At 37.2% G+C, this 210,311-nt stretch overlaps 12 protein-coding genes and 2 long non-coding RNA genes across 25 annotated transcripts; 2 read left to right on the top strand and 12 right to left on the bottom strand.

The window, feature by feature from the left end:
- Positions 1–5,565: 5,565 nt before the first annotated feature.
- marchf11 (membrane-associated ring finger (C3HC4) 11) lies at positions 5,566–25,799 on the bottom strand. The gene is made up of 4 exons (XM_067606795.1): positions 24,971–25,799; positions 17,645–17,800; positions 10,285–10,477; positions 5,566–8,243 (listed from the first exon to the last, which is right to left on the bottom strand). Exons 1-4 carry the CDS (start codon positions 25,322–25,324, stop codon positions 7,921–7,923), a joined length of 1,026 nt encoding a protein of 341 aa, XP_067462896.1. The 5' UTR covers positions 25,325–25,799; the 3' UTR covers positions 5,566–7,920.
- A 7,236-nt stretch (positions 25,800–33,035) lies between these two features.
- On the bottom strand, positions 33,036–43,395 carry znf622 (zinc finger protein 622). 3 transcript variants are annotated; one of them, XM_067606783.1, is made up of 7 exons: positions 43,327–43,395; positions 40,706–41,288; positions 39,485–39,775; positions 38,554–38,716; positions 38,267–38,382; positions 36,856–36,996; positions 33,036–33,718 (listed from the first exon to the last, which is right to left on the bottom strand). In XM_067606783.1, exons 2-7 carry the CDS (start codon positions 41,280–41,282, stop codon positions 33,585–33,587), a joined length of 1,422 nt encoding a protein of 473 aa, XP_067462884.1. In that variant the 5' UTR covers positions 41,283–41,288; positions 43,327–43,395; the 3' UTR covers positions 33,036–33,584. The 3 variants fall into 3 exon arrangements, with proteins under 3 accessions (XP_067462884.1, XP_067462885.1, XP_067462883.1); XM_067606784.1 differs by lacking the exon at positions 43,327–43,395 and adding an exon at positions 42,207–42,363 and having other exon boundaries at positions 39,485–39,772; XM_067606782.1 differs by lacking the exon at positions 43,327–43,395 and adding an exon at positions 42,207–42,362.
- A 1,361-nt stretch (positions 43,396–44,756) lies between these two features.
- Positions 44,757–48,961, bottom strand: LOC137194688 (GTPase IMAP family member 9-like). Of its 2 annotated transcripts, XM_067606793.1 has the most exons (3): positions 48,851–48,961; positions 46,937–47,663; positions 44,757–46,490 (listed from the first exon to the last, which is right to left on the bottom strand). In XM_067606793.1, the coding sequence occupies exons 2-3, from the start codon at positions 46,971–46,973 to the stop codon at positions 45,553–45,555; spliced, it is 975 nt and encodes a 324-aa protein (XP_067462894.1). In that variant the 5' UTR covers positions 46,974–47,663; positions 48,851–48,961; the 3' UTR covers positions 44,757–45,552. The 2 variants fall into 2 exon arrangements, with proteins under 2 accessions (XP_067462894.1, XP_067462895.1); XM_067606794.1 differs by lacking the exon at positions 46,937–47,663 and having other exon boundaries at positions 48,851–48,960.
- Positions 48,962–49,982: 1,021 nt separating this feature from the next.
- LOC137194681 (tripartite motif-containing protein 16-like) lies at positions 49,983–53,796 on the bottom strand. The gene has a single exon (XM_067606777.1). It carries the CDS (start codon positions 53,684–53,686, stop codon positions 51,986–51,988), a length of 1,701 nt encoding a protein of 566 aa, XP_067462878.1. The 5' UTR covers positions 53,687–53,796; the 3' UTR covers positions 49,983–51,985.
- Positions 53,797–54,901: 1,105 nt separating this feature from the next.
- Positions 54,902–60,977, bottom strand: LOC137194682 (GTPase IMAP family member 4-like). 3 transcript variants are annotated; one of them, XM_067606778.1, is made up of 4 exons: positions 60,839–60,977; positions 59,399–59,497; positions 58,444–58,736; positions 54,902–57,434 (listed from the first exon to the last, which is right to left on the bottom strand). In XM_067606778.1, exons 3-4 carry the CDS (start codon positions 58,721–58,723, stop codon positions 56,209–56,211), a joined length of 1,506 nt encoding a protein of 501 aa, XP_067462879.1. In that variant the 5' UTR covers positions 58,724–58,736; positions 59,399–59,497; positions 60,839–60,977; the 3' UTR covers positions 54,902–56,208. The 3 variants fall into 3 exon arrangements, with proteins under 3 accessions (XP_067462879.1, XP_067462880.1, XP_067462881.1); XM_067606779.1 differs by having other exon boundaries at positions 58,444–58,733; XM_067606780.1 differs by lacking the exon at positions 59,399–59,497.
- A 1,265-nt stretch (positions 60,978–62,242) lies between these two features.
- LOC137194686 (GTPase IMAP family member 9-like) lies at positions 62,243–102,533 on the bottom strand. Of its 3 annotated transcripts, XM_067606791.1 has the most exons (3): positions 102,402–102,479; positions 100,014–100,075; positions 62,244–64,263 (listed from the first exon to the last, which is right to left on the bottom strand). In XM_067606791.1, exon 3 carries the CDS (start codon positions 64,229–64,231, stop codon positions 63,287–63,289), a length of 945 nt encoding a protein of 314 aa, XP_067462892.1. In that variant the 5' UTR covers positions 64,232–64,263; positions 100,014–100,075; positions 102,402–102,479; the 3' UTR covers positions 62,244–63,286. The 3 variants fall into 3 exon arrangements, 2 of the variants coding, with proteins under 2 accessions (XP_067462890.1, XP_067462892.1); XM_067606789.1 differs by lacking the exons at positions 100,014–100,075; positions 102,402–102,479 and adding an exon at positions 65,186–65,243 and having other exon boundaries at positions 62,243–64,287; XR_010931003.1 differs by lacking the exons at positions 62,244–64,263; positions 100,014–100,075 and adding an exon at positions 101,614–101,917 and having other exon boundaries at positions 102,402–102,533.
- LOC137194689 (uncharacterized) lies at positions 63,782–115,141 on the top strand. The gene is made up of 3 exons (XR_010931004.1): positions 63,782–63,862; positions 98,613–98,801; positions 115,077–115,141. It is a non-coding gene; the product is annotated as an uncharacterized lncRNA (long non-coding RNA).
- LOC137194687 (GTPase IMAP family member 9-like) lies at positions 73,137–74,278 on the bottom strand. The gene has a single exon (XM_067606792.1). The coding sequence runs from the start codon at positions 74,167–74,169 to the stop codon at positions 73,183–73,185; it is 987 nt and encodes a 328-aa protein (XP_067462893.1). The 5' UTR covers positions 74,170–74,278; the 3' UTR covers positions 73,137–73,182.
- On the bottom strand, positions 85,714–95,768 carry LOC137194684 (GTPase IMAP family member 9-like). Of its 2 annotated transcripts, XM_067606786.1 has the most exons (7): positions 95,681–95,768; positions 94,083–94,151; positions 91,865–91,927; positions 91,578–91,640; positions 88,932–88,994; positions 86,724–87,432; positions 85,714–85,988 (listed from the first exon to the last, which is right to left on the bottom strand). In XM_067606786.1, the coding sequence occupies exons 2-7, from the start codon at positions 94,141–94,143 to the stop codon at positions 85,952–85,954; spliced, it is 996 nt and encodes a 331-aa protein (XP_067462887.1). In that variant the 5' UTR covers positions 94,144–94,151; positions 95,681–95,768; the 3' UTR covers positions 85,714–85,951. The 2 variants fall into 2 exon arrangements, with proteins under 2 accessions (XP_067462887.1, XP_067462886.1); XM_067606785.1 differs by lacking the exon at positions 85,714–85,988 and having other exon boundaries at positions 86,065–87,432; positions 95,681–95,765.
- Positions 97,517–119,617, bottom strand: LOC137194685 (GTPase IMAP family member 9-like). 2 transcript variants are annotated; one of them, XM_067606788.1, is made up of 3 exons: positions 119,555–119,617; positions 114,750–115,270; positions 97,517–98,476 (listed from the first exon to the last, which is right to left on the bottom strand). In XM_067606788.1, the coding sequence occupies exons 1-3, from the start codon at positions 119,577–119,579 to the stop codon at positions 97,910–97,912; spliced, it is 1,113 nt and encodes a 370-aa protein (XP_067462889.1). In that variant the 5' UTR covers positions 119,580–119,617; the 3' UTR covers positions 97,517–97,909. The 2 variants fall into 2 exon arrangements, with proteins under 2 accessions (XP_067462889.1, XP_067462888.1); XM_067606787.1 differs by lacking the exon at positions 119,555–119,617 and having other exon boundaries at positions 114,750–115,328.
- On the top strand, positions 102,456–110,801 carry LOC137194690 (uncharacterized). The gene is made up of 3 exons (XR_010931005.1): positions 102,456–102,545; positions 102,955–102,999; positions 109,944–110,801. It is a non-coding gene; the product is annotated as an uncharacterized lncRNA (long non-coding RNA).
- LOC137194679 (GTPase IMAP family member 4-like) lies at positions 113,279–202,121 on the bottom strand. 3 transcript variants are annotated; one of them, XM_067606776.1, is made up of 3 exons: positions 202,055–202,121; positions 196,678–198,663; positions 113,279–113,987 (listed from the first exon to the last, which is right to left on the bottom strand). In XM_067606776.1, the coding sequence occupies exons 1-2, from the start codon at positions 202,077–202,079 to the stop codon at positions 196,961–196,963; spliced, it is 1,728 nt and encodes a 575-aa protein (XP_067462877.1). In that variant the 5' UTR covers positions 202,080–202,121; the 3' UTR covers positions 113,279–113,987; positions 196,678–196,960. The 3 variants fall into 3 exon arrangements, with proteins under 3 accessions (XP_067462877.1, XP_067462875.1, XP_067462876.1); XM_067606774.1 differs by lacking the exon at positions 113,279–113,987 and adding an exon at positions 195,543–196,545; XM_067606775.1 differs by lacking the exon at positions 113,279–113,987 and adding an exon at positions 195,543–196,542.
- Positions 128,104–146,038, bottom strand: LOC137193524 (GTPase IMAP family member 8-like). The gene is made up of 6 exons (XM_067604735.1): positions 145,339–146,038; positions 142,472–142,831; positions 139,582–139,977; positions 135,671–135,748; positions 132,986–133,045; positions 128,104–129,014 (listed from the first exon to the last, which is right to left on the bottom strand). The coding sequence occupies exons 1-6, from the start codon at positions 146,036–146,038 to the stop codon at positions 128,104–128,106; spliced, it is 2,505 nt and encodes an 834-aa protein (XP_067460836.1).
- Positions 158,833–161,141, bottom strand: LOC137193523 (tripartite motif-containing protein 16-like). The gene has a single exon (XM_067604734.1). The coding sequence runs from the start codon at positions 161,139–161,141 to the stop codon at positions 159,444–159,446; it is 1,698 nt and encodes a 565-aa protein (XP_067460835.1). The 3' UTR covers positions 158,833–159,443.
- Positions 202,122–210,311: the final 8,190 nt, after the last annotated feature.

Here is a 210,311-nt window from a genome sequence, read left to right as displayed (position 1 = left end):
GAAAGGAATGCAAATGGAAAAAAAACAGGTTTACATGTATTTTATCAGATCTGGAAAGACGCAATGACCAGCTATCAAAAGGCAGTTAAAGAAGCTAAAAGATCTTTTTTTTTTTTCCCCCCCAAGTTAAATTTTAGCAAATCATTCTAACCCCAGGATTTTATTTAAAACAATAGACTCAGTCATTTTTTAGTGATAAGGTCATGGAAATAAGGCAACAAATCCCAGCCCATGTTTTACATACCAGCAGGGACATTAATTGTCATTTTAGTCATTTTAATCCTATATCACTGTCATTTTTACCTGATATCATAGCCCATATGAAGCCCACCATGTGCAGTCTTGATGCTATCCCCACGAAATTTCTCAAAGAAGTTATTGACACAGTTGGCCCCAGTATTTTATTGATTATCAACAGTTCCTTCAAAAATGGATTTTTTCCTTCTATTTTTAAACATGCCATTGTGCAACCTTTTTAAAGAAACCTAACCTCGATCCCTCTGTTTTTAATAATTTTAGACCAATTTCTAAACTTCTTAACCTTTTTTAAGCAAAGTTTTAGAAAAGGTTGTTTCAACCCAATTTTTAGCTTTTATGTGTCAAAACAATATCTTTGAGAAATTTCAGTCTGGTTTTAGAGCTTTACATTGCACAGAAACTGCTCTCTTCAAGGTAACTAATGACCTCCTTTTTAGCAGCTGATGAGGGAGAGCGCAATTTTAATTCTTTTAGATTGAAGTGCAGCTTTTGACACAGTAGACCACACTATTTTAATTGACCGTCTTAAAACCTGGGTGGGCATCAAGGACACTGCACTTGATTGGTTTTATTCTTACCTTTTTAGAAAGAACCTTCTCGTCACCATTGGTAATTTCACTTCTTCCACAGCCCACATTACCAGTGGTGTACCGCAAGGTTCGATTTTAGGTCCAATTTTATTTTCTATTTATATGCTTCGACTTGGCCAAATCATCCAACAACATAATGTTTCTTTTCATTGCTACACAGACGACACACAGATATACCTTCCCCTGAGACCCGGTGACCCAAGAAGCTTAGCTGCTGCTGTAGATTGTCTCAGCGATGTCAACTGTTGGATGGCACAAAATTTCCTTCAACTCAACAATTAAAAACAGAAGTCATACTGTTCAGTCCCCCTAATCCAAATTACCCCATCAGTCTTGGTCCCTTATCCACCTACATGAAGCCCACTGCCAGAAATCTCGGGGTACTGTACGATTGAGGTCTAAGTTTCAAACCACACATTAACAAAGTTGTCCAGTCCTGCTTCCTCCAAATCAGAACCATTTCCAGAATTAAGCTGATGCTCCACCATTCTGACCTTGAAAAAATCATCCATGCTTTCATTTTCTCTAGACTAGATTACTGTAACTCCCTCTTTTCCGGTATAACACAAAAATCCCTGTTCAGAACGCAGCAGCAGCTCGGCTTCTTACTGGTTTGAACAGACAACATCACATCACTCCAATTCTGCCTTCTCTCCATTGGCTCCTTGTTTGTTTTAGAATTGATTTTAAGATTTTACTGATCACTTTTAAAGCACGTCTGGCTCCAAGCTACATAACAGATATGCTGACCCCATACAAGCCAGCCCGCAGCTTTAGATCCTCAGGTGGTGCCCTTCTGGCTGTTCCAAAGTCGAGGCTTAAATCTAAAGGTGCCCGTGCTTTTTCCATCAGGGCCCCTCAACTTTGGAACGACCTGCCTGAGGAGATAAAGCTCACAGATTCAGTAACTTAAAACCCATTTTTACAGACTTGCTTTTATGTAATGTTGTCTTTTGATCATCTTTCTTTAAACTTTTTATCATCTCTTTGTCTTTCTTTGCCTTTGGCCGGCATCTTTTTAAAGTCAGATCTGTTATTGTACTGCTTTTGCTTTGTCAGTCAAAGCACTTTGTAGACTTTTTTAAAAGGTACTATATAAATAAAGTAGTTGTTGTTGTTGTTGTTGTTGTTGTTGTTGTTGTTATTATTATTAAAGTCTGAGTCTTCCGGTTGTAATTATGAGATTCCGAACTGTAAATGGTGTACACACCAATCTCCAAGTTGTAATTACAGCTGGGCAACTGGTATTTTTCTGAAAGCTCTGATATATCCTATTTGGCACTACAGTAGTGTCTGAAAGCCAAGCAAACACAAACACTTCATGTCAGCCAAAGTCTGTCGTTCAGAGTAATCAAACCCAAATTTAATGGACATAATGTAAATTTGGCAATACTGTGCTGTACTGTCTCGGCCCTGGCTGTGCCTCTAGTGTTCTTCCTTGTGTGTCCTGGGTTTCCCCTTTTCCCTCTGTTTCTTGTCCCCTGTTTGTGTCCCCGTGTGTGTGTGTGTGTGTGTGTGTGTGTGTGTGTGAGTGGCAGGCATGGCTTCTCCTTCCTCTGGCTTCTTCCTAATGATTCCTGATGCACAGCACCTGCTCTAAGCACACCTGCCATCCATCATCTCATCAGCCAGACAGTATATCTTCCCCGGATCGCCAGCCATTCAATTCAATTCAATTTTATTTATATAGCACCAAATCACAACAAAAGTCATCTCAGGGCACTTTTCACATGGAGCACGTCTAGACCATACTCTTTAATTTACAGAGAGAGAGAGACCTATAGGAATACATGGATCAATAGAGTTATGACTCATTGTCAGCCTAGCCAAAGTGCTGAAAAGGAACCTAGGGCTGTTGTTATTCTCCTCTATTAATGCTGAGTAATAGGTGGCTCTGGCATTACAGAGGGCCTTCCTATATGTTTTAAGACTATCTTGCCAGACTAAGCGAGATTCTTCTAGTTTGGTGGAACGCCAAAACCTTTCAAATTTTCATGATATTTGCTTTAATTTGCAGGTTTGGGAGTTATACCATGGAGCTAACCTCTTATGTTTTATTTGGTGGAACGCCAAATCCTTTCAAATTTTCCTATTAGTTGTCTGTTAGAAATGCTCCCAGATCAGAGTCCCAGGCTCCTTTATAAGTGTTCAGTAGAGTATAGGCTAATGTTATTAATGAGTTCATAAATCTCGGATATCAATCCTTTACGGTCTGATTTCAGTTCGAGGATATGATCCACATGTGATTTTTTTTGAGCTTATCTGGAAATGGATTAAATGTCTTGTGCAAAGCTTCTGATCTGCAAATAACGGAATAAGTGGTTCTTAGGTAAGTCATAGATTTAGGATAACTGGCAGAAAGGTGCAAATGTATCTCCTATATATAAGTTATGAATTGCTCTAATTCCTTCATTAAACCACAGCGTAAATCCAGGGTCTGTGCAGGAGGGAGTGAACATGTAGTGGTATGTGTGTGTGTGTGTGTGTATATATGTATATATATATATATATACACACACACACACATATATAGTGGTTCCCTGCAACCCAAAATGTCTTCTAAACTGAGCCCATATTCTTATTGAGTGGTTGACTATAATATTTGAACTCAAATTGTTGCTAAGAAGGGGGAAGGGTGTGCAAACCACTGAGCCCAGGTTTTGCCAGCATGATATGAATTACAATAGTATTGCAAAAATCAGGCACATTCCGCTTCAAGAAGATGCAGAAAAAATAGCCCAAGCATTTGTTACTTCTAGGCTGGATTACTGCAATGCCTTATTATCAGGCTGCCCTAACAAGTCTCTAAAGACTCTCCAGCTGGTCCAGAATGCAGCTGCACATGTACTGACTAAAACTAGAAAAAGAGATCATATTTCTCCAATTTTAGCTTCGTTACATTGGCTTCCTGTAAAATCTAGAATAGAATTTAAAATCCTTCTCCTAACTTACAAAGCCCTTAATGGTCAGGCATCATCATATCTTGAAGAGCCCATAGTACCGTATTACCCCACTAGAACACTGTGCTCCCAGAATGCAGGCTTACTGGTGGTTCCTACAGTCTTTAAAAGTAGAATGGGAGGCAGAGCCTAAGCTATCAGGCTCCTCTCCTGTGGAACCATCTTCCAGATTCGGTCCGGGGGGCAGACACCCTCTCTACATTCAAGAGTAGGCTGAAAAAAACTTTCCTTTTTGATAAAGCTTATAGTTAGGCCCGGTCAGGCTCACCTTGGATCAGCCCTTAGTTATACTGCTGTAGGCCTAGACTGCCGGGGAACTTCCCATGATGCACTGAGCTCCTCTCTCCTCCTCCTCCTCTCCATCTGTATGCATTCATGTACCATCAATGCATGTTACTAACTTGGCCTCTTCCCCAGAGTTTTTTGTGCTTTCACATCTTGCAGGAAACCCTGGCTTGTAGCCCGAGCCTTCGCCGCGGTCCTTGGCAGTCCTGATGGTGTTCTTCCCCGGCTATTGCTGTTGTTATTGTTATTGTTATGATTGTTGTCATGAAGAGGCAAATCAAAGGAATGACAAAATAATTTTAATCTAAAAAAGCAGCAAAATAAGCTAGTCCCACATAAATATAAAACTGGACTCACCAACATCTTCCTTTTGCATCCCTTGACCCATCAGCCTTAACATGAAGAGGCTGCTGTTGTCATCTCTAGGGCTGCAGTGTCCTGGTCGACTAGTTGGTCGATATGCTCTCGTCCGACCAAAGTCTCATTGGTCAAATAATCACTGTGTTACTTTCATAAGGAGAAAAGTGCTACGTCAATAGCCTTCCAGGATTAATCCAACGTCTGTGCAGTGTTGTTCCCAAACGGGAGTCAACCCCTGTGTCGTTGCCTGGGAAACTCTTGGTAAGATAACTCTGTTAAGGAATAGGGCAGCGCGTAATATATGTGCGTAACAAGTGGGAAAGAGCGAGCGGCAGAAAAGTGACAGTGAATGCAAGCAGACCAGAGGAAAAGGTTAGCAGTAAGTTGTCAGTCTGGCAGTAAATGTACAGTACAGACTACAGTGTGTCAGTTAATACATGCTGCAGCTTCTCAAGACCAAGAAAAGTCACGTCTGTTATTTTCCCAAATGCTGAAAAAGTAGTTTAGCTCCAAAGTTAGCAACAATGGGTTAGCCGAACCTGAAGACGCTAAACAGAGAAATAGTGAATCGAAAAATGTGTAGCTGATGTTACTCTGCCCCGTAACATCCAACAATTTTTAACCCCCCCCCCCCCCCCCCCCCCCCCCCCCCCCTCCACCTGCGCGACTAATTGATTAGTTGAAGATTATGTACAATTTCAGTCAACCAACATTTTCTTTGGTTGACTACAGCCCTAGTCATCTCAAGGGATTTCTGGGTAGTTCTCAAACAGTTGCCACTTGCTGCTGTCCTGGAGCTATTGCCTGGCAAAGCCTTAAAGCAAAATGCAGCCAAATTCAATTTGAAATCAGGCAAATAATCCACACTGCTCTCTGTGTATATAAATATTCTTTATACATTACATCCATGTTACATCCAAAAGAAATAGAAATACAGCCAACAGGAAAAGTCACATTCAAGTCATTTCTGTGCTGCACATTGCAATGTCGTCACCCAGCCTCCTAAGGCACCAAAAAAATCTAACGACCCAAATGACCGAGGTCGAGAACAGAGCCCCAAACCCACCCACCACCCCAAAACCCCACAACCCCACAACCCCAAACACCACAGGGCTCCTGGAAGCTCAACAGAATGGCATACAGACAGATCAAAACCACAATTTTCAACAGCTGTATTTATACCGGCACAAATCATCTGAGGATCAATTCTTTGTGGCAGCCCAGCAAACATTCTGGTACTGAACAGATGTTGATATGCCAGCATTTGCCAATGCTGAAAACTAGAAGACATAAAGTTAAAATGACATTAAGATATGTGCATATTTGCTGCCTGCATTGTGTTAAACTGAAACCTCAATATCTTTCTGACATCAGTTTTTGTTTTGTGCTCATTTGCTATCTTGCTGAATCACTGAATTCTACATCCTTGTCCATCAAATGCTTGCTGGGATCTGGTCCTCCATTAGTGCATATTTTTTGTACAAAATATGAAGCAGATTTATCCCAAGAAACAGTGATAAAGATACAAAGCTCTCAGTTTTTGAAAGATTTACTAGTAAATTCAAAGCTGTACACCCTTTCAGTACAATTCTAAGCCCAGAATTACCCCGTGTTAGCATGTTTAATATGCTAAACATTATGCTATTATCATGTCAACATGCTAGGTATAATAATGTGCTAGTAGTAGCATGTTAACATGCTAATATTAAAATGTTGCATGATGTTTTTATGTAAGCATGTTAATGTGTGCATTATAATATTCAATGCTGAACAAAATAAAGCTAAAAGTAACAAGTACAGCTGAGCCTGATGAGATGCAGCTGATAGATGCTAAGCTGAGCCTGAAGTTGCGTTAAGATTGGACGCAAAGAAGTTTTTGTTTTGCTTTAGTCTGTGTTTTTTATCCACCAACAGCCAATGGACGCAATATTTAAAAAAATAGCTACATCTAGCCAACAACATAGCCTGGTTCAGTGGAGGTGGTGACATGAACATGGGAAGTTCTAGAGGAACATGACAGGCTCAACATACATGCATGTGATTTCGGAGAGGTCTCTGTCTTACCAAGATATGAAGTATGTGCCTTTGTACAAATCTGCACAAATGTTGCATTCATGACGTGGGATTCATCCTAATAAGCATTTTCTAACTTTTATTCACATCATCATCCAAGTTGTAAAACTTTTTGAAAGCTTGGTGCTAAATTATGCAGAAGTGCCTGATAAAGGCAAACAAGCATGAATGCCTTAAATCAGCCTAAGTCCACATTTAATGTAATTAAAGCCAAACTAATTGGATTTAGTGCTATATTGTCAATGCACAGTATTTTTAACTCCTGCACCTATCTTCTTTTCCATATGCCACGAGGGTTCTGGAAAAACAAAAGTGTGGAGATGGGTGTGGTTTATGTCTGTCTATACATGCAGTCCAGACCTGAAGTATTTCACAGTAACACTTTTTTCATTCTTCAGGCTCTGTGCTTCAGCACATTAAATTTAAAATCAAATAATGGATACTACATTAAAGTGCCAAATCTCCACTTCATTTTGTGTAGGTTTATATCAACATAAGGGTTGATGATCAGATTTCTGTTTTTGAGGCTTACCAAGGATTTGCATCTTATGATAAATCCTCTGAGGTTCTGGTCATGAAGTTTCTTGACTTGCTGTGCAGTCATAAAGGGCTTTTTCTTCACCATGCAAATGAATTTCTGCTCATCCACCAGACTTGTGCTCCTCGGTCTACCAGACTTGTGCTCCTTGGTCTACCACCTCGTTTGCCATTCTCTAGTTTTCCTGGGCACACCTGCTTTTTGGAAATGTACCCAAGTGTTGATTTTGGTAAACTGATATCTCTGCTTTTTGCTTTTTCTAGCCTCATTATTATCTACTTCACTTGCATTGTCACCTTTTTACACCTCATATTGACAGACAACTCCACTTCAATCTAAATGGCATCTCTCAGTCAACTCTGAGCCACATGTAAGCTCTTTTGTGCTGAACTAATGTTGAAATGACACACAGCTGCCCAACAAACATTTAGTAACCAAATATCCAATTACGTTTGAACCCCTAAACTTTGGACACTGTGTTAAGAGTTATATCTTCAAAGCAGTTCTTTCTATATTGGTGTAAACCTATTCAAATTAAAGCTGAGACTTGGCACTTTAATGTAGTATGCATTACTTTATTTCAAACCGAATGTGTAACTGTCCAAATACTTACGATCTGGACTGTATAAAAGGCAACGCCAACACATCAGAGTTATTTTAACTGTTAATATTGTTTTGAGGACCGGCCCCAGAGCGAACAAACAACTCTGACTCACTAGGAAATTATTTGGCAACAAGAAAATCTGCAAAAAAAACTCAGACTGTGTAATTCTATAAACTGCCCAGAGAAGCTCAGATTTTTACCACCAAATGTAAACCATCAGATGTTTTGTTCCTGCATAAATACTGCCTATTGTTACACCGATGTTACACGAATAACGACCTCTCCTGAGTCGCTGTCCTGGCTGAGGTTGTTTCGGGGCACCAGGCTGGGGCAGAAGGGGGCCAAGCAGAGGCAAGTCCATGGCTGTGGCCCCAGCTGGGTGGAGTTTAAGGGGCCGTTGGGTCCAAAGGTGGCCAGAGGCAACCAAAGTGTCCTGGGGCCCAACGAGGAATGGCCAGTGCTCGTCTCCTCCATGTCTTTCGCTTTGTTGTAGCTCTGCACATCCCAGTGGAGGTTGACGGCCCGCCAGCGCATGAAGACGTTGTATACTGCTGCCCCCTCATGGACAATCAAGCCTGTAACAAGGACAAAAGTGGGCACATTAAAGGAAATGTTGATCCTCTGATACATTACTGTTACATTTTAGATCTCATCAAACTGACATCATCAAAGAGCAGATACTCAGTGGCTTAACCCGGCCTTATATCTACAATGTATCTGCTCAGTGTAAACTACTGTAACTGGACCCACTGGTTTGATAGGCAGTATCATCTTAATGCTGCCATCATCCCAACCTATCTAGCATCACTAGTCTTACAAAGAGTTATATCAGAAAACTTTATCTAACCTTTAAAGCATCCTTGAATCCTAGCAAAGAGCAGATAATCATCAGCATAACGCAGCCTTATATCTATGTTGTATCTGCTCAGGCTAACCTACAGTGGCTGACCCAACTGGCTGGATAAGCAATGCTATGGTCTGCTCAGTTGCCCAACCACCATTACTGGTTCCACTAGTCTTATCAATAGCCACTAATTAGCAACCCCTCTCGCATGAGAAACGTTTCTTTAATATGTCACTAGACCTGTCTAACAAATAAAGGAACATCGTTTCAATGTGAACTTATGTGTATGAGTATAAGAATGCGGGCAAGTCTACTCGATCATCAGGTGGGCAACCCTTTCAATAACTGGTGTTCCGTTGAGTTGGGCAAACGACACCGAGAAGGCTCAACAGTGTGTTCCAGCATCCTAGAACCACCCCCCCTCTTTACCTGCACCCACACAACACAACCCTCTATAGCAAGTCATATCCATGCTGTCTACAATATCACCAGCTAACACCATGTAAAGCTAGCCAGCATATTGCTATTACCAGCATTCTGCTCAACCCACCAGGAGACAGCCATTTAATCACTCTCAGCTACCTCATCATAGCAAGCAACAAAGCATACACTTCTCTCTAGACTAACACCAGTTAACAGTAAGTTCTGCACTTACTCTTAATTCCTGTTCTAGATATGTAACACTTTGGCTTTCATTTCAGGTTTTTCTAAGTCTATACATTTAAAAAAACGGGTAATGAACTTTTTTTTTGTGAACAAATACAATATAAAGTCCCCATATCTGAGACAAGTAAAATAGTCTGTGGGATCTTAATATCAATATGATTAGTCTAACCAATGAGATTTCAGCCAGGAGAAACTGGTGAAAAGGAACTGACAATTTATAGGAAATGGTTGTACAGTTAAGATCTGGTGGGGAAGGTTATAAGGATAACAATGGGTATTGTGCACACTTGTATTAAGATGAGTGAACATTGTTAGTCAGCAGGCAGCTAAGCAGCCTGTAAATGAGCTGCTGATATGAGGCATGAATAAAGCAAGAAAAACCAATTAGCTAATGAAAGCTTCTACTTCAATGACTGAGCTAACGCTATGATCCATCTGTGCTTTAGATTTTGTGTCATGAAGCCTAGAGAAAGAGAGAAAAAAGTGTAATCGCCTTTTTCCATTACACAGATAGGAAACAAATGAAAACATGGACTAGATTATAGTTTCCTAGTTCTTTGTGATGTTTGGTCTTTGCGCCTGTTGTCAGTTTCTGACTGTTTTATGTGCATGTATGTGTCCGTTCTGTAATGGTTGTAATGAGGTTTCTATTCATTTATCCTTTATCCTCTTAAGCTTTGATGCTTTTTAGTTTTTTGGTGTGTTTTTTCATTGGTCTGACAAAGGACTGCAACTGAAAATTAGCCTTTTGGCTAAATCTAACACATTTACCTCATACTAATGTTAATTAATGAATCTTGTCCCTGATAAATAAATGAATGAAGTAAAATAAAAGTGAACAATGTCGAGCTGCATACAATTAAGTGTGAGAGTGAATGTCAGCCCTCACCATTTCATTCTGAGGGACTGACAGAGGCCTGACATTACCATCACTGAAACATTTTCTGGTATCACACATCTCCGTAACATCTGGAAATATGTCACTTCAATGTCAAGTTGTGTATTTGGCCTGTAGGCCACAACAGCAGATAAATACTTCATGTATGATTGACCCCAGAGGATAGTTGTTTGTTTTTACATTCTACATGAATCATTCCCAGGCTCACCTACGCAGACCAGGTCCATGAAGCCGTACATGCCATAGCAGATCTGAAACAGGACGTCACGGCGCTGCCAGACTGCCTGCGGGCTGAGGGCTGACCACAGCAGCCAGGAGATACTGGCGACCAGGAAGAGAGAGCCCAGAAACACCGCGATAATCTGCACCTTCTCCACCAGGGTGATGGTGATGGACTGCCACTGCAGACAGAGACAAGAAACAATACATGAAAAAGATTAAAGACTTTGTATGCAAAAGCAACAAGTGCACTGACACACTTCACTGTGGTCAGGACACACCACTGTCCTATTTCCCAGCATTGATGCACATCAACACTCAAGAAAAAAAAGCTGTTTTATCACATTCGGTTTCCAAATTGGCACATCCCAGCACTGTGCTGGTCCCTGTGGTGGCTCTGCAACTCACTTTGTACAAGAAAACAAGCTTTTTAAAACTAATCCAACTTTATCTTTTTTTTTTTATATCCATCTTATCTAAATTATTGTTGAGAATCCAAAGTTTCCTGTCACCTGTATGAATTTTGGAGGAAATATGTATAAAATGATGCTCAAGACATGTAGAGTCTGCAGCTGATGGAATGGAATTGACTATTATGGTTTGAAAATTTTACTGGTTACTGGTATATAAAAAATCGGATGGCACAAAACTGTCTTCAGTTAAATGCTTGTAAGACAGAAGTAGTTTTATTTGTTCCCTCCAACTCCATTGGGGATATCACTAATCACTTTGGGCTCCTGGCCCCTAACCTTCATACCCATGCCAGAAATCTTGGTGTCATTTTCGATCTAGCTTTAAAATTTAACAAACAAATTAACTCTGTTGTCAAAGGTTGTTTTTTACCAGCTAAGAAACATCGCCAAACTTAAGCTCTCATTTCATGACTTGAAGACTGCCTTGATTTCCTCTCGACTGAATTACTGCAGTGCTCTTTTTTTTGGGTATTAGCCAGTCATCTTTGTCTCACTTACAGCTGGTGCAGAATGCTGCTGCTAGGCTGCTAACTGGTGCCAGGAAGAGAGACAGCATCACACCTGTACTGGCGTCCCTGCATTGGCTACCAGTCAAGTATAGGACTGAGTTTAAGGTCCTTTTATTTGTTTTTAAAGCTTTACATGGCCTGACACCTCAGTACATCTCTGAGCTCCTCTAACCCCTTTCCAACCCCAGATCTCTCAGATCCTTAGACCAGCTGCTCCTGGCTGTCCCTTGATCAAGGTTGAGGGGCAACTGGGCGTTTGCTGTAGCTGCCCCAAAACTTTCCCCTTCTGCAGACACTAAGGCTAAATTTAAGACCCACATGGTCTGTTGAGCTTTTGAGTGTCCTTAAAGATTTATGTTTTACTATCACTTATTTATGGGATAGTATTGTTATATCATCTCTACTCGTTTTTTTTGCTGTTACCTTGTTATGTTGTTTTAACTCACTTTTGTTATTTTATTGTACAGCACTTTGGTCAACTCTGGTTATTTCAAATGTGCTTTATAAATAAACTTGATTTAGATTTTTTTTTTTGATATAGTGCTTCCTGGTTCAATGCTATCTGTCTGCCGTGAATAAAGTAAGAGCCAACAAATCCTGACATTTAAAACAAATCTTGTTCGGACGCTGTGTGCACAATATAGCCTAATTTATTTATTTTACCTTAGGTCTTTTTCCACACTTAGCTTTTTTTTCTCAAGATTTTTGAGACACTTTAGCCACTAACTATAGTAACTTTATAGTAACAGTCATTTTGCACCCGAGATATACAGCATAGGTGTCCCGGTAATCCTGGAACAAGTTATTATCATGTTCGCACAAGGTAGCCTAATAATTTAAGAACACCAGTTATTATTTACATGGAGGTTATTTATATAGGTTACTTAGGGGACTATAAAGTCCAGAAACTCTTTAAAAACAAAGTGTGAAGGGGAAAGTCAAAGTCAAACTGTTGAATTAGCCTGTAGAATATTTATAATTATAAATAATTATAAATACTTATAAGCGAGCTGCACTTGAAGACGTGTCCACAATTTTTCAAGTCTGTCTTAAAACAACAGTCAGGTGCCCAAATGAAGACTGAAATAGGTTTTTCTTGCCATAATCATTCCTCCTGTTCATACTGACCATTATGAAGGTCAGTTGACGCATCACAGAACACTGGTGACGCATCAAAGGACTCTGTAGCGTCACAAAGGAACTTTATTCACTCTGCGGACTTCGCTCTTTTACAAACGTTCATTTATCTGCACGACCGCGCAGAGTTAACTCAACTCCTCCTCGTCATGCCTCTGTCGTTTAAGACTTGGAAAAGCCGCATGTGCAGGGTGAAGAGAGAGAGGCGCACAGACAACGCATCCTTCAGACAGATGGTAAAGACAGACAGTCTCTTGTCATCAGTAAATAACTCAAACCTGCATTTAACCGCCACCACATTCACCAAATCATTTCATTAGCTGCAGGTGCAGTGACACAGGTAGAGTAAGAAGTATCCAGATCATTTACGTGATGTTAAAATATTCCTTACAAGTAAACAGTGGTGGAATTTAGTAACATAGTACATTTACTCAAGTACAATTTTCAGGTACTTGTACTTAAGTATTTTCATTTTCTGTTGCTTTATACTTCTACTCCACTACATTTCAGAGGCGAATAGTATACTTTTTATTCCACTACATTTATTTAACAACTTGAGTTACTAGTTACTTTGCATATTCAGATTAATAACACATAATAAACATATTATGATGTGTTATTATAGGTTCAGATTACTTTACATATTGTTCAGTAGCTTGTTAATTCCCCCACAGTGATCATTAAAGTCTTATCTTAATAATTATCCGATAATCCAATAAAAATCTATTAAAAATAATTATTCTGAAATGGGCCATTTTGCATAATGTGTAAGTATATTTTGATGCACTTTAAGTAAAAATTTGAATGCATGACTTTTACTCGTAATAGTGTTTTTATCTGAGTACTTCTCCCACCACTGGAAGTAAAAGTCCCGCATCCAAAATAGTACAGATGTTTAGCAACAATACAAATGTACTTATCAAAAAGTTATCATTAATGTTATAGATAGTCCAGTCTGGTCAAGTAAACTATATACTGCTGGGTACTATATAAATTAGGGCTGCAACTAATGATTATTTTCATTATGAAATGGAATTCTTCTTTTCATTTGAGCACTTTTGGTGTAGAAGTAATCCCCAATTATTCTGCATGAAAAGTGTCTAAAAATAACAAACATGTTTTGATTCCTCTCGTTTTATGATGTTAAGATCAATTTAAATATCGGCCAGAGTGGTAACAGCAGTAGTAATTACTGTAGTAGTATCTTTAGTGTTGGTAGTATTTGTGATAAATGATTAAATCTGAATGATTAGATGTCTTTATGTCTGTCTGTGAAGGCACAAACCCTGTGGGGCAGACTGTCATTCAACTGGGGTAAATTGCTGAGCAGCGCCACCCACAGGATGCTACAGGTAAGAAAACACAAACACACACACACATACACACACACACACACACACACACACACACACACACACACACACACACACACACACACACACACAAACAGCCACATAATTATGAGGATAAGTAGATGTGTGTTTGAAGGTGTTGTTGCCGTTTAAGGGATCAGTTCACCGAAATCAGAAAACAGATTTTCCTACTTATAAATACTACCACTACTACTACTACTACTAATAATAATAATATAGCCCTCCTGAATGGCTGTGGAGCCATGCAGATGTTAACTGAGACCCCATGCAATGTAGGTGGATGTTTTTTTTAGTTTTTGGTAATTAAAGCATTTAAACTGACTGACTAAAATCCCACTGTACACTACCTGCTCGGCACCAAACTGTAGACAAAGTTAACAACTAGCTGGTGAACATAGCTGAGCGTTTAGCCACAAAACAGCCAGAGATTTTTCTCAGGAATTGGCAGGAGTGCCCAAAAAGATCATTTCTTACAGGTTTAAGTAGTCAGTAAAACAGATTTACTGCCACCGAAAAACCTTGTCTCGTAGCTACAGACCATGTCGTCTCTCTGTCCTTCAGGCAGTCACCAGCCTGGAAAACCACATCAGCCAAAACAGGACAGGTTATGTGAGAGGCCGGGAACGCAAAATCATGACCAGGCATTTCCACACTGCCCTGAAAACCTGCTACAGGCATGAGAAAATCTCCAAAAGGGAGATGAGGGAGGCCAAAAAGAAGTGGGAAGAGGCTATGAAGAATGTAAAGGAGGAGGACAGGAGGAGGGAGAAGCTGTTTGGGGGAAAAATCTGTGTGCCAGAGTCAAATCAATAACAAGAGAAAATGAGAAATAGGAGAGTAGAGGACAAGAGAACAAGAAAGCACAGAATAAATTAGCTGAAAACAACTTGGAAACAGAACATTTTTGATGCTGAGTGGAAGATTGTGAGGCTGCAGAGTGCTTGTTACAGGAGAAAAGACTTTAGGCAGACTGTGTGGACAGAAAGTAGAGCCTCAGCTGTGTGTTTGTTCACTCTGCCAATGACTCAAGTCCCATCTGGAGTGAACAGATTTGAAAAGACCTGAGTGTTCCTCAGTAAAAGAAATGATCCAGAATGCAGATATTTTAAGCCTCCAAACTGACAGCAGAGTCCTAAAGAGGAAACAGAAACACTCAGCAGGTTCACAGTCACTTCTACATTCGCCTCAAGATACCAAACTAACCATCGTTATTTCTGCGGTTTCTTGAAACTAAACGTTCACTATATAACTCCAGATGTAGCTTTTTCATTGTAATAGGGTGGGCCATCATTTTAAGGGGGGCATATACACATTACCAGGTCTATGTTTAGATTCTGTGGCTCTACTGGAATATCTTTGCATGACTTACAAAGTCAATAGGTTGTGATATGTAGCACAACAAGCTAGCAAAGCTCTGTAAAACTACTCTCTGCCTTGCATGGAACTACTCTCTGGAGAGTGAAAACGTGATCGCTGTTATTAGTCTTTGGAGCTGTTTCTAAACAAACTAATGAGCCCAAACTCTTCATGATGAAAGAACATGCAGCTTTGTGACTCATCAATGTGTTTTTAATAGTTTTTGGACAACAACGGAGGTCTACGGCACAGAGGAATAAGATATATCAGGCTTTGGATACACACACGATAATTGTTAATAGATCAGTTGATTGTATTTATCCTTAAAGGAAACTGAGTCTGTATGTGTACATATCATATAATGGGATGACTTAAAGCATCTTTGGTTTTGGTTTTCTAAGAGATGTTTGTTCCTGAGTGATCAGCTCTGGCCAAAAAAAAAAAGTTTTCATGAAGAACGCACTGTATTTTCTTCCTGCTGAAGCTCTGCAGCCATGCTGCTAGATCGACCATAAGTTTGAACTTTTTGTTCCAGGTAGTCTTTTGTAAAATAAAACAGTATACATAGTTACATAGTATAAATATACCTGATTTTTGTGCGTGTGTGAGACAAAATTTGATTTGATTTTTACTTAAAACCGTGACATAACAGCTTGCTCGGCTCACTTGTTCTACATTTTATGAGCATGAATCATATACAAAAATTACCATTTTAAGCTGTTATGAAAAACATTTATTCAGAGGGCAAAGACAGAAAATTGACATAATAATAAAGTTGGTGCACTACAGTATATTTGAGTATTAAAGTTGAACTTAAGCAAACATTTCTGAATGAACTGCTCTGACAGAAGCAGGTGGGTTAAATTTTTTTGCCAGTTCAGCTGTGTGTGGCTGTTTTCCTCCACCAGAGAAGCTGTGAATATTTCTGAGCATAAATCCAGCTGGTCGGTCAATACATCTGAGATTATAAAAACAATCTCTTGTTAATGCCTCCATAAGAATTTAGAGAGCACGCTCTGCAGGAGAAAACTGTAACCTCAAAGGTTTATGGCTGTAGACAGCAGTAAAAAAGCCAGTGAGAATTTAATGGCTGCAGTTTGTTGCCACATCGTTCGACAGGCACTTAAACTACAATCTGAAGAGAAGGTTTTCCAGGAAGAAGAGAACTTGATTTTTAATGAATATATATCCATGTACACTGAGCTGTGAGTTTATAAAGTAAATCCCCACCTACATTTCTTTCTTTAACTATGACAACCATCTGTTCCCCTCTCCTTAACCAACTTTTAGATGACTAAACTGAGACATAAAGGTGGCAGTTCAGAAAACATTCATTCATACTGTATCAATTTTTTTTGTAGCAACCTTTTGTAACAGTTTAAAAAGGGTACTGACAATGTCATCCTGGTTTTAACGGCATCAGATCAGAAAACTCAAGTGAGTTATTTCAGTGTTTTGTTTTGAGGACTTGTTGTCATTTGCAAATTTAAGTCAACCACTAAACAAAATACTGTTAACATCCCTAAAATTAAGAATCTTAAATCCCCCCTCTAACCTGTTTCCCTATAAACTCTCATTGCAAGTAGAATATTTTTTTTTCATTTTCTTTAATACTATTATTCGTTGTCTTAAAGGGGACGCACATTGCCAGGTGTATATTTATATTCTTGGGCTCAACTGGAATATTTCTGCATGATTCACGGTTAAAAAAAAACTGCTTATTTATCTTATACTTGCTCTTTATGCAGCCCCTCAGTTCAGCCTCTGTCTGAAACAGGCTGTTTTAGCTCCTGTCTCTGTAAGGTTCCCCTCCTCCTGATGAGCCCACTCTGTTCTGATTGGTCAGCTTCAGGAAGCTTCCTCCAGCTCCAGAGGCTAAGTAAACAAACTTAATTTCTTCTAAATTTCTAAATTTCACTTATTTTCTTGTTCTTTACTAAAAATGGAAACTGTCAAATATATCCGTACATGTTCGAGCCCGAATGCAAGTGAACAACGAGAACAACCCATGGTAAATTCCTTAGCAACAAAGGCAACTGAATGGACGGCCGTTTGTGGGAATCCGTGAAGAATCTTTGCAAACGGAGAATTCAGAGCAGGTTGAAACCCTGGTTTTTGTCTTACAGGCAGCATTTCTACATATTTTCACCTCAAGTTTTGGAACCTTAATCATGTTTAACATCTGACATCAGAACACCATAGAACAGCACACAAGATCCCCTTTAGTAACTACTTGCTAATTCTTTCTTTTTTATTTTTACATATAAATTACAATTGTGGCTTTCATTTCTAGACACTTTTGTTATGATGAATGCCATATTAAGATATTTATATTGTGGCCAATATTTTACTGATACAAAGCTACATAGGTGTGTCTTAATGTGCTGGTTCTTGACGCCATTCATTCAGTCGTCCAAACACCACAGCAGCCCATTTCATTTCAAACTAAAAAAGGCTGCTGTTTCTAAATCGAACTTGAAGTGTAAAAACCAGCATTTTACCTGCCACGGTCTCTTCATGTTGATGGCGATGACATGGAAACGGTAGCAGCAGAGCTCGCAGGTCCAGCAGCCTCTCTCACTGATCCACTTCAGCAGGCAGTGCTGGTGGGTGTAGCGCACTGAGCCGTCACACCGACACGGGTTCAGCAAGTCGCCCTGGAGACCACACAGAGGGCAAAAGTCAAAGAAGAACAGAACGACAAGCAGTGGTCAATGTGATATCAACATGAATACATCTATGGTATATAATATTATAGCTTTTACTCCTTTCAAATTGAAAACTTGTATTCTCAACTTCACTGTTTCTGTATTTACTGCTGTCTTCCTGTAAGGTTGTACAGTTAATGTAATATGGAAGAGATGGTGGCTATACTAGCTACTTGATACTCATATCTTGTCGGTGTTTTTATAATTTTGACCATGCCCTGTAGCATCAGTTACAGATTAAACCTCAAAATCTCTCCAGGAATAGAGAGAAACTATCTGCTTTGGGGTCAATATCAAAACCGTCTTCCTAATATTAAGTGTACATTTCATTTTCACTGTCTAGGTGTCGACTTTCCCATCGTCTAGAAACCCTTGTTTTCATGCCTCACCTTGGCCTTTTTCTCCCACCAGCTTAAACATCAAAGAAAACGCACGACTTGTTCACCAGAGGCCTTTGCCAGCATCGCTCAGATCAATGATCATCTCTCAAAGCTACAACACTTGCGGATATTAACGACGGGATGCAGCATGTCATTAATCACTGCAGCCAAATCTATTTGTTCTGATGGGGTTTTTTTCTTGCTCGAGGCATTCCTCAAGCAGCCATTACTGTAGCTTTGACCTGCCAGCTCAGTTGTGAATGGCATATTAATAGTATATTAAGGTCAGTGGTCAGGGAGCTCATTTTTCATCATGTCATATTAACCTTGTGGGTTTAAAAGGACCTCAGAGGCCTCCGCTTGAATGAACTGACGCAGGTCAGCTATCCACTGAAGCCGTGATTAATAAAACCAACATCAAGGACTATTTTAATATGTTTCTGAATTCTCTAAGGGGGCATTTAATGAATTCAATTCACTTATTTTAGACCTATGAAGGCCAATGGATTCTGGAGTCTATGAGAAGGTCAACAAGCTTCAGTTGACGGTTGTAGATAACACCGTAACACTGAGCAAGAAAGTTCTTTCTTCACCTTGAAAATAGTAATTTCACACAATAATCTTGCCCCAAGGTCCAATTACTAACTTTTCCTGGAGCCTTCAATCAAATCTCACGGTCTTCATCAGTGGTTAGCTGCAGTGCAACTGAACCCCCCCCCCAAAAAAAGCCATTTGGGGAGCAGCAGAAACAAGCTGTAAATACAACACTGACACATTGGATATGTGCCAATACCAGTGGTGGAAGAAATATTTAGATCCGTTACTTAGGTAAAACTAGCAATACAACAATGTAAAAATACTCCATTACTAGTAAAAGTCCTGCCTGAAAAATCCTACTACTGTAAAAGTACATAAGTATTATGAGCTTGATGTGGTTAAAGTATTGCAGTTAAAGTAGTGGTTTGGTCCCTCTGACTGATATATTGTTATATATGACATCATTAGATTATTAATAGTGAAGCATCAGTGTTAGAGCAGCATGTTACTGTTGTAGCTGTTGGAGGTGGAGCTAGTTTCAACTACTTTATATACAGTTAGCTAGTTTATTCCAATGGTTCCCAACCTGGGAGTCGGGCCCCTCCAAAGGGTCACCAGATAAATCTGAGGGGTCGTGAGATGATTAACAGGAGAGGAAAGAAAAAAAAGTTTCAGTTTTTGGACCTTTCCTTTAATCTTTAATTTTTGGTGAAATATTGGATCATTTGAACAGTTACTGAAATATATTTCATATTATCCATTGTGTCAAATCTTCATCTGAAAGGTAACTAAAGCTGTCAAATAAATTAAGTGGAGTAGAAAGTACAATATTTTTCTCTGAAATGTAGTGGAGAGAGGTCTAAAGTAGCATCAAATGGGGTCTTGGGGTCTTAAGTCAAAAATATCAATTACAGCAGCTTTACGACTATATTGTCAAAAAACTGTTATAATTGACAAAAGGTCTCAACTCAAATTCATCCTTCTTACCAGATTAAGTTTACTCTTTTGACATGGAACCGTAGGTCTTCAAACTTTCCATCATCTGACACTTTTACGACTTTTCATCATTGTTGGCAGCAGCTGTCAAATGTGTTTTTTAGTTTTTATCCTCAGTTATTCAGGAACACTTCACTGAGGAATGCACCATCACCCTTAGCTGCTCACATTCACTGAATGGTACAACTCAGCGGGAGTAAGAGGGCAAGCGATGCCCTCTGACCAGCCGTCACAAGGACATTTCTTTGAACTGTCAAGCTCAAATCTGAAGCCAACAAGGATGAGAAGTCCTAAAAAATTGCTCAAAATGATGAAAGATTTGAACATCTGCATTTTCATCACAACTGAGCAAACTCCATCTGCTGATAAAGATCTTGTGACATGATTGAAAGCTTGAGAGCAAGCGTGTAAGTGGACCTTGAGTTGGATCGTTATCTGCTGTTTCCAAAATTAAAGGTTCCCTGTGGAGTCTTTGACCTCTAGTAATGATATGAAGCAGTTTTTTATGAGTGGGTCCCCGTTTTGTTTGCATCATGCACACAGATATACAGTCCTACAAATCATTTCACACTATTCCACTGATCTACTGCTGGCTGTAATGTGCTGAGAAACACAGCAATGCACCAACAAAGGCAGAAAGGAAGAAGACTGTAAGCCAGTAAATGTGGACATAAACAATGTAGGATTAGAAAAATCATTTTTTGAGTTTTGATGAGTAGTGATGAATGTAAACTGTCAAGCTCTTAAACTGTAGTCACTTTCTTGCACATTTTTGTGAATGAAGCAGCGCTGGTTTCTAAAGGTCATTCTGAAACATATTTGATTAAAATTCACAATGGCAATCCATTGATGCTCTTTTTTTTTCCCGGTGTTAAATGAGATCTCATTCTCACTCTCTCTGCTCGGACATGAATATTTAAAGTGTCAAATTTCTGTTTTACAGTCTTCTTGATAACTGGTGAGCTTGGCCAGCCTGCGGGACTTGTATCAAAATCAAATATCAGTCTGGACCCGGAGGCAGAGCTATTAGATTAGCTCTGCTAATAGGCTAAAGCCCACGTTCAGAAGACAGGATATTCACTTAGGCATTTATACTGCCTTGACTCCTCTCTTTCCCTTAAGCTCCAGCAGGGATGAATCGTCCCTCATCGAGGCTCGCTGTCACGAGGCAAATAGGCCTGCGGAGTGTCAGATTTCAGAGATGGGTGGACAGAGTGTCCATTTGTCCCTGCAGGTCCACTTCTGTCCATCCGCCTCCAGGAAGACGTGCAGACAGTTAGACGGATGCATCACTTGGGGATGATACTTATTATAAATAGATTTTGGTTCAGTCTTTGTCATCCACGTGTGATATGACGGATGTGATGCAGTTTGTTTCATTGTTTATTGACTGCACAACTGACCAGTATTACTTTAGTTTTCTACGGGAGGATTTTTAACTTGAGCTGACTCTACCACAGAAATAAAACACATCTGTCATTAATGCTGTTTCCACCCTAATAAGAATAATGCTCTTATCAGTACCAACATTTTATTCTAGTCTGATTGATTTTATTCGTTCGTTTTTTTAATCTGTTTCTTCACCTCACTCAACATGCTTTAAATTGCCTCAGTGTTTAAAAGATGGTACACAAATAAACTCGCCTTACTACGTTTTCTTGAATTTGGCACAACAAAACATCAGTTTGAATTAAATACTGAAAGTCACAACTGAAAATATAAACTTTCAGCCATACCATCAAATATAAATTATGAAAAGTAAAGATGGAGTGATTGGGAAGAAAATGTAGCATCAATGACAGGATTAGAAAAGGCTTAGACAAAGCTGAATTTTTTAAATCTGGATTTGGGCTGGGACCAAATTTTTTTCTTTTTTTTCATGGTTTATATTATTAACATTTTTGACAATTTTAATAATGGAGAGTGCTTCTGACAAATCTATCTTGTCAGAGTGGATAAATCTTTAATTTCATTTAGAGCATTACAGGACAGTTAAATTGTCCTCTGAACTCAAACTGATGAAACTGTTTTACAGCAACTTTAATTAATAAATTAAATGTAAATTGTAAAGCTGTTTTGTTTAACTTGACAAAGCAGTCAAATAAATAGAATTTACAAAGGAAAGTTATTTGAATTCTTTACAGATCATTAACACCTTCATGTCCATTACAGAACAAATTCAACTGCTGCTGCTCTACTTTGTATGATCAGATATTTCATATCAGCTGTCAAAAACACAAAACGTGCTCTCAAGTCACTGATGGAGTGGTGTCAAAATGCTTCTTTTCAAAGCAGTGCAGCTGCAGTCTGATTGTCTGGTATCGTAAGACTAGTCTTAAAACACATTGTCAGGAGCCCAAACGAACACTGAAACAGGTTTTTCCTGCTGTCATCATTCCTCCTGTTCATACTGACCATCAACAGAACATTATAATGTGCTTATAATGTAAATGATGGGGGAGACAAAATCCACAGTCCTTGTTTTGGGCAAAAATATATTTAAAAGTTTATCTGAAGCTGAAATGACGCTTAAAAAATCTGAGTTAGTCAAATCAAGTGAATATCTTCGACAGTTAGTCTTTTTAGTTGAGAATTCTTTCTTTTTCGGTCTCGACGGAGAAGTGTTTTACTGTTCAGCTGTAGGGGAAGGACAAAAACAAAAAAAGGAACTTTGGCACTAAAAAGACTTTAACTTTGAAAGATATTGACTTGATTTGAATCATTTGGACGCTGAAGCTTCATATTGGCTTCAAATAAACTTTTAAATACATTTTTGTACAGAAGGAGGACTGTGGATTTTGTCCCCCATCACTTACACTGTAAGTGCATTATAACAAGATGACTTTTAACAAGATTACAACAAGAAAAACATGTGTCAATGAGACATATGTAAGGGAATTTAGATATTTGCATGGAAATAAACACAATCTAATTTCAAGACTAAAAAGTTCATCTGCATCTAACCTGAACCACTGAAATAAGAGCTGAATTTTCATGCTGATGGTCACATGACATTTGCTTATGACTGACAAAACAAGGAAAACATGGCTCAAGTTTTGCTAAAATAAGCCATGATATTTTTTTTAATCCATCACTAAATGATCCTAATAATAATGTTATTGTAGCTGTACAGGTATACTTGAATTCTTTGGTCTTTAGTTCAGCTCTTCCAATAGTCAATCATCAAAAAAGGAAAAAGAAGAAGAAATTACATGTATTTTTCTGCTGGAGTGCATTAAGCTAAAATGGATGCAGATGTAACTTGATTGGCCAAGTTTTAATTGATCAGGGGCATTTATTTACCTGGGAAACCAAACAAAACAGTCCAGTTTAGGACAGTAAAGCTTTTGGAGGTGTGTGCAACAAGTGAACTTCAGATAGATGCTTATTTGTTAGCTCTAAACTACAGTTTAAGTCACTGAGGATAAGAATAATATCTAAAATGGAAATCTGCTCATAATTTAACTATTTTGGGAACAAGAGCAACTTATGAAGGACAAATCTTAACAAACAAGACATTTTAGCCTGCAGGAAATCAACATTTATTGATGTCGTACTGCTGACCTTTTGAAGCTCTGTCCATGGTGCTGAAATTGTTCAACAAGCACAAACTGATTTTAGCTGTGGGCATTTATGCAAGCTGATTTAATTTTGAATTGTTGTTCCATATTAATTTATCCTTTTCATTCATAGGCAACTTTATTTTTTTTACTGTAGTACAAGTTGTTATTGTGTAACGCAAGTCAGTGGTTCCTAAAGTGAGGTTTTGGGACCTCCAGGGATCCTTTACATGGTTAATCAGCAAAATGAGGAATAAATTAATGTCAGAACATACAATGTTATAAATCAAATTCTTTGAAAGATCAGATTTAACACATACATTTGGAATAATGCTGTTACATTTAAAGATTTCACCATTCAACAAAAACAGTAACCCAAGTTTGGTCATTTCATTGACAAGATACAAGAACTGTGTCCATGGAGGTTCATGTGGTTACGGGTCACACTCCCTTTAGCTTCCTGTGGTTTCAGCTTTACTGATACTGCATAATGATATATTATTAGATTTATACCTGAATCTTGTGAACTTCAGGTTGGCTCCATTAAAAAAATGGCATCAGTTGATAGAGCTGCATCTAATGATTACTACCATTATCAATGAATTTGGTGATTATTTCCCAAATAATTGTTTAGTCAATTATATCAAAAAGAAAAAAAAAAAAAAAAGCAGAAAAATTGCCCAACACAATTACCCAGAGCCCAAATTGATGAAAAAATCTATTTTGCTGGCAAGAAAAAACAAAACAACGATGATCAATTTAAAAATATCAAAATGGTTTAATAATAAATTAATTTACTGTCCATTGACTAATTGATTAATTTTAAAATTTTCAAAAAAAACTACAAAGAGTTGGACACCTTTTAATGCAGTTAACTGGTATGTCCTGTTCTCAGAACTGCTCTGGATTCAGCACCTAAACCTGCATTTCATGCTCATGTAAATGTGAAAAAAATCTATATCAGTGCCACTTCTTGTACTGTTGTCTCTTGTACTGTTGTCTGTTTGTCCACAACCTCTGACTCTCTGTCAGCAATGACATAATTGTTATATAACTCAGCTGTTACAGCAGATAGTAAAATAAGTCCTCATTATGCTCTGAACCCCTTGGAGGCTCCTCAAGGACCCCTGGAGGTCCCCCAGGCTCACTTTTAAAACTGCTGATGCAAGCGCTGTCCATGGTGCTGAAGTCACTGCAGCACAGTTAAAGGCTCCTTGTTAAATTTCACTTTTCTCTATACTGTCACATGTGTCCTATGGTTTACTTTATGTTTTATCATCTGGTCCTGTGAGGAATGACATCCCATTCTGCCATGTGTGAAACTTTTATATGACAATTAAATAACATTGATGTTTTTGTTTAAATTGTTACAGTTTGATCCGATTGGCTCTCTGTCCACCCCGCAAAAAAACAAAAAAAACAAAAAAAAAAAAAAACAACTTCCATTGCAGGTTTACCTTTTATTTAATTAGAGGTGCTGCTGCTGTCAACCAATCAGGATCCGGTACTGTGAGGACTGTATCTTCATCTTCAATTTAATGCAACTTTCACCATTTACACAAATAGAGCTAATGCCAGAGCCAGAGCAGCTCAACACGATGACATCAGACATGTTAATGGCTTCACCTGCATGTTGGTACATTTACCTGCTCTGCGCCTTGGAAGCAGATCCGGCAGCTGGGAGTGGGGATGCAGGTTTCACTGCTGCAGTTTGAATGCATCGCCTGCGCCTTGCATGATCTGCCCCCGACCGCCCCATCCTCACTGGAAAAATTCTCCTCGTTGTTCTCCTCGTTGAAATTCCCTTCGTTCCCCCCACATGCATCCCGGCCCTCTTCCTCCTCTGCCTCGTCCTCATCATCGGGGTGCGGATGTCCTTGGGAGCCGCGTGGTCCGCCTTCCTCCCAGGTGTGGCGGTGGGAGATGGTGGTGCCTTCCTGCGGTTCTTCCTTCCTCTCCTCCCCACAAACTGGACCCGCCTCTCCCTCCTCTGTGCTCATAATACAATGAAAAGTCGAAATAAAATTGCATAGATGCCACCCGACAGCTCACACAGTATCCACCACCGCTGCGACGCAGGGATGTAATGCAGCCTTCGGGCTTCCAGATCAGATCACGGCGCCGTCGGCGGATGTGCCTCCGCTCCGTGGATGTCGTACCGAACCGATCCGTCCTCCTGTAGCCGAACCTACGGTGTGGCAGCCTGGCAGAGCTGCGGATCAGCGGCCGGATGCCCCCGGTGCTGCGGGCAGTCGGTCGGCTGGAACCGCCTCATGCGCTCCGGAGACCCGGGGAGCATTTCCAAGCAGCATCCATGCATCGCAACGGGACTCAGCCGTCCTGAAGCGCCGGATTCCCCCTCTTCCTCTTCTTTTCCTCCTCCGCCTGTTTAGTCCCCACCGAGAAACCTGACAGCTACTGCGCAGCGTTAGAGTAAGAAAGGCCGTCCTCCAAAGGGGACAACCCGGGCTCACACACCCCCACCCCCTCCTCCTCCTCCCCTCCTCTGATGTGGCCGATTAGTGACCCTGCTGAGGAGCTCTTGAGCAAGAATCATTCCAAGTCAGCTGCAAGTCCTCCTGATGAGTCTTGCACTCTCAGGAAGCAAAAAAGACCATTTCCCCGGGGAGATGAGCAATCAATCACATTATTATCCCATTAATATGATGGAGGAGATAACTTTCCAGACCCATGCACGCACTACTTCTGCACAGTAAGAAAGAGATGAGCTGCATCACATCACAAAGCAGCAGCAGCAGTCTGTCTCCCTGCCACAGAGAATACTTTATGTGGTGAGATGTGGCGACCCGCAGCACCTTCCCTGTAACCTGCTGGGTTACAAACACCATCATTATCAAACCTCTGTGAATTTTGAAGAGGCATCTTTGCCTATGAATGACAGAGCCATTACCTCTCAAACAAAGGCTGTGGATCTCTGAATGTGTGGTTGACGAATTAAGGGGTCCATAAAGGGGGTGGTTTGATAAAATTTCACTTAAATGTAATAAAATAAATACAATTTAGGTGTACTTATTGTTCTTAAATATGGTTTGGGGTTTCTTTAGGGAGTCTTTAATAGATCGTTTGTGTCCTAGAAAAGGTCACAGAGTTTCTTTTAAGGGTTCTTGCTACTTTAGGCGTTCCAGGGGGTAAAAGTGTTTCTTTAGAGGTTACATGGGTAATGATGGGGGTCCCTGACATAATTGGAAAGTTTCTTTTGTGGGCTTTTAAGGGCCTTTTCAGTGGCCACAGGGGTCTCTGAGAGAATTACTACATGTCTTCATGACAGGACTCCCTGCCACCCTGAAAAGCTAGATTTTTACTCCTCCTCCTGCTTCTCCTCTCACTACCCTGACAGAAGCTGGCGGTTACATAGCAGCAGCGTGGTCATTGGATAAAAAAAGACCACCGTTTAAAAGCCAATAAAGCTAGTGCTTTTGAGCAAAACACTGCATCGTCCAAATCATTTTACTGTAGTTTGATCAATAAATCTGTTTTATTGTCTGTTTTCTAAATATGGTTTTGTAGGGAGGTCCTACAATAATTTTATAATCAATCAATTTACCGATTATTTTTTAGATTAATTGAGTAGATTAACTTCTCAATATTCAAAATTAAGAAGCTGTAACCAGCAAATATTTAGTATTTGTACATGATAATCAAATAGTTCTTCAGGTCATTAATTAAAATATTCACTGCTTATTTTCCTGTCAGTTGAGTTAATTTATTGATTCTTCCTTTCAGCAGTAAAACAGCTGTTCTTGTTTGTGTAATCTACATTTAATTTGGGCTAAAAGCTTAAATTGGAGGTTCTAAAACTGGGGTCCAGCACCACACTTAAGTCCTTGAAGAAGGTCGGCATGAACTGAAGATTCGTTTAGTTAAATATTTCTTCAGATTTCTTTATGATTAAATAAAGAATCGGACCAGCTATCATTCTGAAAACCTCCATCTCCTACACTGAATTATATAACTGTTATACTGTAGATAGACATAAAATACAGTACAGTAATAAATCTGTTGTGTGGACAATAGGAAGACTAGTGACCATTTTGTGGAAAATAATGGGGATTCAAATAAAGATAAAGTGAAAAACCATAAACTACAGATGCTGTAGAAGTAACAGAAGTTTGATATTTTTATATTCTAAGAGCCCAGATGGATGTGAAATTATTCTAGCTCCACAACAGTTGTAATCAAAAGACTACTGGACTAATGGGCATTAACTGGAGCAGCACAATACCTCTGTGGTCTAGATTTTTTTTTTAAACAAAAGAGCTTTTTTTAATTAGCTTTTAGTTACAAAAGGAAATAGAGTCCACAGCCTATAATCTGGAGTATTACTTCCATCTGTATTCACAACAGATTTTAAATGTTTCACACACAGTAAATCAAGTTTAAAATAGACATTTCAAACAAATTAATCCACAGTGCAACATCTGGATGGATGAACTGGATGTTCACAGCATCAGACAAAAAGAGCTTCGCCTGCTTAAAACTTAAAAAAACAAGGATACTAAGAAGAATAGCGAGAATATAAGAGAATGGATCTTATGATGAGAAGGTTGCTAGTTGAAATCCCTGATATCTGACCAGCATAACAAACACTCTTCTTCTTCTTCTCCTCCTCAAAAAGCCTTTTAAACCACAAAGCTCAATGGACGAGGGAAGACCAATCTCACAGTACAGGTTAAATCTAAACTGGGGATTTGCTGAAAGGCGTAAATTATTAAAAATATAGATTAAACCTCTTTTTATAGTAATTGGACTGTTGCTGAACCTACGCAGCATCCTTAAAACTGGCCACTGTTCAAGGCTTTAGAGAGGGACACAAAATGTCTAATTTGTTGACCTGACCTCCTTTGCTGTTGTCCAGGATCTTATTATCAAGCTCCAAATGGACCCGATAATAAAGTTCGAGGAGCCTCAGCCAGCAAATCATTTGTCAGAGGAGACTGCTTTTCCAAGAAGAATCTTCTCTTCTTTTTTTTTTTTTTTTTTTCTTTTGAGGATGTCTATCGCTTTCCGGGGAGCGGGCCAGTAATGGACTCTAATGCAGCAAAGGAAATTATCCACTCATGTCCAATCACTACCTACGAGGCACCGATCAATACCAGGTCCCCAGGGCTCAGAGGGAGATCGGGATCGTGCTGAGAGCAGGGAGGGCTGGGTGAACTGCTTCTAAACACGTTTTGTTTAGGAGGAGTGGGTGACTGAGATGGACTGTCTCTGAATTTACTTTTGGCTTTTACTTTTTGTCTGATAGTGTTGTGCCTGTCCACCTCATACATATTTAAAGGGACCTCTATTACAGGAATCCAGGTTTTACTCTGATATACTAATATACTGTATATAACATACAAAATACTTACAAAATGAACTATAGTTAATGAATCATTGTTTAAACTTTGTCTGAGAAGGAAAAAATTGGTAACATTTTCTAATAAGTCAGCCTTTATTAAAGGGTTTATAAGATTTAACTAGCTGGTTTTATTAATGGTTAATAAAAACATTTACTAAAGCTTAATATATCAAGTATAAACCATTAATAACAACAACTTTTTGTCAGGTTGTTAAAAAAGACTTTTTCTGTTATCTCCTCTTCATCAATAAAGGCTAATGGGTCTAATTTTTTCTATTATACGTCATCAATTCTGCAGATTAGTTAAAGGTCATAAATTTTTTACTTTCTAATAAGCCAATAAGTCTGCCGTTATTACAATTAATGAGTCATTAATAAAATGTTTTAACAACATTCAGTATTTCATTCAATCAACATGCAGTTATAAATGGCTTCTGGTTCAGATGCATTGCAGCTCTTTTGCAGAAGGTCAGAGGTCGTTTTTGTGGTTTTCATGATGCATTTAAAGCCCCCGAAAACTGAAGTTTCAAATCATAAGTCTCTATAAACATGAACAATTCATGACTAGATAAACACCAATCAGAGTTAAAGTTTAGAAAAATCAGTCTATCAATCAAACACTCAGCTGATCGTCCTCATCAGCACTGTGTGGGTGTTGTTTGATCAAATATAATTGTCAGTTGCCTGGCAACATAAGCATACGACCCCAACAACAGTCATTACATTTTGATTCACATCTTGCTAAACTCTGATAAGCTGAAGGGAAATGTGTGACATCGCCGTTTCCAGTGTGAGCCTCGCCTACTTCAAACAAAAGCAACATAATCACAAATATAGAAACCGATGATGTTCACTTTTCTAATTTTGGCACAAAAATTGCGTGTTTATGTGAGAACCCATCATTCATAATAAGAATTGGATTGAGTAAATGGATCATCAGCGTCTATAAAAAGTTAAAAAGGATGATACAAGTGTCATGCTGGAGGAGGATAAACACCAGTCACAACCTGGCAACCCCAAAGCTCCTTTTATAACTGACTCTAAACCATAATAAATGATTTATCAACCCATAATAAAGCCATTAGTTACAACTTATAAAATGTTAAAAAGGGTGTCTACAGTCACACTAGCGACTCTGTGATTCAATAGTTGTCGAGACATTTCACTCTAAATAGTCAGAGTCAGGGGATCACCAAAGTCATAGGATTCATCCTCTGGGGACCATGAACATCTCTATGTACTACTGAAGCTGAGTGAAGTGTCAGGACAAGAGATAAAGCATTAAGCATCCTGTCAGACAGTTCTTATCCTTTATTCTCCCGATTTGAGACTCTGAACTCTCAATAAGCTGAACTGCAGGTCTTGCTCCATGGTATTTTATGTCATGTTCTACTGTTTTACTTGTGTACTGTAGCGTAGTTTATACTATTGGGTTTTTTTTTGGTTTAGATGGTGTCTTGTTGCCCCATTCATTCTTAATGTTGCTTGTTCTTGTCTTGCTTTGTGCTTTGCTGAGCCAAAGGCAATTTTCCAGTTTGGTGGATGATAAAGTTGTATCATATTCTATTAATTTGTGCCAATCCATCAGACAGATGTTTCACTGGATAGGTGAAAATTCAGCATCATCAAAATCATTAGGCTTCATCCTGAGGTGACCATGAATGTCTTTATTAAATTTCATGACGATCCGTTCAGTTGTTTTTTTTGAGATATTTCAGTCTGGACCAAAGTGGTAGACTGACTGACTCAACCACTCTGCTAGTGTGGCTAAAAATAAACCTTCCCAGAAAGTTTTAGACCATCTCAAGGGGAAAACATCTCCGTTAGCTCTGAACTCTAATTACTCAAACTGACCCAACATGGCAAGTTTCTAGCAGCTGAAACTGAAAAGTCTCCAATTAGCAGCTTTACTCTATTTGATTAAAGGAAGCTGCTGCTGTCTGACGGTCATGCAGTGTGAAAAGCTAGTCTTTACATTAATTCAGTTTATCTGATTCAACATTCAAAATATCTAGAAGGATGTGAAGTGGAGCAGAATTGAAGGCAACAATATAAAAACTGAAGGTGAACAAATCAAATAAATGTATCCAAAATGATCAGTATCGGCTTTCAGATACACGCATCAGTCCAACTGTTGTTCTAGTTACAAGAATCACCTCCTCCCTGACTTCAACAGTGCTAATGCCTCTCAGCCCTCTGCCCCGTTTCTCTCCCCAAGTCGTCCTGATCAATTAGTCTCCTTCTCGCCGTCCGCTTGTCTGCAGGGCCCCTCCCCCTCTCTGTTTTTCCTGTTGACTCTGTCAAACAGTGGCGTACTGTATGGGCAGAGTGCCCTAAACCATTGTGCCGCAAACACTCTCCCAGCCTGCAAAAGGAAGTGGAGTGCCTGCCAAAGATAAAGTGGAGGACCACAAACAAATGGAGTAACTGAGCTCATTAAAGGGGCGGTGTGGTGGGTCAGCATCCTGCTGAAGCCTGATCAGCTTTCGATGACATCATCTACACAAAGCCCAGAGTCATTGATAAATCTGACGTACCTGAAAAACAACAACAGGGATGATAAACACAAAAAGTTATGATACACAAATCTGTTTTTGTGTATCAGAAAATCTGTTTTCGACTTTTTCTCTAATCTCTGATTTTTGGTGAAACATTGGATCATTTGAACATTTATTGAAATGAAAGCATGTGAGAAGTTTAGAGGGAAAAATCCCTATTTGGTGGAGCTGTTAACAACTCATAGACATGTGAAATGTGACCCCGACTACACACTGCTTTTTGTAAGACATCAAAAGCCAAAAAGGTTGGAAACCACTGGTTTCATCTTTAACAATGTGTTGTATTTTAAAAGCTTGTTATATTATCCATTGTGTCAAATCTTCATCTGAAAAGTAACTAAAGCTGTTAAATAAATGTAGTGGAGTAGAAAGTACAATATTTCCCTCTGAAATGTGTAAAAAGTAGCATCAAGTACCTCACAACTGTACTTAAGTACAGTACTTGAGTAAATGTACTTAATTAACTTCCACCAATGACAATGCTAACATGCTAATGATAAACAGGTATAATGTTTACAATGTTTACCATCTTACTTTAGTGTGTTAACATGCTAACATTTGCTAATTAGCGTTAAACGCAAAGCACAGATGAGGCAGATGGGAATGCGATTAGTTTTGCAGATATTTGCTCATAAAAAAAAAGTATTGGACAAAATCTGTGTTGACCAAAGTCAACAACATTCATCGGTTCACTTTTTTGCCTGACAAACTCCCACAGCTGTCAGATTAACTTTTATACCCCTTCATTAACACCATGTGCCATCACGTTCCAAAAGTGTTCCTCTGAATTGATTTTAAATTGGATGTTATTTAACAGGATTAATTATATAAAAGTGGATATTATTACATTAACGTCTTCATCCTATTGAACTGTCAATGTTTCGGTTGGTTCATTCAAGCTCGTAGTCGCTTTACCATCACTTGGAGAAGCAGCGGCTGGACGTTTCAACCTCATCCGATATTTGAACAAACTATTTCTATAATATCTATTTTAAAAATGAATCCATTACTTTTAGCTATTATAACTGTTTGCTACTTTTAATGATCTACTTTAATAATTGATCAATTTTAGCCAGTTCAACTGCTTCAACTCTCTATTTCAATAACATATTCATTACTTTGTTATTTTAACAGTTTACTTGTTACTATCTACTTAATTAATTGATCCATTACTTTTAGCTGTTTCAACCATTTATTTATTGCTTGGACTTATCTACCTGCTTGCTAACTAGTTTCCACGTACTCTCAATCACAACATACTTTAGGTCTCACAGCTATATGTGGATATTTTACATTTAAATCAGATCATAATTTCTATGATGTCAAATTAGTTGAGCTACTTTACTCCCTGACATGTGCAGAAGTACCTCCTGCAGTACCAGTACCCCTGACTGGTAACCACTGCCCTAGGAACTACGAATACATGAATATGAACTACGAATGTACAAAACTTGTGCCGATCCGCTTCATAGACTTAGAAATACTCCACTGAGTAACTGAAGGTTTTGACTTGGATGAATGTGTGCACAACGTTTCATAGTAGTTCATCAAATAGCTGTTAAGATAGTTTAATATTCAATATTTTAGTTTCCAAAATGATCTTTAACCTGTTTCCTTCTTTTCATCTCCATGTCATACAACAATAAGCAAACAGTCAATTTATTTACTGTCACGATCACTGATTTTATTGTTTTTAGCGCTAATTGAGGGTTTTTTCCAATCTGGAAATGAAGAATAAAGCAGACTGAAGAATATGTATTCATAACTTAAAGAAAACCATCAAGCATCAGATAAATATGGAACACATTTATTCTCTTCAAAGTATTAGCAGCAGGTTAAATCATGAAGATGTAATCCCATCAGTTTAAAAAAACAAAAAAAAAAGGTTGGTTATGGTTTGGAATTGAATAGTCAAAAATAGGGAGACCATCTCTTTAATATTGATATACTGTGTTTTTTACACAATCCATGTAGTTTCACAATAATTTTATAAAAAAAGATGATTCATGCCTTTGATCTCCACCACTGTTTTTGCAGTGAAGACTCATACTGGTCTTAAGGCTTTCCACACATTCATTCAGTTGGAAAGTTGGAAAATTCTGTTTTCCATTTGGGAAAAATGTCACGTAAACTGCTCTTCTAGGATGTAAAATTGGCTGCATTTACTTTAAACACATGGAAGAATGACTGTTATGAAGTGATATGCAAGTATTTTACTTTCTGCTACTGTGAAAATGAACCAACAGCAGCAATCGATTCTGTGTTTGACGTCTTGTTGACTTCAAACAAATGTCAGAATCCACCAGTCCATGTCGCACCACGTTCCCTCCGGTCTAGAGTTTAGAACATAACTTGGACCCTGAAGTGCTTCTGCTTGGTGGCGTTGTGGCTCATTCCCATCTTCAGCATCCATTTTGACTTCATCATCTGTACGTACTGCATGTCTCTCTGTTTCTGATGGAAGGAGCTGTTGCCTGAGAGAGAGAGAGGGGGGAGGGACAACATGCATGTGTCATACAGTGTGTCATAATGTGGTTTAGGAGCAGTTTTTCTTACAGTCATCATTGCAATAATAAAAGCGAACACAAGGGGGAGCCCATTCTGCAACACATGCTGGACTGGGTTCAGTGTGATGGTGAGAAATGTGTGTTTATATTGGAGGAAGGTGGAAAAAGTAACATTTTATCATGAGAGATAGAAACAATGGCCACGTCAGGATCTACAAATTATTCAAAGGAAGGTTCACAATTTTTAAAAAAATATTAAAACAGTTAAATTAGTAATGAAAAAGTTTCAGCTTCAGGTTTTGAATCACTGCAGTTCCTGTGACTATGTCTTTGTTCAGCTTATAATTTTTTTGTTGTCATGGTATCAGAAGAGTATTCATTGAATCCAGTGTTCATTTTGGAGGATGTACTGTCTGCTGTACACCAGTATGATTAGAAAACATTAACTATGACTTTAAGAAGTTGAATCACAGCTCTCAAGAAGAACTGAACACTATAAGCTCCATGTTATAACACTGCATGAGGATGTTGATTTATTTTATAAAATTATCATGATATTATCATATAAGAGATTCAGGTTCGTTTATTTATTTGTCAAGATGTTTCACAAATAAATCAGCTTGTAAAGTCACATTTAAATGTCTCTGACCTGAAGAAACTCTGACTTCTTCTTCTTCTTGTCTCCACATGAGGGGACGTTGGGGTTTTCTCACAGCAATAACAGTTTCTATGACGACCTCAGAAGAACATTTTGTTCTCGTTCCCTGACTAGACCCCCTGACCTGAATGCTGTAGAAAGGCTTTTAAGGATGTCAAAGACGGTCAGACCATATTACTCCTCCGCTGGTTCCTTATTAGCCGTAACATTTCATACAGAAATCTTCAAAGCATGAAATGCTCTCACCGCCTCTTACATGACAGAACTCCTGTCTCCATCAGAGACCTGGTTCCCTCTGACCAATGACACCCGTCTGTTCCTAGATCCAGGACCAGCTTTTATGGGGACAAAAATTTCTCAACCTCTGTCTCAAAGCTGTGCCATACGTTCCCCAAAAAAGAAAACCAAAGAATCCTGCACAGCGTCCATCACTTGAACTCACTTTATTACCACGTTTCTGTCCTCAGACCTTTGTGTCAATGTGAGATTCTTTGCATCATATGTTGTATATATGCTTTTTATTTTTATTTCAATTTCCCTGACCTTCTCCTTTCTTTTGTTCTATGTCTCTTTGTAAAGTAAAGCACTTTATGACTGTAACCTACTTTCAGCTGTTTGCCATTGTAGCGAAATTTAACAAAAATAAAATTTGGGGGTTTTTCACAGCTGTAACACTTCATATAAAACCTGATCAGAAGCCTTGTTGCACAGTAAAAAATATCTTTAAGGACATTTTGGTCCCATTTTGTCATTTTCCTGGACTTTGTCATGACCTGAAATATTTCTTTTTTTTTTTAAGGTGCAGGTTTTCCAGGACACGTAGGAACCCTCTGTCAGTGCCCTCGTATGTACGGGAAGGTAACCGCTAACCCGCTTCTGACAGCGTCTTACTCAACTTACCAACCCACACAGGAAATAAAGTGTGAAAGAGGAAGCTAAAAGGAATTTCAGCATTATCAATAAACAACCCCAAACTGCCAAGAACATGTCATCTCCAAAATACAGAACTGAATCATAGTTTGCACTAAAATCCTCCGAACACAGCAGGGAAAACAACGTAGAAATGAAAAAATGATGGAGCTCTCTGGACCAAAAGCTGACAGTAAGAATCAGACCTCCTGGGAAGTGATAAGAGAGTCTTCACTCCCCCAAATTCTTTTAAGTAAACACAATAAATCAAATCCGGGGCAAGGCAATACTGCAGCGTCAGAGTCGGATGAACTGAGGGACTTCACTTCTGCACCAAATGTACTTGAGTTTCTAATCAGGAAAGTTTCTGCTGCCGTCGTTTTATGGAGGTGAATCGTTGGGAAAATACAAAGTTAAGAGGGTTTTCTAAACCTTTTCATGCCAAAAATATCCTGGTTAGTATATTTTACATGACCGCTGGCTCATATTTTATTCATTATTAAATTCTTCTGTATCATCTTCTAATAAAAAGAACAGTGAAAACTGAAGTAATCCTTATTCTCCTCAAAATGAATACAGAGTTTACATTTGCATTTAAATCACTTCTTAAAACTCTTTAATCCTATGAATCATTTTCATGTTTTTTAAAGGTGAAATCTTTGACATGTTTTATATGCTGCACTGTTTAGATTTATATATTATGTTTATGTAAAAGGTCCTTTGTAACATTGGTTTTGAAAAAAGGCAAATAAACTTTATTATTGTAAATGAAGATGGCGTATAATTGATCATCTCTGTAGCAAAACAAAGGGACATGTGTTAAACTGTCAACAAGCAGCTTTTACACTCTTTCACAGTAGATTTGTTTACTATTAATATCTCAGCCATAAACACCATAAACAACCCTCCCTACATCATCCAGTGGAGTCAAATTCCTGTTATCTGTTAACATCCTTGATCAATAAAGTTCTGATTTTCAAGTTAACACCAACAAGATTTAAATCTCCTCTAAGAATTATTATTTATCAGATTTATTCCTCTACTTGAAAATTAGAAACATCTATTTTATAACACACCAATCCAACAATTGATTACGTGTGTTTTTCATTAATTCATTTTTACAATTAATTCTCTTTATAATCCAGTTTTTCCAGAACAACTGGTTATAATATTTCTAATGTTGGTCTTATTATAATGTACCAAATTCCTGCTGGTGCATTTACACAAACTTCAGTTGCTCGCTGTTACGCCTGGGACACACTGGATGCGTGAGCAGCTCGTACGCGTCGCGGAACCTCTTGCTTTTCATTTTGGCGCCTATGTTAACAGGTTAGAGCCGCCACACGGCCCGGCTACTGCGACGCTTCATCTAGAGATTCGAGGTCTCGCCTTTTTTCTCCACGTGACGCCGCAGCAGACACAGCCGACCTAATGCTACCTTTATTTATGTGTCACTGTTTCAAACAAGTCTGTTTCTCTCGTCAGACGTTTAAATTTGAAACTGTTCTAATATTCTGCTCTCGTGGTTGAATCTTACCTGCGTCTCCCCAGCCGAGAGCTTTGTACTGCCGGAGGACTCTGCCGACGGCGTTCTGATTGTGGGTCAGAGCCACCGCTCTCTGATTTCCAAACCGCTGCTTGTAGTATCTCATGAGGGAGCGATGGCCGATCTTTGCGCCTGATGAAACACACAGTAAAAGATCCTGTTACAGCGTGAACACGTTACACACACACACACACACACACACACACACACACACACACACACACACACACACACACACACACACACACACACACACACACACACACACACACACACACACACACACACACACACGTCTAGAAAAGCTTTTAGGCTTCATGACTGGACGTTTCTGGTAAAGTTGATCAACCCCCCAGCAGTTCTTAAGACAATACTTGATTTATACAGGAAATCTAATATCTGTGTACAAGAAAATATAACTAAGTATTAACACATTAGACAAAACACTTTAAACACACAATTAACACGGAAATTGGACAATTTAGTCCAACATTAAAGAAAACACAAAGTGACATTTCGAATTTCTGAACATAATGTTTTAAAATCTTCAAATGAATAAATTATGTTTTTTAGGAAATTATCACGATTTTATATAGATGATGCATTTAAAGACATCATACTTACTGTGTTTTGATGTGATCAGAGAGCAAAGTTACTAGTAATTCTTTAATAATTTAAGTAATTCTCTTCTTTTCATTAAGGAGGATCACTCCACCTTTTTATATGAGACACAGTTTTTCACTTCTACAAGACTGCTAAAAACGACTGTTTTTTTGGACCAACAGTCTTAAACCCAAAGATCTTTCAGTTTATAACAATATAAAATGGAGAAAAGAAAGAAAATCTCATGTTTGAGAAGCTGGAACTAGAGAATGTCTGATATTTCTGCTTGAATGATTAATTTACTATAAAAAATGTTTATAAAAATGTATTTTTTTTGTTGATGGACGAATCGATTCGTCTGATGATTATTTCAGCATTAAGCTAAAGAACATACTTTAAAACCAAAAATTGCACTTTTTGAGATTTGTGTTTAACATCCTGAATCCTAATAAGGCAGAAAGGTCAAAGGTGGAGCATCCAGGTAGCCAACAGGTCAAGACGCACGCCGCATAACTGCAACGTCAGCGGTTTATTGTGCGTCATTTCCTGTCTCTTGCTCCTCTCGTTTCCTGTCATCTCTCAACTGTCTCTGTCCAATAAAGGCATAAAATACTTAAAAATATATATATATTAAAAAAAGAAAGGTAAAAGTCATTTATTTGGGTAAATTTAATCCTGTTCCATTTGCAATATAATATCAAAATAGTTGTTCATTTTATATACTTTCTTTATTCAGATCTGCATAAAAGCCGTTTATTCTGTACTTTCACCTTTGTTGATTTTAAAAACTAATTTTCACCTGAAGGGAGAGTCAGCTCCAGCGTTTCGTCGTCGTACTCCAGGTTCTTGTCGTCAGGCAGCTCTTCATCCTCCATGTCAGCATCCTCTGCCTCCTTCTTGTCGGGGTAGCTGCTCCTGTTGGCCACAAAATAAACCCATCAGAATGAGAAAGATGCAGCATAAATGTCTTCCTGTTGCTTTTGGATACTGTTGTAATTCATCAAAAAGTGTAAAAAGAAAAAAAAAAACGATCCATTGATTATTTCTTTAACATAAAGGCAGAGCTACAATGAAACGACACGTTACCTGAAGTCGTAGAAGTCTGCGAACTCCAGAGCAGCGTCGCCGTCTGTGAAGAGTTTACAGTGGCTTTTGTCTGTCATGTGACTCTGTACCGCTTCTGTCGAGTAAAACGAACGTCCCTTCTCGTTACACCATAAACACACGTTCCCGGCGCCGATTTTCTCTCCTGAGAAACAAGAAAAACAACTGTTAGTATGACTTTTATCTGACCCTATGTATGTTACTGATTTTGGGTGTTGGATATGTGACATAAACATTCCAGAGTCTGCATGTCACCTTAGGTAATATGGTATAGCCCTTCAGGGGGGGCCTTATAGATACAAACAATTGGTCCATGGTCAAGATGGGAGCCGTTCCAGATGTGGTATGTTGTGACATATAATATGTTGTGAGGTAGCTGTCAATCACTAGATGGATGGCTCCCAACTGAAGTAGTGCCCATGGAAAACATGTTATTCATGTGATAAGATACAGATGTGTAACCCTACATAAGCTATGCACTGACAGTGGTATGTTGCCCAGACCATCTTTGTACATGGAATGGACCCGATGGCCATCGTCTAATAAACGTCTTCAAAATAAGAACTTCGCCAGCTCTTCCTTTGAACGATATCATCACACATCCTTCCTTTCAACAACATTATAGCGTCTTTGAAAGTTGATAAATCCTCCATTTATGTAAGATGTACGGAGAGCCTTGTTTCTACAAAATATCAGCTGTTTAACCCTCTAAATACTTCTCGTCTACACTGGGAAAAGCCACAAGGTTGTGACAAATTTTGTTTTACTCTCAGAGAAACTACTGGAGGCTCAGAACATGACACAACTTTGGATATTATATACATGACAGCATATTCGATCGAGAGACAAATGAACCTTCACATTCACCGACTGTCATCTGCTTGAACATAACGTCGCCTCCCTCCAAACTCACCCAGGTAACGGACGAGGCCTTTGAGGTCGACGAGGAACTCCACGTCGGGGATGAAGAAGCTGTGGACTTTGGTCATGTGGGCGACGTTCTTCATGAGTGACTTGGAGTGGTGGGAGCAGAACAGGCAGTCTGTGACGGGGATGGAGCCTGGCAGAGCGGCGGGCGAGGGGTCCGACAGAGCCGCCGAGTCTCCTTCCTCCTGATCCATCGTCTCCTCTGCATCTTCGTCGTCGTCGTCGTCGTCCATCTCGTCATCATCCTCCTCCTCCTCCTCAACGTCCTCCCAGTCTTCTAGAAGGTTTGCACAGGAAGATGTTGAAAAATAAAGCTACGTGACAGCCTGTACGTTTATCTCACGACTGACGGAGCTTTTTTAAACCTAATTTGAAGATTTCAAGTGTAGCTACTTTCAAAAATAAAGCCGTCTCAGTACACCTCCACTCTTATTGTTCCTTTAGTTGGATGTTTGTTCTCTTCTCTGTGCAGAAATGATGTATGCACAGAGTTTGTTTTCACATTCATCTGCTGAAAGAGGAAAGTTTCTCTCCTCACCTTAAATCTCAGTTTAACACATTTACCTACAAGCAGGATTTGAGTCTTCACAACTAGTTTGACACTAGCAGGATTATTATTCTAAGCATTTTTATGTCTTAAAACATGTCCGGAGGGGATCCTGAAGAGTAGAACTGCGCTATAATTGAATATTATCGTATATCATATTTTGTAGCATATTATCTTGTGATTGTTTTATAAATTTATACTAAAAAAATTAACAATTCCGAGCAAATTGAAGTTAAAAACTAACAAAATGATTTGCTGGAGTTTGAGTTTTACAAAGGTGAAGAGTTTTGTTATTTTCTATATTTTTCTTTTTAATCAATAAATCCCATGAAAAACCAACAGTGAATTGATCGCACTAACAAATATCGCCTGCAGATCCATATAAATTAGATTATTTTTGTTCCATATTGTGATATTAATTTAATAGTCCTCTGGCAAAAATGTCAAAAGGCATCTAGAAACGTCTACAAGAGCCGCGATAAAAATATATCCAATACAGACTGTGCATTGATTGTAAGATAAATATACAGGATGATGTTTGCTGCAAGTGCTTAGTATTAGAATTATTAGAGAAAGTCCATTTGTAATTTTAAAAAAAAGGTCACAAGAATAAGAAATATATTCAGTGATGTTCATTGTGGTTTCATTTCACCTCCGTACCTTCCTCAGCTGTGGCTCCCTCTTCTCTCTCTCTCCTCTTAGCTTGCTCCTCCAGCCACATCATCCTGGGAGGTTTCTCCGGTTTCTCCGTCCCCGGCCTCTTCGCTCCTTGTGAAGTCTGGGCCGTCCCTTGCTTGGCCGGGCTCGACCTCTGCTGCTCTTTCAGGGCCCGCTGCAGAGCCTCGTTCCTGGCGTCGTGGTCTGGCTTCTCGTCACCGAGTCCTTTCTCCAGGTTCTTCTCGTTCATCTTCTCCACTTTCCTCTGGGCGGCGAGCAAAGCCTGCTTCTCTGCCTGCTGGTGTTTGTGGGACTGCAGGTGGTTCTGGTAGGCGTTGGCGCTGGAGAACTTCTTGTTGCAGACGGCGCAGCCCTCGGCGACCGTCGCGTCGTTCAGCTGCTGTTCGGCGGCGGCCCGCTGCGCCAAGACGCGCTCCTGGAAGTTTTCGGCGGTGACGGGTGGCATGTCGGCCACCTTGCGCTTCAGGTTGTAGCGGTGCCAGTCGGTTTTGTAGTGCGCTCGCTGGACCTCGCCATCTGCAAAAGCCACTCGGCAGCTGATGCAGGTGTAGGAGGACATGGTGACCTGAGGATAGGAGAGGAGTCAAATTAGGATTAGGGCTGCAACTAATGATTATTTTCATTATCAATTGAGCTGACAATTATTTTCTCAATGTGATTAGTTCCTTTGGTCTATAAAATGTCCCGACCAGCAGTCCACAACCCAAAGATATTCAGTTTGCTGTCATAAACGACTAAAGAAGATAGAAAATATTCACATTTGAGAAGCTAGAACCAGAGAATTTGCACATTTTTTCTTAGAAAATGACTCCAAACGATTAATCGGTTATCAATAATAGTTTGTGATGAATTTGATAGTTGGCAACTAATTGATTAATCTATCGATTGACTTATCATTGCTGCTCTAGTTCAAACTAGCTGCACCTCCAGCAGCTACAACAGTACCACTACTTTTACTGCAACACTTTAACTACATCAAGCTCATAATACTTATGTACTTTTACTGCAATACTTAAACTACATCAAGCTCATAATACTTATGTACTTTTACTTAGGCAGGATTTTTCATGCAGGACTTTTACTTGTAATGGAGTATTTTTACATTGTTGTATTGCTACTTTTGCTGATGATCTGTAGACTTCTTCCATCACTGTTAGTTAATCTTTTAACTGTTTCTGGTTTAAGTTATACAACATGAACATTAAACTTGTGTAAGATCAGATCTGGTTGGTTGGTTTTTTAGCCACATATAAGCTAGCTGTCGGTTAAAGTCGGTTTCAACGCGATTAACGTAACGTTGCTAACTATAACTTCATAAAAGCAACATTAGTTGACGTTAACTGAATAAAAACTAACTATGCTAACGTTAGCTAGAAATAGCTAACCAGTCTCCACGCATTTCAGTGTAAACAAATGCTAAAACCCAATATTCATAATAATCATGATGACAACAACCGGCAACTAACGTCCGATGTTAACTTACTTATTCAGCCAGCTGACTCCTCTGAAAAAAAAAAGTGTTTTCAGGTTATTATATAAAAAGTGTGGTGTTGTCTAACACGAGGGTAGCTTCCTGATGACCTTTGAACTTCTTCTTCTTGACGTGTTTGGCTCTGAAAGTTGCTTCATTACCGCCACCTACAGCTCCGGAGGGCGCCAAGCAGAAAAAGAAATGTATACTGCAATAGACAAACTCTAAAAATATCACACTTTTACTTAAGTAAAATTACTAATACAGCAGTGTAAAAATACTCTATTACAAGCAAAAACTCTGAATGAAAATCCTACTTGAGTAAAATTACATAAATATTAGCAGTAAAACGTTGTTATTCTGGCCGTGTTCCCACGTTATTGTCACATCTGCCAGGGTTTCCACCCAGCTGGGCTCCTGTAGACCTTTGAGGTGTTATGGGGGAATCTTGAAACAGTGAAAGACTAAAACTGTGCATCATCATACATGGTGTACATACAGTACTATTATGAGGTTCCTTGACACTGTCTCAGCATCTGCACCTGCAAACAAGCCTACACAAAGTAACAAATCAAACCCGTCTATTCCCACACAGCCAACATAGTGGTTGCCCAACATAGTCCTCCCTATAATGGAGAGAAGCTTTCATAGGACTTTAAAAAGTACCTGAGCCCCTATTTGACTGATTTGAGTGGAAGGAGTGCGTTGGTGTTATTCCAAGATGAAGATGAAGTATTAGAAGAGGAGGACAACATGGAGGAAAGGCCCTTGTGACTTCTTTCATGCAAAGGCAACATATTTGCCTAAAAATTGTAATTACTTTCCATCACTTTGTCACTTTTTCATAGATATGTTTACTTTTTTCCCCCCAGGTCTGTTTAATATAATACCCATTATACAGTGTTACGCCCCACCCTTGGTCAGCCTATAGGGCGAACAACACTCAACCATTGACCCAAAGTAAAACTCTAACGACACCTTTCAAATATGCCCAAACCGCTGGATTTATTAACATAAAGACATGCAAAACAACCAAGACACTAAATAAAGACTACAAACGACAAACGTCAAAAAACAGCAACGCTAAATAAAATCCCAGGCTGAGAAGCAGCAAGACCAGCAGTCCACAAACCTGCAGCAGGAACCACTTCCTTTCCTGGGCCAGGTGCACCTCACTGAGGACTGATCAGGACCTCAAGACCTGGGTGGAGCAAGAGACAGGAGAGGAAAAAGGACAAACTGTATAGCAAACACATACAGCTGAAGCTAAAATCAGGCTTCAAAAAAAGTACATATTTTCATTATTCGCTGCAGGAGTATCTTACCAAAAAGACTGTCCACTTAGAGATACATAGCACATTTATAATTCTAACTCTAACTAACTGAAACCTCATATTAGCTTCTGCTGAACTTTTGTATGCCTAGATGAGTATCGTCTTAAGACAAACTTGAAAAACTGTGAACCTAAAAAACTATGCTTAAATTTGAGATAGAATTTTCCAATTAATTCCAGTGATGGATAATTATCAACAGATACATTTTACAGCTTGACAGGATGGTAAAAATAAACCTGGAATTAACAGGAGTCTGATGAAGGAAGTGTGGAGAAAAATCTGCAAACTGCTTGCATGTTTGTTGGTCGTGTCTTAAATTAAATCTTAAATAATGTTCTGGTCCAATAAGACAGCAATACTGAGAGCAATCCCCAAAGATTGTAGACATTCATACTTATGAAATATTCTTTTGGTTATAGCAAAGAAATATGTAACTGGATATTAGCTGAGTGAGGATGCACCTTCCACAGGAGAACAGAAAAACTGATTAAAGTGTATGAAATGAGGAAAAAAAAAGACCTACAAACTGAAACTAACAAAAAAAACATTTGGGAAAAAAATCCGTAATAATGTCTCAGGCCTATGAACTGAACAAAATGAAACAGAAAAAATAATGTCAATGTCTATGTCATAATGCAACTTTTGTTGTTATGATGAATCCACTAACTCTTATTATTTACTCACCTTTTATTTGTTTTTAATTTTTTTTCCCTTTCTTATCCTTTGATTTCTGTTTTTTTTCTTTTTTCCATCTTTTTCTCCCTTATTGGTTTGTTTTATGTTGTCTGTTTTTCGTTTGTTGCACATTCATGCTCATCTTTCTGGATCTGTACCAGAAAGATGAAAATCTTCCTTCTTTTAAGAGCACTTTTGTCCATTCTAAGCTTGATGTTTCTCCAACTTACACAAACACAATGCAATTTATTCCTTCTTGCAGTTTTGTATAATGAGATCTTGGGAAACGTATCATATCATCATTTAATCATTGACTGAAATGTTGTCTTTGAGTCTCCAACAAGATGCACAATAAAATTATCACTGATTTCAGCTATTAGACATAAGTAGAACTGGATCATCATATGCATATGTGTGGAAATAATGAAATCTGATTACTTAACTATAACCAACACTGTTTTCTACCATCAGTGATCTCTGATACCTCAAATACTTTACACTGCACAAGAGCTTTGAATCCATTTTGAGCAATAAATAGACTCAACCTCAAACATTCAGAAGCAAAATAGTTATTTATTTTTTTAATGAAGAATTTATCGACATCTTCTTGACCATCTGTGGCACAACTGAACAATTATTGATCATCTTGTGTGATAAATAAAACATATGGTCTAATATTGCAGAAATACATCCAGTAATAAAACAATAACTATCAACCATGAATTATCTGCTATTGTTACAAAATATGCCCAACAATAAAATTAACACACATCTTCTGAACTTATAAATCAGACCAAACAAGAAAATGTGAATGTGAAGATTTACAAGAAGTCACAGCAGTGTATTAAAGCTTTTTCAGTCCAGGATCAGAAAGTCTTTGTTGTTTTCTTGATTCAAATGTTTTGGAATCTTTGAATCTTTTATTCCAGTTTCCTTTCCGACCCTTCATCATACATGAGACTCATCTGACCACCTGCTGGCTATAAAAGTATAAAAGCAATCAGAGTAGCTGCTGATCCAAACCCTCTCTGTGTTCTTCATCACATTTGGTGTCTGTATTTGTGCACATATTGAACATATTAAATTCTCTCACTATTTTGTATTTGCCCTCCTTTTTTCTGGGTATAAAAGTCCTGCAGGACCAAATGACGACAAGAGAGAACTTTTTCTATCCTGTGTGGGACGTTAGGATCAGCAACAGTCTTTTACTTGTTTTGCTTTGAATACATCTTTATTTTATGGATAAAAAGTTGTTGAGTAATTCTACGACAACAGCAGATGTCACTTTCACATTTCAAATGAATTGGATCTCACTGTGTGAAGGTGGGTGGGTTCTTGTGTTTGGATAATCAATTAATTAGGTGTGTGATTTGCCAAAGTATAGATGAACCGGCCTTAATCATTTGAATTATCATGTGGATTATTGAATTTTTCTTCTCGGCTTTCTGTCTAGCTTGAAATTCTTGGACTCCCCTCAGTTCTTTAATTTTCTCTTCCATTTCTCTTTCTTGTGCTTCCCTGAACTTTGTCTCCCTCTCCATGTCACCCTTCACTTCCTTCAGCTGTTGCTGAAACTTTTCCTCTAGTTTCTTCATCAGTTCTTCCTGCTCTTTGAGGTTTTCCTCTTCTTTTTCTTTCAAGATTCGTTGTTTCTCCTCTTCTATCGCTCTCTCTGCCTTTTGGAACATTTTGGTGGTGTAGTAGCTTCCTCCATTCTTCACATTCACATTTCTGATCTTCTTGAGCAGCTCGCTGACCTGTGATTGATCTTTCACCTCATTATTGAACACGTGGTACTGGTTGTTACATTTGGCCACAAGTTCCTGCAGATCTTTGCTGTCCCTCAAGAACTCCTCAATAGGTTTCCCTCTGAGCAGGTCACCATGGGAAAAGAGAACCATGCTGTATTTGTCGGCTTCCTCACCAAGGATTGTCTGAATCATTTGTATCGTCTGCTTTTCTTCTTCAGTCATTCTGCCCAGTTTGATGACAACCAGGAAGATATGAGGTCCAGGACAAGCATAAGAAATGCTCTGGGCAATATCTTTAACTGTTTCCTCTTCAGTGTTCCTGGTGTCAAACAGGCCCGGAGTGTCGATAACAGCAATCTTTTGTCCATCCACCTCACCATAATCCTTTTCACAGAGTGTAGGCAAAGACTGAGGGGAGCACTCTCGTCCTAGTATGGTGTTTCCTGTGGCGCTCTTCCCAACTCCAGTCTTCCCCACCATCACAATCCTGAGCAGCTCGTTATTGTGGTAGGCTGTAGGAAGCTGCAACTGCAAGACTGAAAAACAAAAATGAATACTTTGGGAAGCCTTACCTTACCTCAGCTATTCCATCATGGTCCTGTGATATTGCCATGATGGATGTAAAGAGGGGCCTGTCTGTCTCTATCTCAAAATAATCTTCAAATCTGTTTCTGACTGATCAGACGAGGACCAGTGATGACTTTTCATACCATATATGGGTCTGACTCGATAGCCTTTGTTTGAGTTTCTGCCAAGCTCAGCACAAGAGCAACCAATCATATTTGTTGATAAGCCCCCCCCAGAGGTCAAATGTCAAATGTTATCCTGATATAATACACCGTGAAATAAATAAAAGAGGCTAATTACTTATTAATTAATTAAATTGTCAATTATTAACCATTAATCTTGTATTTTGTAGGTGGATATACTTTATTTTCATTTATATAATAAATTGTAATGTCAACTCTTAAATCCGTTGTACCGTCTTCATCCTGCGGCTTTCCTCGCTCCCATCTCATCTTTGTATACACTTTGTAAATATAAAAAGTCTCAATTTAGAAAATCTGACAGTCCATAAAGCAGCATTTTAACTTGTATAGTCTTATTTACAGTTATTGTAGACAAACAACACAGTATGGAATACTATAAGCTAGGGGTTTACAGTCCAGCAACATTAAAGCAGCAACAAGCAAGATAAACTGTACGATTAGAACAGCAATAATAAGGGAAGTGCAGAGAGCCCAGTATTTGTCTTTGTATCTATGTTTGTTGAGGCAGCGAAATCATTTGTATTTGTATTTGTATTCAAATAAAAGTGGGAAGAGGTTTAAAAATCATGACAGATCTCTAGCTGTTATACACCCATAACACAGAGACAGCAAACCATGTTACATGTAGGGAAGAACTTCAAAGGTCATTATTGCTTTGCACTTTTCATTTATTGCCTATTTTTTACAACCTAACTTTGTGGAAAGGAGAAGCGGAACAACAGGTTATGGAGAGTCCCTTTGGAGCACATCGCTTGTGTCAGTAGCTCAGCTTTATCTCTGAGGAACACCCCCAATGCCGGGAGTGATGTCCAAATAAGGAAATGTGCGTCATGTAGCAGGTGGATGTGACTCCCCTCTAGATGTAACAGCGGAGCAGAGGAGAGAAACTGAGATAGCGATGAAACTGACCTGCGCGCTTGTATGTGACATGTTTTATTTCTGCCAGAAAACAAATATTTTAAAAAATATTAGCATGAAACAAATATTCATTAAAAAAAAACAACAAAAAAACAAATACATGTTTTCATGTATAGAGCCCTGCTTGTACAGGAACCTGAATTCATCTGTAACCTTCTCCATCCCTATATCGCCATTAGGTCACTTAGGTCTTCTGACCAGGGCCTGTTGGCTGTCCCTCGCTCTGAAAACAAAAGGTGATCATGCCTTTGACGTGGAAGCTCCAACACTATGGAACTCTCTGCCTTACATACAGTCTGCGGTCTCTGAAGAAGCTTTTAAAAAGTAACTGAAAACCCATCTTTTCAAATTGGCCTTTGTCTCATCTTCAGATGTCTAGTGATTGTTCTTTTTGCATTTCTTTTGGGGTACGCTGTTGCCTGTGTTTTGTTTTTATGTCAACTATGTTCATTATTTTGTTTTTGTTAGTGTTAATTATTGTGTCTTATTGGTTTTGTCAATATAGTACGTTTTAGCCACAGTGTTGCTGGGGAGTGGGATTGTTTAAGGGACTGTTTATTCTTTATATTCAGCCTGCATGCACCCTTGAAATACTGGATGTGTGGCAGTTTGATGAGTATTTGCAGTGCATTTTCCTGTATGCGGTGCCCTAAGGGGGTGTAGTGGCCTTGGGAGTCGGCTGTGGTGTGATAAATATTGGCTTGATGCCCCTACAGTCATTATCGGCCTTCAAGGGCAGCATCTGAGAAGTAAGATAGGACTTGAACTTTCTCTAGTCATCCTGAGTGAACCTGGTTGCATGAATTTGTAATAATAAGGGTTAATTCGTTTTATAGTCCTGGTACTACCTCTTCATTTTTGATGTTTAATTACAGAAACATTCTAAGCTATACTTGGTTAAAAATCTAGGTTTATTACAGTATCAATGCAAGACCCTAGCTTATAATTATATTTTTGATTTCTCAATCTCAATTTTTACAGTTTCTAGCCATAACATTGTCTACAACTAGTGACGTACTACTCACAAATGTACTTTTATAAATAATATCATTGCATAAAGCAACCCCCACCCCCTTGTTAATCCTATTAATAAAATACATCTCAGATCTGACACATACATTAACCCATGACTCAAATTAATCAACATATTCCAACATTTCAATTTAATAGAGTATTAATATTATAAGTACAGTTGTATATTGACTCACCACATTTTGTAAGTACGTTCCCCATGTTTGAGAAGAGGTGCTGCTGCAATAAGGGGAAATAAGTCTGTGTAGCTTCTTACAACAAACCACACCCATAAAACACTGTTAACATTAAGGAACAGCAGCACCCTTAAAAAAACCCAATGAAAAATATCTCAAATATCCCCCCCCCCAAGAAAAATTACACTATACTGTACAAACATATTTAACATATAATGCAGGAGCCTGATTTCTGCAGAACAAACAGTTTTACTTTCAATACTTAAATGTAGCTGACAGTACTTCTGTACTTTTACTTAATTTTAAATGTAGGACTTTCACTTGTAATGGAGTATTTTTACATTGTATTGGTACTTTTAATTAAGTGAAGGATCTGAGTACTTCCAAAACTGGATTAAATGCTGCTTCTGCTATAAAAGCACATGAGTACACTGTAAGCATACAGACTTGAGAAGAAATTTAATACTGAATTTGATACTGACAATCCCTGTTAACCCATTTATATAATCATAATCTGGATATTGAAAATATAGGAAGTATATTCAGCTGTTTGTCACCAGTTTATCATGTCTGTATTTGCCCACCAGGTGTCCTCGTTGGCTCTTTTCTTTTTGTGACAATACTTATCTACTCCCACGTTGAAGAGTGGATTTTCTCCTCACTTAACTGCCTGTTTGTTCAGTTCAATGTTTAGTCTTTCCATCCAAGTTTTCAGACATATCATTATAAAATGACAAGTTTTTTTTTAAAGAGTTTCCAAAATCCAAAGCACATGTTGACATCTGAAACAAAATGGTGGTGGTGAATATTAGTCACTTGTTAAAAGTACAGAATGTATTCAACACCAACCAGTTTATGTTGTGTAGCAAGTTGTAAAATAATTATAATAACAATAATAATAAAATATTAATATAAGTGTAATCAGTATCACACATTTAACCACTTCAGTTAACAACAGGATTGTTATTCACTCTTCTCATAGAGTGTTGCTTCACATTAGTTTTCACGTAGGTTTTGTCTCTAAATCTGCTCCTAAAGTTATTTAATTTGTTGCAGTTGTTGTTTCATGTTATCTCCAGAGGTTTTGATAGAATTTCTGAAATAAACACACTGACCACTTTTTTAATCTGTACTTTGAGAGACAGAAGAAATAGATTTTATTCATTTTATAAACATACATCAAAACTCAGAGAAAACATTCAATGTTTTCATCTACAGATTCTTTTCAACCACTCTGTTAAACCAGTATGTCAGCTCTGTGGAAGATAATGATAAATTCTCGCTCTACTGATTATGACAATAATGATTACAACTTAATCACAATTCATGTTTCTTAACATTTAAAAAGTGATGTGAACAGATTAAACATATTATCAACTTTGATGAAATAAGACCTAGTCTCCATTAAGGCCCATGCAGTCAAACACAAGAAACAAGAAATACTTTTGCATTAAAGAAACAACACAGTTAAGTACCATACAGGCCACACAACAGTTTACATGTTTAATGAATAAATGTCCATCTTTTATCTCATTTTATCTTATCCTTTATTTCATGTCACAGAATTCATTTATGATTAAATAAATTCTCTGCAATAAAGAAAATTATGCTCTTTTACATTTCCATTTTGAAAGCCAACACTAATTAATAGACAATAAAAAGAGTTTCCATTTGCAGGAATTTAAAATTAATCAGCAAATGATTCAAGGAAGAGAAAATCACAATCTCGTCCACCGTGTCTGATTGACAGCTTGTCTCCAGGAAGTGCAGTGAGGAAACAAAGATCTCTGGGGATAGATTTAAAAAAAATCTTTAAAACTTAGAGACAAAAATCTGCTAACATTTACTGTAACAAAACTTTCTGAGTAATAAAACAGATAAATGTGATTTTGTTCCCCTCAGCCAATGAAAGCTCTGTGTTTGCACGACTGAGTGTTTGAGAGGGAAGAATCACTAAGACAGAATATTTATCAATGATAAACACAAGATATCAAATGCAGGATCCATCAGCCTTCAGGTGAAAAATATGTATTGCTGCTAATATTAAGGATCAACTGGGACCTGATATATAAAGAGTATTTTATTACAAGGAGATTTTTTACAATTTTTATGATAATGTTTGTTTTGGCCTTTTGAATTGAAACATTTCTACAAAGTTGAGCTGTCTTTCTTCTCAGAAATCACACACATTTTTGTTGGTAATTATTACAATAAAATGTATTTCCCCATTGAAGGTTCATTTGATAAAATGACACAGATGAGATGAGTTGGTTTTTCCCTGAGTTACACACTGTGTGAGAAAAACAGACACATCATCATTTGAAATCTGAACTAAAAGAAATTACAAACAAAGGCACGGATTGAGGAAGGCAAGTGTGTTCACAGAATGAAGACAATTAAAAAGGAATATATAAATATCCCCAGATGAACACTGCCCTCTCATATTAAAACAACAACAACAACAACAACAACAAAAACACTGTTCAACAAGTCATTATATCTATAAGAAAAAATAAATTGTTTGTCAGTGTTTGCTGATGTGACAACTCTACAAAAATTAAAAATAAAAAAGAAGGTTAAAATGAGAAAAACGAAAAAAAAATATGGATGGCTGTAGCCAAGATTTTAGAATCAGGTATTATCTGGTCTAAATGCAGTTATAAGGCCATCTACACACTCTATGTTTTTACATAGACATAGAGTGCATTACATAACATTTTTCTATATAATTTGAATATTGCACTACTTTATTTTTTTGACGCTAAAATCTTTTAAGCTACTTGAACAATGATCGATGGTGATCTTTGTCTGCTTTTATATTTCAAGAGGACAGTCTGCAAGTACAACAGCTATATAACAGTTTACATTTTTTTCACAGACAAATGTTCAGTTATTACTTACTTAAACTTTACATTTGGATTCTTTATAGCTCACAAATGTTTGATTCATTAAAAGTAGGCCATTTTCTACTCAAAACATGTTTGAAGTTTTAGGTGTTTCTTTCTCTAAACAATCCTCTGGTACAAAGGTAGGTAAAGTATGAAACAGCATGACCAATGATAAGAACCAGCTGGCACAACAGAAAATCTACCTTGATGACTAAGACATACTTTTGCTTAAGTGACTTCTCAATTTTTACTTGAGCTTACAAAACTCAGCATTGCTTCCAAAAATCCCTTTTAACAAGTTATTTGAGAAGTCTTTAAGCCAAAGTCCAGCATAGAGAGGCTGAGTGAATGTGGTCTGGACTCTGTGGAGGAGAGTCATGGTTTCAGAGATGCTGTAGAAGGACAGAATACCTGCTCTGTGATCCAGATACACTCCTACTCTGGAGGAACGAGGACCTGAGACGGGAGTTAAGACATTATTGAACCAAAATGTATAACTGTTAGTGTAACAATCTAAAGCCCAAGATTTGTCATTGAATCCAAATCTACTTTCATTTGATTTTCCTGCTCTGCTGATATTCTTGTATGCGACTGCAACATAAACTCCTAACCCACTCCACTCCACCTCCCAGTAACAACGTCCAGTCAGACTCTCTCTACTCAGGACCTGCCAACATCCAGTGAATCTGTCTGGGTGACTAGAATAAGACTGTTGTTGACTCGTTAGTTTTGCTTTTCTGTTCCCCTCAGATAATAACAGCTGTGTGTTTGCTGTGTTTGGATCCAGTGTGATTTCATGTGAATATTTTAAGAATCCAGCTCTGGTCTTGGGTTCTGGTGGTGGCAGTAAAACGTCCACTTCAGTCACTGTCAGTGAGATGTTTGTCCATTTCTCCCTCAGGATGTCCTGTAGTTGATCTCTGAGCTCTGACACAGCTGCTGTCACATCCTCAAAGTATCTCAGAGGACGGATATTGATGCTGGATGAGTCTGTAGGTTCACTGAGTTGTGACAGTGAGGGGTAGTTGTGTAGAAACTGGTTGTGATCCTCTGTGTGTGAGAGCTTCTTCAGTTCAGCGTCTTTCCTCTTCAGCTCAGTGATCTCCTGCTCCAGCTTCTCCTGAAGCTCTTTGACTCGACTCACTTCAGTTTCCTGCTGGGATCTGATCTGCTGCTTCACATCATAGCTTCTTTTCTGGATGAGACTGATCAGCTCAGTGAAGATCTTCTCACTGTCCTCCACTGCTTTATCAGCAGAGCGACTGACGGCCTCCACCTCCTGTTGAAGCAGCTTCACATCTTTCTCTCTGTCCTGGATTCTCTGCTGGATGTTTTGTCGACTCACCTCGAGCTCTCTCTGCCTCTCAGTCCTTTCTGCTGCAGCTGAGACTGTGTCGTGGCCTTTATGTTCATCCACAGAGCAGAGATAACAGATACTCTGCTGATCAGTACGGCAGAACATCTTCATCACCTCATCATGACGAGAGCAGATGTTCTCCTGGAGCTTCTTGGAGGGGTCGACTAGCTTGTGGTTTTTGAATGCAGCACATTCAATATGAAGCTGAAGGTGTTTCTCACAGTAAGAGATCAGACACACCAGACAAGACTTGAGGGCTTTCATCTTCCTCCCAGTGCAGACATCACAGGTCACATCTTCAGGTCCAGCATAGCAGTGATCAGCAGGAGCAGCTTGGAGTCCAGTCTTCTTCAGCTGCTCCACTAAAGCTGCTAACATGGTGTTTTTCATCAGGACAGGCCTCGGTGTGAAGGTCTGTCTGCACTGAGGGCAGCTGTAGATTTTCTTCTCATCCTCTTCATCCCAGAAACCTTTAATACAGCTCATGCAGTAGCTGTGTCCACAGGGAATAGTCACCGGATCCTTCAGTAGATCCAGACAGATCGAACAAGAGAAGGTTTCTCGGTCCAGCTGAACTCCTTGCTGCGCCATTTCACCTCTCAGTGGCAACGACTGTCTGAGTTTCACTTTCTGAGAAGTGAAACTAGTTTGAGCTCTGATCTAAACAGCATGTGTTTCTGCAGTGAATGGAGGCTGCAGCTCTTTTACATGTTGGTCACACCCATCTTCAAACTGTAGATCTGAAGGGGAGGGAACAAGGAAATATGTGGACAGACTTTTTTTCAGAGTTTTTGTGTTTGACAGCAGGAAGAAGAGGGAGGAGTTATCAAGCTATGATTCATTCAAGGTACAGGAGCAGTTTGACAGAGATACTGTGTGTTTAACCCTTGTTTTCTACACTATACACAGTTAGACACTATCAGTACAAAGAAACTAATGAATTTAGGTGAAATGTGTTGAGCCACACCTCTGTTACTGTTAAGCTCTTTATCAGCAGGCAAACTGTTTTGCTGCAAACAAATGTCTTTACTTTGACAAGCTCTAGAAGAAAAATGTGAGTGATTAAAAAATTATTAGAAGGATAGGAAAAAAGAAAAACATTCCTTCTACACAAAGTTTTATATTTTGTTCGACTACAGTTCAACTTGTTTTTTCCAGTTTTACTTCTCTAGGCCTCTAAAATTATTCCAATTGAACGATCTGAAAATGCATTGTTTTTATTCAACAGTTAACAAGTCAAAAACAGATGGAACATGTGGTCACAACTGTTGGACACCACTGAAGTGCAGCACAGATAGCTGTGGTTTCAAATGAATTCTTGTTTGGGTGAAACAACCATATTAAATATGTAACCATAGAAACCAAAGTACTATGCTTATGATCCTGTGAGAAAGAGAAACAAAGAACATCTGTTCATGCTGAAGCATATCCTGACACGTCAGATTTGGTTCCAGCCTCTCAAATATGAATATTTTATGGTTTCTTGAGCCCTCTATGACAATAAACTGAATATCTTTGGGTCGCGGACAAAACAAGACATTGTAGGTTGAACCTTGATCTTTGGGAAACAGTGACATTTTATAGACCAAACAACTAATCGATTAATCAAGAAAATAATTAACAGATTAATTGATAATGAAAAGAATCATTAGTTGCAGCCCTACTTTGAACTACATTTAGGTCAGTGGTTCTCAACCACCACTTTTCCACTTTTCTACCATCAGTGATCTCTGATACCTCAAATACTTTACACTGCACAAGAGCTTTAAATCCATTTTGAGCAATAAATAGACTCAACCTCAAACATTCAGAAACAAAATAGTCATTTATTTTTTTAAGGAAGAATTTATCGACATCTTCTTGACCATCTGTGGCACAACTGAACAATTATTGATCATCTTGTGTGATTAATAACACATATGGTCTAATATTGCAGAAATACATCAAGTAATAAAACAATATCTATCAACCATGAATTATCTGCTATTGTTACAAAATATGCCCAACAATAGAATATTGATTAACATCCAACTTCTGAACTTATAAATCAGACCAAACAAGAAAATGAAAAAAGTGAATGTGAAGATTTACAAGAAGTCACAGCAGTGAATTAAAGCTTTTTCAGTCCAGGATCAGAAAGTCTTTGTTGGATTATTCAATTTCTCTTCTTGGCCTTTAGCTTGAAATTCTTGGTGTTCCTTCAGTTTTTTTTTCATGTTTATTGTTGTTGTTTCGTCTCTTTTATTGCTCTCTCTGCTCTTTGGAACATTTTAGTGGTGTAGTGGCTCCATTCTGATCTTCTTGAACAGCTGTTTGACCTGAGAATGATCCTTAAAGTCATTAATGAACACATATTACTGGCTGTACTACCAGGAAGGTATGGGGTCCAGGAGAAGCATAAGAAATGCACTGAGCAATATCTTTAACTGTTGTCTTCATCTATCCTAGTTTCAAATAGCCTCTGGGTGTCAAACTTTTAATTGTCATACTTGGAACAGATCTTCATTATTTTTTCATATAAAGACAAATTGTTTAGTTATTAGTTATATAATTCATTTAATTTTAAAGACTGATTTTTTGCTTTGGTGTTCATGCTACTCGTGTTTGCATTGTTATCTTTTCCAAAAGAAAAATGGCAAGGAAAATGAAAGGAGCAGTGGAAAACTTGAAACTAGCATTTGGATGATCCCGCTGCTGTCCTCTGCTATCTTTCTAGCTTGACGTTCTTGCTTTTCCTTCAGTTTTTTCATTTTCTTTTTGATTTCTATTTCACGTTCTTCCATTAATTTATTCTGCTTCTCAATGTCACCCTTCACCTCTCTGAGCTGTTGCTGAAACTTTTCCTCTATTTCCTTCCTCAGTGTCTCCTGCTCTTTGCAGTTTTGCTCTTCTCTCTCTTTAAGAATTCGTTGTTTCTCCTCCTCTATCGCTCTCTCTGCCTTTTGGAACATTTTGTTGGTGTAGTAGCTTCCTCCATTCTGCACATTTATGTTTCTTATCTTCTCTAGCAGCTTGCTGACCTGAGAATGATCTTTCACCTCATTATTGAACACATGGTACCAGCCGTTATATTTGGTCACAAGTTCCCTCAGATCTTTGCTCTCCTTCAAGAACTACTCAATAGTTTTCCCTTTGAGCAGGTCACCATGGGTAAAGAGAACCATGCTGTGTTTGTCGGCTTCCTTACCAAAGATTTTCCGGATCTTCTGCACTGTCTGCTTTTCTTCGTCTGTGTATATGCCCAGTTTGATGACAACCAGGAAGATATGAGGTCCAGGTGAAGCATAAGTAATGCTCTGGGCAAGATCTTCAACTGTCTTCTCTTTATTGTTCCTGGTGTCAAACAGGCCCGGAGTGTCAATAAGAGCAATCTTTTGTCCATCCACCTCACCATAAACCTTTTCACAGCATTCTGTCAAAGATTCAGCAGAGAATTCAGATTCAAAGCACTTTTGTCCCAGAATGGTGTTTCCTGTGGCGCTCTTCCCAGCTCCAGTCTTCCCCACCAACACAATCCTGATCAGCTCATTATTGTTGTAGGTGGTGCGAGGTGTAGACCTGACGACTGAAAAAACTTCTTTGAGCTGTTGCTGATACTTTTTCTCTATTTCCTTCATCAGTTTCTCCTGCTCTTTGCTGTTTTGCTGTTCTCTCTCTTTCAGGATTCGTTGTTTCTTCTCTTCTATCGCTCTCTCTGCCTTTTGGAACATTTCGGTGGTGTAGTAGCTTCCTCCATTCTGCACATTTATATTTCTTATCTTATTGAGCAGCTCGCTGACCTGAGAACGATCCTTCACCCTATTATTGAACACGTGGTACTGGTTGTTACATTTAGCCACAAGTTCCTGCAGAGCTTTGCTGTGCTCCAAGAGCTTCTCAATAAGTTCAAAATAACGAAAATTCCCTTCAAAAAGGTCCCCATGGGTAAAGAGAACCATGCTGTATTTGTTGGCTTCCTCACCAAGGATTTCCTGAATCTTCTCTACCGTCTGTTTTTCTTCCTCTGTGAATCTGCCCAGTCTGATGATGACCAGGAAGATATGAGGTCCAGGTGAAGCAAAAGAAATACTCTCGGCAATACATTTATTTGTTTCCTCTTCAGTGTTCCTGGTGTCAGACAGGCCCGGAGTGTCAATAACAGCAACCTTTTGTCCATCCACCATACCAGAAGCCTTTTTACAGTGTTCTGTCAAAGATGTAGGAGATAAATGTGATTTAAAGCACTTTTGTCCCAGAATGGTGTTTCCTGTAGCGCTCTTCCCAGCTCCAGTCTTCCCCACCATCACAATCCTGATCGGCTCATTATTGTTGCAATTTGTTGGAGGTGTAGACCCAAAGGCTGAAAAGAAGGACAAACAATAAATTCTATGTGTATTCATAAAATATGTTCAATTAGTCCACATTAGGGATGGATAACTATGATTGGAAGGTGTTGTGCCTACAGCACACAGTTTTATAGTACATTGGTATCCTTCCTCTAGGTGTAAAACACAGTGGATTCATGTGGACATACTGTATATTATGTGTGATCTGCAAAAGCTTTTGTAGATAAAAGTTACTGCTACGAAATCAGTCTAAATATGGCTGAATTGTGGTTCATAACTACAAACTGGCTTTTTAACATGATGACTGTTGATTTATTGTACTGTAAGATGTTAAATGTGTGTTAAAGACATTTGTAAGAACCTGTGTTCACCTTTATGTTAAAATAGACCTGAAAATGAAACATTGATTAAGTGTTATATCATGACTCAAAAAAGCGACAGATTGGATTATTAAACTCAAATTATAAAAACAATAAAAATCTATAACTGCTGCAAGGACTGAATCAACAGTCCTCAGCTGTGCAATTCATTTAATAGGTTAAAGTACAAAAAACAAAAAAGACTAAAGTCATTGGGCCATATTTTCCTGAAACTGTGCGCGGGTGCAAATCCAAGTCTTAATTTCTGGCGTATGCCCCATGTGGGTGTGACCAACTATTTTTTGCAATTTTTCCTGAACAGTGTCGGCACTTCTCATGCACAGCCAGGTGCAAAGTGGAAGAGAGACATTATTAGCCGGACGTAAACAGAATCAGCAGGTCGAGTCAAGGAGAGCTTCAATCATGACCAATCACATGAGCTCCTCTTAACCCCAGCAACAAGTGCGTTTTAAGGGGTCTTATTTCCCAATGAGGCTAAGATGGAGAGTGAGACTAACAGATGACAGGTTGCAGCAACCAACAACATTATTTCTACATATTTTTGCTAACACATTACTATTATAGAACACTGTAACTCATAACTCATGTAATCATTTATGAAATGTATGTGACACTGCTTTTCAGATTCCTTCCCCTAACTTACCTTTTGGTCCTGAGCAGGTGTTTTGTAAATGCTGCACCAGATCATTCCTGTTGATCTTTTCTAAAACCTTCTTGGTCAGCAGCAGAGCTCCAGGCTCCTGATATTTCTGTACCATTAGATCAACTGTGCGTGTCTTTGCTGCATTCTCCAGTTGAGCCACTGGGATGCCTGAAAAGCCCTCCAGGTTGCCATCCTGCTCCAGGAACCACTTGAAATCCTTAAATTCATCTTCTTTTAATTTTGCCAGAATTTTAAAGAGCTCCTCTTTAGGTTTCGTCATTATGGGCCCCCTGCTGAAAATAAGAGAAATTTTAAACAGGAAGGACATGTATTCAGGTCTCATCTCATGACACTTTACTTTGAAATGTAAATCATCTACTGTTTGAAAAAAACAGGTCACACAACTGTGGTGCTCCCGATTACCAGTCCGGGCCTTAGTTCACCTGTGTGAAGCACCTAAAATCAGGGGTGGAGCAGCGAATCAAACTGAATGCCATGCATTTAAACAATTTTTTTTCTACTACTGTAGTTGTAACCACAGCTTACCATAAAATAGTTAAAGAGACCATAGGAGTGTAACAACTCAGCAGAATTTATTTCGGGTCTCATAGCAGTTTACTACTTGCATCCAGTTATTTGTATGAATTGCTATACTGGAGCATGGCTATCCTTATTATACTTCAGATAATCACAGAGTATCTTTATCCTACTTCCTTACATACCTTATAGACATGAAATTAAAGGAAACTTACACTTCCATTAAAATGAAATGGATAGTTATTGATGCAAAACAAATTGAACCCTGGTAACAAATCAGTATCAGGAAAGAATCCAATCAGTAGTCATTTTTAAGTCCATGGACTAGTACAACCTTATTATCTATTTTTTTAAAGTTTCTCTTTTAGTAGGAATCCAAAGGGGACTTTTAATTGTCTTTAATTGGGAAATTAAATACCAAAAGCTGTCCAGGAGGTTTTGTATCAGCAGGCGTCAGTTCCTCTCCAACAGCCACAGGAAACAAGTGGTCCCTCTTCATCTGAAGTCCTCCTCCAAACTAACAGGAGAATATCACATAAGCAGGTCATTTGAGGCTAGTGAGTGCAGAGAGAGAGAGCAACTAGCTCTCACAGGATACAGCTACAACCGCCTGAACCCTTTTTAAGCTCAATAATAAATAGCTTTCATATACAATACAAACTATAACTCACTGTAACTTATATTAAATGCAACACACGCATTACTCCCTAACATAAGGAGTAAAACTATGACGTCTAAAGCAACATATTCCTTTGACATTTAGCTTCAAATAGCATGAACTATGTGAGTTTACATTCTGGACACAGAGGTAACTTGTATGCCAAAGCATGGTGGCTAATTAGCAATTAGATTAACTCACGATTATCGATTAGCATGCTAATAAACATTAATTTGGTCGTTAAGACTTTAACATAAGGCAGGCAACACATTACCATAAGACAGACAGATGTTACACATCTTAAATATGAATGCTCACCTTTGTCTATGACTATTCAAAAACGACAATAGAAGTGACTTTACAAACCAAATTTGCCACCTGGCTTACATTTAGGATAGCCTATTTCATTTATATTCAATGATATTAGCTGAGCTGATACATCACATAACAAGACAAGGTTACAAAATAAAACTTTACATTACTAAACTAGTTAATAGTTGTATCACTCCTCTGATCTGTTATTCTCTAATCAACCAGCAGCGAGTAACAGAAGCACCGTTGCTGAATGTACGTAACTTTACTACAACTTTTTACTCTTCCCTGGCCTGGTGGGTTGGTGAAATGGCTGTGATCGGCTGGATGGCTGTTCAATTAATCTAACTTGACCAATAGGTTTATCATGTATTGGAAACTCGTGGGGGGGTGGAATTCTGTTTCTGTGAAAGTAAAGGTGTCACAACACCCGTGACACCCACGGCTGCCTGAAGTCTCAAAACCCAAATCCAGGACACCACAAATATTTTTATATATCAATCCAAAACAATGTTAGAATGAAAATAAAGCTGATGTGTTCTGTCGCCTATTTGGAGCAAGCAATTATAGGATAATTTATACATTTAAACTCCGTAGTTATACTCCTCCCCTGCATATCTGAAAGTCCACATTTGCCCTTCGTTATTTAGTCTACATTCCGTTTTTACGAACACCACTTTATGTTTAGGATGTGCCAAATTGATGTTTTTATACACATTTATACATCTAGCCTCTGGACATACAACTGAACTAATTTTTCCACTGATTTCTATACATTCTGAATTTAAGAGTCTTCGGTCACCATTGACTCTGATATCAGTCAAAACATAACAAGTTTTAGTCCACTAGATAAATTAATATGATTAATACAGTTATATATCGACTTACCTTGTTTTAATGTGTTGCTGCTCATTTTTGTTTCAGAGAGAGAAGAGTAGATTTGTTGCGGAAGTGAAAGCAAATTTCAGAATCTATCTACCATTCTGCCTCGTTGTGTAACTTCATGCAACAAACCACACCCAGAAAACACTGTTGACACCAAAGTACAACGTCATTCTTCCACCATCTACAGGATTCCTTCTGGTAACTGTAGATGATTAACCATGTCCTTGTAAACCACGTCCCATGTCAACTGACTATAAATGCTACTTGCACCAGGTTATAAAAAACACAACGAGTTCCACTTGTATCAAAAAAATTCAGATACATCAACATATACTTACATACTTCACCTTCTTTGTACATGGTTTAAATACTGTCTTGTTTAATTTTCCCCATTGAATTTTATTTCTGAGTCAAATATCTTGTACATTTTATTTCTGGGTCAACTATCCTCCACATCTCTTTACTGTAAAAATACCCCAAAATACAAATTGTAAATTGCCACTTTGTATGGAGAACATAAACAGCAAGTTATGAGTTTATTAATGTCTTAGACCTATGAAATGAACAAAATGAAACAGAAAAATTAATGTAATATAAATGTAATTTATGTAATCATTTTCTTTAAATTACGAGTCCATTCACTGTTATTTACTCCTGTTTTATGTGTTCTTTTTTCTTTATTTTTTGGTTTTTGATTTTTTTTTTTAATCTTTTCCTCCTTTTTTAGCTTGTTTTTTTATTTGTTTTCTGTCTGATGCACACTCATGCAGGCCCAGAAATATGAAAAATCTTCATTCTTTTAAAATCACTTTTGTACATTTTAAGTTTGATGTTTCTCCAACTTTCATAAACACAATAGTTTTGGATAAAGATATCTTGGGAAATATATCATATCATCAATAACACACACTGCCTCAACTGAAATGTTGTCTTTGAGTTTCCAACAAGATGTACAATAAAACATCATGTGACACATGAGTTTGAACCCCACAGTATATACAGTGATAGATATTTACTAGTCATATGATCACTGATTACAACTATCAGACATAAATACAACTGGATCATCATATGTATATGTGTGTAAAAAATGAAATCTGATAAATTAACTATAATTTACGCTGTTTTCTACCATCAGTGATCTCTGATACCTCAAATACTTTATACTGAACTATAGATTTAAATCCATTTTGATCAATAAATAGACTCAACCTCAAACATTCAGAAGCAAAATAGTTATTTATTTTTTTAAAGAAGAATTTATCAGCATGTTCTTGACCAGTAATAAGTAATAAAAGTAATATAACAGTGATAAAGTAATAAAACAATAATTATCAACCATGAATTATCTGCTATTGTTACAAAATACGCTCAACAATAAAATATTGATTAACACCAGATTTCTATACTACTATAAATCAGACCAAACAAGAAAATGAAGAAAGTGAATGTGAAGATTTACAAGAAGTCACAGCAGTGAATTAAAGCTTTTTCAGTCCAGGATCAGAAAGTCTTTGTTGTTTTCTTGATTCAAATGTTTTGGAATCTTTGAATCTTTTATTCCAGTTTCCTTTCCGACCCTTCATCACACATGAGACTCATCTGACCACCTGCTGGCTATAAAAGTGTAAAAGCAATCAGAGTAGCTGCTGATCCAAACCTTCTCTGTGTTCTTCATGACATTTGGTGTCTGTATTTGTGCACATATTAAACATATTAAATTCTCTCACTTTTTTGTATTTTCCCTCCTTTTTTCTGGGTATAAAAGTCCTGCAGGACCAAATGACGACAAGAGAGAACTTTTTCTATCCTGTGTGGGACGTTAGGATCAGCAACAGTCTTTTACTTGTTTTGCTTTGAATACATCTTTATTTTATGGATAAACAGTTGTTGAGTAATTCCACGACAACAGCAGATTTCACCTTAATTTGCTCTCGCTGTGTGGAGGTGGGTGAGTTCTTGTGTTTGGATCTTTTTTTTATTAACTGATAGATGATTTGCAAAACTAGAGATAAACTGACATGAATCATTTGAATTACCAGCTGGATTATTGAATTTCTCTTCTCAGCTTCTAGCTTGAAATTCTTGGTGTTCCTTCAGTTTTTTTCTCATGTTTATTGTTGTTGTTTCTTCTCTTTGATTGCTCTCTCTGCTCTTTGGAACATTTTAGTGGTGTAGTGGCTCCATTCTGATCTTCTTGAGCAGCTGTTTGACCTGAGAATGATCCTTAAAGTCATTAATGAACACATATTACTGGCTGTACTACCAGGAAGGTATGGGGTCCAGGAGAAGCATAAGAAATGCACTGAGCAATATCTTTAACTGTTGTCTCTTCATCTCTCATAGTGTCAAACAGCCTCTAAGTGTCAAACTTTTATTTGTTGTATTTGTTACTCAGAACAGATCTTCATTCATTTTTTCATGTAAAGACAAATTGGTTATTTATTAGTCCTATAATTGAATTACTTTTGCATTTCCAGCTTTTGCATTTTTGACTTTAATCCACTTCCAGCCTGGAAGTGGATTAAAGAAACTAAGCAACCACTGAAAAAATGACATTAGCAGTTTGGTGACCCAGTCGCTCTCCTCAGCTTCCTCTCTGGCCTGCTCTTCTTGCTTTTCCCACAGTTTTAACATTTTCTCTTTACTGTTTTTTTCATATTCTTCCTTTAATGTAGTCTCTCTCTCAGTGTCACCCTTCACTTGTCTGAGCTTTTGCTGATATTCTTCCTCTAGTTCCTTCCTCAGCTTCTCCTGCTCTTTGCGGTTCTGCTCTTCTCTCTCTTTCAGGATTCGTTGTTTCTCCTCTTCTATCGCTCTCTCTGCCTTTTGGAACATTTCGGTGGTGTAGTAGCTTCCTCCATTCTGCACATTTATATTTCTTATCTTATCAAGAAGCTTTCTGACCTGAGAACGATCCTTCATCTCATTATTGAACACGTGGTACTGATTGTTACATTTGGCCACAAGTTCCTGCAGATCTTTGCTGTCTTTCAAGAACTCCTCAATAGTTTTCCCTTTGAGCAGGTCACCATGGGTAAAGAGAACCATGCTGTATTTGTAGGCTTCCTCACCAAAGATTGTTTGAATTATTTGTATAGTCTGCTTTTCTTCCTCTGTGAATCTGTCCAGTTTGATGATGACCAGGAAGATATGAGGTCCAGGTGAAGCATAGGAGATGCACTTGGCAATATCTTTAACGGTTTCCTCTTCAGTGTTCCTGGTGTCAAACAGGCCTGGAGTGTCAATTACAGCAACCTTTTGTCCATCCACTTCACCAGAAGCCTTTTCAGAGTGTGTAGTCAAAGATTTAGGGGAGAACTCAGATTTAAAGCACTGTTTTCCCAGAATGGTGTTTCCTGTGGCGCTCTTCCCAACTCCAGTCTTCCCCACCATCACAATCCTGATCCGCTCATTACTGCTGTAGTTTGTGGGAGATGTAGACTCGAAGACTGAAAAAAGGACAAACGATTAATGCTATGTGTATTCATGAAATGTGTTCAGTTAGTCCACATTAGGGTTGGATAACTATGGTTGGAAAGCCTCAAAGTGTGTCTATAATACACAGTTTTAAGGTACGCGTTTCATCTCCTAGTTGAACATTCTTAATGCTTTCTTTCATATTTATTTTTATGTATTTGGTTTCTTTGAGTAAGGTTACAATATCTTGTAAAAATGGCCCAAAGTTATTGTTTAAGGAGAATTCTAAGAACCATACTGGGTTATTTGTAATATTTTAATATTTTTGACTTGACCTTTGATGTCTAAATATGGCTGAATTGTGGTTCATGACTGCAAACTGGCTATTTTAACATAATGACTGTCAGTTTATTGTACTGTAAGATGTTAAATGTCTATTAAAGACATAAAGATTTGATTACTCAACTCAAATCATGAAAATGCTAAAAAATCATCTCAGCAGACTTCAGCTGAGCAATGGATTCAATAGGTTAAAGTACAAAAAACAAAAAGCCTAAAGATATTTGGGACCTATTTTCCTGTTTTTGCACAGCCATGCACAAAGTCAAGGAGAGACATTATTAGTGGGAGGTAAACAGAGTCAGCAGGTGGAGTTGGGGAGAGCTTCAGTAATGACTAATCACATGAGCTCCTCTTATGCCCTTTACAGCAGCAGCAGGTGAAACGGGTGAGAGAGGCTGAGTGACAGAGAGAAAATAGTTCACCTCTGTGAAGCACCTGAATTTTCAAAATGCAAATTCAGGACACCCCAGATATTCATAGATATCATTCCAAAATATGCCGACAACGAGTCTCAATGAGACAATGAGTCCATGCTGATCACATCACTGATTAGTGAGTCCCACAGCTCATTCACATCACAATACTTACACATATATGTTGAGATCATCATGAACACACTTGATGCAACAGTCGCGCTCCACAATGAACATCTGCAGGGAGGAAATAGTGAAGTTTTACTGATTAATCCTTCAAGATGTGAAGAGAAAAAACAGCCTTGTTGAAAAACTGAAGGCAGATTAAAGACCCAACTTTTAAGGATTCATGACGCAAATTAGATTTGAATTTTGAGGATGAAATTTTAATTCAAGCTTGATCACCTAACACATCCACTCTGTATCTTTTCAGTGTGAAACTGACTTTGTTCTTGATCACCTGGTTGGTTTTCAGCACCAAAGATCAAAGTTAACCAACATTTTCAGCTGCCGTCCGCGGCTGCAGTTCCACTGACAGCAACTAGAGCCTGGAGACAAACTGACTGTATTGAAGTGAATGGGAAAAACCCCACACCTCTTTCTGTAAAAGTAATTTCCACAAGAGGCTCTTAATGGCTAATTACACTTTTTAGATGACATTTTGTTTTATTACTGCATTTATATAAAAATAACAACAACAACAACAACAACTTGCTTTACATGGCTAAACGAGGATTAAATCTTCAGGACTGCAATAAAATTTAAAAAAAAAAAAAAAAATCAGACAAATGATACAAAATGGAGAAATTGAATAAAATACTTAACAATATAAGATTAAAACAGTAATAATAAAACAGATAATACTTGAAAGTGATTTAAAAGATGTCATTGATCCAGATCAGATCCTCCAGCAGGCTCACGGTTGACAGTTGTTATTATACTAACTTAATGAAAAATGCCTCTTTAAAAATCAATAGCAAACCAGAGTTTTACCTTGAGTGTAGTACCATAAAGATGAAGGTGGTGAAGATGAAAATCAAAAGGGTCTCCATGGTTAACCCTGAAACATGAACACAAACATGTCAGAGACAAACTACCCTCTAATTAGTGGATGGCCGAAATTGCACTGTGCACCGAATCTGCATAAACACAACTATGATGTTGGTGAATGAATCACAGGAGATGAACGAACTGTTGAGCAACTTTACTGAACTCAGCAACAGCTAACATTTGAGGCTTACAGTTGGTTGGGTTGGTTAGTTTTAGCCATGATACGTGAGATTGGTTAGGGTTAGGGTAAGAATGTCAGGGGAGTAGGGCTGGTCATGGCTTTGCCATCTTATGAAAAAAAAATGTCCCTTCTGGCTCTCTCTTCACTCTTCTTGTTCTTTCCTTGATAGGGGTGGGCGGATCGATCCCAAAATATCGCTACTACAGATACATTTTGTTATTGAAGCTTGATTCTAGCATCTTTTTCACTCTTTTACTCTTTGATGAAATGGGTACAACACCATTTCATCAAAGAGTAGAACTGTCTGTGCAACGTTCCCTTGTTGTGAACAGTGAACACATCTTAGTGCATGCACTCTTTGCTTCTCCACTGCTGTTGTGGTGTCATGTGTGTATTCAAACAATACACATCAATATTTTTTTATTTAACAATGGTCAAAATGAATAAAAGAGCCATTAAGCATACCATCCACACATATTAAAAAGTGGCAGGGGAATTATTCAGAGCTGAGGCTTACCAGTGGAGGGGGAGAAGGAGAGGCATCCAGAAGAGAGTCACACATGCACACACCATCAACACACACAAAAAGGTGAAGGGTCAAATCCAGGAATGCTCAGATGAACACAACACACAGGAAAGGAGGTACCACCACCTACAAGCACCAGCTTAGCTTCTGAATAATAAAAAAAGGGAATATATACAATTAGTGAAGTTATTCAACCAAACAAACAAACATATTATAGTTAACCTGATATTGAAATGCTTAACACTGGTTATCAACAGCTGTAGAAAGAAAGGGCCTCCTGCCAGTGGTGTAACAAAACAAAGAAAAGGGGAAAGAACAAACAAATAAACTAAACAGTCTCCAAAATGATCAGTTGGTCAGATGGTGGAACCTAACCGGCAACTTAAGAGCAAAATAAACACAAACTACACCACAATAAACAATATTCAGTCCTGTACTTGCAGACAAATGTCAAATTAATGAACTAAACTAAGCAAAACAAGATCACTCACGGAAGATGGTCAAACCTGTGATTTACAAATTGGGGCTAAACAAACAACAACAACAACAACAACACCCCACGTACAACACAACGCACACTCACATAATTAAAACGGCTCAGGCTAAAAAAGGACAAATGATGGAAACTTAGTATGGACAAAGGTGATGATCATTAACAGCAGCTACAGGCAAAGCAGCAGCGTGAGTCAGAGTTTGCTCAGCAGCTCCCGAGTGAAGCTGCTAAACGCTGACCCAAACCCACAGTCCCCGTGATACATGACAAAATGTCCAAATTAAAAAACAAGAATGACAACTACCAAAAAAAAAAAAAAAAAAAAAAAACTTGGTGCCGTAGTTGGCTGCATACTAATCAGGCAGCATCTGTGGACTCAGGGGGGGAGGGAGCGTCTATTGTTCCTATTCTGCTGCTACACACAATAAAACACCCATTTACTACACGCAGCATAATACAATTACAGAGCAAAGGAGGAGTGGACCTACCAACAGCGATCTACGAGAAGGTCACTTCTGAGGGAGGTGAGTCACCACGGAGGGATTTCCAAAATCATAAATGAGTAACACAAGCAACTAATAATAATCTAAGGACCAAACACAGAAACTACTCACGTACCTGCAGCAGTTGCGGAAGTCAGGTGAACAGGAGACGGGCGTGCATTCAGCGTCAGGGAAGCGCTCAGACAACAGCTACCTGACTTTACAGAGTGCCCAGAGACAATGATTGGCTAGTGATCGCAAAAGCAATTCACCACAGACCTGCTTAGACCAGACAGGAATACATATCCATTCTGCTACAGCATATATTAATGAAATTAATATTATAGTCAAATTGGATCTTCAGCATTGGTTAATATTACATTTTCAAACTGTAATTGGTCATCATTAGCTGTTACTCTAGCACACTGGTTAAATATAGATTATATTTAGACATTCACATAATATTCAGCACATTGAAATTTGTTATCTAAATGAATTATTTTAATGGAACTGAAAAAAAACTATACCACATGCTTTAGTTGGGAATCAAACCCTGGTCTCACAGGTGGCTCCAGCTAGCTGCTACCTTATTTAGGTTTTTGTAGTGAAATGAGGAGGTATCATAGAGATAACCTTTCATTTCAACTGAATGAATCAGTTGTTCCTCTTCCATGATACGCTCTCATCATGAGTGACAGGAAGTAAATAAAACAGGGCATCCTACAAAAGTTCAGCTCAAAACGGCAGTGCAGTATCCCCAACTAATAGGGGCCCCAAACAGCTATGATTTTTAGATATGAAACTGTGGTGGCAGTTTCTGTAATAAAAGACTCACAAACCAGAGAATGTCTTCCTGGGTTTAATATCACATTTGAAAGTGGGTACAATACCAACAACAGATACAGATCATTATTATAATCTTAGCAGATTATCGCTGCAAAGTTGTTTCACCATACACAAGATCACAGAACATCACCAAAGTGTAAGCGTAAGTAGTAAAGTATAACATATTGTATTTGAATATACATAATATTTTTTTATGACAGAAACATGAAAAATTATGTCACTGTTCTAACTCATTATACTCTGAAATTACTTACAAAAGTCCCTCAAAACACTTTTTAAAATATGCCTAAAGTACAAGTAGCCTACCTCACTTGAGTAAATTGAAACCTAATCAATGATTACAGTTATGCAAATCATCAACCTCCAAAAGTAACCAAGTACATTTACTCAAGTATAATGCTTGCAGTTATATGTGCTTTACTTTAATATTTCCATTTAATGCAAATGTATACTTCCACTCCACTTCTACTAGGATGATTCAGTTCCTTCTATTTCAGAGAAAAGACTGTACTACTACATTTATCTGACAGCTGGTTGCTGGTGACTTTACAGATTAAGATTTTACAGACAAAATTTATGATCAACACATAAAATGTGATGCATTTATATTATATTATATTATATTATATTATATTATATTATATTATATTATATTATATTATATTATATTATATTATATTATATTATATAATATTATATTATATAATATTATATTATATTATATTATATTATATTATATTATATTATATAAAGCTGATGTTAATGTAGATGAATGATGAATTGTGTTACAATACACTTCTACCTAAATCCAGTCAGAGAAAGGCATAAAGGAGCCCCATGACTGAGTTTACTTATAGGGTCCCCAAATCACTAAATCTAGACTCTCTCCCACCTATGGACATCACACCTTATATTAACATAAAATCTTATCATCTTTTAATGCACATCTGTGAACTCATGAACACATGGAGTGTTACATTAATGCAGTTATTTGTATTCTTTGTATTATTACATTTGCACATTACATATACTGTTTATACTGTGAACTTTTGAATATTTATGGTCAATATCTTGTAAATTATTTTTTAAACTCAACAGCTCTTTTCACATATAGTTTTACTCATTCTTTATTGTAAAATTTTATTTATATATTTATATCACCTGTCTTTTGTGGTAGTTGTATTTTATTTAATTTGTATAGATACTTGTTTTTTCTCTTACCTTCTCATTTTTTATTATTATGCACCACAATACCAAGACAAATTTCCTTGTACGTGTAAAGTTATTTGACAATAAACCTGTTTCTGATTCTGATTCAGTGGGAATAATTACAGCCAACAATAATATATATATGACTTGTTTATATGGCTCATAACATATGATACAGTATATGGCATAAGACTACTGTATTAAGATAGACATGAAAAAAATGTGAAACTGTCCTTTAAATCCTTTACTGAATAATAACAGTTGTCCATATACAGATTCAACATCTGAATTACTTCAGAAAAAGAAAACTCAGTTAATATCAGATTAAATACACAATCATTATATTCATATTCATGTCAATTCAGCACAGTTACATCTTTGTTCTTGTCTGTGACACTGATGAATATGTTTTGGTTATCTTATGTAGTTATTAACACCCATGAGCTAAATGTCATGATTATAAACTGTGATGAGCACAGCTTGAATATCCTCCCGGATGTTCAGAGCTCATTCAGATGAACAGTCCACCCTGTTCACTTCTCCCATCTGCATTTACAAGAAATAACACGTCCTTTTAATTGCCAATGTGTACATATAAGGTGTGGCCGACGTTTCCAACTGGATTTTATACTCTGTTTACAATATGATGAAAAATAAACATGAGCTCCGCAAACCCAGTCAACAGACAGTCAACAGATTGTAAGCTTTTAAAACACTTCTGAGTTTGACTTCCAGCAGGTCTTTTAAATAAATCAACACATTATTGTTCTGTTTCCTGTAAAATTATTCATTCATTCAACCTTTATTTAACCCATTAATGACTAACGACTATATTTAGTATGTTATGGAAAAGCCCTTCAAAGCCCTTTTTCTGTTTGAGGTGGAAACACAAAATTTGCTGTAGAAACTGTCAAGACATTCGGCTATACATGACAAAACAAAATTTTTGATATCACATGGTTATCATGCCTTAATTGTTAGACTAAGTTGATTTTCTTTTAAAAACACACTAACGCCGTAAGTTTATCATTCATTTGATATTTACACTGGATCAAATTATATATTATTGAAATCAAAGTCATTTATCTAATTGTTATAAACATTTGATATAACTCCTTCTAGTTTCTGAGATACAGCCATTTCTGTATCATACTATATTTTGCTATTAGTCACATGGGGGTCTCATTTGACCAGTTTTCACAAAGACACTTGTGGAAAGGTTCCTATGATAACATGTTCAAAAGAATGTATGCACCTAATGACCAGATAAAGTAAGAATTAATTATTAAAAAGATTTTTCAATGTGCTTTTAGGGAGAAATGATGAGAAATGTAGCTCTGTGATGAGTTTCAATGCATTTCTATGGGGTTTATGGGTATGATGGAGGGAGAGAATAAAGCACAAAGCCAGATGCTAATTTACAGACATCTTTGGTCTTTGAAATGCAGGTGCAGGTGTACTTTTATTCACAGATTTGGTTTGTTGCAGTTGGCCACTGTCAGTCTTGCTGGCAGGCTCAGGGGAAGAGGTGATGTAAATGAGATATGACTGATTCTGGAAAAAGATTCACTGTTCAGGAGGTGATTGAATTGGTAACATCAGTTTAAGAGGACAGTGGAGGTGAGGAGATGGATGGAAGTCTGGACAACTTGTCAGATCATCAGCTAGATGTTGTAGCAGATGTGATCCTCTAAAAAAATGTCTAAGGCGATGAAGAAAGGTGACAGATAAGGAGCTGTCACCAAGCAAAGAATTACTGAGCACTGTTATGGATGATACATTAAACTGCTATACAATTGTATAATTTAAAGTTTTGAAGTTATATATTCCTCATAATTACAACTTTTGGATTGTTGTTTGTAAAATAATGTTTGTGAACTACTGAATTGTGAAATATTTTATGCATTACATTTTAAATGCATTGCTTTTGAATTTTGTGAGAGATATTTTGAAATTCAGTTGAATATAAACTACCTTTTGTATAGATTTCAAGATGTTTATATAATATAATAACTGAATTGCTGGTAGTAGTAGTGTGTGTGTGTGTGTGTGTGAAAGAGAGAGAGAGAGAGAGAGAGAGAGAGAGAGAGAGGGAGAAAGGGAGGGGAGACTACGTGTCAGAGATGTTGAGTTGGGTGAAAAATTGAGATTTAAAACAGACATTTTATTCATATTGAAAATCCTATATGTAATACTAGAATACTATATAAAATGTTTCTAAGATCTGCACAATGTCAATACTGGACCAATAGAAAAGGAACAGATTATCATTTTTCTTTCTGAATCTATATTATAAGAGTCCAGACTATGTGTGTATCAAAAATTATGAACATCTGAAATTCCTAAACTATTGTTCTAGAGGTGTTTTTGTGGAAAATCAAAAAACTGGCAACATCTTGTGATAACAACTAAAAAAAGGATGTTAAGAAAAACTTGTCCTGTAGCCTCATACTTTGATTTATTAGCTCAATGAGTACTTTAAGTGCTGTAAAGGAAATTATAAAATTACACTGTGGACATTAATGGGATTATATTGAATTTGATACTTAAAATCCCTGTTAAGCCTTTTATACAATCATAAACTTTTGAAAATATATATAGTATATTCAGCTGTTTGTCACCAGTTTGTCATGTCTGTATTTGACCACCAGATGTCCTCGTTGGCTCAGTTTCTTTTTGTGACAATACTCATCTTCTCCCACATTGAAGAGTATTACCCACCTGAGTTTTCCACCTTGTTTAATTTGTTCAGTTCAATGTTTGTCTTTCCATCCAAGTTTTTAGACATGTGATTAAAAAAATGACAAGGTTTTTTTTAAAGTTGCCAATGTCCAAAGCACATGTTGACATTTAGTCACTCAGTATGTATTCAACACCAACCAGTTTATGTTATGTAGCAAGTTGTGAAATAACTATAATAACTAAATGAGCATTGCCCTCTAATTGCAGAGGATTAGAGTGGCAGAAAAAAATCTGAATATATTACAGAAGCAATACAAATATACTGTACAAGTCTTTATATATATAAGAGAACAAATAGGTTGTGCTTCACCACATGTTGGTTTCACCCATCTTCAAACTGTAGATCTGAAGGGGAGGGAACAAGGAAATATGTGGACAGACTGGAGCTTGTGTTTGAGAGCAGGAAGAAGAGGGAGGAGTTATCAAGCTATGATTCATTCCAGGAAGAGGAGCAGTTTGAGAGAGATACTGTGTTTAGCCCTTGTTTTTCCACGCTATACACAGTCAGACACTGTCAGTACAAAGAAACTAATGAATTAAGATGAAATGTGTTGAGCCACACTCTTTGTTATTGTTATTGTATTCTTCAGTTCCTCCTGCTCTTAGCTTGAAGTTCAATCTGCTGCAGTGCACCATTGTAAAATCAAAAAGATTTTTGAAAATAATTCTGCGCTAATGCCTTAACAATCTCAAATAACAGTTGGAATAATGAGGGGCTATCCTCAGCTTTTCGTCTAGCCCGTTCCTCCTGTATTTCTTTCAGTTGTCTTATTTCCATCTCCTTTTCTCTTTCACGAGCATCCATCAACTGTTTCTCCTTCTCCTTGTTAGCCTTCTCTTCTCTCATCAGTCTCTCATACTTCTCCTCTATTTCCTTCATCAGTTTCTCCTGCTCTTTGCGGTTCTGCTCTTCTCTCTCTTTCAGGATTCGTTGTTTCTTCTCTTCTATCGCTCTCTCTGCCTTTTGGAACATTTCATTGGTGTAGTAGCTTCCTCCATTCTGCACATTTATATTTCTTATTTTCTCAAGCAGCTTTCTGACCTGAGAATGATCCTTCACCTCATTATTGAACACGTGGTACTGGCCGTTACATTTGGCCACAAGTTCCTGCAGATCTTTGCTGTCCTTCAAGAACTCCTCAATAGTTTTCCCTTTGAGCAGGTAACCATGGGTGAAGAGAATCATGCTGTAATTGTTGGCTTCCTCACCAAAAATTCTCTGAATCGTCTCCACCGTCTGCTTTTCTTCATCTGTGAATCTGCCCAGTTTGACGACGACCAGGAAGATATGAGGTCCAGGTGAAGCATAAGTAATGCTCTGAGCGATATTTTTAACGGTTTCCTCTTCAGTGTTCTTAGTGTCAAACAGGCCCGGAGTGTCGATAACAGCAACCTTTTGTCCATCCACCTCACCATAAGCCTTTTCACAGCGTTTAGTCAAAGATTCAGTGGAGAACCCAGATTTAAAGCACTGTTTTCCCAGAATGGTGTTTCCTGCGGTGCTCTTCCCAGCTCCAGTCTTCCCCACCAACACAATCCTGATCGGCTCATTATTGTTGTAGGCTGTGGGAGGTGTAGGCATGAAGGCTGGAAAAAAACAGAATAAACAATCAATGCTATGTGTATTCATAAAATGTGTTCAATTAGTCCACATCAGGGATAGATAACTATTACACAGTTTTAAGGTAGATGAGTGTTTCGTCTCTTAGTTGCTGAAGATTCTTAATTCTTTCTTTCATCCTTATTTTTATGTGGTTTCTTTGAGTATGGTTACAAAATCTCGTAAAATTGTCCCAAAGTTATTGTTTAAGGAGAATTTTAAGAACCATACTGGATTATTTGTATTATCTTCATTTTTTTGACTTGATCTTTGATGTTGATCATTATGGTTCTAGTACCAAATGACTCATAAACACACCCAACTTATTCTGTATGTACAATATGTGAGTTTCAGTGTTTATTTCTGTGATGTCAGAGAAAACTGTGGAGATACTGTATATTATGTGTGATCTGCAAAAGGTTTGGAAGATAAAACTTAATGCTACAAATATGGCTGAATTGTGGTTCATAACTGCAAACTGGCAATTGTAACATAATGACTGTTGGTTTATTGTACTGTAAGATGTTAAATGTGTGTTAAAGACATTTGTAAAGACCTGTGTTCACCTTTATTTTAAAATAGCCCTGAAAATGAAACATTGATGAAGTGTCATATACATTTTATATCATGACTCAAAAAAGGGACAGATTGATTTATTAAACTCAAATCAGAGTTCACCTTTATGAAAAAAAAGTGTAGAAAACTGAAAGGGACAAAACAGTAATATAAATGAAAGGTGTATTGTGATTTTGGAGACAAAAGAGTGTGTGTGCCTCTGCCAAATGAAGCCATGAAAATTGCCCTCCATCTGCGTGTGTGAGAAAAGGTGGTCTGAACAGGTTAAGTGGCTGCATTTTTATAGTGCCTTTATCCAAAGTGCTTTACAATCTTTTTTCTTTTGCTTAGCAATTTAGGGTTCAGTATTGTGCCCGAGGACACTTCAACATGATAGGAGTCGGGTATCGAACTGCCACCGTCGAATTCTACGTGATGCTGTAATCAATGTAGGTTTTGTCCTTATTGAGCAGGAAAACACTGCTATTAGTATCAGAGTCCTTAAAATAATCCCAAATTCAAAGGTGTGTAGTACAAAAAAGCAATCTTTATTAAATCATTAAATTGATAAATATATAAGCAACTTCATGAGGTAAGGAGGGCTACAAACAATTAGGGGCAACCAGCCCCATAACAATTTTTACCATGGTAAACTATAATACATACTATGGTAAAATTTCTTACGGGCCATACCTGGATAACCAAGACTTTTAAGAACCTTTACACACAGGGCTAAACTCTAGCTTAAGGCTCACCGGGTCAATTCATCACACTTTTGGACTGCATCGTCATAGATATTAATGAAACATTCAAACAGTCAAACAGTAAGGTAAGAGTACTTTTGCAATTGAATTGTATTATCATTTATCTTCAGATTCATGATTCCACCCATGTTGTATTTCTTTGAGCACACTATCCAGTGGCCTGGGAGCCCATCAAGAAAGTAGTGTATTGTAATTTTGCATGTGCTTGACCATGCACTGATCAGTAACTGCTGTTCAACATTGTAAGGAATTAGTGATGTGATGCCACTTCAGATAGGTAATGACATCTCAGCAACAACTCGAAAACCAAAGACCAAATTTTCTGGAGGTGTTGATGTCATTATAACCTTTGGTGAATGTTTTACCCATTTTAAAAAATATTTTTTTCAACAATTCAACTTTCAAGATTATAATCACTCATAACAAATGGGTTTCTTATATGACCAAATCAGCATGCCAAATTTCATTAATATCTATGACAATGTGGTCCAAAAGTGTGATGAATTGACCCGGAATTGGCCATTCGAACACGGCATGCTGGCACCCTCTGAACAGGGGGCACCACAAATGCTCAACCACAGCAACACTGAACATGCACTGCAATCGGACTGCAAATCATCACTGGCTTAAAGGGAAACGTGAATGTCCCACCTATGGGCTTGCAGTTACCCCTCCCTAATCTGTTGTCTCTCCCCAAACTGTTAAACCCACAAATATGCCTACTGCTAACACACATATATACCTACAGGAGTACATACAACAATATTTTTTGAAACGTATACTTAACTCACACACTCGGCGTGACCCTTCCCTGGGGTCTGAGCTTTAGACACCGTCCAGTTCCCCAGGACACGGCTTTGCTGGACGGCGTGGACAGAATTCAGCTGGCTGTCAGTGCCACACCAGATGGCAGGAAGTAGCGCACAGGGGGGTGGCAGCTACTGCACACTTCTACAGTCCCAGCCTTGACTTTCTACAGGAGACAGCAGACCCCCCTTCCTAACAGAGGAACAGCTAGCCCCCTTCTCTGTCTTTATCACCTGCATTCCTAGATTACTCCTTTCTTCAGTAAGCTCCAGGAAAGAGCGGTCGCCAACCAACATCATCAGCACATGTCCAACAATAAGCTCTATGAGACCCTACAATCTGCCTACAGGAAACATCACAGCACAAAGACCGCCCTCATTAAGATCACAAACGACCTCCTCATCGCTGCTGACTCCGACCATATCAGTCTACTCATCCTCCTCGACCTCTCAGCTGCTTTTGACACGATTTCCCACTCCATTCTCCTCAACAGTCTTTCTGATTTAGGCCTCACTGGTACTGTTCTCGCCTGGTTTCAATCATATCTCACCAACAGAACACAGTTTGTCTCCATTAGCGGCTCTCGCTCTCCCCCTGCCCCAGTCAACCAGGCGTGCCTCAAGGCTCCATCCTCAGGCCCATCCTCTTCGCCATCTACATGCTCCCCCTTGGTCAGATCATTCGCCATCATGGACTTCATTTCCACTGCTACACCGACGACACTCAGCTCTATCTCAGTACCACACCATCTACACAGCTCCCCCCCGGTCCCTAATCAACTGCCTACAGGAAATAAAATCATGGATGTCGTCCAATCTACTCAAACTAAACAGCAAGAAAACAGAGCTCATGGTTGTGGTACCTAAGGCGCTGCTCCAGGAGGTTGGGGATTTCATCCTTGAGGTCGATGGTTGCTCCATCTCCCCATCCCCTGAAGTCTGCAACCTGGGCGTCATCCTGGACTCTACCCTCTCCTTCCAGTCACACATCAAATCCGTCACCAAAGCTGCCTTTTTCCACCTTAAGAACATCGCCCAACTCCGGCCATCTCTCTCCAACACCGTTGCTGAGACCATGATCCATGGCTTCATATCAAATCGTCTGGACTACTGCAATGGAGTCCTGTTTGGGGTACCCAATAAAACCCTGGACAGGCTCCAATATGTCTAGAATTCAGCTGCAAGGGTTCTTACCCACACCAAACCCTGGCAGCACATCACCACCACTCTCATTCACCTACACTAGCTCCCTGTGAAATACCACATCTCCTACAAAGTCCTCCTCCTCACCTACAAATCCCTCCACTCCCTGGCCCCCCAGTACCTTTCAGACCTCCTCCACCAACACACACCTTCCCGAAGCCTGCAGTCCTCGGACTTGTGGCTGCTCTCCGTCCCCTGCACCAGCCGATGCATTTTCGGAGACAGAGACTTCAGCATGGCAGCCCCCACCCTCTGGAACTCTCTCCCTTCCAAGATACAAAACACTCCTACCCTGGACTCTTTCAAATCAGCCCTCAAAACCTACCTGTTTGCCCAGGCTTTTGGCCCACAGTTAACCACTTAATTTCTCAGCTGCTTATTTTTAACCTCAGCTTAGTTTTCCCTTTTCCCTCTCTATAAAGCATCCTTGGGTGTTTTGAAAGGCACTATATAAATCTAATTTATTATTATTATTATTATTATTATTATTATTATTACAATATCCTCTGTCTCAAAAGAGTGCTGAGCCACAGCAGCAATATGCTTAACCCAATTGCGGTGTCTGCCCAGTCTTTTGTCTGTCTCTCCTGCACTCACAGTCAGTCACACCTGTATTCAGTGCAGTCAGTCAGTGAGTCCATGCTTATCACATCACTGATTAGTGAGTCCCACAGCTCATTCACATCACAATACTTACAAATAAATGTTGTGATCATTATGAACACAGTTGATGCAACAGTTGCACTCCTCAACAGACACCTGCGGGGAGGAAACAGTGAAGTTTTACTGATTAATACGTCAATATGTGAAGAACAAAACAGTCTTGTTAAAAAACTGAAGGCAGATTAAAGACTCAATTTTTAAGGTTTAATGACTCAAATTAGATTTGATTTTCAAGGATGTGAAGTTTAATTTGAGCCTTGATCACCTCGAACATCCACCCACACTATCTTTTCAGTGTTAAACTGACTTTGTTCCTGATTATCTGGTTGGTTTTCAGTACCAAAGATCAAAGTTAACCAACATTATCTGCTGCCATCTTCAGCTGCAGTTCATCTGACGGCCGCTAGAGGCTGAAAGCATACTGTAACTATATTGAAGTGAATGGGAATAATCCAAAACATCTTCTTTTAAATATAAAAGCGTGAAAGTAATTTCCACAAGAGGTTCGGCTCTTAATGGCTAATTACAATTTTTAGATGACATTATTTTGTTTTATTACTGTATTTACATAATAATAATAATAATAACAATATCAATAATAATAATAAAAAATAATGATGATGGTGATGATAACAATAATAATAACAACAACAATAATAATGTGCTTTACATGGTTGAACAAATATTAAAACTTCTGATTCTGATTTAAAAAAATCAGACAATTACAAATGATTCAAAATGGAGAAATTGAATAAAATACTTAACAACAATATAAGATTAAAACAACAACAATAATAAAACAGATAAGACTTGAAAGTGATTTAAAAAATGTCACTGATCCAGATCAGATCCTTGAGCAGGCTCGCAGTTTATAGTTTTTATTATATTACTTTAATGAAAAGTTTCTGTTTAAATCAATTGAAAACCAAAGTCTTACCCTGAATGTAGAGCTGTAAAGATGAAGATGGCATAGATGTAAAACAGAAGGGTCTCCATGGTTAACCCTGAAACATGAACACAAACATGTCAGAGTCAAATAGCCAAACCTCCTGATTAGTGGACGACCCACTCTGAGCCACAGTTGTCCCCAAGGTTTTTATCACAAAATAAAAATAATCCAAAATGAGCACCAAAATTGCACAGCTCCACCTAATCTGCAGAAACACATCAATTTGGTGAGTGAATCACAGGAGAGATGAACAAACTGTTGAGCAACTTTACTGAACTCTCAGCAACAGCTAACAGCACTAGCATACATGGCTTACCATACCAGACTCCAGCTTGCCAAATTTTTTTTCTCCTAGGATTGCAAAGTCATGACCCACCCTATGCTGCCTGTGATTGACTAGTACTTGTTACCTTCGTTGGTTTGGTTGGTTAGGTTTAGGCATGAGGAGTGAGATTGGTTAGGGTTAGGGTAAGAATATCAGGGTAAGCCAATCAGAGGCAGAGAAGGGCGGGTCATGACTTCACCATCTTTTTGCTCCCACTCTGTTTGTTCTCTCCATGATTCTTAGGGCAGTTTCTATGTACTAATCTAATCTCTGGCTCCCATTCTATTTGTTGTCTCCATGATTCTTACAGTAGTTTCTATGTATTAATCTAATCTAATCTACTATCCACAATATTACAGAGCCACCTTCTAGTGAGGGAGTGTAGTGTCTATTACAGTCCATATGTGTTGATTATGTGTCTGTAAACATAACAGCCTGAGCTACACCTCTCCTCCCACGTTGGTGCAAGTGTGCACCTTTGCTGCCCACAAATTTCCAAACAAGTACAGACACCGCGTTTTCCCAGCACTAGAGTTGTGCCTGCATGTAAACAGGGCCCCGTTATGCGGAAATAGTCCAGTAAGTAAAAGAAGCATTAAAAAATACAAGTTTTTGCATCATTTTATATTGTGATTTAAAAAAGGGATAAATTGGACTAATAATACCAAGTAATGGTAGGGATCACATGGTTAGTGACATCAGTTATGGTTCAGCTAGTACAGTGTGCTACAGTTGTCTATAAAAGTGATGCAGTCAGTGTGTTGCTTTTACAGACACACATGCAGCTGAGATGGACTCTGATACTTTTGATTATCATAGACACTACCCTCCCTCTCCAGTACGTAGCTCTGTAAGACTGTGGATAGTGCATAGAAACTGCTGTAAGAATGTACATAAGTAGAGAAGAAGTAGAGAGAGAGCTGGAGGAGGAAAGGCCATGTACACTACCGATGTTAAAGAGGTCCTATTATGCTCATTTCAGCTCTCTAGTTTTATTACTCCACTGGAGTAGCTTTGCATGATTCCCAGCTCAAAAAAGTCCTTATTTATCTTATACTGGCCCTTTATGCAGCCCCTCAGTATACACAGTTTCTCTTTACAGGCCGTTTAGCTACTTTTGCAAACTGCTCACTCAGAAACCTAAACTCAAACTTGTCACTCATGCTAGATGTGAGTTATCTGTTATTGGCTGTCTACCAGCAGCAGCTGTAATAGCAGATCAAGGCGACAAAGTTCCAGGCTCCTTCTATATTGTTAAAGCTGAATCACCTTTACTAGGCCTGGACCTGATTAAAGCGCTCAGTGTCAGCATCATTGGAGGGAAGGTGAACTACATCAAGGAGGACAATGCAAATGGACCCCCTGCTGTCAGACAAAAATCCACAGTGTACAATGTCAATTCTGCTCCACCCCATCAGCTTGGATGTGTGAAAGGTTTCATTCACAAGGTAGCCTACAGGTATATAGCACAGTGCAGCCTGTAAGTCAAAGGTTGAGACGCTTATTACTGAACATACGTAAGGCGGTGTCAGCAGAGCTCAACCGCTTACTCCAAGCAGGCATCATAGAACGTGTGGATGCATCTGAATGCATGAGTCCCCTAGTGGTGGCTTGAAAACATAGAGGAGGGCTGCAGCTGTCTGTTGACCCTCATGAACCCAATAAGAGTGTGGTCATAGACCGTTACCCTGTCCCTCATATGGTGGACTTGTTTGCAGATCTAGCTTGTGTTACACACTACAGCCAGATCAACTTAAGTTCATCTTACCACCAACTACCTCTGTACCCTGAGAGCCACAATCTAACTACTTTCATAACCCATGATGACGTCTTCCGTCCTCTGTCCTCCTTCACACGAGTCCCCTTTGGTCTGGCATCAGCACCATCTGCTTTCAAGAAAATGATGCAGACAATCCTGAAGGATCTGCCTGGAGTACAGAACTACTTGGATGACATAATAAGATGCCAGCCTTCAGATCAACTTTGGCAAAAGTTCTTTCGGACAAACAAACATTCCAGTTTCTGGTACATGTCTGCACTGACTGGTCTGCACCAAAAGACATGGCAGTACTACACTCCTTCCTGGGCTTAACTTCCTGGTTCGGCAAGTTTCTGCCAAAATAGCAACACTCAGTGGGACAATGCCGCAGACAAGAGCATCACTAAACTTAAAACTATACTTCTGAAAAGTCCTGCTCTTGCCATCTATGACCCTAAGCTACATACCTTCATCACTACAGATGCCTCAGACTACTGGTTGGGAGCTGTCCTGACACAGCTGCACTGTGGAGTACTCCACTACGGAAAATAAGGCCCAGGCCTGTGTATGGCATATACATATAGATAGATATATATATATACACATACAGACACACAGACAGAGATTCCTTCCCTCAGTAGATAGATATCAACTGCACTTTTTTAAACACATAGTTATGAAGTGCTTCACATATAGGATACAATACACACAAATACAAATATACATACATACATACATACATATACATATGCCTGATACATAGACAAGAAATAGGCACATGACCAAGATAATCAAAACTAAAGGAAACTAGAGAGTAATTATAAAAAAAGCTAACCTATAGAAATCATTTTTCAGCAGCTGCTTAAAACAAACCACAGATTCAGCAGATCTGATGGAATGAGGGAGACTGTTCCAAAGTTTAGGAGCAACAACCCTAAAAGCATGATCACCTCTGGATTTAAAATAGGAACGGGGGTCAGATAAAGGACCAAGATCAGATGATCGGAGTAGCCGACAGCTAGAATAGGGGCTCAACAACTCTGCCATATACTGTATGTAGGGGCCAGGCCATGCAAGGCCTTGTACGTAATCAGAAAAAAAGTCAATTCTATGTTTTACTGGAAGCCAATGAAGGGAGGCAAGACTTGGGGTGATGTAGCGCCGATGAATAGTATTTGTTAACGGCCTTGTAGCTGCATTTTGCACCAACTGAAGATGGGCTAGAGAGGACTGAGTAATGCAAGCAGAGGGAGTTACAGTAGTCTAAGCGAGGAAAGTATAAGGTATGCACTAGAAGTTCCATATATTGGCTGATAGTATAGATTTGATTTTTGCAATATTTCTCTGAAAGACTGAATGAGCTTAGTAATATGAGGTTCAAAGTTCAAATATTGGTCAAAAAGGATACCAAAATTCTTAGAGGTGGTCTTGATGTTGCTAGCGTGGGGGCCAATGTAGTGACTGACCTCCTTAGTAAAACAATCAGGGCCGATCACAAGGATCTCAGTTTCGTCAGAATTGAGATCGAGGAAATTTTGAGACATCCACTTTGTAACAGAAGCTAGGCAGTCGTGAAGGGTGATAAGGTTATTGAGGTTATTATGTTTAACCAAGAAGTAAAGCTGCATGTCATCAGCATAGCAATGATAAGAGATACCAAAGAGGAGTTAAGCACATGGCCCAGAGACTTGTGGGAACCCACATAAGAGAGGAGCGGAGGAAGACATGTAATTGTCCATGTGAACATTGAAATGTCTGTCAGACAAGTATGAGGAAAGACATTTGAGTGCAGTACCAGAGACACCAACCAGTTCAGGTGTCTATCAATTAATGGCATGATCAGTGGTGTCAAAGGCAGCCAAGTCAAGTAAAACTAAAATGGTATATTCACCTTCATCTGCACTAATAAGAATGTCGTTAGTTTCTTTAAGTAGTTTATAGTGGCCTATAAATGGCTTTATAGGCTACAACAAAAATAACTTTAACTTACATCTTCACAACACTATGCCACAAGCTGGTCGGGAGTTTACAAAGATTAAAATGTCAAAACATTAAATCACAATTGCTTCTTGTTAATAACAAAAAACTGAGAAAGAGCCTTTAAAGAAAATTACCTTTAAGAAGATTGCTGGGTACTTTATGCTTTGTGGTCTTTCTTCTTAGTTTAGCTCTCAGGAGAACCACCGCTTATGTTTGGCCATCTTAATATGATCTTTTATATTGGTATTTCCACATTTCCTTATTTTGGACTAGTACAATCAAAGTTGTAGATATCTTGAAATACAATTTCTACTAGCGAGAATATTATCTTAGATATCTTTAATTACCATTCTGACTAGTGAAATGTAAATACAGATGGTAGTGTGGTTAAATTAAATGTTAAAACGGCTTGCTATACACTCGCTTGTTCTCTCTCTCTCTACCGTCATGTCACCTAATGTTACCCTTGCGCAGGGCAAACATGCGCAGAAAGAGTATATTTATTCTAATTGGGGAGAAATGATTGGATTAAGCATTTACATGGTTATTAGGCGCTAATATTCTCCTACTGAATTAATTATCAAAGCTTTACACCACCCCTCTCAACCTGATTGAAAATTCCTTCTGATTGGGCTAGATCAGGCCAGTCTCTTTATAAGTGAGGTGGTTACATTAGGCATTTTATTCTAATTAGGCTATTATTCCAATTATTAGTAAAATACTTGGGTCCGTGTAAACGTAGCCATTTATACATCTAGCCTCTGGGCATAAAACTGAAAGAGATGATAATTTTTTCACTTAGTTTTATACATTCTCAATTTAAGAGCATCGTGCCACCATTGATTTATTCCAGTTACCAGTCAAAACATAAGTTTTAGTCCACTAGATAAATTAATATTATGAATAAAGTTATGTAGTGACTTACCTTATTTTAATATGTTGCTTCTTATTTTTGCTTTAAAGAGAGAAGAGCATATCTGCTGCTGAAGTGAAGAGGTAAACTTCAGTCTATCTGTCACGATGCCTCTTTATATAACTTCATGCAACAAACCACACCCATAATACACAGTTGACACCAAAGTAATATGTCAGTCTTCCTTTATAAATAAAACAAGATGAATATTTTTCTTGGATATGATGTGTGTTTCACAGACTTGTTTAAATGCTATGTTTATTTGCTACATAAAAGTTTTAATTGTTTTTTGCAATCACAAACACCCAAAAATGACAATGGAAAAATTATGCATTTTCACACACTGACATCTCCGTAAAGACTAATTCAAAGTTAATTATTACATTTAACATTGGTTAACTTTTCTATTTCTTTTTCCAATAAGTTTTCAAATGTTTTAATTCAACCCTTAAATGATTCTCTGTGATTCATTTTATCTTTATAATCTGGGTAGCGTAAGAATCCAGTCCTTCTGCATTTTCAGGATTCCTTTCACACCCACATCACACTGTTGACAACTAGCACAGTGAATTCTAGGTGTGTGTAGTTCATTTATAGATCAGGTCTAGAAGCTTAAGTCACAAAAGGGCAGCCAAGTTAATTCTACCATTTACTGTATTCAGAGAGAATACTAAAGTACTGTAAAACCACTTGAGTAGTACTTATGGTACATAGATTACTTTAGGCATACTTAGAAATATTGAAATTACAGTATATTATCCATCTATTTTGGGGCACTTCTGGTGACTAGAATTGTACTCACCAGTATTTTGTGGTAGTTGTACTTTTCTCACTTAGTATAGATACGTGCATTTCCTCTTACCTTCTAATTTTTGATTGTTATGCACCACAACACAGAGACAAATTTCCTTGTATGTGCAAACCTTTGTAATAAACCTTTTTTCTGTTTCCTATTCAATTTTAGATTATTTTCAGATTTGTGCCTGGTTTATAAAATTTTACATGGTTTGGCCCCTCCTTCACTTTGTAACTTTGTGTACACTTGCTTAGTAAGTTCTATTAGATCCTCCAGAATATCCTCCATACATGATTGTGCCATACCATTTCATCACACTGCATTTGGGCAATCAGCTTTCTCTGTGAAAGCCACAACTCACCTAATGGTATGAAGAGCTATAGTTCACTTAATACATTCAAGGCCAAATTAAAAAAATCTACTAAAGACCAATCAGCTGTGTGACCATTGAGTCACACAGCTGAGTTAAGTTTACATAATTTCAAATTGAGATTGTGGGTGTATGTGATGTGCTGTATGTAGCTTTGTATTTTGTATGGTGTGTTCTGTGTGTTTTTTTTTTTTTTTTTTTGCTTTTTACTGTTTGTTGTTGTGCTGTTGTATCTTTTTTGTCGGGGACTTCAAATGCAAATTAGCTTCAAGCTAACTCTGGTGCGGTGCATCTTTAATGTTTCAAACTGCACTCTGTCCCAGTCAATAAATAAATAAATCACACACACACACACACACACACACACACACATATATATATATATATATATATATATATATATATATATACAGGAGACTGTTTTCAAAAATAATACCAATAATAGTTTTTATTTATCAATTTACTTCATACAAAGAGCACTTTGCCTTTAAAACAGCACCACTTCTCCTCAGTACACCTGTGGACAGTTTTTCCGGGTACTTGGCAGGACAGTTGTTTCAAGCATCTTGGAGAAGTTGCCACAGTTCTTCTGTGGATTTCGGCGTCTCAGCTGCCTCTGCCTCTTCATGTAATCCCAGACTGACTCCATGATGTTGAGATCAGGGCTCTGTGGGGGCAAAACCATCTGTTGCAGGACTCCTTGTTCTTCTTGTTGCTGAAGATAGTTCTTTATGACTCTGGCTGAATGTTTGGGGTTGTTGTCATCCTGCAGAATAAATTTAGGACCGATCAGACACCTCCCTGATGGTATCACATGATATATAAGAATCTAAACACCTAAAGTGCCTAAAACTTTTGCACAGTATTATTTATATATATATGGCTATATGGCTTGTTTATATGGCTCATAACATATGACTCAGTGTGTACAGTATATGGCATGTGAGTATTGTGTTAAGCTATACATGAAAAAATCAGAAACTATCCTTTACATCCTTTATTGAACAATAACGGTTGTCCATATACAGATTCAACATCTGAATTACCTCAGAAAAGGATTCACTATCGGATTTTAATACACAATCATAACATTAATATTCATATCAATTTGGTACAGTAACATCTTTGTTCTTGTCTGTGACACTGCTGAATATGTTTTGTTATCTTGCACAGTTATAAACACTCATGAGCTAAATGTCATGATTATAAACTGTGACTGAATATTTCAAAGCAGTCACAACAGTCTGCTGCAGTCCAGTATCAGTAAGTCAGAAGTTCGTACTCAAACCAGATCAGTTTTTATTTCATCCCAAATAATGAGGCCAGCTTTTTCTTTATCCAGTTTAATATTGAAAAATTACCCTCAGCTGTCTGTCTGGCTCGCTTCTTGTATGTTTCTTCCAGTTGTTTCATTTTCTGAGCCATTTCTCTTTCACGATCATCCCTTAACTTATTCTGCCTCTCTGTGTCAGCTTTCTGCTCCCTCATCTGTAGCTCATACCTTTCCTCTATTTCCTTCCTCAGTTCCTCCTGCTCTTTGCGCATTTGCTCTTCTTTCTCTTTAAGGATTCTTTGTTTCTCCTCTTCAATCGCTCTCTCTGCGGCCTGGAACATTTCAGAGGTGTAATGATTTCCTCCATTTTTCTCCGTTATAATTTTGATCTTCTTGAGCAGCTCACTGACCTGAGAATGATCCTTCACCTCATTATTGAACACATGGTACTGGCCGTTACATTTGGCAATAAGTTCCTTTAGTTCTTCGCTGTCGTTCAAGAACTCCTCAATAGGTTCCCCTTTGAGTCGGTCACCACCGGTAAAGAGAACCATGCTGTATTTATTGGCTTCCTCACCAAAGATTTTCTGAATCTTCCCCACCGTCTGCTTTTCTTCCTCTGTGTATCTGTCCAGTTTGATGATGATCAAGAAGATATGAGGTCCAGGAGAAGCATAAGAAATGCACTGGACAACATCTTTAACTGTTTTCTCTTCAGTGTTCCTGGTGTCAAACAGGCCCGGAGTGTCAATAACAGCAACCATTTGTCCATCCACCTCACCAAAGGCCTTAGCAACCTTTACTGTCAAAGATTTAGGGGATAAATGTGATTTAAAGGACTGTTTTCCTAGAATGGTGTTTCCTGTGGCGCTCTTCCCAACCCCGGTCTTCCCCACCATCACAATCCTGAGCATTTCATCATCATATCTGACAGGTTCTGTTGGAATGAAAAAATGAAGAAATATTTAACACTAGGTATTCAACATAGTACAACTACAATATGGGCAGCGCTGACAGTGGGCAGTTGTGGGTCTGAGCTTAAGATGGAAAATCCAGTACATGTTTATCTTTTACTTTAGCTTGTTGTAGGGGTGTAAACAATTACTGTCAAAATAATTTAATAATCCACTTAATCTGACATGCAGAGCAATGATTGTAGCACTTGGGCCCTATTTTAACGATCTAAAGCGCATGGGGCAAGTGCAGTTAGGGTGTGTCCAAATCCACTTTTGCTAGTTTAATGGCAGAAAAAATGGTCAAAGCACCAGGCGCATGGTTCAAAGGGGTTGTCCATAGTCCCCTAATTAATGATGGGTGTGTTTTTGGCATAACATGCAATAAACCAATCAGAGTGCCATCTCCAATTCCCTTTAAAAGCCAGGTGCGCTTGCACCTTGGCGGATTGCTATTATAATGGTGCATTTGCCAAGTAGTAAGAAGGAACGCCTCTCTTGAGAGGAAACGGATCTGCTCGTGCGCAAAGTGAAGGCGCATGATCCATTACAAGCACACTGGCCCCTGCTGCTTCTGAACCCTCCAGTGGTCAGCCCCAGACCACCAGTTTAAGATCCAGTTCATTAATTTGTTGCAAATTTCTTTTTGTTTGTTTTTTGAAAAGGTTTATTTTTTTTAATCATAGCTTTGGTTTCCTTAAAATCGTTTTGTTTAGTGGAGTAACAGGTTAAATCAGTGGGGTTTTATTTGCTGAAAGTATGGAAACCTGATTATTGTAATCTCAAAAATGTTAAAGAATATTTGTCAAATATTGTTAGTCAGTAATTTTAATCATGTAAAGAATCATCAACACAGTTATCAGGACTTGATCAGCTCTCCAAGGTTCTGATCCTGCTGCTGGCAGCAGCTAGAAGCTGTCCAGAGGTCTTTCTTTCGTTAGTTTAATCACTGTTTTCACCTTATTTATTTCCTCATGTGTTCCTCATGTCATCATGTATTGGTGCAGCAGGAAAATCGATCTGTGTCTGAGCCGTTGTCCGTCTGTTAAATACGTCAGTGTATTGCCACGATTTGGTCAAATAATTAGACAATTTCATCTGTCGTTACTGTGATTAGTTAATTCTGATAAATATTATGACCAAGCATTATGACATGTATTTTTTAAAATATGTTGATGTACACAATAATAATCTTTCACATTGTAATCCTTTTATTTGTAATCTTTTGCATGTTTGTGCTCTGTATTAAACGATCCCCCTCCTCTCTCTGAGACGGTCATTTTTGAATGAGGCCATTCTGTGTACTGTTATAATACAGTTAACAACTCTTTCCACCAAGTCAAAAGACAGAGCAAGAGCACAATACCCTACTCAGTTTACTGATATGCACCCATCAGAAGTTTGAGTATGCCTGTTTAAAACTATTTTTTCCATAAAATTACCCTAAACTGTATACATTTGATTTTTCTAATGTGTCTTGTACCTGCAGGTTGCTCTGAAGTAGTGGGCTTCTGTACTACTGTGGCACCAATGTTACACTCTCCACCTTCAAAAAGAAAAAAAAAACAATATCACAGCACACCATATCTTTTAACGTACCATTATAATACAGTTGACAACTCTCTCCACCCATTCAAAGAACAAAGTAAGAGCACAATACCCTACTCAGTTTACTGATATACACTAACAAATGCTTTCAGAGTCGGTCGGTGAAGACTGCAATCTTCACCTCTTTTGAACTGCAGTTAACCAAAGTTGGTCTTTCTAATCCGTTTCATTGTATTTTAATTTACCGACCCCCTGGTTTTAACAGTTCTTTTATAACTGAATTCAGTGATTTTTTATCCTCCATCATAATGTTGGACAAAGTTCTTATGGTTGGTGATTTTAATATTCATGTGGATGATGTCACTTGTAGCTTTGCTGCTGATTTCCTTAACGTCACTGAGTCTTTCAATTTTATTCAACATGTGTCTGGGCCCACACACATTAATGGGCATACCCTGGACCTTGTTTTTACACATGGTTTATCTACTGATTGTTCTGAGGTGCTGCCTATTACCGACCATAGTTGTGTTTTGTTCAACCTGTCTTTTAAACTAGATTCTCTGCCCAGTAAAAGTTTGAAATGCTCTCGCATCTTAAATCACCTCACTGTTGGACAGTTTTCTGCAGCTTTTAACCCGAGTGCAGTATTGTTTCCTCAAGCAGACACAGATTGTCTAGTCTAATCTTTTAACTCTCATTGCTCCACGATCTTGGACAAAGTGGCTCTTTATAAATGGCGACCTGTTCCATCCATAAATTCATCTCCCTGGTTAAATGACACCATTCGTTGCTTCTGGCGTAGATGTCGGAGGGCAGAGCGACAGTGAAAATCCACTAAGCTCAATGCTCACCTTCTTCACTTCAAAGATCTTTTAACCGAGCTAAACAACTTGATTAAAGATGTGAGGGCTTCTTATTTTTCCAACCTTATCTCCACCAGTAAGCGAACCCAAAAGTCCTGTTTGATACTATTAACAACATCGTCACTCCGGCACCTCCGGATGTGCCTGTCTGGTCAAATAAGGACTGCAGCAATTTTCTTTCCTTCTTTGTTGATAAAATTAGAGATGTCAAAGCTAGCATTATCCCCTCATCTCTTCCCCTCTCCACTCATGCTTTTCGGCCATCAATTTTGGACAGCTTCTCTCCTATTTCCATGCAAGAACTCCCCGATCTGGTGAGTGGTATGAGATCCTTCTCCTTCCCTGTTGACATTTTACCCACCTCTGCTCTGGACTGGTTCTCCTTCTACCTCGCAGTTAGGAGTTTTTCTGTGTCTCTTGGTCTTTACACATCCAAAAGTGCTTCTCTTTCCTGTAGTGTGCCGCAAAGTTCCGTTTTGGGTCCTATTCTCTTTGCTTTATATATGCTCCCCCTAGGTCAGGTTATCAGCAAATTTAGTGATGTTTCCTATCATTGTTACGCTGACGATATTCAGCTCTATGTATCTTTTAAGCCTGATAACCCTGATAAACTGTCTGTGCTGCACAACTGTCTGACTGCTATTAAGGACTGGATGTCAAACAACTTTCTACAGCTTAATACTGACAAGACAGAGGTTCTCATTAATGCTTCTGACAGTATAGCTCCCAAGGTAGCTAAGAGTATTGGGTCCCTTTCATCAGCTGTTAGGTCAAACTTAAGAAATCTTGGTGTCATATTTGACCAGGCTATGCATTTTGATCAACATGTTAAATCATTGACCCGTACATGTTTTTTCCATTCATTTTAAGGTTCTTGCTATTACATATAGAGCCCTGCATGGACAGGCTCCTGAGTACATCATGGACCTTATCCATCCCTAAGTCGCCAGTAAGTCATTTAAGTCATCCAACCAGGACCTACTGGCTGTCCCTTGCTCACAGCTGAAAACTAAAGGTGATCGTGCCTTTGCATTTGTGGCTCCAACACTATGGAACTCTCTTCCTGTACAAATACGGTCAGCAGTCTCTATAGAAGTTTTTAAAAAACTATTGAAGACCCATCTTTTTAAATTGGCTTTTGTGTCTTCTTGAGTTGTCTGATTGGTGTGTGTGATGTGTAATGACCACTTGTCCATGTGTTTCTACTTGTGGTACCTTTTTATAAAAATTTTAACTTGTGGCATATGTTTTTATTATATGTATGTTTTTATGGTCTTATTTTCAACTCTTATTCTTGTGAAGCACTTTGTGAATTTCATTTCTGTGAAAAGTGCTATACTAAATAAACTTATTATTATTATTATTATTATTATTAATATTACCCATCAAAGGTTAAAATAGCCCTTTAACCATAACAAACATTAAATAACATTTAACATATTGTCTCAGAGGGTCTGGAGGTCTCCCTCTAGGAACATTTTACTTGATTATCTGCATTCTGGTGAATTTTAGTGCATATGAATAACAAACTAATGAGCCAACAACTGCTTAGTACAATGTACTGTCATGAACCTCAAATAAAACCAAAGGTGCATATCATTATGGAGGGAGATGACACAAAGACTAACTTTTAACCAATATTTATTAAATAATAAATAACTAAATAAACTAATAACTAAAACAACTAATATACTAACAAAATAGAAAATGTCTTGTACCTGCGGGGTGTTCTAAGGTAGTGGGCTTCTGTACTACTGTGGCACCAATGCTACACTCTCCACCTGCAAAAAGAAAAAAAGCAACAGCACACCATATCTCTTAATGTACCATCATAATACAGTTAACAACTCTCTCCACCTAGTCAAAGAACAGAGCAAGAGCACAATACCCTACTCAGTTTACTGATATGCACCCATCAGAAGATTGAGTATGCCTGTTTAAAACTATTGTTTCCATAAAATTACCCTAAACTGTATACATTTGATTTTTCTAACATGTTTTGTACCTGCAGGTTGCTCTGAAGTCGTGGGCTTCTGTACCACTGTGGCACCAATGTTACACTCTTCACCTTCAAAAAGAAAAAAAAAAACAATATCACAGCACACCATATCTTTTAACGTACCATTATAATACAGTTAACAACTCTCTCCACCCATTCAAAGAACAGAGCAAGAGCACAATACCCTCCTCAGTTTACTGATATACACTAACAGCAACCTACCAAAGGTTAAAATAGCCCTTTAACCAACACAAACATTAAATAACAGATTTTTAAGTTTCAACAAATTACAGTAGCCTGAATAATGTGACAGATGATGTTGTGTTGTCTGAATAATTTTAAATTACGAGCTCAAAGTATGAACCCACTGACTTAGATTTTATTATTTTATTATTGATCGTCCAGTTTCTTGGCAGATGATGCAGCGGTAACATTAGCTACGTTAGCTAGCTTTCTTTTTTTCTTTCTTTCCCTATATATATATATATATATATATACATATACAATGGGTTCGATGATTGATTTGAATATTTTGAGCCAAGTTCTAATTGGTAGTTCAGTGTTTATTGATCTCTTGATGGCATAGAGAGCCCTTTTTGCTTTGTCTTTTAGTTCATTCATAGCTAAGCTGAAATTTCCTGTGTTTGAAATTTTTAGTCCTTAAAATGTGTAATAATTTGTTTATTCGACAGAGTGATCTCTCTCTCTCTCTCTCTACTTGTACCATGCCTGGCTGGCACAGCGCACAGGGCAGCGTTGCGTTCAGAGTAAAAAAAAAAACAAAACAAAACATCTGTGGCTTGTGGCGGGCCTGCTGAGCCATTTAGCAGGCCAGGCCACTGGGAAAACTCCCGGTGCCCCCGATTGCCAGTCTGGGCCTGTACATGAGTGTTTCATCCCTTAGTTGCTGAAGATTCTTAATTCTTTATCTCATCTTCATTTTTAATTATGTGGTTTCTGTCTTGTAAAAATGGCCCAAAGTTATTGTTTAAGGAGAATTCTAAGAACCATAGTAGATTATTTGTAATATTTTAATATTTTGACTTGATCTTTGATGTCTAAATATGGCTAAATTGTGGTTCACAACTGGAAACTGGATGTTTTAACATAATGACTGTTGTACTGTAAGATGTGAAATGTGTATTAAGACATTTGTAAAAGCCTGTGTTCAACTTTATGTTAAAACAGCCCTGAAAATGAAACATTAAGTATTATATTTTATAAATGACATTTCTTTTTTATGAAAACAATAAAAATCCATAACCCATGCAAGGATTGAATCAACAGCCTTCAGCTGTGCAATGGACTCAATAGGTTAAAGTACATAGAACAAAAAAACCTAAGGTCTTTTGGCTCTATATCCCTGATTTTGCACAGCCAGGCACAGAGTGAAAGAAAGACATTATTAGTGGGAGGTACACAGAGTCAGCAGGTGGAGCTTCAGTAATGACCAATCACATGGGCTCCTTTTATCCTCTTTAAACCTATCAAATGGTGAAACAGGTGAAAGACAGAAAAGAGTTAACCTCTGTCAAACACCTGAATTTCTAAAATACAAATTCAGGACAACCCAAACATTAATATACATCAGTCCAAAATATGGTGACAACGTTAGAATGAAAATAAAGCTGATATGTTCTCATGTGTGCTGCCGCCTATTTTGTGCAAACAATTAATAGCCTATTAACATTTATCAACATTATCACCTGCCGTCTTCAGCTGCAGTTCCTCTGACGGCCACTAGAGGCCAAAAGCAAACTGTGAATGTATTGAAGTGAATGGGAAAAACCCAAAACCTCTTTCTGTAAACATAAAATTGTGCCTCTTGCGGAAAAATAATTTTAATAATAATTTTAAAATACTACTACTACTACTACTACTAATGTTAACAACAATGATAACAATAACAATACTAATAAAAATAATAATAATGGTGATAATAACAATAATTATGTGCTTTACATGGTTGCATCTTCAGGACTGCAATAAAATCAGACAATTACAAATTATACAAAATGGAGAAATTAAATAAAATACCCATCAATAATATAAGATGAAAACAATTTCAAAAACCCAATAATAATAACACAGGTAAGACATGAGAAGTGTTTTAAAAGATGTCACTGATTTGCAGCCTCAGATCCTCAAGCAGGCTTACAGTTGACAGTTGTTATAAGTTTAATGAAAAGTGCCTGTTCAAATCGATAGAAAACCAGAGTTTTACCTTGAGAGTGTCGAGCCGTAAAGATGAAGATGGTGAAGATGAAAAGCAGAAGGGTCCCCATGGTTAACCCTGAAACATGAACACAAACATGTCAGAGACAAACTGCCAAACCCTCTGATTAGTGGATGACCCGCTCTGAGCCAGTCGCCCCCAAGGTTTTTTATCACAAACACAGTTTCATTCCAAAATGAGCACCAAAATTGCACTGTGCACCTAATTTGCATAAACACAACTATTGTGTTGGTTAGTGAATCACAGGAGATGAACAAACTGTTGATCAACTTACGTGAACTCTCAACAACAGCTAACATCACTAGCATACATGCCTTTGCGTACCAGACTCTCCGTCTCGCCCATTTTGTTTCCTAGGATGGTGAAATCATAACCCTAGTACTCGTTGGTTGGGTTGGTTAGGTTTAGGCATAACGAATGAGATTGGTGAGGATTAGGTAAGAATATCAGGGTAAACCGGTCAGAGGCAGAGTAGGATGGGTCAGGACTTCGCCATCCTATGAAAAAAAAACACTGTCTCCGGCTCCCGCTCTACTTGTTCTCACGGCAGTTTCTATGCACTATCCACAGTTTTACAGAGCCACCTACTGGTTAGGGACTGTACTATCAATGACAGTCCAAAGTATCAGAGTCCATATGTGTTGTTTATGTGTCTGTTAACACAGCAACAACCTCAGCTGACCCTCTTCTCCTAGGCCGGCACAAGTGCGTACCTTTGGTGCCCGGAAATCTCCCAACATGCACAGACGCACAAAAAATAGACTTGTGCCTGAAGAACATTGCATAAAGACTGTGTTTGGCCCAGCACTGGCATTGTGCTGGCAGGTAAACAAGGACCCATTACACGGAAATAACTGTATATCAAAGAAACACTGAAGGATTTTTTATATTGTGACTCAAAAAAAGGCATAGATTGGTCAAATAACACCAGGTTGCAGTAGGGATCATGTGTTTAGTGACATCAGTTATGGTTCAGTTAGTACAGTGCTACAGTTGTCGGTAAACGTGATGCAGTCAGTGTGTTGTGTTTACAGAGACATATGCAACTGAGATGGACTCTGATACTTTGGACTGTTATAGACACTACGCTCCCTCACCAGTAGGTGGCTCTGTAAGACTGTGGATAGTGCATAGAAGCTGCAAGAATGATAGATGTATAAAGAGAGTTGGGTATAGAATCAGAGGCGGGGCCCCGTTCATTCCAAGCAGGTAGCTCCCAATCTGAAAAATGAAGCTAATGCAGAAGTGCCTTAAACCTGCGTTCTCTCTTATGGCCAGCAGGGGACGACCCAGCAGCAGGCAAAATAGTGGACAAAGGAAGTGATGACATCTCCTTCTTGCCCTGTCTGAAAACAGCCCGGGTCTGAAGACATCTACATGCCCGTGACAGAATCCCTTCGATTGCGCTGCAGCCTGACATGCGTGGAGGCGTGAGGGCCCATTCATCGCTGCTTGCAGCTTTAACTTTTTCACTGATTTCTATACATTCTCAATTTAAAATAGCATCTCTGATATCAGTCAAAACATAACAAGTTTTATTCCACTAGACAAATTAATATTATGAAAACAGTTATGTATTCACTTACCTTGTTTAATATGTTGCTGCTTATTTTTGTTTTAAAGAGAGAAGAGCAGATCAGGTCAAGATCAAGAGCAGAGGTAAATTTCAGTCTATCTGCCACTACGCAGCTTTATATCACTTCATGCAGCAAACCACACCCATAAAACACTGTTGACACCAAAGTACAGTCATTCTTCCGTTATAAATGAAACAAGAGGAACAATAATGTCCCACTATAACCACCATGATATGATGTGTGTGTTTCAGACTTGTTTAAATGTTACATAAATGTTTTAATTGTTTTTTGCAATCACAAACACCCACAAATGACAATGGAAAATGATGCATTTGAACTTCCTTGTACATGGTTCAAATATTTTTTAGACTGGTAAAGGTGGAGTGAGGGGAGGAATTATAATGTGGAAGTAGTGATTGGTACTTAAAATACCATGTTTAAATTTTGCACAGCGGTAACTATATTTCCTTGAATTATCTGTGTGGCTGTGAGTCAGACTATCGGCTCTGTGAAACTGAGATAATCTAAACGGATTCAGTTCAGCAGTGAACACAGATGAAAATTTACTAAACCACACCCACATCATACTGTTGACAACTAGCACAGTGAGATCTAGGTGTGTATATATATGTTTGTTTATAGATCAGATCTAAAAGCTAGAGTCACAAACGGTCACCCAAGTTAATTCTACCATTTGCTGTATTCAGAGGTAGAATACTGATGTATTGTAAAACCACTTGAGTAGTACTCATGGTGCAAAGATTACTTCAGGTGCACTTAAAAATATTGAAATTACAGTATATTATCCATCTATTTTGGTATTGTAAGTATTTTTACCTGTAGTATATAGTATCAATATTTTAACATTTGTGAATTCTAAACAAAATAAAAATAGCAGTATATACAATTGTATATACAATTGGGTCAAAGTGTACCTTTTTACTTTTACTGCAATGCTGTATTCTGAAGTACATGGTCGACCAAAAAATGATTCAGAAATCTGTGTTCATAGATTCCTAAACAGTGAGTGTGGAAATGTTTAAATTCAATTGTTTTTTGGATAATTATAACCTTTGTCAAAATGACAAGTTGAAGCTATGTGTCATCATATAATAGTCCCAGTATGGCAGCATCATCAGAGTATTTGTAGTGTGTGGTAATGGGTGAAGGGCTGATGCAGTCGTTTGCCTTCATGACTTGTGATATGATGGCTTGAGATTTTCCACATTTTAGTGTTTTAGAGCATTTTGCCCTACTGTATTTGAGCTGACACTCTCCTCTTAACTGGTTAACTTTACAAATTTCTTTTCCCATTATTATATCCAATTATTTTCCTTTTTCAACCCTGAAATGGCACAGTCTGATTCACACACATGATTTTATCATCTTATCTTTAGCACAGCTTGAATATCCAGTTCTCCTGGATGTTCAGAGCTCACTCAGATAAACAATCCACCCTGTTCACTTCCCCCATCTGCATTTACAAGAAATGGCACACGTTATTTTAATTGCCAATGTGTACATATAGGGTGCGGCCAGCCTTTACAACTGGACTCCCTACTCTCTGTTCACAACATAATAACAAATGAACATGAGCTCTGCAAACCCAGTCAACTGATACTACTTTCACAAGATGTTAAGCTTTTAAAACATTTCTGAGTTTGACTTCCAGCAGGGCTTTTAAATAAATCAACACATTGATATTGTTCTGTTTCCGTAGAAATGATTCTTTCATTCAACCTTTATTTAACCCATCAATGACTAACGACTATATTTAGTATGTTAAGGAAAAGCCCCACTGAATTTTTTTCTGTTTGAGTTGGAAACACAAAATTTGCTGTGGAAACTGTCAAGACACGTGGCTTCACATGACGAAACAATTTTTTTTTCTAATAGATGATTTGCAAAACTAGAGATAAACAGACATGAATCATTTGAATTAACAGTTGGATTATTGAATTTCTCTTCTCGGCTTCTAGCTTGAAATTCTTGGTGTTCCTTCAGTTTTTTTCTCATGTTTATTGTTGTTTCTTCTCTTTTATTGCTCTCTCTGCTCTTTGGAACATTTTGGTGGTGTAGTGGCTCCATTCTGATCTTCTTGAGCAGCTGTTTGACCTGAGAATGATCCATAAAGTCATTAATGAACACATATTACTGGCTGTACTACCAGGAAGGTATGGGGTCCAGGAGAAGCATAAGAAATGCACTGAGCAATATCTTTAACTGTTGTCTCTTCATCTATCTTAGTTTCAAACGTCCTCCAGATGCCGCCATTATGCCGATAGACAAAACAATTAAACCTAAGTCAATCAACCTGGCTATGACCTTAGCATTGTTCTCGGCCTCCTTTCTGGCCTGAAATTCTTGCTCTTCCTTCAGTTTTTTTATTTTCTCTTTTTCTTCTTTTTCACGTTCTACTCTTAATTTCTCCATCTCAGCCTCAATCTCTCTCATCTTTTGCTGATACTTTTCCTCTATTTCCTTCCTCAGTTTCTCCTGCTCTTTGCGGTTTTGCTTTTCTTTCTCTTTCAGGATTCTTTGTTTCTCCTCTTCTCTCTCTGCCTGAGCAGCCCTTGACTGTTTCTCCTTCTCAGCCTCCATTTCTCTCATCTTTTGCTGATACTCTTTCTCTATTTCCTTCCTCAGTTTCTCCTGCTCTTTGCAGTTTTGCTTTTCTTTCTCTTGCAGGATTTGTTGTTTCTTCTCTTCTATCGCTCTCTCGGCCTTTTGGAACATTTCAGTGGTGTAGTAGCTTCCTCCATTCTGCACATTTATATTTCTTATCTTATCTAGCAGCTTTCTGACCTGAGAATGATCCTTCACTTCATTATTGAACACGTGGTACTGGTTGTTACATTTGGCCACAAGTTCCTGCAGATCTTTGATACCTTTCAAGAGCTCCTCAATAGTTTTCCCTTTGAGCAGGTCATCATGGGTAAAGGTCACCATGGGTAAAGAGAACCATGCTGTATTTGTTGGCTTCCTCACCAAAGATTTCCTGAATCTTCTCTACTGTGTGTTTTTCTTCCTCTGTGAATCTGCCCAGTTTGATGACAACCAGGAAGATATGAGGTCCAGGTGAAGCATAAGAAATGCTCTGGGCAAGATCTTCAGCTGTTTTCTCTTCAGTGTTCCTGGTGTCAAACAGACCTGGAGTGTCGATAACAGCAACCATTTGTCCATCCAGCTCACCATAAACCTTTTCACAGCGTTCTGTCAAAGATATAAAGGCAAACTCGGATTTAAATTTCTTTTGTCCCAGAATGGTGTTTCCTGTGGCGCTCTTCCCAGCTCCAGTCTTCCCCACCATCACAATCCTGATCAGCTCATTATTGTTGAAGACTAAGGGAGGTGTAGACCTGACGGCTGAAAAAAGGACAATCAATCAATTCTGTGTATATTCATAAAATGTGTTCAATTGGTCCACATCAGGGATGGATAACTATGGTTGGAAAGGCCAAGTTTTGCCTACAGTACACAGTTTTAAGGTACATGAGTGTTTCATCTCTTAGTTGCTGAAGATTCTTAATTCTTATTTCATCTTCATTTTTATATATGTGGTTTCTTTGAGGATGGTTACAATATCTAATAATATAAAATCTCCAAAGTTATTGTTTCAGGATAATTTTAAGAATCATACTGGATTATTTGTACTATATTAATATTTTTCACTTGATCTTTGATGTTGTCTGTTGTCTGTCATTATGGTTCAAGTACCAAAAGACTCATCAAATACCCAACTTATTCTGTAGGTACAGTGTGTGGGTTTCAGTGTTTATGTTTGTGATGATTTTCCTGAAATAGGTCGCAGGCACAGATCCAAGTCTTAATTCTTGGCGCATGCCCCATGTGGGTGTGACCAACTATTTTTTGCAGTTTTCCTGACCACCAGCATCGGCGCTACTAATGAACAGACAGGTGCAAAGTGGAAGAAAGACATTATTAGTGGGAAATACACAGAATCAGCAGTTGGAGTCAGGGAGAGCTTCAGTAACGACCAATAACATGAGCTCCTCGTATCGCCTTAAAACGCAGCAACAGGTGAAACAAGTGAGAGAGAATAAAGAGTTCACTCAGGGCCAGACTGGGAAAATCATTCAGGCAGGGAAATATAGCGCCACTTTTTAAGTGGGGTCTGGCGGGTCCCCACTAGAAAAAATTTAGTTACAAAGACTTGATTTCCTGCGTTCTGGTGAATTTTAGTGCATGTGAATAACAAACTAATGAGCCAATAACTGCTTAATACAATTTACTGTTATGAACCTCAAATAAAGCCAAAGGTTAAATAAGAAATAACTAAATAAACAATTAATATACTAACAAAATAGAAAATGTCTTGTACCTGCAGGTTGCTCTGAAGTATCGGATGTCGTTCTACTGTGGCACCAGTGTTACTCTATCCATCTTCAAAAAGAAAAAAAGCACACCATATATTTTAATGTACCAAGATAATACAGTTAACAACTCCCTCCACCTATTCAAAGAACAGAGCAAGAGCACAATACCCTACTCAGTTTACTGATATACACTAACAGTTACCCATCAAAGGTTAAAATAGCCCTTTAACCAACACAAACATTAAATAACACAGATCATTAAGTTCCAACAAATTACAGTAGCCTGAATAGTGTGACAGAAGATGTTGTGTTGTCTCAATAATTTTAAATTATGAGCTCAAAGTATGAACTCACTCACTGAAATTTTAACCAAAACGCATGAATTTTCAAATAATATTGACCACATTAACTAGACTAGATATGTCAATTATGCTTTCAATGTTTGGAGGAAATTATAAAGGGAAATATCACTTTTATTATTGATTGTCCAGTTTCTTGGCAGCTTTAACATTGACAGGGAACGATGATGACGCATCGGTAACATTAACCTGGCAGTGGTGGTCCCATGCATGCATTCATTTGATCCATTTTGAAGCTTTTAGTGGCATCTCCTTCTCTCTCTGCTCCACCCTTCCTCTTTTTTCCACCGCCCATCTTGCTGCAAACGAAACGTGTAAATGTCAACTATTCAATTCAATTCAATTCAGTTCAATTAGGCTTTATTGGCATGACCATATTGAAGTACAGTATTGCAAAGCACATTGTACAAAGTAATACAAACAGGGAGAAGTACAGGTTTTAATATACTAACAATAAGACATTACGTTAACCTTATAGTTTGAAAACAACAGTTGTTAATCACATTAATTGTGCTTGAAGGAGGAAAAGAAAAGAAAAAAGAAAAGAGGCAGCAAAAACAGAAAGCTGAACTTAACTGTCAGATATCAGCTACAATAGAAATAATAATAGCTTTTATTTGAAAAAACAAACAAACTCAAATTCAGGATGTTTGTATTTGAATTTGGGGGAATATTTTATTCGGATTGGCTGGAATTTTATGCATTCTGTTAGAAAGCACAGCTCTGTCTCAACTTTGTCTTTCTTGCACAGCTGGCAGAACTTTCTTTGTTTGTTTGTGTGTTCTTATTGGTGAAGTAGTTTTGTTTCTGGTGTGTTATAATTTGAAATATGAACTATTTGAAACATATATGAATATAAAACATGCAAAGATTTTGTTATGGACTCCTCAATTAATGTCAGTTGTTTGTGTGTATTGTGCCTTTTTGATTCTGAGTTTACGTTTAGAGTGAAAATGTGTCACAGTAAAGAAGGCGCAAGTCCACATTTCCTGGATCTCTGTGGTTTTGATTGGATAAACTTAAAATACTCTCTCTCTCTCTCTCTCTCTCTCTCTACTTCCACCATGCCCAGCGGTCACAGCTTGCAGAGCAGTGTTACGTTCAGGGTAAAAAAAAATAAAATAAATAAGACTGTGTCGGGCCAGGCCACCGGGAAAAATCCTGCTGCTCTCATTTTCCAGTCCGGGTCTGACTGAGAATCATGAGAAAGTTTCAGGGTATCCTGTAACCATAGTAACTCACTCCCACTCCTGTCTGCGTGCACACGGCTCAAGAGCAGAGGGAGAGACGCTGTGCTGCCAGAACAGCCGCTGTCTGAGATTACTCTGAGCAGCATGCATGAGAATTAATTACAACATAATAAGTGCATGAAAAGTGTCAATTGCGTGAGAGTTGGCAGCCCTGCAGCTTCTAACGTGAAGGAATGAGTCCAGCTATTATTTTAAACCGCTTTGTTTGAAGCATGGCTCTTACTGAGTGGTTGATAAACTTTATTTCTGCGTCCAGTTCAGCTGACATTCAACAGCAGGGACCATCTGTATGTTGCAGTTCTGATAAAAAAAATAGAAATAAGATAAAAAAGTAGAAGGCGTTGGAGTTTCACTGCAGCCATCCTCAAGTGTAGGAGAGAGAAATAAGAGAAGAGGAAGCAAAGTGTCGATAAAGAGACTCATGGCTGAGCATAAAGCTTATGAAACTTTGGTACAAGTCAAAAGAAAGAAGAAATGATGAGAGGTGCATCTATCGTACTTTTTTAATAGTCAGTATGTCAATTCTTTTTTTATTTTTATGTAGTCTACATTTTATTTTTCTAAATACCACTTTATGTTTAGGAAGTGCTGTATTGATATTTTATACACATTTATACATCTAACCTCTGGACATAAAACTGAAAGAAATGATCATTTCTCCACTGATTTCTATACATTTTCAATTTAAGAGCGTAGTCTGACTGATCTCTGATATCAGTCAAAACATAAGTTTTAGTCCACTAGATAAAAAAAATATTAAGAATACAGTTATATATGGACTTACCTTGTTTTAATATGTTGCTGTTGATTTTTGTTTTAAAGAGAGAAGAGCAGATCTGCTGAAGTGAGGAGGTAAATGTCAGAATCTGCAACTCTGCCTCTTTATATAAAGAGAGAAGAGCAGATCAGGTCGAGATCAAGAGCAGAGGTAAATTTCAGTCATCTGCCACTACACAGCTTTATATCACTTCATGCAACAAACCACACCCATAAAACACTGTTGACACCAAAGTACAAAGTCACTCTTCCTTTATAAATAAAACAAGAGGAATATGTTGCTTAATGTCCCACTATAACCACCATGATATGATGTGTGTGTTACAGACTTTTAAATGTTACATAAATGTTTTAATTGTAAACACTCATCATAAACACTAAAAAATGACAATGGAAAATGATGCATTTTTATACACTCACGTCTCCATAAATACTAATTCATATTTAATCATTACATTTAACATTGGTTAACTTGCTATTTCTTTTTCATGTTTAAGTTTCCATGTTTTAATTCAATCCTTAAATGATTCACTGTGATTGATTTTCTCTTTATAATCTAGATAGCGTAAGAATCCAGTCCTTCGGCATTTTCAGGATTTTTTCAGGTAACTGTAAATATAAAACCATGTTCCTCCTCCTGTCAGCATTTACAAGAAATGCCAACAGTTGTTTTGATTGCCAAAATTATTGTGGACACACTGAACCCTTAGAATTGAAGTTTGTAGTTCTTTTTCACAACATAATGTCAGTAAACATGGATGCCCATGTCATCTAACAGCACATGCTTCTTGCACTAGATTATAAAACACTTTTGACTCTTTTGACTCTTTTGACACATTTGAACACTCCTTCCGTCTCTTCATTGAAAACACATTCTCCATCGATGCCAACAAAGAGGCGTTCAGCAGTGAACACAGATGGAAATTTACCAAACCAAACCCACATCACACTGTTGACAACTAGCACACAAATCTAGGTGTGTATAGTTCGTTTATAGATCAAGTCTAAAAGCCAAAGTCATAAAAGGGCTCCTAAGGTAATTCTACCATTTGCTGTATTCAGAGGTAGAATACTGATGTACTGTAAAACCACTTGGGTAGTACTCATGGTACAAAGATTACTTCAGGTACACTTAAAAATATTGAAATTATAGTATATTGTCCATCTATTTTGGGGTACTTTTGGCAACTACAATTGTACTCTATTTAGCTTTTTTTGTAAGCTGTGGTGGCAGCCTTTGTAATAAAAGATTCACAAACAAGAGAATGTCTTTCTGGGTTTAATATCACACTTGAAAATGGGTACAATACCAACAACAGATACAGATCTGAACAGTCCATTATTATAAACTCAGCAGATATGTACGGCCGGCCTACTCTTCAGTTATCTCTACACACAGTTCACTATCGTTCTCTGATCATAGAACATCACCAAAGTATAAGTGTAAGTAGTACAGTATCAGAATAAGTATAACATATTGTATTTAAGTATACATGATGTATTTTTTATGACAGAAACATGAAAAATTATGTTACTATTCTAACTCATTATACCCTGAAATTACTTACAAAAGGCCCCCAAAGCACTTTTTAAAAGAAGTTGTCAATGTAAGACCCAAACGTAGTGGAGTCTAAATGTAAAGTAGCATAAAATGAAAATATTCAAGTAACCTAAAGTACAAGTAGCCTACCTTACTTAAGTAAATGAATTGAGTTACTTTTCACTGACTGGTTCAGTGAGCAGTTCATGTCAGAGAAGCAGGAAAAACCTGATCAATGATTACAGTTATACAAATCATTAACCTCCAAAAGTAACCAAGTACATTTACTCAAGTTTTATGCTTGCAGTTATGAAGTACATGTACTTTACTTTAATATTTCCATTTAATGCAAATGTATACTTCCTCTCCACGTCTACCAGGATGATTCAATTTCTTCTATTTCATAAGGAAACACTGTACTTAATCTGACAGATCTGTCAGATTTTATATGATTTGATCTGATCAACACATAAAATTTGATGCATTATTAATGATTAAAACTATCCAGCAGTATATGAAGCAGCTAAAATGAGCTCCACCTTGAACAGATGTTAATGTAGGTACATTGCTTTATAATACTTATTCACTTTTACCCAAGTATATCCATGTATTTAACACAATTATTTATATTATTACATTTGCACATTACATATACTGTTTACATACATACATACATACATACATATGTATGTGTATATATATGTGTGTGTATATATATGTATATATGTATGTATGTGTGTGTGTGTGTGTGTGTGTATATATATATATATATATACATACACATACACATATATATATATATACATACACATATATACACATCAGACGGATGAATCAGAGTTCAGAGGATCATATATGACATTAACTGACATGTGCAACATCAAATAATAATGTGTTTGACAAAAGACAACGAAGTAATTAGCTAGCAAAAACTGTTAAGTGAAGTTTTTTAAGTTGACATTAGTTTTGTTTCAACTGTCCAGTTTATCAGGTGTTGCTGCTTTACACGACAGTAATGTTAATGTAGTTTGATAGTTTGGATAGCTTGACGGTTGATGTATTCCCACTGTGTGTTGTTTGTCCACAATTATTGAATTAACACCATAAAAGTTAAAAGTTGTGCTTCATGCTTTGTCAGACTTTTTAAAGGAAAGCTTTTTACATTTTCAGAGTGAATGAAGGAATCAGGAGAGAGGAGACGGCAAGATGTAACTTAATGGTGTTGAACAAAAAACAAGGAGAAAGTAAAGAACTGATTCAAGATTAAAAGGAAAAGTTTAAGGAGGAAAGAGAAACACATAGAAGCAGCTCAAGCGTCAGGTGACGGAGAGACATGAACACATTCAAAGCAGGAGGCAGAAAAAAACTGGTAGTCTGACTTCCACCTGTATATGAATTACTGTTCTGTAAATATTTGTTAAGGCACAATCTGTAATCCAAATGTAAACTAAAGGATAACCTAACGAACAAAAGTCAAAGCACAAGATTAAAACCTGCTATAAAAGGACTTACAGATCTTTGAATACAGATACTAACACTACACAACAACTTAATTAACATGTTTTCTTAAGACCTCAGTAACTGTAACGAAACAAGTGAGATGTCGGCAAAAAAACAAAACAACCCAGCTAAATATATGTGTAAATATTGTTTTTAATAGGTACCTACAGAACACACACACACCATTGAGAGTGAATCATAATCCCCCCTGTGATTTCATTGTGTGGGGGTGGGAGTTGGGCTTCCTTTCAGACAAGAAGAAAAAAACATCTCCTGTAATTCATCTATAAAGCTCTACTGTTGAAGCTTCCAAACTACCTCACATCTCTTCTCATTTAAATCTAGTAACTACAGAATCACAATCCAGTAACTACTTTATTGTATACTCATTCTCATCAACCCAGGTCACATGCATGAGGTGGTGGGGTTGCTGTAATTCACAAAAATGCTCTCAAGTCTCCGATCTTCTGCCTACTAGTATACAGACCCCCTAAGCCCAATATTGATTTTACCAATAAATTCTCTGATCTCCTCTCCCACATTGCTCTGAAGTACGACAATAATGTCGTTCTCAACGATTTCAACATTCACATTTGCTGGAGCCATGATCTGTGATTTGATAAATTTACTTGAATCCTTTGATTCAGTTTGCCACATACTTCTTATGTCCGCCCCCTGCACTTCTTTGCTCCTGCATCCTAAATTCTTCCTCTTCCACTAGGTTTGCAGAAGTCTATAGAGAGATTGCCATCACCACCAGTATCAAGGCTCCACTGTCCCATTTGAGCACAGAGGAACTTGTCACTTTTTATCAGTACTGTTTCAGCCACCTTTGACTCTGTTGCTCCGGTCAGAACTAAAATAGGAAAGCCTTTGGCCTCACTGTGGCTTAATAACAGTACTATCAGATACATAAGGAGAGCATACAGAAGGGCAGAGAGGAGATGGAAGCAAGATAAATACCAGGTGGTTGTTAAAAATGCTAGGGCTCAATACTTTTCTAATCTTCAGGCACTCATGCATGGAGCGGGAATAAAAAAAACTCTAGGATTAAGTTAAAAGGCCTTTATTCAACATGGCTACTTACAATAAAAAAAACGACCAGTTTTGACCATAAAAGGTCTTCATCAGGGTACAAGGGTGAACAAACAACAAGCAAACATTTTATAAACTTGGCAGGGGGTGTCACCCAATCCTGATCATTGACAACAAAAAAAAACATCAGTAATTCCCAAACATTACAAGATCCTAGAGTTTTTTATTCCTGCTCCACGCCTGAGTGCCTGAAGTTTGCTTTGAAGCACACCACTACCATCTTTTTCACTTTTCTAATCTTATTGACAAAAACTGTCTTCATCCCAGGGTATCTTTTAGTGTGTTGAAGTCACATGAAGTAATCAACAAAGATGGGAAAACACAGGAAGTAAAATGTAACAAAACACAAGGAGAAAACATTTCAAAATAAAACAGGAGCTAGACCAAACACCAAGACACACACAGAATGTGAAGGATGCAGGATGTGAAATGTGTCTTGTTCTCAGTTCTCTTTTGGAAAAAGAGATCTTAATCTCAATGAGATCTTAATCTCAATGAGATTTCCTGATTAAATAAAAATAAAATATAGTAATAACATAGTTCTGTTATTTGCATTTTATTTCCAGGAACAGTTTTAGTGTAATATAGATATAGTCACAGAAAAACTTGATGGTGGGAGGATATCTGGAATAAGCCAAATTTTAGAGATTACACACATATCAAAGAAGATTCCTGCACAGAACCAGATATTAAATATAATTTAGAGAGTAGACAAAGGTCCTTGTGTGTTTAATTGAGAGCTGAAACTCATGTCAACTGAATCCTGAAGTTCAGTGTTTTTTCGTGATCTTTGTGTAGTAGGATTGTAGTGAAGGAGGACTCATAACCCTTTTTATGACTGTTCCTAAAGTGACCTGTAATATACAAAAATGAAAAAATTTCAAGTTTTTTGTTATGTTGCAGCTGATACACATTCTTGTACATGGATGGTCTGGTGTCATTGCAGCTGAAACATCAGCTTGTCTAGTCAGGTGAGAAAGGCAACTAAATACCAGAGACACAGTATTATTCTGCAGTCCAACTGCCTTTAATAAATTACTAAAGCGTATGAACACTGCTCCCGAGCTCTGCAGGAAGAGGAACCCTTGAATAGTTCACACAAACATTTTGTACTTTCAGCTTCCACGCAACACAACCGTTAACGCCTTGTGTACAGTCACACTTCTCTGTCTGCAAACACCTGTTTCCTGTAATATAATCAATAATGATTCCACATATGGTGTCATGGATGTCTTGTACAGCTTCCTGTTCTTACATTCAGTTCCCCTTTTCACACGATCACTTCTTTAGAATCAGTCACCACATGCCATGCACTTCAGATAACCTTTCTGTTTCTTCTCTCCATTTCATCTACACAAACAAGGTGTAAGATCTTACTTAAAACAGAACACTGTGGTTACAGCATATAAAAAGTCATAGATAAGGTCAAGAGTGCATCTTGTTCTTTTAAAGGCAAAACTGATCAGTTGAATAAACTTCTACACTGGATTAATGATCATCAGATTATTGATACAATAATATAGTAATTTCACTTTATATACATGGTACTTGGTTATGTACAGTATATACAGTCTGCTCAAATATACAGTAATAAATGAAATGTATAGATGTTGTTGCACATTTTGTATTCTTCTGCTTCACTGTTTCTACAGGATGTGGTTGCTCGATGTGGACGAGCTGCATGAAGTCGTCTGCGTCACAGATGAAGGTGGTGGTGTTTTTTGGTTTAAAGCATAATTAGTTTCCGTACCAAACTTCTAAACCACAAATCTATATTTCATACATAAATACCTCATCAGTTATTAATAGTGGGGTGATTAATCCTTAATGAAGTTTTGTGGTTTTACACTATTTGTTTATAGAGAAAAAACATTACAATCACACTGTATTATGGTTTGATGTTACATAAAACAGGAGAACATATCAACCACCATGATTTTCAATGAATGTGAAGATGCAACAAGATTTTTGAATAAATACGAGTCAAATTTAACTCAGAAAAGCACCCGTGTACAAAACAGTTTAAATATTTCCATTGTTGTATATTCCAGGTCACATGAAGTGTCAGGTTGAAGTAACAGTGTTGAAGTTGCTTTTATTGCTCTCAAATGTACAAATGGGTCAAATTTGACCTGAACAGTATGCAAAGGTTGGAGTCCAATATCCTCCTTGCAGCTCTGTGCTGCACAGTAACTAAATGCTGCTTCTTCATGTTCAGTCTGCACTTTGAGAATAGTTAGCAGCCCATTTTAATATTTAAAACATTTTACAAACCTTATTTTTGGTCTCTGGTCAAAGTCAATAGCCAAGATGATAACACAATTAATCATAATGTACACAACCTCATATTAAAAAATGAAAATCATACTCTGTCTTTACATTAATGCTTTTTTTCTGTAAATATAAACAAAACAGAGATAACCTTATTTAAAAGTTTCAAACAAACAAAACAAGCAGGATTCTTCAGCTGGATTTTCTACAATAATGGACTCATCAGGTCACTGGAGCAATGAAACACTAAATGAAATTCATCCTCACACAAGATCATAAGATCACAAAAAACACAAAAGTTTCAGCTCTTAACTGAACACACCAGGACCTTTGTCTACTGCAGTTTATATTTAATATCTGGTTCTGTGCAGGAATCTTCTTTGATATATGTGTAATCTCTAAGATTTGCCTTATTCCAGATATCCTCCTACCATCGTTCCCTAAATATCTTCAGTAGTTTTTCTATGATTATATTTATATTACACTAAAATTGTTCCTGGAAATGAAATGCAAATAACAGAACTATGTAAGATCCTTGCTAGCGATAGACATTTTTGATCATCTTAAATTAGTTTCACTTTAAATTGTGAAGCATCATGTGACTGCAGGAACTACAAAATAAAGATTCATTAGTAGTTTGGTGAATGATTATATGCGTAAATATTGATTCTTTAGACTCTGCTGAGGTCAACATTTTAATAAGCTTCCTTTTGGGGGTCTGAGGTCAAAGGTCAGAAGTCAGTGCAATGATAACAGAGCAGTACAGTGATGAGCTCTGATAAGGGTTCAAACTGCATATTTTCAGTGGAAGTTGTGCATTAATGTTTCCGATAAAGACAATGAGCTCTGAGACAGTGAGATATTCACACATGTTTTGTTTCTTTTCTTTTCACCACTTCTTTGTCCTTTTACCTTCACATTCTTAGTATTTTCTGTTGTGTAAATGTAAATATTCTACATACGATTGTCCTCTCTCATTTTTGTGTCTTTTGTCTGTTCTCTGATTTGTCCTTCATTACAACACACAGTGTTTATATTTAGTATTTATGACTTTACACATTTTTTGAATGAACATTTGTTCATTATGAACCCACTGACTGTCTATATTTGTCTTTTTACTATCATTTTGTTATTATGTGACAGTTTGCAGAAAGATTTGTGACCTAAAATCATCATCATCACAACGGTCATGATGAAGGTGGAGTTTCATCTTGTTCTTTTTGTTACTTTTGACATAAACCAGACTGACAGCGATGGAAAAGCATTAACATGTATGTTTGTTTTGTTTGTTGGGTTTTTGCAGCTTCACCACTGACAGGAAGAGTCCAGCAGCAGAATGTGCATGTTGTTAAAAAAAAAAGAACGACGCAGCAGAAGCAGCGCGAGGCTTTGAGGTCAAGTTAGTATCTGACAAACATCCGAAAGGGGACAGAGAAGAACAATAAAACATCAGAATATTTCCAACACAAGTGATGAAAAAAAACTGAGTGAGAAGAGTTTCCTCTAGGAAAGCATAGAAGACTTAAAATAAAAAGATAAATGTTACATCAGCCTCCTCTGTTCTCTTACAGAAGGTCACCTCCTCTTCAAAACCGTTTAGATAGATCTTTCCAGAACCCTGACAAATCAGATTTACTTCTTCAAGGGCAACTTTAGATATTGTGTGCAATGTAATAATACTTACAACTGCAAGAGATTTAACCATTACAGGTAAAAAGTTTTATTCTATTGGCCAGTTTATAAACTGCATCTTCACAAATATAGTCTACATGTTGACCTGCTATTGTGGAAAGAACTACACAGCCATCAAAACAGGAAATCTGAACTATGTAATGGCCAAACATGGCAGACCATCCTCCCTTCATTTGTTTGGCCTTAAAAAAGTAGACTTCATCAGAGAAGATGATTCTCCAAACTATCTTTCCCAAACACAGATGTTTTGGATTAACAGGCTCAATGGTCAAAACAACAGTCAGGAGCCCAAATGAACAGTGAAACATGTTTTTCTTGCTGTAATCATACCTCCTGTTCATACTGACCAGTAGAAGATCCCTTCATAATGCACTTACAATGTAAATGATGGGGGGCAAAATCCACAGTCCTCCTTCTGTGCAAAAATGTATTTAAAAGTTTATCTGAAGCTAATATGAAGCTTCAGCGTCCAAATGAGTCAAATCAAGTAGATATCTTTCAACGTTACAGTCTTTTTAGTGCCAAAGTTCCTCTTTTTATTACTTTACTTCCACCACAGCTCAACAGGGAAACACTGTCTGAGGAAACACAAAGAGGGAATTTAATGCTAAAAAGACTGTAAATGTGTCAGATATCCACTTGATATGACTAACTCAGACTGCTGAAGCTGAATATAAGCTTCACATCAACTTTTAAATGACTGTGTGGACACACTGTGGATTTTTGCCTCCATCACTTACACTGAAAACATATTTGAAGGATCTTTTAATATCCAGTATGAACAGGAGGAATGATTACAGCAAGGAAAACTTCTTTCAGTGTTCATATGGACACCTGACTGCTGTTTTAAGACTTAAAAAACTGAACGTGTCTTTTAATAGGATTCACACATAGTTTGTTATTAATGATGTGAATGATGAGAGAACAGTTATTGTCAAAAACTAAAAATGTGCAGAACTTAAGTTTCAGTTTGTAGCTGAGTCTTCAGTAAATTGACTTTATTAATGATGAAACAAATCATAATCAAAACAAAAAGGAAATTAAATCATCTTCTCAGATGATGATAAGACACTGATCTTTATGAGATATGGAGGTGGTAATTCGTAAATGTTTTTTGTCTTTGGTGACTGTGATGAATTTTACAGTTATGAAGGCAGAAATTCAGAATTAGAAAAACTCAACATGTTGGTCTGATCACTGAATCACTTCCAGGTTACACAGGCAGACTGATTGGAAACAATGAAAACTACAAATGAAGCTCACAGCTGTGTGTGTGTGTGTGTGTGTGTGTGCGTGTGTGTGTGTGTGTGTGCCCACTTCCACTCCACCTGTCTTTTGTGTTTTTTTCACCTGTTGTTTTACTCTTGTGTTTAACTTTGACTGATATATATTTTAACTGTTTTTACTGTTGCAATCAAAAATGTAAAGTTTCTTCTTGCTGTCATACGTCTTCTTTTATCCTCATCAGAATCATTTAAATTTCTGAGATCCAAAGAGTTGACAACAAAATACTGTTCTGTTGAAATGAACTGAAAACAGTTCATTCAGTCTGCATTATGCTGAGATATTGTGTTTGACTGCTGTGGCACCTTCCTCAGACCAATAATAATCATTAGTTTCATATTAAATATGTTGTGGGACAGACCACTTCCTGCTCTGTTTCATCAGTGATTGAAGAAATGAATCAGTCTTCTGATCTGCTGCTGGATCCTAATTTAGCCTTTTGTGCTGCCTTATACTATATGAATACATGGTTTAAAGCTGCTAAACAGTTGATCATGACACTAAAACCATGTTGTCACAAAGCTTGAAGTACACTGATGTCTACTGTGGCTAAAAATGTCTGCCAAAACCTCCGTCCACATACTTTTGGCCATGTAGAGTATTTTAGAAGCCCCTCATTTGCTTTGTTTGAATGTGCAAAGTAATTACAGCTGTTGAGTGGATAATGTGAGATAAAATTATGAAGTGCAATAAAATAAGCATACTCACATAAAGTAAAAATATCTTAAAACTTAACTTAAAACATTTTGGGAATTTTGGACATTATGGGCCCTATTTTAACGATTCAAAGCGCACATCTGAAGCACATGACGCAACTGCATTTAGGGTGTGTCTAGCACCATATAATTTAATCACACACACTGCCCCGAATGAAATGTTGTCTTTGAGTTTCCAACAAGATGTACAATAAAAACATGAGCTTGAACCGTATATTCAGTATATACAGTGATAGATATTTACTAGTCTTATGATCACTGATTACAATTATCAGACATTAATAGAACTGGATCCTTCATGAATAGAATTCATATGCATATGTGTGTAAAAAATTAAATCTGATAAATTAACTATAATTTATGCTGTTTTCTACCATCAGTGATCTCTGATACCTCAAATACTTTACACTGAACTAGAGATTTAAATCTATTTTGATCAACAAATAGACTCAACTTCAAACATTCAGAAACAAAATAATCATTTATTTTCTTAAAGAAGAATTTATCATCATTTTGACCATCTGTGGCACAATTGAACAATTATTGATCATCTTGTCTGATAAATAACACATATGGACTAATATTGCAGAAATACATCCAGTAATAAAACAATAACTATCAACCATAAATTATCTGCTATTGTTAGAAAATATGCACAACAATAGAATATTGATTAACATCCAACTTCTATATTTATAAATCAGACCAAACAAGAAAATGAAAAAAAGTGAATGTGAAGATTTACAAGAAGTCACAGCAGTGAATTAAAGCTTTTTCAGTCCAGGATCAGAAAGTCTTTGTTGTTTTCTTGATTCAAATGTTTTGGAATCTTTGAATCTTTTATTCCAGTTTCCTTTCTGACCCTTCATCATACATGAGACTCATCTGACCACCTGCTGGCTATAAAAGTGTAAAAACAATCAGAGTAGCTGCTGATCCAAACCTTCTCTGTGTTCTTCATCACATTTGGTGTCTGTATTTGTGCACATATTGAACGTATTAAATTATCTCACTATTTTGTATTTGCCCTCCTTTTTTCTGGGTATAAAAGTCCTGCAGGACCAAATGACGACAAGAGAGAACTTTTTCTATCCTGTGTGGGACGTTAGGATCAGCAACAGTCTTTTACTTGTTTTACTTTGAATACATCTTTATTTTATGGATAAACAGTTGTTGAGTAATTCTACGACAACAGCAGAAGTCACTTTCACATTAATTTGCTCTCGCTGTGTGGAGGTGGGTTAGTTCTTATGTTTGGATCAATTTTTTATTAACTGATAGATGATTTGCAAAATTAGAGATAAACAGACATGAATCACTTGAATTAACAGCTGGATTATTGAATTTATCTTCTCGGCTTCTAGCTTGAAATTCTTGGTGTTCCTTCAGTTTTTTTCTTGTTTCCTCTAACTTATCAATTTATTCTCTCTCTTTCTGTCAACCTTCTGTTCCCTCAGCAGTTAATATTTTCCTCTCTTTCCTTCATCAGTTCTTCCTGCTCTTTGAGCATTTGCTCTTCATTCTCTTTCAGGATTTGTTGTTTCTTCTCTTTGATTGCTCTCTCTGCTCTTTGGAACATTTTGATTGTGTAATGGCTCCATTTTGATCTTCTTGAACAGCTGCTTGACCTGAGAATGATCAGAAACTTTCTCATATTACAGCCAAACAATATGTTTCTGAAAACATTTGAGAAATAGGGAGTGCAGTAACAGAATCTTGATCCATATTTGATCAATACTGCCTAGTTCAACAGTTTTGTGAACTGTTGGTTTAAGGACCGCTTTCTCTTCTTTTTTTCCAACTTCATTGAGTGAACAACACACACATTTGTTTTGGCCTGAGATGCTGGTGCTGGTGCGACATCTAGTGGAGCTGAATGTTGCATGTTTGACCTTTAACTGTTTTCTCTTCATCTCTCTTAGTGTCAAACAGCCTCTTTTGGTTGCCATACTTGCTATTCGGAACAGATCTTGATTAATTTTTTTCTTATAAAGACAAATTGTTTACTCATTAGTTATATAATTCAATTAATTTTGCACAGGCTGGAGAATATATTGGCATGCATGGGGAGAGACTGCTTATTTGTTTCTTTGCTTCATCAGTTTCTCCTGCTGTGTGCACATTTGCTCTTCTTTCTCTTTCAGGATTCATTCTTTCTCCTCTTCTATCACTCTCTCTGCCTGAACATTTCATTGGTGTAGTAGCTTCCTTCACTCTGCTTATTTATATTTCTTATCTTCTTGAGCAGCTTTCTGACCTGAGAACGATCCTCCAGCTCATTATTGAACACGTGGTACTGGCCGTTACATTTGGCCACAAGTTCCTGCAGATCTTTGCTGTCCTTCAAGAACTTCTCAATAGTTTGCCCTTTGAGCAGGTCACCATGGGTAAAGAGAACCATGCTGTATTTGTTGGCTTCCTCACCAAAGATTTCCTGAATCTTCTGCACCGTCTGCTTTTCATCCTTTGTGTATATGCCCAGTTTGATGACTATTAGGAAGATATGAGGCCCAGGTGTAGCATAAGAAATGCTCTTGGCAATTTCTTTAGATGTTTTCTCTTCAGTGTTCCTGGTGTTAAACAGGCCTGGAGTGTCGATAACAGCAATCTTTTGTCCATCCACCTCACCAAAGACCTTTTCACACTGTTCTGTCAAAGATTTAGGGGAGAATTCTGATTTAAAGCACTTTTGTCCCAGAATGGTGTTTCCTGTGGCGCTCTTCCCAGCTCCAGTCTTCCCCACCATCACAATCCTGAGCAGCTCATTATTGTTGAAGACTGTGGGATGCCTGGAGAGACTTTGTTGGCGGCCTATGCCCATAGTGGGGACACGGACATTAATATTGGGAAATGTGGACCTGAAGGCTGGGGAAAAAAGTACAAACAATCAGTTCTATGTGTATTCACACAATCTGTTCAATTAGTCCACATCAGGGATGGATAACTATGGTTGGAAAGGCTCAGTTGTCTTTAAACAGTTTTAGGGTATATGAGTGTTTCATCACTTAGTTGCTGAAGATTCTTAATTCTTTCTTTCATCTTTATTTTTATGTGTGTGGTTTCTTTGAATATGGTAACAAAGTAACAATCTCAAACAGCTCCGTTTCATTTTGTTTGGTAACATCTATGACGATAAGCAGCAACTGCAGGTGTAAGTCTGAGCTGTTTTGTTATTTGTGTTATTTTATGTAACTGTTTAATGAAGTTCTTTTAATAATAATAATAAAAAAAAGATTTTAGAATGTCCCAGGGATGAATTAAATTTGAAATCCAGAATTTAAAGCTTTGTGATTATCTGACTGGAAGACTCACCACCCGAAAGTATTTTACTCACTGTCACCTTGTTAAGGTTTTCTTTTCATGATGTCTTTAACATTTCTCAACACAAAAACATGGCATAGTTTCAGAGAGCACTTTGAAGGCCCAATATATAAAATGAAGCTTTTTGTTTGTTTGTTTGTTTTTTCTTTATTAGTGGAAATAGTAAGTAAAATGAGTCACCCTCAGAGGTTACAATACTACTGACAATCTAGGGCATTACTACAGGCTTAGAGGAAGGTCTTAAGTTCTCAGGTTAGAGTTTGGGTTGTTTTGTCTGTTCTCATTCATGCATAAGCTACTATTCACACAACCCTGGAGATTTTTTGTATCTTTATGATTCTTGGTTTTGGGATTTTCTGTCAGCATGACATACATTTGCCCATTCAATCAGAATCTGTTTTATTAGCTAATGCAAGCATACAAAGAAAGAGTCTTGGCTCCAAAAAACACAACACAGAAGAATAAAAATAGACCAAAGAAAATTAAGAATAAGAATAAGAATAATGAAACATATGTAATATTTAAAATCTATTTACAGAATGGAATAGTAATAGTTTTGAAATGAGATATAACATTTGAAATGAAACATTATAGGTGACAAGAGCAAAAATTAAATGTGAAATGTGCATAAATAATTTAATTAATTTATTTGTTGAAAGAACATCATTAAACAGTTACATAAAACAACACAAATAACATAACAATAAAAATAAACAATAAAACAATAAAATGCACATTTCTCACTAGAAATGCTCTCAAAATGCATTTTACTTAAAATTACCTTAAAATATTACATTTTCCACTGAGAATAATAGGACTGTCAGCCTTTTTTTATGTTGTTGTTGTTGTTGTTTTCGCTGAAAGAAACTTGACAGTCATGCGACAGCACATGTCTGATAACAGGCCTTCTGTGCCGACTGGGCCCCACCAACATTTGCTCACTGAAATGAATGAGTGATAACGGCCTCCTGAACCTACTAGGTTTAGTAAGCCCCTATTAGCCCTTATATCTGGGACAGATGTGTGATGATAATGCTACTCAATAGGCTGATAACAGTCAAATTCGGTGGTTGCATTAACTCCACATGAACTGTCTGGCGGACCAACCACTGCTTGGTGATGGAAAACGCGCCACTAACTTTGCGCCGCTTGTGATTTTTTTGGGGGGATGTCGCCACCGACACCCAGTTCATAATAGTCATAATACTGCAAATGTTCATGCTTTTGTCTGTGGACCATAGGCTCAATCACCAATGTGTTACCTCATTCAGCGATAGATAGTGACTTAACAGATATTTATTAAAATGAAATTCTTCGAGATTACTACTTTAAGGATCATTTTAAGAACCATAATGGATTATTTGTACTATTCTAATAATATTGACTTGATCTTTGATGTTGTCTGAATCATTATGCTTCTAGTACCAAATGATTCATCAGCACGCCCAACTTATTCTGTAGGTACAATGTGTGAGTTTCAGTGTTTATGTCCGTGATGCTGTAAACTGTACACACTAATGATCCTTCCTCTAGATGTAAAACATAGTGGTTTCATGTGGACATACTGTATATTATGTGTGATCTGCAAAAATTTTGGTTGATAAAACTTACTGCTACATTGAGTCTAAATATGGCTAAATTGTGGTTCATAACTGCAAACTGGCTATTTTAACATAATGGTTTCTGGTAACTGTAAGATGTTAAATGTGTGTTAAAGATGTTTGTAAAGACCTGAGTTCACCTTTATATTAAAATAGCCCTGAAAAGTAAACATACATTTTATATCATGACTCAAAAAAGGGACATATTGGATTATTAAACTCAAATTATGAAAACAATAAAAATCTATAACCCATGCAAGGATTGAATCAACAGTCCTCAATTGTACAATGGATTCAGTAGGTTAAAGTACAAAATCAAATCAATTTCTGGCGCATGTCCCATGTGTGTGTGACCTGACCATCAGCTTTGGTGCTACTCATGAACAGCCAGACACAAAGTGGAAGAGACACATTATTAGTGGGAGGTACAAAGAGCCAGCAGGTGGAGTCAGGAAGAGCTTCAGTAATAACCAATCACATGAGCTCCTCTTATTCCCTTTAAACGCAGCAACAGGGAGAGACGCTGAGTGAGAGAGTATGATTGGATGCTATGTGTGCAGCAGAGCCATGTAGAGAGATAAGAAAACCTGTTTTCAGTTGAGCTGTACACCACAACAGCACTCACTTTGTATAGTTTTGTAAGGGGAACTATAGACATTAACAAAAGATTAGCATGAACAATGGTATGTAGCAACATTGTCGTGTCGTAGATATTTATTTATTGACTGATTGAGTCTACAGTCTCTGGAGTTAAACTTTAGCTTTCTTGGATATGGTACCTGAAGAGTCAAAGGGTGGCAGGCATTATTTTTTTTCCACCCGCATTTCAACTGGAGACAGGTTTTTATAGACTTGCCTTTTCCAATATTTTCTAATTTTCACAACTATTTCTGTTTCTTAATATAGTATATGTAATGTATGATGTGTCCTATGTGTTAGCTATTTATATTTTCTACTGTTTTGTTTTTTTTGCATATACTGTATACACATGTGTCTATATTTTATTTACTATATTTTTGTTATTGTTGTACATGCATTTCATGGAAAAAGCCGTGACTTACCATGAGTTGCTATTAAATTAAGTTAAGATTACCCACTGCTTGCCATTTATTTATTACCATGAGTTGTTATTACTTGGTTATCTTAGCAATATAATCTCATTGTTGTCAAGACAATCCTTGCCTTAATTTCTATTAGAGAATTTGTGTTCAACTTTAATGAAAAGATTAATAATAATAATAATAATAAACTTTTCGTAGGCTATTCTTATCACTGATAACCTGGAAGGCAACAAGTCCTAGCCAATCATAGGCAGAGTAGGGCAGGTCTTTGCAGAATCCAGCTAGTAAAAAAATTTTAAAAATGCGCCTCAGCTGCGCCTCTCCTCCCACGTCAGTGCACCTTCGGTGCCCGGAAATTACCAAACAGGCACAGACAGACAAAAAATAGAATTGCATCTAAGGAAAATTGCATAAAGACTGTGTTTGGCCCAGCACTGACAAAAGGGCCCCATTATGCTCAAATAGCCATGTAAATAAAAGATGTATTGAAAAAAAATACAAGTATTTGCATAATTTTATATTGTGACTAAAGAAAAGGGGATAGATTGGACTAATAATGTCTCAGTTATGGTGCAGTTAGTACAGTGTGCTACAGGTTTCAATAAACGCGATGCAGTCAGTGGAATTTCACTGCAGCCATCCTCAAGTTTGGCAGAGAGAAATAAGAGAAGATGAAGCAAAAGTGTCAATAAAGAGGCTCATGGCTGAACATAAAGCTTATGAAACTTTGCTACAAGCCAAAAGAAAGAAGTAATGATGAGAAGTGCATCTATCTTATTTTTTTGATTGTCAGTGTTTAAATTATTTTTTATTAGTTGTGTAGTCTACATTTTGTTTTTAGAAATACCACTTTATGTTTAAGAAGTGATGTATTGATATTTTTATACACACTTATACATCTAGCCTCTGGACATAAAACTGAAAGAAATGATCATTTTTCTACTAATTTCTATACATTCTCAATTTGAGAGCCTTATGCCTTTAAAAACCTTGACTGATCTCTGATATCAGTCAAAACATAACAAGTTTTAGTCAACTAGATAAATTAACATGATGAATATAGTTATATATTGACTTACCTTGTTTTAATGTGTTGCTGCACATTTTCGTTTTAAAGGGAGAAGAGCAGATCTGCTGCTGAAGTGAAGAGGTCAATTTAAGAGTCTGTCTGCCACAATCCCTCTTTATATAACTTCATATAAACCACACCCATAAAACACTCTTGACACCAAAGTACAATGTCATTCTTCCTTCATAAATAAAACAAGAGGAATGATTTGCTTAATGTACCATTATAACCACCATGATATCAAATGTGTGTTACAGACTTATTTAAATGCTGTGTTTATATGTTACATACAAGTTTTAATTGTTTTTTGCCATCACAAACACCCAAAAATGACAATGGAAAAATTATGCATTTTTATACACTGACAATTTTATAAAGACTAATTAAAATTTATTTATTACATTTAACATTGGTTAACTTTGTTATTTCAGTTTCCACTAAGTTTTCATATGTTTTAATTCAGTGCTTCACACAATCCAGTCCTTTGGCATTTTCAGGATTCCTTCTGTTAACTGTAAATGGACAAACTTGTTCCCCCTCCCATCAGCACTTACAAGAAATGCCACTCCTATACTCACTGAATAATATCAGTAAACATGGATGCCCATGTCAACTGACAGCACATGCTTCTTGCACTAGATTATAAAACACTTTTGAGTTTCATTTGTTGCAGAAAATTTAAATAAATCAACAGATACTTACATACTTGAACTTCGTGGTAAAGATGGGGTGAGGAGAGGAATTATAATGCGCAATCGGTACATAAAATATTGTGTTTAAATTTTGCACACCAGTAGCTTCATTTCCTGGAATTATCTGAAGATGTGGCTGTGAGTCAGACTATCGGCTCTGTGAAACTGAGATAATCTGGTCTGATTTCTGTCAAACTCCTCTTATCTCTTCACTGAAAGCACCATCTCCATTGATGCCAACAAAGAGATGTTCGCTGCAGTTCAGCAGCAGTGATGCTGTCTCTTTCTGTTCTGCCCACTGAAGGTCTGACTCTTAGTCTTTAACCTAAGTAGGACAGCCTACAAGATGAAAAATTAGTCTAATTGGTTCACTAGTTTCTAAACAAGGAACTCCATTTTTCAATCAGATTGTGTCAAATAGAATCTACGCATTCACCTATCTGTGTTGTCTAGGAATGCCCCCTCCCACCTTGGTAACCATAGCAATGCTGATTTACCCTTTATCAGAGAGATCTATGCTTTCCCAAACATCACGGACAGCTGCATATCCAAGGAGAAGCAGTGTCTCTCTCTGCAAGACTTGATGTTGCTTACTCTGTGACCTCAAGGCCCAGGCTTGACCCAATGTAACCCAATTTGTAACTCCTAAAGATGGAAAATTCCATAACAGTGCCCACACAAGGTTATGTTTTATATTAATAAAAGTGTTCTGTCACAACAATCCCATTTGAATTGTGCCATTAATTACACATATGATGTTCGTCAATTTAAAAGGTAATGTTGCAAGTCAAGAAAATCACAATTTGTTTTAAAACTGTTGAAGTATAAGACTGTGAAAATACGTAATTAGAAAGACTACATACCCAAAAGTGACGTCATACCTTTCTCTCTCCTCAAGCTACCCAGAGCTGCTGAAGATAACGTTAGTGCGATGCCCGTGTGTTTCTAACAGGATGTAGTTACATGAGCAACGGGTCTTGCTATTTCTTTTGCTTCCCAGCTGACAAAAGGACCAGGAGTCGCTGGATGAAACACATTGGGTAAGATACATTCATGTGTGTAACATAGCTAAGTTAGCTAGTCATGTTGGTGTTGGTGACGTATATTGTGCGAGATGAGAGATGTTGATCACTGAGCGGTTTCACACAAAACTAAATGATACTTCAACAGTTTTACGCCAAACCGACTTTCTTGACTTGCAACATTATCTTTTAAATTGACAGACATCATATGTATAATTCATGGCACAATTCAAATGGGATCAAAAAATCATTTGTCTCCCACCGTTGACTATCGTTTTTTCAAAATAAGGTCCCATGGTGGACAGTGGAGGGGGAGACACTTAGGCTCTCTATAGAAAGTCAAGTGCATTTTAACCCACAATCAGCACAGCAGAAGATACGTCACATCGACTGAGCCGCTGAGAGAGTACAGACCGATGACAGCGCATCGACAGTGCAATGACGGAAGCCGCCAAGACAGATGGAAGTAGTACGTCCTAATTGTATCATACTGCATGCAACAGTATGCACTTTGTGGGCAGCTGCGGTACAGTACATATTAAAAGTAAAAAGCAGAAGTATGTGATTTTGATGAAAGAGAGAGATAAAGAAGGCCACACAGTCCCGCCCACACAATTTGATTGACGTGATCTCTGAGAGGTGCAGTGCAGAAACATAAATGTAAAAACAAAATGTAAACAGATTTGTGCATCAGAACTTTTTTCAGCAAACTAACTGTATATAAAGTAGTTCAAACTAGCTCCACCTGCAGCAGCTGCAGCAGTAACATGCTGCTCTAACACTTATGCTTCAATATTGATAATGCAATTTATTTAACTTATTTAATGTGTCAGTCACAGGGGCGACTTTCTTGCAAAACAACGTTCACTTTTAACACTGAAAGAGATTTAGCTGATAATTTTTTTTACTTCATTTTGAATGCAGGACTTTCACTTGTAATGGAATATTTTGACATTGTTGTATTGGTACTTTTACTTAAGTGAAGGATCAGAGTACTTCTTCCAAAACTGGAGTTCGGGTAAATGCTGCTTCTGCTATAAGAGCACATGAGTACACTGTTCACCTACAGATCTGAGAAGAAATTTAATACTAAATTTGATACTGAAAATCTTTTGAACTTTTGAAAATATAAGAAGTATATTCAGCTGTTTGTCACCAGTTTATCATGTCTGTATTTGACCACCAGGTGTCATTGTTGGCTCAGTTTCTTTTTGTGATGATACTTATCTACTCCCACGTTGAAGAGTCTTTCTCACCCGAGTATCACCTTGTTTAATTTCCTGTTTGTTCAGTTCAATGTTTAGTCTTTCCATCCAAGTTTTTAGACATGTGGTTAAAAATTTACAAGTTAAAAATAGTTACCTATGATCAAAGCACATGATGAATGAAAATCGGTGAATATTAGTCACTTATTACAAGTACAGTATTTTACAACTTGCTACATAACATAAACTGATTGGTGTTGAATACATAACTATAATAACAAGTGTAACCAGCCCAGTCATGTATGAAACAAATCAATTTATACATTTAACCACCTCAGTCAACAACAGTGTTGTTATTCACTCTTTCCATAGTTTTCAAAACTGTTGCTTCATTTTAGTTTTGACTCTAAATCTGCTCATCATCATCTTATTTGTAGCAGTTGCCGTTTAACTGTTTTCTCTTCCTCTCTCTTGTTTGTCATACTTGTTACTCAGAATAGATCTTCATTATTTTTTTCATATTAAGACAAATTGTTTACTTATTAGTCCACTAATTCAATTATTTTTCCAGTGGGTTGGCGTGTAAGAATAATGTGAGAAAGGGAAACAACCACTGAAAAAATGACTTCAGCTGTTTGATGACCCAATTGCTCTCCTCGGCTTCTTTTCTGGCCTGCTCTTCTTGTTCTTCCTTCAGTTTTTTCATTTTCTCATTGATTTCTTTTTCATGGTTTCCGCTGATTTAGTTTTTCTCTCAAAGTCAGCCAATGCCTCTCTGATCTGTTGCTGATATATTTCCTCTATTTCCTTCCTCAGTTTCTCCTGCTCTTTGCGGTTCTGCTCTTCTCTCTCTTTCAGGATTTGTTGTTTCTTCTCTTCTATCGCTCTCTCTGCCTTTTGGAACATTTCAGTGGTGTAGTAGCTTCCTCCATTCTGCTCATTTATATTTCTTATTTTATCGAGCAGCTCGCTGACCTGAGAACGATCCTCCAGCTCATTATTGAACACGTGGTACTGGTTGTTACATTTGGCCACAAGTTCCTGCAGATCTTTGCTGCCCTTCAAGAACTCTTCTGCACAGTCTGCTTTTCTTCCTCTGTGAATCTGCCCAGTTTGATGACGACCAGGAAGATATGAGGTCCAGGTGAAGCATAAGAAATGCTCTGGGCAATATCTTTAACCATTTCCTCTTCAGTGTTATTGGTGTCACACAGGCCCGGTGTGTCGATAACTGCAACTATTTGTCCATCCACCTCACCATAAGCCTTTTCACAGCGTTTTGTGAGCGGAGAATTCTGATTTAAAGCACTTTTGTCCCAGAATGGTGTTTCCTGTGGCGCTCTTCCCAACTCCAGTCTTCCCCACCAACACAATCCTGATCAGCTCATTATTGTTGAAGACTGTGGGAGGTGTACACCCAACAACTGAAAAAAGGGACAAACAATTAATGTTATGTGCATTCATGAAATGTGTTCAATTAGTCCACATTAGGGATGGATAACTATTACACAGTTTTAAGGTACATGAGTGTTTAATCTTTCTTTAAGATTCTTGGCCCAAAAGGCGCAAAGTTATTGTTTAAGGAGAGTTCTAAGAACCATACTGGATTATTTGTACTATTTTAATATTTTTGACTTGATCTTTGATGTCTGAATCATTATGGTTCTAGTACCAAAAGACTCATCAAAACATCAAACTTATTCTGTAGGTACAATGTGTGAGTTTCAGTGTTTATGTTTGTGCTATCAGAGAAAACTGTAGACACTGATGGTCCTTCCTCTAGGTGTAAAACACAGTGGATTCATATGGACATACTGCATATTATGTGTGATCTGCAAAAGGTTTGGTAGATAAAACTTACTGCTACAAAGTCTAAGTCTAAATATGGCTGAATTGTGGTTCATGACTGCAAACTGGCTGTTTTAACATAATGACTGTTTATTGTACTGTAAGATGTGAATTATGTGTTAAAGACATTTGTAAAAACCTGTGTTCACCTTTATGTTAAAACAACTTTGAAAATGAGACACTGATTAAGTGTTATATTTCATTAATTCATTTTTTTTTCATGAAAACAATGAAGATCCATAACCTGTGCAAGGATTGAATCAACAGTCCTCAGTTGTGCAATAGAATCAACAGGTTAAAGTACATAAAAACAAAAAAGCCCAACGTCCTTGGGCTCTATTGACCTGTTTTTGCACAGCCAGGCACAAAGTGAAAGAAAGACATTATTAGTGGGAGGTACACAAAGTCAGCAGGTGGAGCTTCAGTAATGACCAACCACATGAGCCTCTCTTATCCCCTTTAAACACAGCAACAGGTGAAACAGGTGAAAGAGAGAAAAGAGTTCACCTCTGTGAAGCACCTGAATTTTTAAAATACAAATTCAGGACAACCCAAATATTCATATACATCATTCCAAAATATGCTGACAATGTTAGAATGAAAATACAACTGATCTGTTCTCATGTGTGCTGCCGCCTATTTTGTGCAAACAATTAATAGCCTATAGGATAACTGACATATAAACTCTGTAGTTCTACTCCTCCTCTGCATATTTGAAAGTCCTCATTTGTGATTTTAAGCTTACACAATATCCTTAAACATATACAAAATTTGGTTTGGAAATTTGCTGGAAAAGTTCTTTCATTGTTTTATCAAAATATTTCAATGATGAATGAAGGTATCTACGCTGTGCCAGCTGTGCGTAAAGTAAACAAGATTTTGTTTAAACCTATTTTAAAATGTTTTCAAGATGTTTCATTTGTTCACAGCATATAGGATGTTGATGCAGCCCAACAATATCTGGATGGATGATATTATCGGTAAGAATTTTCCTTAGAAATTGTGTTTTGATTCTCATGTCATTCCGCAGTAAATGAAAAAAAAACGTGTAGCAAACTGAAAGGGACAAAATGTAACATAAATGAAAGGTGTTTTGTGATTTTGGAGATGTCGAAAATTGCCCTGCATCAGCATGTGCGACAAGAAGTGGTCTGAGCAGGTTAAATAGCTGCATTTATATAGCATTTTTAACCAAAGTACTTAACAATGTTTTTTTGCTACTCACCCATCCACACACACACACACACACACACACACACACACACATTGATGGAGCAGCCACTCAGTATCTTGCCTAAGGACACCTCGACATGCAGACATCTAACTGCCATTGTCTAATTCTACATGATTGGTTAATGTAATTAATGTTGGTTTTATCTTTATTTAGCTGGAAAACATTGCTAATAGTGTCAGAGCCCTTGAATAATCACAAATGCAATGGTGTGTACTACAAAGAGCAATGTTTATTAAATCATCATATAGCTAAATATATCAGCAACTTCATAAAAAGGTGAGGAAGGCTACGAACAATTAGTGGCAACCAGCCCCATTAGATACATACCATGGTGTACTATAATACATAGTTTCACAGACTTGTTTAAATGCTATGTTTATATGCTACATAAAGGTTTTAATTGTTTTTTGCAATAGCAAACACCCAAAAATGACAATGAAAAAATGATGCATCTCCGCAAAGTTAATTATTACATTTAACATTGGTTAACTTTTCTATTTCTTTTTCCAATAAGTTTTCATGTGTTTTAATTCAACCCTTAACTGATTCACTGTGATTCATTTTATCTTTATAATCTAGATGGCGTAAGAATCCAGTCCTTCTGCATTTTCAGGATTCCTTTCACACCCACATCACACTGTTGACAACTAGCACAGTGAAATCTAGGTGTGTGTAGTTTGTTTATAGATCAGGTCTAGAAGCTTGAGTCATAAAAGGGCACCCAAGTAATTCTACCATTTACTGTATTCAGAGAGAATACTAAAGTACTGTAAAACCACTTGAGTAGTACTTATGGTACAAAGATTACTTTAGGCATACTTAGAAATATTGAAATTACAGTATATTATCCATCTATTTTGGGGCACTTCTGATGACTAGAATTGTACTCTATTTTGTTATTGCAAGTATTTTTTTTACCTGTAGTATGGATAGATTGCTAAATAATAATTGTTTTTTGTATAATTATATATTATGTCAAAATGTCAAGAAGCCATGTGTCATCATATAATAATCCCAGTATGGCAGTGTCATCAGAGCATTTGTAGTATGTGGTAATGGGTGAAGGGCTGATGCAGTCGTTTGCCTTTATGGCCTGTGATATGATGGCTTGAGATTTTCCATATTTTAGTGTTTTAGAGATACATTAAAACAGTTTAAATTAAGGTTTTTTCAACCACTTTTCTTGTGCTTCAGCATTTTGCCCAACTGTGTTTGAGCTGACACTTTCCTCTTAACTGGTTAACTTTATACATTTCTTTTCCTACAAAGTTCTCACTCTTGTATGTATAATTAAACCCTAAATTGAATATGTGATTCACACACGGATGTATCATTTCATTTTTAGCACAGCATATAACACAGCTTGAATGTCCAGAAAAAAAAAAAAAGTGTTCATTGTAACATTGTACCGAGGGCCTGTGTTGATGTTTCTTATTCCTACATCTGATCACGAATGTAGCAACAACAACAACAAATACATTTTAAAAAGAATATTAAACTAAAAACTTAATCCTTTGAATATCAAACATTCACTGTAGGCTTGAAATGGGGCTCTGAACATTTTGTAGCTTGGAACTGTCCAAAAGTCAATGCTGGTTTCTATTAATCAAAACAACTCCCCCGAAACGTAGGTACATTGTGTTATAATAGGTATTCACAAGAACAGTTTGTGAATGTAGGACTTTTTAACAAACTGTGTTTAGTGTGGTTTTAACAGGTTAAAGATTTGAGTACTTCGTCTACCAACATCAAGGTGGCACAAAGGAGCCCCATGACTGAGTTTGCCTTGGGCCTTAAAATCACTAAATCTGCCCCTGCTGGGATCCTCACTGACACAGACTCTCTCCCACCCAGAGACACTGATGATTTTTACTTATTCTTTGTTGTAAAATTTTGTTTATTTATTTATATCACTTGTATTTTATGGTAGTCACTTAGTAAAGATACATGCTTTTTGTCTTACCTTCTAATTTTTGATTGTTATGCACCACAACACCAAGGCAAATTTCCTTGTACTTTGCAATAAACCTTTTTTCTGTTTCTGATTCCTATTATATGTATACATATACACACACACACCCACACACACACACACACACACACACACACACACACACACACACACACATATATATATATATATATATGTATATATATTAAATATATGGCTCATATCATATGACTCAGTGCATACGGTATATGGCTATACATGAAAAAATCAGAAACGGTCCTTTACATCCTTTATTGAGCAATAATAATAACAGTTGTCCATATACAGATACAACATCTGAATTACCTCAGAAAATGATTCAATATCAGATTTCAATACACAATCATAACATTAATATTCATATCAATTTGAAACAGTAACATCTTTGTTCTTGTCTGTGACACTGCTGAATATGTTTTGGTTATCTTGCGCAATTATTAACACCCATGAGCTAAATGTATGATTATAAACTATGACTGAATATTTCAAAGCAGTCACAACAGTTAGTTAAATCTGCTGCACTCCAGTATCAGTAAGTCAGAATTTCTTATTCAAACCAGATCAGTTTTTATTTCATCCCAATTACTGAGGCCACCTTTCCTATTATCCAGTTTAATATTGAAGATTGCCCCTCAGCTGTCTGTCTGGCTTGCATCTTGTACATTTCTTTCAGTTGTTTCATTTTCTCAGCCATTTCTCTTTCACGATCATCCCTCAATTGATTCTGCCTCTCTGTGTCAGCTTTCTGCTCCCTTATCTGTAGCTCATACTTTTCCTCTATTTCCTTCCTCAGTTCCTCCTGCTTTTTGCGCATTTGCTCTTCTTTCTCTTTAAGGATTCTTTGTTTCTCCTCTTCAATCGCTCTCTCTGCGGCCTGGAACATTTCAGAGGTGTAATGATTTCCTCCATTCTTCTCTGTTATACTTTTGATCTTCTGGAGCAACTCACTGACCTGAGAATGATCCTTCACCTCATTATTTAACACGTGGTACTGGCCGTTACATTTGGTAACAAGTTCCTTTAGGTCTTCGCTGTCGTTCAAGAACTCCTCAATAGTTCTCTCTTTGAGTCGGTCACCACCGGTAAAGAGAACCATGCTGTATTTATTGGCTTCCTCACCAAAGATCTTCTGAATCTTCTCCACCGTCTGCTTTTCTTCCGCTGTGTATCTGCCCAGGTTGATGATGACCAGGAAGATATGTGGTCCAGGAGAAGCATAAGGAATGCACTGGGAAATATCTGTAATTGTTTTCTTTTCAACAATCCTGGTGTCAAACAGGCCCGGAGTGTCAATAACAGCAATCTTTTGCCCATCCACCTCACCAAAGGCCTTGGCAACTTGTACTGTCAAAGACTTAGGGGATAAATGTGATTTAAAGGACTGTTTTCCCAGAATGGTGTTTCCTGTGGCACTCTTCCCAACTCCGGTCTTCCCCACCATCACAATCCTGAGCATCTCATCATCGTATCTGACAGATTCTGTTGGAATGAAAAAAATGAACAAATATTTAACACTAGGTATTCAAAATAGTACAACTACTATTGTCTAGAGGTCTTTCTTTCTTTAGTGTTATCATGGTTTTCACCTCATTTATTTCCTCATGTGTTCCTCGTGTCAACATGTATTGATGCAACAGGAAAGTTGATCTGTGTCTGAGCCGTTGTTGTCCATCTGTTTAAATACCTATGTGTATTGTCATGATTTGGTCAAATAATTAGACAATTTCATCCAACATTACTGCGATTAGTTCATTCTGATAAATATTATGACTAACCATTATGACATGTATTTTTTAAAATATGTTGATGTACACATTAATAATCGGTCACATTGTAATCCTTTTATTTGTAATCTTTTGCATGTTTGTGCGCTGCTGTGCGTCCTGTGTGTAACAAGCAGAGTGTATGTTGTGCACCTGCCTATTTAGGCACATATTACTGTCTTGATAAGGTGCCCTTAAAATAACAGTAAAACACTGTGCCATTGACTTCAGACCAGGTTTTTCTTGGTCAATTGCGCAATTGCTCTCCACTGCCACAAGATAGCAACGCGCCAACAAATCACCTGACCACACCTCATTTTAAGACAAACATGCCCATGGGCACTCTGATGGGCACAAGTGCATTTACTATTTAAACAACATGGGCACTGGATGGGAAAATAACAGCTTAGTCTTAAACTAGTCTTAAACTAGCAAAGACACCTGCGTTGTGCTTGGCACCGCTTTGCGCCAGGCGCAAGATAAGACCCCTAGAGTTCCATCTGGAACATTTTGGCATTTCACCACTTAGCTACAGCATGTAGGTAGCATGCTTGTGGAAGTATGCTTGCTGGCTTAGCCAAGTTTCCCTGGTTACCTTGGTTACCCATGCTCATGTAGCATTGCTGCCATCGTTATTATTAGAATATGCACAGTTATCTCTCTATTAAACGATCCCCCTCCTCTCTGTGACGGTCATGTTTGAATGACGCCATTCTGTACAGCTATAAACACATTTGATTTCCAATGTGTTCGGGCAACACGTCATAAGAACTATTTCTGAGCAATCATAAATCAGCATAAAACAGCTGTCAGAAGGTTTCCTGACTCCTTGCATGAAACAGAAGGGTTGTTTGTCCTTTTCCACTGCAGCACAACTAAACTGTTTCAGTTATAGTTTTGGCCAGGGGAGAACTTTACCATTAAGCAAGGTAGGCCACTGCCGTGGGCCACCAACTACAAGGGGTCCCAAACTGCTTTAGATTTATTATGATGTTTAGATATGAAACTTACAAAATTATGTTATTATTCAAACTCATTATACCCTGATAATACTAACAAAAGTAAGAACTTAAAAAAAAAAAAACATTGTCAATGTGCGACCCCTGTGCACTACAGACCAATGGTCTATTCCATCACTGGACAAGCTGCTGTGAACCCCAGTGTTGCCAGGTTTGGTAATTGGGTGATTTTGGATTGCATTGTGCAGGGGAAAATGGGCTTAGGTGGACAGAATTTGGGCTGGTTTTCCATGAGTTGGGCAGGTTTTTAATTATATTACAAATGATTAAAAATATCTAAAAATCCAGAAGGGATGGAAGGTGTTGTTTGCATTACCATTATTTATTTGGCTCTCTGACAGCATGGGATTACGCATTTCTCTCTGTCTTTGGAGTGCATGTGTGCATGTGGGGATACACTTCAGTGTGGCATACTGTCAAGGCTTGTGTGGCAGTATACCAAATTAGGTAAAACCTATTATTCTTGGTATTTGAGCTGTCCCTTTATTTATTCTTATTTTTAGGGCAGAGGTCATCAAAAATGGCAGAAACGTTTTATCGTTGCATTGTAGGATGTATTCTGTTGCCTTGTTTTTGTGTTCTACTGCAATTGTGACCACTTAAATTGTTGTTTTATTATTATGCAATATTGAAGTATTGTGGTGAGTCACAATACTGTTGCTATGATTTATGTTTATGAATGTATTTGCATTCTTCTTCTTCTTCTTCTTCTTCTTCTTCTTATTATTATTATTATTATTTTTATTACTATTATTTAAATCAATTTAGGTGGATTTTGAGCACTTATTGGGCTGGAAAACGTCAAACCAATCTGACAACATGCTCTCAACTCACATCATGCTAAGGACGCTGAAACTCCTCAAGGTAATGTGCAATTCAACACAATATTAAACAGTGAAACAGAGTTATCACAGTGATATTTCATAGGAAAAAATAAAGAGGAAAAGTAAAGCAATCATTGTAAAAGTCACAAAAGTAATATGCTTTTCAGCTGCTCTCCCTCAAAACTACACAGTTACTAAAATGTTCCTGTAGCATTGATTGTTAGATGGGAGCACCAACCCTCTTCCCCCTCAAACCCTCAAGAAAACAGAAATGAGAATGATGTTAATATAAGAAAAAAACTGTATTCAAGGAGGAGTGAGAGTCAATTAGCAGCCTATAAGAGAGGAAAACTGCTTTCAGGACAGAGGGAGAGAGGAAGCCTACCTCACTTGAGTAAATAAACTGAGTTGCTTTTCAGTGACTGGTTAAGTGAGCAGTTCATGTCAGAAAAGCAGAGGAAAATGCTGGGAAATGATTGCAGTTATAGCAATCATCAACCTCCTTAATACCATATGGTGAAAAGTACATTTACTCAAGTATTATGCTTGCAGTTATGAGCTAAATGTACTTTACTTTAATATTTCCATTTAATATAAAATTATACTTCCTCTTCACTTCTACTTGGATGATTCAGTTTCTTCTATTTCAGAGGGAAACACTGTACTTGTCATTCTACTACATTTATCTGACAGCTAGTTGCTGGTTACTTTACAGATTAAGAATTTACGCACTAAACATATAATCAGCAAATAAAATATGATGCATTATTAGAGATTGAAACTATCCAGCAGTTTGAAAAGCAGCTAAAATGAGCTCCTCCTTGCACAGACATTAAGTTAATGTAGGTACATTGTGTTATAATACTTCTGCATTATTACTTTTTACTTTAAACATTACAAATTGTCCAAGTTAGGGCTTCCCCCATTCTTCTTTACCTTTGAGTTGGTCATCATGGGTAAAGAAAACCTTGCTTGATTTGTCTGCTTCCATGCTGAAGATTTTGTGAATCACCTGCTTTTCTTCCTTTGTGTGTGTCTGCCCAGTCAGATGATGACAGGAAAGTGAAGTTAAGTCTGTAAGCAAGGCTTCTTTGTAGACAGACTTCATGCAACAAACCACGCCTACAAATCAATGCTGACATTAAAAAGCATTGAACCCTATGATGTAATTAGTTCTGTTACATTAGGGGTGTTTTGTAAATGAAATAATCATTTACGTACTTGATCTCTCGCTTTGTCTACCATCGTAATACCAACATTTTCAATCACAGAAAGGTACGAAAAAGCCCTATGACTGAGTTTACCGTTAGGGCCTTTCAAGGACCTTTCAAGGTCCTTGATGCTACTCCACTTCTATTAAGATGGATCAGTTTCTTTTATTTCAGAGGGAAACACTGTACTTGTCATTCTACTACATTTATCTGACAGCTAGTTGCTGGTTACTTTACAGATTGAAATTTTTCATACAAAATAAATGATCAATAAATAAAATTTGATGCATTATTATAGATTAAACTATCCAGCAGTACAAAAAGCAGCTAAAATGAGCTAATATATATGATTATATATATTAGCTCATAGCTATAAGTATTATAATACTTATTTACTTTTACCTAAGTACATTTTTAATGCAGGACTTTTTCACAGACTATGTTTAGTTTGGTATTAATAATTTAAAGTTTTGAGTGCTTTGTCTACCATTGTAATACCAACATTTTCAATCAGAGAAAGGTACGAAAAAGCCCTATGACTGAGGCCTTTAGGGCCTTTCAAGGACCTTTCAAGGTCCTTGATGCTGCCGGCCTACTTCAGTATGAGTGAAACTGCAAATTCAAGAGTCATACCGGCTTGGAGGTTGCCCAGGTCAACAAGGTCCACGTCAGTTGTTGGGGAACCAGGACACCCTGATGAGAAATTATTATCATTCATTTTAAATCCTGTTTTAAATACAACAAATGAAATCTGCTTTTACTTTAAATTCCATGATATGATGGTTTGTTTAGAGATATATTAAAAATGGTTTAAATGTAGGTTTTTACAACCAGACACCCCCACAAAGATCAATATTTTAGTGTTACACTGCATTGACAGTTTACAATTAGTTTGTACCTTCAGCAGTGAGCTGATCCCTTTTCCTCATTTGCTGTGTATTAACTGCTGTTAAGTCAGTGTAGCACTGAATTGTTTCCAAACATAAACTTGCTTCAGCATTTTGCTCAACTGTGTTTGAGCTGACACTCTCCTCTTAACTGGTTAACTTTGTGAATTTCTTTTCCCACAAAGTTCTCACTCTTACATGTTTAATTCAACACTGTGGAACATTGTGATTCACACACGTTTGTATCATTTTATTTTTAGCACAGCTTGAATATCCAGTCCTCCCAGATGTTCAGAGCTCATTCAGATAAATAGTACACCCTGTTCACTTGTCGCATCTGCATTTACAAGAAATGGCACATTTTCTTTTAATTGCCATTGTGCACATATAGGATGCAGCCGGCCTCATCAACAAGTCCCAGGACCCAGGGGCGGACTTTATCATTTGGCAAGGTAGGCAACTGCCTGGTGACCCCTACTAATAGGGTCCCCAAACAGCTATAGATTTATTATGATGTTTATGAAACTGTGGTGGCAGTTGCTGTAATAAAAGACTCACAGACCAGAGAATGTCTTTCTGGGTTTAATATCATACTTGGGTACAATACCAACAACAGATATAGATCTGAACAGTCCATTATTATAATCTCAACAGATAGGTACAGTTGGCTTCCTCTTCAGTTATCTCTACACACACTGTTCACTATTGTTCTTTCAACGGACAGGTGCTGCTGTCTCCTGTTATCCATGCCAAGTAGTTTTCACCATACACAAGATCACAGAACATCACCAAAATAGTAGTAAAACATAGTAAAGTATCAGAATAAGATATAAACATATATTTAAGTTTACATGTTGTATTTTTCCATTATAGAAACATATAAAATTATGTCACTATTCTAACTCATTATACCCTGAAGTTACTTACAAAAGGCCCCCAAAGCACTTTTTTAAAAATGATGTCAATGTAGGACCCAATTGTAGTGGAGTATAAATATAAAGTAGCATAAAATGAAAATATTCAAGTAGCCTAAAGTACAAGAAGCCTACCTCACTTGAGTAAATGAATTAACTTACTTTTCACTGACTGATATAATGGGAAATTGCTGATCACTCAATAAACACACAAATAGAGTATTGTTAGGTTATGAAATAATGTAATCAAATAATACAATCAGAAGTATAATGCATCATAGTTCTGGAGACAAAGATACATACCGCCTAGCTATCTTTTCTTTGTCTGAAAAGTTGGCACTTAACCAGTCCCTTAAATACTACTTGTACAGAATTTAAGACATCTGTTTACTAACCTTACAGGTCAGCAACCAACCCTCAGATAGAAACACAAGTCAAAAGTTCAACTAACCTAGGAACAGTCTTTCTTCATGAGCATATATGACAGTACATAAGCATCACAAGTAGCATCACAAAATAACATTACTACCATATTAAATTAAGGACAAACCACACTATCCTCTAAAAGCTTATCAGATTTACACATAAACATCTACATAACTATGGTTTATCTTATCACTGGCTCAGGTAAAAGTACAACAGAATAAACTTAACTGTTAAACACACAACTGCCTCATCTTACACAGCAAAGAACTAAGTTTAGAATAGACATAGCACAGAGGAATTTAGAACATGTGTGAAACACAAACTAACACTAAACTGAACTTAAACACTATCTGAAACGTGTATGATATATTCAAGAAATATATCAAATGATAATCTACTATTCAGTTTTCTTTCACACTGGTTCAGTGAGCAGTTCATGTCAGTGAAGCAGGAAAAACCTGAACAGTGATTACAGTTATGCAAATCATCAACCTCCACCAAGTACATTTACTCAAGTATTATGCTTGCAGTTATGAGGTACATGTACTATACTTTAATATTTCCATTTAATGCAAATGTATACTTCTACTCCACTTCTACTAAGATGGGTCAGTTCCTTTTATTTCAGAGGGAAACACTGTACTTGTCATTCTACTACATTTATCTGACAGCTAGTTGCTGGTTACTTTACAGATTGAGATTTTTCATACAAAATAAATGATCAATAAATAAAATTTGATGCATTATTGTAGATTAAACTACCCAGCAGTACAAAAAGCAGCTAAAATGAGCTAATATATAAGATTATATATATTAGCTCATAGCTATAAGTATTATAATACTTATTTACTTTTACCTAAGTACATTTTTTAATGCAGGACTTTTTAACAGATTATGTTTAGTTTGGTATTAATAATTTAAAGTTTTGAGTGCTTTGTCTACCATTGTAATACCAACATTTTCAATCAGAGAAAGGTACGAAAAAGCCCTATGACTGAGTTTACCTTTAGGGCCTTTCAAGGACCTTTCAAGGTTCATGATGCTGCCGGCCTACTTCAGTATGAGTGAAACTGCAAATTCGAGAGTCATACCGGCTTGGAGGTTGCCCAGGTCAACAAGGTCCACGTCAGGTGTTGGGGAACCAGGACACCATGATGAGAAATGGGCTACTGGAACAAGACATAGATGGAGCAGGGCAGAACAGGGATCTGTTGGAATGCTACTATACAAGTAACACCGATGAGAGGGGCTACATGTAGAGGTTGTGGGATATATGGATGCTTCGAAACCCAACATCTAAACTGACAAAGAAACAACTACTGGCTCAGTGTTCCAACATCCACAAACGGCAACCGCTATCACAACTAGAGATTGATGAGGTACAACTAACATGCTACGGCATGGGAGAGCCAGGACGACAGGTCAAAGGGGACATATCATCATCCTCCCCACACTCTGAGATTGGGGACCAACAAGCCCTTACAACCTGAACACAAGGGCAACTGACCTATCATGACTAAGCTGGACACCCGGCACCCCGGGCCGATTAGCCGATTACCAAGGCTAAGTGACAAAGTACCCTCTGAAAGTCTGCTAGGATCTACAGCAACGACATCGGAATGTCATTCGGACTAGAGAGGGAAGATGATCAGAACGGAGGGGGTTGAACTACCAGAAGGCAGCATTGCAGATGTTCAGGACAGCTACAAATACCTTGGGATCCCGCAGGCGAATGGGAACCTTGAGGAGGCCGCAAGGAAGTCAGTCACAGCCAAATACCTACACAGAGTAAGGCAGGTCCTGAAAAGTCGGCTGAATGGGAAGAACAAGATACGGGCCATCAACACGTACGCCTTGCCAGTCATCAGATACCCCACTGGTATAATAAGCTGGCCAAAGGAGGAGATAGAGGCCACTGATATCAAGACAAGAAAGCTCCTCACAATGCATGGAGAGTTTCATCCCCAGTCCAGCACTCTGAGACTGTACACTAAGCGGAACGAGGGAGGCCGAAGACTGGTGAGCATCAGAGCCACTGTCCAGGACGAAACAATCAACATCCAGGAATACATCAGGAAGATGGCCCCCAAAGATGAGCTGCTAAATGAATACCTCAGGCAGCAGAAACCCAATGATGCAGAGGAGGAGGAGGTACCATCATGGAGGGATAAGCCCCTACACGGCATGTACCACCGACAGATAGAAGAAGTGGCTGATATCAAGAAATCCTACCGGTGGCTGGAAAAGGCTGGACTTAAGGACAGCACAGAGGCACTAATCATGGCAGCACAAGAACAGGCACTCAATACAAGATCAACAGAGGTGGGGATCTACCAGACCAGACAGGACCCCAGGTGCAGGCTGTGCAAAGATGCTCCTGAGACAGTTCAGCACATAATAGCAGGGTGTAAGATGCAGGCAGGAACAGCGTACATGGAATGCCATAACCAAGTGGCTGGCATAGTGTACAGGAACATCTGCACTGAGTATGGGTTGGGGGTCCCAAGGTCACAATGGAAGACACCTCCTAAGGTGGTTGAGAATGACCAAGCCAAGACAATGACAAACTAGTGATGGCTAACCAACCGGACATCATGTTGATTGACAAGCAACAGACGAAGGCAATAGTGATGGATGTCGCAATCCCAAGCGACAGCAACATCAAGAAGAGGGAACACGAGAAGATCAAAAAATACCAAGGGCTGAAAGAGGAGCTAAAAAAGATGTGGGGAGTAAAGGCAACAGTGGTGCCAGTGGTAATTGGAGCACTGGGGGCTGTGACCTACAAACTGGGAGAGTGGCTCCAGCAAATTCCAGGTACAACACCTGAGATCTCTGCCCAGAGGAGCACAGTCCTAGGAACAGCTAAGATACTTCAGTTAAACAGTCCACCCTGTTCACTTCTCCCTTCTGCATTTACAAGAAATGACACATATTGTTTTATTTGCAAATGTGTGAGTATAGGGTGCAGCCGACCTTTCCAATTGGATTTTCTACTCTGTGTTCACAACATAATAAATGAACATGGGCTCTGCAAACCCAGTCAACACATGTTTGTTCTTGTCTGTGACAGTGCTGCAACATTTTTTGGTGTAATAACTTCCTCCATTCTTCTCTGGCATATTTCTGATCTTCTTGAGCAGCTCAGTCACCTGAGAATGATCCTCCACCTCATTACTGAACCTGTGATACAGGCCATTACATTTGGCCACAAGTTACTGCAGGTCTTCGCTGTCCGTCAAGAACTCCTCAATGGGTTTGTCTTTGAGCAGGTCACCATGGGTAAAGAGAACCATGCTGTATTTTATTGGCATCCTGTCCCAAAATTTCAGTCTTCTTTTCTCAGCCTGGTCGCCAGAATAAAACGTTGGCATTGTACGGTTCTGCAAATCACAGAAACGTTGAATATCTATGTTTCATCATGTGTTTCAACATTTAAACAATACATTTCATATCAACATTTCTGAAGTGACATAATTCACATGAGATCTATATGAGCTGACTTTCTTAGGAGGAGGGGTCGGTGGATGGCTAGCAAGTTTCTTGGCAGAAAAATGGAAATCAGCAGAGAGCACGGTTTGAGACCACCTCGAAACCAATGCCTGGTTCCTGTTTCAACCGACAAAACCGGGTGTTTTAAGTGAGACGTAGGGACATTTGTAGTCGTTTTTATTTTATTTTTTAAGAAATTTTAAGCCAAACTGTGATCTTTCCCTAACCCTAACCAAGTGGTTTTTGTGCCTTAATCTAACCAGACCTTAACCACAGCGTTGTCACATCATAAAACATCATTATTCAATGGATAATGGCCAACATCGAAACATAGACATTCAACGTATCTGTGGTTTGCAGAAACATACAATGCTAATGTTTTGTTCTGGCGATTGGTTTGCTTGTCTTCCTCTGTGAATCTGCCCAGTTTTCTCTTCAGTGTTCCTTGTTGTCAAACAGACCTGGAGTGTCGATAACAGCAACCTTTTGTCCATCCACCTCACCGAAGACCTTTTCACAGAGTGTAGTCAAAGATTTAGGGGAGAACTCTGATTTAAAGCACTGTTTTCCCAGAATGGTGTTTCCTGTGGCGCTCTTCTCAACCCTTAAATGATTCATTGTGATTCATTTTATTTTTATAATCTAAATAATGTAAGAGTCCAGTCCTTCTGCATTTTCAAGATTTCTTCTACTAACTGTAAATATGAAACCATGTTCCTCCTCCCATCAGCATTTACAAGAAATGCCACCAGTTCTTTTGAACTACCAACACTCCTTTGCACACTGCACATACTGAATGTGTCTGGCCCTTGGAATTGTAATTTGTAGTCCTTTTTCACAACATGATGTCAGTGAACATGGATGCCAATGTCAGCTGACAACAGATGCTACTTGCACAAGAGAAAAAACCCAAAACTTCTGAGTTTCACTTGTAGCAGAAATTTTAAATAAATCAGCCGATACTTACATACTTGAACTTCTTTGTACATAGTTTTAATACTTTTTTAGACTGGTAAAGGTGGAGCGATAGGACGAATTATAATGCAAGTGCAAGTAATCATTGGTACATAAAATACTCAATTTACATTTTGCACACCATTAGCTAAATTTTCTGGAATTATCTGAAAATGTGGCTGTGAGTCAGGCTATCGGATCAGATAATCTGATCTGATTTCCATCACACTCCTCCTATCTCTTCACTGAAAACACCGTCTCCATCGATGCCAACAAAGAGGTATTCAGCGGTGAACACATGGAGATTTACCAAACCAAACCCACATCACACTGTTGACAACTAGCACAGTGAAATCTAGGTGTGTATAGTTCGTTTATTGATCAAGTCTAGAAGCTTAAGTTACAAAAGGTCACCCAAGTAATTCTAACATTTACTATATTCAGAGGTTGAATACTAAAGTACTGTAAAACTACTTGAGTAGTACTTATGGTACAAAGGGAGGTGTTGCCAGTCGTGGAGATACCGAGCGATGGTCAGCACCTCAGAGCAGGTCACCATGGGTAAAGAGAACCATGCTGTGTTTGTTCGCTTCCTCACCAAAGATTTTCTGAATCGTCTGCACAGCCTGCTTTTCTTCGTTTGTGTGTCTGCCCAGTTTGATGACAACCAGGAAGATATGAGGTCCAGGTGAAGCATAAGCAATGCTCTGGGCAATATCTTTAACTGTTTCCTCTTCAGTGTTCCTGGTGTCACACAGGCCCGGAGTGTCGATAACAGCGACCATTTGTCCATCCACCTCACCATAAGCCTTTTTACAGTGTTTAGTCAAAGATTCAGCAGAGAATTCTGTTTCAAATCTCTTTTGTCCCAGAATGGTGTTCCCTGTGGCGCTCTTCCCAACTCCAGTCTTCCCCACCAACACAATCCTGATCAGCTCATTATTGTTGAAGACTATGGGAGGTGTAGACCCAACAATTGAAAAAAGGGACAGACAATTAATGTTATGTGCATTCATGAAATATGTTCAATTAGTCCACATTAGGGATGGATAACTATTACACAGTTTTAAGGTACATGAGTGTTTTGTCTTTCTTTAAGATTCTTGGCCCAAAAGGCGCAAAGTTATTGTTTAAGGAGAGTTCTAAGAACCATACTGGATTATTTGTACTATTTTAATATTTTTGACTTGATCTTTGATGTTGCTGAATCATTGTGATTCTAGTACCAAAAGACCCATCAAAACATCAAACTTATTCTGTATGTATAATGTGTGAGTTTCAGTGTTTATGTTCATGATATCAGAGAAAACTGTAGACACTGATGGTCCTTCCTCTAGATGTAAAACACAGTGGATTCATATGGACATGCGGTATATTATGTGCGATCTGCAAAAAGTTTTGTAGATAAAACTTACTGCTACAAAGTCTAAGTCTAAATATGGCTCAATTGTGGTACATAACCTCAAACTGGCGGTTTAAATTAATAACTGTTTATTGTACTGTAAGATGTGAATTATGTGTTAAAGACGTTTGTAAAAACCTGTGTTCACCTTTATGTTAAAACAACCTTGAAAATCAAACACTGATTAAGTGTTTAATTATTAAGCCCAAAGTCCTTGGGCTCTATTGACCTGTTTTTGCACAGCCAGGCACAAAGTGAAATAGAGACATTATTAGTGGGAGGTACACAAAGTCAGCAGGTGGACCTTCAGTAATGACCAACCACATGAGCCTCTCTTATCCCCAGAAAAAAAAAAAAGTGTTTATTGTAACATTGTACCGAGGGCCTGTGTTGATGTTTCTTATTCCTACATCTGATCACGAATGTAGCAACAACAACAACAAATACATTTTAAAAAGAATATTAAACTAAAAACTTAATCCTTTGAATATCAAACATTCACTGTAGGCTTGAAATGGGGCTCTGAACATTTTGTAGCTTGGAACTGTCCAAAAGTCAATGCTGGTTTCTATTAATCAAAACAACTCCCCCGAAACGTAGGTACATTGTGTTATAATAGGTATTCACAAGAACAGTTTGTGAATGTAGGACTTTTTAACAAACTGTGTTTAGTGTGGTTTTAACAGGTTAAAGATTTGAGTACTTCGTCTACCACCATCAAGGTGGCACAAAGGAGCCCCATGACTGAGTTTGCCTTGGGCCTTAAAATCACTAAATCTGCCCCTGCTGGGATCCTCACTGACACAGACTCTCTCTCACCCAGAGACACTGATGATTTTTACTTATTCTTTGTTGTAAAATTTTGTTTATTTATTTATATCACCTGTATTTTATGGTAGTTACTTAGTAAAGATACATGCTTTTTGTCTTACCTTCTAATTTTTGATTGGTATGCACCACAACACCAAGGCAAATTTCATTGTACTTTGCAATAAACCTTTTTTCTGTTTCTGATTCCTATTATATGTATATATACATACATATATATACATACATATATATATATATATATATATATATATATATATATATATATATATATATATATATATGCCTCATATCATATGACTCAGTGCATACGGTATATGGCTATACATGAAAAAATCAGAAACGGTCCTTTACATCCTTTATTGAGCAATAACAATAACAGTTGTCCATATACAGATACAACATCTGAATTACCTCAGAAATATCTCAATATCAGATTTTAATACGCAATCATAACATTAATATACATGTCAATTTGAAACAGTAACATCTTTGTTCTTGTCTGTGACACTGCTGAATATGTTTTGGTTATCTTGCGCAATTATTAACACCCATGAGCTAAATGTATGATTATAAACTATGACTGAATATTTCAAAGCAGTCACAACAGTTAGTTAAATCTGCTGCACTCCAGTATCAGTAAGTCAGAATTTCTTATTCAAACCAGATCAGTTTTTATTTCATCCCAATTACTGAGGCCACCTTTCCTATTATCCAGTTTAATATTGAATAATTCCCCTTAGCTGTCTGTCTGGCTTGCTTCTTGTACATTTCTTCCAGTTGTTTCATTTTCTCAGCCATTTCTCTTTCACGATCATCCCTCAATTGATTCTGCCTCTCTGTGTCAGCTTTCTGCTCCCTCATCTGTAGCTCATACTTTTCCTCTACTTCCTTCCTCAGTTCCTCCTGCTCTTTGCACATTTGCTCTTCTTTCTCCTTAAGGATTCTTTGTTTCTCCTCTTCAATCGCTCTCTCTGCGGCCTGGAACATTTGTGTGATGATTTCCTCCATTCTTCTCTGTTATAATTTTGATCTTCTTGAGCAACTCACTGACCTGAGAATGATCCTTCACCTCATTATTGAACACATGGTACTGGCCGTTACATTTGGCAATAAGTTCCTTTAGTTCTTCGCTTCAAGAACTCCTCAATAGGTTTCCCTTTGAGTCGGTCACTACCAGTAAAGAGAACCATGCTGTATTTATTGGCTTCCTCACCAAAGATCTTCTGAATCTTCTGTACAGTCTCCTTTTCTTCCTCTGTGTATTTGTCCAGTTTGATGATGACCAGGAAGATATGTGGTCCAGGAGAAGCATAAGGAATGCACTGGGCAATATCTGTAATTGTTTTCTTTTCAACAATCCTGGTGTCAAACAGGCCCGGAGTGTCAATAACAGCAATCTTTTGTCCATCCACCTCACCAAAGGCCTTAGCAACTTGTACTGTCAAAGACTTAGGGGATAAACTTGATTTAAAGGATTGTTTTCCCAGAATGGTGTTTCCTGTGGCGCTCTTCCCAACTCCGGTCTTCCCCACCATCACAATCCTGAGCATCTCATCATTGTATCTGACAGGTTCTGTTGGGACGAAAAAAATGAACAAATATTTAACACTAGGTATTCAACATAGTACAACTACAATATGGGCAAGTTGACAGTGGGCAGTTGTGGGTCTGAGCTTAAGATGGTTTGGAAAATCCAGTACATGTTTATCTTTTACTTTAGCTAGTTGTAGGGGTGTAAACAATTACTGTCAAAATAATTTGATAATCCACTTAATCTGACATGCAGAACAATAATTGTAGCACTATTTTAGCCCTATTTTAATGATCTAAAGCACATGGCGCAAGTGCATCTAAGGTGTGTCCAAATTCACTTTTGCTAGTTTAATGGCAGAAAAAATGGTCAAAGCACCAGGCACATGGTTCAAAGGAGTTGTCCATAGTCTCCTGATTAATCATGAGTGTTTTTTCAGCATAACATGCAATAAACCAATCAGAGTGTCATCTCCTATTCCCTTTTAAAGCCAGGTGCGCTTGCACTGTGGCAGATTGCTACTATAAAGGCGCATTTGCCAAGTAGTAAGAAGGAACACCTCTCTGTAGAGGACACGGATCTGCTCGTACGCAAAGTGAAAGCACACGAACCATAACGAGTACACTGGCCCCTGCTGCTCCTGGACCCTCCAGTGGTCAGCCTTAGACCACCAATTTAAGATCCTGTTTATTAATTTGTTGCAAATTTCTTTTCATTTTTTGAAAAGATTTATTTTTTTTTAATTATATCTTTGGTTTCTTTAAAATCGTTTTGTTCAGTCATGGGGTAACAGGTCAAATCAGCAGGGTTTTAATTGCTGAAAGTATGGAAACCTGATTATTGTAATCCCAAAAATGTTAAAGAATATTTGTCAAATATGGTTAAAAAATTTATTTATTAATTTTAATCATGTAAAAAAATCCTCAGCACAGTTATCAGGACTTGATCAGCTCTCCAAGGTTCTGATCCTGCTGCTGGCAGCAGCTAGAAACTGTACAGAGGTCTTTCTTTCGTTAGTTTAATCACTGTTTTCACCTCATTTATTTCCTCATGTGTTCCTCGTGTCAACATGTATTGGTGCAGCAGGAAAGTTGATCTGTGTCTGAGCCGTTGTTGTCCGTCTGTTTAAATACGTCGGTGTATTGTCATGATTTGGTCAAATAATTAGACAATTTCATCCATCATTACTGCGATTAGTTCATTCTGATAAATATTATGACTAACCATTATGACATGTATTTTTTAAAATATGTTGATGTACACATTAATAATCGGTCACATTGTAATCCTTTTATTTGTAATCTTTTGCATGTTTGTGCGCTGCTGTGCGTCCTGTGTGTAACAAGCAGAGTGTATGTTGTGCACCTGCCTATTTAGGCACATATTACTGTCTTGATAAGGTGCCCTTAAAATAACAGTAAAACACTGTGCCATTGACTTCAGACCAGGTTTTTCTTGGTCAATTGCGCAATCGCTCTCCACTGCCACAAGATAGCAACGCGCCAACAAATCACCTGACCACACCTCATTTTAAGACAAACATGCCCATGGGCACTCTGATGGGCACAAGTGCATTTACTATTTAAACAACATGGGCACTGGATGGGAAAATAACAGCTTAGTCTTAAACTAGTCTTAAACTAGCAAAGACACCTGCGTTGTGCTTAGCACCGCTTTGCGCCAGGCGCAAGATAAGACCCCTAGAGTTCCATCCGGAACATTTTGGCATTTCACCACTTAGCTACAGCATGTAGGTAGCATGCTTGTGGAAGTATGCTTGCTGGCTTAGCCAAGTTTCCCTGGTTACCTTGGTTACCCATGCTCATGTAGTGTTGCTGCCATCATTATTATTAGAATATGCACAGTTATCTCTCTATTAAACGATCCCCCTCCTCTCTCTGTGATGGTCATGTTTGAATGACGGCATTCTGTACAGCTATAAACACATTTGATTTCCAATGTGTTCAGACAACACCTCATAAGAACTATTTCTGAGCAATCATAAATCAGCATAAAACAGCTGTCAGAAGGTTTCCTGACTCCTTGCATGAAACAGAAGGGTTGTTTGTCCTTTTCCACTGCAGCACAACTAAACTGTTTCAGTAATAGTTTTGGCCAGGGGAGAACTTTACCATTAAGCAAGGTAGGCCACTGCCGTGGGCCACCAACTACAAGGGGTCCCAAACTGCTTTAGATTTATTATGATGTTTAGATATGAAACATACAAAATTATGTTATTATTCAAACTCAGTATACCCTGATGATACTAACAAAAGTAAGAACTTAAAAAAAAAAAAACATTGTCAATGTGCGACCCCTGTGCACTACAGACCAATGGTCTATTCCATCACTGGACAAGCTGCTGTGAACCCCAGTGTTGCCAGGTTTGGTAATTGGGTGATTTTGGGTTGCATTGTGCAGGGGAAAATGGGCCTAGGTGGACAGAATTTGGGCTGGTTTTCCATGAGTTGGGCAGGTTTTTAATTATATTACAAATGATTAAAAATATCTAAAAATCCAGAAGGGATGGAAGGTGTTGTTTGCATTACCATAATTTATTTGGCTCTCTGACAGCATGGGATTACGGATTTCTCTCTGTCTTGTGTAGTAGCTTCCTCCATTCTGCACATTTATATTTCTTATCTTATCGAGCAGCTCGCTGACCTGAGAACAATCCTCCAGCTCATTATTGAACACGTGGTACTGGTTGTTATATTTGGCCACAAGGTCCTGCAGATCTTTGCTGCCCTTCAAGAACTCCTCAATAGTTTTCCCTTTGAGCAGGTCACCATGGGTAAAGAGAACCATGCTGTGTTTGTTCGCTTCCTCACCAAAGATTTTCTGAATCGTCTGCACAGCCTGCTTTTCTTCGTTTGTGTGTCTGCCCAGTTTGATGACGACCAGGAAGATATGAGGTCCAGGTGAAGCATAAGCAATGCTCTGGGCAATATCTTTAACTGTTTCCTCTTCAGTGTTCCTGGTGTCACACAGGCCCGGAGTGTCGATAACAGCGACCATTTGTCCAGCCACCTCACCATAAGCCTTTTTACAGTGTTTAGTCAAAAATTCAGCAGAGAATTCTGTTTCAAATCTCTTTTGTCCCAGAATGGTGTTCCCTGTGGCGCTCTTCCCAGCTCCAGTCTTCCCCACCAACACAATCCTGATCAGCTCATTATTGTTGAAGACTATGGGAGGTGTAGACCCAACAATTGAAAAAAGGGACAGACAATTAGTGTTATGTGCATTCATGAAATATGTTCAATTAGTCCACATTAGGGATGGATAACTATTACACAGTTTTAAGGTACATGAGTGTTTCGTCTTTCTTTAAGATTCTTGGCCCAAAAGGCGCAGTTATTGTTTAAGGAGAGTTCTAAGAACCATACTGGATTATTTGTACTATTTTAATATTTTTGACTTGATCTTTGATGTTGCTGAATCATTGTGGTTCTAGTACCAAAAGACTCATCAAAACATCAAACTTATTCTGTATGTACAATGTGTGAGTTTCAGTGTTTATGTTCATGATATCAGAGAAAACTGTAGACACTGATGGTCCTTCCTCTAGATGTAAAACACAGTGGATTCATATGGACATACAGTATATTATGTGCGATCTGCAAAAGGTTTTGTAGATAAAACTTACTGCTACAAAGTCTAAGTCTAAATATGGCTCAATTGTGGTACATAACCTCAAACTGGCGGTTTAAAATAATGACTGTTTATTGTACTGTAAGATGTGAATTATGTGTTAAAGACGTTTGTAAAAACCTTGTTCACCTTTATATTAAAACGACCTTGAAAATCAAACACTGATTAAGTGTTTAATTATTAAGCCCAAAGTCCTTGGGTTCTATTGACCTGTTTTTGCACAGCCAGGCACAAAGAGAAATAGAGACATTATTAGTTGGAGGTACACAAAGTCAGCAGGTGGAGCTTCAGTAATGACCAACCACATGAGCCTCTCTTATCCCCTTTAAACACAGCAACAGGTGAAACAGGTGAAAGAGAGAAAAGAGTTCACCTCCATGAAGCACCTGAATTTATAATACAAATTCAGGACAACCCAAATATTCATATACATCATTCCAAAATATGCTGACAATAATAGAATGAAAATACAACTGATCTGTTCTCATGTGTGCTGCTGCCTATTTTGTGCAAACAATTAATAGCCTATAGGATAACTGACATATAAACTCTGTAGTTCTACTCCTCCTCTGCATATTTGAAAGTCCTCATTTGTGATTTTAAGCTTACACAATATCCTTAAACATATACAAAATTTGGTTTGGAAATTTGCTGGAAAAGTTCTTTCATTGTTTTATCAAAATATTTAAATGATGAATGAAGGTATCTACGTAAAGTAAACAAGATTTTGTTTAAACCTATTTTAAAATGTTTTCAAGATGTTTCATTTATTCACAGCATATAGGATGTTGATGCAGCCCAACAATATCTGGATGGATGATATTATCGGTAAGAATTTTCCTTAGAAATTGTGTTTTGATTCTCATGTCATTCTGCAGTAATAAAAAAAAACGTGTAGCAAACTGAAAGGGACAAAATGTAACATAAATGAAAGGTGTTTTGTGATTTTGGAGATGTCGAAAATTGCCCTGCATCAGCATGTGCGACAAGAAGTGGTCTGAGCAGGTTAAATAGCTGCATTTATATAGCATTTTTAACCAAAGTACTTAACAATGTTTTTTTGCTACTCACCCATCCACACACACACACACACACACACACACACATCGATGGAGCAGCCACTCAGTATCTTGCCTAAGGACACTTCGACATGCAGACATCTAACTGCCATTGTCTAATTCTACATGATTGGTTAATGTAATTAATGTTGGTTTTGTCTTTATTTAGCTTGAAAACATTGCTATTAGTGTCAGAGCCCTTGAATGATCACAAATGCAATGGTGTGTACTACAAAGAGCAATGTTTATTAAATCATCATATAGCTAAATATATCAGCAACTTCATAAAAAGGTGAGGAAGGCTACGAACAATTAGTGGCAACCAGCCCCATCAGATACATACCATGGTGTACTATAATACATAGTTTCACAGACTTGTTTAAATGCTATGTTTATATGCTACATAAAGGTTTTAATTGTTTTTTGCAATAGCAAACACCCAAAAATGACAATGAAAAAATGATGCATCTCCGCAAAGACTAATTCAAAGTTAATTATTACATTTAACATTGGTTAACTTTTCTATTTCTTTTTCCAATAAGTTTTCATGTGTTTTAATTCAACCCTTAACTGATTCACTGTGATCATCTCATCATTGTATCTGACAGGTTCTGTTGGGATGAAAAAAATGAACAAATATTTAACACTAGATATTCAAAATAGTACAACTACTATTGTCTAGAGGTCTTTCTTTCTTTAGTGTTATCATGGTTTTCACCTCATTTATTTCCTCATGTGTTCCTCGTGTCAACATGTATTGGTGCAGCAGGAAAGTTGATCTGTGTCTGAGCCGTTGTTGTCCGTCTGTTTAAATACCTATGTGTATTGTCATGATTTGGTCAAATAATTAGACAATTTCATCCATCATTACTGCGATGAGTTCATTCTGATAAATATTATGACTAACCATTATGACATGTATTTTTTAAAATATGTTGATGTACACAATAATAATCTTTCACATTGTAATCCTTTTATTTGTAATCTTTTGCATGTTTGTGCGCTGCTGTGTGTCCTGTGTGTAACAAGCAGAGTGTATGTTGTGCACCTGCCTATTTAGGCACATATTACTGTCTTGATAAGGCGCCCTTAAAATAACAGTAAAGCACTGCGCCATTGACTTCAGACCAGGTTTTTCTTGGTCAATTGCGCAATCGCTCTCCACTGCCACAAGATAGCAACGCGCCAACAAATCACCTGACCACACCTCATTTTAAGACAAACATGCCCATGGGCACTCTGATGGGCACAAGTGCATTTACTATTTAAACAACATGGGCACTGGATGGGAAAATAACAGCTTAGTCTTAAACTAGTCTTAAACTAGCAAAGACACCTGCGTTGTGCTTGGCACCGCTTTGCGCCAGGCGTAAGATAAGACCCCTAGAGTTCCATCCGGAACATTTTGGCATTTCACCACTTAGCTACAGCATGTAGGTAGCATGCTTGTGGAAGTATGCTTGCTGGCGTAGCCAAGTTTCCCTGGTTACCTTGGTTACCCATGCTCATGCAGCATTGCTGCCATCATTATTATTAGAATATGCACAGTTATCTCTCTATTAAACGATCCCCCTCCTCTCTCTGTGACGGTCATGTTTGAATGACGGCATTCTGTACAGCTATAAACACATTTGATTTCCAATGTGTTCAGACAACACCTCATAAGAACTACATCTGAGCAATCATAAATCAGCATAAAACAGCTGTCAGAAGGTTTCCTGACTCCTTGTCAGGATTGGGTTGCATTGTGCAGGGGAAAATGGGCTTAGGTGGACAGAATTTGGGCTGGTTTTCCATGAGTTGGGCAGATTGTTAATTATATTACAAATGATTAAAAATATCTAAAAATCCAGAAGGGATGGAAGGTGTTGTTTGCATTACCATTATTTATTTGGCTCTCTGACAGCATGGGATTACGCATTTCTCTCTGTCTTTGGAGTGCATGTGTGCATGTGGGGATACACTTCAGTTTGGCATACTGTCAAGGCTTGTGTGGCAGTATACCAAATTAGGTAAAACCTATTATTCTTGGTATTTGAGCTGTCCCTTTATTTATTCTTATTTTTAGGGCAGAGGTCATCAGAAATGGCAGAAACGTTTTATCGTTGCATTGTAGGATGTATTCTGTTGCCTTGTATCTGTGTTCTACTGCAATTGTGACCACTTAAATTGTTGTTTTATTATTATGCAATATTGAAGTATTGTGGTGAGTCACAATACTGTTGCTATGATTTATGTTTATGAATGTATTTGCATTATTATGATGATGATGATGATGATGATGATGATTATTATTATTATTAAATCAATTTGGGTGGATTTTGAGCACTTATTGGGCTGGAAAACATCAAACCAATCTGACAACATGCTCTCAACTCACATCTTGCTAAGGACGCCGAAACTCCTCAAGGTAACGTGCAATTCAACACAATATTAAACAGTGAAACAGAGTTATGACAGTGATATTTCATAGGAAAAAATAAAGAGGAAAAGTAAAGCAATCATTGTAAAAGTCACAAAAGTAATATGCTTTTCAGTTTCTCTCCCTCAAAACTACACAGTTACTAAAATGTTCCTGTAGCATTGATTGTTAGATGGGAGCACCGACCCTCTTCCCCCTCAAACCCTCAAGAAAACAGAAATGAGAATGATGTTAATATAAGAAAAAACTGTATTCAAGGAGGAGTGAGAGTCAATTAACAGCCTATAAGAGAGGAAAACTGCTTTCAGGACAGAGGGAGAGAGGAAGCCTACCTCACTTGAGTAAATAAACTGAGTTGCTTTTCAGTGACTGGTTAAGTGAGCAGTTCATGTCAGAAAAGCAGAGGAAAATGCTGGGAAATGATTGCAGTTATAGCAATCATCAACCTCCTTAATACCATATGGTGAAAAGTACATTTACTCAAGTATTATGCTTGCAGTTATGAGCTAAATGTACTTTACTTTAATATTTCCATTTAATATAAAATTATACTTCCTCTTCACTTCTACTTGGATGATTCAGTTTCTTCTATTTCAGAGGGAAACACTGTACTTGTCATTCTACTACATTTATCTGACAGCTAGTTGCTGGTTACTTTACAGATTAAGAATTTACACATTAACATATAATCAGCAAATAAAATATGATGCATTATTATAGATTGAAACTATCCAGCAGTTTATAAAGCAGCTAAAATAGCTCCACCTTGCAAAGACATTAAGTTAATGTAGGTACATTGTGTTATAATACTTCTGCATTTTTACTTTTTACTTTAAACATTACAAATTGTCCAAGTTAGGGCTTCCCCCATTCTTCTTTACCTTTGAGTTGGTCATCATGGGTAAAGAAAACCTTGCTTGATTTGTCTGCTTCCATGCTGAAGATTTTGTGAATCACCTGCTTTTCTTCCTTTGTGTGTGTCTGCCCAGTCAGATGATGACAGGAAAGTGAAGTTAAGTCTGTAAGCAAGGCTTCTTTGTAGACAGACTTCATGCAACAAACCACACCTACAAATCAATGCTGACATTAAAAAGCATTGAACCCTATGATGTAATTAGTTCTGTTACATTAGGGGTGTTTTGTAAATTAAATAATCATTTACATACTTGATCCCTTTATTATCATTCATATTAAATCCTGTCCTGTTTTAAATACAACAAATGAAATCTGCTTTTACTTTAAATTCCATGATATGATGGTTTGTTTAGAGATACATTAAAAATGGTTTAAATGTAGGTTTTTACAACCAGACACCCCCACAGAGATCAATATTTTAGTGTTACACTTCATTGACAGTTTACAATTAGTTTGTACCTTCAGCAGTGAGCTGATCCTTTTTCCTCATTTTGCTGTGTATTAACTGCTGTTAAGTCAGTGTAGCACTGAATTGTTTCCAAACATAAACTTGTTTCAGCATTTTGCTCAACTGTGTTTGAGCTGACACTCTCCTCTTAACTGGTTAACTTTGTGAATTTCTTTTCCCACAAAGTTCTCACTCTTACTTGTTTAATTCAACATTGTGGAACATTGTGATTCACACACATGTTTGTATCATTTTATTTTTAGCACAGCTTGAATATCCAGTCCTCCCAGATGTTCAGAGCTCATTCAGATAAATAGTACACCCTGTTCACTTGTCCCATCTGCATTTACAAGAAATGGCACATTTTCTTTTAATTGCCAATGTGCACATATAGGGTGCAGCCGGCCTCATCAACAAGTCCCAGGACCCAGGGGCGGACTTTACCATTTGGCAAGGTAGACTAATGCCTTTGGCCCCCCACTAATCGGGGCCCCAAACAGCCATAGATTTATTATGATGTTTATGAAACTGTGGTGGCAGTTTCTGTAATAAAAGACTCACAAACCAGAGAATGTCTTTCTGGGTTTAATATCACACTTGAAAGTGGGTACAATACCAACAACAGATACAGATCTGAACAGTCCATTATTATAATCTCAACAAGGTACAGTTGGCTTCCTCTTCAGTCTCTACACACACTGTTCACTATTCTTTCAACAGACAGGTGCTGCTGTCTCCTGTTATCCATGCAAAGTAGTTTCACCATACACAAGATCACAGAACATCACCAAAATATAAGTATAGGTAAAGTATCAGAATAAGATATAAACATATATTTAAGTTTACATGTATTTTTCCATTGTAAAACATATAAAATTATGTCACTATTCTAACTCATTATACCCTGAAATTACTTACAAAAGGCCCCCAAAGCACTTTTTTAAAAATCAAGTTTTTTTTAGATGTCAATGTAGGACCCAAATGTAGTGGAGTATAAATATAAAGTAGCATAAAATGAAAATATTCAAGTAGCCTAAAGTACAAGTAGCCTACCTCACTTGAGTAAATGAATTAACTTACTTTTCACTGACTGGTGTAATGGGAAATTGCTCAATCACTCAATAAACACACAAATAGAGTATTGTTAGGTTATGAAATAATGTAATCAAATAATACAATCAGAAGTATAATGCATCATAGTTCTGGAGACAAAGATACATACCACCTAGCTATCTTTTCTTTGTCTGAAAAGTTGGCACTTAACCAGTCACTTAAATACTACTTGTACAGAATTTAAGACATCTGTTTACTAACCTGACAGGTCAGCAACCAACCCTCAGATAGAAACACAAGTCAAAAGTTCAACTAACCTAGGAACAGTCTTTCTTCATGACCATATATGACAGAACATAAGCATGCACCAAGTACCATCACAAAATAATATTACTACTATATTAAATTAAGGACAAACCACACTATCCTCTAAAGGCTTATCAGATTTACACATAAACATCTGCATAACTATAGTTTATCTTATCACTGGCTCAGGTAAAAGTACAACAGAATAATGGACAATATCTTTAACTGTTTTCTCTTCAGTGTTCTTGGTGTCAAACAGACCTGGAGTGTCAATAATGGCAACATTTTGTCCATCCACCTCACCAAAGGCCTTTTCACAGAGTGTAGTCAAAGATTTAGGGGAGAACTCAGATTTAAAACACTGTTTTCCCAGAATGGTGTTTCCTGTAGCGCTCTTCCCAACTCCAGTCTTCCCCACCATCACAATCCTGAGCACCTCGTTATTGTTTCTGGTAGATTCTGCGAGAGAGAAAGGATATCATTAATTCTCAGCTGTGTTAATAAAACAGCTTAGCTCTGTGATTATATATTTCCTTCCACTCTATTTCTCCGTCACTTCCACGCTCCCTTCATTCTCAATTCTGATGTCATCATACCTCCACAATGATCTTTCTTCCCACATTCCTCTAGCCAATCAATATAATCAATATAAAACTTGTGTAGGCCAGAATTACACTCAAACAAACAAAGATGGATGGAACATTGTACATAACATACTGTATGTTTACAGAATTTAGATATTTTCAGAAAAAAAGATGGAGTGAAAGGAGGAATTTTAAAGAACTTGTCATTTGTACACAATATCATTGGATAGGTTATAGGAAATCAAATATTGCACTTGTTTGCATACAAGTAGGTACACTTCCTGGAATTAAATGTACTTTGGCTGTGTGGATGAGGATAATCCATCTGCTTCCTCAGTGAAACTCTGATAATCTGTTCTGATGTTGTTCAAAGTTGATCTCAGCAAGATGTGATCTGATTTCTGTCACACTCCTCCCATCTCTTCACTGCAGGCACCGTCTCCATCAATGCCTGCAAAGAGGCGTTCGCTGCAGTTCAGCATTGAACACAGATGAAGAAATGTAGAGAAAATAGTTCACTGAACTCTTGGAGAATTTATTGACTTACCACGTTTAGTTTCTTTTGCATTGCTGGCCATGTTCGGTCCACAGAGGCAGGACAGATGTGCTGCTGAAGTGAAGAATTAAGTGTCTGCAAATACACTGCACTACTCAAAGGCTTCATTTACCAAACCACACCCACATCACTCCGGTAACAACTAGCACAGTGAAATCTAGGTGTGTATAGTTCATTTATAGATCAGGTCAAGTCACAAAAGGGAAACCACAATAATTTTACCATTTTTTGTATTCAAAGGTTGAAAACAAAAGTAGTGTAAAACCGCTTTGGTAGTATTAGTGTACAAAGATTACTGCAGGTACCCTTATAAATATTTAAATTACAGTATTGTCCATCTGTTTTGGGTACTTTTGACAACTAGAATTGTACTTCTTTTTGGTATTAAAAGTATTTTTTACCTGTAGTATGTAGTATCAATATTTCAATATTTGTGGATTCTAAACAAAATGGAAATAACAGTATAATTTAGTCTGTGTACTTTTGTACTTTGCCTCAAGAATATTAATATGTAGTGCAATGCTGTATTCTGAAGTCAAGAGCCCCCTGAATGTCACATGATAGACCAAAAAATGAATTAGAAATCTGTGTTTATAGATTGCTAAACAGTGAGTGTGGAAATTTTCAAATTCAATTGTTTTTTGTAGAATTATAACTTATTATGTCAAAATTACATGAAACCTTGTGTCATCATTATGAAATCATAATAAAATAATTATAAAATACTTAATTTACTCTTCAAGGGAAAAAAACAATTACCTTTTTGTAAATGTTCATTATGTTAAAAAATCCAATCATTGATGTCTGATTAAGAGACAAAATCTCAGTCAGTGTTTCAACCTGCTGTACATAATAAGTTACTTCACAGTCAGTTCCATTTTTTCAATCACTTGTTTTATTTCTGATTTTTGATTAACACAATCTGTCCATTAAACCAGTTTATCAGCATTATACAGGAAAATAGTGTAGTCAGAACATATAATGATATATAATATACATATAAAAAGTAGATTTAGGAGCCACATAACATTTTTATGTATCACATATAAATGTGTGTCGTTTTGAATCTAAAATAAAACAGAAGCCTCAGTCCAGGGCAATGATTTACTTTCTTACCTATAGAAGAATATAAACAGCAAAAGATATGAACGAGCACAAAACAAATTCAATCACTGTTTAGTCTGCAAGTCAACATTGGGGAGCATGCAGGCACAGATTAGTTAGAGTACAAATTATTTTTTTTTAAAGTCAAAGTCTGCACGAAGACAAAGACTGCAAACAGATATCAGCACATTTAGATTGATAGTTAAAATAATGCACACGGTGTTGCTCTTTGTCTTCATCAGGTGGTTAAAAAATGTCATTGTTCAGCTTTCATTTTGGGAAGAGAACAATGGCCTTCACTTCCTGTCAAATTGAACAGTTTAGACTCAGAACTCAGGTTAAATTTAGGCTAGAGTAAGATGTATTTCTTTGCAAATGTCTCATTTAATTTTTCCACTGAATGCTATTTCTCGGTCAAATGATCTTCCACTGTGTAGCTCTGTCATGTAAAAATAAGCTGTTGTAGCATAAAAAGTCACCATGGCTGAAGAGAGAAAGAAAGTGCCGCCTGCAGAGACACAAAGTCCTTTGACAGACAGACAGAGAAAGAGAAGGCAGCACAGTCCCGCCCACACAGTTTGATTGACATGTGATCTCTCAGAGGTGAAGTGCAGAAACAACAATGTCAAAAACATGTAAACAGATTTGTGCATCAGAACTTTGTTTCATTTAGTGAGCTAACTGTATATAAAGTAGTTCAAACTAGCTTCGCCTGCAGCAGCTGCAACAGTAACATGCTGCTCTAACACTGATGCTTCAGTATTAATAATGCAATTTATTTAACTTATTTAATGTATCAGTCACAGGGGCTGATTTTCTGTAAAACAAGCACTTTCACTTTTAACACTTTAAGTAGATTTATATATATACTTTTACTTCATTTTGAATGCAGGACTTTCACTTGGAGTATTTTTACATTGTTGTATTGGTACTTTTACTAAAGTGAAGGATCTGAATATTTCTTCCAAAACTGGAGTTCAGGTAAATGCTGCTTCAGCAGAGCACATGAGTACACTGTTCACCTACAGACCTGAGAATAAACTTGATACTGAATTTGATACTGACAATTCTTGTTAAGCCTTTTGTATAATCATAAACTTTTAAAAATATAAGACATATATTCAGCTGTTTATCACCAGTTTATCATGTCTGTATTTGACCACCTAGTGTCCTCGTTGGCTCAGTTTCTTTTTGTGATGATACTTATCTACTCCCATGTTAAAGAGTCTTTCTCACCTATGTTTTTCACCTTGTTTAATTTCCTGTTTGTACAGTTCAATGTTTAGTCTTTCCATCCAAGTTTTTAGACATGTGATTATAAAATGACAAGTTTTTTAAAAGAGTTTCCAAAATCCAAAGCACATGTTGACATCTGAAACAAAAGTGGTGAATATTAGTCACTTGTTATAAGTACAGACTGTATTCAACACCAACCGGTTTATTTTATGTAGCAAGTCGTAAAATAACTATAATAACAATAATAATAAAATAATAATACAAGTGTAACCAGTATCACATACGAAACAGATTAATTTATACATTTAACCACTTCAATTAACAACAGGATTGTTATTCATTCTTTCCATTGAGTGTTTCTTCACTTTAGTTTTCACTTTAGTTTTGTCTCTAAATCTGCTCATAAAATCATTTTATTTGTTGCAGTCATCGTTTCACATTATCTCCAGAGGTTTTGATAGAATTTCTGAAATAAACACTGACCACTTTTTTAATCTGTACTTTGAAAGACAGAAGAAATAGATTTTTATTAATTTTGCAAACATGCATCAAAACTCCTGGTCAATGTTTTCATCTACAGATTCTTTTCAATCACTCTGTTAAACCAGTATATCAGCTCTGTGGAAGAAAATGATAAATCCTCGCTCCACTGATTATAACAATGATGATTACAACTTAATCACAATTCATGTTTCAAGATTAAACATATTTTTAGCTGTTATGAAATAAGAACTAGTCTCCATTAAGGCCCATGCAGTCAAACATAAGAAACAAGAAATACTTTTGCAACAAAGAAACAACAAAGTTAAGTATTATAGAGGCCACACAACACTTTACATTTTTAATGAATAAATGTCCATCTTTTATCTCATTTTATTTTATCTTTCACTTTATACCACAAAGTTCTTTTCTGATGAAATAAATTCTATGCAATGCAAGAAAGTGATGTTGATCTCTGAGAGGTGAAGTGCAGAAACACCAATGTCAAAAACGTGTAAATAAATTTATGCATCAGAACTTTGTTTTTTCAGTGAGCTAACTGTATATAAAGTAGTTCAAACTAGCTTCGCCTGCAGCAGCTGCAACAGTAACATGCTGCTCTAACACTTATGCTTCAGTATTAATAATGCAATTTATTTCACTTATTTAATGTATCAGTCACTGGGGCCGATTTTCTGTAAAACAAGCACTTTCACTTTTAACACTTTAAGTAGATTTAGCTGATAATACTTCTATACTTTTACTTCATTTTGAATGCAGGACTTTCACTTGTAATGGAGTATTTTTACATTGTTGTATTGGTACTTTTACTAAAGTGAAGGATCTGAATATTTCTTCCAAAACTGGAGTTCAGGTAACTGCTGCTTAAGCAGAGCACATGAGTACACTGTTCACCTACAGACCTGAGAAGAAACTTGATACTGAATTTGATACTGAAAATTCCTGTTAAGCCTTTTGTATAATCATAAACTTTTAAAAATATAAGACATATATTCAGCTGTTTATCACCAGTTTATCATGTCTGTATTTGACCACCAGGTGTCCTCGTTGGCTCAGTTTCTTTTTGTGACAATACTTATCTACTCCCATGTTAAAGAGTCTGTATCACCCGAGTATCACCTTGTTTAATTTCTTGTTTGTTCAATTCAACGTTTAGTCTTTCCATCCAAGTTTTCAGACATGTGATTATAAAATGACAAGTTTTTTAAAGAGTTGCCAATGATCAAAGTGCATTTTGACATCTGAAAAAAAAAGTGGTGAATATTAGTCACTTATTACAAGTACAGTATGTATTCAACACCAACCAGTTTATGTAATGTTGCAAGTTGTAAAATAACTATAATAAGAAGTGTAATCAGTATCACGTATGAAACAGATCCATTTATACATTTAACCACTTCAGTTAACAACTGGATTGTTATTCGCTCTCATAGTTTTATAAACTGTTGCTTCATTTTAGTTTTGTCTATAAATCTGCTCATTAAGTCATTTTATTTGTTGCAGTTGTTGTGTCATGTTATCTCCAGAGGCTTTGATAGAATTTCTGAAATAAACACTGACCACTTTTTTAATCTGTACTTTGAAAGACAGAAGAAATAGATTTGTATTAATTTTGCAAACATGCATCAAAATGCAGAAAAACTCTCCTGTGATGTTTTCATCTACAGATTAATTTCACTCTGTTAAACCAGTATGTCAGCTCTGTGGAGGAGAATAAATATGACAATAATGATTAAAAACAGCTTTCCAAACAAATGTTAAACATAATTAGAAGAAAATAAACTGTATCAGCTCTGTGGAGGAAAATGATAAATTCTCGCCCCACTGATTGTAACAATAATGATCACAACTTCATCACAATATATGTTTCTTAACATTTAAAAATGTTGTGAACAAATTAAACAAATACATATTATCAGCTTTGATTAAATAAGAACTAGTCTCCATTAAGGCTGTACAGGCCACACAACACTTTACATTTTAATGAAAAATGTTCATCTTTTATCTTATTTTATCTTATCTTTCACTTTAGGTCACAGAGCTCTTTTATAGTGAAATACATTCTCTGCAATAAAGAAAGTGATGCTTTTTTACATTCCCAGTTTGACAGCCAACATTGATTAATAGACAATAAAAAGAGTTTCCATTTGAAGGAATTTAAACTTAATCGGCAAATGATTCAAGGAAGAGAACATCACAATCAAAAAAACAACAACAAAAGCAACCTGTAAATTACTATTTAACATTTCATTTAACAATTTAAGTGCTCACGTATACTTTCTCTACATATTATCAGGTATTATCTGGTCTAAACACAGTTATAAATTGATCTTCACACTGTATATTTTTAAATAAATGTCCTCAAAACATTTTTTGATGTTATTAGAATATTGCACTACTTCTTTTTTTGATGCTAAACTCTTTTTAGCTACTTGAACAATGACTGATGGTGACCTTTGTCTGCTTTCTTGTTTTGAGAGGACAGTCTGCAAGTACAAGATATATATAAATGATGCAACTGTTTTTCACAGATAAATGTTCACTCATTACTTGAAGAAACATACATTTGGATTATTTCAAATATATATATCTCACTCATGAAGCACAAGGGTGACTGAGTTATGTTTAATTCATGAAAAGCCATTTCCTACTCAAAATGTTTTGTTTAGTTGTGTCTTTATATAATCCTCTGACACTTGTGGTAAAATATTAGGCAGCTAACCAATGAAAGAAACCACAGCTGATCATAGAAAACAGTGACACCTGCAGATAATCCACTTAGATCACCCAGGCATGATTACTTAAATGATTACTCCTGGTTTACTTCAGTTTACAGAATGCAGCTGCGCTTCCATAAAGAATACCAGACAGATCTACTTCATAACAAAGCCAAAGTCCAGCATAGACAGGCTGAGTGAATGTGGTCTGGACTCTGTGGAGGAGAGTCATGGTTTTAGAGACGCTGTAGAAGGACAGAATACCTGCACTGTGATCCAGGTACACTCCTACTCTGGAGGAACCAGGACCTGAGACGGGAGTTGAGACATTATTGAACAAAAATTTATAACTGTTAGTGTCACAATCTAAAGCCCAAGATTTGTTGTTGTGTCCAAATCTGCATTCATCTGAGTTTCCTGCTCTGCTGATATTCTTGTATGCGACTGCTACATAAACTCCTCTCCCTCTCAACTCCACCTCCCAGTAACAACGTCCAGTCAGACTCTGTCTACTCAGGACCTGACAACATGCAGTGAATCTGTCTGAGTGACTAGAATAAGACTGTAGTTTACCTGTGTATGTTGCTTTTCTGTTCCCATCAGTTAATAACATTTTTTTGTGTGCTGTGTTTGGATCCAGTGTGATTTCACATGCATATTTTAAGAATCCAGCTCTGGTCTTGGGCTCTCGTTGTGACAGTAAAACGTCCACTTCAGTCACTGTCAGTGAGATGTTTGTCCATTTCTCCCTCAGGATGTCCTGTAGTTGATCTCTGAGCTCTGACACAGCTGCTGTCACATCCTCAAAGTATCTCAGAGGACGGATATTGATGCTGGATGAGTCTGTAGGTTCACTGAGTTGTGACAGTGAGGGGTAGTTGTGCAGAAACTGGTTGCGATCCTCTGTGTGTGAGAGCTGCTTCAGTTCAGCGTCTTTCCTCTTCAGCTCAGTGATCTCCTGCTCCAGCTTCTCCTGAAGCTCTTTGACTTGTCTCACTTCAGTTTCCTGCTGGGATCTGATCTGCCGCTTCACATCAGAGCTTCTTTTCTGGATGAGACGGATCAGCTCAGTGAAGATCTTCTCACTGTCCTCCACTGCTTTATCAGCAGAGCGACTGACGGCCTCCACCTCCTGTTGAAGCAGCTTCACATCTTTCTCTCTGTCCTGGATTCTCTGCTGGATGTTTTGTCGACTCACCTCGAGCTCTCTCTGCCTCTCAGTCCTTTCTGCTGCAGCTGAGACTGTGTCGTGGCCTTTATGTTCATCCATAGAGCAGAGATAACAGATACTCTGCTGATCAGTACGGCAGAACATCTTCATCACCTCATCATGACGAGAGCAGATGTTCTCCTGGAGCTTCTTGGAGGGGTCGACCAGCTTGTGTTTTTCAAATGCAGCAGATTCATAATGAAGCTGAAGGTGTTTCTCACAGTAAGAGATCAGACACACCAGACAGGACTTGAGAGCTTTCATCTTCCTCCCAGTGCAGACATCACAGGCCACATCTTCAGGTCCAGCATAGCAGTGATCAGCAGGAGCACCTTGGAGTCCAGTCTTCTTCAGCTCCTCCATTAAATCTGCTAACATGGTGTTTTTCACCAGGACAGGCCTCGGTGTGAAAGTCTGCGTGCACTGAGGGCAGCTGTGAATTTTCTTCTCATCCTCTTCATCCCAGAAACCTTTAATACAGCTCATGCAGTAGCTGTGTCCACAGGGAATAGTCACTGGATCCTTCACTAGATCCAGACAGATCGAACAAAAGATTGTTTCCTGGTCCAGCTGAGCTCCTTGCTGCGCCATTTCACCTCTCAGTGAGGACTGTCTGAGTTTCACTTTCTAAGGAGTGAAACAATTTTGAGCTCTAATCTAAACAACATGTGTTTCTGCAGCTAATGGAGGCTGCAGCTCTTTTACATGTTGGTTACACCCATCCTCAAACTGATCTGAAGGGGAGGGAAAAAGGAAATATGTGGACAGAGTGGAGCTTGTTGTGTTTGAGAGCAGGAAGATGTTATCAAGCTATATTCCAGGATGAGGAGTGGTTTGAGAGAGATACTGTGTGTTTAACCCTTGTTTACAGTATAAAGTGAGGTATATGACTTATAAAAATAGAAGAGATAAACTTGAAAGCACTTTTTTACACTATACACATTCAGTGCAACAGAGGTGTGCCCGAATACAAATATGTCATTCGGCAAAGCATAAATAGTGTTTTATTTAATGAATATTTGTTTCATATGGATATTTTTAAAAATATTTGTTTTCGGGAAAAAAACCCGAAAAAACGTGAAATACCAGCATGCACGTCAGTTACATCACTATCTCAGTCTTTCTCCTCTGCTCTGCTGTTACGTCTGTCAGCAGGTCTTAACGAGGGGAGTCACATCCACCTGCTACATGACGCACATTTCCTAATTTGGACATCACTCCTGGAGTTAGGGGTGTTCCCCAGAGATAAAGCTGAGCTACGGACACGCAAAGTGCTTTCAAGGGACTCTCCATAACCTGTTGTTCCGCTTCTCCTTTCCACAAAGTTAGGTTGTAAAAAGTAGGCAATATATGAAAAGTGCAAAGTAATAATCGCCTTTGAAGTTCTTCTCTACATGTTACACACTGTGCTGTCTCTGTGTTATGGGTGTATAAATAGGTAGAGGTCTGTCTGCAATGAGGTGATGAGTTAAGTTTTAGCTCAGTAGTCAGCACAGTCGTCTATGATCTGGAAGACTCCAGTTTGAGACCCAGTGGAGGGATCTCCTTTATAACGATGGCCGAAGAGCAAAATCTCCTATCTGAAAAATGCACTTTTTGGAGAAAACTAAAAAAAAACTTGTTTTCTTGCAGAATGCTATTTGTTAAGGATACCCAATACATAATACACTGTTTTTGGACTATATTATTATATTATGTGTTAACAATACCGACTAGATATTAATGCCTCACAAAGTGCAGATAGGAGCTTTTGCACTTGGTGCAAGTTGGAAGAGGTTCTACAAAACGATGCTCTAAATTAAGTTAATAATTAAAATTACATTAAAAATAAAATTAAGTTTGTTTTCAGGTAAAAAGATGCAGTAAATGTAATAGTTACTACATTGTAGTATACTAGGGTCAGAATTCCTTAAATTCAGTGTATTTGCTTCCTTGTCCACTGGGAATGAATGTTCAGTGATTGTGTAACACACTCGTGCTGTAGCCTCTCTACACACCCAGGGACTCTGTGTCGTGTTTTTGTTTTGTTGTGTGACTTTTCTGTAACAACGAAGGGCGGGATTATCTTGCAGACAGACTGAATATGAGCGGCCTTCCTTGTTCTCATCATCCAAAGTGAAATCCGCCAATCAGGAAGTTCTGCAGATAGGAGGTTTTGCACTTTGGCCATCGATAAGGTAGTTTACTCATGAACACTTATTGCAACACTTTAATTTTCTAAAATTAATAGCATCATAAAAACAAAAACAGGATTTTTAAGTCTCTTTCCTCATCATAATTTTGCTGCCTCAACAAATACAGATACACATATAAATACTGGGCTCTCTGCACATCCCTACAGTGCACTGTACACTATCAGTACAAAGATACCTAATGCCACCTCTGTGCTGCTGTTAAGCTCTTTTTCAGCAGACAAATTGTTTAACTGCAAAAAAATGTCTTTGACTTTAGCAGTGGTCCAGCTCTCTAAATACACTGGTACACATAATATTAGTAAAAGAAAGCTGTATCTGTGTTAATTCAAAGTGGAGTTGATCACATTTCAGAGGAAGCGAGGTACTTATATAATGAATGATTAAGAGATGATTAGAAGGATTGGAGAGGAAAAAAAAAATCCTGCTACACAAAGTTCTATATTTTGTTTGACTACTGTTCAACTCTTTCTTTTGTCCAGTTTTATTTCTCCAGGCCTCTAAAATTATTCAAATTAAACAATCTGAGAAAGTAAAATCACTGTTTTTGATCAACAGTTAACAAGTCAAAAACAGATGCAACATGTGGTCACAAGTAGATAAATCTTCTTTTTAGGGGGTCACATGTCAAAAATGTTGTACAGAACAGATAGCTGTGGTTATTAAATTAATTCTTGTTTGTGAGAAATAGCCATATACAATATAACCATATAAACCAGAGTATTATTTCTGCTGTAATAGGTCAACACACCCCAGAAGATACAGTGAGTAAAATCTAAAGCACTAAACACTGAATAGGAAATGCTCTCGTCTCTTTGTTTGATTATAGTTTAAGCAGCTCCAAAAAGGAAAAAGAAACAAAACATGAAACAGTTCAACTTTTGTGCTTGTTGTACTATAGAAACACTTGTTAGTATGTTTAGATCCTTGAAATGTAGACAGACAGATTCACTAATTTTCATTTTAATGATTTATGTACTGTAGAAATCTTTTTTTTTTTAAAGTAGCTAAATTGTCTCTTTGACTCTTTTCTTTGAGCTGCTCACATCTGGACTCATTATGATTCAGCTGCAATCTTTTCTTCTTTTTTAAAGTTTAGTTTTTTTTTGTAAAATCCCTAATATCCCCAGTAGCAGTTAAAGCATGAAATTAACAAATATCTATTACATGTATAATATATATTCATTAATAAATAGGGATTTAACTCAAAGAAAAGGAAAACCAAGATGAAGCAGGAACAAAAATCTGCTGTTAGACAAGATACATCAGAGATATCCTGTAATAAAGAGAAATTACAACCAAATGAACAGTTCAGATGATAAAGATGCATAAAAAGTTACTGCAAAAAAAAAAAAAAAAAAAAAAAAAATCAGTGCAAGACTTCTTATTGTTTGCACTGCTGATAAATGCAAAAAAGAAAATGTTTTGCAACAAACCAAATGCTAGAAGTATTATTATTCATCATGACCAGGGATGATCATTTTTATTACAATAACTCCAAAATAGTTTGTGTTCTCACTTTTGTTAAAAATCTTTCTTTTATTGGGTTTTGCGGGATTATACAACATTTATATCAAGAACAAATAAATAAATGTATTTTTATAGAGAAGTGGGTTCAGTCTTTTCTTAAATGACAAATTAATGTTTTGTCTAAGATATCATGTGTGAGTTAAACTTTCTAAACTAATTTTGATCTGTTAGTGTGAATTTATAAAATGTAGTGAAATCATAGTTGATTTACAAGCTTTTATTATAGCAACCCCATGTGGCCAATCAATGTAGTTTTTAAGATACTTGAAGTTACAGGAGACAGAAAAGACACACACACACTGCGTTCAACAACACAAACTGAGATCAAATAATTGAAACTAAAATCTGCATTACAACATTTTATTGACATTATTGAGTGTAGTTACATAAAAGTACATTTTGTTAATACATTTTGGTTCTGACTCACCAACATCTTTTTGAACCAGGTTCGATCAGTTTCTCACTTTAAGGCAACTGCACGGAAGCCACCTTGATACGATCAGAAGGTCAACGAGAGAATGATTCATTTAATCGATTGAATGAATATTTCATTGAATGAATAGCTTTTATTTAGTGAAGTCTGAATCTGGTTGGAACATTTCCTTGTCTGATACAGTCATTACATGTGAACTAGAAATGAACTGCAGCCACTACAATGTCCTCTTAGGCACTGATAAACATCATCATCTTTAAAGTTATGCTAATACAAGACATTACATGATTAATTCAAGAGGATACATTATACATTGCTGTGTGTCTTTATTACAAAAACAGTATCTTTTTAATGTTAAAGAAACAGTTCAGTCATTCTTTATGTTCATTCAGTGAATCCACAACTGATGCTCAACACTGCAGACTGTCCTCTGTAGGTGCTTTGTTAAATAATCATTAAGGTGCAAATGAAAAATATGTCATCTCATGTCAGTGCACAGACACAAAATTTGAATTTATTTTGAATCTGATATGTTATAAAGAACAGAGATTTTCACAGGTCCAGAGACTTGACCAGGGACCAAGTCAGGCTGGATCCTAAACAAGGGCGGAGTGGGAATGTTTCACTTGAAACATAGTTAACATAGTAACCAACCTTAATCACTTTGGCCACTAGATGGCGACTGTAACTCAAAGATGACCACCTTACCAATGGATGATAACGGCCTGCTGAGCCCATTAGGAGGTAGAGTAAAGCCATTTAGTAGGCTGATAACAGCAAGTTACTTGAGCATAAAGAATGATTTGATTGCTTAATGATTGTCATTCAGTCTGATATCTTGTCGAATAAATTTGTGGAATTCTGGGTAATGTAGTTGGATAAATGAATCCAGTGTCTACAAGTGTGTTGAGAAAGTTTTGAAACTAAATCCAGTCAGTTGTGATTTAAAGTGTGACATCATTATATTAATAATAGTGAAGCATCAGTGTTAGAGCAGCATGTTACTGTTGTAGCTGCTGGAGGTGGAGCTAGTTTCAACTACTTTATATACAGTTAGCTAGTTTAGTCCAGTGGTTCCAAACCTAGGGGTCGGGCCCCTCCAAAAGGTCACCAGATAAATCTGAGAGGTCATGAGATGATTAAATCAAATCTTTTTTCAGTTTTTGGACTTTTTCTCTAATCTTTGGTTTTTTGGTGAAATATTGGATCATTTGAACATTTATTGAAATGAAACCATGTGAGAAGTTTAGAGGGAAAAATCACCATTTGGTGGAGCTGTTAACAACTCATAGACATGTGAAATGTGACCCCGACTAAACACTGCCTTTCGTAAGACGTCAAAAGTCAAAAAAAGGTTGGAAACCACTAGTTTCATCTTTAACAATATGTTGTATTTTAAAAATTCACTGTTTCCATAATGTGGTCGCTAAATGTGGACGAGCTGCACGTATACGTCTGTGTCACAGACATCTATGTGATGTTGTGGTGTTTTTAAGCTTAAAGCATGTTGGGATAGGATGTCTGTGTGTGTGCTCGAGAGTGTTAGTGTGGTATCACAATGGTGGTTGTCATCAACTTTCTTTGTTAACCCAGGTTTTCTGCTTTAGGCTCTGTGTGTTCCCATAAAAGAAGGTGTTTGGTGCATGATTTGATGCTTCTTTGCACAAAATGGACCAATCGTATCTTGCCTACTTCAGTCAGGAGGAAGAGGTCATTATAATGGAGAACTATGAAGCATATTGTCAGGGTTGGGTGAGTGGAGCAGGTGGACCCAAACACAAGGGACAGCCGGCAGGTTGGATACGATGCAGGATATTTAATGAATAATATAAAGTCACTGGAGACACTGGGAAGAGGAACCAGGAACAAAGACCATAAATGCAGGAACACCGAAGATATGTAGACACAGGAACTAGGGTCAGAAACACGGGACATAAACGCAGTGCAAACAGAGTACAAACACAGAATAAACTCGGAACATACACAGACAACTCGACAAAGACCAAACTGAAAACTGGACTATAAATACACAGGGTGTGATTGCAAACTAGACACAGGTGAAACACATGAGGTAATCAAACACAGGAAGTAAAGGTGACAAGACACAAGGAGAAAATATTTCAAAATAAAACAGGAACGAAAGTAAACAGACAACAGGTGACACAACACACGGGCAGACTAGGAGCAGATAAACTGGGGAAGACACTAGGAGCAGGGCTGGGCTAACCAGGGTGATGCAAGGCAGGTGAGAGGAGGTGCACATAAACACAGGAGGAACACACAAGGGAAACAGAGAAAAAAACAAAACCAGGCAACATAAATGCAACACTGAAAACACAAGAGAACAAAATACACAGAGTCCAAAAACAACAGAAAAAGTCCAGGCAGGACATGACACATATAAATACATTATCACAGCAAAAAGCAACAATGTTGCTGTAAATAAGAGGAGAGAGGAATGCTGGCAGAAAATTGCTGATCATGTAAATTCCTAAGTTAATATGTTTATTTTTAGTGGAAATCACTTTAGTTTTTGGCCAAATCAAAGTGAAATTAATTTTATAGAATGAATATTATCTGTGATGAATACCAATTTAGTTTTTAGTTTTTTATTAGTTTTTTTTTATTATTATCATTGCACTGGACTTCTGACCTTTGACCTCAGACCCCCAAATGGAAGCTTATTCAACTGTTGACCTCAGCAGAGTCTAAAAAGTTCAGTATTTACTTAAATAAACATTCACAAAGTACTAACCAAACTGCTAATAACCTCGAAATAAAAAATAAAGGAAACTTTACTTTGTAGCTCCTGTAGTCACATGATGTTTCACAGTTAAAAGTGAAACTAATTAAAGATGATCAAATATTTCGATCTATCTTGAACTTAATGTAGTCAACCTTCATGTCTGTCCTTGACTGTGGAGATCTTCTGTATTGTCATGCTGCCTCATCAACACTTCCGCAGTTAAACGCTGTGTATCATAGTGCATAACATACTCATTGCATACTCATCATTGTTCTCTGTATCACAAGGTTGGTTGAACTTCCTTACAGACAAGAAGAAAAAACATCTCATGTTATTCATCTATAAAGCTCTACTGTTGAAGCTTCCAAACAATCTAAATCTCTTCTCTCATTTAAATCTAGTAACTACACAACATGATCCAGTAACTACCTCATCATGCACTCTCTTATTTTCATCAACCCAAGTCACATGCATGAGGTGGAGGGGTTGCTGTAATTCACAGAAATGCCCTCAAAGTGCTCCGTTATCTCCATAGGCCCCTTTTCATCTTTTGAATTTCTGGCTTTTGTGATAGATGGCACCTCACCAGTCTCCTGTCTACTAGAATACAGACCCCCTGAGCCCAATAATGATTTTATCAGTGAATTCTCTGATCTCCTCTCCCACATTGCTTTGAAATATGACAATATTCTCATTCTCTGAGATGCTTCAATTTCTGAAGCCATGACCTGTGATTTTATAAATTTACTTTAATTCTTTGGTCTCCAACAATCTGTGAACAGGTCAACTCATGTTAAAGGACCCACCCTAGATTTGGTTCTTTCCTCAGGTCTCTATATCTCCAAACCTGTGATTAAGTTGAACTTATACATATGAACATCTCTATGGTCTATCACATTGTAATAATAATGATGATTTATTTGTGTGTAAATCATTAGTTGTCATTCTGTAGAGGTGTTTGTATCTGTGATCTGATTGGCTGCTAGTGCTGGAAAATTTAAAATTTTCTGCCTCACTGATGTGAACGAGACATTCGCATTGTTCACATAACACTTAACCACATTTCTAAAGCTTTTTGTAAGACTTCAAAAGCCAAAAAGGTTGGAAACCACTGCTTTCATCTTTAACAATGTGTTGTATGTCAAAAATTCACTGTTTCCACAATGTGGTTGCTCGATATGGACGAGCTGCACGTAGACACTGAAAACCACACTTACTAGTAAAATGTGCTCACACAAAGTACTTGACATCAGAGCCAGTATTATTCCATCTGTAAATAGCCTATCCATCTCCTCTTCATCATATTATCTATATTATAGAATAATATATTATTATATTATTAGCAACTCATCATCTTCCTCTGCCCTCATGTCCTGTGGTGTCCTCCAAGGCTCCATACTTGATCTAATCCTCTTCCCCGTCTATTTGCTTCCACTAGGTCAAATTATTCAAAAACACAACATTTCTTTTCACTGTTATGTGAATGACACACAGATCTACCTCCACCCTAGAGCCCAATAACTACAATAAACTAAATGACCTCAATAACGGTCTTTGAGACATCAAACCTTGGAGGGCTGCAAACCTTCTCCAGCTTAATGAGAGTGTGTTCGGGTGAACATGGGCGAAGTCTCGTCTCGTCCGGCGAGGGGAGTCTTCGATGAGGGGAAAACACGTGCGTGGGGTACCCCCTTTAGTCAGCTGACTCACAGAGGAACAGGAGTTACCCCTAGCTCAGTGACATGGGAAAGGCGTGTGCTTCAGGACACGTTCAGTTTTTAAAGGGGCGGTGATGTCATGGCTGCGTCATCAGGACACTCCGCTGTGCAGGAGTGTCTCCGCCAATGAGACTGTATGTTGACTGATCCCTGCTGAGGTGTGAAAATCGCAAAGCATCCTTGGAAATGGAGTTTGCAATGGACTCCCATTGTCTAAGCAGCATTTTTGGCGCTATTCCTTTGTCTCGGGGGAAACAAAGGAAAAAGCACCTCGTGGTCAGACCTCACAGGTTACATGTAGGCCCTCTCTGTATGACCTCATGGTTTGAGGCCCAACAGCATGTTGGGATAGGATGTCTGTGTGTGTGCTCGAGAGTGTTAGTGTGGTATCACAATGGTGGTTGTCATCAACTTTCTTTGTTAACCCAGGTTTTCTGCTTTAGGCTCTGTGTGTTCCCATAAAAGAAGGTGTTTGGTGCATCATTTGACGCTTCTTTGCACAAAATGGACCGATCGTATCTTGCCTACTTCAGTCAGGAGGAAGAGGTCATTATAATGGAGAACTATGAAGCATATTGTCAGGGTTGGGTGAGTGGAGCAGGTGGACCCAAACACAAGGGACGACTGGCAGGTTGGATACGATGCAGGATATTTAATGAATAATATAAAGTCACTGGAGACACTGGCAAGAGGAACCAGGAACAAAGACCATAAATGCAGGAACACTGAAGATATGTAGACACAGGAACTAGGGTCAGAAACACGGGACATAAATGCAGTGCAAACAGAGTACAAACACAGAATAAACTCAGAACATACACAGACAACTCGACAAAGACCAAACTGAAAACTGGACTATAAATACACAGGGTGTGATTGCAAACTAGACACAGGTGAAACACATGAGGTAATCAAACACAGGAGGTAAAAGTGACAAGACACAAGGAGAAAATATTTCAAAATAAAACAGGAACGAAAGTAAACAGACAACAGGTGACACAACACACGGGCAGACTGGGAGCAGATAAACTGGGGAAGACACTAGGAGCAGGGCTGGGCTAACCAGGGTGATGCAAGGCAGGTGAGAGGAGGTGCACATAAACACAGGAGGAACACACAAGGGAAACAGAGAAAAAAACAAAATCAGGCAACATAAATGCAACACTGAAAACACAAGAGAACAAAATACACAGAGTCCAAAAACAACAGAAAAAGTCCAGGCAGGACATGACACATATAAATACATTATCACAGCAAAAAGCAACAATGTTGCTGTAAATAAGAGGAGAGAGGAATGCTGGCAGAAAATTGCTGATCATGTAAATTCCTAAGTTAATATGTTTATTTTTAGTGGAAATCACTTTAGTTTTTGGCCAAATCAAAGTGAAATTAATTTTATAGACTGAATATTATCTGTGATGAATATCAATTTAGTTTTTAGTTTTTTATTAGTTTTTTTTTATTATTATCATTGCACTGGACTTCTGACCTTTGACCTCAGACCCCCAAATGGAAGCTTATTCAACTGTTGACCTCAGCAGAGTCTAAAAAGTTCAATATTTACTTAAATAAACATTCACAACGTACTAACCAAACTGCTAATAACCTCGAAATAAAAAATAAAGGAAACTTTACTTTGTAGCTCCTGTAGTCACATGATGTTTCACAGTTAAAAGTGAAACTAATTAAAGATGATCAAATATTTCGATCTATCTTGAACTTAATGTAGTCAACCTTCATGTCTGTCCTTGACTGTGGAGATCTTCTGTATTGTCATGCTGCCTCATCAACACTTTCGCAGTTCAACGCTGTGTATCATAGTGCATTACATACTCATTGCATACTCATCATTGTTCTCTGTATCACAAGGTTGGTTGAACTTCTTTACAGATGTTAGTATGATTTTTATCTGACCCTATGTATTTTACTGATTTTGGGTGTTTGACATGTGACATAAACAATCCAGAGTCTGCATGTCACCTTAGGTAATATGGTATGGCCCTTCGGGGGGACCTTAGAGATACAAACAATGGATCCATGGTCAAGTTTGGAACTGTTCCAGATGTGGTATGTTGTGACACATAATATGTTGTGAGGTAGCTGCCCATGGAAAACATGTTATTCATGTGATAAGATACAGATGTGTAACCCCATATAAGCTATGCACCGACAGTGGTATGTTGCCCAGACCATCTTTGTACATGGAATGGACCCGATGGCCATCGTCTAATAAACGTCTACAAAATAAGAACTTTGTCAGCTCTTCCTTTGAACGATATCATCACACATCCTTCCTTTCAACAGACAAGAAGAAAAAACATCTCATGTTATTCATCTATAAAGCTCTACTGTTGAAGCTTCCAAACAATCTAAATCTCTTCTCTCATTTAAATCTAGTAACTACACAACATGATCCAGTAACTACTTCATCATGCACTCTCTTATTTTCATCAACCCAGGTCACATGCATGAGGTGGAGAGGTTGCTGTAATTCACAGAAATGCCCTCAAAGTGCTCCATTATCTCCATAGTCCCCTTTTCATCTTTTGAATTTCTGGCTTTTGTGATAGATGGCACCTCACCAGTCTCCTGTCTACTAGAATACAGACCCCCTGAGCCCAATAATGATTTTATCAGTGAATTCTCTGATCTCCTCTCCCACATTGCTTTGAAATATGACAATATTCTCATTCTCTGAGATGCTTCAATTTCTGAAGCCGTGACCTGTGATTTTATAAATTTACTTTAATTCTTTGGTCTCCAACAATCTGTGAACAGGTCAACTCATGTTAAAGGACCCACCCTAGATTTAGTTCTTTCCTCAGGTCTCTATATCTCCAAACCTGTGATTAAGTTGAACTTATACATATGAACATCTCTATGGTCTATCACATTGTAATAATAATGATGATTTATTTGTGTGTAAATCATTAGTTGTCATTCTGTAGAGGTGTTTGTATCTGTGATCTGATTGGCTGCTAGTGCTGGAAAATTTTAAATTTTCTGCCTCACTGATGGGAACGATGTGAATGTCTCGTTCACATCGTTCACATAACACATAATCACATTTCCACAGCTTTTTGTAAGACGTCAAAAGCCATAAAGGTTGTAAACCACTGCTTTCATCTTTAACAATGTGTTGTATGTCAAAAATTCACTGTTTCCACAATGTGGTTGCTCAATATGGACGAGCTGCACGTAGACATCTATGTCACAGACATCTACGTGATGGTGTGGTGTTTTTAAGCTTAAAGCATGTTGAGATAGGATGTGTGTGAGTGTGTGTGTGTGTGTGTGTGTGTGTGTGTGTGTGTGTGTGTGCGCGCGCACGTGAGCGAATATGAGGGGCTGTTAGGGACATTACTCTGAATTGACATATGAAACCAAAATCATTCACATACTATACTGAAAACCACACACAAGTGAAATGCTTTTACATACACAAGTGAAACGCTCTCATAAAAACTACTGAAAAGCTTTCACACATACTAGTAAAATGTGCTCACACAAAGTACTTGACATCAGAGCCAGTATTATTCCATCTGTAAATAGCCTATCCATCTCCTCTGAGAACACTTCTATCACTTTACCAGAACTTCATCAAATTATCTATATTATAGAATAATATATTATTATATTATTAGCAACTCATCATCTTCCTCCGCCCTCATGTCCTGTGGTGTCCTCCAAGGCTCCATACTTGATCCAATCCTCTTCCCACATCTATTTGCTTCCACTAGGTCAAATTATTCAAAATCACATTTCTTTTCACTGTTATGTGAATGACACACAGATCTACCTCCACCCTAGAGCCCAATAACTACAATAAACTAAATGACCTCAATAACGCTCTTTGAGACATCAAACCTTCTCCAGCTTAATGAGAATAAAACTAATAAATAAAATTATTTTGTTTGGACCACAGCATTTGACCAACATTTCTCCTCATCATGGCACATTGGCTCCCTCTGTTAAATCACATGCAAAAAATCTTGGAGTCATTTTTGATTCAGGATTGAAGTTTGATAAACAAATCAATCAGGTTGTAAAATAAAGTTTAATGCAGCTCTGTATCATCATTTCTCTGTACCTCTGACCTGGAGAAAGTCATCCATGCCTTCATATCCTCCTGTCTTGATTATTGCATTGTTATATATTGACATCACTCAGTCTTGTTTATCATGTCTCCATCAAGTACAAAATGCAGCAGCAAGAGTTTTAAGGAGGTCAAAAAAGAGGAGGGAGCATTTTACTCCCATTCTTGCCTCTCTACACTGGCTGCCTGTTAGCTACAGAATTGATTTTAAAATCCTTGTTTAAGGTGTTAAATGGCTTTGCCCCCTCTTATATTACAGAACTCTGTCCACATATCACACGGTCAGAGAACTGAGATCTTCTGGACAAAGACTTCTGTCTGTCCTGAGATCCAGGACAAAGTGTTATGGCTACAGGGCTTTCTCTATCGCTGCTCAAAAACTATGGAATTCTCTTCCTCCCACCATCTGGTTCTCCCCCATTATTGAGATTTTCAAGTCATCTGATAACATATTTAACTTTGACTGACTTAATCCAGCTCAGATATTTCTCCTGAAGTCTCTGGAGGTCTGTGTTGCCACTATGGGCTCTGTGTGACTGTGTGCCTTTACTAGTATTATAATTACTGTTATTATTATCATCTTTTGTTTTTGTCTTCCTCTTTGTGTGCCTTGAAGCACTTTGGATCAACTGTGTTGTGTGTCAAGTGCTATATAAATAAAGTTGATTTCATTTGATTTGACACTTAGATATCCTTCATGTTCACACTAATATTGGCAGAACTGGTTTCAGGTACCATGCACCTTTTAATGGAATGAACCACAGACTCAAACTTGAGTTTTACATTCCCCTTGAAGATTTTATTCCTTGTTTATTGTACAGTTGTGTTGTTTCTGTGTGTCTGCTTACTGTGTTCTTGTCTTATGAATATTTCATGTTCTCAGGTCTCTCTCTGAAAAGAGGTCTTGATCTCAATGAGATTGCCTAATTAAATGAAGATTAAATTAAAACAAAATATAGTAATAACACAGTTCTGTTACATGCGTTTCATTTCCAGGAACAGTTTTAGTGACTTAAGATATTTAGGGATTGATGCTGGGAGGATATCTGGAATAAGACAAATTTTAGAGATTACATACATATCAAAGAAGATTCCTGCACAGAACCAGATATTAAATATAATTTAGAGAGTAGACAAAGGTCCTTGTGTGTTTAGTTAAGAGCTGAAACTTGTGTCAACTGAATCCTGAAGTTCAGTGTTTTTTGTGATCTTTGTGTAGTAGGATTGTAGTGAAGGAGGACTCCCGTTCAGCCTTTTCCTGACTTCTCCTAAAGTGACCTGGAATGTATAAAAATGAAAATATTTCAAATTTTTTATTTAATGCAGCTGATACACATTCTTGTACATGGAAGGTCTGATGTTGTTGCAGCTGAAACATTAGCTCGTCTAATCAGGTGAGAAAGGTAACTAAATACCAGAGACACAGTATTCTTTTGCAATCAAACTGCCTTTAATAAATTACTAAAGCGTATTTCCCCAAGGTCTGCAGCAAGAGGAGCCCTTGAACAGTTCACACATTTCACAACACTTTATACTTTTAGCCTCCACTAACATAAGCGTCAACACAAGCACCTCTGTGCAGTCACACTTCTTTGTCTGCAAACACCTGTTTCCTCAATCAATAACAATTCCATATATGGTGTCATGGTTGTCTTGTACAGCTTCTTGTTCTTGCATTCAGTTCCTACGATAACTTCTTTAGAATTAGTCACCACATGTCATGCACTTCAGATAACCTTTCTGTTTCTTCTTTCCATTTCATCTACACTAACAAGGTGTGAGATCTTACTTAAAACAGAACAATGTGGTTACAGCATATAAAAAGTCATAGATAAGGTCAAGAGTGCATCTTGTTCTTTTAAAGGCAAAATTGATCAACTAAAAACACTTCTACACTGGATTAATGATCATCAAAGTATTGATACAATAATATAGTAATTTCTCCAACAGTACACTTCTAGCATCATGTAAATATTGTATGGATAAAAAAGTGATGTTACTTTATACATATCGTACATGGTTATGTACAGTATATACAGCCTGCTCAAATATACAGCAATGAATGAAATGTATAGATGTTGTTGCACATTTTGTACTTTAGACTAAAATAAACAATCATAATAATATTTTTTTAGGTAGAAATAAGATGATATACAAGACAGTACAGTATAAATGTACTAAATATAGGATAATGTTTGTATATATACAACATTTCAAACACAGAGATAACTCAGAAATGCATTCAACCAACATGTAAAAACACAATAAAAGCTAAATAATATCAATTTAAGTACAGTAAAATAAAATAGACCTAAATAATAGCAGATCACTTATACAGTAATAGCGCAACTACAATGCAGTAATAAGATTCCCCAAATTCAATAGGAAAAAAAGGGAGTAGAGAAATTAATCAATCAAAGGTTATAAGGGTGCTTTAATTAATGCGTTAAAACATTTTTAAAATGCAATTTTAAAGGAATAGAAATCTTAAGAGAAATGCAGAACATCACGGTTTTAAATTGGATTTAACCTTTACATACTGATCATATTCTGACTCTCCTCATAATTAGTCTCTATAAAACTTCAGCCTCACTGTTTTCACAGGGTGTGGTTGTTCGATGTGGACGAGATGCAGGAAGTCGTCTGTGTCACAGATGAAGACGGTGGTGTTTTTCAGCTTAAAGCATAATCAGTGTCTGTACCAAATTTCTGAACCACAAATCTATATTTCATACATAAATACATCATCAGTCATTAATAAATGATTAATACGTAATGAAGCTTTATGGTTTTACATTATTTGTTTATAGAGAAAAAACATTTACAGTCACATTATATAATGGTCCGATGTTACATAAAACAAGAGAACATTGTTGTATATTCCAGGTCACATGAAGTGTCAGGTTGAAGTAACAGTGCTGAAGCTGCTTTTATTGCTCTCAAATGTACAAATGTGTCAAATTTGACCTGAACAGTATGCAAAAGTTAGAGACCATTATCCTCCTTGCAGTTCTGTGCTGCACAGTAACTAAATGCTGCTTCTCAATGTTCAATTTGCATAGTAAGAATAGTTAGCAGCCCATTTTAATATTTAAAACATTTTACAAACCTTATTTTTGGTCTCTGGTCAAAGTCAGTACACAAAGGTCCTTGTGTGTTTAATTAAGAGCTGAAACTTAACTCATGTCAATTGAATCCTGAAGTTCAGTGTTTTTTGTGATCTTTGTGTAGTAGGATTGTAGTGAAGGAGGACTCCCTTTCAGCCTGACATTTTATGACTTATGACCCAGAATATACAAAAAGTAAAATGTATAAATGTTTTTATTAAAATGCAGCTGATACACATTCTTGTACATGGATGGTCTGGTGTCATTGCAGCTGAAACATCAGCTTGTCTAGTCAGGTGAGAAAGAAAACTAAATAACAGAGACACAGTATTCTTTTGCAGCCCAACTGCCTTTAATAAACTACTGAAGTGTATTTCCCTGAGCCCTGCAGCAAGAGGAACCCCTTGAACAGTTCACATAAACATTTTATACTTTCAGCCTCCACCCAACATAACCGTCAACACAAATACCTTGTGTGCAGTCACACTCTGTCTGCAGACACCCGTTTCCTGTAATATAATCAATATTATAACGTTGTTGCACATTTTGTATTTTAGTATAAAATAAATATATATAATTTGTAGGTAGAAATAAGACGATATACAAGACAGTTCAGTATACATACAATATAGGATAACGTTTGTATATATAGAACTTTTCAAACACAGAGACGACTCAGAGTGCTTCACACAAGTTGAAGAAATGCATTCAAACAACATTTAAAAACACGATAAAAGCTAAATGAAATAAAAGAGACCAAAATAATAGCTGATCACTTATTATAAAGTCATAATGCAACTACAGTGCAGTAATAAAATTCCTCAAATTCAATTAGGAAAAAAAGGGCAGTAGAGAAATTAATAATGCAAATAATAATAATGCCTTGAAACATTTTTTAAAAATGCAAATTTAAAAGAATAGAAACCTTACAAGAAATGCAGAACATCACAGTTTTAAACTATATTTAACCTTTACATACTGATCATATTCTGAACCTTCACAGTGTCTCCTCATAATTGGTCTCTAAACTAAACTTCTGCCTCGCTGTTTCCACAGGGTGTGGTTGCTCGATGTGGACGAGATGCACAAAGACATCTGCATCACAGACGAATGGTGTTTTTCAGCTTAAAGCATAATCAGTCTCTGTACCAAACTTCTGAACCACAAATCTATATTTCATACATAAATACAAAAACCTCATCAGTCATCAATAAATGGGTGATTAATCCTTAATGGAGCTTTATGGTTTTACACTACATTTACATTTGTTTATCGAGAAAAAACCTTTACAATCACACTGTATTATGGTCCGAATTTATAAAAAAACAGGAGAACAAATCAACCACCATGATTTTCAGTGAATGTGAAGAATGCAACAAGATTTTTGAATAAATACGGGTCAAATTTAACCCAGAACACCTTCCATGTACAAAAATGTGCATCAGCTGCATTATAATAAAAAATGTAATGTAATATTTCCATTGTTGTATAGTCTAGGTCACATGAAGTGTCAGGTTGAAGTAACAGTGTTAAAGCTGCTTTTATTGCTCTCAAATGTACAAATGGGTCAAATTTGACCTGAACAGTATGCAAAGGCTAGAGACCAATATTCTCCTTGCAGTTCTGTGCTGCACAGTAACTAAATGCTGCTTCTCCATGTTCAGTTTGCACATTGAGAATAGTTAGCAGCCCATTTTAATATTTTAAACATATTACAAACCTTATTTTTGGTCTTTGGTCAAAGTCAGTACTTTTGCCCTGCTTACGTCAACAACAACCAAGATGATCACACAACTAATCATAATGTACACCAGGGGCCTCACTAGAGATTTACGGCTAGGGGGGCTAAGCCTTAACCGGAGGGGGCTGGGGGGAGGATTTTTTTTTTAAATGGCCCCAAAATGTCTGTTTGTCATGAATTTTTAGAGTAGCAATAGTTGTAAAGTCAACACAATAGATCTGTCTCTTCATAGTTTGTAATAGGCATGGATCTAATGTGACTTAAATGCTTTCTATCCACTTACAACAGGCACAGATCAGTGCAGAAGTCCTAAAGCCCCCCTAAAATAGGCCTAGCGACGCCCCTGATGTACACAACCACATAGTGAAAAATGAAAAAGATACTTTCTTTACATTCATGCTTTTTTCTGTAAATGTGACCAAAACTAAAAGAGATAACCTTATTAAAAAGTTTCAGACAACCAAAACAAGCAGGATTCTTCAGCTGGATTTGCTCAAATAGTGGACTCATTAGGTCACTGGAGCAATGAAATACTAATGAAATTCAACTGAACACATGAGGACCTTTGTCTACTCTCTAAATTATATTTAATATCTGGCCCTGTGCAGGAATCTTTGATATGTGTGTAATCTCTAAGATTTGTCTTATTCCAGATATCCTCCTACCATCTTTCCCTAAATATCTTAAATAGTTTTTCTATGATTATATTTATATTACACTAAAATTGTTCCTGGAAAAGAAATGCAAATGACAGAACTATGTAAGATCACTGCTGGCGATCGACATTTTTGATCATCTAAAATTAGTTTCACTTTAAACTGTGAAGCATCATGTGTGTCACATCTTGCCTGGACTTAAGGTGTTTTTTTGGTGTTATGTTGTGTTCTGTATGGTCTCCTGGTTTTGCACATTTGTTTAGTCCCTCGGTTCATCACTGCATCATTGGTTTGTTGGGTTGTGTGCTTGGGTTTGTGTTTGTGGTTGGTTTTGGATGGGTTGGTGTAGATGGCGTTGGGTTTGTTTTCTGGGTTTTTGTTCTGTTTCCCTTGTGTGTTCATGTACTCCTCCACACCTGCCCTGCATTTGGACTCGTTAGCCCTGCCCTGCTGTCTTCCCCACACCTGCCCTGTGTTAGCCTCGTCAGCCCTGCCCCGCTCCCTGTGTGTCCTCAGCCAATCAGCTCCCTGTATGTTCATTCCCCTCTCGAGTTCTCCACCCATCTCCCCACCTGCACCTCATCTCCTTGTTAGTTCATTTTCTTTAAGTTCTGGTTTTCTGTTCAGTCTTTGTTGGATCGTTTTGTGTTGTTCCTTCTGCGAGTTCTGTTCAGCCTTGTTTACCTGTCCGTGACCGTCCACAATTAAAGAGTTTTTCGTCATATCTGCATTCCGGTCTCTGCGTTTGGGTCCACTCCTGCATCTCCTGAGCTCTGACAATGTGACTGCAGGAACTACAAAATCAAGATTCTTTTATCATTTACTTCCAGGTCATTAGTAGCTTGCTGATTGATTATCTGAGTAAATATTGTTTTTTTTTTTTTTTTTTTTTTTTTTTTTTAAGACTCTGCTGAGGTCAACAGTTGAATAAGCTTCCATTTGGGGGTCTGAGGTCAAAGGTCAGAAGTCACAGTGCAATGATAACAGAGCAGTACAGTGATGAGCTCTGATAAGGGTTCAAACTGCATATTTTCAGTGGAAGTTGTGCATTAATGTTTCTGATGAAGACAATGAGCTCTTTAATGAAGAACATCCTTTGATATTCACACATTTTGTTTTCCGGATTTGTTTTGTTTCTTTTCTTTTCACTACTTCTTTACCTTCACATTGTTAGTTTTTTCTGTTGTGTAAATGTAAATATTCTACATACGATTGTCCTCATTTCTCATTTTTCATCTCGTCTCATTTTGTGTCTTTTGTCTGTTCTCTGATTTGTCCTTTATTACAACACAGTGTTTATATTTAGTATTTATGACATTACACATTTATGAATGAACATTTGTTCATTATGAACCCACTGACTGTTTATATTTGTCTTTTTACTATCATTTTGTTATTATGTGACAGTTTGCAGAAAGATTTGTGTATCTAAAATCATCATCATCACAACGGTCATGATGAAGGTGGAATTTCATCTTGTTCTTTTTGTTACTTTTGACATAAACCAGACTGACAGCAATGGAAAAGCATTAACATGTATGTTTGTTTTGTTTGTTGGGTTTTTGCACCTTCACCACTGACAGGAAGAGTGCAGCAGCAGAATGTGCATGTTGTTCAGAAAAAAAAAGAACAACGCAGCAGAAGCAGCACGAGGCTTTGACGTCAAGTTAGCATCTGACAAACATCAAAAGGGGACAGAGACGAACAATAAAACATCAGAATATTTCCAACACAAGTGATGAAAACAAAAACTGAGTGAAAAGAGTTTCCTCTAGGAAAGCATAGAACACTTAAAATAAAAAGATAAATGTTACAACAGCCTCCTCTATTCTCTTACAGAAGGTCTCCTCCTCTTCAAAACTGTTTGGTTAAATCTTTCAGAAGCCTGACAAATCAGATTTCTTACTTCTTCAAGGGCAACTTTAGACATTGTGTGCAATGTAATAATAGAGAGAGAGAGATTTAACATCCATTACAGGTAAAAAGTTTTCTATTGGCCAGTTTATAAACTGCATCTTCACAAATATAGTCTACATGTTGACCTGCTATTGTGGAAAGAACTACACAGCCATCAAAACAGGAAATCTGAACTATGCAATGGCCAAACATGGCCGACCATCCTCCCTTCATTTTTTTGGCCTTAAAAAAGTAGACTTCATCAGAGAAGATGATTCTCCAAACTATCTTTCCCAAACACAGATGTTTTGGATTAACAGGCTCAATGGTCAAAACAACAGTCAGGAGCACAAATGAACATGGAAACATGTGTTTCTTGCTGTAATCATTCCTCCTGTTCATACTGACCATTAGAAGATCCCTTCATAATGCACTTACAATGGAAGTGATGGGGGACAAAATCCACAGTCCTCCTTCTGTACAAAAATGTATTTAAAAGTTTATCTGAAGCTAATATGAAGCCGCCACTGATCAGGAAGATTGGTCCAAAAAAACAGATGAGAAGTTTTGCCTTTTCAGGAGATCCAATGAATCTACTTGACGGGTCAATGACGTGACATGCAGATTTTTGTGTCCGAGCGCACTACTTTGGTTTTAAATCATTTTAAATGATTCATAATAAGCATAATTTTATTCTATAAGACCTATTTAATTTGAGCATATTTCCAGTTTATCATATACATTATATATATTTTATGTTTTCCATCTCAAACCCTCAAAATGTCAGGTGAAGCAACCATCTGAGCAAGTTAACACTATATGAAATGTATTAAATATGTAATTTAAAATATGAATTAATATAACATTCATATGGGGGCATAATTGTATATTGAAAACCGTTCAAATAAAAGTTTAATAGTTTAATTGTTCTTAAATTGTTTGTAATAATTAAATAATAATTAAAAACATCTTTGTCTGGAAATCTGCATATCTATAATGTCAGGGTGGCGCAACTGCATTCATACAGCTTTTATTCTGAATTGAAGAGAGAGTGAGATTGTCCGGTGGTACAATCAATATAAAACTAAGAAAAAGGTATTTTAATCTAAAACTCTTTATTGCATTGTAAAAATTAATGAATGAACTAGCTAGCAAAGTCAAAAGGTTAGATAGGTGTCCAAGTAGATGCCTGAATAATTGGGAAATAGTAGAAAATGTTGGGTGACGCAATCAATAAGTCAGGTGACACAACCAGAAGGAATGTCCTTTCTTGATTAAATAAACATGTTAAACTGAGATATACAAATGTATATCATTAAAGATATTAATTAAATGTGCATTAATAGTTACCATACACTATATATACACACCATATAACATTTTTTTTTTTTTTTTAAATTAAAGATATTAAAGATATTAATTAAATGTACATTAATAACTTACACCAGATCCTGTCAACTGAACCAGGGATCATTCTGCATCGAGAGCTGTCCTGTTTCTGCAGCAGGCCTGACATCTGCCAGTGCTACAAAACTACCAGGATAAACTTTCAAACGAGCAGTGCCGAAGGAAATGTTAAATGTTCAACAGGATCTTACTGGAAAATTTGTGTTAGTAAGGTATGAGAAACAGCCATTTTTGGGGCAGATGCTTCAGGTGGTTGATGAGGAGCTAGAGGTCAGTTGCATGCAGCAGTTGGGCTCAAAGAATGCTTTCACTTGGCCCCATCCTGCAGATGTTACCTTTTATTACCACACTGATATAATTAAAATAACATCTGAACCAGAGCCACTTAATTCAAGGCACACACGCCTTAACAACGCCGACTGGGACTGCTTTACTAGGCCCACCTAAAATGAATCAAGTCTATTCAGTTTCAACCGTGTCATTTTTGTCACGTAATGTTGTCCAAACAACGTTCTTTCTCATCAGATTAGTACAGTTTACTTAAATGAATTGAAAACCAGTTTTTATCTGTAGCAGTTTCTACTGAATATGAAATGTAATTTTTGTATATAATGTTGCCCAAACAATGTTGTTTCTTATCTGTTTAGTACGGTTTAGAAAATTATAATAAGTTTTTATATTTACCAATTTATACTTGAACAGACCCAAGACACCTGGGATTTTTTATTCTGTGAAATAAAAATGCGATTATTCATTATTTGTTGTTGTTACGTTATTATTATGAATCTTGTCAAGCGGCGCAACCGCATTGTCAGGTGGTACAACCAGGTAAAATATTAATTTATACCAAGAAATGGGAGATTGACGTGAACAAATGTTTGGAAATTGTGGTTTTAACAATCATTCTATACAACAATATACTTTTTAAATTTGTAAAGTATTTATTCACATTTTAAATCTAAAGTTGGATGTTGGAAAACCAAAATACCCACCCCTTACAATAAAGAATCCATAAGTTACTTTTGATACCCAGCTCAACTACAAACTAGTAATGTTTTAGGCAGAGTAGACACTTTCAGGTATACTTGCTAAAAAAATTACTGAAAAGAATGAAGTGTGTTTTTTTTTAAGAAACTTTTTGGTTGCGCCACCTGACATTTTTTGGCTGGTGAAATTGCAAATATAGTCTAAAACTGAACTAAATCCCTGTAAATGTTGTGCAACCATTAAGACTTGTTTAAACACACTCTTCCAACATCAAATGAATGTATTCTGTACATTTAAAGCTTTATATATAAAAAAAAACATTTTTAAAAGGCTTATTTGTCATTGACCCTTATTTTTATTATTTCAGCACACAAGTAAAATACAATGTTCTCAAAAGGAGATGGAGTGACCCTGGAGAAAAGTGACCCGGAATATACAAAAATGAAAATATTTTTATTATTGTGCAGCTGGTACTCATTTTTGTACATGTGGAGGGTCTGGTGTTGTTGCAGCTAAAATATCAGCTTGTCTAGTCAGGTAAGAAAGGCAACTAAATACCATAGACACAGTATTCTTTTGCAGTCTAACTGCCTTTAACGAATTACTAAGAATATGCATACAGGCTCCCTGCAGTCGGCAGGAAGAGGGGCCCCTTGAACAGTTCACACAAACATTTTGTACTTTCAGCCTCCGCTCAGCACAACCATCAACACTGGTAGCTCATATACATTCACACTTCTCTGTCTGCAAACACCTGTTTCCTGTTTCCCAAGATCACTTCTTTAGAATCAGGGTCACCACATGTCATACACTGCTATACACCTTATATATGGCATTACCCTGGCCTCCAGCACCACTGTAAGGAATCTGGGACTTATTTTTGATCACGATATGTCCTTTGATGCCCACATAAAACACATTTCAAGTACTGCCTTTTTTCACTTACATAATATTGCAAAAAACAGGCAAATCTTGTCTCAAAAGATGCAGAAAAAATAATCTAAGAATTTGTTACTTCTAGGCTGGATTACTGCAATTCCTTATTATCAGGCTGCCCTAACAAGTCTCTAAGGACTCTCCAGCTGGTCCAGAATGCAGCTGCACATGTACTGACAAAAACTAAAGAAAGAGATCAGATTTCTCCCATTTTAGCTTTGCTGCACTGGCTTCCTGTAAAATCCAGAATAGAATTTAAAATCCTTCTCCTCACCTACAAAGCCCTTAATGGTCAGGCACCATCATATGTTAAAGAGCTCATAGTATTATCCCACTAGAACACTGCGCTCCCAGAATGCAGGCTTACTGGTGGTTCCTACAGTCTCCAAAAGTAGAATGGGAGGCAGAGCCTTCAGCTATCAGGCTCCTCTCTATGTTTAAGAGTAGGCTCACCCTGGACCAGTCCTTAGTTATGCTGCTATAGGCCTAGACTGCCGGGGGACTTCCCATGATGCACTGAGCTCCTCTCTCCTCCTCCTCTTCTCCATCTGTATGCAGTCATGTACCATTAATGCATGTTACTAACTTGGCTTCTTCCCCGGAGTTTTTGTGCTTTCTTGTCTCACAGGAAAAAACAGAATCCAAGTTGTGGACCATGGCCACGGAGATGGTGCGGGGATGGTGGCTTTGTCCTGCGGGTGTCCTGCCTCGACATCTTCTCCTGCTATTATTGCTATTATTATTAGTCGTACAAAATGCACATTTTGTATTTTAGTCTAAAATAAAAAATATATATAATTTGTGGGTAGAAATAAGATGATACACAAGACAGTACAGTATACATACATTATAACATAACGTTTGTATATATATATAACTTTTCAAACACAGAGACGACTCAAAGTGCTTCAATTTAAGTAGAATAAAATAAAATAGAACAAAATAATAGCAGATCACTTATTCAGTGATAAGATTTACAAAATTCAATTAGGAAAAAAAGGGCAGAAGGGAAAATTAATCAAAGGCAAGTTCATTTGTGTAGTACATTTTATATACTCACTGTTTCTACAGGATGTGGTTGCTCGATGTGGCTTAAAGCACAAACTTCTGAACCACAAATCTATATTTCATACATAAAAACCTCATCAGTCATCAATAAATGGGTGATTAATCTTTAATGGAGCTTTATGGTTTTACACTACATTTACATTTGTTTATAGAGAAAAAACATTACAATCACACTGTATTATGGTTTGATGTTACATAAAACAGGAGAACAAATCAACCACCATGATTTTCAATGAATGTGAAGAATGCAACAAGATTTTGAATTGTTGATTTTTTAATAAATACGTGTCAAATTCTACCCAGAAAACCCTCCATGTACAAAAATGTGTATCAGCTGCATTATAATAAAAAAGTTGTAATATTTCCGTTTTTATATATTCCAGGTCAAGTAAAATGTCAGGCTGAAGTAACAGTGTTGAAGTTGCTTTTATTGCTCTCAAGTGTACAAATGGGTCAAATTTGACCTGAACAGTATGCAGTTAGAGTCCAATTTCCTCCTTGCAGCTCTGTGCTGCACAGTAACTAAATGCAGCTTCTCCATGTTCAGTTTGCACTTTGAGAATAGTTAGCAGCCCATTTTAATATTTTAAACATTTTACAAACCTTATTTTTGGTCTCTAGTCAAAGTCAGTACTTTTGCCCTGCTTACAAGACACTAGACAACAGTAACAACAACAACAACCGAGATGATTATCAATTAATCATAATGTACACAACCTCATGTTAAAAATGAAAAGGATACTCTGCCTTTACATTCATGCTTTTTTCTATAAATGTGGCCAAAACAGAGATAATCTTATTAAGAAGTTTCAGACAACCAAAACAAGCGGGATTCTTCAGCTGCATTTGCTCAAATAGTGGACTCATCAGGTCACTGGAGCAATGAAATACTAAATGAAATTCATCCTCAACTATACAAAGATCACAAAAAATACTGCCCTTAAGGATTCAGCTGACACAAGTAAAGTTTCAGCTCTTAACTAAACACATGAGGACTTTTGTCTACTCTCTAAATTATATTTAATATCTGGCCCAGAGCAGGAATCTTCTTTGATATATGTGTAATCTCTAAGATTTGTCTTATTCCAGATATCCTCCTACCATCGTTCCCTAAATATCTTCAGTAGTTTTTCTATGATTATATTTATATTACACTAAAATTGTTCCTGGAAATGAAATGCATGTAACAGAACTATGTAAGATCCTTGCTAGCAATAGACATTTTGATCATCTTAAATTAGTTTCACTTTAAACTGTGAAGCATCATGTGACTGCAGGAACTACAAAATCAAGATTCCTTTATCATTTACTTCCAGGTCATTAGTAGCTTGCTGATTGATTATATGAGTAAATATTGATTTTTTAGACTCTGCTGAGGTCAACAGTTGAATAAGCTTCCATTTGGGGGTCTGAGGTCAAAGGTCAGAAGTCAGTGCAATGATAACAGAGCAGTACAGTGATGAGCTCTGCTTAGGGTTCAAACTGCATATTTTCAGTGGAAGTTGTGCATTAATGTTTCTGATGAAGACAATGAGCTCTTTAAAGAAGAACATCCTTTGATATTCACACATTTTGTTTTCCGGATTTGTTTTATTTCTTTTCTTTACACCACTTCTTTGTCCTTTTACCTTCACATTGTTAGTTTTTTCTGTTGTGTAAATGTAAATATTCTACATACGATTGTCCTCATTTCTCATTTTTCATCTCTTCTCCTTTTGTGTCTTTTGTCTGTTCTCTGATTTGTCCTTTATTGCAACACACAGTGTTTATATTTAATATTTATGACATTACACATTTATGAATGAACGTTTGTTCATTATGAACCCACTGACTGTTTATATTTGTCTTTTTTAATCATTTTGTTATTATGTGACAGTTTGCAGAAAGATTTGTGCACCTAAAATCATCATCATCACAACGGTCATGATGAAGGTGGAATTTCATCTTGTTCTTTTTGTTACTTTTGACATAAACCAGACTGACAGCAATGGAAAAGCATTAACATGTATGTTTGTTTTGTTTGTTGGGTTTTTGCACCTTCACCACTGACAGGAAGAGTGCAGCAGCAGAATGTGCATGTTGTTCAGAAAAAAAAAGAACAACGCAGCAGAAGCAGCACGAGGCTTTGACGTCAAGTTAGCATCTGACAAACATCAAAAGGGGACAGAGACGAACAATAAAACATCAGAATATTTCCAACACAAGTGATGAAAACAAAAACTGAGTGAAAAGAGTTTCCTCTAGGAAAGCATAGAACACTTAAAATAAAAAGATAAATGTTAATCAGCCTCCTCTATTCTCTTACAGAAGGTCATCTCCTCTTCAAAACTGTTTAGTTAAATCTTTCAGAAGCCTGACAAATCAGATTTCTTACTTTTTCAAGAGCAACTTTAGACATTGTGTGCAATGTAATAATAGAGAGAGAGAGATTTAACATCCATTACAGGTAAAAAGTTTTCTATTGGCCAGTTTATAAACTGCATCTTCACAAATATAGTCTACATATAGACCTGCTATTGTGGAAAGAACTACACAGCCATCAAAACAGGAAATCTGAACTATGCAATGGCCAAACATGGCCGACCATCCTCCCTTCATTTTTTTGGCCTTAAAAAAGTAGACTTCATCAGAGAAGATGATTCTCCAAACTATCTTTCCCAAACACAGATGTTTTGGATTAACAGGCTCAATGGTCAAAACAACAGTCAGGAGCACAAATGAACATGGAAACATGTTTTTCTTGCTGTAGTCATTCCTCCTGTTCATACTGACCATTAGAAGATCCCTTCATAATGCACTTACAATGGAAGTGATGAGGGACAAAATCCACAGTCCTCCTTCTGTACAAAAATGTACTTAAAAGTTTATCTGAAGCTAATATGAAGCCGCCACTGATCAGGAAGATTGGTCCAAAAAAACAGATGAGAAGTTTTGCCTTTTCAGGAGATCCAATGAATCTACTTGACGGGTCAATGACGTGACATGCAGATTTTTGTGTCTGAGCGCACTACTTTGGTTTCAAATAATTTTAAATGATTCATAATAAACATAATTTTATTCTATAAGACCTATTTAATTTGAGCATATTTCCAGTTTATCATATAAATTATATATATTTTATGTTTTCCATCTCAAACCCTCAAAATGTCAGGTGGCGCAACCATCCGAGGAAGTTAAAATATGAATTAATATAACATTCATATGGGGGCATAATTTTATATTGAAAATCTTTCAAATAAAAGTTTAATAGTTTAATTGTTCTTAAATTGTTTGGAATATTAAAAACAACTTTGTCTGGAAATCTGCATATCTGAAATGTCAGGGTGGCACAACTGCATTCATACAGCTTTCATTTTGAATTGAAGAGAGAGAGATGAGTAAACAGGATATTGCATCGTCTAAAGGACCCTAACTGACCTTGACTGATGAGTGAAAGGTATGTAAATCTCTCTCATATATTGATTTAAAAAAAAGCTATTTTCTCTTCATAGTTAGACTTGTACTGTTTACATGTCAGGTGGTACAATCAATATAAAACTAAGAAAAAGGTATTTTAATCTAAAACTCTTTATTGTATTGTAAAAATGAATGAATGAACTAGCTAGCAAAGTCAAAAGGTTAGATAGGTGTCCAAGTAGATGCCTGAATAATTGGGAAATAGTAGAAAATGTGAGGTGACGCAATCAGTAAGTCAGGTGACACAACCAGAAGGAATGTCCTTTCTTGATTAAATAAACATGTTAAACTGAGATATACAAATGTATATCATTAAAGATGTTAATTAAATGTACATTAATAGTTACCATACACTATATATATGCACTATATAACATTTTTTATTTATTTATTTTTTTATTAAAGATATTAAAGATATTAATTAAATGTACATTAATAACTTTGGGAGTTACACCAGATCCTGTCAACTGAACCAGGGATCATTCTGCATCGAGAGCTGTCCTGTTTCTGCAGCAGGCCTGACATCTGCCAGTGCTACAAAACTACCAGGATAAACTTTCAAACGAGCAGTGCCGAAGGAAATGTTAAATGTTCAACAGGATCTTACTGGAAAATTTGTGTTAGTAAGGTATGAGAAACAGCCATTTTTGGGGCAGATGCTTCAGGTGGTTGATGAGGAGCTAGAGGTCAGTTGCATGCAGCAGTTGGGCTCAAAGAATGCTTTCACTTGGCCCCATCCTGCAGATGTTACCTTTTATTACCACACTGATATAATTAAAATAACATCTGAACCAGAGCCACTTAATTCAAGGCACACTCGCCTTAACAACGCCGACTGGGACTGCTTTACTAGGCCCACCTAAAATGAATCAATTCTATTCAGTTTCAGCCGTGTCATTTTTGTCACGTAATGTTGCCCAAACAACGTTCTTTCTCATCAGATTAGTACAGTTTACTTAAATGAATTGAAAACCAGTTTTTATCTGTAGCAGTTTCTACTGAATATAAAATGTAATTTTTGTATATAATGTTGCCCAAACAATGTTGTTTCTTATCTGTTTAGTACGGTTTAGAAAATTATAATAAGTTTTTATATTTACCAATTTATACTTGAACAGACCCAAGACACCTGGGATTTTTTATTCTGTGAAATAAAAAAGCGATTATTCATTATTTGTTGTTACGTTATTATTATGAATCTTGTCAGGCGGCAACCGCATTGTCAGGTGGTACAACCAGGTAAAATATTAATTTATACCAAGAAATGGGAGATTGACGTGAACAAATGTGAATTGTGATGTAAACAATCATTCCATACAACAACATACTTTTTAAATTTGTAAAGTATTTATTCACATTTTAAATCTAAAGTTGGATGTTGGTAAACCAAAATACCCACCCCTTACAATAAAGAATCCATAAGTTACTTTTGATACCCAGCTCAACTACAAACTAGTAATGTTTTAGGCAGAGTAGACACTTTCAGGTATACTTGCTAAAAAAATTATCGAAAAGAAGGAAGTGTGTTTTTTTTCAAGAAACTTTTGGTTGCGCCACCTGACATTTTTTGGCTGGTGAAATTGCAAATATAGTCTAAAACTGAATTAAATCCCTGTAAATGTTGTGCAACCATTAAGACTTGTTTAAACACACTTTTCCAACATCAAATAAATGTATTCTGTACATTTTTAAAGCTTTATAAAAAAAAACATTTTTAAAAGGCTTATTTGTCATTGACCCTTATTTTTATTTTTTCAGCACACAAGTAAAATACAATGTTCTCAAAAGGAGATGGAGTGACCCTGGAGAAAAGTGACCCGGAATATACAAAAATGAGAATATTTCAAGTTTTTTATTATTGTGCAGCTGGTACTCATTTTTGTACATGTGGAGGGTCTGGTGTTGTTGCAGCTAAAATATCAGCTTGTCTAGTCAGGTAAGAAAGGCAACTAAATACCATAGACACAGTATTCTTTTGCAGTCTAACTGCCTTTAACGAATTACTAAGAATATGCATACAGGCTCCCTGCAGTCGGCAGGAAGAGGGGCCCCTTGAACAGTTCACACAAACATTTTGTACTTTCAGCCTCCGCTCAGCACAACCATCAACACTGGTAGCTCATATACATTCACACTTCTCTGTCTGCAAACACCTGTTTCCTGTTTCCCAAGATCACTTCTTTAGAATCAGGGTCACCACATGTCATACACTGCTATACACCTTATATATGGCATTACCCTGGCCTCCAGCACCACTGTAAGGAATCTGGGACTTATTTTTGATCACGATATGTCCTTTGATGCCCACATAAAACACATTTCAAGTACTGCCTTTTTTCACTTACATAATATTGCAAAAAACAGGCAAATCTTGTCTCAAAAGATGCAGAAAAAATAATCTAAGAATGTGTTACTTCTAGGCTGGATTACTGCAATTCCTTATTATCAGGCTGCCCTAACAAGTCTCTAAGGACTCTCCAGCTGGTCCAGAATGCAGCTGCACATGTACTGACAAAAACTAAAGAAAGAGATCAGATTTCTCCCATTTTAGCTTTGCTGCACTGGCTTCCTGTAAAATCCAAAATAGAATTTAAAATCCTTCTCCTCACCTACAAAGCCCTTAATGGTCAGGCACCATCATATGTTAAAGAGCTCATAGTATTATCCCACTAGAACACTGCGCTCCCAGAATGCAGGCTTACTGGTGGTTCCCAGAATCTCTGAAAGTATAATGGGAGGCAGAGCCTTCAGCTATCAGGCTCCTCTCTACACTTAAGAGTAGACTTAAAATTTTCCTTTTTGATAAAGCTTATAGTTAGGGCCGACCAGGCTCGCCTTGGATCAGCCCTTAGTTATGCTGCTATAGGCCTAGACTGCTGGGGGACTTCCCATGATGCACTGAGCTCCTCTCTCCTCCTCCTCCTCTCCATCTGTATGCAGTCATGTACCATTAATGCATGTTACTAACTTGGCTTCTTCCCCGGAGTTTTTGTGCTTTCTCATCTTGCAGGAAACTCCAGGATCCAAACTGTGCACCTTCGATGACGCGGGGATAGTGCGGGGATGGTGGCTTTGTCCTGCGGGTGTCCTGCCTCGACATCTTCTCCTGCTATTATCGCTATTATTATTAGTTGTATGAAATGCATATTTTGTATTTTAGTCTAAAATAAAAAAAATATATATAATTTGTGGGTAGAAATAAGATGATACACAAGACAGTACAGTATACATACATTATAACATAACGTTTGTATATATAGAACTTTTCAAACACAGAGACGACTCAAAGTGCTTCAATTTAAGTAGAATAAAACAAAATAGAACAAAATAATAGCAGATCACTTATTCAGTGATAAGATTTACAAAATTCAATTAGGAAAAAAAGGGCAGAAGGGAAAATTAATCAAAGGCAAGTTCATTTGTGTAGTACATTTTATATACTCACTGTTTCTACAGGATGTGGTTGCTCGATGTGGCTTAAAGCACAAACTTCTGAACCACAAATCTATATTTCATACATAAAAACCTCATCAGTCATCAATAAATGGGTGATTAATCCTTAATGGAGCTTTATGGTTTTACACTACATTTACATTTGTTTATAGAGAAAAAACATTACAATCACACTGTTATTCTCATTTTGCATCTCTTCTCCTTTTGTGTCTTTTGTCTATTCTCTGATTTGTCCTTTATTACAACACAGTGTTTATATTTAGTATTTATGACATTACACATTTATGAATGAACATTTGTTCATTATGAACCCACTGACTGTTTATATTTGTCTTTTTACTATCATTTTGTTATTATGTGACAGTTTGCAGAAAGATTTGTGTAACTAAAATCATCATCATCACAACGGTCATGATGAAGGTGGAATTTCATCTTGTTCTTTTTGTTACTTTTGACATAAACCAGACTGACAGCGATGGAAAAGCATTAACACGTATGTTTGTTTTGTTTGTTGGGTTTTTGCAGCTTCACCGCTGACAGGAAGAGTCCAGCAGCAGAATGTGCATGTTGTTCAGAAAAAAAAAGAACAACGCAGCAGAAGCAGCACGAGGCTTTGAAGTCAAGTTAGCATCTGACAAACATCAAAAGGGGACAGAGACGAACAATAAAACATCAGAATATTTCCAACAAAAGTGATGAAAACAAAAACTGAGTGAAAAGAGTTTCCTCTAGGAAAGCATAGAACACTTAAAATAAAAAGATAAATGTTACAACAGCCTCCTCTATTCTCTTACAGAAGGTCACCTCCTCTTCAAAACTGTTTGGTTGAATCTTTCAGAAGCCTGACAAATCAGATTTCTTACTTCTTCAAGGGCAACTTTAGACATTGTGTGCAATGTAATAATAGAGAGAGAGAGATTTAACATCCATTACAGGTAAAAAGTTTTCTATTGGCCAGTTTATAAACTACATCTTCACAAATATAGTCTACATGTTGACCTGCCATTGTGGAAAGAACTACACAGCCATCAAAACAGGAAATCTGAACTATGCAATGGCCAAACATGGCCGACCATCCTCCCTTCATTTTTTTGGCCTTAAAAAAGTAGACTTCATCAGAGAAGATGATTCTCCAAACTATCTTTCCCAAACACAGATGTTTTGGATTAACAGGCTCAATGGTCAAAACAACAGTCAGGAGCACAAATGAACATGGAAACATGTGTTTCTTGCTGTAATCATTCCTCCTGTTCATACTGACCATTAGAAGATCCCTTCATAATGCACTTACAATGGAAGTGATGGGGGACAAAATCCACAGTCCTCCTTCTGTACAAAAATGTATTTAAAAGTTTATATGAAGCTAAAATGAAGCTTCAGCGTCCAAATGAATCAAATCAAGTAGATATCTTTCAACGTTACAGTCTTTTTAGAGCCAAAGTCCCTCTTTTTGTTACTATACTTCCACCACAGCTCAACAGGGAAACACTGTCCGAGGATGATATGATACGAATATGATGCTAAAAAGACTGTAAATGTGTCAGATATTCACTTGATATGACTAACTCAGACTGCTGAAGCCTCATATAAGCTTCACATCAACTTTTAAATGACTGTGTGGACACACTGTGGATTTTGGCCTCCATCATTTACATTGAAAGCACATTTGAAGGATCTTTTAATGGTCAGTATGAACAGGAGGAATGATTACAGCGAGGAAAACCTCTTTCAGTGTTCATATGGACACCTGACTGATGATTTAAGACTTGAAAAACTGAACGTGTCTTTTAATAGGATTCATACATAGTTTGTTATTAATGATGCGAATGATGAGAGAACAGTTATTGTCAAAAACTGAAAATGTACAGAACTTAAGTTTCAGTTTACAGCTGAGTCTTCAGTAAATTGACTTTATTAATGATGAAACTAATCATAATCAAAATATAAAGAAAATTAAATCATCTTCTCAGTTGATGATAAGACACTGATCATTGATGTTACATAAGCAGACTGAATGGAAACAATGAAAACGACGTGCGTCAGTGTGTGTGCACACTTCCACTCCGCTTTCTTTTGTGTTTTTTTCACCTGTTGTTTGTGTGTGTTTGTTTTAATATTTTAATGTTGATTTGTGATTTATTGTTTACTGTGAGGACACAAAGAACAAGTTAAGTTTTACTGTTGTGTTTAACTTTGACTGACGAGATATACACACTCAAAAATGGAGGTACGAGACAAGAACAGTTTGTACTCACAGATACACTTTTGAAGAATGTTCCCTCAAAAGTACGATATTGGTCTTTAAGAGGCCAGAAGTGCACCTTCTGACTAACAGAAAGGGTACAAAGTGATTTAAAACAAAAGAAAGAACAAATTTGTATAATTTCAACCCAAAGGGTACCTGCAGCATTGAAATACATATGTAGCTCATAGATAATAATAATAATAATAATAACAATAATAATAACAATAATAATAATAATAATAATAATAATAATAATAATAATAATAATAATAATAATAATAATTATTATTATTATTATTATTATTATTATTATTATTATTATTAGCAGTAGTAGTAGTAGTAGTAGTAGTAGTATAGTTATAGTTAAGGTATTTATTGTTGTTTTTCTTACTTTGTTGCTCTTATATGTATCTTCATGCCTTTTATGCTCTATGTAAAGCACTTTGAATTTCGTTGTTGTTGAAATGTGCTATACAAAGAAAGTTGCCTGAAACTGATACAGCATATTGGATTTGTACATGCCCACAAGCCTCATTTAGGCAATCTTTACTCTTGTTATTTTATACACTGACATGGATACATCTTATGTGTAACTATATTTACAATGAAATAACTTTTTATTACACCATAAATGCTGTCATTTTTATTTGAAAGATGACCTTCTCATTGATGACAATAAACAGTCAAGAAGCAATTATTGTGTGGACAATTCTAGTACATTTTTGTCTCCTTAAAGTCCAGGATAGCTTGTCACTGAGGTGGTACCCTTTCAGAGTACAGCAATATACCCTTTCAATGGGTACATTGCTGTACTATAGTTTAAAGGTACTTTTATGTCATGAAGGGTACACAATTGTCTCTAAAAAGGGTACCCCCCCCAACGACAAGCATTTGTACCCTTTTGGGTACATACTGGTAACCCTATTTTTCAGTGTGTAGGGTGTTTCTAGCACCATATAACTTAATCGCACACACTGCACCGACTGAAATGTTGTCTTTGAATCTCCAACAAGATGTACAATAAAACATCATGTGACACATGAGCTTGAACCCCACAGTGATAGATATTTACTAGTCTTATGATCACTGATTACAGCTATCAGACATTAATAGAACTGGATCATTCATGAATAGAATTCATATGTATATGTGTGCAAAAAATGAAAACTGATAAATTAACTGTAACCTTCACTGTTTTCTACCATCAGTGATCTCTGATACCTCAAATACTTTACACTGCACAACAGCTTTAAATCCATTTTGATCAATAAATAGACTCAAACTCGAACATTCAGAAACAAAATTTATTTATTTATTTTTAGAAGTATTTATTGAAATCTTCTTGATCATCTGTGGCACAACTGAACAATTATTGATGATCTTGTGTGATTAATAACACATATGGACTAATATTGCAGAAATACATCCAGTAATAAAACAATAACTATCAACCATGAATTATCTGCTATTGTTACAAAATATGCTCAACAATAAAATATTGATTAACACCCAACTTCGATACTTATTAATCAGAAAAAAACAAACAAGAAAATGAAAAAAGTGAAAGTGAAGATTTACAAGAAGTCACAGCAGTGAATTAAAGCTTTTTCAGTCCAGGATCAGAAAGTCTTTGTTGTTTTCTTGATTCAAATGTTTTGGAATCTTTGAATCTTTTATTCCAGTTTCCTTTCCGACCCTTCATCATACATGAGACTCATCTGACCACCTGCTGGCTATAAAAGTGTAAAAGCAATCAGAGTAGCTGTTGATCCAAACCTTCTCTGTGTTCTTCATCACATTTGGTGTCTGTATTTGTGAACATATTGAACATATTAAATTCTCACTTTTTTGTATTTGCCCTCATTTTTTCTGGGTATAAAAGTCCTGCAGGACCAAATGACGACAAGAGAGAACTTTTTCTATCCTGTGTGGGACGTTAGGATCAGCAACAGTCTTTTACTTGTTTTGCTTTGAATACATCTTTATTTTATGGATAAACAGTTGTTGAGTAATTCTACGACAACAGCAGATGTCACTTTCACATTAATTTGCTCTCGCTGTGTGGAGGTGGGTGAGTTCTTGTGTTTGGATCATTTTTTTATTAACTGATAGATGATTTGCAAAACTAGAGATAAACTGACATGAATCATTTGAATTAACAGTTGGATTATTGAATTTCTCTTCTGAGCTTCTAGCTTGAAATTCTTGGTGTTCCTTCAGTTTTTTTCTCATGTTTCCTCTAACTTATCAACTTATTCTCCATCTTTCTGTCATCCTTCTGTTTCCTCAGCAGTTAATATTTTCCTCTCTTTCCTTCATCAGTTCCTCCTGCTCTTTGAGGTTTTCCTCTTCTCTCTCTTTCAGGATTCATTGTTTCTTCTCTTTGATTGCTCTCTCTGCTCTTTGGAACATTTTAGTGGTGTAGCGGCTCCATTCTGATCTTCTTGAGCAGCTGTTGACCTGAGAATGATCCTTAAAGTCATTAATGAACACATATTACTGGCTGTACTATCAGGAAGGTATGGGGTCCAGGAGAAGCATAAGAAATGCACTGAGCAATATCTTTATCTGTTGTCTCTTTTGAGTATGACAAACTTTTTTTGTCATACTCGGACAAGTTAAAAATTATTGACTTAATAGATATGTAATTCATTTAATTTACACCAGCTGAGGAGTGGGTTGGCATGTATGGGAGAAACTGATTATTTGTTTTGATGTTCATGCTGCTCATGTGTTTGTATTGTTATCCTCTCCCAAACAAAATTGAAAAGGAATATGAAAGGAGCTGTGGAAAAAATTTAACTAGCAGTTGGATGATCCAATTGCTGCCCTCAGCTTCCTTTCTGGCCTGAAAGTCTTGCATTATCTTCAGTTCTCTCATTTTCTTCGTGATTTCTTTGTCACGTTCTTCCATTAATTTCTTCATGTCAGCCTTCATTTCTCTGAGCTGTTGCTGATACTTTTCCTCTATTTTCTTCATCATTTCATTCTGCTCTTTGCTGTTTTGCTGTTCTCTCTCTTTCAGGATTCGTTGTTTCGCCTCTTCTATCGCTTCCTCTGCCTTTTGGAACATTTCGGTGTTGTAGTAGCTTCCTCCATTTATATTTTTTATCTCCTTGAGCAGCTCCTTGACCTGAGAACGAGCCTCCACCTCATTATTGAACACGTGGTACTGGCCTTTACATTTGGCCACAAGTTCCTTCAGATCTTTGCTGTCCTTTAAGAACTCCTCAATAGTTTTCCCTTTGAGCAGGTCACCATGGGTAAAGAGCACCATGCTGTATTTGTTGGCTTCCTCACCAAAGATTTCCTGAATCTTCTCCACCGTCTGTTTTTCTTCCTCTGTGAATCTGCCCAGTTTGATGATGACCAGGAAGATATGAGGTCCAGGTGAAGCATAAGAAATGCTCTGGGCAATATCTTCAACTGTTTTCTCTACAGTGTTCCTGGTGTCAAACAGGCCCGGAGTGTCGATAACAGCAACCATTTGTCCATCCACCTCACCAATGACCTTTTTACAGTGTTCTGTCAAAGATATAGGGGAGAATTCTGATTTAAAGCACTTTTGACCCAGAATGGTGTTTCCTGTGGCGCTCTTCCCAACTCCAGTCTTCCCCACCATCACAATCCTGATCAGCTCATTATTGCTGTAGGCTGTAGAAGGTGTACACCCGAAGTCTGGCAAAAGTGGACAAGTTTCTTTCATCTTTTGCTGATACTCTTCCTCTATTTTCTTCCTCAGTGTCTCCTGCTCTTTGAGGTTCAGCTCTTCTTTCTCTTTCAGGATTCGTTGTTTCTTCACTTCTATCGCTCTCTCTGCCTTTTGGAACATTTCGGTGGTGTAGTAGCTTCCTCCATTATTCACATTTATATTTCTTATCTTATCAAGCAGCTCTCTGACCTGAGAACGATCCTCCAGCTCATTATTGAACACGTGGTACTGGCCGTTACATTTGGCCACAAGTTCCTGCAGATCTTTGCTGTCCTTCAAGAACTCCTCAATAGTTTTCCCTTTGAGCAGATCACCATGGGTAAAGAGAACCATGCTGTATTTGTTGGCTTCCTCACCAAAGATTTTCTGAATCTTCTCCACCGTCTGCTTTTCTTCCTCTGTGAATCTGCCCAGTTTGATGATGACCAGGAAGATATGAGGTCCAGGTGAAGCATAAGTAATGCTCTGAGCAATATCTTTAAGGATTTCCTCTTCAGTGTTCCTGGTGTCAAACAGGCCCGGAGTGTCGATAACAGCAACCTTTTGTCCATCCACCTCACCATGAGCCTTTTCACAGCATTTAGTCAAAGATTTAGGGGAGAACTCAGATTTAAAGCACTTTTGTCCCAGAATGGTGTTTCCTGTGGCGCTCTTCCCAACTCTAGTCTTCCCCACCATCACAATCCTGATCGGGTCATTATTATTGTAGGCTGTGGGAGGTGTCGACCCAAGGACTGAAAAAAAAGGACAAACAATCAATTCTATGTGTATTCATAAAATGTGTTCAATTAGTCCGCATCAGGGATGGATAACTACGGCTGGAAAGGCTCAAGTTGTCCCTACAGTACACAGTTTTAAGGTACATGAGCGTTTTGTCTTTTAGTTGCTGAAGATTCTTAATTCTTTCTTTCATCTTTATTTTTGTGTATGTGGTTTCTTTGAGTAAGGTTACAATATCTTGTAAAAATGGTCTAAAGTTATTGTTTAAGGAGAATTTTAAGAACCATACTGGATTATTTGTATTATTTTAATATTTTTGACTTGATCTTTGATGTTTTCTGAGTCCTTTTGGCACTAGCACCAAAAGACGCATCGACACACCCAACTTATTCTATTCTATTCGTATGTACAATGTGTGAGTTTCATTGTTTATGTTTGTGATATCAGAGAAAACTGTAGACACTGATGGTCCTTCCTCTAGATGTAAAACACAGTGGAGTCATGTGGAGATACTGTATATTATGTGTGATCTGCAAAAGGTTTGGTAGATAAAACTTACTGCTACAAAGTGAATCTAAATATGGCTGAATTGTGGTTCATAACTGCAAACTGGCTTTTCAACATAATGACTGTTGGTTTATTGTACTGTAAGATGTTAAATGTGTGTTAAAGACATTTGAAAAAAACTGTGTTCACCTTTATGTTAAAATAACCCTGAAAATGAAACACTGATGAAGTGTTATATATATTCTACATTATGACCCGAAAAAGGGATACATTGGATTTTTAAACTCCAATCATGAAAACAATAAAAATCTATAACCACTGCAAGGATTAAATCAACAGATCTCAATGGATTCAATAGATTAAAGTATTAAAAACAAAAAAGACTAAAGTCATTGGCCCCTACTTTCCTGAAATAGGGCACAGGTTCAGATCCAAGTCTTAACTCTGAAGGCATGCCCCATGTGGGTGTGACCAACTATTTTTTGCAGTTTTCCTGACCACCAGCATTGGCGCTACTAATGATCAGACAGGTGCAAAGTCAAAGAGAGACATTATTATTGGGAGGTAAACAGAATCAGCAGGTGGAGTCGGGGAGAGCTTCAGTAACGACCAATCACATGAGCCTCTCTTATCCCCTTTAAACACAGCAACAGGTGAAACAAGTGAGAGAGAATAAAGAGTTCACCTCTGTGAAGCACTTGAGGTCCCAAAATACACATTCAGGACACCACAAATATTCATATACATCAATCCAAAATGTGCTGATAATGTTAGAATGAAAATAAAGCTGATGTGTTCCCTTATCTGCTGCCATATTTTGTGCAAACAATTAATAGCCTATAGGATAATTGATACATTTAAACTCTGTAGTTCTACTCCTCCTCTGCACATTTGAAAGTCCTCATTCATGCTTTTAATTTTATACAATATCCTTAAATAAACATATGATGAATGAAGGCATCCACGATGTGCCAGTTGTGTGGAAAGTGAACAAGATTTTGTTAAAACCTGTTTTAAAATGTTTTCACGAACATGTTTTATTTGTTCACAGCATATAGGATGCTGATGCAGCCCAATAATATATGGATGGATGATATTATTGGTAAGAATCTTCCTCAGAAATTGTGTTTTGATTTTCATGTCAATCTGCAGTAAATGAAAAAATGTGTAGCAAACTGAAAAATACAAAATGTAACATGAATTTTCAACATGGGTCAACGTGTTGTTTACGTGTTAATAATCACATATGCTTGCCACAGACGTGTTTTGTGATTTTGGAGACGTCTGTGTGTGTGCATCTCTGCCAAATGAAGCCATGAAAATTGCCCTGCGTCTGCGAGTCCGAAAAGAGGTGGTCTGAGCAGGTTTTTTATTGCAAAAAAATTTTGGTTCCAAAATGAGCACCAAAATTACACTGCGCCGCCTAATTTGCATAAACACAGTTGTTATGTTGGTGAGTGAATCATAGGAAGCAAATTGTTGAGCAACTTTACTGAACCCCAATGTTAGCAACAGCTAACATCGGTAGCGTACATGGCTTCGCATAGCCTACTGGATTTTGGCAAGCCGTTTTAACATTTAATGGAATCACATTCCTATCTGTAATTACATTTTAGGTATTCATAATAGCATTTCTCCTCATCAAATTTGTATTCTCACTATTCAGAATGGTACTTCAAGATATCCACAACAACATTCTTACTAGTAGAAATTGTATTTCAAGATATCTACAACCTCGATTGTAGGCCTCCCAGTCAAAAATAAATAGAATATATCTAAAACTCCAAAAAAAAGTGTAAGTATCCGTTTAAACTAGACTATATATTGCAGATATCGCCGATATATCTGTAATTCAATTCTTCCTAGTCAAAATGAACATTTCAGATATCTACAATGACATTCTTCCTAGGACAAATGATGTCATATTTGCCATTCACGTGTATTGGGCTTTCAATTTCAGATATCCATAATTACATTTTTGATATCTAGAAAGAACATACTGGATATCTGCAATAGAATTCTTACTAGGAGAAACTCCCATTTAAGATATCTATGATCAAGTTGTTACTAGTCATAACTGAAGTGAGCCATTTTGTTCATTTTGACTAGGAAGAACTGAATTACAGATAACTGCAATATATATGCAGTCTATCTATTAAATGTTAAAACAGCTTGCTATATTCTCCGGCCCCCACTTTCTTATTTCTCTCCATGATTCTTACAGTGGTTTACTATCCACAGTTTTACAGAGACACATGCGCAGGTGCACAAAAAATTGAAACACTGAAAAAAATACAAATGTTTGTATAATTTTATATTGTGACTCAAAATCTGCATTCCGTAGGTCTAATAATGCCTGGTCACAGTTGGGATCTCGTGACATCAGTTATGGTTCAGTTAGTACAGTGTGCTGTAGGCATTGATAAACGTGATGCAGTCAGTGGAGTCTCACTGCAGCCATCCTCAAGTTTAGGAGAGAGAAATAAGACCAGAGGAAGCAAAAGTGTCAATAAAGAGTCTCATAGCTGAACATAAAGCTTATGAAACCTCGGTACAAGCCAAAAGAAAGAAGAAATGATGAGGGGAGCATCGATCTTATTTTTAACAGTCAGTGTGTCCCTAATCTTTTAATTTTTTTTATAATCATGTAGTCTACATTTTGTTTTTATAAATACCACTTTATGTTTAGGAAGTGCCATATTGGTATTTGTATACACATTTATACATCTAACCTCTGGACATAAAACTGAAAGAAGTGATGATTTTTCTACTGATTCATATACATTCTCAATTTAAGAGTCTAGTGTCACTGTTGACTGATCTCTGATATCAGTCAAAACATAAGTTTTAGTCCACTAGATAAATTAATATTAAGAATATAGTTATATATTGACTTACCTCGTTTTAATGTGTTGCTGCTCATTTTTGTTATAAAGAGAGAAGAGCGGATCTGCTGCTGAAGTGAAAAGAAATTTTAGAGTCTGTCTGCCACGATGCCTCTTTATATAACTTCATGCAACAAACCACACCCATAAAACACTGTTGACACCAAAGTACAGTCATTCTTTCTTTATAGAAATTATAGCTTTGAAAAATGTTCAGACCTGGCATGTGCGGGAGGTGGGGGGCGTATTTTATGTTTATCTATACGCATATATTTAACAAATATAGAGTTATATGCAGCGATCTCCGCGCAACTGCATCTCCCTATTTAGAGATGCTGAGTGCATTTACACAGGAGACACAGTAGCGTAACTTTGGTGATTATTTAAATCTCCGACACACCGATAGCATCAGTCAGGATCTAATGTAAATTAACGTTCTGTATTCTTCTAAACATCCGATAGGTCAGCTGTTAAACACACTCTACGTTCATACAGTTAAAATATATCCTAGAGTATGGACTGATCTGAGTTTTTTTCCTCTGTCCCTAGTTTTCCAGTGTGCCTCACCTGTGGTCTCCAGTGCTACTGTTGTTTGGTGCTCAACCTCAGTGGATCGCCTGATCAATTCGCCACCTCACCTGCAACGCCAGCCAGCCCTCAGCCACCACCTCTAGCCTCTTGCCTTTTTTCGTTGAGACATTATTTCTTTCAATAAACACCCCAACAACTGTCCTTGCCTCGGTCTCTGCATTTTGGGTTCCAAACACCAAAACGTAAAACATAACACATTTGGGTTGGACTCTGTCCTGTAATGAAGGATAAATGGAAATCACCTTAGTTTTTGGCCAAATCAAAGTGAAATTAATTGTCTAGATTTTTTATTAGTTTTTTTTACTATCATCATTGCAGTGTGACTTCTGACCTTTGACCTCAGACCCCCAAATGGAAGCTTATTCAGCTGACCTCAGCAGAGTCTAAAAAGTTCAATATTTACTTATGTAATCATTCACAAGATACTAACCAAGCTGCTAATAACCTAGAAGTGAAACATCAAGGAATCTTTATTTTGTAGCTCCTGTAGTCACATGATGCTTCACAGTTACTAATCAAAGATGATCAAAAATGTTGATCTGATTTGAACTTCATCTTAGTGTAGTCAACCTTCATGTCTGTCCTTGACTATGGAGATATTCTGGTTGGTTGAACTTCCTTACAGACAAGAAGAAAAAACATCTCATGTTATTCATCTATAAAGCTCTACTGTTGAAGCTTCCAAACAATCTAAATCTCTTCTCTCATTTAAATCTAGTAACTACACAACATGATCCAGTAACTACCTCATCATGCACTCTCTCATTTTCATCAACCCAGGTCACATGCATGAGGTGGAGGGGTTGCTGTAATTCACAGAAATGCCCTCAAAGTGCTCTATTATCTCCATAGGCCCCTTTTCATCTTTTGAATTTCTGGCTTTTGTGATAGATGGCACCTCACCAGTCTCCTGTCTACTAGAATACAGACCCCCTGAGCCCAACATTGATTTTATCACTGAATTCTCTAATCTCCTCTCCCACATTGCTCTGAAATGTGACAATATTCTCATTCTTGGAGATTTCAACATTCACATTTGCTGTCCCTCTGAAGCCATGACCTGTGATTTTATAAATTTACTTTAATTCTTTGGTCTCCAACAATCTGTAAACAGGTCAACTCATGTTAAAGGACCCACCCTAGATTTAGTTCTTTCCTCAGGTCTCTATATCTCCTAACCTGTGATTAACATGTCTATGGTCTATCATATTGTATATAATAATGGTGATTTATTTGTGTGTAAATCATTAGTTGTCATTCTGTAGAGGTGTTTGTATCTGTGATCTGACTGGCTGCTAGTGCTGGAAAATTTTTAATTTTCTGCCTCACTGATGTGAATGATGTGAACGAGACGTTAACATTGTTCACATAACACTTAACCACATTTCTAAAGCTTTTTGTAAGACGTTAAAAGCCATAAAGGTTGTAAACCACTGCTTTCATCTTTAACAATGTGTTGTATGTCAAAAATTCACTGTTTACATAATGTGGTTGCTCGATATAGACGAGCTGCACGTAGACGTCTGTGTCACAGACGTCTACGTGATGGTGTGGTGTTTTTAAGCTTAAAGCATGTTGAGATAGGATGTGTGTGAGTGTGTGTGTGTGTGTGTCTGTATGTGTGTGTGTGTGTGTGTGTGTGTGCGCACGTGAGCGTATATGAGGGGCTGTTAGGGACATTACTCTGAATTGACATATGAAACCAAAATCATTCACATACTATACTGAAAACCACACACACATACAAGTGAAATGCTTTTACATACGCAACTGAAACGCTCTCATAAAAACTACTGAAAAGCTTTCACACTTACTAGTAAAATGTGCTCACACAAAGTACTTGACATCAAAGCCAGTATTATTCCATCTGTAAATAGCCTATCCATCTCCTCTTCATCATATTATCTATATTATAGAATAATATATTATTATATTATTAGCAACTCATCATCTTCCTCTGCCCTCATGTCCTGTGGTGTCCTCCAAGGCTCCATACTTGATCTAATCCTCTTCCCCGTCTATTTGCTTCCACTAGGTCAAATTATTCAAAAACACAACATTTCTTTTCACTGTTATGTGAATGACACACAGATCTACCTCCACCCTAGAGCCCAATAACTACAATAAACTAAATGACCTCAATAACGGTTTTCGAGACATCAAACCTTGGAGGGCTGCAAACCTTCTCCAGCTTAATGAGAATAAAACTAATAAATAAAGTTATTTTGTTTGGACCACAGCATTTGACCAACATTTCTCCTCATCTTGGCACAAAAAAAGTCATTTTTGATTCAGGATTGAAGTTTGATAAACAAGTCAATCAGGTTGTAAAATTAAGTTTCATGCAGTTCTGTATCTGTATCTGGATCATCAAATACAATAATTTAGTAATTTCCTCCAATAGCACACTTCTAACATCATTTTTTCCTCCACAGTGGAGAGCTGGAATAAATATTGTATGAGTAAAAAAGTGAAAAGTAAAAAAGTGAAAGTTACTTTATAAATATGGTACATGGTTATGTACAGTATATACAGCCTGCTCAAATATACAGTAATAAATGAAATGAATACGTTATTGCACATTTTGTTTTGTAGTCTAAAATAAATATATATAATTTGTGGGTAGAAATAAAATGATATACAAGACAGTTCAGTATACATACAATATAGGATAACGCTTGTATATATATAGAACTTTTCAAACACAGAAACGACTCAAAGTGCTTCACACAAGCTGAAGAAATGCATTCAAACAACATATCAATTAAAGTACAATAAATAAATAAACCACAATAATAGCCGATTAATAATTATAAACTCATAGTGCAACTACAGTGCAGTAATAATATTCCCCAAATTCAAGTAGGAAAAAAAGCCAGTAGAGAAATTAATCAACCAAAGGCAAGTTTATTTGTGTAGTACATTTTATACACAAGGTGCTTTACATAATGCATTAAAACATTTTTAAAAATGTAAATTTAAAAGAATAGAAACCTTAAATGAAATGCAGAACATCATAGTTTTTAACTGGATTTAACCTTTACATACTGATCATATTCTGACTCTTCACAGTGTCTCCTCATAATTAGTCTCTATAAAACTTCTGCTTCACTGTTTCTGCAGGGTGTGGTTGCTCGATGTGGACAAGCTGCATGAAGACGTCTGCGTCACAGATGAAGGTGGTGGTGTTTTTCAGCTTAAAGCATAATTAGTTTCTGTACCAAACTTCTGCACAAATCTATATTTCATACATAAAAACCTCATCAGTCATTAATAAAGGGGTGATTAATACGTAATGAAGCTTTGTGGTTTTAGAAAAAATATCACAATACAATCACACTGTATTATGGTCTGATGTTACATAAAAACAGGAGAACAAATCAACCACCATGAATTTTAATGAATGTGAAGATGCAACAAGATTTTTGAATAAATGCGGGTCAAATTTCACCCAGAACACCCTCCATGTAAAAAAATGTGTATCAGCTGCAGTATAATAAGAAAGCTGACATATGTCCATTTTTATATATTCCACGTCACATAAAATGTCAAGCTGAAGGAACAGAGTGTTGAAGCTGCTTTTATTGCTGTCAAATGTACAAATGGGTCAATTTGACCTGAACAGTATGCAAGGGTTAGAGACCGATATCCTCCTCGCAGCTCTCACAGGCCCTCATTTATCAAATGAACGTGGAAACCAGTGCAGATCCAAGCACTGAAAACATTCTCACGACAGAGTTCATGTGTGATTCATTAAACGTTCATATCTCGCCAATCACAACGTAAGAATGATTGGGCGTTGATAAATGTGGTGGCTGAAAACAATTGTCATTTAAATACCACGCCCCTATATATTCCCGGTTTAGAGGCCTCACCCCTAGAGTTTACAAAATGGAGATGCGGAATATGGCCGAGAAGAGAAAATTCTCAGAGGTTGAAATAGAATCCATAACGTCGCAAGTCCAACTGAACAAGTTAGTTCTATTTGGCAGCCTGAAAAGTGGCATCAAAGGAAGTCAGAAAAATGCATTGTGGAAAGAAATCACTGTTGCAGTCAGTAGCGTTGGCATCGACAATCGAACTCCAGCTAAGGTTTGAATATTTAATTCATATATCTGTGATATATGGCTGCACTCATTGGATCTGCTTCAATTTCGGGCATAAGTGTCAGAGGAGACACAGATGCACCACCTGTGTCCTGTGTGCCAGATAATGGTAAATATTTAATAGCATAGACTACTAGTATTATTTGTGGCCTGGCCTTTATTTAAAATGTGCTCTGTCCATATGAAAAAGAAGAAAGAAAGAATTGCACGGTTGCAGTGTTTATTTCCTCATTTAATGATGTTTCAGATCAATCAGAGCCATGTAGTGGAGTTAAGCCCTCAGCTACACAAACCGGCCTGAAGCCAGCCCCACCAGGCCAGGCAACCACCTGCTGTGTGCGTCCTCCACCCCCCCACTGGCCCACCACCACAACACTGGATTCTGACAGCAGAGGTCCTAAAGAAACAAACTGAAATTTGTAGGTCAATGGCAGAGATAAATTGTTCACTTCTGACCATTAACAACACTTTAAAAGAGATAAACAAAAACCTGAAACATGCATTACATGAATAAAATGTCTGACTAAATGTTGTGCAGTGTCTGTTTCTCATATAATAATAATAGCATACATATAATTCAACATTTTAGAAGCCATATTTAATCTAACTATAAGTCTGGGAACCTCTGTCTGTCTGTGTCTGTCTGAACGGACACTGTACTAGTATGGTCCAATAACAATTATCCAACACAGCCAGATTTACTACTTTGCATCGCAAGTCCAAGCTGACTTAGAAACTTGAGTACATGAGTTGGGAGTTGACGTGAGATTTGATCGTAGCCTCCGCTCACGTCCAAGATGATAAATGCCGAGCTTTGCATGGAAACGACTGTACACCCCACTATTCTGTTGTTTGTTTGATAAATGAGGGCCACAGTAACTAAATGCTGCTTCTCCATGTTCAATTTGCACTTTGAGAATAGTTAGCAGCCCATTTTAATATTTTAAACAATTTACAAACCTTATTTTTGGTCTCTGGTCAAAGTCAGTACTTTTGCCCTGCTTACAAGACACTAGACAACAGAAACATCAACAACAACCAAGATGATCACATAACTAATCATAATCTACACAACCTCATATTGAAAAATGAAAAAGATACTCTGTCTTTACATTCATGCTTTTTGTCCATAAATGTGGCCAAAACAGAAATATCCTTCTCAAAAATTTTCAGATAACCAAAACAAGCAGGATTCTTCAGCTGGATTTATATTACACCAAAATTGTTCCTGGAAATGAAATGCGTATAACAGAACTATGTAAGATCACTGCTGGCGATAGACATTTTTGATCATCTTTAATTAATTTCACTTTTAACTGTGAAGCATCATGTGACTGCAGGAACTACAAAATAAAGATTCATTAGTAGCTTGGTGATCTGAGGTCAAAGGTCAGAAGTCAGTGCAATGATAACAGAGCAGTACAGTGATGAACTCTGATAAGGGTTCAAACTGCATATTTTCAGTGGAAGTTGTGCATTAATGTTTCTGATAAAGACAATGAGCTCTTTAATGAAGAACATCCTGTGATATTCACACATTTTGTTTTCCAGGTTTGTTTTGTTTCTTTTCTTTTCACCACTTCTTTACCTTCACATTGTTCATATTTTCTGTTGTGTAAATTTCAATATTCTTCATAGGATTGTCCTCATCTCTTACTTTTGAATCTCTTCTCATTTTGTGTCTTTTTTCTATTCTCTGATTCATCCTTTATTACAACAGACAGTTTTTAAATTTAGTATTTATGACGTTACACATGTTTTGTACATTACGAACCCACTGACTGTACATATATGCCTTTTTTATCATTTGGTTATTATGTGACCTTGTTCTTTTTGTTACCTGTGACCTGCTGTGACATAAACCAGAGTGACAAAGATGGAAAAGCATTTGGATGTTTGTTTGTTTTGTTTATTGGTTTCTGCAGCTTCACTGCTGACAGGAAGAGTGCAGCAGAATGTGCATGTAATTCAAAATGAAAAACAAAAAAGAAAAATAACAAGGCAGCAGCAGCACGAGGCTTTGAAGTCAAGTCAGAATCTGACAAACATCTGGCAACAGACAGAGAAGAAGAACACAACCTCAGAATATTGTTGTGTTGAAAATAATAAAGTGTAGCAGAAAGACTTTCCTCTAAGAAAGCATAAAACACTTAAAATAAAAAGATAAATGTTAAATCAGCCTCCACTATTCTCTTACAGAAGGTCACTTCCTCTTCAAAACTGTTTGGTTAAACCTTTCCAGAAGCCTGACAAATCAAATTTACTTCTTTGAAAGGCAACTTTAGACACTGTGTGCAATATAATACTTAGAACTGCAAGAGATTTAACATCCATTAACTGGTAAAAGGTTTTCTATTGGCCAGTTTTTAAACTGCATTTTCACAAATATACTCTACATATTGACCTGCCCTTGTGAAAAGAACTACATAGGACAAACCAAAAGACTTAAAGTCTGTATTTCTGAGCACAAAGCAGCCATAAAAACAGGAAATCTGAACTATGCAATGGTCAAACATGGCCGACCATCCTCCCTTCATTTCTTTGGCCTTCAAAAGTAGACCTCATCAGAGGAGATGATACTCCTGTAGTGGAAGATTGCTTGATCATTCAATAAACATGCAAAGAGAGCATTGTCAGGTTATGAAATAATGTAATCAAATAATACAGTTAGAAGTATAATCCATCATAGTTCTGGAGTCAAAGATACATATCACCTAGCTATCTTTTCTTTGTCTGACAAGATGGCACTCAGACAGTCTTTTAAATACTATTGTACAGAATTTACAACATCTGTTTACAACCTTACAGGTCATTTAACAACTCTCAGATAGAAACAAAAGTCAAGAGTTCAATTAACCCAAGAACAGTCGTTCTTCACGACCATATATGACAGCACACAAGCATGTACCAAGTAGCATCACAAAATAACATTGCTATCATATTAAATTAAGAACAAACTACACTATCCTCTAAAGGCTTATCAGATAGACACACAGAAATCTACATAACTATGATTTATCACCACTGGCTCAGACAAAAGTACAACAGAATAAACTGACTGTTTTAACTATAAACACTCAACTGTCTCATTTTACACAGCAAAGAACTAAGTTTAGAATAGACACAGCATAAAGGAATTTGGAACAGGTGTTCTTAAGTTCAGTTTTGGAACACTAAATTGAACTTAAGAACACTATTTGTAACATGTATGATATATACAAGAAATATATTACATGATTATCTACTATTCAATTTCCTCTCACTCTCCAAACTATCTTTCCCAAACAGAGATTTTTGGATTAACAGGCTCAATGGTCAAAACAACAGTCAGGAGCCCAAATGAACATTAAACCTGTTTGTCTTGCTGTAATCATTCCTCCTGTTCATACTGACCATTAGAAGATCCCTGCATAATGAACTTACAATGGAGGTGATAGAGGACAGAATCCACAGTCTTCTGTGCAAAAATATTTAAAAGTTTCTGAAGCTAATATGAAGCTTCAGCGTCCAAATGAGTCAAATCAAGTAGATTTGACTCATCCCTCTTTTTGTCCTCTTTTTGTTACTATACTT

Source organism: Thunnus thynnus, chromosome 12, assembly GCF_963924715.1.
Source record: "Thunnus thynnus chromosome 12, fThuThy2.1, whole genome shotgun sequence".
NCBI classification, from domain to species: Eukaryota; Metazoa; Chordata; class Actinopteri; order Scombriformes; family Scombridae; genus Thunnus; species Thunnus thynnus.
This window is presented reverse-complemented; position numbering and strand designations above follow the sequence as displayed.

Bases quoted from the DNA above. Each gene is read 5' to 3' on its own strand.
- LOC137194686 (XM_067606789.1), bottom strand. From the start codon at position 65,207: ATGATGATCTCAACATATATGT. The intron at 64,288-65,185 runs GTAAGTATTGTG...TCCTTTTTTCAG, and splicing joins GATGATCTCAACATATATGT to TCTTCGAGTCTACATCTCCC.
- LOC137194679 (XM_067606776.1), bottom strand. From the start codon at position 202,079: ATGAGCAGCAACACATTAAAACGAG. The intron at 198,664-202,054 runs GTAAGTCAATAT...CTTTTTTTTCAG, and splicing joins CAGCAACACATTAAAACGAG to TCCTTGGGTCGACACCTCCC.
- marchf11 (XM_067606795.1), bottom strand. From the start codon at position 25,324: ATGAGCACAGAGGAGGGAGAGGCGGGTCCAGTTTGTGGGGAGGAGAGG. The intron at 17,801-24,970 runs GTAAATGTACCA...TGTGGTCTCCAG, and splicing joins GCTTCCAAGGCGCAGAGCAG to GGCGACTTGCTGAACCCGTG. The intron at 10,478-17,644 runs GTAAAATGCTGG...CTCTGTCTGCAG, and splicing joins ACATGAAGAGACCGTGGCAG to TGGCAGTCCATCACCATCAC.
- LOC137194681 (XM_067606777.1), bottom strand. From the start codon at position 53,686: ATGGCGCAGCAAGGAGTTCAGCTGGACCGAGAAACCTTCTCTTGTTCG.
- LOC137193524 (XM_067604735.1), bottom strand. From the start codon at position 146,038: ATGAATGCACATAACACTAATTGTCTGTCCCTTTTTTCAATTGTTGGG. The intron at 142,832-145,338 runs GTAATGCAAACA...TCGTCCCAACAG, and splicing joins AGAGAGCCAAATAAATTATG to AACCTGTCAGATACAATGAT. The intron at 135,749-139,581 runs GTGACCTGCTCT...GTCTTGTTCCAG, and splicing joins CATGGTTCTCTTTACCCATG to TAGCCCATTTCTCATCATGG.
- LOC137194684 (XM_067606785.1), bottom strand. From the start codon at position 94,143: ATGGGGACCCTTCTGCTTTTCATCTTCACCATCTTCATCTTTACGGCT. The intron at 91,641-91,864 runs GTACAAAACATG...TTCTTTTTGCAG, and splicing joins GACTTCAGAGCAACCTGCAG to GTGGAGAGTGTAGCATTGGT. The intron at 88,995-91,577 runs GTACAAGACATT...TTCTTTTTGAAG, and splicing joins TACCTTAGAACACCCCGCAG to GTGGAGAGTGTAACATTGGT.
- LOC137194685 (XM_067606787.1), bottom strand. From the start codon at position 115,313: ATGGGCATAGGCCGCCAACAAAGTCTCTCCAGGCATCCCACAGTCTTC. The intron at 98,477-114,749 runs GTCAGAAAGCTG...GATCATTCTCAG, and splicing joins AGCTGGAGGATCGTTCTCAG to GTCAGAAAGCTGCTAGATAA.
- LOC137193523 (XM_067604734.1), bottom strand. From the start codon at position 161,141: ATGGCGCAGCAAGGAGCTCAGCTGGACCAGGAAACAATCTTTTGTTCG.
- LOC137194687 (XM_067606792.1), bottom strand. From the start codon at position 74,169: ATGAATACACATAGCATTGATTGTTTATTCTGTTTTTTTCCAGCCTTC.
- LOC137194682 (XM_067606778.1), bottom strand. From the start codon at position 58,723: ATGACGAAACCTAAAGAGGAGCTCTTTAAAATTCTGGCAAAATTAAAA. The intron at 57,435-58,443 runs GTAAGTTAGGGG...CCTTCTTTTCAG, and splicing joins CACCTGCTCAGGACCAAAAG to CCTTTGGGTCTACACCTCCA.
- znf622 (XM_067606783.1), bottom strand. From the start codon at position 41,282: ATGTCCTCCTACACCTGCATCAGCTGCCGAGTGGCTTTTGCAGATGGC. The intron at 39,776-40,705 runs GTACGGAGGTGA...CAAACCTTCTAG, and splicing joins GGGAGCCACAGCTGAGGAAG to AAGACTGGGAGGACGTTGAG. The intron at 38,717-39,484 runs GTGAGTTTGGAG...CTTGTTTCTCAG, and splicing joins AGGCCTCGTCCGTTACCTGG to GAGAGAAAATCGGCGCCGGG.
- LOC137194688 (XM_067606793.1), bottom strand. From the start codon at position 46,973: ATGAGATGGGAGCGAGGAAAGCCGCAGGATGAAGACG. The intron at 46,491-46,936 runs GTACAACGGATT...TTTGTTTTTCAG, and splicing joins AAAGCCGCAGGATGAAGACG to TCTTGCAGTTGCAGCTTCCT.